The 271,566-nt window shown below is 34.4% G+C and overlaps 6 protein-coding genes across 10 annotated transcripts; 3 read left to right on the top strand and 3 right to left on the bottom strand.

Annotated features, from left to right (window-relative positions):
* Positions 1-6,638: 6,638 nt before the first annotated feature.
* On the bottom strand, positions 6,639-37,361 carry LOC129944349 (uncharacterized). 3 transcript variants are annotated; one of them, XM_056053711.1, is made up of 10 exons: positions 37,025-37,361; positions 32,577-32,682; positions 32,264-32,398; positions 31,987-32,174; positions 31,338-31,667; positions 22,527-22,774; positions 22,241-22,454; positions 21,542-21,757; positions 7,598-7,732; positions 6,639-7,511 (listed from the first exon to the last, which is right to left on the bottom strand). In XM_056053711.1, exons 1-10 carry the CDS (start codon positions 37,099-37,101, stop codon positions 7,295-7,297), a joined length of 1,866 nt encoding a protein of 621 aa, XP_055909686.1. In that variant the 5' UTR covers positions 37,102-37,361; the 3' UTR covers positions 6,639-7,294. The 3 variants fall into 3 exon arrangements, with proteins under 3 accessions (XP_055909686.1, XP_055909687.1, XP_055909688.1); XM_056053712.1 differs by lacking the exon at positions 21,542-21,757; XM_056053713.1 differs by lacking the exon at positions 31,338-31,667 and having other exon boundaries at positions 37,025-37,359.
* Positions 37,362-40,653: 3,292 nt separating this feature from the next.
* Positions 40,654-43,199, top strand: LOC129947277 (integrin-linked protein kinase). Its single transcript, XM_056057788.1, has 6 exons — positions 40,654-40,935; positions 41,280-41,445; positions 41,508-41,909; positions 41,982-42,119; positions 42,181-42,348; positions 42,468-43,199. The coding sequence occupies exons 1-6, from the start codon at positions 40,847-40,849 to the stop codon at positions 42,843-42,845; spliced, it is 1,341 nt and encodes a 446-aa protein (XP_055913763.1). The 5' UTR covers positions 40,654-40,846; the 3' UTR covers positions 42,846-43,199.
* A 2,449-nt stretch (positions 43,200-45,648) lies between these two features.
* LOC129947556 (uncharacterized) lies at positions 45,649-46,527 on the bottom strand. Its single transcript, XM_056058158.1, has 2 exons — positions 46,197-46,527; positions 45,649-46,130 (listed from the first exon to the last, which is right to left on the bottom strand). The coding sequence occupies exons 1-2, from the start codon at positions 46,325-46,327 to the stop codon at positions 45,893-45,895; spliced, it is 369 nt and encodes a 122-aa protein (XP_055914133.1). The 5' UTR covers positions 46,328-46,527; the 3' UTR covers positions 45,649-45,892.
* Positions 46,528-60,865: 14,338 nt separating this feature from the next.
* LOC129944270 (ecdysone-induced protein 78C) lies at positions 60,866-204,116 on the top strand. Of its 3 annotated transcripts, XM_056053597.1 has the most exons (8): positions 60,866-61,687; positions 61,750-61,965; positions 82,137-82,303; positions 122,628-122,752; positions 122,821-122,962; positions 188,918-189,267; positions 189,336-189,611; positions 194,235-204,116. In XM_056053597.1, the coding sequence occupies exons 2-8, from the start codon at positions 61,919-61,921 to the stop codon at positions 194,628-194,630; spliced, it is 1,503 nt and encodes a 500-aa protein (XP_055909572.1). In that variant the 5' UTR covers positions 60,866-61,687; positions 61,750-61,918; the 3' UTR covers positions 194,631-204,116. The 3 variants fall into 3 exon arrangements, with proteins under 3 accessions (XP_055909572.1, XP_055909574.1, XP_055909571.1); XM_056053599.1 differs by having other exon boundaries at positions 61,617-61,965; positions 189,339-189,611; XM_056053596.1 differs by having other exon boundaries at positions 61,621-61,965.
* Positions 204,117-211,687: 7,571 nt separating this feature from the next.
* LOC129945589 (inositol monophosphatase 1) lies at positions 211,688-213,101 on the bottom strand. Its single transcript, XM_056055418.1, has 4 exons — positions 212,803-213,101; positions 212,586-212,719; positions 212,157-212,522; positions 211,688-212,086 (listed from the first exon to the last, which is right to left on the bottom strand). Exons 1-4 carry the CDS (start codon positions 212,887-212,889, stop codon positions 211,822-211,824), a joined length of 852 nt encoding a protein of 283 aa, XP_055911393.1. The 5' UTR covers positions 212,890-213,101; the 3' UTR covers positions 211,688-211,821.
* Positions 213,102-223,036: 9,935 nt separating this feature from the next.
* LOC129944236 (acetyl-coenzyme A synthetase) lies at positions 223,037-257,755 on the top strand. Its single transcript, XM_056053546.1, has 6 exons — positions 223,037-223,607; positions 251,668-252,406; positions 252,474-252,628; positions 252,694-252,862; positions 252,928-253,117; positions 257,295-257,755. Exons 1-6 carry the CDS (start codon positions 223,297-223,299, stop codon positions 257,741-257,743), a joined length of 2,013 nt encoding a protein of 670 aa, XP_055909521.1. The 5' UTR covers positions 223,037-223,296; the 3' UTR covers positions 257,744-257,755.
* The last annotated feature ends 13,811 nt before the right edge of the window (positions 257,756-271,566 follow it).

The raw sequence follows: 271,566 nt of genomic DNA, 5'->3' as shown, positions 1-271,566 counted from the left end.
CACATTTGATTTTGTTTGTAAATTAAAAAGCTGAAAAGTAAATCATATCAAATAAACTGAACGTTAACTTGAAAAATAAAGATTGATACCGCAATTGAAGACCAGTTTTCCTGCCGTTCGCGTTTATATCTTGATTGTTGTTCATCTTAAATATTACATAACGTTGTAAGTTGTTTTTTTTTTTTTATTTTTATTAAATTTTGTTTGTTTTATTTTACTTACTTTTTTCGACATCTAATATGAGGAATGACAGCGCAAAATAAAATAGCACATTCACAAAGCTAGTGGCTACGTAGTCAAAATTCAACTAGCTTTGTGTGATTCTTGTTTCAACATAAGTTTCTCTGATTTCATAAATAATTTTAATGATCTTGTTTTAAGTGTAAGAGATCTGAAAAATGATTTCTCTGCATTTTTAAATTCACATCAACCAAACTCACCACACCACCTCGAAAAACAGCCAAAAATCAAGCATCATCTTGTCTAAGAGAGCCAAAAATTGTGAATAATATTGTTCCCTGTAACATTAACAAACCGCTTTTGAATGACCTAGTCTTTAATCTGCCACAAAAATTGCCTGAACCTATAAACAATAAATCTAGCTAACAATTTTAATGAAAACAAAATCATAACATAAATCCAGGGCAAATTGATAATAACCAAAAAACTGCAAGAACTATGAAAGGGGTAGATATAATCGGGTTCGATGAGGAATGTCGGCAGGCAAATGCAGCCAAACAACAGGCACGCAAAGTGGCGCTGCTTAAAAGGACGAGAGCTGCTCATGAGCTCTATGAGCAGAAAAGGCGAGAGGAAAGCCGACTTCTCAGAAGGAAAAAGAGGGGCATCAGAAGCGTTCGGTCGAAGATGTTGAGAGGTTTAAAAGCATGAATGAAGTTCGAAAGTTTTATGAACAGGTGAAACTAAATTCACAGGTATGTACATAAACCTAGAACCGAAGGCTGCAAAGGCGAAAGTTGAAAGACCATAGTGGAACCGCAGTCAATGCTGAGGATATGGAAGGACCACTTCTGTAGACTGTATAACGGCGGCGACGAACTGAATTCCGCTGTCAGGCAGGATGATCCATTCAACATAGACGACGAAAGCCAACAATCCCGTCCTCCCGACTTAGACGAAGTAAGGACTGCCATATCTTAGCTGAAGTCTAATAAAGCCGCTGAAGCGGATGACTTGAATTCCGAGCTCTAAAGCAGCTGGAGATAAGTTGGTTAGGAGCATGCACCAACTTATCTGTAAGATATGGTCGGAAGAAAGCATGCCCGATGAATGGAACCTCAGTATTGTTTGCCCGATCCTGAAAAAAGGAATCCCTCTTAACTGCACCAACTATTGAGGCATCAGTCTACTTATCATCACCTATAAAATCTTCTCTGCCGTAATATGTGAACGTATAAAGCTCATCGTCAACAACCTGATAGGTCCTTATCAGTGTGGTTTTAGACCAGCAAAGTCCACAGTTGATCAAATATTCACATTACGGCAGATCCTGGAAAAAAACCCAAGAACACCAAATCGACACCCACCATCTTTTCATCGATTTCAAGGCTGCATAGGACGAGCTGTATAGAACCATGTCTAGTTTTGGCATCCCTGCCAAAGTAGTCCGTTTGTGGAGAATTCACGCTGCTCCATAAAGGTTGGAAACAACTTAGCAGAACCTTTCGATGTCAAAAAAGTTTTTAGACAAGGTGATGCGCTGTCATGTGATTTTTTTTTAACATCGTGCTTGAAAGAATAGTGCAGAGCTCACACGTCAACACTAGAGTTTTCAAAAGTCTGTCCAATTACTTGCAAATACTGATGACATTGACATAATCGGAAGAACTCAGCGTGATGTCTATGGGGCTTTTGTAAGTATTGAGGCAGAGGCGGCAAAAATGGGTTTAACGGTTAATGAGGGCAAAACAAAGTACATGCTGTCGTCAAGAAAGGACATACAACATCGACGTCTTGGTCAAAACATCACCATCGACAGACGTAACTTTGAGGTAGTCAAGGACTTCGTCTACCTAGGCTCCGCTATAAACGCAGAAAATAACACCAGCGCTGAGATCAAACCCAGAATAACTCTTGCTAACCGCTGTTTAACGGGCTGTACATCGACGACGTAGACTTAGCCAGAAGGATAAAAGTCCAACGACTAAGATGGCTGGGTCACGTAGAGCGCATGGAAACCAATGCTCCGGCCCGGAAAGTCTTTGAATCCACACCCACAGGACAGCGCAGTAGAGGAAGACCGCGGATCAGGTGGCGCACACAAGTGGAAAGTGACCTCACGCAACTTGGAGCGCGAAACTGGAGACATCTAGCTAGGGACCGAGCTAGATGGAGAAGTTTGTTGGGTGAGACCCTAGTTTACGCAGGGCTGTAGCGCCACCTTGTTCCACGTGTACCTTGGTGCTTCTTTGGTCACACAATGCTTCACAAATTGATTTCCGAAATTCGACGATTTGTATGTTATTTTTCGTCTTTTCGTTGTAAGTTACCAAGGCATTGACTACAGATGTTGACAACAAATATTCGAACACAATTTTGTGGTACCATCTTACTGTTTTTCTCAACGGAGAGAAATAGCATGCCATTTGGTCAGAGATGTCTATTCCTTGTTTGGCGTGGTTATATTCGACTATTACTTTTAGTTTTTTTATGACTTCATTATTTCGGTTCCTATTTCCGGTAGGTATCATCTCAAGATCATGCTTTGTGCTCAGCATCAGAACTTCCCGCTTATCTCTCCATTTAGCTACTACCACAGATGTATTTTACCGTCCGTTAATATCTCCTTTCTTTAGCTTCGCCATTGTTACGTCCATCGGATTTCCTTTTTGATTTTTACTCAGGGTTCCAGTCAAATGCGTCTTACTGGCAAGGAGAATTTTTGCTAAAGCGACAGAAGTATACAAATTGTCAGTTGCTATAGTTCTGCCTTTGTCCAGATATTTGGGTACTATGCGATGTTGATTGAAACCGTTATTTTTTCCAGCATATACGGAACTTGTAAGAGTGTAATAAGTAGGGTCACATAATTTGTAGATTTTGACCCCGTATTTGGGCGACTTACCAGGATTATATTGGCGGAACTGAAGCCTTCCGCGCCAGGGTATCATCGATTCATCCACGGGTAGTACCTCACCAGGTGTTCGAGAATTTACAAAATTTGTTTCCAATATATCCAGGAGGCCGCTGACTTTACCCAGACGATTGTTTCCAACTGTTGAATTGTTGGAAAAGTGAATAAATCTCAAAATGAGTTGAAAGCGGTTTCCGGACATAACTTGGGGGACAAATGAATTTTTGTAAAATGGATCCTTGTTCCAACAATCCTTTATACATGGATATTTGACTATACAAATGTAAATGACAAGTCCCAGGAACTTTTTTAATTCAGTGACGTCCGTAACGACCCATCTCTTCAGCCGTGAATTACGCGTTATTGTTCTGCTGGCCAAAGTATTTTGAGCATTTTGATTTGTGATTTGAACAATCAGCTCATAAACCTCTTGGGTCACCATAACAGAAAAAAAGTCATAGGGTTCTTTTCTATCAATCAAATCTACAACAGAAAAGGAAAAGGAAAATTTTTCTTTCCGATCTTTTAAAGTCCACATCGCTTTCTTCATTTGAGGCTGCATAAGCAGAAGAAGAACCGTAAAATCTTTTAGTGTCCATTTTTCAAATCCTAAAAGAAATAAAAAATTATCAAAAAAAAAAAAAAAAACAGTAAGACCACCGGTGGGTCATGTGGCACTGTACACATCAATATAATTGTCAAGTGCCACATGACCCACCATTGGTCATGGTACAAAAACACTGAATAACGGCACAATTTTACTTGAAAAACTATAAAACACATAAAACAAACACTAAAATACACTTTACCACAGAAAAACACAGTTGGCACTTTAATAATATTTTTTTACTTGCACGTGGGCATTCAACGTGCAATATCATGCAACGACAAAAGCCTTGCAATCGCTTCCTCAACGTCATACAAACATTTATGTTTAAAACCTCCTCCACCTGTGGCTTCGATTTTTTTTTTGTTGAATATCAGCTTTTGTTGAATTGAATTTGAATTTGACGTCAAACCAAACCTAAAAAAGCATTTTAATTCTTTAATCAAAAGTTAAACAATCACCCCTATTACCGATGTCGAATACGACATCGAAAAAAACGACACGACACCATCTGTATTCCATAAGTCGTTTTTGATCTTGTACACTCGTTTTGATGTCGTGTGTAAACGTCAAACGTTTCCGCACGCATTCCGTTCGACGAAAGGATACGACGGCGACAAAAAAAACCTTGATTTGTCTCGTTCAAAAATTCGATCCCGCCATAGAAATGGAAGACCGCAAAACAGTAAGTAACCTTGTTAAATGAATTTATTTTGAAAAATTTTATAATTAATAAAACATTTGTTGGACTTGTAGTTGAAATTGACAAACCAAAATCAATTCGAGACGCTCGTCGAGTTGATGGGGAGGAACGTGGAGTTAGCGAGAGGTTTTTTGAAGGGAATTCAAAAAACCGATGTTAAAAAGGAATGGGCTGCTTAATAGCAAGGGTCCTCCAGTAAGAGACGGAGACGGTTGGCAAAAGGTTTGAATTACTTTTTTTTTTAATATATGTATATGTATGGAAACGAACTCGAGCTTCTGCGTTTAAACAAGACAGAGCAGAGCTTTTACAAAAGCAAACTGTAGTTCAGGATATTACCTTGAATGGAATCAACGAAAGCCTTGGTAAAATAAAAAAATGTACCAAAGAGATAGAGAGATACTTCAAAAAGTGTTACAGATTAGAGGAGGACAAGGCCAAAACAGATGCAAAACGTCTCAAGAAAAACTTCTTATATATAAAAAAGAAACGGAAAGAAAAGAAGCGCAAAGAAAAGAAACAAACAAAATAAAAATGATGGACCTGGAAATACGGAAAAAACAAATAGAGATCGCCGAAAAGAAGCTATCTCTTAAATAAATCATCAAGTCCAATCTTATCCAAAGTTTATTTTTGTTATGAAGGGTTCGAGTGTTTTATATTCAAGATTTATTATCAAAGAATTTCAATTACCTAAAAGCCAACTATTTGTTTCACCACTATTGAAGTTATCTTGCAGCATTCCCCTTACTTCACTTAAGCTCCAAACCATTGCGTCGTGACTAGCTCCTGGTTGTCTTGCATCAACATACCGAATACGCATTTTATGATCGCAAACCTGAATTTTAGAATTAAAAAATTGCTTTTAGAAAAAAGAAAAAGAAAAAAATACTTACCAACATCGTATTGAGGCTATAGAAACCTTTTCTGTTGTAGTAAGAGTGTTGGAATTCTTTTTTGGGTGTGAATATTCGCACATGTGTGCCATCAATACATCCGATGACACCAGGAAATCCCGTCTTATTAAAAAAGGATAGCTTCGCTTCTGATTTTTTAGCCGGTGTTATTTGGAAGCGAATCCATTTGGGGCAAATATGTCTTTCTATGACATTGATAATTTCTTTTAAAAACTTGCTAACTGTTGGTTGAGCTAATCCCAAATTAAAGTCATTCCCGGCGCCGTGTTGGTAACTTCCTTCAGCTAAAATTCTTAAGGTGACTGCGAGCCTCAATATAATTGGAATTGATGATGAACAATGTCGAATGCTTATTTTATCACTTATTTCATCCAACAAATACTTAAATGCTTCTTTTGTCAGTCTGAAGAACTGCTTGAATCTGTTAAAACGTAAACAATTTTTATTTAAAAGCACTTTTGGGATAAAAATGTGAACTCACTTTGAATCAGGCAAGTCGAATGGATTTGAGTTGTGCCGTATCTCTTTTCTTCTTATAATAAATTTTTCTTTCAAAATTCTTTCCTCTTCATCTTCACTTTCACTACTTGTGCTGTAATACATTTCGATACTTATCATTTTAATATCCTCTTTATTTAGGTCCCAATAAATCAATAAAACCGCATTCGAGCTCTAAACAATGATTTTTTATTGAAACTTTATTTCAATTTCTTTTGATTTTGACAGATGTTTGTTACTTTTTCATCGTTTTAAAATCTGTTACAAAATCGTCGCGTCGAAGAAGTTATGGAATGCCATTTAAAAAACGAGACGACAGTGAAAACGAGAGATATCGAAAAAACGAGACGACATCGGTAATTGGGGTGATCTTACTTTTTGCCATTCCTTTCACCTACATTTTGAGATCAATTTAAGCTCCGTGTCGTTTGCAATTTTGTGAACTTCGAAATTTGGCTTTTTAAGAGGCGTTGTTGTTTTCAAAACGACTTACATAATACGAAAATAACTGCATTAAGACAAATGTCACTAAATGAATGCATTCCACATAAACAAAAACGCCAATTGACATTAACGCCGTACGTACATAATTTCAAATTCTTTTGTCGTGTTTTGATAGGTCGTTCAACTTCTACCGCAATAAGGGTGATTATGATATTTTAATTTTGTTAGCCTCCTTTAAAAAACATTAAAGAACATTTTTTAGCAGTGAGTAAAAACTCTGTGACCCCTTCCCCCTTAAAAGTCTGGATCCGCCTTTGTAAGAGGTGATACCTTTAGTGTTTAGTCTTAAAATGTGAAGATTTAAAAATTCAAAACTACAGACAAGTAGTAATTTATTTATTTAAAAAAGAAAACAATAAGAATACAAGAATATACTATACATACATTATGGTCTCGTTTATAATTATTTTACTTAACAAAGACAAACAAATAAGATAGAATCGGTAAAATTGTAAAAAACAAAACAATACATTAAATGTTTTAGTAAATTAGCTAACATTGGAATGATACGATTAAAACTATTTAGTTTTTTTTTTTTTAGAAAAAAATGATAATATTATTCATTATAATAATAATACTGAGTACAAAATATTGCATTAAACCCCAATTAGTTTAGTTTTTTTTTTGTATTCACATAATACACATCTACAGGACGACAATACGAGTAAGAAGTTTTTTTTTTTAAATTGTAAGGAAAAAAGATTCGTGGATGGAATACATTAATATGTAAATAGGTAGGTTAGTATAAAATTTGTTTTGTTTTGTTTTTAAAACGGACCGATTTGTTATAAGAATATTATTGGCACATTTATTGCTTTGTTTCAAAAAAAAATAACTAAGCAAGAAAAACAATTAGCCAATAATAAGATTAAATTCGATTATTTCAATTATGTAAATGCTATTGCGATGAATATAAGTTTTGTTTGTTGTTGTTGAATGAAGTGAAGATTGTTTTGAAACAGTTTGTGTTTTTAATTGCATTTTATATTGGTATTAGTTGATGATTTTAATTGAGAGTAAATGCTCCCTTTGGCCAATCCGGCTTGGGGTCCCTTACATAAGTCGGGATTTCGCCCGTTGGCTAAATATGAATGATCTTGAATAATGGCTTGATCTGGCCCCACAGCAATATTTTTCCTTCCCAATGAGATATCGGGATTTGCACCATTCCAGGTAACATAGTCGGCCCTAAAAAAGGTTATGGTTTTAAAAATTAAAATAGTTACTATTGATAAATTTTGAATTTAAAAAAACAATTTTAAATTTGTATTTACAGAAGTAGATTATCATCAGGTCCCTTAGTGTATTCAGTATTGTGTCCCATTGTGGCAATACGTCCCAGAATCGATTGAAATTCTTGCTTATGCAAAATATCTTGTTCAGCTTCGCTTGATTCTTTCGGAGAGCTTCTAAACGATCAAACAGTTATTGTCAATTTAAAATAAGGACACATAATTTTAAAAATATTAGTTACAAAAACTACAAATAAAATACTCATAAACCTTTGCAGCTGGTTAATATTTGGAAACATCCTTTTTTCAGAAATTATTGTTTACTTTTGACTGCAACTGGACTGCAGCTGAAGGCACAGCTGATTTCTCATTCTCATCAGTTCTTAAGCTTAAATTTCTTCATCTGTCTCGTGTCGGTACGAACGTCACCGAGAAGAACATTACTTCTTTTGTAGCACATAGGCTTGAACTTCCGGAAAGCGTGCTTCTTTGCAAGAGATTAGTTAAAAGTAATGTCGATGTTTCAACTCTTTTCACTAACTTCAAACTTGGAATTCCAGAGATTGCATTTGAGAAAGCATTTAATCCTTCTATTTGGCCATTGGGTGTGCAGATTAAGAACTTTATCCAACGTCCAAAATCAAAAAACGGGAGTGGTGCAAACCAAATTTCAACAACATAACACGTCTTCCCTTAATCCGTCACATCTTAGAATTTACTATCAAAATGTTGGTGGCTTGCGAACAAAAACAAATGAGTTTTTCATCACTTCCAGTGCACACGACTATGACGTAATAATATTAACAGAGACCTGGCTGCATCATGGAATCTATTCTTCCGAGCTGTTTGATTCTTCATATGTTGTCTATAGAGTGAATCGTTCTCTAGACATTGGTATGGATAGAGGCGGGGTAGTTTTAATTGCAGTTCGTACTTCACTTAATAGTAAACAATTAAATTTTCAAACAATGTAAACAGAGCTGAATATTGTTTTATTGTAAATTATATTAGACCAAAGAGTAAATTAGAATTATATGTTCAACTTGTTTCAAATGTTAGTTGTTTATTGAATGGCTTATCTTCTAATCAATATCCATGTATCTTCGGTGACTTTAATCTTGATGACATTGATTGGCGTTATCTAGAAGATGAGCAAATCCTTGTCCCTTTTAATGTTTTTAGGGATGTGGAAGTTGAATTAGTTGATAACTTTTCCTCGTTAGGATTGATCCAAATTAATCATGTAAAAAATATTTTAAATAGGTTTCTCGATCTTGTATTTATTATTAAGGATCTTAAATTTATGGTCTTTGAATCAGACTTTCCTTTAGTAAGAAATCAAATTCATCATAAAGCCATTATGGTTGTATTTGAACTTTATAATTTTTATAAGAAGGCTGACTTCATTTCGCTAAATAATTATTTTAATACCATTAATTGGGAGCAACTATTTGGAGATAAATCTTTAAATCAGATGTATACCATCTTTAACACACTTTTGTTTGAGGGTGTTCAGAAGTTCGTTCCGGTAGTTCGAAAGAGATCATCTTTTAAATCTCCCTGGTTCAATAAAAGACTTAACAATTTAGAAAATGTAAAAAACAAGGCTTTAAAGAGATGTAAGGTAACAGGCAAATCTGAAGATAGAATTCGTTTTATGCAATTGCGACGGGAATTTGATTTTTTGAGTAGATTTCTTTATTCACAATATATAAGTTCAGATGAAAGGGATATCAAATGCAACTCTAAATCTTTTTGGGTTTTTTAATTCTAAACGGAAAAGTTCTGCTTTTCCTAGCTCTATGGAGCTTGATGGAGAGACCTCCCATAGTACTGAAGCTACATACAATCTTTTTGCTAAGTTTTTTCAAGCGAATTATAATATAGATATTATACCTAATAGTGAAAACCTGTATAATGATATAAGTTCTCAAGTTGATTTTAATGTGTTTTCTCTATCTGATCAAGAGGTATTTGAAGGCTTAGTTTCTCTTGATGTTAATATAAAAGCTGGAGTAGATTTGATTCCTCCTCTTTTGATATCGGCATGTGTTGTTTCGCTTTGTAAAGGACTAAAAATTATTTTTAACAAATTGCTCCATTCTGGGGTTTTCTAGAAGAGTGGAAAATATTATCATCTATCAGCCCTATTTATAAAAGTGGTCTGAAGCACTTAATTAAGAACTATAGAGTATAGACCAGTCTCAAAACTTTTAGCAATTCCAAAACTTTTTGAAAAGTTGGTGTTCAATAGACTTATTTTCACGGTGAAAGACATAATATCTTCGAGACAGCATGGATTTTGTAGTGGTCGCTCCACTACTACGAATTTGTGTCTGTTTACAACTTTTTGTTTATCTGCTTTGGAAAAAAGAATGCAGGTCGATGTTTTGTACACGGATTTTGTGAAAGCGTTCGATAGAGTCCATCATAGACTTCTATTAAGAAAGATGGAGGATGGGATTCAGATTCGGTTTTCTTAAATGGTTAGAATCTTATTTGTCAAATCGAAAACAGATTGTTAAAATCGAAGGCAATCAATCCTTTTTTATTAACTGTCTGCAATTCTCTAATTGTTTGATGTTCGCAGATGACTTGAAACTATATTCCTAAATTTCTTCAGTTGAAAACTGTGTCAACTATCAAAAAGAAATAGATGCGTTTTTTAATTGGTGTAAATATAATCATCTCAAGCTTAATATCTCTAAATGTAAAATATTTAGAGCTTCTCGTACAACACCTAAAGTGCTGTTCAGTTACAGTCTTGGCAATGAAAGTCTTTCAACCGTGAGTGAAATAAAGGACCTTGGTGTTATTTTTGACACTAAGTTTTCTTTTTCTGAACACATATATTTTATTATTTCAAAAGCGAATTCTTTGCTATTTTTTTTTAAAACGCAACACGGGGGTATTTGAAGATAGTTATACTCTGAAAACGATTTACATATCTTTAATATTACCCATACTGGAATACTGTTGTGTTATTTGGTCTCCTTTTTATCAAAATTCTTGCCCGGCAAAATCCTCATTCAAACCCTCCAAGTGGGTGCCAGGCGGGCAATGATCACCACAGTAGTCCTGTGCGTTTTTGGCAGGATGGTGATTAGCTAAGGTTGAGTTGGATCGCTGAATTGTTGTAACTCCTCAATAGTGCAACGTTCGGAAACCCAATTTAATCATAGTTTAGAGGTTCCTAATTTCAGTGGTGGTGTGAGCGTACTAGTACGAAAACCGTGCCGAAGAATGAAAGGCTGGGGGATAAACCAGCCGTTAACGAGCTCTTTCGGATGCTGTGGCAAGGTCCGTCATATTTCTGCCTTACCCCGGCAAGCGCGGCTCTGCCGGGGCTGACCGTCTTTCCGCTTTACTCGTGGGAATACAATGAAAAAATTTAAAAATAAACAAACAAACAAAACAATTATAAAACTAAAAAATCGCACCAAGGCTGCCAATGCGGTCACATCACCTGAAAAGGCTGTCGAGCCAAATCAGGTGTGTGAACGTGTTGTCAACCCTGTGGTTGCAACTAGTGGCGAGAGTCCTTCTCCCTCTACTAGCCGCAACATATACTTAAAGGAATTACCAGTCAGTGGAACAGCTGTGACGCTCGGCAGTCCCAATGGCGGAAATTCCACACCCCACCTCTTTCCCGCTCCTGCTAGGACGTCGCAAGCGACCCCAAAAAGGGACACCCCATCCGGAGAGACAAAATCTGCGACATGTGGAATTGACTCAAAGGGTGAGGGCACACCCGGATTGGCATCGGTAGCGATTAAATCTGGAGGTGGACCCACATCTGTGACACACGGACATAGTTCTGGGCCGGCCAAAAAGAAGTCCAAGAAGTCACAGGCCAATCGAGACCAACGCAATGCCGAAAGGATTCTAGCCGCAGTCGGTGTCATACCGGCGGCGGAAAGAACCCCAGAGCAAACGCGTAAACTCGAGTGGGCTAGTGGCTTTCTTAGCAAAAAAGCTAAACCGACCTGCGGCGACTCAACGTCAAAGCGAGATAGGTCTTTCGAGGGTGACAAGCCCGAACCAAAAAGGCAGAAGGTGCTTTCCAACAGCACATCAGCCGTCAACAAAGATCTCTCCTTCAGCGACGCGCTCAAAGGTAAGATCATTGCCGCGGTCATTGACAGGAGTCATGCGGATGGTAACATCTCTCATGATCATTGGGCAGAGGTCAAGGCTCACCTCGGTTTCAGATTTTTATCTGTTATCGAGGAAAATCCGGGGCCTCTCCCAGACACAGCCGATGCAGGATGGTACCAAAATCGCATCAAACTCATCGCCTGTGGTGATCAGAGATCTTTCGATCTATACAGGGCTGCTGTCAATGGCTTGCCAGAAGTCTGGCCGGGTGCCAAGCTCGAGGTTGTTGCAAGGGAGAATATTCCTTGCCGGCCAAGAGCACGTATAATGGTCCCGGCTCTTCACAACTGTCCAGACATGATCATGAAACTGATCAAAACAAGTAATCCGGACCTGAAGGAGACAGTGGGTCACTATAGATCGGCTCTCGTGCTGATCAATAGGGAATTACTGGCTCCACTGGCCGCGACCAAAGGTGTGATTAGGTATGGTTTCGATGAAATCATGATGCGTATTTATAAAAAAGATGAAGATACGCTAAACACGCCCCCCACAGAAGCCTCTTCAGCGGAGGGAAGCGATTCATTGGCAACGAAAATGGAGGTCGATGCAACACCAAAAGTGGAACCATCGACATCCACTGCCCCAAATAAGCCATCCGACGTGGAGGCTAAAACTAAAGTCGACAGTAACTCCGACATGGAGACTGAAGACGCCACCTTAGGCATCACCCTGAGTGAGGAAGACCTGCTTAGGTCCTCCTCAGACGAGGAAAACGCCGACAAAACAGTGGTGGAGGTTGATCTGACTAATAGTAGCAATGCTGCGATTAGTACAGGGGTGCCAGCACGTAACTTGATACAATCGAGTTTAGTCGATACAATCGAGCATTGGCAGCACACATTTTGGTTCAATCGACTGTCCTCGATTGTTTCGAAAGATAGGCAGCACACAACCTTCAAATTGACGTTTGAAACAAAGTTTTTCACTCGACAGAAATAAGTTATCGTCGGCAGTGATATTTGTATGGAAAAATGGAAATTTAGAGCAATCAAATTCCATTGCGGACAAAACTTATTTTCCAGGAGACTCGACGTTCGGCGAAAGAACTTGAAAACTGTTGCCTGTGTCATACTTAGCAACACATTTGTTCCAACATTGGTTTGGTTACTCCCACTAGCTAGGAGATTTAATGTTGCACAAAGCTGTAGAACTGTTGGAACTGATGTTCTTCTTCTGTCTTCTGGAAGATCTAACTAGCTGAGTATCGTGTAAAAACATTCCTTGTTGACTCAAAACTGCTGCACAAAGTTATAAAAAAAATTGTTTTACAAATGTTATGCATGATCTTTCTTTTCTTTTTGAATATTTACTCATTTTCACTCAATTCGAATGGGTTGCTATTATCTCTCAAATATCTTCTTTTGATTTTATCATAGGGCACTTCTTCGCCTTCACTTTCACTCTTTAAATCAAAGAAAAACATTTCGAAAAAAACTTAAAATTATAATAATGCAATCATTCCAAAGAAAACTCATTTGACATTTCATTTTATAGTTCACAATGTTTTTTTTAAGTAAAAGTCACAATGAAACTCGTCTCAAATTACGTGCTATCAAAAATAATTTGTTTCGAGTTGATCGACGACCGACAATCCTCGATTGTATCAAGTTACGTGCTGGCACCCCAGATTAATCTCCATCACGCCATCATGGCCACAAACAACCTGATACTCCGACTGCATATGAACAAGGAAGACATCGTCTTAATACAGGAGCCGTGGGTCTCAAACTCCATCATCAGAGGTCTCAGGACTCCTGGCTATAAAATATTATATGCATCGGAGAAAGGTGAACCAAGGTCATGCATGTTAGTAAAAAATGACTTCAACATATTTTTACTCCCCAATTACAGCGACAAGGACACCACCACCGCTGTCCTAACAACAGATAAAGCCACCTACTGGCTCATATCCTCCTACCTTGGCCACGACAGCCCAATTCCAGGAAACACCTTGAGGAAGGCAATTGCGGACGCGCAATCGAAAAAAGTTGGTCTCCTAATTGGTTCAGACGCTAACGCCCATCACACGGTATGGGGTAGCTCTGATATAAATGAGAGAGGTGAGTACTTATTTGATTATTTACTAAGCACTAACCTACTCATAAGTAATATTGGTAATGAACCCACATTTGTAACCAAGAATAGGAAAGAGGTACTTGATATTACACTTACCTCTGACTCGATCCACAATATGATTTCAAACTGGCATGTCTCAAAAGAGAATTCCTTCTCTGACCACAAATACATTCAGTTTGAGCTCAAAGATGTAGCAAATACATCTACGGGATTTCGAAATCACCGGAATACCAACTGGGAGCGTTATAGGGAGGTACTAGCACAACTGCTTAATCATAACCTTCTTAAAAGCTCCTCCAGTAAAGATGAACTAGACCTTTCTGTAAATCATCTCACCGAAGCCTTAAATGAATCAATGAGATCTTCATGCCCTGTAACCATTTTAAAGGGTAAAAAGAAACCTCATTGGTGGCATAAAGAATTAGAACCATTCAGAAAGAGCTGTCGTAAACTCTTCAACAGATCTAAGTACACTAGATCTCCTTCTGACTCGGACTTATACAAACAAGCTCTAAAGCAATATAAAAAAGAATTAAGAAAGAGTAAGAGGTCTTCTTGGAGAAATTTTTGTGGTAAAATAGAAAATACTTCAGAAGCCTCAAGACTCAGGAAAATTCTCTCAAAAAGTCCAACAATACCTAGTGCTTTAAAGACAGAAACAGGCACATGGACTATCACAGATGAAGAATCTCTTAACCTGTTATTAGACACCCACTTTCCAGGTAGTTCTAACATACTCAACGACTTAACATCAGAGTCTCAAGCTTCTACAAGCGATTTAGTTGGTCTAATAACGCGGGAAAAACTGCAATGGGCCATAGACAGCTTTGATCCATATAAATCTCCAGGACCAGATGGAATCATTCCGGCCGAACTACAAAAATGCTCAGACATGATTATTCCACCATTGGAAATCATTCTGACAAGCTGTGTAAGGTTGAGATATATTCCCAAAGCCTGGAGAATGGCAAAAGTAGTCTTCATTCCCAAAGCAGGGAAACCCTCACACGTTAACCCTAAAGATCTACGACCAATCAGCCTATCATCCTTCCTTCTTAAAACCTTGGAAAGATTGATTGAAATTTATATCAGACATAATTTAAAACCATGTCTCATTTCCACAGCTCAACAAGCTTACTCTAAGGGAAAATCAGTAGAATCAGCACTTCACTCACTGGTACGTACTATTGAACATTCCCTCGAATACAAAGAATATAACCTGGTAGCGTTCCTAGATATTGAAGGAGCTTTCAACAACGTCAGTTACCAGGCGATCACAACAGCAATGGATAAGCTGAAATTAGAGAAGTCACTCATAGATCTTATAAGTCTCATGCTCAAAAGCAGGACAATAATTTCTAACATGAGAAGTTTTACTACCACCAGATCGGTGAATCGAGGCACTCCCCAAGGTGGAGTCCTTTCGCCTCTTTTATGGAACATGGTAGTAAACGACTTACTTACAACATTGGAAACAGAAGGTTTCAAGGTGATTGCCTACGCTGATGACGTTGCGATATCCGTATCTGGGAAGCACCCCCAAGTTCTCTCGGAACTCCTACAAAATGCCCTAAACATGCTAACTAAATGGGCTAATCAATGTGGATTGGACGTCAACCCACACAAAACAGAATTAATACTCTTCTCGAGAAGATATAAAATTCCTCAGATTAGCCCACCAAAGATTAAAGGAATACCATTAAGCTTTTCCGACCAAGCTAAATATTTGGGCCTCATTTTAGACAAAAAACTAAATTGGAAGGCAAATATTGATGAAAGAGTCAAAAAGGCTACTGTAGCGCTTTTTACTTGTAAAAAGGCCATAGGATCAAAATGGGGCTTCTCCCCAAAAATAACCCACTGGCTATACACTTCGGTAATCAGGCCGATACTCATTTATGGAGCCGTCGTATGGTGGACCGCACTGGATAAGATGGTAAATGTTGGTACCAGATATGAAACGACCATTGGCAACACGGGTTGTATAGTTTATATCCTTTTATCTCTGTCACGTATTATATTCACATCTTTGTCACACAAAGATCTTTCTTATTTTTGAACTATTATTTTTCTTTTGCTCATTCTGTTTTTTAATAAAGCTACTGGCTGGACGTGCCATTTTTATAACGTTCAACTTGTTATATTTTATTTACTGAAAGTTATAGACTTTAAATTAAAATCCAACAGTAAATCTAAATAAACTCATTAAAGTCCAGCGGTCAGCAGGTATGTGCATCACAGGAGCACTTCGCACAACACCAACCGCAGCACTGGAAGTGCTTTTAAACCTAACACCACTTGACATCTTCTCTAAAAAGGTGGCTGCCAACTCATGTGCAAGGCTTAGAGCCACCTCTCAATGGACCAGTAACAATACTGGACATACAACCATTCTAGACAATTTCAGATCTATCCCAGATCGCTTAGACTATACCACCCCAAAAATGGTATTTGGTAAAAGATTCCATGTGTCCATCCCTTCAAGATCCTCCTGGGAAGAAGAGGGACCCCTGGAAGACGATGCGGTACACTTCTACACTGACGGTTCAAAGACCGATCACGGAGTTGGAAGTGGTATCTTTTCAGAACAACTGAATCTCAGTCTATCCTATAGACTTCCCAATCAATGTAGTGTATTCCAGGCAGAAGTAATGGCGATTAAAGAAGCACTATCCTGGCTCAAAGAAAACGTTATATCTTGTAAGGATATACGAATCTTCTCGGACAGCCAAGCCGCTCTTAAATCTCTCGCGTCTGTCTCCACAAACTCTCGAACAGTCCACGATTGTCAATCATCTCTGAAGGAGATGACGGAACAGTTTAACATTCACCTCATTTGGGTGCCGGGCCACAGAGACATTCCGGGAAATTGCAAAGCCGATGAGCTCGCCAAAAACGGAACACTTCTGCCTTATGTTAGACAAAAACATAACATAGGAACACCACTTGCTACATGCAAATATCTTCTCAAGCAATATGCTTTAGAAACAACAAATACTAGATGGTCACAAAGTACCACCTGCCTGGCAACCAAGCAAATATGGCCAAGTATTGACTTAAAACGGTCAAAAGGCTTGATATCACTAAGCAGACAAAGTATAAGCTCTACAATTGGAGTAATAACGGGACACTGCCTCATAGGTAGACATGCTCTGAGGCTAGGGGTCTACACAAATGACTTCTGTAGAAGCTGCATGGACGAGGAGGAAGAGGAAACAGTCCAACACCTTCTATGTACATGTCCAGCACTCTCCATTAGAAGGAATTACTTTCTCGGTAATCCCTTCTTCGATAATACCAGTGAACTGGCAAATATTGACACAAAACGTCTCTCTAACTTTATTAAAAGCACAAAATGGTTTGTTTAAATTCATTACTCTCCCATGAGTAACCTCATTAGTGGTATCACAATGGACCCTTGAGGTCTACGTGTGTCAATGATATCAAAATTCTTCAGACAGGATCGAAAATATTCAAAGAAGATTCACGCGCTTTGCTTTAAGGAATTTCAGGTGGTCAGATGGTTTTCCCAATTTTGGCTCTAGGTGCGGACTGATAGCTTTAAAATCTTTAAAAAGCCGTAGAGAAACCCTTTGGGTTCTTTTTATCAAGGACATACTCAATGGTAAAATAAAATCTCTGGACTTACTATATATATCTTTTTATGTTCCTGAGAGACATCTAAGAAATAGGGACGTTCTCTTTTTGATTTCTAGTCACAGGACGAACTATGGACTTAATGAACCCATAACTCGTAATTTGTCTCTTTTTAATTTAATTCATAGTGAAGTCGACCTTTTGATGTTCAAATGGTAGACATGTGCATTCAAGAGGACACAAGCGTCCACAGGTTTTTCTCAAAACCCACCTCTGTCTATCAACTCCTACTCTCACTAAGGCACCTCTCCTTATCCAGGCGGCAGCGGACGAATTCTCGAGATAGAATCAACGGTGGCGTCTACAGTTCCAGTAAGGTCGAACTACTTAGTGAACACCTTATAGGGCTTCTTCGACATATTCGGAGCCCAGGCCTATACGGAGCGGTTCATCCGGCTCCCCTTCCTTGGAGTTATACTAAGGATCTGGCCCACCAGGTTGGGGGTTGTGCCGTCGGGGTGACTTCCTGGCCACGTAAAAACATCATAGTTTCGAAGCAACAACAAGCCTCGGATACGGACGGATTCACTGTTGACAACCCACGCAAACGAAATAAGGACAACGAACTTCGGATATGTACGTGGAATGTTAGGTCCCTTAACAGACCACGTGCAGCCGAACAATTAGCGGAAGCCCTAAACTGCTGCAAGGCAGATATTACAGCCATCCAAGAAGTGCGATGGGATGGACCGGGCAAACGCAAACTAAAAGACTGCGATATATACTACGGCGACTGCTACCGAGAACAAAGACAGCGTCTATTTGGGTGTGGATTTGTTGTTGGAACTAGGCTCAGGCAAAAAGTCTTGAGTTTCAACAGTGTGAGCGAGCGCATCACGACAATCCGCATCAAGCTTAAATTCGCCAACATAAGCCTAATATGCGCGCATGCCACAACAGAGGAGAAAGGTGAAGACACCAAAGACATATTCTTCGAGCTCTTGGACAAGACATATGAGCAGTGCCCTGGCTATGACATTAAAATTGTCTTAGGAGATTTTAATGCCAAGCTAGGAAGAGAAGACATCTTTGGTGGCATAATCGGGAGATACAGCCTGCACGACACTACCTCCGACAACGGATTCAGGCTGGTCGATTGCGCTGCGGGGCGAGACGTTCTGGTAGCTAGTACGCAGTTCACGCATCTTAATATCCACAAGGGGACATGGATCAATCAACCGTCAACCAGATCGACCACATTGCGATCGACGCACGACACTTCTCCAGTATCCAGGATATCCGAACATTCCGAGAGGCCAACATTGACTCGGACCACTACCTCGTTGTAGCCAAGGTACGGCTACGGATATCCCGATCCAAGCCAAAACAAGGAAGTACTGTGAGAAGATTCGACGTTAGACGGCTACTATCGCAAGAGACTGCCATGTCCTTTTCCGATCGAGTCTCTAATAACCTCCTAAGGAGTCCTATGCTTCCTGCATTAAGCGTTGAAAATCAGTGGCAACATTGCCTTGCAGCCATCAGAGATGCCGCCTCTGAAGTGCTAGGTTTCACACGGCCGCCACAGCGAAATCCCTAGTTTGACGACGAATGCCGGCAAGCTCACGCAGCGAAACAAGAGGCATACAAAACGGCGCTGCACAAAAGGACTAGAGCTGCTCGCGAGCTCTACGAGCAGAAGAGGAGAGAGGAACACCGGCTTCTTAGGCGGAAAAAAAGAGAGCATGAGAAGCGGCGACGCAGATCAACAATTCCGCCTACCCGACCATGACGAAGTGAAGATAGCTATATCTAAACTTAAGTCAAACAAAGCTGCTGGAGCTGACGGCATCACCGCCGAACTATTCAAAGCAGCAGGCGATGACTTGGTAGGGAGCATGCACCAACTCATCTGCAAAATATGGTCGGAAGAAAGCATGCCCGATGAGTGGAATCTCAGCATAGTGTGCCCGATACATAAGAAAGGAGACCCTCTAAACTGCGCCAACTACAGAGGCATCAGTCTCCTTAACATTGCGTATAAGATCCTCTCTGCCGTATTATGTGAACGTCTGAAGCCATTCGTCAACAACCTGATTGGTCCTTATCAGTGTGGCTTTAGACCAGGAAAGTCCACTATCGACCAAATATTCACACTACGGCAGATCTTGGAAAAAACCCAGGAGCTTCAAATCGATACCCACCATCTCTTTATCGATTTTAAAGCCGCGTATGACAGCATCTATAGGGAAGAGCTCTACCGAGCAATGTCTAGTTTTGGCATCCCTGTCAAACTTATCCGTTTGTGCAGAATGACGATGGAGAATGCACGCTGCTCTATCAAGGTCGGAAAAGATCTTACCGATGCATTTGATGTCAAAAAAGGTTTTAGACAAGGCGATGCACTGTCATGTGACTTCTTCAACATCGTACTGGAAAGAATTGTGCAAAACTCAACCGTCAACACTAGAGGCACAATCTTTCAAAAATCCATCCAATTACTCGGATACGCAGATGATATTGACATAATTGGAAGATCAAAGCGTGATGTCAGTGGAGCGTTTTTGAGCATTGCAACGGAAGCGAAGAAGATGGGTTTAGTGGTCAATAAGGGCAAGACCAAGTATATGCTGTCATCAAAAAAGGACACTGAACGACGACGTCTTGGACAAAACGTCACCATGGACAGCTATAACTTTGAGGTAGTTAAGGACTTTGTCTACCTAGGCACCGCTATTAATGCAGACAACGACACCAGCGCTGAAATCAAACGAAGAATAACTCTTGCAAATCGCTGCTTCTTTGGACTTAGAAGGCAATTGAGAAGTAAAGTCCTCTCTCGAGCATGTAAAATCACCATCTATAAGACACTCATCATCCCGGTTCTCATTTATGGCGCTGAGGCCTGGACCCTGTCAAAGAAAGATGAGAGCGTCTTAGGATGCTTCGAGAGAAAAATTCTTCGGGTGATTTTTGGTCCCGTACGCATAGATGGAGAATGGAGGAGAAGTTATAACGACGAACTGTACGGGCTGTACAGCGACACTGACCTAGTTAGCAGAATTAAAGTCCAACGGCTTAGATGGCTAGGTCATGTAGAGCGGATGGACATCAACGCTCCATCCCGGAAGGTATTCGAATCCAATCCCGAGGGACGGCGCAGTAGAGGACCACGACTCAGGTGGCGCACGCAGGTGGGAGAGGACCTCAACCAACTTGGCGTACGAAACTGGAGACAGCTAGCTAGGGACCGAGCTGGCTGGAGACGCTTGTTGGTTGAGGCCCAGGTCCGCCCCGGACTGTAGCGCCACCTTAAGTAAGTAAGAAGTCGACCTTCAAATGAATAGGGATATGTTTCAGAGTATTGCTTTAAACTTTTTTAATGATGTATAATGATAAATTATAATTTAATTGTAGTCAACAGTTAGTTTTTTTAGTTTTGGGACAATTTTCATCTACCTTCTTTTATGATTTAGGAACAAATGCTCACCATAAATTATTTGAAAAAAACTATAGTTCGTTTTTGAAGCTAGCAGAATTTTTATAAATCTCTCTAATTTTTCTTACCAACTGCAAATCGAATAAGTATTTTATATTTAACAAAAAAAAAAACTATAAAAACAACTACACATGCATTATATATATGTATGTATATAACCCAACAATTTCCAATTTAGTCAAAAGAATGGATTAATGGATATTATGAAAAGTATGAAAAGGTTACATAGAAGTTAGAAAGAAAAAAAATAAGACAATTATTCCATAAAATTAAACAAATCACACGCATAAACGGCACACAAATAATAACAACCAAAATATTATTAAAAATTCGAGTAGGTATTCAAAAGAAAAAAAAATAAATACAATAAAAAAAGAGACACAGCTAAACCGTTATGTATTTCATACTTCAAAGATTCAACGTTTTTACAACGAGACATTTGATCAGATTTTGTTTGCCATTTCAATGCAGTGCCATCTGTTGGTGTTTTATTATTATTATATTCTTCGGATGTTGATGATTTTGATAGTAATTTTTTTAAAAATGATGATGGTTTTGATGTTAGTTTAGGAAATAATGATGATGGTGATGTTTTAGATGATATGTGACATGATGATAAAAATTGAGAAGGAATAATAGTTTCGTTGTAGTACTTCTTGATGTGGACTTTTGAGTTTTTACGATGATTATCCTTGGCGTTGGAATTTTCGACATCGTTGGTTGTTGTTGTTGTTGAAGTTTTTGTTGGCGATGGTGTTGGAAGGGTTATGATGGGAACAGGGATGATTTGTTCACTACTTAAATTCAAATTATCAATTTGAGCTGATTTATTGGAGATGGATGTTGAAATTGCTGTTGGTACTTGTAAGCTATTTTTTTAGAAATGAAATAAAACATAATAATAAATAGAATTGATTTAAACAAAATTCTTCCAATTCTTAAAACAAACAAATACAAAAAATAATCAAAAAGAGAATTTTGAGCTTCAGATATTATAAAAGTTGACAACTTAAAATAAATATAATGTTTTTGGAGAGATGATAAAATATTTCCATTTGTTTTTCTTTTGAAGCTTTAACCTCCTTCCCTAAGCACATTAAACAAAAAAAAAGAAACGAACATATAGGGGTATAAGGGGGGTATAAGACACTCTTATTTGCATATAAAAATGCGCATAAAAAGAAGAAGAAATATTTTTTTTCTGTATGAAATGTGATGAAGTTGTAAAAATTTTGTGGTACAACAGCTCAAAACGTACAAAAACAAAATTTTTAATATATTTATATTTTTTTTTGTTGCATCAACGTCAAAGGAACAAGATAAAATGATAAACTATGGCTTCAATAACTAACTTGCTACTTCCAGGTTGTGTTTCGTCAACACATAAATCATCCTCCAATGCACATTGCAATGCATCGGCTTCTTTTTTGGCACGACATTCATCCTCATCGTGTACGATTTGTAAAATTTGTGTAGCTCTGTCCTCGGAATAATTCACACTCTCCAAAGCCATGGAAATTATTCGCTCGGCAATGTCATTGAATTTTTCTTGAAGTCGAATTTTCACTGAAAATTTTAAGAAATAAAAAGACGGTTTAGTTAATTTTTGGTAAATTCAGAAATCATAGCTACACATACTTTGTTTCTTTTCCTCTTCTGTGTAGACTTTTGGGCGAAGGGGTATTATTTTATTACACTCTTCACCTTCCATATTGACGGGTTTTCCTTCACCACGATTTGTGAGTTTTGGTGGCGGAGCAACATCCCGTTTAACATAGCCCATCGCAATAAGTGTTTCAGAGGCTTTTTGGACATTATTGTCAGAGTTGGCAAGAATGTCCAGAAGTAAAGTCTCATCGGCCTTAGGGAAGATATTCTTCATGTATCTAAAAGAATTTGTGGTTAAAAACTAAGTAATTTATGATTTTTGTTTTAGTTTATGGGTAATTGCATGCGTTTTGATTTTGAAAATAAAAACAAATTAACACAGAAAATAAAGCATACTCAAACAATTTCAATTGAATAAAATAATAATTATGGTGAAATATCGATATTCTACTTTTATACAATACAAAAAGAAAGATAATACAACATAAACATAACCAAAGAGTTGGCCTTAAGATTAGCACTAGCTTATTGAGAAAGTTGATGGATAAGATTAAAACCAAGCTTCCAGCTGTTTTGGTAGTTTGTTCAACTACCTCGATAAGATGTATAATCTTAAGGTTGCTTCTTTGAATAACAGAAGAATATTATTAATTAAAAAGGCGGTAAAACATGTGAACATAAAATTTTTATTTTTTCAATGGAATGCTTTAGTTTGGTGATGATTTATAAAAATATGGTTCTTATTTATTTATTGACTTAAAAGAATTAGGCTCATTTGCTGAAAAGAAATTTAAATAAACAAGTCCAACAGCAAATGGGCCTAAGAACTGTTTGCTGGAAGGAAATTAAAATATCCTAAAATGTTTGTTTCCTGCATAAACTTTCACTTATGTTCAATTTAAATATTAGAGATTCCTAAACTTTCTTTCTAAACTTGCATCGTCTACAAATGCAAATGAAAATCTGGGTTCCCCATTTACGTTAAATGTTAAGAACATTTTACATCGTAACCATACTAAGTATTCGTCCTTTTAAATACTTGCACCTGACTCAATGTTCCATGTTTTAAATTCACCATCGTTTTAGCCTAAAGAAGTAATAGTTCATGAATTTATGAATAAGTCGAACAACCCTTCTCGTCAGTATCAGACAACGCTAAGCCACCGTCAAAGCAGCTTAAAATGTATTAATCTACTACCAAAAAGTAAATGGAATGGAAAGTATTTATATCATTTTGGAGCCTGAAGACGAAGTGCTGGTTGTTGGTAATTTAAATTTACCCAATCTCAATTGGATTCAAATTGAGGACAATAACTTCTACGTTCCAATAAACGCGTCATCATTAAACGAGTTTTTATTAACAGATGGTATGTCTTCATGCGGCTTAAGTCAACTCAACGGTGTGAAGAACCGTTTTGGAAAAACACTCCATCTGGTATTTTTCTCCAAAACCATATGTTCTGAAGCAGCTGTGATTTCTTCTGCTGCCAAAATTGTGGACGAAGATCGCCATCATCCTTCTTGCATTGGACATAGCACTTAATTTAAACATTGGCTTCACCTCATATTATGTCTACTAACAACAAACTAGAATTCAACTTTAGCAGGTGTAATTTTGAAAACCTTTTTAACATATTATGTAGGATCAATTGGAATCACTTATTTTATAACTTAAATATTGAAGATGTGTGTAACATTTTTTATTTAACTCTGTTTGACCGTTTCTACAAAATGATTCCATTTAAAAAAACTCGAAATAACTTGAGTGTTCCACCATGATTTGATTCTCACGTTGAAAACTTAAAAAACAAAAGGAACAAAGCTTGGATAAAGTACAATCAAACAAGAACTGATGATGATTATAGGACGTTCATCATAATAAAACAACTTTTCACTGATTACTCTAAAATCCTATATGATGACTACATTCGGAAAATTGAATTAAACCTTAAAAATAATCCTGAAAGTTTTTGGAAATTCGTTAATCGTAAGAAGAAAACATGTGGGTACCCGAACTTAATGACTGATTTGACATCAAATAGTAGATTGCCGAGAATAATTGCGAACATATTAGCAAACTATTTCAAAGATGCTTTTGTAGATTATAATACTTTTAGTTTTCCTAACACATCTACCACTGTTATAAATGTCCCTCCCTTAAATTCTATCAATTCCGTTATAAGGGAAGATACTGTCCTTAATATTATCCTACAAATTGACGATTGTTTTAGTCCTGATCCCGACGGTGTACCATCATCCATTTTTAAGAAATGTGATGCGTATTTAGCACACCCGTTATGTGTTCCTTTCAACACGTCTTTAAGCAACTCGCTGTTTTCTTTTATCTGGAAGATATATTTTGTCCGGCCTATCCCGATTTACCGGAACTGACCTCAGCTGTGGCCACGATTGGATACCTAGAGACCAAGCCTCCTTCAAAACTGATGACCTCCAAGTCGTCTTTGGTCTTCCAACGCGTCTATTACCCTGGGGATTCCATTGGACGGATAGTTTTGCTATATCGTCGTCCGGTTTCCTCAGTGTATGGCTTATCCAATTTTCTCTGTCCGGTCCTATTCCACAGCTCAACGTTAGAAATGGTTTGCGGCCACCGGATCTTCAGAATAGAGCGCAAACAACGGTTAACGAAAGCTTGTAGTCTTCTAGAGATATTGGCAGAGTATTTCCATGTTTCAAAAGCATATAACAGCACTGATTTGACGTTGGATTCGAAGAGTTTCAACTTGGGGCGTAGCGATATTTTGCTAGAGTTTCACACAGGAGAAAGGATTGCAAATGCACTATGGGCTTTGTTTATTCTACTGTTAACATCCAGGTCCGTTCCTCCATCAAGAGCTATAAAACTTCAAAGATAATTAAACTGCTCCACTTCCTCTATGTTCCCCTGCCTTAGAATAACTTGTGTGCTTTGGCCCGTGGTCATTACTTTGGTCTTATTTGTGTTAATCCTTAAGCCAGTCGCCTCTCCATTCAATTGCAGCGAATGACACATCTTATTTAAGCCTGCCGTGTTGTTTGCCATGAGACACATATCGTCAGCATAATCTATGTGGCTAAGATTGTCAAACAGACTCAATTGGATACCGTGTCTTTCATTTGTGACCACCGTGTCTGTCATCACATCGTCAATCGCCTGGAAAAACAGAATTGGTGACAAGACATCTCCTTGTCTCACTCCTTGACGCACATTAAAGGAGTCGGAAAGCTGTCCATTGTGCAACGCAAAACACCATGCGTTGTTGTACGATTCTTTAATACAGCGACAATTTTCTCAGTGATTCCTCGCGCAATAAGCGATCTCCAGATGTATTCACGATTGACCCAATCAAACGCCTCCTCAAAATCCACAAACATTAGAAACAGCGATGATTGGTACTCAGATGATTGTTCAAGTATGATTCGCAAGGTGTTGATGTGGTCGACGCACGGTCAGCCACTGCGAAACCCCACTTGGTGCCTATTGAGGGTAGACTCGATTCTGGACTTAATCCTCTCGAGAATAATAGTTGCCATTAACTTCGGAAAAACGGACAGAACTGTGATATTGCGCCAGTTATTACAGTTTTGAGGTTTCCTTTCTTTGGTAACTTTACAATAACTCCATCCTTAAAGTCCCTTGGTTAAGTTTCACTTTCCCAGACAGCCTGCACGAGTTTAAGCAAATTACGAGAAGCTACCTAAGGGTCTGCTTTCGAACAGAGTTCAATTATCTGTGAGAACCAGCATGGTTATTTTAAAAAGCGTTCAAGTGTTACTAATCTGTTTAACTATACGTCCTTTTGTTTAGATGTTTTTGAAAAACCTGAACAAGTAGATTGTATCTTTACTGATTTCAGCAAGGCCTTTGACAAATTTTGTCATAAAACATTACTTTTAAAATTATCACAGCAAGGTTTTAACGACTGTTTCATAAACTGGATCTCCTCATATTTGCAAAATAGACGTTATAGTGTTAAATTTAGTCATGAGTGTTCAAGTTCATTTGTCGTGAATTCTGGTGTCCCCGAGGGAAGTCACCTTGGTCCTATTCTATTTGTTTTATTTATAAATGACTTTGTTTCGATCATACAAAATTCGTCTGTCCTAATATATGCTGATGACATTAAAGCACTATTCACATGAGCACGACCAACGACCAACGAATGAACGAATATTCGTCGATTTTGACGTTTCTTTCGCATGAGAGTTTTTAATTCGTCGCGAATGAAGCCACTGCCGAACACCATTCACCACCGAAACCAAAACAAGAATGATTTTTTAGGTTAGGTACGCGCGATTATTTTATTCGTTGCGGGTGTGGATAATGTGGAACGCGAATAAAGTTTGACAGTTCGTATCAACTATAATTTTCGCGACGAATAAATTTGTTTTCTTAAATTTATTAATATATTATATTGAAAAGTAAAATTATATGTATCGTAAATCAAATAGAAATAAAACGTATTTAAACTCACATTTTGTAATTCATTCGTCGTTCGTTAGTCGCGCTCATGTGAATACTACTTAAAAGACATTAGCAGATCAAACTATGGTGTACATAGCCCCTTAAATCAATTAAATGACATCTATAATAAATTTTACTCTTGTATCAATTCACGAAATGATATAATATAAAAGGTATAAATTGCAAATTAATATTTTTCAACAGTCTAGTTTAAGTTTTTAGATTTTAAATAACGTTAGTATTTAACTGATTATAAATAAATTCCTTTCAACAAACAGATCTGAGTAAATTAATATTATTTTGTTAATTTCACTTAATTAATAATTAAATTTAACATTTTGTTTAGAAAAATGGAAACGAAAGTATACAAACAACAATGCCCAATAATAATTTACCATTCTATTTAACACGTGTTTTTTGTTTGTTTTGTTCATGTTTTTGTAATATTTTTGAATTTTATATAAATGTACTTTTATATCAACTAATTCTATAATTATATTTTCTTTTTAATTTTAATGTTAAACATACATACATTGGGCAGGTTCAGGCGACATAAAGGACTTAAAAGTAAAGCAAGTTTCTAGTATCTAATTGGCCAGCTTCCAAAAAAATGCCTTCCAATTAGGGAAAGTTGACTGGAAAGTTAGTAAAGGAAAATCTCCCTAACTATCAAGTCAAGTCTACTTCTGTCAAAATGATAGTTGATAATGGGCAGGTTCAAAAAACATAAGGGAATTTATTTGCAGTCAACTTCATTCTTTGAACGTAAATTTTGACCAAGGCAACTAGTTAGTTTTTCAAGTGCCATGAATTTCAAATTCAATAACTAATATTCATTTACAATACAAAATACAAATCGTGGTGGACTTGTAGCTTGCCTGAGGAGTAGTTTTAAGAGAGCAATTCTGTTGGTACTTTTTGTACTATGAACTTAAAGTAGAGATTTGAGAAGTAAAGTTCTGAATTTGAAATTCATGACGCTTGAAAAACTAACTGGTCAAAATTTACGTTCAAAGAATTAAGTTGACTGCAAATGAAGTCCCTTATGTTGTCTGAACCTGCCTATTTTTGGGAAGCTTTTCAATGAAATTGACCCTTTGAAAGTCGTTGGCAGCTTGGGAGTTAAAAGAATTGTTTCGAAGTTTCTAGCCGGATTGAGTGAATTGTGTTTTTGGTTGACAATTTAAGTTGGTCATACACTTACGAGCCATTTGGCTATAGGCCACTCAGAATCAGTTTGGCTCTATGGTTTTTTTGATTTGTCTGAATCAATCAAAATTTCATGAAAATGGAAATCTCGAAAACCAAATTGGCTTAATCGTGTTTGAAAAGATTTAGGTTCCCTACGTTCAATGCTGCAAGTTCTTTATCACAAATCAAGCTTAAGATTTTGATAAATATGATTTAAAATCAAATCGAAATAAAAGGGCTCATCAGAATACTTTCTCGAATAAATCGAGATTCCATATGCGTCAAGACAAGGTGTAATGGTCATCTTCTGATGAGCCCAACCATTACATCGGGGAGAAACGCACCTTACTTACTTTACTTTACTTTTGATTCTATTCGAAACTCATTTCTGATTCAACTTTCAAATCGTACTACTTATGAAGTAAAATCGGATGCTGGTTATACCAACTTTTTTTGAAAAACTTTTCTACTTTCGAACGTGTATCGAGTTGTTTGACAGTTTTAAAAACAAAACAAACAATAAAAAACAAGAATTATCACCCTTATTGCGATAGCTGTTTTACCAAAACGCCAATTGTCGTTTTTGTAGTCGTTTTTAAATCGGTATTGCATAGCTTAAACCATATACACACCATATATGGTATGTCTATTGTCTATGGCTTAAACGCCAGACTCCTCGTCGCTATTAAGTACCAAATGCAATCAACTTAAACAGCTGACAGTTTGACACAAACATTTTAATTTATTTAATTTTGTTTTTGTTATTTTGTGAAATTTTTGTTTACAAATACAAATTCTTAAAAGAATGTATAGTGTGACCAGCTATTTTTCATGGAACAACAGTGAGGACGACGAGGAGCAAGAGGAAAAACGAAGAAAGAAAGATTTAGTTTTGCAGAGGCGATGGATTCGATCCACAGCTAACCCGATGGATTTGCCTGATTCAAAGTACTCGTAGTTGTGCTCACAAAATTTTTACTGGAACAGGTTTAAAATGTATTTCCGACTCAATAAAGAAGCTTCTATACATTTTAAACTTGATGGAAAGTAATTTTCCTGAGAAGTTCTGTCTCAATACCGAATATTAGCGGCCACCTTAAGGTTTCTTGCATTTTAATTCTTTAGTCAAAAGTTTAACAATTTCTTACTTTCTGCCATTTCTTTCTATTTCGTGTGGGTGGTCCAATGCAATTTAGCTCCTTTTCCAAGGACTCCCACGCCCACCCCAACTTTGTTTCTTGATTTGCGATTGCACCTCTTTTAAATTTTGCGAGGTTTTCATTTGCCTCCATCAGCTCAACAAGGCGTTTCATTTTGACTCGTAACTTTTACCCTAAAAAAACTTTGTATAAAAATTATAAAAACAAAAGAATTAAACCTACATTTTAAGATTAATTTAAGCTCCGTGTCGTTTGCAATTTTGTGAACTTCGAAATTTGGCTTTTTAAGAGGCGTTGTTGTTTTCAAAACGACTTACATAATACGAAAAATAACTGCATTAAGACAAATGTAACTAAATGAATGCATTCCACATAAACAAAAACACCAATTGACATTAAACGCCATACATAATTTCAAATCCTTTTGTCGTGTTTTGATATGTCGTCCAACGACTAATGCAATAAGTGTGATTTATTAAAAAAAATGGACACCGTTGGAATTTGGTTTAATTTGCAAGGAAATGAAGACGGAACGATCAAATAGAACGTAGAAGAATAATAGATAGGAGCTGAGTGAGAAAAGGTTTGTACATATAAAGCGTAAAACTGGTTTAAATAGCTGACGCACGTTTCTTCAGTTTGGTCTATAATTTAACCATGAATCATTTTACAAACGAAGAACGCTTGTAAATTATTGAATTTTATTATCAAAATGCGTGCTCTGTATAGAAAGTTCATAGCGCGCTTCTTCCATATTTTATGGTTAGTTTAATTGATCCTTAGAAGCTGCTATTCGGGTTAAATTTCGCATTGTGTTCAGCGACGAAGGTCATTGTTGTCTCAATGGGTACGTAAATAAGCAAAATTGTCGATTTTGGAGTGAATATTAGCCAGAAGCATTGCAAGAGCTACCAATGCATCTAGAAAAAGTCACAGTTTGGTGCGGTTTACGGGCTGGCGGAATCATTGGACCGTACCTTTTCAAAGATGATGCGTATCGAAACGTAACTGTGAATGGTGAGCGCTACCGTAAGGTTATCCAACTTTTTTTTGCCCAAATCGCAAGAGCTTGACACATGACACACAGCATGCTCAACAATGGATTTATTTCACGTTCGGGACCGGTCAATTAGCTGCATAGATCGTGCCATTTAAAGCCTTTAAACTATTTTGTGTGGGGCTATGTTAAAGCTCATGTCTATACAGACAAGCCCGCTTGAATTGACGCATTGGAAGACAACATTGAAGCATTTATTCGTGAGATACCGGCCAAAATGTTGGAAAGAATATGCCAAAATTGGACTAAGCGGATGGACCATTTGAGGCTCAACCAAGGTCGACATTTGCATGAAATAATCTTCAAACATTAAATTATATGGACCGTGCTATCGATTCAAATAAAGCTTTCATGCAATTTTCTGAATTGTATGTGTTTCTTTTGGAAAAATGTTCACTACTTGTACTATTCAATTCTCGTTGGTTCAAAAGTAGTCAAATAGATTCATAGTACCAATTTTTCGAATTCAAGCAATTTCATTGTAGAATCGAGTTACATAGTAGGGCCCCAGGCTTGTTCGAAAGTTGTAAACACATTTAAATAAATAATGCTGTGTGCTAAACTGAAAAGATTAAACTTATTGAATTAAGGTTTCACTGAATTTTATTCTAAATTTGAAAATTCCCAACATTGAGATGTCGTATTTCAATTCTACAGCTTTGGAGGAAACCAGTATGTACAATTATTTATTTTTTTAGTTAACTTGTTTCTGATTTCTAACGCGAGTCTTACCGTTTTAAAACTCTCCCTGAGATCAATTTTTGTTCCAACATAAAAAGCATTGAAATCACAGAAAGCCAAAAACAAATATATTGCACAACAAAAATGTTTTGCTAGAAAAAAAAAGAAAAACTTAAAAAAACAACTTAACAATGTGAAAGTAAATTATCGGAAAAAAAAAATTAAAATAAAACGAAGACGTTAGAAGAAAAAATAAAACTGAATTTAAAGCTTTGAAAAATTCGGACCTCAACTTCATCTTGGGCGATGAATGTGGCTTTGGTGAATTACGAATTTCTCCAATTTTTGGTGATCCATGGCCGGCGAATCCAAGACTGCTATGCATACTCAGGACACTACCGAATCGTCCGCCCGGTATTGGGCTTGCTGTTCTTGACATACGGGATTGACTGCCCGCCCCAATATCAGGACGACGAGCCGGTGGTGTCATCTGAAACGCAGAGTTACTGTGGAACAGATGACGTTGTGATGGTGGTGTTACAAATGGTCCTGGCATTGTAACTGGATGCTTTTCCACCTGCAGAGCACTTATTACAACCGCTTCACGATTATAGTATCTTTTTTTTTTGTTTTTTTTTTTTTGTTTGTTATCGAAGGCAAGTGTTTTTAATTTTGTTACATTTGAGTGCATTTGTGTCATTGAGTGTTTTATTATTGTTGTTGTTAATTTTAGTTTTTGTAATTTTTTTTTAAGAGGACAAACACACAGAACAATTATTGATTAATTGTAGTTGGTTAGTCAAAAAGCGTGAGGAAGCGATAAAAGGCAAAGAAGTTCATTAAGTTAAATGTTTCATTAAATTGTAGCTCAAAGCACGTGAGTACGTTAAATATTTTTGTTTCTTCTTAAATCAAAACTAAAACATAGAAACTTACTTTTTAAGCAGCAAACGGATATGATTTTCTCCAGCGGTGGGAAACATATTTTGAATTTTTGCCACCACAGCATCGGTGTCAATTTGACTTGAGAATGATGTCTCCTGAATGGTTGAACGACGTGACATATTTCCTGTACGTGGGGTTTGTGGTGCAGATGATTTCAAATGTGATACTGGAGACATTTCCTGTATAACAAGAAAAAAATAAGAATTATCAAACATTTAAATTGAAAATCAATAAATTGATGCAACATTATAACAAAGGGAACACCTACCATTTGCAGTTGACTCTTTGTCGACAAAAGAGGACTGGCAGATATGTTATACAAACTCGGATTGGGTCCTTGGAAAGCTCGCATAGCAGGAAAATTATTTGTCGGATACACATGGTAGGGAGAACCATGCAGTGGCTATGTTATATATGTACACACATCAAAGATATAAGTGAGTTGATAGAAGATTTTTGTATGTACAAAGAAGAGTTATTAGAATAATGAGGGCACAAACAAGGTATCACATTTATAAAGAAAAAAAAAATAATAATAATAACATTTAATGTGATTAAGGTTATGGATCCAAGTCAATTACCTGCATCGGAATTGATTCAGTTGAGCACTTTTCATTTTGTAGTTGTTTGTAACGGATGCGGGGATCTTCAAGCTGCATAGCTTTGGTGAAGTAGTTTATATAGTAACTGTGGAAAAGAAGAAAGAAATTTATTAAATTTTAAATTAAAGAAATTGACAAGTTTTCATTTATGATAAATTAGTTTGAATCGAGTCAATATTGACCTCTTAAATTGCTTGAATTGAAATCACAAGTTAGGTTAGATTAGGTTGAGGGGCTGACAGTTGATGTCTTTACCGTCACACTTAGATCAATACAGATCCATTGTGATACCCGTGAGTATTGCTACTGAAGCTAATAAGAAAAACCTACGTGTTCAGTTAGTCAAGCCATTTAGAGGCTTTGACGAAGTTCAGAATGTTAGTACCTGGCGTACTAGAGAGTTCTTCTAAATCTCCGAAGAAATAGCTGCCAAGCAGTTTCTTCCTTTGATGGGAGAGTGCGGGACAGTAACACAGAAAGTGCAGAGCGTCTTCATGCACCTCCTCGTCACCGCATCCTCTGCATAGATTATTCGAACTGATTCTCATCTTTTTCATATGATAAACTAACAGATTATTTCCGGTGATTATGCTTTCAAGAGATCGAAGTGATCCCTTGTGTAGCTGCATAATTCTTTCAGTTCTTTGTTTGTTAAAACAGGGCCAGATCTTTTTTGTAGTGCCGCAGGTGTCAAGAATGTTCCACCTTTCATCGGCCTTGATAGTTATTCTTTTTGAGATTTCCTGTTTTAAATAACAGGTAGGGTAAATAACTAGTTGAGCTTGGCTTACGTCAAGCATTGACCCTAATCTCGCTAATTCATCGGCTTTCTCGTTATCTAGTATATCCTTGTGGCCTGGGACCCAGCAAAGTCTAATGTTGTGCTGTGCGCCAAGAACCTTAAGCTCTTCGGGGCAGCATGAAACAAGCTTTGATTTTATCGCTTTTATTGCCACGTGGCTATCAATGTAAAAGGTGATATCAGCTCGTGGTATCGCCAACATTGATACCTTTTTAGCAGCTTTTGTCACTGCCAGGACCTCCGCTTGGAAGACGCTACTGTAGTTTGGAAGCCTTAGCGGGGCGGTTAACTTGAGAGACTCAGAATAGAAGCCTGCCCCTACACCAGTGTCCATTTTAGAGCCATCAGTATAGATAGCTATTGACGACTCACTGGAGTATGGTATATTATCTATCCATTCCTCTCTGTTTGGGATGGCTGCCTGGAATAGTTTACGAAAATCAAGTTCGGGTATTTTATAGTCTATTGTAGTACTATGACCCATAACTTTATGAAGGATCTGGGCATGTCCTATGGAACTGTTTATCCACACTTTAGTTTGACTAAGTCTCAGGGCACTTTTGGCCGCAGATTCTTGAACAAGGTGGTTTAGGGGAATTAGATTGAGCATAACTTCTAATCCCGCAGTTGGAGTGGATCTCATTGTTCCCGTAATACCAGTGCACGCAAGTCTTTGAATTTTTGTCAAAGTTTTCAGTTTCGTGCTCTTTTCTAAAGCTTTCCACAAAACCAAATTACCATAGGTTAGTAGTGGTCTAATTATTGCCGAATACATCCATCTGATAACTTTAGGGTTTGGTCCACAGGTTTTCCCGAAAATTCTATTGCAGGAGTAAAAGGCAATCAATGCCTTTCTGAATCTATCTTTGGTGTTCAGGCCACACTTCAGTTTTTTATCTAAAATCAAACCGAGATACTTTGAGTGATTAGAGATTTTAAGAGGGCAGCCTTCAATTGATATTGATATTTAAAAATCAGGTATTTTGCGCCTGTTAGTAAATAGCATTAGTTCTGTTTTAGATGGATTGACTGTCAGCCCACAGTTCTTAGTCCATTTGGTTGCCAACGAGAGGGCGTATTCGGTTTGTTCACTGATAGTGGGTAGGGACTTGCCAGTCGCTAGTAATGTAAGATCATCAGCGTAGGCTATTATCCCTACTACACTTGATTTCAATTTAGAGAGTATGCCGTTCATGACAAGAACCTAAAGTAGCGGTGAGAGAACTTCACCATGAGGGGTGCCCCTGGATGTGGTTACTCTCACCCTTTCTTCCGCTAGCTCAGAGATAAATTGTCATTTTCTGAGCATACACATAATCCACTGTGTTATTGCCTTTTCGACTTTGTGGTCGTCGAAGGCTTGCTTCACTAATTCGTTCTTCACGTTATTGAAGGCTCCCTCAATATCCAAGAACGTTGCAAGGGTGTATTCCTTGTCATTCAGTGATTTTTCTATGATGCTGACAACACTGTGCAATGCTGTTTCCTATATACAGTCCGGTTTCAGGGTGCTTCGGATGTGTATAGCAATTAGCCTTTCAAAAGTTTTCAAAATAAACGATGTTAGACTAATGGGTCTATAGTCTTTGGCCTCCATATGGCTAGGTTTACTAGCCTTAGGGATGAATAATACCTTTACCTCACGCCACGATAAGGGAACATACCCCCATTTAATACTATTATTGAAAATGCTAGCTAGGTGTGGGATGATAAGGTTTATGCTCTTCTGAAGCATCATAGGGAAGATTCCTTCTAGGGATTTGTACGGGGAAAAGGAGTGAATGGCCCATTTTATCCTTTCTTCGGTTATAATATCCGATGGTACTTGGGTTTTTGTAAGAGTCTCTGTTTCTGGACTGCGGATATCAGCTAAGCAGCCAGGGAAATGAGTAATCACAAAAAGCTCAAGCGTTTCGCCACCGGATTCAGTCCAGCTGCCTGTAGGTTTTTTGAGAGATCCTAGAGTGACAGAATCCTTGGTCAGAATTTTCCTGTTATTGCGAGCTTTTTTGTTGACACACAATCGATACCGGATATTCCCTAGATTCTATTTTCTTATGTAAGAACATTTAACGATTCCATCCTGCTTATGAGGAGGAAACCATTATTATTTTTATCTCTGTCTGAAATTTAAAACAATCGTGGCACTATGCCAATCAAGTCCTTCGAAAATTTAAGTATAAAACATTATTTTAGGGGAATAAATCAATGTTGGATTAAAAATACCCCAAGCAGACCCCATTACTACATAGTGTTTAAGTTTTATCCCCCCAGAAATCGGTTCCTTTGAAAATCACTGGAATTATAAATGTAAATAGGCATCTAAATAATAAATCATTAAAGCTTATAAAAAAAACCAAATGTTGCTTCGAAACCATTACACAGGTGTTTCTCATATATGTATCAATGTTTCAATTAAAAACATCTCCTCAGGCTTGACTTTTGAGAATTTTAAAGAGTCAATATGAATCAAAACATTCCTATTCAGTTCCTTTGACATGAATCCCCTCAAGAGCTCTTGTTTAAAATGTTCACATAGATAGACATGTAAAAAATGCATTCAACATTTACTTTAGTCGATACGAAGATGGAGACAGCGCCAACGACATGCTGTATAGAAGGACATTATTCCAAACAAAAACACGAAGAAGAGCCCCCGTTCAAGGACAGTTGATTGACGTAAAGACTTGGAAAACCACACATACAAAAAAAAACCAACAGTCAACAAAACAAAACACACATGGGTCTTTCTTCCCGGTATTATGGTCGTTGTCGTCATCGTATTCATCACGAATGTGATAAGTACACTCAGCATAAATTGTGGCGGTTGCCCACTCTCTTCCGTTTTATTTTGTTAATAAGCCACAATAAATGGTGTTCTGTGTGGATTCGAGAGAATGAAAACATTTACCATACTACCCTCCATCCCCTAAAACTCCCATGGAAACACCGTCTTTTAAAAAACGACTCGTTTAGGTGCTGCGCAATAGACAGAGAGGAGAGAAGATAGGAACATGAAAAAGGATTTTTCCTTCCTACAAAGATTGCGTATGCATTTTCCTTATCTCATAAAATTCATGTCCTTATTAAAAAGAAGAAAAAAAAGACTTGAAATGAGGTCCTTAAGGGATGCATCATCATACATATGAGAAAAATCCCTCCAGATCACCATCTAAGAACAGAAATCTTGTAATTATCCTTTTTTTCATGGTACTCGTCTGGTTGGGATTGGTATGAAGTTGTTATAGAAGTGTTTCTCTCAAGAGGATGCAATATCCTGCTGTCGACCTAAATTTTAGGCGCCGCAGGGAACGTTTTTCATTTTTGTATCCTTTATCCTAAAGCACTTAAATTCCAGGAGTATACTTTCAGTATGAATTAGTTTAATTTAAATTTTTATTTGAACACTTCCGCATCCGCATTCATTTACAAAATTTAAACAAGACATTTTTTCATTGCATAGTTTTAGGCAGTCTTTTAAATTTTGCCGAAAATCACAACTTCGCCATTTTGAATTCTCAAGTATGATGTGCGTATCATAAAAAAAAACGAAACACCTCATTAGCCAGCGTCGGAATTTTTCTTGTTGGATTTTGTAATAAAAATCTAATGAACTATAGCTTACCAATTTCCTGTAGTTTGATCAAATTTACAATCCCATCCTGGCGGTAGTTTGGTATATTGACCACTTGGCTCAGCCATTTTAATAAAATATGCAGCTAAATATACAAATTGTAATTCCTTGTCTACTTTTCTTTTTTTTCTTTGGTTTTGTGGTTGTTGAAGGACACAAACTAATAAGTGAACTTAACAAACAAGGATGTGGGAGCAAACTGAAAAGGATTTTAAATGAATTTTGTTGTTAGGATATTTGGAAAGTCCCTTGCAATGCGCAGCATTGAGTTATTTTCCATATAAACAAGAAAGATAAACACACTTTATTTCCGTGGGTGGAGTGCGAATTTGACAGATATCTTGCATTACGTCAACAATTGTTATATTTCGAAACAGGTATTTTCGAAATTAAGTTGGGACATAAACCTACAGTGTGTTGAAAAAGTCTTGCAACTCATAAAAATAGTTTGACTAATTCTTATTGAAGTATCTGCATTATCAGTTTTAAAGATGAGTAGAGCAGGATTGATGCGTGATTGGCCTTAGAATCAAAAATGAAGGAACATGAAAAGTCAAAATTCAAATAGAGAATGTGAAAATATCTTTGATTGGGACAAACTGTCACTTTTGACATCTTATGACATTTGACAAAGATAAACTACACTTTAAGTACAAATTGAGGGAAAACGCATTATAAATTTGAGATTTATCAAGGACAAAACGGCGAATGTATCATGGGAAATTTCATATAAAGGTTATGTTGCTACATATGGCAGCATCCACTTGTAGGTTTGACGGAAACAATAATAATTCATTTTCAAACGCCATTTTTGTTCTTTTTTGACATCAAAAAGCTATTGTTGCCAAAGAAATTAAGGACATCTATTATTATAAAGTTTGACGTAATAAACAAAATTCAAAAATCAAGTACAAAAGTTTCTCCATGTTTCCACTTAACCTACAAAAGGGTTATAAGCTTTTCACAATAAGCCCAAAACCCGGTTTTTGCGAAATTAAAGTTTTGGCCGAAAACCTACATCAAAAACTCAAGTTTTATATAAAACCTCTAGAAAACCAGTAGCAATTCAAAGTTGAACTAAACAAACAAACCTTTCGAAACATTCAGCGATCAAATTAATGTAAACAAAACAGCTGATGGCTGCAGTCAAAACAAATACATATCTCATTTTGAAATAAGTTTTGGTCGTTGTAAGTAATATTATTTAAACAATTTCATTACAAAATAAGAATTATTGCGTGAAAATTTTCCAACGTCGAGAATAAAAGCCCCGGTGACTATATGCGGCACTGGCGGTTCTTTTTTATGATCCTCTAGAGTTTCAAACGCTTTTTGTTAAACGAGAAATCGGAAGTCACTATGGCTACTGACTTGCTCATAGTTCGTAATGACACTACCAAGGAATGCGTCTTCGAACTTGTGGCCACAAATATGCGCGACGCTTTCACTTACTACCTGGAGAAAGACTTTCCGGTAACTCCATTCAATCACAAGGGTTCGGGAGCTATAATAAAGGCGATAAGTTTATTTGTGGAGAAGAATAAGTATGAAAGAAAATCTCTCGTGGAGGATAAGTTGCAACGTCCTAGCAAAATTTACTCCAAAACATTCCACAATGTCGGAATCGTTGTTCCAGTGAATAAAATTCCAATAGTGGGCTATTGCCCTTTGATGGACAACGATGCCAACATCAAGAAAATCGTCAGTGCTTTGGACAAGCCAGGCGAGTCCTCAAAGGAAAATGCCAAAGAAATAGTTATGGGAAATTGCAGCCCATCATAACAGCTTCAGTGATCGCACTGGATGAGTGTGATTTTGGTACGAATCTGGAACTAGGAATTGACCTCTTCTGCTGCGGCAGTAAAGACCTACACGAAATCATTCAGAATCTTCTCAGCCCCGCTCGGACGGCCACAATACAAGTACAATTGGCCAACAAAAGCAATAGTCATAAGCTCAGTATTTTGGATTGAAGTTGTTGTGAAAGAAAAAGAAAATGTTTTAAATAAATTGAATTTTTATTTGTTGATTCTATGACATATTTTCTAGACAATTAGCTTCTCCTTAGTGAATTGTTCGGACCAGTTGGAGTGAACAAAGAGGATAGCTGCAGCCAAACGAGCTTGTAGTTCTTGTTGGTCTATGTCGTGAGCCCATTTCACCCGTCCTCTGAACTTAAGTTGAAATTCTTCTTTGACAGCACAGGAAAAAATTATCGCCTTAAGGGTGTCAACGACAAAGACAAATTTTTAGGACTTAGAAAAATATTTGCACTTCAAGAATTTTCAAAAAATTTAATCTTGAGAGAATACATACCATATAGAACAACTTCACTGGAAGTACTTGAATATTTTTATTTTAGGAGCATCCAAGACGGTGGGTGGTGTTTTTTTATATGCTCGTATGGAAACGTTTGTTAAAACACTCAATGACGGGATCCCATTCGTTCTTTTATAGCTCGTATAGATTGTCTTCCTGAAAATCAACTTGATAAGTACCTACATTCGGCTTAAGTTTGTATATTGCATTTCCAGATCCTTTAGTTCATTGCAGAGTATATCGAAAAGTTCTGTGGCTCATTCTCAAATGTATTTTTCATCAATACAAAATTTGACAGCCGGTGTTAATCAAATTTAAGTGTCAAATGAAAACGCGTAAATGTTCGGTGTGAACGATTTTCTGATTTTCTTTTTGCCGAAAACCCGGTTTTTCGTTAGGTGTGAAAAGGCTATTAGTAGCGTTAAGGAATAGATGACAGCAACGCAAAAATAGCTACTAGCAGTCCATGTCTAGTAGGTCAATGAATCCTGTCATACCTTCCTTTTTACAAGGAAATTCATTGATTTCTCTTAAAAAAGGTTTTGGGGCGACTTTCCATTACAAAAGCACGAATTTCTTTCTGATTTTTTTGTTTACAGTTAAGTAGGGGTCTCAATAGAACAAGTTTTAAATATTTAGGCGAGATAACAACTTGAAGTCTTAGAAAAAAATATTTTCTTTTTTGGACTTAACCGTACTTTTAAACAGCTAGGTATGTATGTATGCAACCCCCTGCTTGGGACCATTATTCGATTTGGGGTGGGTGCGAGTTTGGGTATGTGCAAAGTATTCTGCGCATTTCAGCACTTAAATCCCCAACAAAAAAAGCAAGTATTGCTATACAATGAACAAAAAACAGGAAAGAAATGTCAAAATCAACCATTTTTGGGTGTTATGTATGTACAAAATTGAACTTTGAAAATTTATTTAAAATAGAAATAAATGTCTCCTGCTCTAAAATTGCTGTAGTTATTATTTATTTCCACATATCTATCAAATAAAACAAACCGCGAGTCGAAATTCGTGCTGCGGTAGTGAAAAGTTGAGCCGAAAGGTTTTTTAACTTCCCATAGGAAGATATTTAATATTAAAATGAATCCCTTGTTGTAAAACCCAATACTGGAACATTCCAATTTTTAAATCGAGTACATTTATAATAGTGTATATTCACCCTTAGCAAAATATGTTCGAACAATTCCAGACCCAAACCAAAATGTTCATGTCAGCCAACTTAAAGACAAAAAATACGCAAAATTCATCTCTCTGACATTTCTATACATTTTGACATTTGCGATTTTATTTTTTTGTAAGTAGAACAAATTTTTTCCATTCAAGTTCACAGCAACTGTGTTAAATTTCTTTAATTTTAACCACAATCAAATGCACCTTCAATAAAAGTCCAACAATAGACAAAAAAGTGATTTTGAATTTTAATTAATTTGATATTTTTTTAAGCGATAAACTTCCGAAACAAACGAATTAATTAAAACAACAATGGAAGACATATTCCACTGGTGTCGTGAAGGAAATTCAATTCAAGTGCGATTATGGCTCGATGATACGGAACATGATATGAATCAAGGGTAATATTTAAATAGAGATTTTCAATATCTTTCTAAAATTCTTTTGAAAATCTAAAGAAAATACCCTTTTTGTGAGGAAAAAGTTAAATTTGTGGATAGCCAAAGAGGAAACTCCACCCCAAGTTTTTTTGAGTTGGGTTCCGTCATCGTTTATTTTGAAGAAGAATGGGGGCATTATTATGATTTTTTCTTTTTTGGAAGAATGTGTAGGTGCTAGAAAGAGATCAGTAGATCAATAAGGCCATGTGGGACTTATTTTTGTTTACATTGAATATTGTTCACATCAAAGGGAATTTTGAAAATACAAATAAAAAGTTATTTACAAATAAAATATCTTGTTTCAGCGATGATCACGGATTTAGCCCTTTGCACTGGTGCGCCAAGGAGGGACATGTCAAGCTGGTCGAGATGCTCCTACAGCGTGGTGCCCGTGTCAATGCCACTAATATGGGTGACGACATCCCACTGCACTTGGCTGCCGCTCATGGCCATCGAGATATTGTTCAATTGGTAAGATGGAATTTGCATTGATATTAGAGTTTCGAAGAAATTGTAGCTATTCTGTTTTGTAGCTCCTTCGTGAACGATCCGATGTCAACGCGACCAACGAACATGGGAACTCTCCCCTGCACTATACCTGCTTCTGGGGATACGACATGATTTGCGAAGATCTTATCCATCACGGTGCACTTGTGTCGATAGCCAATAAAGACGGTGACACTCCATTGGACAAGGCCAAATTGAATCTCTCCAAGCGTCTGCAGGAGCTTGCCGAAAAGAATGGTCAAGAACTAAAGAAGATCAGTTTCAAAGACCAATCGTGGTTGGGTCTGAAGACTCGTTCCCGGGATGCCACTTTGTCGCGATTCAAGGGCATTAATATTGGGGATTTGGATTTGCATAGCAAATTAGCGATAACACCATCGGGTGAGACATGGAGGGGTAGATGGCAAAGGAATGACGTCATAGCTAAAGTGAGTAACCTTTTCATCCGGATTGAATTTAAATTTTAACTTTTTTTTGTGGTTGTGATTCATTTCTTTTAGATTCTGACTGTACGACAATTGACGTCACGTATATCTCGAGATTTTAACGAAGAATTTCCCAAGTTGCGAATTTTCTCTCATCCAAATATCTTGCCAATTATTGGAGCAACCAATTCGAATTTAATTGTCATTAGTCAAGTAAGGATTTTTACTTTAACATTGAGTTAAAAGGTATTGAAATGATTTTTCAACATTTTAGTATATGCCTCGTGGTTCTTTGTATCAATTGCTCCATGGAGCAGCAGGAGTTGTTGTTGATACTTCGCAAGCTGTTCGTTTCGCTTTGGATATTGCTAGAGGAATGGCATTTTTGCATTCGTTGGAACGCATCATACCAACCTATCATCTTAACAGTCATCATGTTATGGTAAGTACTTAATGCCCTAATGCTAAGAGCTCTAAGTAAACTTCCTTAGTTCCTTACAAGGAACCTGAACGTGAATCCTGAGTCGTGGTAAAATGTTTTAATTTTTTGTGTATTTTTAGATTGATGAAGATTTAACAGCTCGCATCAACATGGGTGATGCTAAATTCTCTTTCCAAGAGAAAGGACGTGTCTATCAGCCGGCCTGGATGTCTCCTGAGGCCTTGCAACGCAAGCCAAGTGACCGCAATTGGGAAGCTTGTGATATGTGGAGTTTTGCCGTTTGTGTTTGGGAATTGGCTACACGTGAGATTCCATTTGCTGATCTATCGCCAATGGAATGCGGCATGAAGATCGCCCTAGAAGGACTTCGTGTTAAAATTCCTCCGGGAACATCATCACATCTATCCAAGTTGATAACAATTTGTATGAATGAAGATCCTGGTCGTAGACCGAAATTCGATATGATTGTTCCAATTTTGGATAAAATGAAACGTTAAAAATTTTGCTTGAAGGATGTTTTCTTAATAATTTTCTATTCGTGTTCTTTTTGTGTTCTTAACTCATTAACAAAGAATTTGTTTGTCATGTTATACTCACTCATACACCAAACACGCACACACACACAAACATACAGACCTAACAATTATTGTTTTTGTAAAGAAGTGCCTAATATTATAATAATTGACTTGATATATATTTAACAACTAATGCAGGTGCCTGCCCAATTTTCTCTCTCTCTTTTAAAAAATCGTGTCTCCGAAGAATGGCGAATTTATAATCTCTGCCAATAATGTCATTCGTGCCTTATGTGCCTAAATCTAGTTTTTAAGAATTTGTTTGTTTGTTTTTTTTTTTAGAAAAAAATGTAGAATAACATTATTTAGTATATTTGCGTTCAATTTAAGTTTAAACAGAAAATTGATTTCGACTATTTTTGTACAACAATATTTACTACCATTTAAATATTCGCACAAAAAAAAACAAAAACAGCCAATTTATTTAATCTATTATTTTATGTATTTTGTATTACATTTTGTTATAACATTGTTGTTAAAATTTTTACAATTAATATTTCCGGAATAAATATTTGAAGAGTGGTTGATTTTTTAATTGACCGTTTGAGGTGCTTATTAAGTTTTATGCGTATAGTAAATATATTTATATACATATTATATAAATTCTTTGAAATTTTTTAAATAATCTACAACTTGTATTACTTTAGTATGTGTATTTGTATACTGTAATATTTTAACCAAAAAAAACAAGAATTAATGAATGAAAAAAATATTAATAATAAATAACTCTTATTTATAAAAATATATACATACAATATATTTTTAAACTAAGCCCCCAAATACTTTTGGTTTTATTTCTAAAAGATTAGATTATAGGATCTTATTTGAAATCAGCAAATTATCCATAGGATGTTGTTGTCTCATGTAAATAAGTTACGTTTTTAATTGTTTTATGGAAGAACAATTTTAATTCTTTATTGGAAGTAATACATATTTTTTTTGGATCTTCTACCAATCGACCTTTTTATTAAATACATAGTTTCCTGCAGCGCTATTAGGCTGAAGGAATCAAATAGCTGGTTGTCAAAACCTTATGGTCACAGCAACATTACGAAATTGATTCCCTCAGATATTATCTCGGTAGACACTGACTACTGCACTCCTACTTTGAACCTTAGTAAGGGTTTTAAGGTAATTTTCCCATCGAGAGAAGATTGGGAGGATGACATCGAGTCGATAGGTTTCGACACAACCATCTTTACTGACGGCTCAAAGATGGAGTGCGTAGTTGGTTCTGGGATCTTTTCTGAGTGCCTAAATGTAGCCAAATCCTTTAGGCTTCCTGACTTTACTAGCTTAAGATACTTAAATAACCCCAAACCAAAACCGAAATGCGGCTATCTTAAAGACAGTCAGGCAGCTGTCAAAGCCATTAACTCGGCCATATCCTCATCTAAATTGGTCCAGCAATGTCGCGATGAGCTTGCGAACCTGAATTTTAACCTCGGTGTCACCCTGATCTGGGTTCCGGGCCATAGTGGTATTGTGTGAAATGAACGGGCTGACGAGCTTGCGGAAATGGTTAACATTCCTCTTGGTGCTATGAAGGGTAAAATCTTTTCTATCTACAAAACTGAATCAAACCGAAGGTGGAGCAATTTACCCAACTGCATTATATCTAGGAAGATATGGGCCACCTATAACAAAACCCGTACAAACGATCTTCTATGCAAGCCAAGGCAAGACATAGCCAGGATTGTTGCGGTTTGTACCGGACATTGGCCTATAGGAGTTCATGCAGAGATGTTGGGTATCTCTTACAACACCTTTTGCCGTAGCTGTAGTGACCAAAGAGGAAGTGAAACCATAATCCATTTCCTCTGCAAATGTCCTGCTTTGGCAAACACCAATGAAATGCTTTGGAAAAGCATTCTTTCAAGAACTTGATGAGCTATCTGAGACAAAGATTAGAGACCTAATCTTTTTTCTCAATGCGACAAAATGGGTCTTACATAATCGCTATATGAATCTATCCCTTTCAATCAAAGGTCAAACGAGTTTTTGGTATCAAAACGGCGCACTACAGCGCTAATTGGATCTCAGGCTAGGTTGCCTTGAAATCACCATTTCTACCTACCTAATACATATTTTTTCAAAAATCAATAAGATTTTGAAAAATAAATGAATGGCTTTAATGTTTTTAGGGAATTATTTTTGGAAAAATACAAACAAATATGACCTCCGATTCGGCGGGAAGAAAATAGTTAAAGCTTGCTTTGAAAATAAAGCTAATAAATGTTTTCAAAAAATTAAAACCTTTTCAAAATTCACTCAAAAAAAGCTTGAAAAAGTACTCCTGCGGGTCCTGCCAACGGGCAATGTGACACTTATTAAGGAGGATCATTCTCTATACTTTAATACGAGCATTAAGGGAATAAAATTATAAAGTCAAAATGTCGGTCAAAAAGTCCTCTCTCATTAAAGGAAAACAACATTAACGGACGATTAGTAAGGTGAAAATCAAAAATAATCTATCCCAAATACTCACTTTTTCAAAATAAAAGTCCTTGTTTCTGGGGCCTGATTATGAGGTTCGCGGCGAATCGTTTTGGTAGCGAGTTTGCCATGTTTCAATTATTGTTTTCGCTTTCGCCTTCTTCGTTTTGAATTCGACCAATTAACGAATTCGATGGAGAGTTTGAAATGTCATAATGTTGTAATGTCATAATGTTTGTTGGCGAGTTGAATCCGATAGCTTTTTTTTGGCGGATTCACAGGCGAAAGAGTGTTTTTTATTATTCAGTGTTCGATTTCGTGGATTATTTCTTTGTTTTAATTTAAAAATGTGAGTTAGCTTTATTTTAATTTTCTTATAATTTATCCACAATAAAATATAAAATTTTAAAATTCATTCAAGGAACGATAAAAACAAGCAAACAAATTGACGTCAATTTTTGGCTCTCGTCGACATTATGAAAAAAAAATAAGGGCATTGCAACGGAGAGCACTCGTCGGTCCTGAATATCGGGCTAAAACAAATGAACTGTGGGACAATTGTTCAAAAGTTTTAAATATGGTTGTGCCATTCCAAGCAATACGTCTTGTCCAACTCCTTTTTGGTACGATCCCTCAGCAAGAAATCTCATAGTAGCGGCAAGCTTTAAAATTGAAGGAATGCCGTTGCTGTTCTGATCCTTGAATTCCTCACTGATCTCTTGCAAAATGAAGACAAAAGCTTCTTTCAAAAGTCGAAATAGTTTGATAAATCTATTAAGACGAAGTGTGTTAATTAATTGATTAATTTGATTTCAACTAAAAGGAAACAATACTTACTCAGTTGAAGGGAGATCCAGAGGAGAAGATTTGCTCCTTAGTAGTCTCCTGGACACCCGTAATCTTGAGGATTCCTGGGATTCCTCAAATTCCTCACTTTCAGAATAAATATACACCATAATTGATTCCATTTTTTAATTTTAATATTGTTTATTAGATAAATCACCGCAAATTTCACAAATTCAATCAAAACAAAACAAAATTTGTGCAAAGCTGTCAAACCAAAAGTGTCAAATCACTGGAATATAGAGAGAAAAAGTCAAACCAAAGTTTCAAATCACTGGAATATAGGCAGAACTACTTTCGCTTCGCCGCGAGTTCGTTAATAAGGAAATACGAAGCGATTCGAATTTGAAAGGTCGAATTGAAAACGATCCGCTGACCTCATAATCAGGCCCCTAATTCTCAAACGAACTGTTGCGCCACCCAATTTATTTATTTTATTTATAAAGCATTCCACATTCGTGAGGTGCTGCTAAAGAAAGAATCTCTGTATTTGGCAATACGTCCGAAATTGGACTCTAGGGTAAACTGATGGGCATTCCTAGCAGTACGGGTATTACGGTTGAATTGGTCAAGGGAAGGAATGCAACTGGCTATTTCAATAGAGCATTGTTTATAAAAGTAACGATAAAACAAAGACAGGCATAAAACTTTGCTTCGGTGTTCAAGAGAAGCGAATGTCTCGCTAAGAGAACAATCTCCAATCATTTTTAGAGCTCTTTTTTCAATTCTATCCAGAAGACTCAAGTACGTTATTGAATCACCAGTCCAAATATGAGAGTTGTACTCAAGTTTTGGATGAATAAAAGCTTTGTAAATAATAGCTAGAAGGGGTAAACAACTTCCTGCATCGTCAGAGAAAACCTAAACACTTAGCAGCTTTTTTGGCGATGTCAGATATGTGATCACTCCACAACAAGTGGTTTGTGATGCACATACCTAGGACTGTTAGTTGTTCAATCTTCTCGAAGCAAGAACCACCCATGGATAGTGGGATAGGAGGAGGGTACGCTTTTGTGACAGTATACAGCATTGAGTTTTCGAAGCATTAAATTCTACACGGTTTTTGAATCCCCATTGAACAATGAGCTTATCATACGCTGCCGTTGATAGTCCACATCCGAAGAACAATGATGAGAATCCAAAAACGAATATGAAAAGCAGAGCGTATTGTCATCAGCGAAATAATGTAGTGGGTAAGAAGTTTCAGCAAAAGATCATTTATGAATATAAGGAAGAGAGTTGGAGACAAAACGTAGCCCTGGGGCACACCAGCGTTTTTATTGTGGATATCAGATTTGAACCCGTCCAATACTACATGAATTGAAGGGTCCGAAAGGGTAATTTCTAACCAAGCAAAGAAGAGATTCGTCGATACCAGAAATACGCATTTTCGATAAGAGAGCTTGATGCCAAACTCTATCAAAGGCCTTTGAAATATCAAGTGCAATAGTCTTACTTTCTCAAAAACGATGTAAAGATTTGTTCCAATGTTCGGTGAGGTAAACCATGAGATCACCAGTGGACCTCTTTGCAACGAAAGCCATTAAAAAGCTTCCGTTCTTCAAGATATTTCTTAAGCTGAAAATTGATCAGGACGTAGTGCAATTGGACGAAAGTTAGAGGGGTAGAAGAAAACAAATTGCTCAGCACTTTCCAAGCTGGTTTCGTACTGGTCTTTCAACTGTGGATCAAATCTTCGCACTCTCCAATATAGAAAAACGTTTCATCGATAACAAACAAAAACTGTATGCCTTTTTCATCGATTTTAGGGCAGCATTTGATACTATCAACCGGAACTCACTAATTTATAAATTATCAAATTTTTGTATACCGACGAAATTTTTAAGACTCTGTAAACTTCTCCTCACAAACATTTGCGCTACTGTGTCAAATGGGAGTTTCATATCCAGCTTCTTTAACACTGATTGCGGTGTGCCCCAAGGTTGCCCCTAAAGCCCGATTATGTTCGCCCTTTTCATTGACGATGTCTCCCGTGATTTTCCTGGGGGTGTTAGGTTTGGAAATATACTTATTAAAGTACTACTTTATGCGGACGACTTTGTCGGACAACCCCACCACATTACAATTACAAATTAATAGACTTAAAAACTTTTTTAATAAATGGGCCCTGAATATAAACACCTCAAAATCAAAAATTATGATTTTTCAAAGCATCCGTCGAAGGAGAAACCCGCTAGAAGCATGGTCATTGGATCGTGAACCTATAGAGGTGGTTAGCCAATTTAAGTATTTAGGTGTTCTATTTTGTAGCAATCTAGATTTCAGGCCCCATGTTAAGGAAAAATGCTTATCGGCAAAAACTTATATGGAACAAAATCTTCTGCAATAAGTACATAGACATCTCAGCTAAATTTAGAGTTTTTGAAGCTACTGTAAACTCATGCTTATGCTATGCAAGTCAAGTTTTTGGCTACCTAGATCTTGAAGAATTTGAGATAGTGCAACGCTTCTTTTTTAAACGAGTATTTAAACTTTCAAACTATACACCAACTTACGCTGTACATGTGGAATCAGAGATCCCTCCGATTTTTCTAAAAAATCTTAAATTTAATGCCGCTTACATAATAAAAGTAATGCAAAGGTCAAATGAAAATCTTCATAAGCAAATGATGGATTTCACATTCCGAAGGAATTTATCGCCGTTTAAAGAATGGTATGAAATAGCAAATGCACACGGATTTAATCTAAACATTGGTACAACTTCTCTTTGGTTGATGATTCATTGTATCTCAAGTTCTTGAAGAGGACTCGAACCTCTCCAAGCAGATTGGTATATAAGCAACTCAATCACACTTTGTTTGTAAACAATTATTTTAATAGTAATCTTTCTGCAAATCAAATAGGTACTTTGTTTGAAGCAAGAACTGAGATGCTAAATCTGAATTACAAACCTCACAGAAATGATAATCCCAGGTGTAACCTCTGCAATCGAAATGGAATCGAAGATGTCAACCACTTTTTAGACGTTTGTCCAATTCTACAAGAACTCCGAAGACTTTTTTTTTCAAAAAGCTTTCTCAATCACCAGGAAGCGAAACATTTATAGAGAAATTATGAGGTGAGATTCCAATTCAGAACAAAGAAAACCCTTGGCAGAACAGAAAAAAAAAACTTTGTTGAGCATTGTAATTCAAAGTTCTATTTTCATATTAATAAAATAGGGTATGACATAATTCGCAAGACCAAAAATGTGTTAAAAAATTATTGCACCGCATAGTTCTTTGGTGTGTGTTGCGATAGCTAGCTACTTTAAGGCTTTTATTTTTGGTTTTAATATATGTTTGTACGTTATGTCCTATTGCTGATGTTTACGAAAGTCTGAAAAATATTGAAATCAAGCACTATACATCGCATGAACCCATTTATGTGTACTACTTTACCAATGGTTTCACTTTGTCCATTATTCCACTTTTGGTGTGCGGCGTCGTCGTCGGCAACAGCAGCGTTGGATGTGGCTGTGGTTATGTCTTGACTATGGCTATGAGTGTCATTGTTCCAGATTCCTTTATTTTTTTTTTTTTGTAAAAATTTCCTCCCTCAATTCTATTCACGATTCATTCTGGAAGAGGAAAACTTTAGCCTAAAGGGTAAAATTCTCCAAATCGTTGAACATTGTTTTCCAAAAAAATAAAAACAACAAGAAAAAGAAAGCCCCATCAGAGAAAACAAAAACAAGACCATAGCTAAGAGTTAACAACAAAAAATTAGTTCGCGAAAGACTTGCACCCAAATTAGAGCAACAAAACTAGAAAAAAACAACAACAACAAAATAGAAAGAAGGCTAAAATATAAAAAGAGGCACCGACCGGGGTGGAAGTGCAGTCGGTTTTTTGTTTGTGCAAATCTACCCTTTATGCATAGAAAATAAAATAAAAGTTATGCACAGCAGAGGCTCCAGCTCTAGCTCTAGCTCCAGCACCACCAGCAGCAACACCACCACCATCATCAGGAGAAGCATAGAGAGACGAGGCAGATGCGAGGGGCATATGCTGATGATGGTGAATGATGTGAACGCGCGCCTGCAGCAGTCATTAAAAAATTAAGGACATGCAAAGCCGAGCGGCTGCCGACTGGAGGATAATGCAACGAGAATGAGTTCCTCAAAAGTAGAACATGAAGCAATTGGATGGAAATTAGGACACAGAGCATCATGATTTATATAAAAGAAAAAAAATTTATATGTGCTTAAATTAGATGATACTGTCTAGAATATTTTTTTTTAATTTCATTTTTCCTCTGAATCTCTGCATAGACTGGGAAGCTACTTTTATGTAAATTTAAGGTTTTTAACGCAAGAACGAACACCGTTTATACAAAGAAATAAAAATATCAATGGACAAACAAGAGGAATTAATTGAAATTACATAAAGATACACTGTGGCGTATGAGTGATTTTTTTTCAAAGTTAAAATATTTTCAATACGATAGGAAAGTATAAACAGCGTATAACGAATATCAAATGAAACATTAGACTTAAAGCGAAGTTTAAAGATATCGTAATACTCTACAAGTCATAAGGACAGAAGCATTGTCGACAAGTAAAACACATATTACATACATATCTCCGTTATACAAGAATACGAAGAAAGAGTATAAAGTGCAAGAATACTTGGAAATTTTAAAGACCAAATTAAAGGAATTAAGAAGATCGATTTAAAAATAAATAAAAAAAAAGAGGCTGAGGTGTGACCTGCACATACAGTTCTGTTCACTTGATTAGACGCACATATTTTTTTTTACATACATTTGATTTTTTTATAAATGTGTGCAAGAATTATTAAGCAATTGCATTTTTTAGAAAGCTTATTAAAAACGGTAGGTGAGTGGAAGATAACGGATATTTGTTCTCTTTTTTTTTATATGCTGTAAGAAAAAGTGAAGTTTTTTTTGTTCACTTGATTAGACGCCCACTTTAAATTATTTATTTGGTCGTGAACTAGTACGTGGATTTGAGTTCGCTTCAAAGTTTAAACATTTAAGAGCATTTAATATTGTTTTTAATCAAAAATGGGAAAAAAAGTTTTAACAGCGGAAGCAAAAGGAAAAATTGACGCGTTCCATTCCGAAGGGTTTGCCATGAGAAGTATTGCCAAAAAAATAGGCCGAAGTGACCATGTTATAAGGAATTACATAAAAAACAGTGCTTCATATGGAACGAATTACAAGGGACGGACAAAAACTGCTTTAACTCCTCAGGACAAAAGAATACTTATAAGAATTGCGTCAAATTCAGCTGCCTCCACCAGCAAAAAAAAGGAAAAAGCCGGAATAACTGCAAGATATCCACTGTTCGGCGGGCTATTTTGATCGCAGACCATCTGAAATTAAAAAAAAACTTAAAAAAACCTCCACTAAACGCCGTACGAAAAGAACAGTGGTTGGAATTCACACGCCTTCACATGACGTGGGATACCGAGCTTGGAAGGGTGCTGAATTGGCGAAATGTCGTTTTTTCAGATGAAAACAAATTTAATTTGGATGGCCCTGATAGGCATAACTACTATTTCCATGATGTAAGAAAAGAGGAAAAGTTTCTGACACGTCAATATTCGAGGCAAGGAGGAATAATGGTTTGGGGAGCCATTTCGTACTATGGGGCGTTCGATTTGGTGTTCGTTTCCAACAAAATGACGGGACTTTCCCACAAAGCTCTTTTGGAATCAGCCTTCCCCGCTATGAAAGAACTGTTTGGACCTATACCTTGGATTTTTCAACAAGATAATGCGAAAATCCACAACGCTCGTGTTGTCAAAACCTTTCTGGCCGCCGAAAATGTGGAATTGCTGTCATGGCCACCTTATTCACCTGACCTCAATATAATTTAAAATGTTTGGGGATGGCTCACGCGTCAAATTTACGAAGGAGGTAGGCAGTATGAGACCTGTGAAGAACTAATTGTTGCCATTAAAGAAGCCTGGAAGAAGATTTCCTTAAAGAAAAATAGAATTTTTGATGTGATTTTAACACATGGTGGTTCTACAAAGTACGAAAAATATAAAAGAAACATACAAACAAAATAAATGAGAAAAAAATAAATCAAAAAGTCTGTGTTTTATTTTTACTACCATTGTTTAGGGGCGTGTAATCATGTGAACAAAAAAAAACTTCACTTTTTCTTACAGCATATAAAAAAAAGAGAAAAAATATCCGTTATCTTCCACTCACCCACCATTTTTAATAAGCTTTCTAAAAAATGCAATTGCAATTGATAATTCTTGCACACACTTATAAAAAAATCAAATTTATGTAAAAAGAAATGTGTGCGTCTAATCAAGTGAATAGAACTGTATAACTCTCTATTCGTGAACGTCTGTCGAAATTTCTAAAACTTTAAAAAAATATTTTGTGAGACATAAAAACACAAATTGAAGTTAAAATCTTTCTTTGTTCTCATAAAAATATTTATTACCAATTTTTTATTGTTTTTGTAGGTTTTGTGTTTTGTTACAAAGTTGCGAATAGAATTTTTATAAAAAAAATTTACTAAAAGTTGGCAACAATATTTTGAGTATACTTACTTACTTATGGTGGCGCTACAGTCCTGTGTGAACTAGGGCCTCACCCAACAAACCTCTCCATCTAGCTCGGTCCCTAGCTAGATATCTCCAGTTTCGCGGTCCAAGTTGGGTGAGGTCACCTTCCACTTGTGCGCGCCACCTGATTCGGGTGTGGATTCGAAGACTTTCCGGGCCGGAGCATTGGTTTCCATGCGCTCTAGATGACCCAGCCATCTTAGTCGTTGGACTTTTACCCTTCTGGCTAAGTCTACGTCGCTGTACAGCCCGTACAGGTCGATGCATACGGGACCGTAGATCACACGAAGAACTTTTCTCTCGAAGCGACCCAAGGTGCTTTCATCCTCTTTTATCATAGTCCATGCTTCTGCACCGTATAGCAGGGCGGGGATGATAAGGGTCTTATATAGCAACACTTTGGTCCCTCGAGAGGAGATTTTACCACTCAATTGCTTTCTTAGTCCAAAGAAACAGCAGTTAGCAAGAGGTATTCTGCGTTTGATCTCAGCGCTGGTGTTGTTTTCTGCGTTTACAGCGGAGCCTAGGTAGATGAAGTCCTTGACTACCTCAAAGTTACGTGTGTCGATTGTGACGTTTTGACCAAAACGTCGGTGTTGTATGTCCTTTCTAGACGACAGCATGTACTTTGCTTTGCCCTCATTAACCGTTAAACCCATTTTTGCCGCTTCTGCCTCAATACTCACAAAAGCCCCATTGACATCACGCTGAGTTCTTCCGATTATGTCAATGTCATCAGCATATGCTGCTAATTGGAAAGACTTTTGAAAGATAGTGCCTCTAGTGTTGACGTGTGAGCTCTGCACAATTATTTCAAGCACTATGTTAAAAAAATCGCATGACAGCGCATCAAACTGTCTGAAACCTTTTTTGACATCGAAAGGTTCTGTTAAGTTGATTCCAACCTTTATGGAGCAGCGTGAATTCTCCATGGTCATCCTGCACAAACGGACGAGTTTGGCAGGGATGCCAAAACTAGACATGGCTCTATACAGCTCGTCCCACTAGATGCTGTCATATGCGGCCTTGAAATCGATTAAAAGATAGTGGGTGTCAATTTGGTGTTATTTGGTTTTTACCAGGATCTGCTGTAATGTGAATATTTTTTCCGACTGTGGACTTTCCTGATCTAAAACGACACTGATAAGGACCTATCAGGTTGTTGACGATGGGCTTTAGACGTTCACATATTACGGCAGAGAAGATTTTATAGGCGATGTTAAGTAGACTGATGCATTTATAGTTGGTGCAGAGGGACTCCTTTTTCAAGATCGGACAAACAATACTGAGGTTCTGTTCATTGGGCATGCTTTCTTCCGACAATATCTTAAAGATAAGTTGGTGCATGCTCCTAACTAACTTATCTCCAGCTGCTTTAAAGAGCTCGGCATTCAAGCCATCCTCTCCAGCGGCTTTATAAGACTTCAGCTTAGATATGGCAATCCTTACTTCGTCTAAGTCGGGAGCACGCGATTGTTGGCTTTCGTCGTCTATGTTGAATGGATCATCCTGCCTGACAGCGGAATTCAGTTCGTCGTCGGATATCGAAGTAGCCCTTCCATATCCTCAGCATTGATTGCGGTTCCACTTTGATGTTTCCACTTTCGTCTTTGCAGCCTTCGGTTCTAGGTTTATGTACCTGTGAATTTCGTTTCACCTGTTCATAAAACTTTCGAACCTCATTCTTGCTTTATACCTCTCAACATCTTCGACCGCACGGTTCTCATGCCCTCTCTTTTTTTTCTGAGAAGTCGGCGTTCCTCCCGCCTCTTCTGCTCATAGAGCTCACGACCAGCTCTCGTCCTTTTATGCAGTGCCGCTTTGCGCGCCTCTTGTTTGGCTGCATTTGCCTGCCGACATTAATCATCAAACCAGGGGTTCCTTGTTGGTGGCTGTTTGAAACCCAGCACATCATAGGCGGCTTCTCTGATTGCATCTTGGCAATGTTGCCACTGGTTTTCGATACATTGTGTTGGCGGCAGATCCTCTGGTCTGTTAAGGGACCTAACATTCCACGTGCATATCCGAAATTCGTTGTCCTTAATTCGTTTGCGTTGGTTGTCAACAGTAAATCCGTCCGTATCCGAGGCTTGTTGGTGCTTCGCAACTATGAAAGCTTTTACGTAGCCAGGAAGTCACCCCGACGCACAACCCCCAACCTGTAGGGCCAGATCCTAAGTATAACTCCAAGGATTGGGAGCTGGATAAAACCGCTCCTTACAGGCCTGGGCTCCGAATAAGTCAAAAAAGCCCTATAAGGTGTTCACTAAGTAGTTCAACCTTACTGGAACTGTAGCCGCCACCATTGATTCTATTTCGGGAATTCCTCCGATGCCGCCTGGATAAGGAGAGGTGCCTTAGTGGAAACACCTCTCCCCACCTCTCTCGTTTGCTGCCCCCAACAACTTTCCACTGGGGTTGGAACCCAATCTCCAGTTGAGGTACTAGGCATCCGATATTCACCACTGGGAGGTGAGAGTAGGAGTTGATAGACAGAGGTTGGTTTTGAGAAGATTCTGGGGACGCTTGTGTCCTCTTGAATGCACATGTCTATCATTTGAACATCCCCACAAACTTTTAAGCAAGACAAATCGACACACATAATGGGTCACATCCCAGCCTCTTTTACCCTATTTGGGATACAAATTATCTGCGCTGAAATCCAGTGACCAGTTTAAGTTCCTGAAGAATTCGTTGAGAAAGAACTCCTATGAGAACCCTTTGGAAATATGGTTCCTGAAGAATTCGTTGAGAAGGAACTCCTATGAGAACCCTTTGGAAATATGAGAAAGACAATTTTTTTGACATGAAACATTTACAGATACTGATGTGACTAGAGGCGGTAATGCACTGATTGCATATTTTTAAGTGTTATTATCGAAAGGGTATCCTTATATATGCATGGAAAACCCCAATAGTTAACAATTTTATAAGAAAACTCCATCTTTTCGAACAGGGTGTCTTTTTCAGGTGCAAATTAAAAAAATTTTGGTTTTATTAAGATGCCATTTTTATTAAGACAAACGTTTGAATTTATTCTTTTCCACTTCTTCGTTTGACACAAATTTTGTAAATGAATTATGAATTCTAACACAAAGAACAATACATTTCTTTTGACATTCCAAACTTGTTGACAGCCGAAGGTCATGAGGTGTAAAACATAAAAATGTCCCATCCCAAAACTCATCGCTATGCCTTATTTTAAGATTGTTATTATAAAATCGTGATGAAAAGTTAAAATTAAAAACAGAAAAAAAAACACCAACAACAAAACACTCAAGGACATTATTTTTTCATTTTCACCAAAGCGTCGCTCGTCGTCGTCGACTCAAGGTTTATCTCAAGAATATTATCAAGATGTTTTGACTTTGTACGCAAGCATGTTCTGTGTGTATAAAGGCTGGGCTGGGCATGTATGTATTTATGTTCCTACATAGTGCGCTAAACAAAAATATAAAAATTTAGGATCTTGTTAAATAAAAGCCTCGCGCTGCCCCCAGGAGTTGGCATAAACCTTTTTTAAATTTATTTTTTTTGTGTATTTTCGCTCTCAAGGATAAACCGCTTTCGCTATAGCGTTAGTTTATTTAAATATATTTATTATGCATCCTGTACATGTTCATATGTTTGTGCATACGTCTCTAATGAACATTTCTTTAAAAATTCACATCCTCATACATATATAACGAGATGGCGGTGCGATGATGGTGTGTAGGCGAATGGTCATAATCAATTTTTCATGCATCACCTTAACATTTTTCCTGTCAAATGTCCTTCCTGAGTTCTAAACGAGGAGCAGGAATAAGAGAAAGAATATAAATGAATATTTCATGCACCGCGTTTTCAAAATAAAAATTATTGCAGACAGTTAAAAGAGGAAACAAATTTCACGTGGTGACCACGTTCGGAAAACTATTAAAGTTGAAACATCTTCTTCCTCCAGATGTGTCTGCGCTTTTCCAACCGTTTGCCATATATTCTATTTTATATGTTTATTGCAAGGATATCTTTATGCACTATCAACTTTCCTTATGGGAATTTGATAGAAAAAAAAGAATTAAATAAAAAGGAAACATAAAAGTATGCAGAGAATAAAGTTTATCAACTTTATAAATTCCTACTCATTCCATCTCCTTCCAACTGAAAGCTTTTACTATATTTTCTCTCAATTTATGTGTTCTGGCTTTAAAAGTCTATTTTTTGTGTGTTCGTTTCTTTTTTTTGTCGATAAACAGCGCACATTTTCCCAGATTCAAGGGGTAACACAAGCCAAGCCGAGTGCATCGGCCATGACCTAGATTAAAAGGGATTGCCTTGTGACAGCATGTTGGAGTTGGAGACAACAGTGTGCGACGACACGACAAGTACGACGACGACGACAACGATAAAAAGAGCTTTATAGCGCGATGCAATGCACTCAATTTTTCAGGCTGTGTAAATGAGAGAATATTTTGAGCTTTGCAAGGACTTTTGTTATCGTTTGCTTCTGCTTCCCTATATCGGCTTTAGGTTTTCTCCATCTCTTTCAAACAAAAGTGTTGAAAAATACACGCACAGGTAAATTTATGTAGAAGAGAGTTGCCTTTGAAGTTTTATTTTTTATAAATCCAAAAACTCAGGAAAAATGACACACACTGAAGGATATCCACAATTAAGTTGAACAACCAACATGTCACTTTTGACGTTTCCATTGACGGCAACGTGAAGTTTATTTTCATCATTAAAAACAAAGAGTTCCAATGACATTTCCGGTTTCCGGCCCCAAAAAACGCCATATACTAAAATCAAAAACCCTCAAACAAAATCCATTTGTTTACATTGTTGTATTTGTAATGTGGACGAATTCAATGAGAAAAATTGACGTGTTCACGCTTACGTACGCTGCTGATGCAAAACGAAAATTTTCATACAAAAATGACATAATGAAATCATAAACGAAAAATTTCGCTGTGCTTTTCGTTTTTCAATACGCTGCTGAACGAAAAAATGTGTCATTTTAGTGGATAGCTGTACTAGATTTCTAAGAACAATTCTCCACTCTTTTCGCTCTCAATTTAATTGCGCGGCATATTAAGTACTTGCGAAATTTTGACGTTTAATTTTTGTATTGATAAAAAAAATTGTTTACTCGTGACTTTCGGTGTTTTGACTTTGATTTATATTTGATTTAAAATTTAAAATAAAATGGATTTGTCTGAATCGGAAACTCAGGATGTTGAAGATGTTTTTGGTGATGTGCAAGAAGTGATGAAGACGAGCAGTGAACTTCAACTTTCAAAAAATAAACCGAAGAAAAAAAATTGATCTCTTCGGAGTGAAGCTATTTGGAAGTTCGATCATAGGCTTCACAAAAATACTTTGGCCGTTGCTAGCCTCTGGAGTAATATAGCTGCAGTAATGAAAAAACCATGTACTATCTGCTCAACAAAATGTTAATAAATAGAATTATTTTTTACTTTTGTTTACCAGCAGCTGACTGTCAGAACTTGTCAATTGTTTTTGACAGCTGACAGAACTCTCCACAAATTTTTTTCCGTTTCTCGTTTCACTTCAGCTGCGTACTAGGCTTTACATAGAATCAACTACTAAGTTTTTAGGGGAAATTTCATAAATTTAGAGGTGAAATCACAAGCATACTAAAAAGAGTTTATAAGTCCGGTTTCCGGTTTGGCTTGCAGGCAAACCAATATGGCTACCGAGGATTATTATCTTACTAGAGTGTTTTTGTTCAAAATCATCGATTTTGCATTTTAGTAGTAAAATGTTCGTAAAATTTATAACATTTTTCTTTTAAAGAGTTTTTTAACTTTGACAGTTCGGATACTGATTTAGGGTACGTTCACAATGAAAGTTAAGAACAGCCAATTGCCAATTGTAAGACACATTGTCAGTACTGACTTCTTTAAATTTATCAGGAATGCCTTAGACGTAAATACAATATGGGATTCGGTTAAGCTATTGTCAAGCTTAGTGGATATATGCGGCATCCAATAAATAAGATGACAATTAAACGGTTATTTTTTAAGAGCTTGAGAACTTTAAAAAAAAAAACGCATAAAATTTGCAAAATCTCATCGATTCTTTATTTGAAACGTTAGATTGGTCCATGACATTTACTTTTTGAAGATAATTTCATTTAAATGTTGACCGCGGCTGCGTCTTAGGTGGTCCATTCGGAAAGTCCAATTTTGGGTAACTTTTTCGAGCGTTTCGGCCGGAATAGCCCGAATTTCTTCGGAAATGTTTCTAGGGCCTATTCACTGAAAATTCGACGTTGTGGCAGATCGTTCGGCTTCAGTTCTTGCACGAGCTGTATTTTATACGGTTTTACACCAAGATCTTTGCGTAAAATCTTTCATGTGGTCGAATAACACAAACCCAATTGCTGCGAACGGCGACCAATCGACATTTCACGGTCTTCAGCAACACTCTCAGAAACAGACGCAATATTCTCTTCTGTACGCACTGTACGCATTCGTGTGGTTGGTTTAATGTCCAATAAAGTAAACTGAGTGCGAAACTTGGTCACAATCGCATTAATTATTTGCTCACTTGGTCGATTATGTAGACCATAAATCGGACGTAAAGCGCTAAACACATTTCGAACCCAACACTGATTTTGGTAATAAAATTCAATGATTTGCAAGCGTTGCTCGTTAGTAAGTCTATGCATGATGAAATGTCAAAGCATACTGAGCATCTTTCTCTTTGACACCATGTCTGAAATCCCGCGTGATCTGTCAAATACTAATGCATGAAAATCCTAACCTCAAAAAAATCACCCTTTATAACAAAATAACGGTAATCAAACAAATAGTCAATAGAATGAGGAGCTGCATTCATTTGGCTGTACAAAAGTAAACAAATTCAAAGAAAACTTTATGTCTTGCTCATAATTTCAGATTTGTATGCTTTTCGTCAAGTTTCGTTCAATTTTGTTTGTTAAGTGAAATAACACGTTTTTTTAATGGCTGAATCACAAACATGCTTCAGCTTCGGCTTCGTATGACATTTCTATTATTTCATCACTCCAAAGAGCAAATATTTTGTTTGTTGACATTTTTTTACATCTGTTGAGCTGTCAGACAAAGCAAAAGTTCAGATAATTAATGGCTGAATCACAAACACGCTTCAGCTGACATTTACGAGTTCAGCCATAGAAATTCAATGCATGTTATCACAATGGAGCTTCGTTTGACAATCGTAAGGAAAAGAACGTAATGTAACGTAACGTAACTCTAAACGGAAGCTCTAGTTCAATTATCTAAACATTTGCTTTGTCTGACAGCTCAATAGCTGTAAAAAAAATGCCAATAAACAAAATATTTGCTCTTTGGAGGGATGAAATAATAGAAATGTCATTGAAAGCAACCTCGAAGAAGACCCATCGTAACGCAGACGAAGCCGAATCTGAAGCGTGTTTGTGATTCAGCCATAAACTAGAACTTCCGTTTGGAGTCACATTACGTTACATTACGTTATTTTCCTTACGATTGTCAAACGAAACGTGAGGTCGAAGCTCCATTGTGATATCATGCATTGAATTCCAATGGCTGAACTCGTAAACGTCAGGTGAAGCCGAAACTGAAGCGTGTTTGTTATTCAGCCATAAGTGACACTGACATTTGAACTAGGAAAACAAGAACGAACTGATTTAAAATTTGTTTTGCTCCTTCCGATGCTTTCAAAGCAGAACATAGTCACACAGCAACACTGATTTAGTAACCATTTTGAGACATCTTAATAGACGTAAAGCCTCCGCAAATAATGTACATCAACTATTCTCTTTTTTTCCTTTCCTGTCATCGTTCATCGACCATCTTCTCAAAATAAAAATAAAGCTTTTTCCGTATAGAGAGAGAGAAAGAGAGTGTGTGAGAGAGGAAGTTGAAGAGAGATAGAAAGCATTATCCATTTTGGTTTCGTCCTTTTACACTATCCCATAACTATATCATCTATTCTCTAATGTTCTCCCTTCTCGAGTGTTGTTAGCGGTATATTTATATATCGTTCTTTAGTCCTGCCTCAAACAGAATCGTCCTTCCTGATTCCTGAATCCTGATGGTGGTGTGGTGGTGATGATGTTTCAAGTTTCAATTCGAGGGGTTACGAAGAGCGCGCGCGACACGGAGGCACACGTGAAGTGCTTTCGCTCTAACAACATACACGGCAAATTCCAGTTTATGCCTTGACACTTCCGCATTTGGAACGCAAAATTCTCATTCGTCCGTTCATATACGCGTATGCAAGGATATGTTGTACCTCTTCATTCCTTCTTATCCTTGCAAAAATAATAATAATCAAACAAAAAAATAGATAATAAACCAAGGCATAGTAATAAAAATAATAATTATAATTAAATTGTGATAAAAACCATAACTCGTTGTGATTCATTTAAACAAAAAAAAAAGAAATTAAAACCAACATCCTTGATCAATGTTGAAAGAAGATTTTTTTTTTAATCGTTTCGTGTGCAGTAGGTATAGTGTCATCCTGCAGCAGCCTTTTCGAGAAAAAGCTCCCTGCATGTAAAGTAAATTGCCCAAAAAAATAAAATGTCCTTACAAAGGATGATGAATATTTTTTTTTCGGTTCTATAAAGTGACGAGTAACGAACGACGACGACGACGCACGCCGAAAACAAAACGTGTGAGAGAATGTGAAGACCGGGCGGGCGGTATTCATCAGAAATCCGGAAGTAAGGTTTCAAAAGTTTGGTTCATATATTAAGTAATCCTATTTCCTGTACAAGAAGGAATAAATTAAGGTTGTCTGCATGCGCGTTACGTTTTAGCGTGCAAAATTATTACAAAAGTAATAAAATAAAAATATTTTTAGTCCACAAAACGCAGAGTGGTAGGGGTTTCTTGTGTAAACTGTGCCAAAGGATAACAAATATTCAATCGCTTTATCCCCGGTTCCGGTGTTGCGGTCAGTGGACCATTTTAATTTTTTTTTATTCCTGCGGTTTATTTTGTTTTTCCTATTTGCAGTTGTGCCTCGAGTGTGAGTCTATGGGTGTGTTTTAAAATTTGTATATGCTCGGCTGTGAAAAGTGTCCTTTTACGAAATTAGAGAGCATAACTTACACACAGTTTAAATGTGTTTTTGGGTTGCAACTAATCTGCCGGGGCCTGCCGCCCCATTGAGGGCCGGCGACTCATGGAGTATCCAACATCGTCAAGTCTAAGCGTCAGTGATAGAAACAGGTGGGTAAGCTCATCACACAAAAGAAAACGATAAAAAGTCCTTAAATTTACATCATTCATCAAATAAATGTTAAGGAAGGTGTATTACGATTATTCCATTGTCCTGTCAATTATTACAGTTCTTATTTTTTTGTTGCGCTTCTTCAAATAAAAAGTAGGACGGCATATTAAATCAATGGTAACCCATATTTAGGGTTCCTTTTTTATTTGGTCCTTCGAGTGTATTCAGAAGCACATTAATCTAGAGCAATAGACATTTCAGCATAGAAAACATTTTTTATTTTTTGAGTGTTGTGCCTGCTTTTTTATGTTTCTTTAAAATGGAAAAATAAGCACAGCACAGCACACAAGTTGTGAATATTGCTAGTTTGTAGCTTCAGCTCCAGGGGTAGAGAGGCAAACAAATGAAAAAGGAAAATGTGAGGCTGGAAATATATCTACGAATTGAATGAGAAAAACTGGGGCATAGATTTTTTGTATAAAGAAGGCTTCATACATACTACCTACCTGCTGCCTACTCGTCCTACCTAGATTAAATGGATCAAAAAGTAGGTATGATTATAAACGTACCTTACCTTACCTTACCTTACCTTAAATACATACATACCTATAGTATATATGGGATAGGATATGATGTGAAGATATGGAAATGGTGGTGTTTACGATTTCATATATAAGTATAGGTAAATATAAGCTACCTTTCTGGTATAGCTTTGCGTATGTTTATATTTATAGACGTGAATAAATTTATAAGGATGATTCTGTGTCTTCTCTGACTCTGGGACTGATGGGTAAAATGGATAAAGGTACATTTTATTACAAAGCCATGTTGGGTTGGGAATAATGAAGGATTATAAACGTGTGGTTTTATAGCTGTGGGAAAATATAGGAGTCGGTATTTTCTCTTTTTTACATACATATTTCATACAATCATACATACATTATGTAGATACCTTTGTTAGCTTTGAATGGTTTTGCTACTTTATTTTGTGTTTTGAATTTGTATTAAATTCTTTTTAAAACAAATATTTTTTCTGAAAGTTCATAAGGATCAATTTTTTGTTTTTCATAGAAACTTAGAGACTTTAGAGAATTTATAAGAATATTTTGAATAGATATTCAAAATACTAGGAAGATTTTTTAACTTTCCATAGGAAGTTTTTATAATGGGCCCGATTTTTCAAATTGAAAATTTTGACATTTCTCGACGTTTGAAAATGATTGTGCGTGAGAGTGTACGTACGTTCGCTACGTTTTTTCGTTGTCCATAGCTCAAGAACCAGAAGAGATATCGACTTCAAATAAGTTTTGTTATACAGATAAAAAGGCAGAAAGATGCAGAAAGGGCTCTCAAGAAAATTGCATGGGCGGTTTTTTGTACCATAGGAGTTTAAGAAAATGGTGACCATTTTGGCTAAGCTAATGTACCTTTATCCATTATGTCTTACAAACCAAAAACGTTAGAGAATTGAGTTAAATTTTATATAACATATTGTTTAACGATTTTTTTTATAAATCAAGAAAACTGAAAAAAAAATTGTCACCTGGAAAGTTTTACGAATACAAAATGATTTTATCTCCAAAACAATTTTGTACCACGAAAAATAAAGTTTTTAACATCTTGTAAAATTTTGACGAAAATCAAATTGACAGTTTTCTTATAAAAAATAAAAACCTAAAAAAAACCTCACTCAAAGTTGGTAAAAATTGAATTTCGACTCAAATATCTTTTCAAAAATTTGAGATTATGGCTTTCAACTAATTGTAAAGGGTGATTGTTTTGAGGTTAGGTTTTTCATGCATTAGTATTTGACAGATCACGCGGGATTTCAGACATGGTGTCAAAGAGAAAGATGCTCAGTATGCTTTGACATTTCATCATGAATAGACTTACTAACGAGCAACGCTTGCAAATCATTGAATTTTATTACCAAAATCAGTGTTCGGTTCGAAATGTGTTTCGCGCTTTACGTCCGATTTATGGTCTACATAATCGACCAAGTGAGCAAACAATTAATGCAAATGAGACCAAGTTTCGCACTCAGTTTACTTTATTGGACATTAAACCAACCACACGAATGCGTACAGTGCGTACAGAAGAGAATATTGCGTCTGTTTCTGAGAGTGTTGCTGAAGACCGTGAAATGTCGATTCGTCGCCGTTCGCAGCAATTGGGTTTGTGTTATTCGACCACATGGAAGATTTTACGCAAAGATCTTGGTGTAAAACCGTATAAAATACAGCTCGTGCAAGAACTGAAGCCGAACGATCTGCCACAACGTCGAATTTTCAGTGAATGGGCCCTAGAAAAGTTGGCAGAAAATCCGCTTTTTTATCGACAAATTTTGTTCAGCGATGAGGCTCATTTCTGGTTGAATGGCTACGTAAATAAGCAAAATTGCCGCATTTGGAGTGAAGAGCAACCAGAAGCCGTTTAAGAACTGCCCATGCATCCCGAAAAATGCACTGTTTGGTGGGGTTTGTATGCTGGTGGAATCATTGGACTGTATTTTTTCAAAGATGCTGTTGGACGCAACGTTACGGTGAATGGCGATCGCTATCGTTCAATGCTAGCAAACTTTTTGTTGCCAAAAATGGAAGAACTGAACTTGGTTGACATGTGGTTTCAACAAGATGGCGCTACATGCCACACAGCTCGCGATTCTATGGCCATTTTGAGGGAAAACTTCGGAGAACAATTCATCTCAAGGAATGGACCGGTAAGTTGGCCACCAAGATCATGCGATTTGACGCCTTTAGACTATTTTTTGTGAGGCTACGTCAAGTCTAAAGTCTACACAAATAAGCCATCAACTATTCCAGCTTTGGAAGACAACATTTGCGAAGAAATTCGGGCTATTCCGGCCGAAATGCTCGAAAAAGTTACCCAAAATTGGACTCTCCGAATGGACCACCTAAGACGCAGCCGCGGTCAACATTTAAATGAAATTATCTTCAAAAAGTAAATGTCATGTACCAATCTAACGTTTCAAATAAAGAATCGATGAGATTTTATGCGTTTTTTTTTTTCTAAAAAAAGTTCTCAAGCTCTTAAAAAATCACCGTTTATCTTTTAAGAAATATTGTTTTTAACATTCTGAAAATTTTTGAGAAAAATCGAATTGACAGTTTTTTTACAAAAAAAACCTAAGCAAAAAAATTAATAAAAGTTGGTAAAAATTGATTTTCGACTCGAATATCTTTTCAAAAGTTTGAGATATTGGCTTTAAACTACTTTTATCTTTTTTTTATAATAAGAGAGGGTTTAAAAGGAGATGTCGGTGCACTTTTGTTTTGAATTCCTGAATATTGCAATGACTAGGAAAGACAGAGTGTGGTAAGGCATTCCACATTCGCGTAGTACGGCTAAAGAACGAATCTCTGTATTTGACAGTAGGACCGAAGTTGCGCTCGAGGATATACTGATGAGCATTCCTAGAAGCGCGAGTATTACGGTTGTATTGTTTAAGGGGAGGGATGCAACTGGCTATTTCACTAGAGCATAAGCCGTTAAAATAACGGTAAAAAAGGGTCAGACAAGAGACCTTACGACGATGTTCAAGCGAAGTAAATGAACTTATGATGATATTATCATCTATCAATTTAAATGCTCTACGTTCAATACTATTCAAGAGGCTTAAGTAAGTTGCAGGAGCACCAGCCCAGAGATGGGAGTTATACTCAAGCTTTGGAAGAATGTAAGTCTTGTAGAAAACAGCCAGATCAGAAGGGGTGAAATATTTCTTGCATCGCCTAAGGAAACCCAAACACCTTGCGGTTTTTTGGCGACATCGAATATGTGATCATTCCACAAGAGGTGGTTGGTGACACACATACCAAGAATATCGAGGTGTTCAGTCTCATTGATGCAAGTGCCAGCCATGGATAATGGCAATGCAAGACAGCATTGGGTTTTCGAAGCATTAAATTCCACGCGGTTTTTTAATCCCCATTGAACAATGCTGTTTGGATCGGAATTTAATGAGCTTATCATATTTTGTCGTTGCAGTTCCACATCCGAAGAAGAGGGATGTGAGTCTGAAAACGAATATGAAAAGCTAAGAGTACTATCGTCAGCGAAACAATGTATTGGATTAAATGTTGCAGAAGATCATTAATAAAAATGAGAAAGAGTGTTGGAGATAAAACAGAGCCCTGGGGCACACCAGCATTTATTTTATGGTTTTCAGACTTGAATCCATCCAATACTACTTGTATTGAACGATCCAAAAGGTAATAACTAATACAATGAAGCAGGGATTCATGAAAACCGAAAGCACGAATTTTCGATAAGAGAGCCTGATGTCAAAGCCTATCAAATGATTTTGAAATATCAAGTGCAATAATCTTACTTTCTCCAAAACGATGTAAAGATTTGCTCCACTACGAAAGCCGTATTGCTGGTCATTAAAAAGCTTTCGATCTTCAAGATATTTCTTGAGCTGATAATTAATCAGCGTTTCCATGACCTTGGAAAGAAGGGGCGTAAGTGCAATCGGTCGGTAGTTAGAGGGTGAGGAAGATTCGCCTTTTTTGGGAATAGGCTGGACAAATGCGGTTTTCCATCTACTCGGAACGAGACCTGAGGAGTAGGACAGATGAAAATGCTTACGCAGTGGTTTTGCCAGCGTTGAAGAACACCTCTTCAGAACAATAGCGGGGATACCATCCGGACCAGCAGATTTATGTATGTTAAGATCTTTTAGGACTCAAAATAGAACCTCGTTGGAATAGTAATGCACGTAAGAAGATTCGGCTGTTGGATATAAACCGGTACAGCGTTGTAAACACTGCCGCTCGAACATCCGAAACTTTTGTGAAGGGGCAACGTTGAACCACACACGGCAACCATAAACGATCATTGGCCGTATGAGGGCCATGTAGCAAATTACCTTCACTCTGGGGTCAAGCCGACTGCTAAAAAACAGCCGTTTCGTCAGAGCGAAGGCTCCTCTGGCCCTGGTCATCAACCTATGTTTAAGCTGTTTCTAAATCTATTAAACGTCAACAATAAACAAACTGATTGAGAAAATTAAGTTACAAGACATTTTATTTGAACATTTAAAAACAAAAATTAAAATGTCAAAAGACAAGCATATGTCAATATTTTTCTGGATGTTGGAATGCTACCAAGTAACAGAAAACGAATGCTGTACTTATACAGATAAAGACGATTTGTATCGATTCGAGAAAAAAAAGTGAAGTTTATGATTGACCTTCTAAATATTATAGATCGAAATGTTATCTAATATCCGCGTGCTTCAAAGTCTTACAACCACCAGCCTGACTGCATAATATTTCTCAACTAACAGCAAACTAAATAGTTCAAAGGGTTTCAAAGATTTTGGTTCTCCAGCTAACGCAATTTATTTTGTTTTCCTCTGCAAGCCATTTTGTATAGGTTTAAGTGCAATTTTTCAGAATTGTGGTAAAACCTGTTTCTACCTAAACAGAGCTCGGGTTTGAAATATGACTATGAATATGCGCCATATTGTTTTGTGTCTTACATTAAGGTATGTTTAAATGCAGAAACACATTCAAATGTTTAAAGATATTGAATTTAGGAGACATCTCGTAACTTTCTTTATGAATTTGATTCTTTTTCTTGAAAAATAGGAAAAACCGCGATAAAGGCAAGCAAGGTTGCTATTTTTGTTTCAAAATATTCTTGTGTTAAAATTTAAGAAGTGAAAAAATTTAAGTTGACATTTGTTTTTATTTATAGTTAAAGCTAATCTAAATGAACCGAACAAGCCCCAAAACCCCTACCTGCATGCGCCCCTGTTGGATACAAAATAAATCAATTTATTGTGTTCAATGAAAACTTAGAAAGAGATAATCAGACCATTAAATAAATTGATTTATTTTACCCAAAGAAAACTCACTAAGGACTAAGTTTCTTCCAACTTAACTAAAACTTTAGAATTCACCACGAATTCATTTTGATTCATTTTCATGACACTTGATTTCAAATGACTTTTTCCTTGATAAAATCATTTCACTTAGGCCTGATGTTAATTAACCAGGTTTAAAAATAAATTTTATTACACCCTTCGAGAAAACCATACCCTTTAAAATATACCTCATCGAGTACATCGTTCGAGTACATCGTTCAGACATATGTACATGTGTTATATATAAAGAGGTACTAAAGAGTCCCTATCTATTTTAGAAGACAAGAACAAAAATAATAAACAAACAAGTTCCGCCCAATGCAAATGAGATGGGAGAGCGAAAGCTATTAACGATAAAGAAATGTTATAATAACAATCAATTCAATTTATGGGAACGTTAAACTTGACGTCCGTCGCGTCGTTACCGTCGTGCGTCGTTGTCGTCGCTCGTCGCAGCTCGACATAGCTTATTGTCCATGCCTTAGGTAGGTAGGTAGATAGGTAGGTATAGTGGCGTATGTTCATCAGTTATTCATAATGAGTGGCCATGACGCTGTTGCTTTAGCAGCTCATGGTCAAATGGTGCAATTTTTCTTCCTAGGTGCATGTTTAAGTATTTGATGGAGCAGGCAAAACAAGGGGTAACATAAATAATATATGAATGCATATGTAAGTGCATACATATGGGTGCAGCGGGCAAATCTTTCGATTACAATATAATGACACTTGTTTAGGGCGATCATTTTTAGAATAATTTATATGGTGTGACCTTATTGCATCGGGTATTAGAAAAGTTAGAATAAAATCAAAAAAGTCACAAATTGATGGTAATGTCTTTTTCTAAGTAAAATTGGCGGTAACTTAAATGTGACTTATGAGTGCAGTAAGGTGTTTTATAAATACAAATAAAACAAACGTAGAAGTCAGAATTATTTTAGATAAAGTTTTTTATTATTTAAGCGAAATGTTGGTAATGCCATTTAAAAACAAGGCTGCATTATGGCGTTTTTCTTTTTTAGTTCAGAGCTGAGCACTGAGCAGAGTCTGAGCGAACAGAGTAAAGTAGAGTAGATTTCTAAGCAGAGTGTGTTCAGAGCCCTCTGATTTAATTATGAAACAACTTGAGCAATAATGGCTGAAACACAAACACGCTTCAGTTCAGCCATAGGAATTCAATGCATGCTATCACAATGGAGCTTCGACCTCACGTTTCGTTTGACAATCGTAAGGAAAAGAACGTAATGTAACGTAATGCGACTCCAAACGGAAGCTTTAGTTCAATTATCTGAACATTTGCTTTGTTTGACAGACAAAAAATGTCAACAAACTAAATATTTTCTCTTTGGAGGGATGAAATAATAGAAACGTCATTCAAAGCAACCTCGAAGCAGCCCTAACGTAACGCAGACGAAGCCAAAGCTGAAGCGTGTATGTGTTTCAGCCAAAACTGTCATGATTTGACTTGTCATAACGTTGGTCCATTTGATGCCTGAAATAAATTTGAATCATAAAAATGCTATATGCAATTATAGTTTTTTCTAAATTATCTTACATTCTGCACTAGAGCGACCAGCATCTCCCGCCATTTTTATTGTTTTGACGATGATTTTTAATTTCCCGGCTTTCAAATATCGAATTGTTTGTGTTCAGCATTTTACTCCGTTTACTCTGTTATTTTATTCGAAGCTAACAGAGCGCGCCCTGAGTATGTTCAAAACTAAAAAAAACACAAATTTTAAGCTCTGAATGATCAGAGCTAAAAAAGAAACACAATTATTTTTTTTGACAGTTCGAGCTCTGATCTGACCTAAAAAAGAAAAACGCCAATTTGCAATGTTTTTGTTGAGTAATTTCGAATTTTGTTGAATTTCGAAAAAAATATTTGTTTTTATTCTAAATATCCAAATTGATTTCCGCTGTTCTGTGGCGAAAACATAAAGTAATATTTTTTTCAAAACAACAAGATCATTGGAAAATGGAATGAGACACAAACAAGGTTCGTGTATTTACAAGGGAGTTTTAAATCGGTCCAATTTGTCGAATTGGAAATATTGATATTTCTTGACTCCCTTGAATCTAAATAAGAGGCTTTGAGAGAGATGTGTTTGCACGTTTTGTCTGTAAGCCCGTACGTTTGGGAACATTTTTTAGTAGGCCATTTCAGTAGAATCTTCTGAAATATCAACTGCAAACAAATTTATTAACTTTAATATAAATTATTGATTTTCGAGGCAAATATCTTTGTAAAAATTATAGATATTGCACACAAACTAATTTTATCTTATAAAAACGCCTGGTTTTTTGGCATTCTATAAGTATAGTAGAAAATTCACAAGAAAATGCATTGGCAGTAGTCAGATTTTTGTATTTAAAAATTGGAACAACTGACAGAAGATCTGTCAGAATAGTAATTAAAAAAAATACAAATACAAGAAAGTTTTATGAAAGTTAAAAATAACTTCAGCGAAAAAACTAACTAAAACTAATAAAATGGACAATTTCTAAGAAAAAATGGTAAGAAAACATCTTGAAATTTAGATTTCAAAGTTCTTACCAAACAATTTGACATAAAATTAAAACTTCAAGGAGCGGGTTTGTTCGTAGACTACTACATTAACATATGGTGTTGAAGCGAGCTTGATGCTCGTCTCAATTCTATATATATACCTGAATCGATTTGAATTGAGCTTAATTCGACTCTATTCCCTTGGGAATGCAACTGGCTAATTCGACAGAACATTGTTTGTAAAAATATCAATAAAACAACGAACGACATGAAACATTGCGGCGGTTTTCTAGCGATGTAAATGTTTCGATTATAGTTCTGTCGCCTATCATTTTAAAAGCCCTTTTTTGAATTCTATCCAAGAGATTTTATCTTGTTTTAGGGGCACCTGCCCAGATATGTGAATTATATTCAAGCTTTGGACGGATGAAAGCTTTGTAGATTATAGCCAGATGAGACGGGCTGAAAAATTTCTTGAATCGTTGGAGAAATCCTAAGCACCTGCGATATCGAATATGTGATCATTCTATAAGAGGTGATCTGTAATACACAAACCGAGTACCGAAAGTTGATTGGTTTCCTGGATGCAAGTGCCACTTATAGAAAGTGGCATCGGGGGTGCGTTACGCTCTAAAGACAGAAGACAGCATTGAGTTTTCGAAGCATTCAATTCTACACGGTTTTTGATTCCCCGTTGGACAATGCTGTCAAGATCAGAATTTAATGAGCTTATCATACGCCGCCGTTTAAGTTCCACATCCGAAGGACAAGGATGTGAATCTCGAAACAAATATGAAAAGCTGAGGGTACTGTCGTCGGCGACACAGTTTAATGGATTAGGAGTGACAGACAAGAGATCATTTATGAATAAAAGGAAGAGTCGCGGAGACAAAACGGAGCCCTGGGGGACACCAGCATTTATTTTATGAATTTCAGACTTGAACCATCTAATACAACTTGTATTGAACGGTTAGCAAGGTAATTTCTAATCCAACGAAGAAGAGCTTCGCCAATACCAAAATCACACATTTTCGATAAGAGAGCTTGGTGCCAAACACTATCAAATGCTTTGGAAATACCAAGTGCTATAATCTTATTTTCTCCAAAACGATGTAAAGGTTTGTTCCACTGTTCGGTGAAATGAACCATGAGATCACCAGTGGACCTATTGCTACGAAAGCCATACTGTCGATCATTAAGAAGCTTCCGTTCTTCAAGATAGTTCTTGAGCTGATAATTAATCAGCGTTTCCATGACCTTGGAAAGAAGGGACGTAAGTGCAAATGGACGAAGGGACAAGCTGGACAAATGCAGTTTTCCATTCACTCGGGAAGAGACCTGTAGAATAGGACAGATGGAAAAGCTTAAGCATTGGTTTTACCAGCGTTGAACAACACTTTCACTTCATAAAAAACATCAAAACACCATTTGAATTTTAGAAAGTGCTGTCAAAATTAATCATTTATAATTCTTCTTGTGTGGTGGAAATAGCAAAAAGATTTGTTTAATCTAAATTGAAATAAACCTTTGGTGGAAACATAGCAAAACTAAATTATCTTTTCATTTGTTTTCTCTTGCAAAATAAGACGGGTTAGTCCATTTTCATTAACAAAACTAAATAATATCAACAGTAACAGATGGATCTTTTTCCCCAATGGAAACACATGATTCTAAATGAACAACTACTCAACGAACACTGCCATCAAATACAAATGCAATATCAATCGTACCAACATTTGAGAACGAAATAACATAAGATCCATTCGCGACTCGCATACATGTCAAAAACTCATCCGTAGTAAGATTCTACTCTAACTTTTATCGGTTTTAAACTTGTTCTAGCGCATTTGTGTAAGCGGTCTTATTCAAAGGAATAAAACAATAGCTATTTATTTAATTTTATAGTTTTTTTATTTAATGAAAAACCAAAATGGAGAAGAACATATTAGTTTTTAGACACCTTCACATTATAATATATTTTAACAATCATTTGGGCCCTACCACATTTGTACGGTTTTAATATGGGAAATAGGTAGAGCAACCGTTGCAGATCGAGAGGTTCCCAATTCGAATCTTGAGGTCTCATTGTTTGCCTTTTTTTTAACTCACCTTTATTCAATTCAAAGTTATTATCTTCTCATCTTTTAAAAAACATTTTTCTTTAAATTTTTGTTATGAAATGACAAACGTCAAATGAAGAAAGTACACTTTAAAAAAGATAAAGAAGTATGTTGCTGATCTTAAAGTCTAACGAGTGCTTTAGCTTTAAAGTATGCTTTACATCGTTTAAAATTATCAAAGAGTCAACCCTAATTTTAAAACTCATTTTTGGAGGTGACTTCCAGTTCAAAAATGATTTAAAGTAAGATTTAAATGTTTGAAAATTTACTGACTTAAAATCTTCTTATCTCACACAAAATTTTGCTACTGAATTTTTTTAAACTGTTAGAAAAATCAAGAACGACCAGGGATGAGAAGTTCTCAGAGTGGCTTCTTTTTTATTTCCTTTTTTCACACAAAAATGCCAAATAATTTAGATCGGTTCAAATCACATTACAGTTTAATATTGTTCGATATTCGAATTATCTAAATACCTTGTACGTTGCTAATATTTTTGTAAATTAAAAATGATGGAACACACAAAATGGGTGGTATGCGAAATGCTTTAGCTCAGTCTCAAAACTCATTATTTTGAGCTTTTGCTATCATTCCTATGCAAATTCGTTTTGAGACAAAACTTACTAAAATGTGATCGATCTCGAAATTTCCGTATGCAGGAAGAAAGCATTATCTCATTTAAATGAGGTAAAGCTTGTAAAATGTTGAGGCTGTAAATTTGTTGTCTCAGAAACCGCAATGGCTGAATATTTAAATTTGTTTGCTCCTGTTGAGTCAACAGGAAATTTTAGGAATCTTTATAGGTTAACCCCAACACAAGTTGAAATTCTAACGAATTATTTTTTTGAAAATCGCGAAGCTTTTCGAGGAGGTCGATTAACAAATAAGACCAGAATAATGGTGTTTTTACGATTTGTTGGTAATCCTGGCTTTCAAAGCGGTATTGGCGAAGATTTTAGAATAGATCAAAGCACAGTTTCCAACATTGTTGTAGAAGTAACTGAGAAAATTGTAATTAGGAAAGAGGAGTGGATCAAGTTTCCTAATACGGTAGAAGATAAAGATGCTGCAAAAATAATTTGGCTTAGAAAATATAAATTTCCATCCTGTATTGGAGCAATTGATTGCACTCATGCCTGAATTCGAGAATCTTTAAGAATTCGGATATTTACCAGACTCGGCTTGAAAGTTCAACAAGTGTAATAATTGGCGAGGAAGGCTATGGACTAACTCCATTTTTAATGGTCAGTGCCGCCGAACTTAATTTTAACTATATTTTAACAAAAGAGAGAGTCATCATTGAAAGGATGTTTGGGCAGCTCAAACAGCTTGCAACGGAATCAGAGGATTCGTCTCTATTAACGCCAGCCTTTTCCGCTCCTGTATATAATATTAAAAATGTATTAAAATAAATTCAATAAATGCTCGTTCTTACCTTCATTCCTGTTTAGAACGGGATTCGAATTTTCTAGGCCTCCGTTAAATAAATCCCATACCGCTTTTTCCCATTGCTTGAGTTTAATTTTTTTTCCCAGTTTTGTTTTTGTCGCATTTGTCTTTAAGTCTAGTTTTAATGTTTGTTATATTTTTAGATATTTGCTTTATTTCAATGTTTTTTCCAAATGTTTTTGCGAATTCCGCCTTAAACGCTATTGGTGAGTTTTTTTTCTTTTTTTTAAATCCGGAACTTGGCTTTTTGTCAAAAGAATAGCATTTTTCTTAATAAAATTAATATGAAAACTATTAACATCTTCGTTCACATGAAGAAGCCATTTTACAAATGGAGATTATTTTGAGACAGAGATAGTGAGATGAGTCAAACCTCTTGCATACCAAAATGAGCTTTGTCTCATTGCAAATTCTCAATCTCATAAGCTTAAGCTCAGACTCGTAGTTCATTTCGCATACCAATGTTTCTGCAAGTTTTTGAAAAATTATTAAAATACTCTTCCATACATCTATTTCGTTTCTGTTTACTTCACAAAATGTCAAAAGTAAAATTGACAATTGCCGCCATTTGCAATTTTATGTCATCTTCTGATTTTGAATTGAACTTTGAAAAACTTACTATCTAATGTCACCCTGGAAGAATTGTTTTCTTACTAAAGACATTATCTGCTATCCCTCATATTATCTGCTGATCATATCGCGTGTCCTTTCCGTAAAAATTATTAACCTCACTTATTACACACCACCAAGGCGTACCTTCTTGATTGACGTATAGTATAATCGATTGAAGAATTTCTAAGAAATAGGGAAGGAACTTACTTATACCCACCACGGTTTGTCAACTTTTATTTTTATTTACTATAAACTATCGAACAATAAAAATCGAATTGACTTTAATATCCCGTTCTAAAAATGTATGATCAAAAGTTACGAGTACATGACATGTTCTTAAAATATGGACATTAATTGTATCATGATATGAAAACATCCTTGAAAATATCCTTCTTTAGGTGGTATAATGTTTCTTTGGCATTCACTGCATAAAACAAAAACGCATAAATATCGATTTTCTTTTTTTATTTCTCGTTATTAAATATGAATTTTCTTTTATTGGTACAAAATACAGAAAAACAATGTATAAAGAATACAACAAGGATCAAAAGGAGAATACAAAATTAAATAAACACTGTCATGGCAGTATTTTCTTCCACATATACACATATTTTAGTTTGTGTTTCTTATTCTCAAGGATGCAATAGGAGCAGGCAGAGGCTGATATACAGAGACAAAAATTCAAGGTGGAATGTGTTCATAGAGGTTGAATACACCAGGACTATAATAATTGATTCAAAGGATTACCTTGAAGCCTGCATCGTATCCGGGTATTAGACGACAGAAGACCGACGACATAGAAGATGTCGACGACGACAAAGCCGGACGGAGACGGAAAGAAGCACAACTCTTGACTTGACGTTGAATACACTTTTTTTTTCTTCTTCTTCTTCTAATTTGTTGGCTTTATTCATATAAATGGGAGGTTTAGAGGTAAAATAATATAAATATTTTTCCTCAGGGTGATCTTCAAAGTTATGGGCGTATAGAGGAAATGGGTTGTAAGTATGTTGGTTGTCCTTCTTTGGGGGGTTTAATTGTTTATTTGAGACTTAACGTGGAGACTTTAAGTGTGGACATAAAGATACCAACATCAACATTTTGTGTCATTTTTCTTGTCCTTGTCAACTTATTGTCAAATGGATATATATTGATATATAAAATAAAGTTAAATATCGTATAAGATATAATAGATAGTAAATTGGTGGCATCAATTTATCAATTTACAAATATTTTCTTTTTAGTAAGCCAAATTATTATTTAAAACTATTAAGAACATAATTAAAGTTTAAACTGTTTTCTGTCAAAATATTCTCAACGTTTTGACAGTTCTTTTAGTTTGTTAAAAAAGAAAGCTGTCAGTTGAGTTTTTTTTCTAAAACAAATGTCAAAAACGTCATTCATTTTTTGTTCGTATTTGTATTCATTTTATTTTTTATAACGTCATTAGGTCTGTTCGCGTACCCTCCAGTCCAATTTTACGAAAAAATCTGAATTTTAACCAAATCCTGTTCGTGTAGTCAAAAATTTCGTAGCTTTTCGTAAAAGAGAGAGCCCACGAGAAACTAAAATATTTCCCCAACCTACGAATCTTAGCCCAAGAAATTTCTGTGGTGAAAAGTGTCAATAGAATTTCAAATAAATTGAATAAATTGCTCGCTTATGCTGTCAGTTCAAATCAAATGGGGTGGCGCAACAGTCCGTTCTGAACCAGGGCCTAGTGACTTACAACTCTCAACCATTCCTGTGTGCGAGTAATGTTGTCAGGAACGGAGGGGACCTACAATTTTATGCCGAATCCGAACGGCTAGTTTGAGAAAGCACTTTTTCATGACAAGAATTACTCTTGAAGGATTTGTCAATTCCTCGCAAGAGGCAGTACCCGCGAAAATTATTTTTTTAAATTAAGGTGGCACAGGCAGGGATTGAACCCAAGACCCCTTGCATGACAGTCCAACGCACAAACCATAATGCCACGGGTACTACTATGCTGTCAGTTATAGCATTTAAAAACAAATTTTCAAAGAACAGCAACAAGACAGTAATATTGTGTGAAATATTTTTTGTTTTCCCGTCCGCTTGCTTTTTTGTAGTTTTTTTTGGTGAGAGAATTTTATAACCACTCTTTAAAATATCTCTTTTTACGAATTTTAGTGCAGAATGAACGCGAACGGACCTATTATGTGTAAAACAAAATAGGTCCGTTCGCGTACTTTTAGCACTAAAATTCGTAAAGACGTATTTTAAAGGGTGGGGCAAAAATTCTCTCACAGAAAAACAAAACTACAAAAAAGTAAGCGAACGGGAAATCAACAAATTTTCCCACAACTTTATAAATATAAATTTTGAAGCAACATCGTTTTCTTTCGTGTTTACAATTTATTTATATTTTGTGTGTAAATGGATAAATGAAGACAACCAACTTCAAGCAACATCATCGTCCATTGTTTTTTTTTTTATGAAAAAATTTGAATAAATTAAAACTTGAAAATTGCAGGCATTTTTAATTTTATGAGTGACAGCAAAAGTGAGCAAGTTTAATATGTAATTTATTTGAAGTTTAATCAAATTTGACACTTTTCACAAATCAGCGCAAAGAAATTTCTTGGGATAAAATTCGTAGGTTGGGGAAATATTTTAGTCTCGCGCAAACAGGATTTACTTAAATTATGAATTTTTTTGTAAAATTAGACTGTACGCAAACAGACCTAATGTTATTGTTTCGTTCGTCTGATATTAATCATCTTGCACATGAGCTAAAGGAGTATTCACATGAGCGCGACCAACAAACGACGAATGAATTACAAGATGTGAGTTTATATACGTTTGAAGACATATTTCCACACAAATTCTTAACAAATGATAGCAATATAGTTTCTATTTGATTTATGATGCATACTTTTACATTTCAATACCATATATTAATTAATTTAAGAAAACACATTTATTCGTCTCGAAAAAAAATGTAGTTGATACGAACTGTCAAACTTTATTCGCGTTCTACATTATCCACACTCGCGACGAAAAAAATAATCGGGCATATTTAACCTAAAAAATCATTCTTGTATTGGTCAATTGTCAAAGTCAAATTTTATTCGCTACGAATTAAAAACTCTCAAGTAAAAAAAATGTTAAAGTAGACGAATATTTGTTCATTCGTTGGTCGTGCTCATGTGAATAGTGTTTAAGAACTGCGAACTGTGGATGTTTGCATATTTTGACTTTTCTTTTACCTGAGCTTCATTTATATTCGCAGACAGCGACGAATTGTCAATTTATATTTACCCTTATCTCCATATTTTCCGCAGCCATGACCTTTCACACAAAAACAAAACAAGATTGGTATAATTGTGAGGTTAAGTTGAGCGCGAACAATTTGTTCGTTGCAATGTGGATGGTATGTGGAACGCGAATGGAGTTTGACAGTTTGTAGCAACCAGACTACATTTCGTTACTATCAAATTGTTTTTACAAAATTGTTTCGTTTTAGAGAGCAAAATGCAAATTATATTATCCTTAAATTAGTGTCAATTAGTTTCTTATAATTTAAATGTGTTTTTGTTTGAAAATGACTTTTGGAAATGTGCAAAATCACGTTTGTTCGTCCATTCGTTCATTCGTTGTTCACTCTCATGTGCAGGGCCCTTAAAGAAGTAAGTAGGTACACACGGAGACACATTGTTCTGAGAATTTAAAGTGAGCTCTTACTCAGCTGATTGTTAATTTTACATTTTGGAACATAATCGTCCCAATGAAAGCGTTCTCTTCTGTTCCCGATGGTCACTTTTATTTTCAATGATCAATCCTTATCTCCAATGCTTTATTCCCATCCGGAAATGCTTGATTTTAATCAAGAAATGACAGACATTTTTAATAGGAGCTATAAGCCACAAAAAGCCCAATGATTGGTTTGAATAATGGAACCCTTAAAAGCCGAGAAATATCAAAAAGTTTAACCAATCAGACGAATTACAATAACTTCTTGTGTAAAGTCTGGGGTTTCCCAATAAGAGGAAATAAATTTGTACTCGTATTTCGTAATTTTCCTGAAATTTTCAAGAGCAAAGTCTAAAGGTTTTTAAACACAAGTAGGCATAATCATAGATATTTGCTAAACTCTTGCTTAGTTGTTACTAAGTCTAAAATTTAGGCTATTTATAAATAAATTTAAACCTTAGTTTAGGGCTTAATCTGTGGTTTACCTATACACATAGGAAATTCTGTGTTTAAGTAGTTATTATCACAGCCAAATGTCATATTATTATGTAGTACCCGTAGCATGATGGTTAGTGCGTTGGACTGTCATGCAAGAGGTCTTGGGTTCAATCCCTGCCTGTGCCACCATAATTTAAAAAAATAATTTTCGCGGGTACTGCCTCTTGCGAGGAATTGACAATTCCTTCAAGAGTAATTCTTGTCATGAAAAAGTGCTTTCTCAAACTAGCCGTTCGGATTCGGCCTTAAATTGTAGGTCCCTTCCATTCCTGACAACAGTACTCGCACACAGGAATGGTTGAGAGTTGTAAGTCACTAGGCCCTGGTTCACAACGGACTGTTGCGCCACCCCATTTGATTTTGAAATGTCATATTTGATTTTTGTTTGTGAGTTGAAAAAATAAATCATATAAAATAAATTGTACGTTAACTTGAAGAATGTCGATTGATACCGCAATTCTGGTCTTCAATTACGGTATAAATCGACATTTTACTTGCCGTTCGCAATTATATCTTCATTGTTGTTCATATTAAATATTAAAGAACGTTATTTGTTGCTTTTTTTTGATTATAAATAGTTTTGTTTTAATAACTTTTTTTGACATCCAAGAGGAACGACAAAATATAACAGTATTTTTTTCGCTTTGACCTGTCATTTGAAGTGTAATTGTAGTAGAATACAACCTTAACCTGGGGTTCTACTAAACACTCCTGGAAAATTGACTATGAATAAGAGCTGTGTTTATTTAACCAACAAGTTTTAAACTATAGATCAAGAAATCACGACTTTAATAACTCCCTATGAATACGGCCAAGATGTTTGTAGCTAACTGTGATAACTTCTTTATAGTCCCATATTTTACTTGTGAAATGTCAAAAGATGAATCATTCAAAGGCGATAGTTATCCAAAAAGCTTACCAATAAAAAATGAAGCTTATTATTGAGCAATTCTTGAAAAAGGCATAAGGCTTATTAACTTCCCATAGGAAGTATTATAATGGGTTAGATTTGTCAAATTGAAAATAGAGTCGAAATAAAAGATTTTTAGGAAGATGTATGTGTGTGCGTGTGTACGTACGTTCGCGACTTTTTTTTCGTTGTCCATAGATCAAGAACCAGAAGAGATATCGACTTCAAATAAATTTTGTTATACAGATAATAAGGCAGAAAGATGCAGAAAGAGCTTTCAAGAAAATTGCAAGGGCGGTTTTCTTACCATAGCAGTTTAAAAAAAGGTGAACATTTTAGTTAACCCTAAATATCAAATGGTCCAAAACAATTTTGTGTAACGAGGAATAATGTTTTTGACACCTGATAAAATTTTGAAAAAAATCGAATTCTCAGTTACATTATACAAAGAATTAAAAACCTAAAAAAAGAATTAACAAAAGTTGGTAAAAATCCATTTTCAAATCAAATATATTTTCAAAACTTTGAGATATTGGCTTTGAATTTATTTCATCTTTTAGAAAATATTGTGGTCAACATTCAGTAAAGTTTTGAAAAAATTCGAACTGACAGTTTCTTACAGAAAATAAAAACGTAAACAACAAAATTAATAAAAGTTGGTAAAAATTGATTTTCGACTCAAATATCTTTTCAAAACTTTGAGATATTAGCTTTGAACTATCTTTTAAAAAATATTGTTGTCAACATTCTGAAAAATTTTGAGAAAAATCAAATTGACAGTTTTTTTTTACAAAAAATAAAAACTTAGAAGAAAATTTAACAAAAGTTGGTAAAAATGTACTTTATACTCAAATATCTTTTCAAAAATTAAAAATACTGTCTTCAAACTTTTTTAATTTCACAGAAAATATTGTTTTCGATATTCAGTAGTTTTTTTTTTATAAAAATCCAACTGTCAATTTTTTCATAAATAATAAAATGTACAAATAAATAGTACTTAAATTTGGTAAAAATTGATGTTCGGTTCTTGATATCTCTCAAATGTCGTTCATCTAATTTGTAAAAATTTAAGAAATGCTCCTAAAATTGGTAAAGAAAAATTTTCGACTAAAAATCTATTTAACAAAACTTGATTTTCAAACTAAACCATTTCTTTCTAAGAAAAATATTGTTGGTAGTTTAAAATGTTTTAAGAATAATTCAAACAACTTTTTTAACCCAACACGAAAACCTACAAACTTTTAACCAAGACAAATCGATAGACAGGATATATTATCAGTGTGGGTCGCATCCCAGTCTCCTGTTTTGTTTTAGTTTTCCTTTTATTTAAAGCTTTGACAGTAATAACTTTAGTAAACTTACTTTTAAACTTAACTTTTTTTCCAATTTTAGAACCACTGTTTGTTAGTCTCCATATCGATTGCACTTAAACCATGGGCGGATTTAGAAGTTTATTTAAAAATTTAGGTAGCGTCCTTGAATACATTCGGATAATCAAGTTGCATAAGAATATAAAAAAAATTAGGTGGTGCAACAGACCGTAAAGAACTAAGGCCTAATGACCTTTCCTGTGTGCGATTAATGTCAGAAATAAAGGGGACCTACAATTTGTATGCCGCACCCGAACGCATATTTTGAGGAAAGGATTTGTAAATTCCTCGCAAGATGCAGTACCCGTACAAAAATCTATAGATAGGGAAGAATTGAACCCAAGACTGCTAAGATAGCAGTCGTGGGTAATACAGTTGCTTAAAAAAGTTAAGTAAAATAACCGAGCTTAGAAAGTTATTACTTGCATAATTATATTGAAATCTAAAACGACGACTAAGAACCACAAACTGTACTATTTTATACCTTATTCTAACATCTGAAGACATTTTTATTCACAATTTCAAAAACTGTACCGGTAAGGAGGCAATAATATTTAAAAATAACCAACAATTTAGTTATTTCCTTGCACTTTTAACCGACGTTAATGTTTTAAGTCCGGGCCTGTTGACCTATGTATATCGATGATCAAAAAAAAGTCTCTCTGATCTCTAACTCTCTTCCGAAATGTCTAAGTAACCGTTTTTGTTCTGGAATTTTTTTGTTTGAAATCCCGCACTGCTTAAAATTTTGTTTTTCACATTTAAGTATTGTTTTTATGAAACATAGTTAAAGTGGAAACAGTGCAGTGTTCATGATTAATTTTCAACGTAAGTCTAGAGGAAAAAAGTCAAACAATTTGATTGATAATTATTTAAACTAAAATGTATAAATAACAAGAAAATTATTTAACTTAAAATTTAATTTCTTTTAAAATAGATTTTAATTTCTATACGAATTAACGGGTGCTTAAAAAAAAAGAACATGTCTTTGAACTGTAACTGTATTTTATTGATAAAGCCGTTTGAAATTCCATATAAAATAACTTTTTTATTTAAATATACTTATTTAATTTTCCGTTTGTGTTATTTACTTGCAGTGTTGGCACAAATACAATACAAATAAAATTTCATTTAAAACATAACGACGCTTTAAGAATATCACCACCGGCTTTAACGCCACCAACACCAATCAGTCCACGTGAACCACAGAGTCCCGATGGTCATACATCAGTGAGTTCAACTGGATCAAGTGATACCATTCCTGGTAAGTAAGTTTTTTTCAATTCAATATTATTTCAATTCAAAAAGAAGCCATTTTTAGTTGAAAAACAAAGATAGATTTTAAGTTAAGAGTCAAGACTTTACTTTTTTTTTATAAAAGTAGATTTTAATTTCATTTATTTTTCTCTATTTTGAATGTCAAATAGTTTAAGGTTATTTTGGACTTACTGTACCTTGAAAGGTTAAATTAAAGTAAGGTACAGTGTTTTCATTTATATTCAGTTCTATAGATCCATCAAAAGATGGCGGATCTAGTCTAATATTCATATGACACATTTTGTTTTGTTCAGCTGTCAACTTGGCGTCACTTGAGAAGCCATTTTTAATTTCTGTTGGACTTTTATTCTTTTGATGAAAATGGGTTTTGACTTTTTGACCTTCGACTTTTTTTTCTTACAAGGAGAACAAAAGTATGGTGGAGACTTTATATAGACGTTCTATTAAAAAACCTTCAGTAAGATGTCAATTTGAAGTTTCTGGGTCATCTTAAATGTGAAAAAGTTGACGTAGGATTTTTATATTCTGGCTTATCTAGACTAGATGTTGATTTAACTTTAACTGATTTGTATGTATTACATTTGGGTCATAGGTAAATATGATAATGATCTTTTTCACAGTTTCTTAGGTTACTATTACACTACATTGTAGGAAAACATAATTTTCAAAGTATGTTAACAAAGTAATTAACATGCAAATGTTCATATAAGTCTTGAGATTTAAACGTTTAACTAAGAGCTAGACTATATTTCTGTTAAATATCTGTACTACAGCGTAAAGACATTGTTTCTTCTGAGTGAACATACTGCTCCTAAAGTCAAGTCTTATGGGAGTCAAATTTCCCAAATGCCAAAACACAGTTCAAATAACACCTCACTTAGGTATACTCTAAAGTTTTATACTCAACGTAGGTATATAGATATCTTATTTCTCAATCCAAAGTGTAATAGCATAAATTATATATATTCTTCCCTTTACAAGATTCATCGCCTTCGCTTGGCAAGTAGGCAGGCCGAATAGTATAGAGTCGTGCACTCCAATTTCTTCAACTTCTGAAAATATTTTTGTTGTTGTTGTGGCATAAAATCATGAAAAAAGAACTTTAATGCACGCGCTTGGTCTTTTACAGCCGCATTCCAACTTCTTCCTCTTAAGACTCTTGAGAGGAAACCAAAATAGATGTGCAGAATCTGGTTAGATTCCACAGCGCATAAGGCCCGTGTCGAGTCGGCAAAGCACACCTTGTCATTTCGAAAGAAAAAAAATGCGCGCGCTTTATTTATAGGTTCTACACTCCCAGCTAGCTAAACTGTGAGTGCACCATCAGCAAGGGAAAACTGTGGATCGCATGATTGAGATCATGACCCAGGAAAAGTCGTGAAATTATAACGAGGTCAGTGACATTTGAATTTGGCACGAGCTCAAGTTGACACTCCTTTTGTTTTTTTTTGTTATTGTTGTTGTCGTTGCTGTTTTAAAAGGAAGATGTTGTCGTGCCTTTATCCACTGACAGTGACAACGACGACGAACGCCGACGGGCCAACTGACAGTTCTCATAGTCGTTGGTTGAATGCATTGCCTGAGATCAATCATTCTGCGATTGAAATTGAATTCTGTTTATTTAAGTGCATTGGGTAAATGCTTGAATGTGAGATTTGAGCTTATTTTCGTTACTTCGCTTGCATAAGAAGTGCAATTAAGTATTTTTTTGTGGAAATGAAAATGACTGGTATATTGGCCAATATTCGCTCCCCATTATCGCATTGTTGCCGTGCTGTGAATTGGACGGTGACGGTAACTAACCAAGCAACCAAAACCAAAACCAAAACCAACCAACCAGCCACCCACCCGTAACAATCCAATTCTATATTGCACAATTCAATATAAGTTATGTGACTTATGTGGTCATTTGCATCTGTGGAAGTAGGCCAACTGTCATTATTGGGCCTGCTTGTGGTTTGGTTACTGACTTCGCATAATATAGCCTGTGGTGTATAGTTAGCCCGTCACCATCAGAATCTGGGATCTAACGAAATATTACTTTGTTGTTGTTGTCTTTTTCTGTTTTTCTATTGTCATTTTTCTTTTGTAATGATTTTCAACTGACGTAAAGTTTTGTGGGTGAATTTGGAACGTTTTTTATTTGTTTGTTTTGCTGTTGTTGGTGTTCTGATTGTGAGTTGTATAGGAATTGTGTAGTTGTCAGATGTGACAAAAGAACTAAGGATTTAAAACTGTCAAATTTAATATAGTCAATAATTACATGGTGTATTCATGTGTCACTTCGTGTAGTTTTTGAAATTCTGTGTGATTTTTCAAAATAAACTTGAATAAACCTTACAACAAACAATATACGAAGTGACATGAATATACCACTAAGAAATGTAGATAACATACATTGTACGTAGTAGGTACATGGTTTTAATTTGGATGTTAAATAGGTCAAGTCTTATTTATTTTATTATTAAGAAGAAAAAGATTTTCCATTCTTTTTCTAAGAAAATACTGCATTTTTGGGTTTGTAGAGACAGGACATAAATTCCGATTACATCATAATTTTTAAAATTAAACCTTTCCAAATGTCAACTTCTTATGAAACTTTCTGAAACATGAAAATGACGTCTAGCTGTCACAAAACTGAAATGTCAATTGTTAAATTCAACCAAATTTCAATAATATAAACGAGAAAAAACTTTAGAAGTGATTAGATCTGTTTGAATCGTTTTATAAGTAATTTGTTTCCGAATGGGCAGTGAAAATCACCATTACATCTGTCACTCAACTAACAAAAAAAGACAGTCTCATCTTTGAACGAACTATACCTAGTCGATGACATATAGACACAGCAATTTCAACATGAAATTTGACAACACTTTCGAACATTTTGGAGCCACTTGTTTTAAATGGCTTTGACATTAACAGAGGAACATACACATCGAAATAATGTCGCTGTGTACTGCTAACAGCTTTTAAAGTGAAATTTTAAATTTTTTTGTTCAAATCAAAATATGACATCCATCTTTTTGTTTCGTCTATTTATTTTGATTTTGATCTTGGTTTTAAATTTAATGTGAAATAGGTAAAGTCTTAATAATTTCATTATTAGTAAAAAAAGATCTTCCATGCTATTTCTCAAAAAAAAAAAAAAAAAAAAAATGCTGCATTTGTTGGTTAGTAGAAACAGTACATAAATGTCGGTTATATAGAGTTTCGAAATAAATTAACTTATTCCTAAAGTTATTATTTCTACTAATTGTTAAAATTCATCCTAACCAAATGTCAACATAATTTTTTGAAGCAAGAAAACCAAGTTAACTTATTCCTAAACTTAGTATTTCTAATAATTTTTAAAATTAATCCTTTCCAAATGTCAACTTCTTATGACATTTTCTGAAGCCCGAAAATGACGTTTAACTGTCACAAAACTGAAATGTCAAATGTTAAATTCAACCAAATTTTAGTAATGCAAACGCGAACAAAATTTAGAAGCCATTAGATCTGTTTGAACCGTCCAATTAGTAATTTGTTTTCCGAATGGGCAGTGAAAATCACCATTACATCTGTCACTCAACTAACAAAAAAAGACAGTCACATCTTTGAAAGGGCTATACCTAGACGATGACATATTTTCACAGCAATTTCACATCAAATTTGACAACACGTGCAACTTTTTAGAGCCACTTGTTTTAAATGGTTTTGAATAAAACAATAACACAGCATCATCCACTTCGACACCAACTTCATCGTGCAATGCTACTAACTTTTAAAATCAAAATATGACATCCATCGTTTCATTATTAAGAAGAAAAAGATTTTAAAACGAGTTACCTTATTCCTAAACTAAGAAGTTCCACGAATTTTTAAAATTCATCCTTTCCAAATGTCAACATTTTTAAAATTCATTCTTATCAAATGACATTTTCTGAAGCCCGAAAATGGCGTTTAACTGTCACAAAACTGAAATGTCAATTGTTGAATTCAACCAAATTACAGTAATGCAAACGTGAACAAAATTTAGAAGCCATTAGATCTGTTTGAATCGTTCAATTAGTAATTTTTTTTCCGAATGGGCAGTGAAAATCACCATTACATCTGTCACTCAACTAACAAAAAAAGACAGTCACATCTTTAAACGAACTATACCTAGACAATGACATATTGACACAGCAATTTCAACATCAACTTTGACAACACTTTCGAACTTTTTGGAGCCACTTGTTTTTGATGTTTTGAGATTCTGAACAGTAATAATATTTATTTTCAATACATCAAAAATATAAAAATTAGTACAATTTGATAACGATGTGCTTTGAACGTGCGTGATAAACGTTTGCAATATAAGTTCTTGATTCCAATTAATTAGTTCTCGCAATAAAGATTGAAGCCAAAGTGGTTCTTGAGATGTTGAGGCTAAGGCCATATACTCAGCCTCTGTGGTGGAGAGAGCGACAGTAGGTTGTTTCTTTGCGTTCCACGAAGTAGGTCCTCCTTGGTATTTAAAGAGAAAACCTATAGTTGATTTTCTGCCATTTGAGTCATTAGCCCTGTCAGCATCCGAAAATCCTTCTAAACATCCTTAAATGTCTAAAGAGTATTCTAGCTTGTAATTTATCGTTCCTTTTATATAACGGAAAAGTCGTTTAACCGCTATCCAATGAGATTTTGAAGGATTATTATTAAATCTTGACAAAGCCCCAACTGCAGAGGATAAATCTGGGCGACTTACTTGTGCTGCATATAAAATGCTTCCAATAGCTTCTTGATATGGAACGGTTTTCATGTAATCAGTTTCGTGTTTGCTTTGTTGATGTGTTTCTTTTATAAGCTTTTCAATTTTGTAGAACAAAACTTTTGGATGAGCCCAACTCTCCTCAAAAGACCAGAATCTTGAAAAATTTTCTGAAGAGAATCCCAAATCTCCTTACCGCTTTTGCAATGTCTTATATGAGGATAAATGGATCTTTCAACAAGCAATATAAGCTCCGATTTTGCGAGCTTCGTTGCATCCTTCTCCGTCTCACTAACATCAGAAACAGCCTTCCAAAGTCGTGATAAGGCCCATAACCTAATGTTTTAAGATTCTGAAATTGCTTTGTATACATTAACTCAGCAACATACATCGCTGTGCAATGCTACCAACTTTAAATATGACATCCATTTGATTTTTGACAGTAAAACAACATCTAATTTAACTATTTTTTTCATTCGTATTTATGCTGTCAAATGTATTGTTGACGTTGTGATCTATATTACATGACTTTTAAAGTCGACATTTTTGTCGCTAAGTTGTTGTGTCAATCTGTTTCTTTATTTTTGTATACAAACAGATGCTGAACTGTCACTGTCAAACTCAAAATTTTGTTCAGAGCTTAAGGCTGTATTACTTTTTAATTCAGAGGAACAAATTTCAAGCGTATGAAAATTAAAACATTCTTACAAAAAATTGCAAACAATTAAAATTACAGTAAAAACAGGTTTCTTTGGTAATTAATGTAAATTTGTTAAATAAAACAAGTTCAATTCAATTCAATTTTAATATTTAAAACAAAAGTCACAAATGCAAACTCCTGAATTTATATGCTCAAATGCCTTTTAAAATAAAATCTGTGTTTTCATCTCAGAGAACGTTCAGACCCGATTTTTACCTGAGCATGTTTATTAAACTCTTAACATTTTGAATTCAGAACTAAAAAAGAACTCTTCTTTAGAAAACTTAAACCCCATTTCTTTTTATACAAAAATTAAAAACAGCCTTAAATGTTTAAACGTCAAAATGAGTTGCTTGAAATGAATTCAATGTCAAGAGAATTCTTTAGTGAAATAACAAAAAAAAACCTTTCAATTTTCAAAAAGAAAACTAACATCTAAATCAAGGTCTATAAGAAACAACCAATGAACGCATCATTAATAATAATCAACTAAGAAATAACCCTTCAATTGATTCTCCATCACATGCTGTTTCCTATAACATCTTCTTTCTCATCTTGTCAACCTCTGACACATGTCAAGTATCACTCCATCTTTCAAACTCCTTTTCATTTCAAGTATCAATGATGGTTTTATGTGTATGTTACATCTCTCAATAAAATGCAAAATTTCTCTCTGTGAAGTACTAATCCACGCGTTAAGCAACAATTGACGGAGATAACAATGAATCACAAAAAAGGAAAGACTTCTTGCACAAAGCAAAGTAATAACACTCCACAATCAAAACGTAACGCAAAAGCTATATGCAAACAGGGCCTTAAACAAATGAGCAATAAATCTCAACGCAAACACAAGAAAATCGCTTAACGCAACAAATAAATTAAATAAAAACGGAAAACCTTATTCAACTGAGCTGTAACATTGCACATAATGCCAGAAAAATAATAAAATAATAATAATACCTATGAAAGAAAAAAATCTATACGCGCAAAATGCATCTTTTAGTTTGCAGTCAGTATCATAGTTGATTCCTACTACATGGACAAACGGCGACGTAACGTAGGAATAGGAACCTACCTCTCTTTTGGAATCAGTTTTGGCGAGCGAGGATAGAATGACTACGACTATGAACGACGACGACGACACACAACAACATTACCACCATGATGATAATGATGATATAGAATGATGATGATGACGATGAAGGGGAGTCGTTGAACTCGATCGCGATTTTCTGTCGCTCGATCGGTGTATAGGAATGGGAAGGGGTTGGAGCGGCAATCTTGTGCAAAAACAGAGTTTTCTCTTCCTCATTCGTTATATCACTCGCTATGCAGTTGTGGCATTTCTTCTTCATCTTCTTTTTCTAATTTTTAAGTGTTGCTTTCGTTTCTTTATTTTTCCTAGACTATTTTTACAGTTGTTAGCGGGGATAAGATAGACGTGTTTGAAAGAAACGGCTAGATGCTAGGTGAATTTCATTAAAAAATTGTGAGATTAATGGCTGAAACACAAACACTCTTCACCTTCGGCTACGTCTACGTTACGATAGGCTTGCTTCGAGGTTGCTTTGAATGACATTTCTAATATGTCATTTTTAAAATGGCACTTCTGTCATTACCATCTGATATTTTTTCGACAAAAATTTAATTTAACGATAGCTTACAAAGCCCTTAATAACCAAAAGGAATCCTTCCAAAAACCAATGTTTTTTCTTTGTTGACTTCTTTACAGCTGTTGAGCTGTCAGACAAAAAATTTTTTTAGCGAATTTGAACAAGAGCTTATGTTTATAGTCACATTACGTAATATTACGTTCTTTTCTTTACGATTTTCAAACGAAATGTGAGGTAAAAACTTTATTGTGATAGCATGCATTTGGCGTTTTTCTTTTTTAGTTCAGAGACGAGCTTGAACTGTCAAAAAAATAATTTTGTTTCTTTTTGAGCTCTGATCGTTCAGAACTTCAAATGCGTTTTTTTTTTAGTTCTGAACATGTTAAGGGCGCACTCTGTGAGCTCAGAATAAAATAACATAGTAAAGCAGCATTCACATGAGCGCTACCAACGAACGGCGAGTGACTTATAAAATGTGAGTTTACATACGTTTGAAGAAATATTTCCACACAAATTCTTGAAAAAACGAAAGCAATATAGTTTCTATTTGATTTATGATGCATACTTTTACTTTTCAATATCATATTTTAATAAATTTAAGAAAACAAATATATTCGTCGCGAAAAAATTGAAGTTGATACGAACTGTCAAACTTTATTCGCGTTCCACAACATCCACACTCCCAACGAATAAAATAATCACGAGTACTTAACCTTAAAAAATCATTCTTGTTTAGGTTTCGGTGGTCAAAGTCAAACTTTATTCGTTCCGAATTAAAAACTCTCATGTGAAAGAAATGTCAAAATCGACGAACATTCGTTCATTCGTTGGTCGTTGGTCGTGTTCATGTGAATAGTGCTTAAACAGAGTAAAATGCTGAACACAAACAATTTGATATTTGAAAGCCAGGGAATTAAAAAAATCATCGTCAAAACAATAAAAACGCCAATTGAATTCCTATGGCTAAACTCGTAAACGTCAGGCGAAGCCGAAGCTGAAGCGTGTTTGTATTTCAGCCATAAATGTCAAAGTAGAATTGGTATTGACCGCCATTTTCAATATTTATAGCAGCTTATCGTAGTTTTAGACATGTCAAAATAGAATTGGCATTGGCAGTTATTTTGAAAAAGTATACCAGATTATTATTGGCCAATGACTGAAGACTTTTACAGAGATGTCAAAAATTTTTACAGTGGTAGCTATTTTCAAAAATTATCTTACAGGGCGAATTTCAATAAGCTCTGATTTGTCACAAAAGTAGTTCAAAACATGTTTCCCTACCCTTAGTATTATAAAACTTTTCATAAGATTCTTTTGATTTACTGAAAGATAAAAAGAGATAGAGAAGAGAGATAGGAGATTAATTTTTTGTATATTTATGAATTGAAAGACAAAAAATAAAGTGTGAAAAAAGTGGCCAGTTTATATTTCTATGATCTCAGAGATCTCTTTAATCTCAGAAATATAAACAAAATATCTCACTTTTGTTGTTAGAAATCTGAGTCCATAATTTGAGTTATTGGATTTTTCAAAAATTGTATATTACACAATTCAATTTGCCTGACAAAATAATGCCTTCTAAAGTTTTTTTCACGGTTACTGCCTCTTGCGAGGAATTGACAAATTCTACAAGAGTAACTCTTGTTATGAAAAGTGCTTTCTCAAATTAGCCATTCAGATTCGGATTCAGCTTTTAACTGTAAGTTCCCTCCATCCCTGACAACAGTACTCTCACACAGGAATGGTTGAGAGTTGTAAGTCACTAGGCCCTAGTTCTCAACGGACCGTTGCGCCACCCAATTTATTATTTATTAAATATATCCAATGTTAACACAGTCTAAACTGTCAATTTCTGTCGCTTATAGCCTTTTCCCACCAAACCCAAAACCGGGTTTTCGGCAAAATGTTTTCGAAAACCTAAAAATCGTTCACACCAAACATTAATACGTTTTCATTTGACATTTAAATTTGTTTAACACCGGCTGTCAAATTTTGTATTGATGAAAAAATTTGTGAGTAAAAAATTTTGTTCTTCTCAAATTATTTGTGAAAATAAATGGAATTATAACCAATTCAAATTGATTTTAACGTAACACTAGTTCGTCTAGAAAAAGAGTTTGAACTGAAGTTCTGGTGACGGGTGGAATGGGCTCTCGACATGAACCAACAAGACCTACAAGTTCGCTTGGCTGCAGCTATCTTCTTCTTTCACAACAAATTCAATCCAAAATACTGAGCTTATGACTATTGCTTCGGTTGGCCAAATGTGCCTTCAGAATCACCATATATTGTGCCCGTGCGAGCAACTCATAGGCGGGGGTTGAGAGCATTTTAAACGGTTTTGTGTAGGTCCTTATGGCTGGAGAAAGGCAGAAAAGGTCAATTCCTTGTTCCAGATTCGTACCAAAATGACACTCATCCAAAAGCGATCAGTAAAACTGTTATGATGGGCTGAAATTTCTCCATGATTATCTCTTTGGTTTCTTCTATTGAAGATTCGCCTGGTTTGTCCAATGCACTGAGAATCTTCTTGATGTTGGAAGGCAGTTCATCAAGTTGCGATAGCCCACTGTTGTGGTTTTATTCACTGGAACAACGATTCCCACATTGTGGAATGTTTTGGCTCAAATTTTCCTAGCCCGCTGCTACTTAGCCTCCACCAGAGATTTTCTTTCTTACTTATTTTCCTCCACAAATGAACTTAACGCCTTTCTCATATCTCCAAATCCATGTGATTGAACGAAGTTACCGGAAAATCTTTCTCCAGGTAGTAAGCAAAACCGTTGAACATATTTGTGGCTACGAGTGAAGACGCATCCCTTGGAAACTATGAGCAAGTCTTCCTTGTCCTTTTGGATCGTCACGCCAGTAGTCATATTGAATTCCGGTTCCTCGCTTAACAAAGATCATTTGAAACTCTGGAGGATCATAAAAGAACCGCCAGTGCCGCAAATAGTCACCGAGGCTTTTATTCTCGACGTTGGCAAATTTTCCCACAGTTTTTTTTTGTTGCCGCGCAGCTCCCCCAAAGTTTCCTTTTTTCTTTTCCATGTTCGGTAAATATAAAACAAAAAGCAATCATTCTTATCTTGTAAGGAAATTGTATAAATAATATTACTTACCATTACCACGACCAAATTTATTTCAAAATAAAATATTTGTTTTGACAGCAGCCATCAGCTGTTTTATTTACATTAATTTGAGCGCTGAATGTTTCGAAAGGTTTGTTTGTTTAGTTCAACTTTGAATTGCTACTAGTTTTCGAGAGGTTATATATAAAACTTGTGGTTTAACGAAAAGTTGTGGTTTACCAAAAATGTATAGGAAAACTCGAGTTTTCGATGTAGGCTTTCGGCGAAAAGCGGGTTTCAGACTTGGTGTGAAAAGCCTATTAGTTATGGATATAATATTTAGGGGTGGAGGAGGTTTGTTTGATTAAAAAATTAAAAGCCATTTAGATCAAAGTAATCATTGGAAGTGTCAAAATGAGTCTCTTTAAAATAGTCTGAAGTTTTAACAGTTTTTTTGTTTTGAAAATTTGACATTTATGTCTTAACCGAACAAACAAAATGCTACAAATGTACAAGTATTCTATGAAGAAATTTCCCTAGAAATGTTTCTATCGTGAAAAAAACAAACTTTCCAACTGAATTTAAGGTGAAATTCACCTTTTCGCCGAATGGGCATTTTCTTCACTTTCCGCGTTTGTTCTTTGGCCAAGTTCCTGATGATGATCCCCCTCTTTCCACACGATCGATTAAAAAAAAAAAAAGATCTCCAAGACATCGAGCAACGCGCTTAACGCTACGCTATGCTATACCAAGATGAAGTATACAGAAATCATCTCTCTTTCTCTTCCTATATATTGAACTTAACTTTAATATTATGGCAATGGCATTGGTTAAATAGGTAGATTAGAAGATGAAGCAGGAAATAGCACCGCGGTACAAGCGGTCGCTTCGCAATGCCAAAAGAAAAGACGAAGCAAAAAACAAGAAAAAAGTTCTGTTTGTGTGTAAACTAGCAGAAATTTTACCACAAGATGGCGCAGCGTGATATTTTATTATGTCAAACAAAATAAAATAACAAAAAAAAGTTTGACACTTTTATCATCGCCACATGCAATTAAGTTGGTGGAAGTGATAAACTTCATATACATATGCGGGGTGGTAATATCGTGTGAAAAGGTGTTAGCAGAGTGCAATCAAGAAGATGATCGCATAATGAATGAGATTCGATTAAGAAATTTCAGTTTTCACAGGAATTCTTCTGGACGTATTACGATCATGACGATGATTATGATCGGGTGATTGGGTTGTTTCAATGTTCCTAAACAAATTAAGTAATTTTTACCTTAACATGGCGAGGCCAACCTACGACGACGACGACGAACCTGGCGGCGATGAAGATGACGACGACGCACGTAACGTAGGAAGCAATATAATCGTAATTACATATAGTTACGTAAAGTTAATTAGATATTGATAGGCCCTTACGCAGGAGGAGTCAGTGTACTTAGGAGCAGGCCGTTAACACTGATCACTGATTAAGAGGTATACGAGTATGAACAAGAGGAACCTCTGAAAAAGAAGAAGAAGCTGTATAGCTGTTTCTGATGTAGCCATTTTAATATGGTTCCAAGCTATGTACATAAATACTTGTACTCGGACAATAATAGTTTGTTGCAATTTTACAATCAGCGCTAGGTCGGTCGCTGCGCTGCGCTGCGTTGCTGGTTTGGTTGGGGTCTATGCACTTAGCGTTGCGATCACTTTCTCTTCTTTCGCATCGTTCGTCGTCGTCGTAGTCGTGTATTTATTTGTTTTGTTGTTGTTGTTTTTGTTGTTCTTAGTATTTTCTTGATTTTCTTTCTTAAGGGTTTTGTATTTTATATGTACTTCTTTTCGCAAACATTGCCTATCTATCTTTATTCCTCCAGAATGAACAACCAGGAAAAGTATCCAACTATCTATCTATGTTCGTCGTTTTGAGCGCTCTTTAGAATGTTGTTTTAAGAATTTATGCTCTTTATCCACACACTCGATAGATTTCTATTTGTTGGTTATCCCTCGTTTGGCGTTGGAGTCCCCTTTTGCCTGTTTCTATGCCTGTCCCTGTCCCTGTTCCGTCGTCGTCGGTTGTCGTTAGAGAAAATTCTGTTTGGATTCTTCCCTATATCATCCCGGGGGAGAGTGCTGCAATTCTGTTCTGCAGTGCTGCTTGTTTCTTCTTCGTATAGTCTTTTGCAGCAGTTGCAAATAAAAACGAACGAAATATCTATAGCTTCTCTGTGCTGCCTATATTCCTTCACTCACATAGATCGTTTTGCTTACTTGGCCTTCGCGAGAGAGTTGCAACTTAGAACCTCGGCACACTTCTTAGTTCTTTGAGGAGTTCACACGGATGAGCCCTCCACGCGTTTAAATGAGGTGCTCCTTAGAGGGTTCGTCGTCGTCGGTTTCTTGATCTGTTGTTTTTTTTTTATTTCTGTTTATATTTTTGTTGTTATCTTTTAAAACTCGCATATTGCGTTCGGCTTGTTATTGTTTTGGTTCTTTTGCTAAAGCGAGTTATTATTGATTTGACACGCGGTTAAGGATATGATGACATTTACTCTGTGTGTGATAAGTGGACATATGACAAGTGTTTTGTCAAGAATGAGAGAATTTGTATATGATCGGTTTTTGACAGACTTAGAATATTCGGTTTTGTTTTAAGGCTGCATAACAATTATCTTTTTGCCCTGATGGGGGCTGGTCCTTAATTTAACTTAACTTCGTAGTCTTATCATTTTTGAAATAAGTGAATTTAAAATATTTCAGTGAAAGTGCTTGTTTTTTTAAAGATAAACAAACAATAATTAATTATAAAAGTGAAATAGATAGAACGGGCATAAATAGTAACTTAAGATAAAAGCACCATCCAACACTTTTATGGAAGTATCATAATAGTCTTAAGGAATTAGGGTTTGTTTATTGAGCAAAAACTGTTCCTTTATCTTAATATGTCCAATTAATATATTTTTTGTAGAACAATTTTAGTTAATAATTAAAGTTTGTTGTAAGAAAAGAGTTTCAAACATTCAATTATGAACATTTTTCGATTTTAGAAGAATAAGCAAACCATTAATATGACACTTAAATTTGGTTATAACCAAAAGTGTCAAAAATTTTGTCCAAAATGAGGATATAGGAAAAACAGCTGTCATATTTTTATGAATTATGAATGCTTAGAAGTAAAAAAATTGTACAATCTTTTAGTGGCCTTAAATAATTTGAGCTGGTTCATTTTCAAAATTAAAGGAGTGCAAAATTATAGGTCTGTTCGCGTACTTGTTGTACTAAAATTCGTAAAAAGAGAGTTCTCTCACAAAAAGACAGAACTACAAAGAAGTAAGCGAACGGAAAACAACAAATTTTTCCCACAATTTGACTGTCAAAAAAGTATAAATTTTGAAGTATCATCGTTTAATTTCGTGTTTAGAATTTATTTATATTTTTTTGTAAATGGATAAGTCAAGACAACATGAACTTCAAGCAACATCTTGCTGGTCCATTGTTTTTTTCTCAGGAAAAGACTTGATTAAATTGAAACTTGAAAATTGCAACCTTATTGCTGTTCTTTTAAAAATAATTTTTTATTGTAAAAGTGACAGCTAAAGCAAGCAATTCATTTAATTTTTTGACGTTTTGTCAAATTTGACACAAATCAGACGAAACAAATTTCTTGGGCTAAAATTCGTAGGTTGGGGAAATATTTAAGTCTCTCGTGAGGGCTCTCTTTAACGAAAAGCTACAAAATTTTGAGTACGCGAACAGGATTTAGTTAAATTTCGTAAAATTAGACTGTTTTAGCAAGATACGCGAACGGACCTTATGTGTATGCACTCATCAGATCTGGAAAATATGTTTTTTAAAAATATTTATCAAATACAAAATCTTCTCTTTAAAAAAATTGGTTTGCAAAATAGCTTTAGCTTAGTTATTAAATTATTAATGTCAACAAACTAAAATATTCAAAACAAGCAAAACCACAATATTTACAAGAATTCTTGATTCCCTTTTTTAGATCAATCAAAGTATAATTAAAAAATGTTTCAAATTCGTTTTCATTATTTTGTGTATTGATGATTTTGATTTTGATTCTGTTAAACAACGGAGTGCATCAATACACATTTTTAATGTTATAAGAAATTTAAGAAAATAAAAAAAGTGCGTACAATGCCTAAGTGATACAACAATGAAATTCAATCAATTGAAATGCTCACAATATTCGTATTTAAAAAGATATATTAAAATGAAAATAAAATACCTGAACTGTAGAGAGAAGCTTAAAATTAAATTTATCATAGAAGAGCTGAGAAGAGACTTCGAAAAAACATTATAGTAAAGCTCTTGATTAAGTATTCGATAAGGAGTAAAAAGTCAAGAATGTTTTTAGTTTTCGTGAACAGATTATATTTTTGTTTGCTTGTTTGTTTGTTTGTTTGAGCACGATAATCTCAGGAACTACTAGTGCGATTTGAGAAATTCTTTCAGATTTAGATAGCCTATTTATTTAAAATATATGTAGGCTATTTTACATCACACTAAGGCTAAGGATAGCCTATTTATTTGAAAAATTGTATTCCCTTTTGAGATCTTTCACTGCGTTTGCTGCAAAAATGTTTAAAGTTTTTGACAGAATTGTTACGTATTCGATAAGGATTAAGAAAAAGTGAAGAATGTTTTAAGTTTTCTTGAACAGATTATATCTTTAATTATATTATAATAAGATTTTGCTTGCTTGTTTGTTTGTTTGAACAGGATAATCTCAAGAACTGCTGGTGCGATTTGAGAAATTCTTTCAGTTTTGGACAGTCTATTTATTTGAAATAAGTGAAGAATGTTAAAAGTTGTCTTGAACAGATTATATATTTATTAATATTATAATAGAAAATTGTTTGCTTGTTTGTTTGTTTGAGCACGGTAATCTCAGGCACTACTTGTGCGATTTGAGAAATTCTTTCAGTTTTAGATAGTCTAATAATTTGAAATATATGTAGGCTATTTTATATCACGCTAAGATTAAAGAACATTTCGAGAATAAATCGAGAATTTTGTTCCCTTTTGTGATTTGTCACTGCGTTTGCTGCAGAAATGTTTACGGTTTTTGACAGAATTGTTTCGTCTTAATAGCTCTTAAAAAAACTAGTAATGACAGCATATCTATCATTTAAAGTTGGTTAACTATAACTTTTGTATGTTAACCAAATTTGTTTTAAATAAAGCATAAGTATAAAATATTCATATAAAGAAATTTGGCAAGATGATGCATGGTAAACTTAGTCTTTCTTTGTACTTATCGACTTAACAAATTAACAATCATAAGAAATGTGATTTTTACACTTTTTAATAAATAAAATAAAGCCAAGTAGAATACAACTTTAATTGTCTTTAGGCTCTATTTGAAGTTAAAGATCAAAAACAGCTTATTTGTTTAAGCTGAATAAAGGCTTTGGGGTGGTAAATATACAAAAAGTTAAAGTAAGGCAACTTTGAAAAATAGACATACTCGTATGCTGTTGACTGTTTTTTAGAACTTTTAAAGCGGAATAATTCTGCCAAAAACTTAAGCCATTTCTGGAGTGGATCCAGTGGAAGTATTAAAAAATGAGCAAAATTCTCCATTTTGAAACATTATTTAGTCTTAACGTGATGTACTCGTAATATAGCCTATTTATCAAATAAATGGGATATCTAACAATGACTGAATTTTTTTCAAATCGGACCGATAGTTCCTGAGATTAAAGTGTTCAAACAAACAAACAAGCAAACAAACTCTTCAGCATTATAATATTAGCAAAGATATTATCTGTTCAAGAAGACTAAACGAATTCTTCACTTTCTATACTTGTTATTGAACACCTTCGAAAGGGCTTTATTAATAAGCTATATCACAGTCTGTTTTCAGCTGTTCTAAGATGAACTTAAGTTTTAAAATAAAACTTAAACAACGGCTTAATACCAATCCAATGATTTTGTTAAAACCCTTAGTCAATTATGTTTTGAAGAGTTCAATTTTAAACTGCAACATGAACATAACAATTAAAAAATTACCATAGAGAGTAGGAAGTTACAAATGTCTGCTAATAAAACTTAACTGCTTTGTAAATTGAATTATTAAACGAATAAATAAAAAAACAATAAAGAAAATTACGTTTACGCCCGAGTGACCCTCCGGAAATCACGCTAATCGTAACTAGATCTATGTACTTAAACATTTCACTAAGTTGGTTTGACAGAGATAAATAAAAAAATATCTTATATTAAAATAATTTAAGCAAAAACATTAAACAAGTTATTAAAAAAAGTGAGTGCTTTTTCAACAAAAAAAAAAAAAAAAACAAAACTAAAACTAAAACTTAACCCTTTTACTATGGGTCTTACAAAAAAATGGATGTATTTAAATTAGATCCAGACCATCAATCACAAATCCATTCGAATTTGGTTGATAATAGTACAACGCGCGGGGGTAATACTATTACGGGTGACGATGATGATGATGAAATTATCCCCGCTGTCAGTTTCGATGCAAATGCTGATTTTAATTTAAATTTTTTCGACACACCTGAGGACTCATCAACACAGGGTGGTTTTTCTGATCCTGGTTCTGTGGAATCACTATCAATTGAATCACCACCACCGCCATTAACTACTCCATCGAATATATTACAACAAAATCAATTTTTTGGAACGCATATTGTGGGCGTTCATAATAGCAATAATAATAACAATTCGGGAAATAATTTATGCATTAGTCCGAGTTCAAGTAGTACAACAAGTAGTTTTACACTTGGATCTGTAGCAGCTGCAGCAGTCGCCGCCGCCACCGCAGCAGCAACGCCAGTGACTATAACAGCAAACAATGTTGGTCATAAGTTTGGGAATGGTTCAAGTAGCAGTAGCTGTGATGGATCAAATTTAAAAGTCTCATCAGGTATGTAAGTTATGCGTTTGAATTAAATGACAGACAAACTCACCTAATCATGGTGAGTAAAAAACAAACATTTAGTTTAGGTGAGTTTAGAAAAGTCAAGTGACAGAAAATCCCAGAAAAACTTAGTACACCAAAATGAAATTAGATAATATCTTAATGGGGTTCATTTAGACATGTCAAATGACAGAAAATCTTAGAAAAACTTACCAAACCAAAGTGAATTTAAAAAAAATCTGGATTGATTTTCCACAGTAGCCAGAATTTTGTATTTAAAATTTGTACAACTGAAAGAAGATCTGTCAGAATAATAATAAAAAATACACAAATAGAACAAAGTTATGTGAAAATCAAAAATTAAAAACTAACTTAAACTAATAAAATAGACAATTTTCAAGAAGAAATGGTAAGAACACATCTTTAAATTGAGATTCTATAAAAAAAATGTTAGTTTAACCATTGCTTCAAGGAAGGGGCTTGTTCGTAGACTGCCACAATAACATGTGGTGTTCAAGCAAGCTTAAAATTCGCTTAAATTCTTTATATACCTGAATCGAGTTGAAATGAGCTTGGTTCGCATCGATTCCGGTCGTTGATCGGAGTCCAGGCAAAATTTGCGAAGAAAAACCTGTATGGGGGAGTTGGTTTTACAGATAAATCATAATGGTTTCTTTATTTGCATGTTTGTGTAAAAAAAAGTTTTGTTTTAATCAAATTACAAACAAAAATGGAGTAGGTATTGTTATATGGTTTTGAACTGATCAGTTATTCATTGTTCAACACGAATTAAACCAGGTATTTCACTTGCCCTTCACACATCGAAAAAATCGAAACACCATTTGCATTTAAGGAACTGTCAAACTTAACCATTTTTAAATCTTATTTATTTAATCTGAACTGATTTTTTCCCCAATGGAAAACACACATGCAGTACTACTCAACAAACACAGCCATCGAGATACAAATGCAATATCAATCGTACCAACAATTGAGAACGAAATCACATAAGATCCATTCGAGACTCGTATAAATGTCAAAAAACCATCCATAGTAAGGTTCTACTTTAACTTCTATCGGTAGTATTCATACTATGGACATTGTTTTTGTTATTAGTGTAAAATCCTACTGTACTATGGATAGATTTTTCAAAAAAAAACACGGGTAATAGTATCTGAATGGCGTTTATTTAGAATTGTCAAAGGGCAGAAAATAATAACAACTCACCACATCTAGGTGAATTTAAAAAAATCTGGATTGGGCTCGTTTAGAAATGTTTGTACACTTGCATCCAACGTAAAAGTGATCATATGCGATCAGACGTCAATTATTCTATTTTGACTTTTTATTAGGATCAAAATATGTACAAAATACCAGTGAACAAGATTATGATCGCTATTATATAAGTATTAAAAAGTGATATCAGCTTTCATTAAAACTCATTACACTAAGGTGAATTAAAAAGAATCTGGATTGGCTTCGTTCAGAAATGTTTGTACACTTGCATCGGGCGTAAAAGTCTTCATACATATGTCATTAAACGTCAATTACTTTTGCTAAGGTTACAAATATGTACAAAATACCAGTGAACAAGATTAAGATCGCTATTATCTAAGTATCAAAAATTGGTATCAACTTTCATTAAAACTCACCACGTCAAAGTGAATTAAAAAAATCTGGATTGGGTTCGTTCGGAAATGTTTGTACACTTGCATCCGGCGTAAAAGTCATCATATGTCATCAAACGTCAGTTATTCTATTTTAGCATTTGCAACGGGTACAAATATGTATAAAATTCCAGTTAACCAGAATAAGATCACTATTATCTAAGTCTCAAAAAGTGATATCAACTTTCATTAAAACTCACCATATCAAGGTGAATTTACAAAAATCTGGATTGGGTTCGTTCAGATATGGTTGTACACTTACATCCGACGTAAGCCATCATACATATTTGGTAAGGGTTCAAATTTGTACAAAATACCAAAAATCTCAAAATTTAATATCAACTTTGAGCTAAAGTTATAATATTACTGTCAACTGTCAAAAATCAACTTTATCTCAGATAATTACTTGACAAGTAGCATCAGAGTAGACATTTATTTTATAACCTCAATTTTCTATTTATTTTATATTAATTTATGATTTTAAATTTTGTTAAAAATGTTTTTAACATCTCTGAGTTAATTACACCAGTGATGATATAGAACTTTTTATATTTTAAAAATAAAGTTTTTTGAGACTCCAATGTCAACAAGTTGGTAAAAGTTTTTTGTCTTAAAATTGATTTCATCAAAACGGGCACAGACATATTTCAAAATTATGGGCTTCTCGTTAGTCTTTGTTAAGAAGTCATCATTTTTATTTAAAATATTCATGAATTCAGGTGTGCAACTTTCTCTAATGGAGCCATTCTCTTTCTTTATTCTCCAAAATGCATTTAAAGTTCATTTCATCTCAAAAATCAAGTCCAAATCTACGCCTTGATCTGTCATTTCTATTTTGTATCCTATGTTCGAATAGGTAGGTAGTAAGGTAGGTATACCAACCATGATGGAGGTACATATGTAGGTATATATTTTGATGGTTTACCTTATAGAAAGAAAATATGATGTCTTCGACTTCTTGCTGACCATTCACCATACTCTAATCTTCTCCGCAGGGTACTTACACCTACATTAAACATTTCCATGCGATGCGAGTATATCTCCAGCGCAGCGCTCTGGTCTGAGTCTCCTAGATAGTTTCTTGTTTCTCCTTTCAAATTCAAATGAGTTTCCCTGAACACTTCCTCATGGTGATATCTCTTTGCGATTCTTCATCTTTGTCCTCGTCTTCCTCTTTTCCTGTATGACGTGGTGTGGTGTTGTGTTTTGTTTTTCTTTCTTCTAACACGTTAACAATGCAGATTTCCCTAGCTCCCACTTCCTCATTGTTTTGTGTCGTTTGGTCGTTGTCTTTTTCGTTTCTCAGTCGGGAAGCGCAACGGGTTGTACTCTACTCTAGGTACCAACTCAAAGCTTGTAGGGAAAATCTCCGGCTGTGAGGTAGGCTTGGGGTTGGGGTTCCTCACCTCAAAAATGTAAAAATGTCTTCTCTTCAAGATTCAACATTGAAGAGGGCGGCGAATAGTACTTCGACAGAGTTTTAATCCCACTGGCTTGAGGTGTGGCAGTTCGTTTGCCTTAAAGAGCAAATAGAAATTGCAGAATAATACGGAAAAAAAACCGAAACAAATCTCTAACTCTCTGGTCCCTGCTGATGGAATGGGCAGAAACAAAGATTCATCTAGAGCCATAGCTTAAAACGGAAATTTCTATCTGTTTTTTCCCTTGTGTTTCTGCTGCTTCTGCTCCTGCTGCTGTTGATGTTGCTTCCAGGCAATAACCATAGATGTGTATAAGAGCAGCAGCCATACGGGCCACGGAGGGTATTGTCAGGAAAATGGAATATTCATCGGAATTTGAATTTATGAGGAATCGTGTCTTTTTCTCTTTTTCTTTTTGGAGAGTAGACGATTGGATTCGCGTGGGCCTCTGTTACGTCGCTTGACGTCGTCGTCTTTATTGTACGTATGAAGGTACCTTTGCCTCGACTAAGCCAAGAAAATAATCTCATGGTAACTTTCCTTATAAATCCATTCATCTCCTTGGTAAGAGTTTAGCTTTTGTAAAATTCAAATTAAATTCTTTTTTAATTTTCATGATTGCAAAGTGTTAATTTTTCTGAGATAAGTTTCCGTTTTGATTGCGTTTTTTTTTTAAAAAGAGGGAAGAATAAAGTTGTTTTTAGAGAAGAAAATATTAATTTGTTTTAAAGGGCACTTAAGTTATACCTACCCTTTACTTTAAACGAAACAGAAAACATCATCTCTAACGCGCATTTCAATCAATTTAGTCAATTTTGAACGCGCCCTCAAATCATTGTGAACCTTTTATCTGAGCATCTGTCAAAAATAAAAATGATAATAATTCACAATGGTCACATTAACAAAGCTAGTGGCTACATAGTCAAGGGATTCTGATTGGTTAAATTAAACTACAAAAGTAGTTGGCTAAAAAGTTAGTGGAGATTGATTTTGACGTTTCACAATCAGCTGCTCGACACACGAATTAAAAATAAAATAAATCGTTCAATATTTAAATATAAATATGAATCATTCAAATTGTGTCTTAAATTTTATTTTATTGAATGTAAAAACACAAAAGATAAGTTAAAGTTATCAAATCAAAAATGTTTCTTATTTTATATAATTGCATTTGTCAATAATATGACAGTTCCAGATTGACTAACTTTGTAGTGTAGTTTTGCGTTCACAAAGCTAGTTGAATTTTGACTATACGTAGTCACTAGCTTTATGAATGCGCCCAATGGCTTTTCAAGTGACCCTGATTTCAATACTTCCCAGCTTTTTTCATAGAATTGAAATTGAATAACTGAAATGTATCAGAATTCCTATGACAATTCTCATATAATGCGTCGTGGTTTTAGCTAGGTTGCAACATTGATGTCAAATTTGTTATGATGTGACAGCCAAATTTGTATTTGACAGCAATAAAAAAACACCTGGTTGATTGATTGTGACTTAAATCAATTACCTATTCCAATACAGGCTTATAACAGTTCCAGTGTTTTGTTGGAAAATCTATCAATAGTATAGAAGGATTTCACACGAACAACAACGAAAACAATAACCGAAGTATGAATACTACCGATAAAAGTTAAAGAAGAAACTTACTACGGAAACTTACTCGAATGGATCTTATGTGATTTCGTTCTCAAATGTTGGTACGATTGATATTGCATTTGTATCTCGATGGCTGTGTTCGTTAAGTAGTTGTGCATTAGGAATCTTGTGGTTTCCATTGGCGTTAAAAAAATTAATCTGTTACTGTTGTTTAGTTTTGTTAATGAAAATGGAGTAACTGGGCTTATATTGCAATGATAGAAAAGATAATTAAGTTTTGCTATGTTTCCATCAAAGGTTTATCTCAGTTTAGATTAAATAAATCTTTTTGGTGTTTCCACCGCATGAGAAGATTTAAATTGATTAAGTTTGACAGCACTTTATAAAATGCAAATGTTGTTTTGATGTTTCTTATGAAGTGCAAGTCCGTACGTTCGCTACGTTATTTTCGTTGTCGATAGCTCAAGAACCAAAAGAGATATCGACTTCAAATAAATTTTGTTATACAGATTATAAGGCAGAAAGATACAGAAAGGGCTCTCAAGGAAATGGCATGTACGCTTTTTTTTAACATTGCTGTTTAAAAAAAGGTGAACATTTTGGTTAGCAATTAATATCTCACGAACCAAAAACGCTAAAGACTTTAATTAAATTGTATTTAATATATTGTAACGAGATACCAAAAAAGTATATGTTTTGAAAAATATCCAACTAACTTTTTTTTTTATAAATCAAAAAAACTGAAAAAAAATTGTCACCTCGAAAATTTTACGAATAAAAATGATTTTGCCTCCAAAATAAAGTTTTTAACATCTGGTAAAATTTTGAAAAAAAATCGAATTGACGGTAAAAAATGAAAATCTAAAAAAAATATTACTCAAAGTTGGTAGAAATTGATTTTCGACTCAAATATCTCTCAAATTTCGATTTAAATATATTTCAGAAAAAGCGAATTGACATTTTTTAGATAAAAAATAAAAACCTTAACAAAAAATTAATAAAAGTTGGTAAAAATTGATTTTCGACTGAAATATCTTTTCAAAACTTTGAGATATTGGCTTTAAACTACTTTTTTCTCTTATAAAATATTGTTGTCAATATTCAGTAAAATTTTGAGAAAAATCGAATTGACAGTTTTTTTACAAACAAATTAAAACTTCAAAGAAAATGTAACTAAAATTGGTAAAAATTGATTTTCGAATCAAATACCTTTTCAAAAATTTGAGATTATATTGTTTTTAACATTCAATAAAATTTTGAGAAATATCGAATTGACAGTATTTTTTTAAAAAATATAAAAACTTAACCAAAAAAAATTAATAAAAGTTGGTAAAAATTGATTTTCGACTAAAAGTCTATTCAACAAAACTGAATTTTCAAACTAAACCATTTCTTAATATGAAAAATATTGTTGGTAATTTAAAAATTTCTAAGAATAATTCAACTAACATTTTTTTAACCCAACACGAGAACCTACAAACTTTTAAGCAAGACAGATAGGCAGACGGGATGGGAAGTTATCAGTTTGAGTCTCATCCCAGCCTATTATTATTTTTTTTATTTGATTAAAACAAAACTATTTTTTGTCTACAAACATGCAAATAAACAGACCATAATGCATTATCTGTAATGTAGTAGTCTACGAACAAACCCCATCTTTGAAGTTTCTATTTTATGTCAAAGCTGCAATTGTTAAATGAACTATTTTATAGAATCTTAATTTCCAGATGTTTTGTTACCATTTCTTCTTAAAAATCATCTATTTTATTTGTTTTAGTTAGTTTTTTCTTTGCTGAAGTTAATTTTAATTTTTTCTTGGCAATTTTCTACCATACTATTTATAGAATGCCAAAAAAAACACGAGTATTAAAACATTTTCCAATTATACCGAATTTGATTTGTGTTTTACACAAAATGTCAAAAAAATGACATTTGCTATCATGTGCAAAATTAAAGCATCTTCCGCAAAATAAGGCATTGTATTTAAATTTTTAGAAAAGTACCAAATCGGAACTATCGTGAATAACATTTTTCACGGAGTTTTTCTCATATTAACAATTTTCAACGTGATAACTGTCAAAAAATGGCATAAAACTTATTGTTGTCAGCAATTAAGTTTGTGGAAAGCTTACAAGAAAAAACGCATAAGTTTAAGCTTCCCTAAATTTCTTCGATGGAAAACATTTCAAGGGAATTTTTTTTTCACGAAAGCCTCATGGTCAAATTTAAAACTAAAACTTCACAAGTTATTGTGAATAACAAATAAATATGATAAGACAACCATAATTGCTGAAACTCTTATAATTTAGCGGTGTTTTGTCACATATCCATCTTCTGGCCTTCCTATATCAATTAATCTTATAAAAATATGTCAACTTTCATGGTTCATGAAGAGCCTTGCTCGTTCCCCTTTCATTGAAGATAAAGCGATTGCTTAGACCCGTTTCACAATAGGAACATTCTAATTGTATGCGGTTTGTAGCACTCCTATTAAATACCGTCAGTCGGATCGTTTGGTGAATTGCTTTATACAACGACTGTAATCTTTGAGCCTTGTTCTCGTACATACAGTTGTTTTGTTTGAAGGAATTCCTCATTCCTCAGGGTGCTGTGTGGTGGTATACATCATCATGTTAACCTAACCTAGTCGTGATCTTGCCAAATTCCAAAGAGGGCAAGTTAGTGTTCGAACTTTCATGGTACAAGTACAAGAGAGTGGGTTCGTCATCATTATACTCGGTATCTTCCGCTTTGCCTTAAGTCTTAAACTATGAGGAACAAAGAAGGCTTCAAGCATCATCCTCATGGGGTTCTAATGCCACTTGCACGCCAAGCGTTTCTTAGCCGCTGAACTCAATGAAAAAGTTTTCTCCCCATCATCATCGTCATCGTCACACACGACGACGGCGACCGACAAAACCGACTTAACCGACGACGTCGATAAGCGAAGTAACATGATTATTGCTCCTCAAATGGAACTCGCCCCTCTCAGGAAAATTGATATCGAGAGTCAATAAATCTTTAGGAGCATCATAAATCAATGGTTAGCGCTTATAAATCTTTTGTTTTCCTCTAAATAAAAAGGGTTTTCCTATTCTTTTATATTGAACTTGCATGAGAGCTATTGTTCTTGTGATGAGACGAACGATGAGAAATTTTCATATAAGGAGCTTCAATTTAGAAAGAAAAATACATTACATACCTTTTGTTTTATAAACTTCATCTTACTAATGAACTAGTTGATTTGCCAATAGAGGGAGTTGTTGCCGTTTGTTGAAGATGACAGTTGAACTCGGCGCCATTGTTATTTTGTAAATTGCAATTATTTTCGTTTTATTGTCGTTGTGTGTTGTCTCTCTCTCAATATCTCTCTTTCCCTAGGTATGGAAATTGGTGAAAACTCTGTTAGGCGAGTTCATCTGCGATACGAGAGTGAACTCCATAAGAGGCAGGAAAATTAATAGACTTTAAGCCACTTAGGCTATCACATTGATGGTGAAGCAATTCCATTTACAGAATTATATAGTAAGCACAAGGTAGTGAATATATAAACATGGGAAATGCCTTTGATGCTGCCCGACACCGACACCGCCACAAACCAAACGTCACGGATATAAGATTCTCTGAGTTTTATTTTTTCTTAGCTTATTTTGTTGGTGGTGCGGGTGATCGGTTATGCTAATGTGGTTCGGACTTTCTCTTCCGTCTTACCATCGCTAGGTCGGTCGGTAGTCCTCTGTAGATTTCTATTGATAAAAATTGACTGCCATTAACTGACAGCTGACATGTAAGTAGATATTTTCTCTGTCCATGTCGGTAGATGCAGTTAATGTCGGGTGGCAAAGTATAATTATTTAACTCGAATAATTACCGTTAACCTTTCGTAGAATAGACGAGGAATTCAGTAGTTGCATGATTTTACATCTGAAGGATTTTGATTTTTATAAGCATTTACATGGTCATTCTAATTTATTGGAATTATACGGAAATGGAGAAAGCCGATTTTAATTAAAGTCATAATATGTGGACTTGATTGCAGGCAATAAAGGTAAGGAACGACGATCAGCTGGTTATTTGGTAAAATGATCATTAAAATTAATAATTTGGTGCCCAAGCTAGAAGTTTTTTCTTTGATATTTTGTATCCCATTCTGCACAAGTGACACATTAAAAACTTTATTATCATCCCCTAATTGCTTCTCCTTTTAACTTGAGAGATAAGAAGGAAGAGTAATAAGTGGGAGTGTGATAAGAACATAAAATGTCAAAATAAGCCGCTTGAAAGGAGTCTTATATAAACACCGTCATTGATTTTTTTTACTTACTTACTTAAGGTGGCGCTACAGTCCTGTGTGAACAAGGGCATCACCCAACAAACTTCTCCATCTAGCTCGGTCCCTAGCTAGATGTCTCCAGTTTCGCGCTCCAAGTTGGGTGAGGTCACCTTCCACTTGTGCGCGCCACCTGATCCGCGGTCTTCCTCTACTGCGCTGTCCTGTGGGTGCGGATTCGAAGACTTTCCGGGCCGGAGCATTGGTTTCCATGCGCTCTACATGACCCAGCCATCTTAGTCGTTGGACTTTTGCCCTTCTGGCTAAGTCTACGTCGCTGTACAGCCCGTACAGTTCGTCGTTCCATCTTCTCCTCCATTGCCGTTCGATGCATACGGGACAGTAGATCACTCGAAGAACTTTTCTCTCGAAGCGACCCAAGGTGCTTTCATCCGCTTTTGTCATGGTCCATGCTTCTGCACCCTATAGCAGGACGGGGATGATAAGATTCTTATATAGCAACACTTTGGTCCCTCGAGAGAGAACTTTACCACTCAATTGCTTTCTTAGTCCAAAGAAATAGCGGTTAGCAAGAGTTATTCTGCGTTTGATCACAGCGCTGGTGTTGTTTTCTACGTTTGCAGCGGAGCCTAGGTAGACGATGCTGTCATATGCGGCCTTGAAATCGATAAAAAGATGGTGGGTGTCGATTTGGTGTTCTTGAGTTTTTTCCAGGATCTGCCGTAATGTGAATATTTGATCAACTGTGGACTTTCCTGGTCTAAAAAAACACTGATAAGGACCTATCAGCTTGTTGACGATGGGCTTTAGACGTTCACATATTACGGCAGAGAATATTTTATAGGCGATGTTAAGTAGACTGATTCCTCTATAGTTGGTGCAGTTTAGAGGGTCCAATTTTTTCAGGATCGGGCAAACAATACTGAGGTTCAATTCATCGGGCATGCTTTCTTCCGACCATATCTTACAGATAAGTTGGTGCATGATCCTAACCAACTTATCTCCAGCTGCTTTAAAGAGCTCGACATTCAAGCCATCCGCTCCAGCGCCAGCGGCTTCATTAGACTTCAACTTAGATATGGCAATCCTTACTTCGTCTAACTGAGGGAAGACGGGATTGTTGGCTTCCAGCGTCTATGTTGAATGGATTATCCTGCCTGACAGCGGAATTCAGTTCTTCGTCGCCGTTATACAGTCTGCAGAAGTGGTCTTTCCATATCGTCAGCATTGACTGCGGTTCCACTATGATGTTTCCACTTTCGTATTTGCAGCCTTTGGTTCTTTCGTTTCACCTGTTCATAAAACTTTCGAACTTCAGTCCTGCTTTTATACCTCTCAACATCTTCTACCGCACGCTTCTCAGGCCCTCTCTTTTTCCTTCTGAAAAGTCGGCGTTCCTCTTGCCTCTTCTGCTCATAGAGCTCACGAGCAGCTCTCGTCCTTTTATGCAGCGCCGCTTTGGGTGCCTGTTGTTTCGCTGCATTTGCCTGCCGATATTCCTCATCAAACCAGGGGTTCCTTGTTGGTGGCTGTTTGAAACCTAGCACATCAGAGGCGGCTTCTCTGATTACATCTTTGCACTGTTGCCACGGGTTTTCGGTACATTGTGTTGGCGGCAGAGAACTTTGAGATAGGTTACTTGTAACGGTCGGAAAAGGATTTGGCGATCTCTGGCAATTGTAGCCGTTCGACGTTGTACCTTCTCACAGCACGTCCCTGTTTTGCTTTGGGTCTTTAAATCCGAAGTGCTACCTTGGCTACAACGAGGTAGTGGTCCGAGTCGATGTTAGCTCCTCGGTAAGTTCATACATCCATGATGCTATAAGCGTGTCTGGCTTCGATCGCAATATGGTCAATCTGGTTGACGGTAGATTGATCTGGAGAAGTCCAAGTTCCTTAGTGGATGTTGAAGTGTGGAAAACGCGCACTGGCTGCCATGACGTTTCGCCCCGTAGCAAAATCTATGGACCTGAATCCGTTGTCGGAATTGTTGTCGTGCAGCCTGTTTTTCCCGATTATTCCACCAAACATGTCTTCCCTTCCAAGCTTGGCATTAAAATCGTCCAGGCCAGTTTTAATATCGTAGCTAGGACACTCCTCATATGTTTTGTCTAAGAGCTCGAAGAACTATATCATGCTAATGTTGCCGAATTTAGCCTTGATGCGTATGGTCATGAGGCGCTCATTGATGCGCCTTTAGCTCAAGACTTCTTGCCTAAGTCTGGCTCCAATGACGAAGCCGCATCCAAATAAGAGCTGTTGGTTTTCGTGGTAGCAGTCACCATAGTAAATATCGCAGTTTTCATCCTCTTTTTGCCCGGCCCATCCCATCGTATTTGTGGTTTGTTAAGGGACCTAACATTCCACGTGCATATCCGAAGTTCGTTGTCCTTTATTCGTTTGCGTTGGTTGTCAACAGTAAATCCGTCCGTATCCAAAATCCATTGATTTTTTTAGTCTCAATTATTGTTCTGTCAAACTGACATTAGTTCATATAAAATGTATGAAACGGGTTTGGTTATTTTAAGATCGATCAATAATTATGAGTTGAATGTCAATACGAGCTATAAAAACTTATTGAAACATGAACATTATTCGATAAGAAAAAGAAACTCAACGAAGAAATTACATAGATATTAGATAGGTTTGGTCTTGGTATGTATTCAAATTGCATCGCAAATTAATTTCCTTCTTCAGAAACTTCAAACGAAATAATCGTATTTCTTCTCTTTTCCATTTTGACATTTCACACATACTGAGCAATATATTCATTTGCACTTTTCATTTATTGCTATAAATACAATAGAGGAATAAAATGTTGCCTAAGGAAAATTTATGATGAGTGATTTGCACACACATTATGCCAGCAATTTTCTTGTCATGTTAACTCTAGTGTGACTAAGCAAATACAAGACAAAACTTAAAAAGTAAAAACAAGAATCATTCAACGAAAAATTGAAAAATTAAGTTGAATGCACAATGCGCGCAACATCATTTTGTCCGACATTTTGTTTGATTTGCTTAGAATTATTTATGTGTGTTTGGTTTTCTGTTGCGTTTTATTATTTTTTTTTGATTTTCCAATTGAGTTGCACTCATAATTATTATGCAAGCTGTGTGCCTTGAAGTTCTTCTTGAATGCATTTTCTGGTCAATTATAATGGGAACATCGTCTTTGAATAATATTGCGTTCATTATTTGTTTATTGCGTTTTAGTTTTTTTTTCTCCTATTTTGCAATCATATATAAAAATGCAACTACAAACAAATAACTCTTTATTTTTGTTATATTGGATTCTAGTGAAGCAATTTTTTAATCATTATTTTTGAAAAGTTACCAAAACGTCAAACATTCATCAGCAGCGAATTGTTTTCAACTCCACAATTGGATTTGCGTTTAGATTTTAACAATGTAGTAGTTTTGCTTCAAGACGCTGTTCACACTCGATTCTTTTCAGGAGGCCTATTTTGACGTTTGATAATCTCGCCATCTTTTTTTATCCATCAATCGCAAGAGAGTTTAAAAGATGAGACTATAAAGTGTGTTGATCCAAAGAATTCCATGTGAATACCGGAACTCTCCCATAAATTATCCATGTGTCAAAGTGTGAAATGTCACTCTCATTCGCGTTCTATAAATAATCCCAAAGACCTGTTTGATGCTTCCTTAAGGTTTCTTGCCTGTTGTTTATCATCTCATTTGAAATGCTTCCATTATGAAAATTCACTGCAACAAAGTAATCGATTCAATGACATAAATAACCAGCTATGAAACCTATCAGCCGCGATCATAGTCTAAAGAAGAAAATAAGTGCGTCAAGACAAAAAGATGCACTTTGAATAATTTTACTACTATATGGACTGCCATATAATATCATTGAGTGCAAAATACTTGAATGCAAATATGCATATAGCATACCTCAAGTCTGCATCATCATTGAAATAAAAATGAACGAAAACAAACAAACCTACGACGAGCGACAAACGAACGAATGAACGAACGATCCGATCACCACCGATATTGATAGCATGCAAGTCCCTCTTCTCAGATCGATTTTCCCAGATTATGCAATCGGTTTTCTTGTCTTGCTCCTCAACTCGCAATGATAGTGGTGGTGGCGACGAACACTTCTTCTTCTACGTTGCCTGGAATAGTATGTTGTTCACACGGTTCAATAAACTTGTCTTCTTTCTTCATCGGCTTCTAACTGACACATGGCATAAAGTTGTATACACCATGCACACCACACGGGACACGGCTCTAGCTTTAAAAAACCCTATAAAGCAACAACATACTCAGCATAAATATTTATGCGCATTTCAATAAGAGAGGCAAGCCTCTACTCCACAGGCCTCTTATATCAATAGAGATAGACCTAAGACTTAGCTTTTCAAAATTCATACATTTTTTTGCGTCAAAATAAGTGTGCGACAGAATCGTGCAGTAGATATGACATTTTGTGCAGATTTTTAACCTCCTGCTATTTGAGCTGCTAAAATATCTTATACCTAGCCAAGGCTTGCCTGGCAAGTAAGGTATAACATAGAAGGAGATTTATTTTCAAAAGAGGTGCGGATATTTTCATAATCCTCTTCCTAGCAGGCAGCGTCTTACGTGAATCGTGAATGGCTATCTGGAAGTTATTATCTAAGCACAGGTTTTTTAAACTACAACTTTCTTTCTCTCTCACTTTACTTCTTTTTTTCTTAAAGTTGGCTGCGCCGGAAGTGAAATGAAAGGCAAGCGAATGTGAGAAATTGTGTTTCCGCGTTAATTGATCGCAGACCGAGGAGGCCAAAGACTTGCAATTGAACTGGTTAAGAGCATGACATTCTTCGTCTTCGTCTTATTTTCTCTTATCTTCATCGTCACTGGTTACGCCGCGTCAGTATCACTTAACTTCAATTCACAGACAGACAGATGAATTCAAACTGATGGGGCTATTGGTTACGAATTATTTCCTGGACAGGGAAACCGATTTTAATTGATGTCTACACCGTACACGATGGTCATTAGAGAAACCTTAATTGGTGATGGGTCTACACGAAAAGGTTGTAGATAAGATGAAAACGGCGGTCTTGAAAGGTCGGTTGTAATAAATTTCTGAATGAATGAAGGTTTTTTGTCTGGCTTCAAATGAAAAAAGAGACATGTGTTCCTTTAAAGTGGTGGTTTGAAGTCAATTTTAGCAAAAGTTCAAAACCTCGTTTACATGCATTGTGCTTAAATGTACAGCAATACATTAAGTCCATTATCCCAGAATACAGTTCTTTTACTTTGTATGCACTCAGCCCATAAATAGCATTTTTATCACCTTCATTGAGCCCTATTCTTTCGAGTTGTATTCCCAATCGTTTGTGCCGGTTGGTGTTCGGCACCGGTAAAGTAGGTGGCGTGTTGGTCGGTGCACCCGTGTGGACAAAGTCTGTAAAGTTGATAAATAAAATGAATTTACCTTAATCTACATAACAGTGTTGAGCTCTTGAGCATTAGATTTCTTTTTTCCTAAATGTTTACAATTGAGAAACCCAAATGACTTGCTATTAAATTGAAGCACAGCTTTTGCTGCAATCATAAACTCCGCACTCTGACTCTGTTTTTATTGTGAATGGTGCTTTATTGCGACTGCGCAACCCGCAATTCTAAACCACTCATTCGTGTCGTGTCTAATTATTGTTTTTCACCAAAATAATATAAAATAGAAAAACTCAAGGAAAATAAACCACTGCACTGCAAAAATGGGGAAAACTTAGCCGGCTTGGGCTCGCACAGAGAGCGCGTTAATAGTGAAACTTAATTCGACTCATTGTCCATAAAGTTGGGCAACCAAAAGAAGAAATATGGTGCAATAATGCGCCAGCGTTATTGTCTGCTCAGTGCTTTTGGTCTGGCCTGGCATGATGTTTTTTTTGTATGCTTCTTACTTCCCTTCTTTTCTTTTATTTAAATCTATAGATACTATGAGCAGGAAAAGGTTAATAAATGTAGCGAATTGTATTTATGCATATGCGGCAAAAAAGATACGGTCCCATAGTGAGAAAAAGAAGGAAAATGAAATCAAATTACAACGCAATTGGTGTTTTTCTTTTTTATTTGTAAGATGGATTTGACATGGTTGCCAAACGTCAAAATTATGTTAAAGATGTTTTAGTAGTTCTTGAACACACTTGCTGTACCGCTAGCGAACAAAATGACTGTTAAAAAGCTGTCATTTAAATTGCTCATCTGAAGAATCCAATGGCGTGTTTATACATAATTTAAGTGTTGAACAGACTCACAGAAATGTAAACAAGCATCAAGCTTTACACTATTTTCGAATAAATAAACTTTTATAGAGCTATGGTTGCAGGTGACCATCCAATCGCGGATCTGAAAGATATGTAATTTTGCTTTGAATTCAAAACTATCGTATTGCGTTAATGGACGTGACTCCCATTATGTTTTTTATTTTTTATATATGAAAAAAAAATTATATTTCTCTTCCTTAAACTTTGTTTGCCAAAAGTATTACTTTTAGCTAAGGACCGGACCAAGAACATAGCATGAATCGGAAATTCTTCAACTTTGTTAGTAATTCAATGGCATTTTCCAAAAAGTGGTTTGCTGTCAAAAACAACAAAACAATTTTGTTTCACGTAATTTAGAATTTGGAAAAACTACTAGTGCTTTAAATTACTTTCATATTTTATTAGATTTATAAAAAGAAACCTTGAATGAGATTATCGTTCAATTAATATTAAGTTGCCTATAAATTCTTGAACCTCGTCTTACGTCTAAGAAATTGTTATTCGTAAAAAATTTCGAACTCGAGCTTTTAATCAAACATGACATAATGATTCATAGTTGCGAAGCACCAACAAGGATCGGATATGGACGGATTTACTATTGACAACCTACGCAAACGAATTAAGGACAACGAACTTCGGATATACACGTGGAATGTTAGGTCCCTTAACAGACCACGTGTGGCCGAAGAATTAGCGGAGGCCCTAGACCGCTATAAAGCATACATCACCGCCATCTAGGAAATACGATGGGATGGGCCGGGCAAAAAGAGGATGAAAAACTGCGATATTTATGCGCGCACGCCCCCACAGAAAATAAAGATGACAGCACCAAAGGTATGTTCTTCCAGCTCTTAGACAAAATATATGAGCAGTGTCCTAGCTACTATATTAAATTTGTCCTGGGTGATTTTAATGCCAAGCTTGGAAGGGAAGATATCTTAAGTGGAATATTCGGGAAGAACAGCATGCACGACAACACTTCCGACAATGGATTCAGGCTCATAGATTTTGCTGCGGGGCGAAACTGTCATGGTAGCCAGTACGCGTTTTCTATACCTGAACATCCACAAAGGAACTTGAAGTTCTCCAGATCAATCTACCGTCAACTAGATTGACCATATTGCGATCGACGCCAGAACTTTCTGAGGAGCTAACATCAACTAGAACCACTACTTCTTTGTAGCCAAGGTAGCACTTCGGATTTCCCCAATGCAAAACAGGGAGGTGCTGGGAGAAGGTACAACGTTGAATGGCTACAATCGCCAGAGATCGGCAGATCCTTTTCCGACCGAGTTACAAGTAACCTCTCTCAAAATTCTCTGCCGCCAACACAATGTATCGAAAACTTGTGGTAACATTGCCAAGATGCAATCAGAGAAGCCGCCTCTGATATGCTGGGTTTCAAGCAGCCACCAAAAAGGAACCCCTGGTTTGATGAGGAATGTGGGCAGTCAAATGCAGACAAACAACAGACTCCCAAAGCAGCGCTGCAAAAAAGGGACAACAAGGACGACTTCTCAGAAGATTTCAAGGCCGCATATGACAGCATCTACATGGATGAGCTGTATAGAGCCATGTCTAGTTTTAAAAGCCCTGCCAAACTCGTCAGTTAGTGCATGATAACCATGGAGAATTCAAAAATGGGTTTAACGGTTAATGAGGGCAAAACAAAGTACTTGCTGTCCTCAAGAAAGGACCTTCAACATCGACGTCTTGGTCAAAACGTCACCATCGACACACGTAACTTTCAGGTAGTCAGGACTTCGTCTACCTAGGCTCAGCTGTAAACGCAGAAAACATTACCAGCGCTGAGATCAAACGCAGAATAACTCTTGCTAACCGCTGTTTCTTTGGGCTAAGAAAGCAATTGAGTGGCGAAGTCCTCTCTCGAGGGACCAAAGTGTCGCTATATAAGACCCTCATTATCACCGTCTTGCTATACGGTGCAGAAGCATGGACAATGACAACAGCGGATGAAAGCACTTTGGGTCGGTTCGAGAGAAAAGTTCTTCGGGTGATCTACGGTCCCGTATGATTCGAAGGGGAGTGGAGGAGAAGATGGAACGACGAGCTGTACGGGCTGTACAGTGACGTAGACTTAAACAGAAGAGTAAAAGTTCAACGACTAAGATGGATGGTTCACGTAGAGAGCATGGAAACCAATGCTCTGGCACGGAAAGTCTTCTAGCTAGATTGAGAAGTTTATTGGGTGATGCCCTAGTTCACACAGAACTCTAGCGCCACCTTAAGTAAGTAAGTAAGTGAATATGGCATATTTAGAAAACTGGTGCAATGTTGGAATGCTTTCATGTTTAGAGAGTCGTCCAAATTGAAAAGTAAGACCATACCTTGCAACAGTGCTCTAAAATAATTTTATAACTAAAGTTGTCACTTTAGCAGTTAAAATGTGTAAATGTGAGGTTAAGATGTTATTTAAATTTTGTCAGCCTCCTTTACAGAACATTTTTATGTGGTGAGTAAAAAAATCTGGTCACATACTTTACATTAGCTTAAGTATGTGACCTTCCACTGATTAAAAGTCTGGATCCACCCTTGCGACCATCCTTATAAAGCAACAGAAATGTCAAAATTTGAAAGTCATTGCTGTTAAAGCTATAGCTTTAGTTTGTCGGGCCTTAAACTTTTTTCGAATAATCCAACTTTAATGGACCCACAGAAAAAATCAAATCTAAATAATAAAACAAACCAAATCAATCAATTGACAGTTTTGATTGCGACCTGTTTCTATTGTTTTTGTTAGTTTTTCTTTTCAACTTAAATCATTCACAATAGGAAAAGGCCATCTGCCCATCAAACGTTTATTTTGGTGATACTTAAATAAATAGCAATTGTTACATTTAACAATGCATATTGATTTTTTTTTAAATTAAAAATGAGAGCTTCAAAAATTTAACTGAATTTAAAAAGTCAGAAAAAGAAATTAGTTTTTTTTAATGTTCTGTCTATTTAATATATTTACAGATCTATTTTAATTTATTGTAATAAATAAACAAATAAAAAAGCATTAGAAATTAATTATTTTTGTATTAACAACTTTAAAATTTACTTCCCACAATTCCCACAACTTCATACTATTTTTATTTTTGCGAAGTTGGCAATCATGTCTGTTGTTCATGTCTATAATACAAAGCTTAGCTAGTGGCGCTTGACTTCGACCCAATTTGCTTCTAGGCTTTTGCATGTCGTGTTCATATCTTCAATTTCGCGCCAAAGCAGCGCCAGCGCCATCCATAGACCCGACAATGGCTATGACGAGAACAAACGCCAGGGACAGACTCAAATTGATGCATAAGATGCAAATCTTCTCTGTTACGAATTTTATGAATTGAAATTGCAGACTCACGGCAAAAGGAAGGTTAAAAGGGTTTTAATAAAGTCACAACCTTTACGTTTATATAATATATGTATGTTTGAATATCACTTTTATAGCGTACTATGTTATACATGAATATATCTATCTTTATGTATAGACTTGAATACAATCGTGAATTGGTTGGATTGAAAATTTGAATTTAAATTTGATTAGATTTTGTTTATAAAATTTACGAGTATAAATCCTTTAAGAATTAGAATGGAATAAAAAACAGAGTGTAATTTTGGAAAATCGATAAACTAAGATTTATAGCCTAAGAAGTGATCATGAGTTAAGATAATAAATCTCTTGGCTCTTATTAAAAGCCAATAAAATAAGTCCAATTTTCAAAAATGCTGTTGTGGTGTGAATTCTATTTTACTATTACTATTTCACTACTCCTTTATTAATAAGCACGTGTTAGCTGTGATTTATCTTTTAAGCACCTTGTACATAATTTGCAACATAAGAATTTCAAAACAGTATGTTACGAATGTAAGCAAATAAATAAAAGAAAAACTCGCTTATAGGAACTACAATCATAAAAACCATGCTTTTCATCTCTAAGAAACAGGATTGTAAGAGAAAATACTGTTATAAGTATTTTCTTGTTACTTATCAATAATAATTTTCAGAATTTAAAAAAAAACTTGAACAAAAATGGCAAGATTTCAGTATCTGATTGACCAACTGCCAAAAATTGCTTCCAAATAAGGCAACTTTATTGGAAAGGTGACTGGAAAGTTAATTAAGAAAAACACCCTAATAGGCTTTTCACACCAAAACCAAAACCGTGTTTTCTAAAAAAAAGTTTTCGAAAACCCGAAAATCGTACACACCAAACATTTACATGTTTTCATTTGACATTTAAATTTTTTTAACACCGGCTGTCAAATTTTGTATTGATGAAAAAATTTGTGAGTAAAAAGTATTGTTCTTCTCAAATTATTTGTGAAAATAAAGAGAAATCTAATCGTGTAGGTCCTTATGGCCGGAGAATAAAAGCTCAATTACTAGTTCCAGATTCGTACCAAAATCACACTCATCCAGAGCGATCACTGAAGCTGTTTTGATGGACTGCAATTTCTCCATGACTATCTCTTTGGCTTCTTCCTTAGAGGACTCGCCCGACTTGTCCAAGGTACTGCGGATCTTCTTGATGTTGGCATCGCTTTCCATCAAGGGGCGATAACCCACTGAACTATGAGCAAGTCTTCCTCGTCTTTGGGGTCGTCATGCCAGTAGACATAGTGAATTCCTGTTCCTCGCTTAACAAAGAGCTTTTGAAACTTTGGAGAATTATCAAAGAACCGCCATAGTGCCGCAAATAGTCACCAGGGCTTTTATTCTCGACGTTGCCAAATTTTTCCACAATTTTTTCGGATTGGGTTCGATATCCCGGTTTTTATATTCCCGTTTCTTAAATCCGGATTCTAAAATCCAGTGTTTTATTATCCTGCTTATTAAACCCCGATTTACAGTAAAAACAAAACAAATTACGGTTGTCGGTTATACCAAAGATTTGAGTCAAATAATTTATTATAAAAACCTTTGATTCCTACTGTTATTTAGTTAAATGCACGTATTTTGCAACAAAACAAAACGGGACTGTCGGGATTTGACGGGATTTTATAAATCGGGATTGCAATTGATCGGGATTTTGAATAAGCTGGATTTTAAAAGACGGGATTTCAAAAAATCGGTATTTTAGAAGGCTTTTTTTCGGTATTTTTTAAAATTGGGATTTTAAAAAGCGGGATTCCGATATGCTCCCAATTTTTTCTGTTGCCACGCAGCTCCCCCAAAGTTTCCTTTTTTCTCTTCGATATTCTGTAAATAAAAAACAAAAAGCAATAATTCTTATTTTGTAAAGAAATTGTATAAATAATATTATTTACCACGACCAAATTTATTTCAAAATGAAATATTTGTTTTGACAGCAGCCATCAGCTGTTTTCTTTACATTAATTTGAGCGCTGAATGTTTCGAAAGGTTTGTTTGCTTAGTTCAACTTTGAATTGCTCCTAGTTTTCGAGGGGTTTTATATAAAACTTGTGGTTAACGAAAACTTGTTGTTTACCAAAAATGTGTGGGAAAACTTGAGGTTTTCGGCCAAAACCGTTAATTTCAGGAAACCTGGGTTTTGGACTTGGTGGGAAAAGCCTATAACTATAACTATCAAGTAAAGTCTTACTTTATTGGAAATTTGACTGGAAAGTTAGTTAAGAAAAAACTCCCTAACTATCAAGTCAAGTCTACCTATGTCAAAATGACAGTTGATCATGTTTTGTATTCAACTGACAGCTGAACTTTATTACTTATATTACTTTTATAAAGGGTTCCTTTTCAAGTTGGAAAAGGAATAAGTAACATTTCTTTCAAATGAAAAATACAAGTCGTAATGGACTTTTAGTTTACATTAGGACTGTTTTATAGACCATAATGTTTTTGGTAGTTTTTGCAAGAGCAACTGAAGGATGATGTTAGTTAAGTTAATTTCTAAATTTACAAATTTTGACAGTTGAAAAACTAGCTAGTTGCCTTGGTCAAAATGTACTATCATAGAATGCAGTTGACTCCAAATGAAGGCCCTTGTGTTATCAGAACCTGCTTATTTTCGAGCTTTCAACTTTTCTGTGGAATGACAACAGAAATTTAAGAAAAAACCGCGGATAATCTTAAAATTGTTTTACATTTTCTATTAATAATACACTTTATTTAATATACACTCCTCGCCACATGAATAGGACACACCTTAGGTTTTTTTCTATCGTCCATAGAACTATTTTTTTTAATCTTAAGTTCAGTTGATTGTTTTTATTTCACCTGAAAAAATATTTGATGCTAAGGATTGAAGTATTAATAAAAAATTATTGATTCAAAACAGGCAAACTGTGAGGTCCAAATTTCGCTTCACTTGAAAAGGACACTGTTTGGAAGGGATGCATACAAAGTGTCCAAATAATTTAGCAAAATCGAGCTCCAAGCCGATTCAATGGCTTGGGTTAGTAAGGATATACATAGTTGAATATTGTTTTCTTGATCCGTATACTTGACGTGTCAGCCCCAGACATTTTCTATGATATTCAAGTCCGGTGAGTAGGACGGCCAGCTTAATAGCTCCACATTTTGGCTCTGTATATACGATTTAACTACCCGGGCTGTGTGTATTGGCGCATTATCATGTTGATAAATCCAAGCCAGAGGTCCAAAAGGGTTTGAAAGTATGGAAAGGCCTCTTTCAATATGCCATTGTAAGACAACGCATTCAATGTAGTTTGCAGGTGCCATAATAGGAAATAGCTCCTCAAACCATTACATCTCCAACTATGCTATGCATCCGGTCCAGATAATTAGTTTCTTTGCAGAGGTCATGGAAATAGTAGTTATATCTATCGGGGGCTTGCAAATTCAATTTTTTTCATCAGAGAAGACCACTCGATGCCACTTAGAAGTCCAGTTAACATGTGCGCGGTAAAAACTGTTGTGTTGCTCTTTTCGAACTGGGTTAAGGGGTGGCTTCTTCTTCATTTTAAGTCTTTTTATGTGTTTAGCTTTCGAAATAACACGACGCATGGTTGTTAGACTTGCTTTAACACCACATTTTTCCCTGATTTTTGCTAAAGAGTCGTGAGAATTTGACGCTTTTCTTAATATAAGTCGCCTTTCAGCATTAGTAAGCACACTGTGTGTGCGGCCTTTCATGTTTTCCACATATTTAAGCCCATTACCTAAAAATTTGGATATCACGTGTCAGCTTCTCTCGACTTTTTTAACTATTTTTCCGCCTCGATCAACACTTTTCCTCGAACCCTTTTACGTTTTTTTTTAAATTAAATAATCGAAATTTACAAAATAATGTGATCAACGAAAAATAAAATCCCGCTTAAATAACGATTAAACTAAATGCATGGCCTATTCAAGTGGCCCAAAAATATTGGTTTAATTTAGACTACAGTTAACATAAAGTAGAAAAAAAATAACGGCCTTTTTCCAGGCCTTGCAATTTGAGAAAGAAGAAAAGAGTTGCAAAAAGATAACGGGAAAAGTACCATTCGTATTCAATCATCGTATTCAAGTGGCGATGAGTGTTATTTGAGTCTAGCATGAGAATTTTATTCACATATCCAAAATCCAAATCTCTTATATTTGAAAAACATGATGTTTTAAGAAAAAACATTGGATTTTATATTCGTGTTGAATTTTAAATAAATAAATGAAATATACAAAACTTTTCCTCGAAACCATACAAAATTATTTAAAATTTCATCCAAAATTAAATGAATTACTTAAACTATTTTAAAAAAAGGTATAATTGCAACTACTTACCGGCAAACACTCACATGAATATGAGATGTCAAACTCACCATTAGTGTGCAGGGGGCTTAAGAAAAATAGCACCAATCGTTACAAGACAGCTTCAAGCTCGTTTCAACTCTTTGTACATTTATATCGAGTTGAAATGAGTTTGATTAGATTTTATTTCAATACAAAATATCTTTTTCACCGTTTATTTGCGTGTTTTAGTTGAAACCATTTATTTCATTGTGATTTCAACATAATTTTAACTCAATTGCTAAGAAACTATCTTTTCCAACTTTAAACATTGCTAAAAAATAAATTGAATTAAAAATAAATGTATGTTATTTTTATTTCAGAACAACAGTTTGCTGTAGCAGATTCGAATACCAATACAGTTTCGAAATCGTTTGTACCGTGTAAGGTTTGTGGCGATAAGGCATCTGGATATCATTACGGTGTAACATCGTGTGAAGGTTGCAAGGTATGTATAAACTCTAATCCGTTTTGGTCCTTTTTTTTATTTTGTTTAATGGAAATAAATTGTTTAAGGGATTTTTTCGTCGGAGCATTCAAAAACAAATCGAATACAGATGTTTACGAGATGGTAAATGTCTTGTAATTCGATTGAACCGCAATAGATGTCAGTATTGTCGTTTCAAGAAATGCCTTTCAGCTGGAATGAGTCGAGATTGTAAGTATTAACTCTTTTCGATATAATTTTAATCAAATTTAAATATATTCCTAAACTACGTGCAATGTGTATAAACCTTTATTGTATTCTATAAGTAAAAAGAAAGGAAAGTCGTGACTTAATATTTTTGATGTCAATTATTATCAAAATGTTAGATCGAGTTAAGGGGCCTGTCACCGAGATGAATTTCAATTGTTTTCATCGTCGTCGTTTGAGTTGTCGTCACGTTGGCTGTCGCTCATACTAGATTGTTCGTAATATTTCCTCCTCTTTTTTTTCGAGCATCATATGCGTGGCGTGTCAGAATGACGCTCATAATTTGTGTATAAAATATTTTTCTGATCCTTATCATGACTATACGAAAACGACGACTATATGCCACGAAAACAACGACGACAACAACCAACAACGTCAAAGTTAAAGCCAAAATGTGTGTGGGCCGCTTTGCAAGACATGTGACGCATGCAGCTATAGCAATTTTGTTGCATCCTAACCTCTCTTGGTGGTTAACTTTCAATGGGTTTTGTAATAGATGGTAATTATATGCTGTTCAGCAAGCATCTTAAGTGACAGAGCACGATAAATAAAATTAGCTTTTATTACTTCGAAAAATAAAAAAAACTATAACTGTGGGACTTGGTATTGTTATTGTTTACTGGAGTTGCCGAGGAAAGCCACATAATTTAAGTACTTATCGATTTTTGGATACGGTTCAAACAAGGTGTGGATAAAAAGTATACATTTTTCACTGTGAACACAGCCTTAAACAAACTTTCAAACTGTCAATGGGTGCGTTCAATCTCAGATAGATAGGTTACGTTTATGTTGCTGTTCTACGTGTAAGAGAACAGCTGATTCAAAACAAACAAGACATCCAAAGGTATACAAGAATTTCTGGTGTATGTGGCTATCTGAGAGAACAGCTGATTTAAAACATAGTTTTGATCTCGAATTTCTAAGTTTTTTGGTAAAAATTTGGTCAACTATTAATATTATGCATTGAAAATTTTATTCTACAATAATTTGGTGCTTGGTGTTAATATCCAACACAAGATTGAGTGAAGCCAATTCGTTGGAAAACGAACATGAATTAGAGATTGTCAAATATGTTTGATAAACAATGTGATCGAATGTGAAAACTTCTTTAAATGTCAAAATCAATATAAAGAATTTCCAATAGGGTTGGGTTGATTTTGACAGCTCTTTGTGACTATATGAGATTTTCTACTAATTTCTGTCAAAATATCTTCTTTTCATCTGTCACTAAAGAAAAATCATCATGACAAGTTACAGTGTCGAGCAACATCTGCAAATGATAAAACTTTATTAACAAAACGGGTGTTCGCTAGCAGCAACGATGAGCGCGTTGCACCCTATTTATGGGGTTTATGTTCGTCTTTTCAAGTCAACGTTTGGTGGGTAAATTTTAGACCACTAGCTTAGTGAACAAATAGCCTACACCAGTACCTCAACGACGAGAGATCTAGCAGAATCCAAGGCAGTCAATTCCGCGCGTCGTCGCTCACAAGAACTTTGCCTGTCGCAGATCACAACATGGCGAATTTTGCGTTGTAATTGGAGTCTGTACTTATGTCAAATCCAACTGATCCTGGAGGTGAAACTAATGGAATATACGTAGCGTCATCGTGTGTTCGATGATTAGATTTTGGAACAGTTGATCCAATTTCAGGTTGAAAAATCAGTGGAATTTTTGAGACAAATTTATTTTTTCTTGGAAAAATAAATCAAGGACATTTCTTCATCTTTTAAAATTTTTCGATTTTCCGAGTAGGTCCGCATTACTTCAAATTTAAATGTGAAGTGATGTTTGACAGCACGTTTCAATCTGTCAAAAATTATTCATCAAAACCTGCTTGTCAAACATAGTTGTAACTGTCGACCCCCCCTAAAGGTGAAATAATTGCAATGTTACTACCAACTTTAACCATTAATCTCAAATCAAACAAACCTACAAATGTAAATTTTCTAGTAATATTATTAAAACTTTCTTGGAAAATAAATCAAAGACATTTCTTCATCTTTGAAAATTTTTCGATTTTAACAGTAGGTCCGCATTGCTTCAAATTTAAATGTGAAGTGATGTTTGACAGCACGTTTCAATTTGTCAAAAATTATTTATCGAAACCTGCTGGTCAAATATCGTTGTAACTGTCAACACCCCAAAAGGCGAAGTAGTTGCAACGTTACCACCAATTTTAACTGTCAAACTAAAATCAAACTAACCTACAAATGTAGATAACATTCCGAAGTGCACAAAACTTCAAATAACTCTTTCTAGTAATATTATTATAACTGTCTTGGAAAATAAATCAAAGACATTTCTTCAACTTTTAAAATTTTTCGATTCTAACAGTAAGTCCACATTGCTTCAAATTAAAATGTGAAGTCATGTTTGACAGCACGTTTCAATCTGTCAAAAATTATTCATCAAAACCTGCTTGTCAAATATAGTTGTAACTGTCAACACTCCAAAAGGCGTAGTAGTTGTAACGTTACCACCAATTTTAACTGTCAAACTAAAATCAAACTAACCTACAAATGTAAATAACATTTCGAAGAACACAAAACTTCAAATAACTCTTTCTAATAATATTATTAAAACTTTTTTTCATCGAAAGAAATTCACGATAACGGTAAACAAAATCAAGTTCCACTTAATCAATATTTGAAGTCCTCAAAGAGAAAGAGAGCATACTCAAATTGATTCTTTACAAACTATTTATACAATCATCGTTATATTATGTCCCTAACCTAACGTATCATGATGATGCACATTTCAAAGAGTGTATACACTTTGTATCATCATCAATTGCACAATAACTCAAGAAATCACACAAAAAGTATTCACCACTATACATTCCAGAAAGTCGTTGACACTTTATATCTATGTCAAATAGAAAGGCAAAATGTCACCTATCTGACACTTTGCTATTTAACAAAAAGAAACACAACAAAAAGAGAAAAACAAAATCTTACACAATAAATAGAAGTCTTTTTCTACCCTGCCACCCATAACATAAGCTTTCCATACATGGCACACTATCATCGTCTTCGTGTCACCGTCGTCGTCGTCGTCTTGAAGATTGTTTGCTAAAATCTCTTTCAATAGCCCTCTCGATTGCAGAGTGGGTAATGAGCCTTACCAATTGCGCCTTTATAGAGGATGCCTTATATGTGAGATATCACACATCACAAAGACTCCCGAAAACTATAGTGAGAAGATGATGATGAGTATATTGAGTACTTAGTACTCACGGGCAATTGTCAAAGACAACTAAACTGAAGTGAACATCTCAAGAAGTGTGTATATAGATTTGATTAGGTAAATTGGATAATTATGTGACTTGTGCTTTGTCTAGAGTACTTCATTTTTATGTACTCATATGAATGTCTGACTTCTTGAAAAGCGTTCTTAACTTGAGAATGTTAAGAACTTAAGACCTCGATAAACGATGAATGTTAAAGCTTTCGTCACTTTTCACTTAGACGGGTTGATAGCAAATTATAGATGATGACCTAAATTTAGACAAATAGTACTCTTTATGTGCGCTACTTTGAGATTTACATTGTCTGAGCTGTATAATTTATGGTTGCTGACAGAAGAATTAATGCGGGTCCGAAAAAGAGTTAGTTATGTTAGTTTGCACCGCTAAGAGCACAAATCACTCAGCAGACCGAAGCGACGACAACGACGTGACGGTGACGGGACACAACACTCTGGCTGACGACTAACTGACATTAAAATCGTTTGAGGTAACCAGATGTAAAATATACAAAGACGAAAGATTAAATTTGGAAGAAACTCGTTTAAACTATGAATATGCAGCTGGTATTGAAAAATATAAGTGTAAATTGATTTATTTGTATTTCGGCGATTTTGACGTTTGTTCCAAATTTGATGAATTTGTGTGTTTGTTCATTTTAACGGTTTTAAATTGCATTTTGCTTGAGGATTTTGTTTTGTTGTTTAAATAAATTTCTGTATATGCATAAAGAATTTTACAATGTTTTTTAAAGAAACAATTTTGGTATTCAATCATTTATTACTTACATATGTACGTCTATAAGGCATCTTGCACACGAGCAACGAACTGCGAACTATGGATGTTTGAATATTTTGAACTTTCTTTCACATGAGCATTATTTCTATTCGCAGACAGCGGTTTTTCGAAATTGTCAATTTATAATTACCCTTTTCAACAAACAAAACAAAAGTGGTATAATTTTGTGGTTAAGTTGAGCGCGAACAAGCTATTCGTTGCAGTGTGGATGGTATGTGGAACGCGAATAGAGTTTGACAGTTCGTAGCAACCACACTGCAATTCGTTACTTTTAAATTGTTGTTACAAAATTGTCACGTTTTAGAGAACAAAATGCAAATTTTATGATCCTAACATAAGTATCAATTATTATTTAAATGTGTTTTCGTTGGAAATTGACTTTTTGACATGTGCGAATCACGTTTGTTCGTCCATTCGATCATTTGTTGTTCGCTCTCATGTGCAAGGCCCTTAATGTTTCGTTAACAAATGTTAACCCGTTTTTGAGATATCGAATATTGGAAATAAAATAAAAATATTTTTAAAAAATAAAAAAAATCCAAACTTGATCATCAAATATTATCTAGACACTAAAAGAACTAGTTTAAAAATAAGGGTAGTTTAAATCTGTAAAGAAGCCAAGTTAAGAGAACATTTAATTAAAATATTCTTTGCCATTTTTGAGAAAAGTCGATCAAATACTCAATCTTTTCAACAAAGACATGTAGACAGAAATATAGAACCGCCACTGGATCCATTTTTTTCGGCTTCTCTAACAAGGTAATGATTTAAATCTGTAGATCGAAATTTTGTCGCAAGTACCCATATTTTCTTCAATATATTTTAAGCGCAGCAGGAATGGCTGAATCACAAACCCTCTTCAGCTTCGTCTTCACCTGACGTTTACGAGTTCAGCCAAAGGAATTCAATGCATGCTATCACAATGGAGCTTCGACCTCACTCATATTTTTTTTATTTTCTCGTAAAACAAAAAAAATATGAGTTTTGACATCGAAACAAATTAAATTTATCGCGGAAGTAGCTTACACAGCCTATAATAACCAATGGGAATCCCTCCAAATGCAAATGTATTTTGTTTTTTGACCTTTTTTTCATCTGTTGAGCTGTCAGACAAAGCAAATGTTCAGCAAATTTGAACTAGAGCTTCTGTTTGGAGTCACATTACGTTACATTACGTTCTTTTCCTTACGATTGTCAAACGAAATGTGAGGTCGAAGCTCCATTGTGATAGCATGCATTGAATTCCTTTTGCTGAACTTGTAAACGTCAGGTGAAGCCGAAGCTGAAGCATATTTCTTACATTTATTTATTTCCACAATTTTATTCTGCCTCTGGAACAGGATAAAGTTCTTCAACTTCAGAATGCTGGACACTAGACTGGAGGCAAGACCTAGCAAATTGGTCATCTACAAAATGAGAACAAAAAAAGTCAATTTTGAAGTTTAAGAAAATAGATCATAATTACCTTTTAAAATTCAGAGGCTAATAGCTTCTTCATCGTCTATTATGTACAGAACATCCTCAAATACAACTTCCACTAACTTTTTGCATCTTTTTGTTTACCAACAAATACAAAAAGCTGAAATAAATTTTCAAGCTTCTTGAAATTTCATACCCCAGAAATTCTTGGATACCTTTGGATTCCTTTTTTGACATCTCAGCTGTTTTTGATCAGCTGTTATTTTACACGTAAAACACTAACAAAAAAGTATCTGGATACCCTATCTATCTGAGATTGAACGCAGCCATTTTGATAGCATGCATATTGAATTCCTGTGGCTGAACTCGTTAACGTCAGGCGAAGCAGAAGCGTGTTTGTGTTTCAGCCATAAGTCACTTTCGTTGATATACTGAAAAAGATCTTTAAGGTTTGATTAAATTTATTTTTTAAAATTACATAAGCTTTTGATTTTGATATTTCTTCTTCTTCTTTATCGATTTACATGGATGTCGAATAATTTGATTTCGAACGTGAGACACATGTTTTGGCGTTGTGGCTAACGTTGATGGTTCAGTAATATGTCTATTGACCACTGTGACTTCTTTCCAGAATTGTTGTACCTACACCAGATTGACAGTTCCGTTTTCGATTGACACTGTTTATAAACTAACCTATTTTAAAAGCTTTTCAAAAAAAAAAACACATGCAATTCAGAAAAATGCATGAAATATTTATTGTTGAAACCACATGTCATGCAAGTCAAGCTCTTGCATTTTGGGCGCAAAAAATAAGTTGGATGTCATCACAGTTACGTTAGGATTCGCATAATCTTTGAAGAAGTACGGTCTAATAGTTCCACCAGCCCATAAACCGCACGAAACTGTGACTTTTTGTGGATGCATTGGTAGCTCTTGCAATGCTTCTGGATGCTATTCACTCCAAAATCGAAAATTCTGCTTATTTGCGTACCCATTGAGACAAAAATGACCTTCGTCCCTGAACACAATTTGAACGCGATGAACTTTCTTAACAGAGCACGCATTTTGATAATAAAATTCAATAATTTGCAAGCGTTGTTCTTTTATAAGGCGATTCATGGTTAAATTAGCTTTCCTTGACATCGAAGGTGCCTTTAACAACGTGGACACATTTGCACTAACATCTCTAAACATAGAGAGTTCGCTTCAGGAGTTCATTCATTTAATGCCGACTAACAGAATAATCAACTCAAAACTGGGCAACTTTTCTGGCAGACGATTCGTTAATAAAGGGACACCACAAGGTGGTGTTATATCACCTCTCCTCTGAAAAACAGTGTTGAATGAAATCCTAACTAGGAGGACTTCAGAGTGACAGCCTATGTGGATGACGTTGCTATAGCAGTGTCAGGAAAGCATCTTAACACCTTAAAAGAACTCTTACAAAATGCAATGCATTAACAGACTAATACTTTATGCTGATCAGTGTGGACTGGGTAGTCTTATTTCCGAGGAGATACGAAATTCTATTTATCAACCCTCCCTATATTGAAAGAATCCAAGAAAAATTCTCAGACGAGGCTTAATACCTGAGGCTTAATACCTAGCTGCAAGCTCTGCTATTCGCCTCAAAGCTTCGTAGCAGTGGACTAACAACAACATTGGCCACTCCGTAATTCTTAGGTAGCACAAAGACTACACCATCCCCCAACTGCAATTCGACAGAAATTTCAAGATTTCTATACCTCCCAGATCATTCTGAGAGGATAGGACATTCCTGGAAGATGGGTCAATGTATTTTTATACAGATGGTTCAAAAACAAAAGAAGGGGTTGGTGGAGGTGTGTACTCTGAACTACTGAAATTATGTCTCTCATTCCTCCTTCCCAATCATTGTAGCGTGTTCCAGGCAGAACTTTTGGCGATAAAAGAAGTCTTGTCCTGGCTTAAGGAAACGTGATATCAACATCTGATATCCGTATTTTCTCTGATAGCCAAGCCGCTATCAAATCTCTGGACTCTGTCTCTTCAAACTCTATAACAGTCCATAACTGTCGGTCATCCCTAATGGAGATGGCACAACAGTTTAATATTCACTTTTGCTGGGTGCCGGGCCATAGAGACATTCCAGGTAACTGTAAGGCAGATGAACTCGCCAGGAACGGTACAGTACAGCCCATGCTACCACGTTTGGCAAGTACTGGCATACCAATCGTTACTTGTTAACTGCTGCTGATGCAAGACGCTGTGAGGAGCGGGGGGCACCAGGTGGAACAACAACAAGAAACATCTGGCCAACACTGGATTTAAAACGTTCAAGGTGCTTGCTCTCTCTAAGCAGATCGCATATAAGCTCGATAGTAGGTGTCATAACCGGACACTGTCTAATAGAAAAGCACGCCGCGAGACTAGGCGTATTCTCAAATGACTTTTGCAGAAGCTGTATGGACAAGGAAGAGGAGGAAAGAGCACTTCACCTTCTCTGTACATGCCCTGCTCTACCTGGGAGAATTCTTCTTTAACGATCTAAATCATATCAGCATAATCAGCCTCTCACTTTTTGTAAGGGACGCAAACTGTTTCCATTGAGCTTGGAGGAAGCCCCAAGATTTATGTGGTATCACAATGGGCCATTAAACTGGTCTAACTGTGTCCGTTTTCATCTAGGACAGCCACTTACAGACCAAACTGAAGATGTTTGACAGTGAAACAAAACACGAAACGTGCGTCAGCTGCTTAAACCAGTGTTGCAAAAAAGATAATAGAATATAAGAATGAAACAACAACAACTTGTGTGTGCTACCACCAAGTTCATAGGCTGGAGTTATAGCTATTTCACGGGGGCCAACCCGATCATCAGACTCCTTTAGTGGTGCTTAATCGCTTTTTGTTCAATTTAATTTTTGAAGAACTTTTGCCCGAGCTGGGCTTGAACAAGCGATCTAGCGTGTGAGGAGCTAGTGCACTACGCACTACGCCACCGCACCCACATGAAAGTTGTAAGCCAATTACAGGTTTTTTCGCAGCTGCCTTAAACTGTGAGTATAAAATTTCATACAAAAACCTCCTTAAAAAAGATAATAGCTAAATAATCACTCTTTATTTCTATTGGTACACTTGGGCGTATACGCATTTTTCTTATATATGGAAATTGTTGCTCAATAACTTTTTGTCAATGGGAAAGTTAAGTATGTTGGTAGCTTCTTGATCATGAACTCATTCATTTTCAGGTTCCTGAACCTCTGCTTATCCTAGTAGTGGGTGGATCCGTTAAAGATCTTGAATGTTATTATGCCCTGACCCTATGTAAACAGATTAAATTTTCAAAACAATTCAATCGGGATCTTCGGTCATGTCTTGAAATTAGTTGCTTGATAACGTTTTACTGGATTTTTATTTTCAAATGTTTCTTTTTAGGAAAAAATGAATATTCGAAACTAAAATTAAACATCCTTCACTTTTTTAAATATCTTGATGGATAAATTATGAAATCAAATTACCACGCCACCTATCGGAAATGTCAGAAGGCAAATCGCCATTGCGTATACATGTTTAATTTCTTCGAATTTTGTCTTGTCCTAAGAAATAAAAACAATCCTCCACCAACATGACCAACATGTATATCAAAGGCTATCTTACAATGAACATGAGTGACTTCTACTTCCTTGATATTAACTTCTCCTGTTGCAAATAAGTTCCTTGTTCAACAACTTCGAATCATTTTTTTTCTTTCTGTTTATTGTTTTTAAATTCAAGAAGAAACCACTAACACAAAATGCACGATTATTTGAATTTCCTTATACTGAACCCACTAACGTCTTAGTTGTCCTTTTTGTTTTCTTGTTGTTGTAGTTGTTGTGTCTTCATGTTGCCAGGAAAATCAAAGCCACACTATGCTGTATGTCTTGCAATTCTGCTAGCTGCACAACACTATCTTTGGAGGCAACACATACTATACTACGCGATGTAGTATGCTGCAGTGTTCAAAAAATATAGTGGAAGATTTATAGCCTTGCGATCGTAAATTGTTTTTACTTTCTGACCATTTGTAGCATGATAATATACCTTCCGCATGTAGCCGTACTCTACTCGGGCGATAGGCTATAGACATTTATTGGTATATCTCCTGCAGGACGGAAGCGAATATTTTTACTCAAGATACATGAATAATTTTTATTTTTTTTTGTACGAGTGTATCGTAAATGACAATTTATATATTGTCCATACAAAAACCATCCTTTTTTACTTGATAATGTATACCATGCCATGTCTTGAATACTCGTGCCATCATCATCATTAACCAGGGAAATGATTACAGAGCAAGTGTAATTTATAGCTCCTGTCTTTTGATATTTGCATACATACATAAATGTGACGATTATATCGTATGTATTGAAGGTGTTACAAGGTATAAGAGAAATTATGCATCAGGAAAAATGAATAAATAAGGTTTGGAAGTCCTCATAAGAAAAAGCTACTTGATGGAGTATTGAAATTTTAATTTTCGAACGAATCCAAATTTAGACATTTTCTTCTTTGCAAAAATTGATCAGAAATTAGTAAGCTTATAGTAACCGTCACACTACGATCAGAGGGTGCATGTTTTAGTTGTTAGTAAGAAAATATTTTTTTTTATATTGTACGCGCATTCAAGGGGATATGAATACCCTTATAATGATTGTACACAGTGCGAGTAATTAGGAAGGGAGGATAGGATTTGATGCACATCGGTTTTGAATGCCTGCACATTGTAATGAGTAGGAAATATTGAGTCTGGTAAAGCATTCCACATTCGTGTAGTGCGACTAAAAAAAGAATCTCTGTACTTTACAGAACGACCGAAATTGGACGCAAGGGTAAACTGATGGGCATTTCTTAAAGAACGAGTATTACGGTTGAATTGTTTGAGGGGGGAATGCAAATGGCTATTTTATTAGAGCAATGCTTATGAAAATAGCGATATAATAATGAGAGATATGAAACCTTGCGACGGCGCTCGAGAGATGCAAAAGTTTCAGTTATATAAGGGTCACCTATCATTTTTAAAGATCTCTTTTGAATTCTGTCCAAGAGATCTAAGTAGGTTATAGGAGCAAATGCCCAAATATGGGAATTGTAGTCAAGTTTTGAACGAATATAGGCTTTATAAATTATAGCCAAATCAGAGGGGGTAAAAAACTTCTGCATCATCAGAGTAAACCTAAATACTTAGCAGATTTTTTGGCGATGTCAAATATGTGATCACTCCCCAACTGGTGGTTTGTAATGACATACCTAGGACTGATAGCTGTTTAGTCTCCTCAATGCAAGTACCACTCATGGATAGTGTCGCTCTTGCGACAGTAGACAGCATTGAGTTATCGAAGCATTAAATTCTACACGGTTTTTAAATCCCCATTGAATTTAATGAGCTTATCATACGCTGCCGTTGGTAGTCCACATCCGAAGAACAAGGATGAGAATCTAGAAACGAATATGAAAAGCTGAGGCTACTGTCACCCGCGAAACAATTCAGTGGGTTAGAAGTTTCAGACAAAAGATCATATATAAAGATAGAGAACAGTGTCGTTGACAAAACGGAGCCCTGGGGCACACCAGCGTTTATTTTGTAAATATCAGATTTGAACACGTCCAATACTACTTGAATTGAACGGTCCGAAAGGTAATTTCTAACCCAACGAAGAAGGGATTCATCGATACCAAATGCACGCATTTTCGATAAGAGAGCTTGATATGCCAATCTCTTTTTCAATCCAATCTGCTTTTGAAATACCAAGTGCAATAATTTTACTTTCTCCAAAACGATGTAAAGATATATTCCACTGTTCGGTGAGATAAACCATGATATCCAGTGGACCTATTGCAACGAAAGCCATACTGCCGGTCATTAAGAAGCTTTCGTTCTTCAAGATATTTCTTAAGCCGAAAATTGATCAGCGTTTCCATGACCTTGGAAAGAAGGGACGTGAGGGCTATTGGACGATAGTAAGATGGTGAGGAGAATTCGCCTTTTTTAGGGACAGGCTGTACAAATGCAGTTTTCCATCCACTCGGAAAGAGACCTTTAGAAGTGTAGAATAGGACAGATGGAAAAGCTTACGCAGTGGTTTTGCCAGCGATGAAGAACACCTCTTCAAAACAATAGCGGGGATACTATCCGGGCCAGTGGATATGGGAAAAGATTTGTCCCATAAAATCGTTTACGCTTCCAAGTACAGGCGGAGTCATGTCATTTACTGGCAGCATTAAATTAACAGCAAACTGTGCTGCAAGCAAATTGGCTTTATCAATCGAGCTTAGAAAGGGAGTGTCATCGGAAACAAGTGTCGGAATCGACGAAGACGTAGTGTTACGCACATTTTTTACAAATGACCAGACATCTTTGCTACCATTGCGACATTTCAGTATTTTTGCCGTAATTTATGGTCATGCAAAAATTGTATGCGTCGTATATGTCCGTTACAGGTCTTTCTAGCTTGTTTGAACTTATTCCGGTTTTCCTCAGTTGGGTTGGCTTTGTAATTCCGGAAACTTACATTTTTGATCCTAAATACCTCTTTACAGCTCGAATCAAACCATGAGTTTTCTTTGAGTTTGATAGATTTTACCCTATTCGGCATAAAATTTTTCATAATGCAAAGAATTTAGTTTATAACCATATCTGCACTGGAATCCACGTCACTATCGAGGAAGCAATGTGACCAGTTAAAGTTCCTGAAGAATTCATTCAGACCGCCCCAGTTGTCTTTCTTATATTGCCGAACGGTTTTCGTAGGGGTTTTAACAATGGTCTGATGTGTGTTTCGTTAGTACAAAAATTTATAAAATGAATTTTAAATAATAAATATTGAATTTAACTTAAAAGTAAAATACATTTATATCAGTTAAAAAAAATTGCACTATTGTGAACTGAATTGTAAACTGTATTGGTATAAATTTCAAACTTCCCGCCCATCCGGCCATATTTTATTTAAAACTAATGATTAAGAAGAAAAAGGAAAAGAAAATGAAATGAAATAAAACCATTCCACGCGATAGTTCCGCACATTCAACACGCGTTTTCTTTAATCCGCATTTTTTCGCTTGATTTTTAAATTCTTTTAATTTGCGAAGTTATTTAACAGCTCAAGTAAGAGCTAATTAACAAAAAAGCTTGTTAATTTTTTTGGTGATAATACACTGACAGTATATATATTAGGATTAGAAGTAAGAAACAAGTCTAGAGTGTTGGCGGATTCATTCTTCCCATACTTAGATCTATGGAAACCAATCTGTAAAAAATCAAATGTAGGCAGGTGACGACTTCGCCTCGGTAATTCAAATTTTAGTAAAAGTTATCGTCTGGAATTTTAACGGGATGAATAGGGCCAAGATGGTTTCTCTGGGGAACACCAGATTGAGCAACAAAAGGTTCAGAATGACAATTTATAAATTTTACCTCATAGGATCTGTTTTCAAGGTATTATTTGATCTAAGCTGAGGAAAATGGTGGGAAACCAAGAGCCTTAAGTTAAAAAAAATCCCTTCTAAAGTTGGTCAAAAGCTTTAGAAAAGTCATTTTATACACATTCAACTTTATAACCCTGTTCTAAAGCGTTGAGAATGTGAGGAGATTAGTAACGGTTGATCTTTTTTTCACAAAACTATGTTGCTGTTCGCACATGAGATTTTTACTAAAAATGATACACTTTCACAAACAACTTGTTTAAAGAATTCAGGAATGCAAGAAAGCTTTGCAATGGGCCTGTAGTTTGTTATTTCCACCTTGTTACCTTTATTGTAGCTAGGGACCGAGCTAGATGGAGAAGTTTGTTGGGGGAGGCCATAGTTCACACAGGACTGTAGTGCCACCTTAAGTAAGTATTAAATACAAAATGTGGTTGGAAATTTTAAAATTTTTGAGAATATTTCAAGTTACAACTTTTTTAACACAACACGAAAACCTACAAATTTTTTAACAAGACATATCGACAGACGGGATGGAAAGTTATCAGTGTGGATCGCATCCCAGCCTCTTCTTTTTTTATTATAATATCAGAAGATTACGAATTTAGATTTTGAATTTATTATATCTTATGTTAAAGAATTGTATCTGTTTTGTTCTTTTAAACAAAAAAAATCACCAGCAACAAAATTTTGTATTACTAATACATATGAAATCAAAAATATGCATATGGAGGGTTTTCCAATAGGAAATGATTGATTTTGACAGCTTGTGGCGGCCATATTGTTTCTTTTACTTTCTGTCAAAATGTCTTCTTTTAATCAGTCACTAAAGACACATTATCAGAGTAAGTTTAAGCATCGAGCGAGTGCCATTTTACAGTATTTATGGTCCTACTTTTAGGTCGACTATTCATCAATTTGTACCCAACTTGGAGTCCACGGGCACAGTAAACAATCAACCAACACCTGTATTCCAATGAAATGAAAGATCTGCCGAAAATAACGCCGCTGTTTGTCGAAGTGTACAAATCCAAATAATTAGTTTATGTACATTTTAAATACCACTGTCAAATCAACTGTCAGATAAAACATTGTTGCCAGCAACATTTTTTTTTGTGCGTGTTGTTGAGCTTCATTTAACTTTTAAAATTGCATACGTCTACCAGTTCTGAATGTTTTGTGCTGAACCTTGGTGTATCGAATAATTTGTTTTAAAATAGAAATTCTATAATGGCTAAAAATCATTAGCAAAAGTTAAACTTGCGTTCAAAAGTTGAAAATTGTAAAAATACTTGTCACTGAAATAAATGCTTCCAAACTTCATTTTTCCACTTTCAAAAATCACTCTGTAAAAGTCATGAAATCGTTTTACCTTCATACACAAATTAATTGAAGGCTTTTTCCTGTTGTACTCAATTTAAGGATATTTCCCTGTTGACTGCTGATTAAAGACATTTTGCAGCCAAAGGTACTTTTATAGTTTCATACAACTTCCGGGATTGCTTACTTATTCGTTCTACTTAGATTTTCGATATCATTTTTTATGAATTAGTCTATGACTTTATAACCATTCTTTTAAGCCCCTATTGCACATCGCATCTCCCCAATATGGCGATGCCAGGTTTAACGTCTTCGTCGTCACGGACATGGACGTCGCTAGTGTTATGAATAAATTTACTCTGATAAAGTGCTCGAGCCCTATTCTGTACCATAATGCAACTTTCAACTCGAATTCTGCAAAGAGAAAGGTCGGTCGGGAAATATAATAATGGCAACGCAGAACGTCAACTGCGGCAACGTGTGTATATTTACCATCATTTTGCGAGTGTGGGATCAAATCGAAATATACCCTCGAGGCAAATTTAAGACTTGTTTAGTTGGTAATTTATGAGGGCATGGCGATGCATAGGGTAAAGCATAAAACTCCTCCACTTCAAAATAGTTATATGAACATAGGATATCCAAACGCGGCAGCAAACAGTGGATCATTAGCGTAGACAAAGACTGCCTTCATTCATTCCCTCCATATTCACATCATCCACATCAAAGCCAGAGCCAGAGCCATAGCTAGAGCAGAGCATTTGATCTGATCCAAATGGTGGTCCAAGAGAGTAACACAGACAATTAGCGGAGTCATGATCCAAGAAAATGGAAATGTCTCAACCGAGCGATTTATTAGCTAATCCAAGTGGTATTGCATCGAAGCACACACTTCCTCAATTACACTAGGTACTGCGGTAGATAAATGTGGATGTGGAGCTTGAGAGTTTAAGTCGTGCTGTTGCTGTTTTCCTGCATGGAGTGGGACTTGAAGTGCACAAAGACGCCCACTCTTCGATCGAAGAGGATGGAACACTCATACACCTGGTCTAAGCCCCCCGACTCTAAACGACCGACAGCTCGACAGGCCCAACACGGCTTATTCTATATGGATGGTAACTCCGCGCTATGGCAGCATCTCGGCGGCTGGCGTAGTAATCGATGTCTCTCATAAAAGATACATATTGCAGTTATTTGGCTAACGACTTGTTGTTCATGGCGAGGAGATCGAGTTTAGTTTAATCGGTTATGGAGGACAGACCTGGACTATGCCATCGAAACGACGAAATATATTTTTATGCACGTATAGATGTAAATAAGGATCGAATCATATGCAATCGCCTTTCAGAAGCTAAAAAGAGTCTTAACAGTCATGTGAGATGACTTGACTCGACTTCACTACCTCCTCTACGACTCTATGCAGACCTATTATACTTCCTGGTTTATTGAACGCGTTGTTGCGCTTCGATTCGAGTATAATTTAGATTACAAATTGTGTGGCAATTTTTTTTAAATTTTCTTATTTCAAGTTGCTTGTAGTAGTTGATGTAGACGTAGGATTAAAATGGTCGTGTATCGATTTGGTAATGGGGGAAACCATTTAGCTAGAAGGTGGTTTTAGGATAATATCATACTGAAGCACTTATGCACATTTCAAAAACATAATTGATTGATGTTTTAAATTTTAAGTGTGAGAGGTGGAATTTACTTTTACTTTTGACATAAGTTTAACAAGTTCTTAATTTTTGTTTTTAGTTTATTCATGTTTTTAGGACGAATGCACGTAGTGAAGATCGGATCAGGGTTTCAGTATTAAAAGTTTAAAATTCATGTTATAAAATATCGTAGTTAAAAATTTTGGTTAAACTAAATACTGGAAAGAATAACTTAAAAGTTGTTGTCCTTTCAAGAATATAGAAGTTTTTACAAAAACTATACAAACTGTCATTTATAAGGGTGAGCAGCGACCAGATCATACAAAAAAATGTTTTAAAATAGTTAACAAAACTACGATCATTGATATTTTCGCTTAAATTCGAAGACTTAAAGTTGATTAACATTCTTTAATTTCAATAGTTTAACGCTGCCTTGTAGCCTTTTTACACCAAACCCAAAACCGATTTTTTAGCAAAAAGTTTTCGAAAACCTGAAAATCGTTGACACCGAACATTTACACGTTTTCATTTGACATTTAAATTTGTTAAACATCGGCTGTCAAATTTTGTATCGATGAAAAAATTTGTTTGAAAAGATTCTAAATGATTTCGTGTAGGTCCTCATAGCTGGAGTAGAAAAGGTCAATTCCTAGTTCCAGATTCGTATTAAAATCTCACTCATCCAAAGCGATCACTGAAGCTGTTATGACAGGCTGCAATTTGTCCATGACTATCCCTTTGGTTTCTTCTTTTGAAGGCTCGCCTGGCTTGTCCAAAGCACTGAGGACCTTCTTGATGTTGGCATCGCTGTCCATCAAGGAGCGATAGCCCACTCCAACAACAATTCCCACATTATGGAATGTTTTGGTGCAAATTTTCCTAGCCCGCTACGACTTAGCCTCCAGCAGAAAGGCATCCCTTGGAAACGTCATTACGAGCTATGAGCAAGTCTTCCTCGTCTGTGAAAGTCCAAATTTTTGGAATTTAGTCGGAGCGACGAATCCAAGTTCCAAGAAAGAATTGAAAAAAACTGTAAAACATGGAGTGTTTTCTGTGATGGTTTGGGGATGTTTTACATAATCAGGAGTTGATCAATTGGTGCAAATTCATGGAAATATGACAGGAGAAATGCATACAAGGACATTTTGGACAGTCATTTAAATAGGGATTATGCTGACAATTTACCGTTAGCCTGAATATTTCAACAGGACAACGACCCGAAGCATTGTTTGGTTTGTCGTGCAGTAAAAAATATAAATTTTGAAATTATAGCGGAGGTAGCTTACATAGGCTATCGTTGGTGTTTAGCTCATGGAGCAAGAAAAAGCACAGACTAAGAGACGTTGGTGGTGCCGGTAGCCCAATCTACGGAGTTCTTCAATCGATGAAGAGTTTTTGGATACTCACTTTCTGTTTACAAAAACAGAGCGTTTTCAAGAAAAAGTTGTATAGTTATTTTATGTATATTTTAATAACTTAAATTTTAACTTTTTCTAATAAACAATGGTTATTTCTCTAAATGCAAATGTATTTTGTTTGTTGACTTTTTTACAGCTATTGAGCTGTCAGACAAAGCAAATGTTCAGCAAATTTGAACTAGAACTTCCGTTTGGAGTCACATTACGTAACATTACGTTCTTTTCCTTACGATTGTCAAACGAACCGTGAGGTCGAAGCTTCATTGTGATAGCATGCATTGAATTCCTATGGCTGAACTCGTAAACGTCAGGCGAAGCCGAAGCTGAAGCTTGTTTTTGTTTCAGCCATTAGGTCTTTTCATCCAAAGAAATAACGCCCAAATTCTTAAATGTCATGTCAAACATTTTGACAGAATGAGCAAATGTTGAAACACATGACATCTTTTGGGCGACATGTCAATTAGTTATTTCTACATTATTATATTTTAAAATTAATTTGGGCAATATGACATTGATTTTGGCATTTTCTTCTGAAAAAGTTTTTGAGCGATATGACATTTTTAATGGCGTCCCGTTATTTTATTAGGTAATACGGCCGAACTCTTCTTTTTAGTAGGAATTTGACAAAACCCCAAAAAAGTTTTAACATCCAAATTTTCGATATTGCCCAAATCGTAAAACGATACAATTTAAATAAAACAGTTTTGGATACTATGACGATTTTAATTTGATCGATATGGTTTTGGGTAAAAAGACCTAACGCCGAACAAAGATTAGAAGAATTGGGTAAATTTATTCCCAAAAAATACAACCGCTTTATTTTTACCAAATGGAAATCAGTCAGCATTAGGGCCTCTGTAGACTGCACCGAGGGCCGACTGTTTAATCAGTATTGGCGCATACACGCCTGTGCATACATTACGGTTATTTAGTCGGCAGATAGTTCAGTCCGCTCTGTGATTTGGCGTCGTGTACGTGTATTTTGAATATGGCGTCTCCCAAATCACAATTGTTGATTGTAGAAAGTTCCGTTGAAAAGTTGATTGAAGAAGTCGAGAAAAGACCTGTGTTTTATACAAAATTTTAAAAGAGTACTCCGACTCGGAATCTCTTCATCATTTTCCTCCTCCGGAGCAATAATTTTTCTGGACAATATTTTCATTGTGCGACCGCTTTAACAGTCAGTTACAAACTAGTTTGAGAATAGTCGGCCCGCTGTTGGATAGTCTCTGCCCTGTTCACCAACCAAACAGTTTAGATGGCTGGATGTGCGCACTTTCAGTCCAACCCGACAAAACTATCGTCCGATAAAAAGTCTGCAGTCTGCGGGGGCCTTACACTGAGTGTAAACAATTAGGTATGTATGGAGGTTTATGCTGTTCAAACCAAACCGTGAATAAGACCTAATTTCACGGATCCAAATATTTCTCTAGATAAAGTTGACAAAAAAACTAGTCAAAACTTTTATAATGTTAGGGGTTGGGGTGAGCCTCGCTTAATATAAGCTGATAGATGTTTAAGGGTGTGTTCATACCAAATGCTTGGTACAAACAGAAAGTTTCCTTTTTGAAATAGGAAACTGATAAACATTACATAAATAATTCAAAGAAATGAACAATAAACAAAACAAAGAAATATTTTTTATAAGTTTCTGAAATGTTTCATAAATATGACTTTGGTTTGGACACAGCTAAAAGGATGATAAGTGTGTTCTATTTAACCTTTTTTCTTATTTTCAATTTATCTATAAGAGTTCACTTATTTTCAACAAAATTACATCTTAAAATTGAAAAATAAATTATTACATCTTCGAACATCACTTTAGAACTAAAGAAACAAGCACACTGCATCCGTGTGTAGATGCCTTTAGGATTTTACAAAAGTATCTCTCATTTTAATGGTCGGTTTTCCCACACCAAACAAACAAACCTAAAAAAAAGTAAAAATTCTCTAACAGGTGTAACCCAACGGAGACACTATACGAGTATACTAGCCATTAGCTATAGCAGGAGGAAAACAGCCAAATAGCATGCTATATACATAACCCTAATTATAGCCACCCTATCCGTCCATCCATCTCGCGTTTTTAGGTCACAGGTTGCGCGACTTCACATAGTCGGGCGTAAAGAGTAGCGGCGTTGACGTTGAGTGTATTTATGTATAGCGGTATAGCCGCACCGAATGTGGGACACAGTTTCGTAATATGCGACTACCATGCAACATTAATGCGCGCACTCACATGTAGGAGATATGGGTATCGCAAACTCAATCAGATGAAAAACTACATAAACCTACATAGCATAGTATAGCCGCGTTTCGCAAAAGCAGGTGCATCAACATAAAGCAAACAAAAACCAAGCCGACTACACTTAGTGTTGTTGGGGGCTGGAGACTGCACTACTTGCAGATGCAGGACAATGAACCAACTATATACAAACCTATAGCTGCTGAAGATGATGATGAATATTTCAGATTCGGATCGAGGTTGGTTTTACCATCATCATCACACTACAACTTCTCAAGCTATAGCGACCGTAGCGATGATGAGCTGGAAGTTGATGATGGAGCGATTGAGCGCCATCACAATAGAATAAACCGATGCGAATTGTTTTCAACTTGAAGGTCGGTCATTTGCGGATTTGCTTTGAGTCTACTGCTCCTGATATGGGCTCTGAGCTTCTGATTCTGACGTTGATGATGATGGTGAAAGAGCCGATGATGATGATATGTGATTCCAAATGTAGGTTAAACGAAAGAAAGACTGTAACTAGACATATGACGGTCGATAACGATGATGACAAACAACATGTGCCACTTGAATTCCACTTTGTTTGGAGGAAGAAACGCAAATATGATTAAAAATGTAATATTTTTTGAAATTAAATCAAAACCGTAAGCTTTTACTAAAGGGGGATTTTTTATGGCCAAACAAGGAGAATGTAGGACACACTTTGAAAATTTATTGATTATTTTTCTTTGAGTTTGTTTTACTTCGTCTTCATATTTAAATTTTTTGTATCCCATTTAAAATATAAACGAAATTGGAATTTGAAACTTGTATTGAGAATATGACATAATTCATCCATGTAGACAGGAACTGTCAAAAGTTTCTTATTCTGATCGAGCCTTCGAACTACTTTTTTGGCACTTTTGAATTCCTCTACCAACACAGCCTTTTTTGGAAATTTTCCTAGAGCCATCTATTCTGCTGTCCATTTCAACTTTATAACTCTGAATCTATATTTTCGACATTCCTTAAAAAAAAACATTACTATAAAGCATCTTGCACATGAGCTACTAACTGTGAACCGTGGATGTTCGCATATTTTGACTTTTCTTTCACATGAGCTTTATTTCTATTCGCAGACAGCGACGAAATGTCAATCTATAATTACCCTTTTCTATATTTTTTCCACAGCCACGATCTCTCACACAAAGAGAAAACAGGATTGGAATTAATAATCGTTGTAGTGTGGATGGTATGTGGAACGCGAATAGTTTGACAGTTCGTAGCAACCAAACTGCAATTCGTAACTACCAAATTGTTTTTATGAAATTTTCTTTTTTTAGAGAACAAAATGCAAATTGTATTATTCTAAAATTAGTGTCAATTGGTTTCTTATAATTTTAATGTGTTTTTGTTTGAAATTGACTTTTTGAAATGTGTAAAATCACGTTCGTTCGTCCATTCGTTTATTCTTGGTTCGCTCTGATGTGCAAGGCCTTTATGGCTGAATCACAAACACGCTTCAGCTTCGGCTTCGTCTGCGTTACGGTGGGCCTGCATCGAGGTTGCTTTGAATGACATTTCTATTATTTCATCTCTCCAAAGAGCAAATATTTTGTTTGTTGACATTTTTTACAGCTGTTAAGCTGTCAGTCAGTTTGGAGTCACATTACGATCTTTTCCTTATGATTGTCAAACGAAACGTGAGGTCGAAGCTCCATTGTGATAGCATGCATTGAATTCCTATGGCTGAGTTCGTAACCGTCAGTTCAAGCCAAAGCTGAAGCGTGTTTGTGATTCAGCCATTAAGACTGGGATTCCGATACAGTGCTTATCTAATTCCTACATTCGTAGGAAAACGTCAGGCGCTGCATGATCAAAATCGGCAAAGAAACTGAATCTTTTGACTGATAAATTTCATTGGAAATTTTGACAGCTGCTAACACATTCTAATTGGAAAACTGTATAAATCGAAATTTTATAAAAATATGTGTCAAGTGAATGTACATCGTTTTCTCGGGCGGAAAATTGTATCATCTATTAGGTCACAAAAGTATCATACAATATTTAAAAATATTTCTAATCCCTTTCAAAAGCAGACATTTTGTGATATAAATAATAAACGTTATCAAATTACCTTACTAAGTTTTTATTCGTCCCTTGTAGGAAATAGTTTACTTAATTAAAAGGCTTCCAAATCCATATATACCCACTATACCAGTATGTATATAACTAAAAAGTCATAATTGCTGTAAGTATTTTCTCAGCCAATTACGCAATCCCACAATAATTTCGATTACAACAAAATTGCAACCGCGAAACCACACACAGCTATTTTAATCGTCCTAATCTGATTCCATAATAAAAGAATTAAATGTAATCCAAGCTGATGGTCTGGCTGCACTCGTTATATGTATGGATGTTTACTACGTTCAAACATTGTGGTCGATCGTCGTTTTTGTTGTCATCGCCATCGTCGTCGTCACTTTGTCTTCCACTCATATTCATGTATGCATAATCGTCATTACCCCGTGTCAGTATATCCCTTCATTATAAAAAGTCACATCACAACAATATTCACATGCCAATCCGAATGCGAATCAAGTTTCTAAGACTGCACTTAACAACACGAGCAACGAGCGACGAGCAGAAAACAAACAGCGCACGTTGTTACATCAAAACGTCATCGCGCAAAGTCAGTATTTATTGTAAGTGCATGCAGGGAGATCAGAAAAATTTGCTGGCTAACTTACTGAACGCACGTATGCACTGCGCATTGCAATCGCCAAATACATTCCACAAATTATTTGCAGTGCAATCACAACCCACACACATAATTTAGGTGCGCGGGGTGGTGTTCGGTGACGGCTGCCAAACAACGACGGCGACGAAGAACGACAGAGACGATAAGTTGAGTACGAGAGAGCGCAAACAATCAAAAATCAAACAGTGCGAGTGCATTTATGAGCTGCAGAAAAATGGCTAGCAGCTATACGAGCAACAGTTGCAGTCCCATTCACAGTCACTCCAGTGCTTCACCGTTCAGCCAGCCAATGACTTCATTAATGGCTATGGCGTTGGCGACGACAACAGCGGAAGAGCACCCGTTGTGGGTCAATGCACCCTTCTGACGTCTGTCAGATCATTCCCTGAGACTGAGAAGTATAGTTACACCGATGATGGGATGGTTGCAGAGCGATGCGATGATGGGCCCAACATCGCACCACAGTGTGACGCTCAAGATGATGCGCTGTGCCACCATCATCCATGTGGTGAAAGTTTCTCAATCTTCAGTGCGCACAATTCATGTGCTAACTTCTTCCTTCTTCACAAACTTACACATAGGGCATGCACCCCACTTGTGCAAATGTCATACAAAAGAAAAAAAAACAAGTCTATCAAACTGACAGGCAGACAGCAATCACTCGGCTTACATAAGATATGCGGATTAATTGACAGACAAGAAAGAAGCCAACACCATCATCATCATCCACATTCACAATAAAAACAACAACAAAACACTGACTAGTCAAGAAATAACGGGCGAAGCGAACAAAAGTCTTTCCCAAGAATTCATTGACCCCATGTATCATACTCTCTTGGCCCCTTCTCCACCCCTTCCTGGTCTTCATCGGCCGATTAACTGCAATAAAAATGGGGAAGCAACAACAATAATGGGGAGAATGAACAGCAGCAGCAGCAACACCAGTCAGCAGCGATGTGGAATGAAGTGACGGAAAATGAAAAGTGAATGAGCGCAAGAAGTCAAAGGCCTCGAAATGTGTAAAATGTAAGCAAAAAGAGAACGCAAAATTAAAAATAAAAACAAAACGAAAAACCGAACACAGGAAAAAAAAGCAAAACAAAAACTAACTGTGTTTGGGGCTAAATGTGGGGAGATGCAGAAGACAACAAACGAACATCAGGAAAGAAAAAAAAAATAGTAAAACACAACAAGTAGGTGAATGATAGCGTTATGTCGTGCGAAGTGACAGATGACGATGAGTGTATCTCTGTATTGAGTGCTGATTTGATAAGTGAGCCTTGTTATCATGTGGAAGGGGTTTAAAGTATTATACGCCTGGCCTGTTCCTCAACATTGGGGTGATAATTATTATTATTATTTGGTTATTTTTATATTGAAGATGATTTAATTTTCTTCTAGTTACAAAATATTTAATTGACTTCTCGATTAGGCCATTGACATATCAGAATGAGAAATGTGCACAGAGCTCAGGTATTTGTTTATCTGTCAATGTCCAGAGTGACAGTTGATTTTATATTCTTCTTCACATTCGATCTCTTTTTTTAACATCGGAGATGATGAAAGTGGATATCGTGTTATTTTATCAATGGAAGCTATTGACATCACCGTTTTGTTTATGTTTCAATTGATTCGACAGGCGACGATGGGAAATTGAATACATTTGCATGATATTTTAATTTCTTTCCTATTTTTAAACAAAGAAACTTTTAAATTTATTTTCTTATTTTTTAATAAATCGCTATATTCAATGAGATGCTAATAACGTGCAAAATAATAAATTCAATCGGAGAAAATCATCAAAAGTAGGACAATTTCTATAAAATGTTTAAATTTTGCAAATGCAGGTAGAGGAGAAGGAAATTATAAATGGGTTTTTAATGAATGTGTTCAGATAAATTATTTTGTCTAACTTACTAATGTCTTTTTTAAATTTAATAGCTTCCACAAAAATAAAAACGATAGAAGGTTTCGATATCTCAGTTCTTCTGGTAACATTTCATCAGTTTAGTCTTAAATTTCTAAACAAATTGCATAAACAACAAAATGCATCATTTTTCTGTAACATTCACTTAAAATTAATTTGCTTCCAATACATGACAAATTCTCAAAATTTTAGCTTTACCAAGAGGGTGACCGGACTGAAGTTGTCAAAGTTATCAATGACAGTAGATGTCAAAATTATAATCATGCTTTATTTAACGTGCTTACGTTGTAATTACGAAAAGTTAATTTTGACGTCGGTGCGCGTTTTAGCTTTTGTTGCACAGTGTAAATTGTTGGTCGTAAGTTTAATCTGTTGTAAACCTAATCAGAATATTTGTGTTGTGGCACAGTAGCATTACAATTCTCAAAAAGTGAACCTTGATTATTTCTCAATTGGATTTGGGACTTCATCCGTAAAAAAATCATTTAAATCTGTCAAAACGGAGGTATTCTCCTTTAAGTGTTCGATTCGGATGAAAAGTTTATTTATTCTTGATTTTATATTCAAATTGAAATAAATTGGTCTCACTTGGAAACCAACAAAATCTGAGATCAAATAATGCAAAGTAGACAAGTCTTGTGTGCATATTGAAAAGAAGTGAAAGTGTTTGAAATAAAAAACAGCTGATAACAGCTGAAAGCAGAACTAAACCTTATTATAGAAATGACATTTTGTAAGGATACAGACGTATTCAATAATTTGTTAGATTTTTACAGATGTACCAAAGCGAATAAAAAAACAAGAGTATTTGTACCATGAAATCAGTGTAGAAATATTGTTTTTGTTTGGTAATCTAGAATCTTTCTCCGGTCCGCTGTCCAAACTTAACAAATTCTTTGAATTTTCGTTGCACTGTGTAAATGATTGGTCGTTCATTCTGTTTTGAACATTAGCAAATATGTGTGTGGTAGTAGCATGCGGTTTGTCATTGGAGCCAGACTTAGGCAAGAAGTCTTGAGCTACAGGTGCATCAACGAGCCTCATGACCATCCGCATCAAGGCTAAATTAGGCATCATTAGCCTGATATGGTTCTTCGAGCTCTTAGACAAAACATATAAGCAGTGTCCTAGCTACGATCTTAAAATTGTCCTGGGCGATTTTAATGCCAAGCTTGGAAGGGAAGACATATTTGGTGGAATAATCGGGAAGAACAGCCTGAACGACAACACTTTTGACAACAGATTCAGGCTTATAGATTTTGCTCCAGGGTAAAACGTCATGGTAGCCAGTACGCGTTTTCTACATCTCAACATCCACAAAGGAACTTGGACTTCTCCAGATCAATCTACCGCCAACCAAATTGACCATATTACGATCGACGCCAGCATCATGGATGTCCGAACTTTCCGCGGAGCTAACATCAACTCGGACCACTACCTCGTTGTAGCCAAGGTAGCACTTCGGCTTTCCAGACTCACGGCAAAACAGGGAGATGCTGGGAGAAGGTACAACGTCGAACGGCTACAATCGCGAGAGATCGCCAAATCCTTTTCCGACCCAGTTACAAGTAACCTCTCTCGAAGTTCTCTGCCGCCAACACAATGTATCGAAAACCAGTGGCATAATTGCCAAGATGCAATCAGAGAAGCCGCTTTTGATATGCTGGGTTTCAAGAAGCCACCAACAAGGAACCCCTGGTTTTATTTGGAATGTCGGCAAGCAAATGCAGCCAAACAACAGGCACGCAATGTGACGCTGCATAAAATGACGAGAGCTGCTCATGAGCTCTATGAGCAGAAGAGGCAAAAGGAACGCCGACATCTCAGAAGGAAAAAGAGAGGGTATAAGAAGCGTGCGGTCGAAGATGTTGAGAGGTTTAAAAGCAGGAATGAAGTTCGAAAGTTTTATGAACAGGTGAAACGAAACTCACAGGTACATAAACCTCGAAACGAAGGCTGCAAAGACGAAAGTGGAAACATCATAGTGGAACCGCAGTCAATGCTGGGGATATGGAAGGACCACTTCTGCAGAGTGTTAAACGGCGACGATTAACTGAATTCCTCTGTCAGGCAGGGTGATCCATTCAACAAAGACGACGACAGCCAACAATCCCGTCCTCCCGACTTAGACGAAGGAAAGATTGTCATATCTAAGTTGAAGTCTAATAAAGCTTGAATGCCAAGCTCTTTAAAACAGCTGGAGATAAGTTGGTTAGGAGCATGCACCAACTAATCTGTAAGATATGGTCGGAAGAAAGCATGCCCGATGAATGGAACCGCAGTATTGTTTGCCCGATCCTGAAAAAAGGTGACCCTCTAAACTGCATCAACTATAGAGGAATCAGTCTACTTAACACCGCCTATAAAATCTTCTCTGCCGTAATATATGAAAGTCTAAAGCCCATCGTCAACAAACTGATAAGTCTTTATCAGTGTGGTCTTAGACTAGGAAAGTCCACAGTTGATCAAATATTCACATTACGGCAGATCCTGAAACAAACCCTAGAACACCAGATCGACACCCACCATCTTTTCATCGATTTCAAAGCCGCATATGACAGCATCTACAGGGACAAGCTGTATAGAACCATGTCTAGTTTTGGCATCCCTGCCAAACTCGTCCGTTCGTGCAGGATGACCATGGAGAATTCACGCTGCTCAACCTTAACTTAACGGAACCTTTCGATGTCTTTAGACAAGCTGATGTGCTGTCATGTGATTTTTTTATCATCGTGCTTGAAAGAATAGTGCAGAGCTCACACGTCAACACTAGAGGCACTATCTTTGAAAAGTCTATCCAATTACTGGCATTTGCTGATGACATTGACATAATCGGAAGAACTCAGCGTGATGGCAATGGGGCTTTTGTGAGTATTGAGGCAGAGGCTGCAAAAATTCGTTTAACGGTTAATTAGGGCAAAACAAAGTACATGCTGTCATCAAGAAAGGACATACAACACCGAGATCCTGGTCAAAACGTCACCATCGACACACGTAACTTTGAGGTAGTCAAGGACTTCGTCTACCTAGGCTCCACTGTAAACGCAGAAAACAACACCAGCGCAAAGATCAAACGCAGAATAACTCTTGCTAACTTTTGGCTTAGAAAGCAATTGAGTGGTAAAGTCCCCTCTCAAGGGACCAAAGTGTCGCTATATAAGACCCCCATTAGCGCCGTCTTGCTATACGGTACAGAAGCATGGACACTGATAACAGTGGATGAAAGCACTTTGGATCGGTTTGAGAGAAAAATTCTTCGTGTGATCTACGGTCCCGTATGCATCGAAGGGGAGTGGAGGAGAAGAAGAGAACGACGAGCTGTTCGGGCTGTACAGCGACGTAGACTTAGCCAGAAGGGTAAAAGTCCAACGACTTAGATGACTGGGTCACGTAGAGCGGATGGAAACCAATGCTCCGGCCCGGAAATTCTTCAAATCCACACCACAGGACAGCGCAGTAGAGGAAGACTGCGGATCAGGTGGCTCGCACAAGTGGAAGGTGACCGCACCCAACTTGGAGCGCAAAACTGGAGACATCTTTGTTAGCTTATCTAAAATTCAAACACTTTCCTCGACTTATGTGTTTGTGTACTTTTTCGTGTTAAGACACACCCCCCCCCCCCCTAAATTATATTTTCAAAAGCAAGACAGAATCAAAATATTTTAGTTAAGCGTATTTTAAGCAAAAACTCAAAATATCCTGTCTTAATTCAATAAAAATGCAAACTTATCATCGTTTGATAAAAATAAAGATTCATGAACCCGACAAAAAATCTCAAGAAAACAACTTTTTTGTAATAATATACTTGCTCGCCAACAGCAAGTACGAAAATACTTCAATTATTTACATGTTTACGAACATATGTGTGATCATGTACACCACCATTAGGTTTAACTTTTAAGATTTCATGCGAGTCAATAACATTCTCTTGAATTCGTCACATTTACTCCATCAACAAAAAAGTTACCTAATCCAAAATCTACTATGATTATGTTAATCTTCCACAGAGATTCGCTGCTCACTCCATCCCCTATAATTGCCTTTCGTGTAATATAATTCATAAGAAATTATGTAAGCAATTCACAATTCATTCGAATCGTATCTTGAAAGTATTTATCTCTTACTTAATCAAAAAAAAAAAAAATTATACATACAGAATTATTTACAAACAAGAAAGAAAAAAAAACACTCATACGCCACAGTATCCCTCTCTCAATCAGCCACCTTTTGCGCGCGCTGACAGTTCAACAGCACTCTGTGTGTAAATTGATTTAATTAAACCCCTATATATGGTGCACAGCACATTGCTGTTTTGTATATTGTAGCGTTGTGCAAGTTGTCACTTTCTGAGTCACTTAAAGTCTTCCGTAAACAAATTATTAAGAAAAATATAAAAACAAAAACAATACAAAATAAATTGCAATTGCAAGAAGAAATAACTGAATCAAAGCAACAACAATCTGATTGCACATTTTATTATTATTATTTTTATGTACATATTTTACACCATGTACACACTTTGTATTATTTTCTGCAGTCACCATGAGGACTGCGTGCTGCTGCAAATAGGTATAAACATAACATAACCAGGGTCTATGATCTTTGTGCACATAAGCGCCAGGGCAACGATATTACATTGTGTTGTGTTGATGTTGATTCACGCAATCAAATTTGACCGAACTGGAACTGCTGTTCTGCGCTTTGTGTGTTTGCGCTTTTTGTCGATTGCGTTTTTTGTTTTTTTTTTCCCTTTTAAATTGTTGTTGTTGGTTGATGATGATGGTTGAACTCATTCTTTGACGGTTTCCTTGCCTCCAATCTTCTGGTGTGGTATAGTCTCTGGTCAGTCATTCACATTTGTCGTGAGTAAGTTTTGTTGTTGCTGTCACTTTTTGTCTTGATATCATCATAGACAAAAAAATGAAATCATTTGACGGAGAAATGAGGAAACCAATGACAATAAATGTTATTTTCTGTGTATTTGTAGAGTGATATTCAATACTTCGTTGGTGGTCATAGGAACGGTAACTTACTACCGCATTCATTCATCATCATCGTCATTGGTTGCTTTCAATTAAACACGCAATCGTCGCTTCGCAGCTGGTGCTTGAAATTCCACAAAGTATAGCGTAGCAAGTTAACCATCATGTACAAGAAAGTTGATTAAATATGGTACTTGTTTCTTCATATATCATATCATATCTAATGTGGTTTTCTATTGAAATAAATAAATCAATTTATTTTGTATTTAAATCTGTCAAAATGGCGGGATGGTATTCCCCTTTGTGCGTTCCATTTAATTTATATTTAAATCTGTCAAAACGGTGGTATTCCCCTTTGTGCGTTCCATTTGGGTGAAAAATTGATTTATTTTTGATTTTAAATTGAATTTGAAATCAATTGGTTTGACTTAGAAATGAATACAAACTTAAGATCAAATTTTACAAAGTGCAAATTGACAAAAGTGAAACCATTGTTGACAGTTAAAAGGCGAATTAAACATTTGTATATGACATTTGCAAGAATACTGTTTTACTGTTTGATTTTGGCAGGAGTACCAAATGGAACAAAAAATGACGACAAAAACGTTACCTTAAGGGGGTCATCCCATGTGATGGGTTCAAAAAATCGATTTTTTTGTTTCGTAAATAGCTAGTTTAGTATGTCTAGAGTAGTACCCGTGGCATGATGGTTAGTGCGTTGGACTGTCATGCCATTGGTCCTGGGTTCAATCCCTGCCTGTGCCACCTTCATTAAAAAAAAAGTTAATGTTCGCCGGTACTGCCTCTTGCGAGGAATTAACAAATCCTTCAAGAGTAATTCTTGTCATGAAAAATTGCTTTCTCAAATAAGCCGTTCGGATTCGGCCTAAAATTGTAGGTCCCTTCCATTCCTGACAGCAGTACTCGCACACAGGAATGGTTGAGAGTTGTAAGTCACTAGGCCCTGGTTCACACCGGACTGTTGGTCCACCCAATTTATTTATTCTATTTATTTCATATGTCTATAATACTGAAGTAAAGGGATTTTTCAAAATTCGAAGTCGTTTTAAAGATACAGCAGGTCCATGGAAAAATATGGGGTAAAGTATTTTACATACATCGGCAGTTGAAATTGCTAGCTACTTATAAATTATCATCTTTAATGAAGGTTTTCAAGGTAATTTGAAAGTACTGTCGGTTATGGGATGCCCTATAGGCCGCGAAAAAACATACTTATGTATGTTCAGAAATGTGATGGAAAGCGAATCTCACGTTCTGAGTATCACGTTAGTGATGCCGTTAAACAAGCCAGAATTAATTCAAGAGCTGAACAATCTGCTTTGAAAAAGTTTCAAGAAGAAGAGGAAGGAATACTCTATGGACCTGGTATCGCCGATTGAAAGGTAAGTTGCTATTTTCATAGTTAAGAGGACTTGGAACTTAAAACGAGTTTTTCTTAAAACTGTGTTTTTCAAAATTTCCTCCATCGTATCTCAAACTTTCCTCAATCGTATCTCAAAAACGGCATGACCGACTGACTTAAAATTTGATGAGTTGAATTGAGCACAATATGTAAACGCATTGAACTATCGACAATCAAAAATTCCAAAAATTTCGATTTTTTTATAGCTAAAAACAAAAAAACGCAAAATTCGCAACTTTTTTTTTAAATGTCTTCCAAAAGTCCAATTTTTTGTATATTCATTTGATACTTACTGGTAGTAAAAAATCCTAAATATTCCTTAAAATACAGGCCGTCACATGGGATGACCCCCGTAGTACCTATGGGTGTTAAGAATTCAGTGTACAAATATTTTTTTGGCAATTCAGAATTTTTCTCCTGTGTGCGTTCCCAACTTAACAATTTTTTGGATTCTGATTATTCTGAAATTCATAATTTTAATAAATTGAAAAGGATTTACCACATCTTTTGCAAACTTACATTGTATTTTTAAGAAAGTGCTGTTCAATATGCACAGACCGTTGGGCGCCATTTTCGAACACGGATTTTAAACATTATAGTTGTTGTGCAGAAAAAACTCAATACTGTTGTAATAGGAATAAAATGTTAACAAGGGCTTGAAAAACTAGCTGAATACACGCATTTTCATGATATTGGCTACAAATTGTACGAAGTCTTACCACAACTTTATAAATACTGCTATAAATCTGAAAATATCTCATTCGTTCCACAAAAATACAATCCACAATCCATTCTCAACGAAAGTGCAAAACCATCAGCATCATGGTTTTCGTCATTAAATGCATGCAACCAACCCCACTCCACTACCAAATCAATTTATCGTCGTCGTCGCATCGTAAAGAGTCTTCGATGCAACTTACAAAATGCATAGTCTCCGTCATTTTGTCGTCGTTTTATTCGCCGTTACTGCCGCTGCCACCACTGTCACCTCTCCCGACGTTGTTAAGGAAACCAAAACAAAAATTTAAAAACTACATTACAACAAATATATGCCCTCTCCTCCCACTTGCCAAGCCAAACTATAATACCTTCCTTCTGTAAGCAAACTAAAGCTATAACTGACCGACACACAGAAACGAGTTCTCTTCGCGTTCGTTCCGTGATGGTGCTCCAACAACCAACAGCGACAACGACAGCGACAGCCAACACCAGACCAGAACTTATAGTTCTGTTTATGTTGCTTAACGAAATTGTTGGAAGAGAGGGGATAATGTGCGCGGTGTAAGAAGAAAAATGCCCGAGCCCGAGCCTCAAATGGGGAGATTCATTTGGAATTGTTACGCGGTGGCGGCTACGAATACTACAGCGAACAACGACAACGACTAAGGCCCTCTCCTCTGTGTATTTTGCCTGACATTCGCCAATTTTTTCGCAGTTATCTCTCGCATTTCAAAGCGAAAACAGCAGCGGCACGTTCGCGTCAGTCAGTCAATACGGTATCAACACACAAGACACGACAACGTCCGTCTGTTCCGCGATCAGATTTTTTTAAATTTGAATAACAATTTTTCCTTTTTCAACAACGCAATCAAATCTTATTGCATTAAAGTGAATTGAAAAAAAAAAACAATAACAAAAGAAAATAAACAATAATAACATCAACTATACTGCGCTGCAATCAACAACATCAAGAACGAAAATCTTCTTTTTGCGTCCGGAATCCATGATTCGTTACATTTTGCATATCTAAACACTTGCAACCGAAAAGAAACGAAACGGATCACAAACGCCACAGAATCCCAATGAAATTTGAATAACCCTCGCGACATTTTTGAAATTCAAATTTCGAAGGTAACGAGTTCAAGGACTTTTATGTTCTTCGATCGGTTTGTTTATTTTTTTTTTTGTTTCGTGTTCAAATCTCAAATCTCGATGGGAAAAAGTGCAATACTTTTATTTTATTAATAAAATAAGAAAACTGTAAATTTTGACAGTTTTGAAATGTCAATATGACATTACGACCGCATTCTCCTTGTTCCTGTGCTATCAGATACATTTATACGTGGATACTCGTTCTTCAAAGGAAATATTGACCCACATTGTTTTTGTTTGTTGTTTTTTATTAATTATATCTTTCTCGACTATTGCGGTCTACTTTTGTGTTTATTTTTATTCTTCTTTGAATGTTTTATTCCTTATTTGGAAGTATCTTAAATTTCAAATCCTATAAATCAGCAACAACAACAATTATTTCTGAATCAGTTAGACACTGCAACAAAATATTGGTGTATTGTGCATGATGCACAGTGCAGTGTAGTCGTGGTGCAATGTGCAGTGCCTGTCAAACATTGAAACAGTCAAACAGAATTACATTCCACTGAGTGTATGCGTTTTAAGAAAAGAACAGAACTAAACAGAACAAGTGCGTTGACACTTCTATAATTCGTTTCTTGCTCTTTGGGGATTCTCTTTCATCTCCATCATTATCGTAGTTTGCTTTCGTCACAACTTCAGCTGATGTACTCGCATATATAAGTATTTTGTGAGTTTGTGACGAAGAAGATGCGATGATCGTGCCAGAGCCAGAACCAGAGTCTCAGAGTTCCAGAGTCAAATGAACTCTTTCATGTTTGTTTAGTTGTTTTTTTTTTTGTTGTTGTTCTTGTTCTGTTTGATTTTCAACAACTAACAAGCTACAGAACCAGAAACAGTGCGAAGTATCAGATAGGAAGTGGATCGTAAAACGAAGAAGCGGTTTATTTTCAGGCTCCACTTAGGCCCTGTATGTATATCCCCCTCCCCCCGCCCTCCATAAACAAAGCCACAGACTATAGAGACTATGACTATGATATGCGTGCGCGGTATGCGCGTCGTGCCGCGCCGCTCGCGAGCGATGACATTTGAATAGTTTCCGCACAACAAAAACAACATTAGTACGAGTAGCAGAAAATAAAGAGCAAAAGCATGAATAAAATTCCTTAATAGTTCAACGGCATTTTGTTTGAAGGAAATGTATAGACGTATTCATTACTTTTTTTTCGCAATCTGTTTTCTCTATTTTTCTTTGATTTTGTTTTAGTTTTTTTGTTTTCTTTTTGTTTTTGTCGTGCCTTTTGCTATGGATGATTATTTGGATTACTTAACTCTTTGAAGCAGTTAACGGTACGACCAACAAACGATCAGTTTCTAACATATTTTAAATGAAGGCGCCTCCGCCGCCCGCCGCCACCTTTCACTCCTCGCGTCGTGCGTCGTAGCCGTCATGTTCATCGTAGTGTAAAAATGAATTTGGATGATGATAATGATGATAAATTTGGGGGGCCAACGAATGGATAGTTAAAATAAGATTTGTATAGGTATATCGCTAAATTAATCTTTCGGTTTTAGTTTCTTTAACGGTGTCGCCAAAACGATTCGACGGAGATGCGGATAGAATAATATTAAGAATTTGTGGCGAATTTTAGTTTTTTAAAAGTTTTGTTTATATATTTTTTCTATTTTATTTAGCAAGCAGTGAATGTTGAATGAATTCTTTTTGAAAAAAATTAAGAAAAATTTAAGTGGAATCAAGAAAAGTGATAATTAAAAAAAAGATATAAATAAATAAGTGATATTTATAACGAAGAAAAAGTTATAAATACAAAAACAAAATATTACAAACTGATACATCCCAGATCTAACACCATTTTCGAGTTGGAGGCCAATTATTATGTGGATTATAAGATTTCAACAAACATGCAGTGTGATCTTCCCAATACTTTGCTATGCGATAACATATCTCTGAGTGATAAATGTAAGCATTTTTTTGAAGAATTATTTACACTTTTTTCGTACATATGTAATTGAGGTTTAATCTGAAAAAAGGTTTGTTCCACTAGAAAAATGCCCAGTGAAGATTAGGGTAGTGTAGTGCACGGTTTATGAGAGAACTGTCAGAGGAAGTTCCAGCAAAAACGTCATACGTCAGATTTTGAAAAGAAGAAAACAAATAATATTCAGTGGAAATAAAAAAATAATTGTAGAAGAGTTACATATAATTATTAATTTTTCCATTTTATTTCTCTAATTACTTTCCTGAAAATTGTATTAGGTATTTGGAGAGCACTAAGTGAACAATGAAGCAAATAATGACATCAGCTGATTTTGACAGTTTTTACCAACCTGCACTTGTTAAAAAGGAAGTGCAGAATATTCAGAGATAAAGTACACTAGTTTAGTTCAATAAACATGAATCAAATGTAAGTCCGTCTAGAAATTATCTTAATGAAAGCTACGCTTTTCTGCTCTGAGTAGGCCCGTTTATTGAGTTGAAAACAACTCAAAGTGATAAAAATGGACACAAAATGTATTGAAATTGATATTGAGTGCGAATTGCATGTTTATCCTGCTAAAGCTATTAGAAAAATCCTTAGAGGACATTAAACTAAGGCGTGATGGTTAATGTGTAGGACTTTAATGCTAGAGTTCTTGGGTTCAAAGGCTGCTTGTGTCACCTAAAGTTTTGTCAGGGGTGATACATTCTACAAGGAATTGGAAAATCCACCAAGAGTCCTGTCATAAAAAGTGCTTCCTTAAATTAGCCGTTTGGATTCAGGATAAAAACTGTAGGTCCCCTTCATAAGTAAGTCGCTAGGCTCTAGTTCTTTACGGATTGTAGCGCCACCTAGTTTAAGAAAAATAATTATTTAAATAATAACAAAAAATTCAAAAAAAACGTGCAACTTTCTTAAAACAAAATTTGATTGAGTAACAAATTTTTAATTTGACAGATAAAATCATGGAATCATGGTTCTTAAATATAAAGAAGAAAAACTGGTAGACTGAGAAATCCAGTTGAAAACGGCATATAAATGTCATTACCCGTGTTTTGTTGGAAAATCTATCCATAGTATAGTAGGATTTTATACGAATAACTAAAACAATATCCATAGTATGAATAACACCGATTAAAGTAGGCCTATTCAGCTATTCATCGGGGGAAGTTTTACTTGAATTTTCACTAATCATTATTCTGCTATTCATCCGAAGTGAATGTGTGTATGCCGGTAACGTCGGTAATACTGCGCGGTATTCTTCTATTCACGTGAAAGCATTCATTCTATACAATTCAAATTCAGGATTTTTCATTTGATGTCTGGTTTTGTTAATTTTTGTAAGCGAAATGTGAGTGAAAACTTATTTATTGCTAAATTTAGAATATTCGTTTTATAAATAGAAGAATACATTTTTAGGGGAAGGAAGACACTTTTTACCATTTCTCCCAAGCTCTCTGTTTGAGGATTCTCTTATCCCTCTGCTTACAATTGGAATAAAAAGTCCAATACTGCCCATTTTCAAAAATTACACAAGTAATTCTGTTTAGGTGGATTGATTAAACTTAATTTTTGTATAAATCAAAACAATTTATCCAACATTCCCAAGATTTTTACATGAACACTGTTTATTTGAATGTCAAATTGGTTTGGGATAATGTAGTTCACCCGATGGATAGCAGAATGCAAAGGCAGTGTGAAAGGGAATCAAATGGGTGAATCGAATATACGATCCACGTGAATAGCAGAATGGGCTGTAAGAGTAGAATCATACTACGGATGTGTACGAATGATATTGCATTCGCATCTCGATCCCAGTGTTCGTTGAGTAGTTGTGCATTTGGAATCATTTGGTTTCCATTGGAGAACAAAAATCAATCTGTTACTGTTGGTATTATTTAGTTTTGTTAATGAAAATGGACTAACTGGGCTTATTTTGCAAGAGAAAACAATAGAAAAGATAATTAAGTTTTGCCATGTTTATATCAAAGGTCTCAGTTTAGATTAAATAAATCTTTGTGGCGTTTTCAGCGCACAAAAAGATTTAAAAATAATTAAATTTGACAGCACTTTCTAAAATGAAAATGGCGTTTCGATATTTTTTATGAAGCGCAAGTGAGATAGTTTGATTCGTTTTAAGCAGAACTGATTAGTTCAGCAACATATAAGCATATGCTACTTACTCCATGTGCAATTTTCTTTTTTTCAAATTTGATTAAAACAAAACTATATTTTTTGTACACAAACATGCAAATAAACAGGCCATAATGAATTATCTGTAAAACCAACCTCCACACGGGTTTTTTTTCTCAAAATTTGACTCGACTCCGATTCCCGACCGGAATCGAGTCAAATTAAGCTCATTTCAACTAGATTCAGTTATATAAAGAATTGAGACGAACTTCGAGCTCTCTTCAATTCCACATGTTAATGTAGTAGTCTACGAACAAACCCCCTGAAGTTTTTTTATGTCAAAGCTTCAATTGTTAAGTGAACTATTTTTATAGAATCTCAATTTCAAGATAGTTTCTTACCACTTCTTCCTGAAAATTGTTCATTTTATTAGTTTTTGCTAAGTTAATTTTTAAATTTGATTTTCACAAAACTTTCTTCAATTTGTGTGTTTTTTTAATTTTTATTCTAAAAGATATTCCTTCAGTTTTACAAATTTTTAAATACAAAAATCTGGCTACTGCCGATGGGTTTTCTTGGGAGTTTTCTACTTTGTATAGAATTCCAAAAAACTCGCGTAATAGTGAATGTAACTTGATGGAAATCTAATTTTTTAGAGATTATTTGTTCTTCTGATTAATTTACAAATGTTTGTTAAACTAAAAGCAAAATACCAGAAACGTGATGGTTAGTGCGCAGGACTATCATGCTTAAGGTTTCCGGTTTTTTCACGGTGTTGGCTTCTGCGAGACATTGACTTATCCCAAGAAAAGAGTAATTCTTGTCATAAAAAGTGATTTATCAAGTTATCCGTTCAGGCAAAATACAGTCAATCATTAAAACATATGTAAATGTTTCTAAATTGTAAATTAGTTTATATGTATATTAATATAACAAATAGTTTAAAAAAAGTGCAACACATTCTTTAAACAAAATTTGATTGAAAATTAACAATCTGTCAATTTGACAGTTGAAATCATGGAATGTATTTTTCTTTATGTAAAGAAGAAAAACTGTAATTTTGTTGGACTAAGGAGTATAATTGCTCGGGCATATTTTGTATAACTTTTTGAAGGTATTCAATGCCTTAAGTGCACTTATTGGCTAGGCGGGGTTTTCGCGGTCCAATTCATTCAACAAATTTTCGATTGGGTTAAGGTTTGGAGATTGTGGAGGTGTTTTGATAACTTTTGGACAGTTATACAGAAGCTATTCCCTTACAACATACGTCTTGTGCTTCGGGTCTATGTCCTTTTAAAATTTGAAATTCCTTAAAATGCCCATTTTCTGACCACTTTGCCTTAAATTTTCATTTAGGAACATACCGTCGATGAATACTAAATTTCCCATGCCTCTTGCCGAAATGCACCCCGAAACCAAGATGTGCCAGCCTCCATTCTTCACTGTTGGTTTGCGCCACACCATAACTCTTCCATCTGATCCAAAGAGGTTTTACTTATTCTCTTCAGCAAATATTACATCATCCCACCAAGTTGCATCCTTATTTTTGTGCTACCTCGCAATTTTGATCCGAATTTTCCTCTTGCGCATATTGATAAATCGCTTTTTTCGGGCAACATATTGCATTCCATAACACTTCTTGCACAATTTTTGGTGCACTTAAACGAGGAATTTGCTTCAATTTTTTTACTATAAGCCTTTCTTCTTTCGTTGTTAACTTTTTTGGTTGACCCATCTGCTTCTTTGGTTCGATCCTTCCTTCTCTTTTATATCTCCGAACAATATCACCGACAGTGTTTAGCTTCATTTTTAAAATATCAGCAATTTGTTTGAATGTTTCACTTTTATTACGGTGAAAAATAACAAGGTTTCTTTTTTCAAGGCTACCATTTTTTCCTTTTCGCCCTATGATTAACTTTTTAAATAAAACCAAATTATTTTACACTAAATCGTTTTAAAAATGTAAGGAAACGTCTAGTAAACACTTTATTTTACTCTTCAATAGACACGCTGTTAATCGGTGTAAATGTCAAACTCAGCAAAGAAAACAAAAAAACGAATATTAATGAAGCGCTTACATGTGTCATTTTTTGCGTTGTTGGTATATCTTAAAGCAGTTCAGTGATTGCACTATTTTTTTTTTTGAAATATTTAGGGAATAATATACTAATTTATAAAATAACCAAATAATAAGCCTAAATTCAACTTTTACTAAGAAAAAGACACTAAAACTATGTTTAAACATAAAAACCGAATATTAATGACACTCACTCTAGCTAATTGCCATTGTCAAAAGCAGGGAGAAAAAAAACTAAAGTTTCGCTTATTTAATGTTTATTTTAAATTTAAGAAAATATTGAATTATTGATCCAGTTAAAACATCCAATTATGGGCTATAACATGATTGGAAAATGAAAACTAACTTATATCAATGAAAAACATTTGAGCAATGTATTTCGTGCGATAAAGTGTATGTAATTCAAACCGTGTCTATATATTCACTTCCTTGAAATACGGTTCTGCAATAAAAACACCAAAAGTACACAAGGAAGCGCTATGAATAGACGATCATTTTTGCAAATGGCGGCAAATGTCAATTCTGCTTTGACATTTGTGAAGAAAACAGCTGTATAATGACATTAATCGTTATTCTCTTAAATATTTGTTTGCAAAATGCTTCGTTAACGGTAACAACTTTCGCTTCATGTGATAATTTTTGCAACGCCTCGCAGGTATATTTTTCACCAAAAAACCTACACAAAAACAAACATTTTATGGTTCCATAATTATGAATATATGACAAGAGTTAATTAGTTTTTATAACAGACATTCATTTATTATACTTAACAGGCAAAATTTTGCTTAAAAGAAGGGACAGTTTTGTTAATTCACTATGCCTTCCTATCTACAAAATATATAAATATAAAATGAAAAACGAGCAACCACTTTCACTCTTTTTAGTATATAAACCATCTACTTAAGCTTATTCTATTTTATGCATAATTTAATCATCTAACATCTTATTTACTGACTGAACCTCTTTTATGGGTCAACATTTTGAACCCAATTATCTTGTGAATTATGTGATAGGGTATGAGCACTAGCGCAGCTTATAGTGAGAACCCTTAAGTCAATTAGTTTTGAGACGAAAAATAATAATCATCCCTTTTTTTCTGTACATTTTCCCACCGAAACACCGCCGCCGACCGACGACGACTTATTATGCCTGTTATAATATTGTTGGTTATTAACTGAGACAAAAATATCTACTGCTTACAAAAATGTCCATGTTCAACTATTAGCCTACTTCTGTGAACGATACAAGTTATGACTGTTGATAGTATTTATTTTACATGTTTTCCCATAGCGATATTACAACATTTTGGTGTGTTTTTTTTTTTGTAATGAAAATTATTTCACAGCTGAGGCACTCAGCACACTGACACCATTTACAATGTATCGTGGCGCTATGAAATTCCGCTATAAGTTAAGTATATCTGTAATAATCATGAAAGTAATCACACCGCTGCTAGCGCTAGCGCTGCTCGACGGGAGAGATGTGGGTGCTCAAATGTGACAAATAACTGCAAAGTGAGGGCGCTGATGACAGTTTGCCATATTTTGTTTTATATTTACACAATTAAAATGTCACAGAGCATTTTTATTTATCCTTTGACAATAACATAGTTTTTGAACTTGTTTTTTATTTTTATTTCGCGTGTTGAAAGTTGAACTGCTTCGACGAAAATTAAGATATTTTTAAAATATTCTTTTTAAAAATTGTATTACTCTTGTTTATGATATAAATGCTTTACTATTTGGCCGCAACAACAGCAATGTGTGTCAAAATATGGAATACATACAAATTCATTAATTTTTTCATATAAAATAGTATAACCATAACTTAATGAATGTTGTCCTTAAATTAACACAAGATTTACTTGTTCTGTCATTGGTTTTGTTAAGTGTTGACAGCCTATAAGCAAATTGTTTGACAGCTGACACTTTGTGGTTAATAAAAATGTTAATATTGTATAAATTTAGAAGTACTGTTCAACGTTGTAAATGTATGTTTTTCTCTAGTGTTATGCTTCACCTTTTCTGTAATTTTGACTGTGAATTCTCAAATGTTTTATGTTTATTTGAAGCACCAAGTTGGGTGAGTTCATTTTCCATTTGTGAGCGCCACTTGATCCGCGGTCTTCCACTACTACGCTGTCCTGTGGATGTGGATTCGAAGACTTTCCGGGCCGGAGCATTGGTTTCCATGCGCTCTACGTGACCCAGCCATTTTAGTCTGGCTAAGTTCGCTTTTTTGATAGTCCATGCTTCTGCACCCTATAGCAGGACGGGGATGATAAGATTCTTATATAGCAACACTTTGGTCCCTCGAGAGAGGACTTTACCACTCAATTGCTTTCTTAGTCCAAAAGAAACAGAGGTAAGCAAGAGTTATTCTGCGTTTGATCTCAGCGCTGGTGTTGTTTTCTGCGTTTACAGCGGAGCCTAGGTAGACGAAGTCCTTGACTACCTCAAAGTTACGTGTGTCGATGGTGACGTTTTGACCAGGATCTCGGTGTTGTATGTCCTTTCTTGATGACAGCATGTACTTTGTTTTGCCCTCATCAACCGTTAAACCCATTTTTGCCGCCTCTGCCTCAATACTTACAGAAGCCCCATTGACATCACGCTGAGTTCTTTCGATTATGTCAATGTCATCAGCATATGCCAGTAATTGGACAGACTTTTGAAAGATGGTGCCTCTAGTGTTGACGTGTGAGCTCTGCACTATTCTTTCAAGCACGATGTTAAAAAAATCACATGACAGCCCATCACCTTGTCTAAAACCTTTTTTAACATCGAAAGGTTCTGTTAAGTTGTTTCCAAACATTATGGAGCAGCGTAAATTCTCCATGGTCATCCTGCACAAACGGACTAGTTTGGCAGGGATGCCAAAACTAGACATAGCTCTATACAGCTCGTCCCTGTAGATGCTGTCATATGCGGCCTTGAAATCGATGAAAAGATGGTGGGTGTAGTTTTGGTGTTCTTGGGTTTTTTCCAGGATCTGCCGTAATATGAACATTTGATAAACTGTGGACTTTCCAGGTCTAAAAACTGATAAGGATCTATCAGGTTGTTGACGATGGGCTTTAGACGTTCACATATTACGGCAGAGAAGATTTTATAGGCGATGTTAAGTAGACTGATTCCTCTATAGTTGGTGCAATTTAGAGGGTCTCCTTTTTTCAGGATCGGGCAAACAATACTGAGATTCCATTCATCAGCATGCTTTCTTCCGACCATATTTTACAGATAAATTGGTGCATGCTCCTAACCAACTTATCTCCAGCTGCTTTAAACAGCTCGGCATTCAAGCCATCCGCTCCAGCGGCTTTATTAGACTTCAACTTAGATATGGCAATCTTTACTTCGTCTAAGTCGGGAGGACGGTATTGTTGGCTTTCGTCGTCTATGTTGAATGGATCATCCTACCTGACAGCAGAATTCAGTTCGTCGTCGAACTTTCGAACTCCATTCCTGCTTTTAAACCTCTCAACATCTTCAGCCACACGCTTCTCATGCCCTCCCTTTTTCCTTCTGAGAAGTCGGCGTTCCTCTCGCCTCTTCTGCTCATATAGAGCTCATGAGCAGCTCTCGTTTTTTTATGAAGCGCCGCTTTGCGTGCCTATTGTTTGGCTGCATTTGCCTGCCGACATTCCTCATCAAACCAGGGGTTCCTTGTTGTTGGCTGAAACAAAGCACATCAGAGGCGGCTTCTCTGATTGCATCTTGGCAATGTTGCCATTGGTTTTCGATAGATTGTGTTGGCGGCAGAGAACTTCGAGAGAGGTTACTTGTAACTCGGTCGGAAAAGGATTTGGCGATCTCTAGCGATTGTAGCCGTTCGACGTTGTATCTTCTCCCAGCGCGTCCCTGTTTTGCCTTGGGTCTGGAAATCCGAAGTGCTACCTTGGCTACAACGATGTTGTGGTCCGAATCGATGTTAGCTCCTCGGAAAGTTCTTACATCCATGATGCTGGAAGCGTGTCTGGCATCGATCGCAATATGGTCAATCTGGTTGACGGTAGATTGATCTGGAGAAGTTCAAGTTCCTTTGTGAAAGTTGATCTGCTTCGACGAAATATTAAGATATTTTTAGAATTTTATTTTTAAATTTTGTATTGCTTTTGTTTATGATAAATGCTTTACTGTTTGGAGTCAATAATCGCAATGTGTGTTAAAATATTTAATGCATACAAACTCATTAATTTGTTTCCATTAAATAATGTAACCAGAACTTAATGAATGTTGTCCTAAAATTAACACAAGATTTACATGTTCTGTCATTGATTTTGCTAAGTGTTGACAGCCCTTAAGCAAATTGTTTGACAGCTGACACTTTGTGGTTAATAAAAATGTCAAAATTGTATTAATTTAGAAGTACTGTTCAACATTGTGAATTTATGTTTTCTCTAGTGTTATGCTTCATTTTTCCTGTAATTTTCACTGTGAGCTGTCAAATGTTTTATGTAAAGGGTATAATCAATATCTTGGATAAGTATTACAATATGAATGTATTGTCAGTAGATATTGGTGTTTTGGTTGAAACCTATTTCTGTTCTTGTGCATTGCAACCAATGAAAGAACAGCACAGTTTTTGACAGCTAGTGCGTTATTGTAATCGAAGCATTGAAATGAAAAAAAAGTTTAAGGGATGTGTTTCTAAACTTAAGTAGTCTAAAAATTGTAAAATGAAAGTCAGAATTTCCAATGGAAACGACATGGAAGATATTGACATTTCTTCTACTCTTGAACGTCAATTATCAAAACCCACCAGACATATAACTTTTTTTTACTGTTTATTTAGCCCATAATTCAATTGGTCTACAAATTCAAGGATGTTATGCAGCTTTATTTGGACATAAATATTTCTATTTATCTTACAAAAGTATAGAAATGAAAGAAAAACAACACAACGCACAATCAATGTAGTTGAAGTTTTTCATCTGTCGCTTCTTCTACTTTAAAGCCAAATAAACAAACTCCAATGAACGGCCATCAACTAACTTAAAATACCATCGCTATAAGACATCTTCTATCTACGCGATAAACATTGACCCACTGCACTCATTTTTGTTTTCCATTTAGAAACATATACCAACTATACGAACATATAGAAAATGCAACGCATTCAACGTCAGTCATCTTCATTCAACATTTCTCAATTAAGGTCATTCAGACTCCAAAAATCCTCACCTGTTGAAATAATTCTTCATCAGAGTGCATCTACACATATCTATCTCTTTCTGTCATTTGGATTTACCTTTAAGCTTGAAAAAAGAGCAAAATAAGAAAGAAAGAAAAAAAAACTTTCAACAACTACTCCCAATCGAATCGACTTAATTAATTATGACATAATCACAGTAGATGGCGGCAGCGGCGGCAACGAGGACGTTGTGTGTGTGCTTATGACCATGTGGCGTGTTTGACACATGTCGGTAATATGTAGTATCGAGGAAATTTATACTAAATGTGTGCCACTCGGGACCTGGCCACAAGAAACGAAACAGAGTACACCGGTACCACCAGTATTACCTAATTAATAACTGCACATACCATTTGATGCACATTCCGCACTCTTTACTGACAAAATGTCATAAATCTAAGCTACACCACATCATTGATGGTGGTTTGGTGTGGACGGGGACTCAAATGACAACAAAATAAAGCAAATGACCCAACGATGTAACGCCTTGAAGCCCCGTGTTACACCATGATCAACAATTTTATATAGTTAAGGTAACAACAACATGCAACACATTTCATGACAAAATAAACAAAATAACAAAATATTATTAAAAAAAAATAAACTAAAATACAGTTTCAAAAACATCGTGTAAACTTTCTCTGTTTTGCTGCACACTTTTGCACGCTACGCGAACGACCTCAAATGGGGCCAAGTAGTGATGGCTCGGCCGGCCGTCACTGATGTCCGCACCGTACCGACCATCACTATAGAACAACACAACATAACAAATGGTGCACAATGCAATGCGGCGGTCGGTCGGTGGATGGGCGATGCGATACGATGCGATAAAATGATGGTGGAATCCATTTGAATTGCCTTGTCCGATGCAAATATAGATAGAGATAGAAATAGAGACACAAACTGTCTTAGACATATCTGTCGATAATAATACGATGTGATTTTACAATGACAAATAATTTCGATGTGCACTATTCGCTGTAGAGGTCACTTGCAGCGCTTGTATTAGTTGGATGTGGATGTGGATTTGACAGCTAGGGTGGTTTGGCCTTTCAATAAATTTTACAAAACATGGTTAAGTAATTAGATTTTGTTTATTGGTGTGGAAGTAAAGGTTGGCATAATGATTTATAAGTAGGTCACATTGATATAGGAGAGAGATCTCTCAGGGCAGTAAAACATACATTGTATGGTAATTTAGTAAATGGTGGGAATTTAAAAAGGATTTTTAAGGTAAATGACATTAAATCCTTTCGAATGGAAAGTACCTCGGCGTATTTGACGCATAACTGACGCATCATTTCATTCTATTAGAAACATGTTGCTTTTACTGAATGTTTTGACATTGGCAGTTTGGGAAGGTTTGCTTAAAGGTGTGTTCACAATGACAGTTTAGGTTGTCAAATTTAAATTGAAATTTGTGTGTTTAATTATTGTTTTGTTTTTTAAATATGCAACAACGCAAATTTGAATCCAAATAAAGAAGGAAATTAAATGAGAATTAATTTATTATTGCACATACATCAACTACTTGCGTAAAATGCATGCAGCATAAACGATAAACCATAAGACTGTCAAAGTATAGCAGCACAGCGGGATGTAGAGCAAATGCTTCTGTTATATTGGTAAACATTATACATAACTTACTATAAGAAACTGGGTCAATAACCTTTTATTTATTAATGTTTGCTTTATTTTTGCTTTTGTTTTTTTGAGAAAAAGAAATAAGAACAAAATTATATGGAGCTTGGTTTAGCTTGAAGGCATTTTGTAAATAGGTATACGTAACTTTTGCCGATACGTACCATACGACTTTATGCTTTTCAAACTGCAATGTATCGATTGGAATGGAATTTTTGTTTGTTTTTTTAGACCAATGCTACTTTGTAAACACAATTTAGTTGGTTTATTTATAAAAATGAAGTAAACAAGGATATTGTGACATTTTCTACCAAAATAATCATGAAAATTGTTGACAGATCAAAACAAATCCATGTTTGGTATGTTGATTGGACTGTTTATAAAATGGACATATTATTTAATGTTATACAGCAAAGCTATCAAATATTATGAATCAAAAGTGAATAATTTACTTTTTGCGTAATTTATAGTTACATGTTCGTTCACACAACTCGATAGATCTTGTATGGCATTCAAAATAAGTCTGTTTATAAACAACATTTATAAAGCTTATGTCAACAAAATAAGTCAGTAAGTTGACTCTCAGGATGATGTCAAAATGATATCTTATTCGGTTTCAAAATTGCCGACACTTTTTAGTGTAAACACAGCCCAAATTGCTATGGTTGGGTCAGTTTATGTTTCCTAGGTTTTTGAGAATTTAGAATTTTCTCAGACGAAATGACAGAGCAAGAGAATTACTTATAAACACAAACCAAAGGTTTTGCATTTTTTTCATCCCATTTTAAAGATACGGTAGAGAACTCTTGACAAATCAAATGATAAAAATTCAGTTTTTAGATTTCTGGGAGCAAAAGTGGGAAATTCGTATTAGAAATGTTGATAACATAAATTTCTGAGATCTTAGAATTAAAAACTGGCCAAATAAGAAGAAAACAAACAGTTCTATAAATTCATATCTTGAATTACCTGTGATTTATGTTCTCAATTCACATTGAAACGGACAAAATTTGAACGTTTTTGAATACTCAGATCATGTTTTCAAATGTTTTTGAGAACTCACTTTTTATTTATACTTTTTATGCCATCTTATTCTGTTTCAAAACTGACGACACCTTTTAGTGCAGACACAGCCCAAATTGCTTTTGTCGGATCAGTTTATGTTTCTAACATTTAAGAGAATTTCCTGTGACGGATTGACAGAGCAAGAGAATGTTTCAACACAACTCATAGGGTTCTTTTAACATATTTATTGTTTTCCTGTTAATGGTATGTTGGGGTAAAGAATTATTGACAAATCGAATCGTTCAAATTCTGTTCTCAGATTTTAGACCACTTAAGTGAGGAATTTGCATCAGTAAGGTTGTTAACATTTCTGAGAATAGAGAATTCTCTGAAATCTTAGAAATATAAACAGACCAATTAAGAAGAAAACAAACAGTTCTATAAAAACATATCTTGAATTACATTGTGATTGTTGTTTTCAATTCACATTGAAATGGACATATTTTGAACGTTTTTGAATACTCAGATCATGTTTTTAAATGTATTTGCACACTCACTTTTTATTTAAACTTTTTAAGAAAAAGGCTGCTTAGGATTCATTTTCCATTATCGTTTATTTTCCTCCCCTGAACGCAATGATAAGTATTAAAACTTCAAAACTCTGAGCACCTTGAGCAGAAAAAGAAACATCATTTTCAGTTTTACTGCTGAGGCTTTGTACATAGACAAACATAAAAACCTTTATGGCTGAATCACAAACACGCTTCAGCTTCAGCTTCGTCAGCGTTACGGTGGGCCTGCTTTGAGTTTACTTTGAATGACATTTCTATTATTTCATCCCTCCAAAGAGCAAATATTTTGTTTGATAACATTTTTTTACAACTGTTGAGCTGTCAGACAAAGCACATGTTCAGATAATTGAACTAGAGCTTCCGTTTGTAGTCACACTACGTTACATTACGTTCTTTTCCTTATACGATTGTCAACCGAAACGTGAGGTCGAAGCTCCATTGTTGTAGCATGCATTGCATTTCTAGGGTCGAACTCGTAAACGTCAGGTGAAGCCAAAGCTGAAGCGTGTTTGTGATTCAGCCATTATGCCCATTTCAAAATGTTATGACATCGACATGTTAGCAAACATTTTAGGCGAATTTGACAACTTATAACACTCAATATGTCATCATATTCTCATCTGTCAGATACGTACTCTTATATATTTTTACAAATACATCTCAAAAATATTGCTCTCCCCAACTCCAGTTGTATTTAGACATGGGGTTAAGTTATGTGGTGTCCCAACAAAGTTTAAGGTGACATTTAACCCAAAGTACATGTAGATTACTCGTCAACGCATTTTGTTGCAACATTGATTGATGTCACTTTAGTGAACATGGCGTCACTTCTGTGTGTAAAAATTCTTGATGACAGCGAAATGTCAAAACGTTAATTGTTATTCACAATTAGAGGTCGGTACATGATTTAGGAGGTGGAAATAACTTAGTCATGTCAATTAATTTCTCCATTTTGAAAGTCCCACATTATTAAGACTACATTTTGTTACATTTCGTTACTATACAACAAAAATTATAGAAATTTATTTTCTGTTCTTAAAATGAAATAAAATAAAACACAAAAAGAAAAATCATCACCTCCTAACCAAGTTAGCATAGCAGTGATAGTGCCTGACCTCATTTTTTTCCTTAAGCCTGCACCCTCTTGCCTCATTTATGTTTTTTGTTTTGTTCATATGATTATATTTATAGGTACTTACACATGTCGGCATTATGTTCTATCATTATGTTTGTAAAATTTGTGTTATTTTATTTTGTTGTTGCTGTTTTTCTGCTATATAAGGCGCTGAGAGTTGCATGCTTCCTCTATACGTCTCCAAAAGGTGGAACTGCGAAACGAAGGTCTTTTAAGTCGTTGATCCCCACGAATGATGATGATGTGTGTTATAGTATTAAAGAGAGGGAATGAACAGCAGCTTTGAAAAATATACGTACATAGTTCTGAACAAACATAATGTATGTACGTTTCTAGTGTTAGGTATACATTAAGGTGGGTCAGATTATTTTTTGTCGAATTTTGGTTATGAATTCGATTTTGTGCAACTTTCTGGAAATATTTTAGTTACATTGGTATAATATTAATGCATATTATTTATTTTTCGTTTCGTTTCAACAGTTCTTTAGTCAACCAAAACATGTTGTAATCGTACGCACAGAACTTAAAGCTGGCAACACTTTTTTAAATGGCGGAAGTTTTGTCAGCTGTCAAAGTCATGGTTCTGTTTCAAATGCATATCACTCGAATTTTCGTCATCGATGAAGCTCACTTTTGATTGAAAGAAATCGTCAATAAACAAAACTGACGTATGGAGAGTGAAGTAATCCCCAAGTGTATGTTGAGGCGGCGTTACACCCACAAAAACTGAATGTTTGTTGTGCTTTATGGGTTAGTTAAATAATTGGTCCATACTATTATTGAAAAAAGAGGCTGGGATGAGACCCACACTGATAACTTCCCATCCCGCCTGTCGATTTGTCTTGCTTAAAAGTTTGTCTATATGTACTAGTATCAATTTTTACCAAATTTGCGTACTATTTTTTATAGACTTTATTTTTTATGAAAAAACTGTTGGATTTTTATTTAAAAATTACTAAATATCGAAAACAATATTTTCTGTGAAATAAAAAAAGCTTGAAGACAATATTTTTAATTTTTGAAAAGCTTTTTGAGTCGAAAATCAATTTTTACCAACTTTTATACATTTTTTTTAAGGTTTTTATTTTTTGTACAAAAACTATAAATTCGATTTTTCTCAAAATTTGTCCTAATTTTGAAAACAATATTTCTTACAAGTAAAAATTAGATAGAATTTATTATCATAAAGTTTTGAAAAAATATTTGAGTTGAAAATCATTTTTTACCAACTTTTGTTAATTTTTTTCGGTTTTAATTTTTTGTAAACAAAAACTGTCAATTCGATTTTTTCAAAATTGTTCTGAATGTTGGCAACAATATTTTTTGAAAGATAAAAGTAAATTAAAGCCGATATCTCAAAGGTTTGAAAAGATATTTGAGTCGGAAATCAATTTTTACCGACTTTTATTATTTTTTTTTAGGTTTTACTTTTTATAAAAAAAAAACTGTCAATTCGATTTTTCTAAAAATTTTATCAGATGTCAAAAACATTATTCTTCGTTAAAGAAAATTGTTTTGGAGAAGAAATCATATTTAAGTCGACAAATTTTAGAGGTGACACATTTTTTTTCAGTTTTTTCGATTTATAAAAAAAAAACCGTTAAATGCTTTTTTTTCAAAAAATATATTTCTTTGATATCCCGTTATCATATATTATATAAAATTTAATTCAAATCTTTAGCGTTTTTGGTTCGTAAGATATTTAGGGTTAACCAAAATTTTCACCTTTTTTCAAACTGCTATGTTAAAAAAACCACCACGCAATTTTCTTGAGAGCCCTTTTTGCATTTTTCTGCCTTATTATCTGTGTAACAAAATTTATTTGAAGTCGATATCTCCTCTGGCTCTTGAGCTATGGAAGATGAAAAAAACGTTGCGAACGTACGGAAGTACGGACGTACGAACGTACGTACACACGCATGCACAGACATCTTTCTAAAAATCTTTTATTTCGACTCTAGGGACCTTGAAACGTCGATAAATATCAAAATTTTCAATTTGACAAATCGGACCCATTACAATAACTTCCTATGGGAAGTTAATAAAGGTTCGGTAACCTCCAGAATTATGCTATTTGACTATTTTCTGTAGAAATATCTGAAGACCCAAGTCTAAGCCAATAAGCCCGATTGACGACTGACCACTTGCTTGGAGGATAAAATTGGCCGAATTATTTCCGCTTTACGTCTAAAAGTGTTAGAAAATTGGACCTCGAGATAAGAATACGTTCAAACCAGCTGTGCCGGCCATATGCCAAAAATCATATTTAGATTAAAATGCCAAACTATTATTTTTTGAATAAAGTAAATTTCATGTCAAATTAATAAAAAGTCTTTCTTTTATTCCATTTTAAAATTGAATACTTTTGAAAAAAACACCCTTTTATATGAAATGCTTTAAGAACAAGTTAGCAAGTCTGAAATCTGGAATCAATTCAGCTGAAACGTAAAATATTGAAAAGAAACCTTACGTTAAACTTAACCATACCTTTTAGCACCTTATTTTAATCACTGAGTGCTTTTAAAGTCTTACAAAATTGACATTTGACCCACCCTACTATGCATATGTATCAGTATTTAGCAGAATGAATTGCTATTGTTTTTTTAATGCTTTTTTTTAGCTTTACTTTGTGTGTTTCTGTTTCTGTTCTGATGTTGAACAATCCGAAAAGGAGAACGTCTGCATTAATTAAGATTAAATTAACAAATATAAACATTTCTATACGTAGGTATATATTAAAAAATAATAAAACTAGGTCAGCATTTAGACGAAACAACAAAAAAAATGAAATAAATATAAATATAATAATTTAGAATGTGTATAGGTAAATACATAAATATTGAAAACGTTGCGATTGTCTGATGGCGCGTTTTTGTTGTTTGTCCCATTTCCCGTGATATTAAAGACAAAATTTATACAAAAAGAAAGAAATTCCCTTAATACTTTTTTTAAAAAAATAAGAACAATAAAAAAACATTAACAAAAAGTTTCCATTCGTAGTTTCCATTTTTGCAAAATCAATGAAAATTTCTATTGTTAATTTTCAAGATTTTATTTTGTTGTAAATAAATTTAATTGAATTCATTTCATAGGTGAGTGGGCACCAGGTCATATCGTCTTTTTTTTGTTTTTGTTGTGGTTTTACAAATAGAGTTTTATAAAAAAAGTTAATGAAATTCCCAAGGCAAGTTTTAATTATGTAAGCTTTGTTCTAGAGAAACGTTTGTGGTTGAAACCGCATAAGCTCGAAAATAGGTCTCCGCAAAAAATTCTAATATATCAAAAATGTCACAAGGCTCACTTTTAAAGCAACGGCGCAAAATTTTAGACGATTTAGGACTATGTTAAATCATTTTTAGTATGATACTAGGTTAAAAAAGGATTTTGATAATTTTAAACGAGTTTAGTTACGCACTATCTTCCTAACATTTTACTAAAGTTAAAATCACCAAATGGCTACTTTATCTTTTTAGTATCGTACTAAATCTTTATGACATATGTCATTTTTCAACAACAACAGGCTCCTTTTATGGACAATGCTTGTCTTAATTGTCGCAACTTTAGATACCCTCCTGAGTACTAATAACCACTGCCACCAACCTTCACACCGAAGCCAACAGTTGTAGCATTGTAGCTGCTTCTGGGTATTGAAAATGCTTCACGGGGAATAGATCTATCGCAGATATTCAATAATTTAATGCACATTTCATTTAAACTTTTTCACTAAACACTAATTCTTTTACCTGGTAGAATAAATTTTTAATATTATTCAGTGTTAATATCCAAAAAAATTGCAACGAACTTAAACTTTAACGCAAATAAACCACGGAGAGTTAAAAAAAAAACAAAATTAATGAAAAAAGAAAATACAAATTCAATTTTCTCACTTTGACATTTGCAAAACTATTAAGGTATGTTTGTTTTGTTTGCTCCACAATCTGTCATTATTTAGATGTGTTCACGTTTTTTTTTGATAAAATAGTTTTAGCATGATACTTGTTAGCAAAACAATAAAAAGTGTTTAAAATTAGTGAAAAGTTAGTAGATTACTATGTATATATTAAATTATTAACAAGTATCGTGCTAAGACCTTAAAAATAGGTTGTTAAAAATTTTGCGCCACTGATTTTAACTTTCTATTGCATCATTACTACAACATTGCCAATGTGTTGGTATCTTTTTTTTATTTAGAGCAAATAGTGTCAAATTTTCATTAAATTTACTTACTTCTTTGTCCACGACGATTTGAACAGTATCCATATTTTTTGAAAAAACGTTTATTTGATATTATTTTTGACTAGTTCCTATATATATGTGAAAAAATAACAGAAAATGACAACCCACTGATAGATGAGAATTGTAGTTGTGTTTGTGCGATGACATTGCAAATTTAATTTTTTTCCCACAAATTAATCAATTTGCTTTTTCCAATGGAACAGAAGAGGAGAGATCAAAGTTTTGAGAGATTTAAAGAGGAAAACGTCAGTAACTGTGTTTTTGCTTAGATTTTTGATAAAACAAGAAAAATCAGAATAAAGACGGTTTTATTGAAAGGATATACAACGTAAAGGGTTATTAATTTTGCGGTTTCAAAGGTTTATAAAGTTTGAACGTTGACATTATGTGTAAAACACTAAATCACTTGAATGAGCAAAACACAAATTATTGCAAGGACACATTTGGGTGATATCCCAGCCATAATTTGACGAATGTTGGTTTTTAAGTGCTCATAACACGCTTCACCTTTGTCTTCACCTGACGTTTACGAGTTCAGAAATAGGAATTCAATGCATGCTATCACAATGAAGCTTCGACCTTACGTTTAATTTGACAATCGTAAGGAAAAGAACGTAATGTTACCTAATGTGACTCCAAACGGAAGCTCTAGTTCCAATTTGCTGAACATTTGCTTTGTCTGTCAGCTTAACAGATGTACAAAAGTCAACAGACAAAATACATTTCCCTTTGGAGGGATTCCTATTAGTTATTATAGGATGTGTAAGCTACTGCCGCGATAAATTTAATTGTTTCGATTTCAAAACTCATACCTATTTTTTTTTATTTTGACAAAAAAGTGCTATTTGCGCGTGTATGTGTTTCAGCCATAACGCTCCAAGTTGACGGTGACAGTCGTTCTATCGTCATTTTCGAAGAACACGCTTCAGCTTCGTCTGCGTTACGTTGGGACTGCTTCGAAATTGCTTTGAATGACACTTCGAATATGACATTTCTAAAATTTCACTTCTGTCATTAGCAGCTGTTATTTTTTCTTAAAATAAAAAAATATGAGTTTTAAATGATTCACATTACGTAAGATTACGTTATTTCCTTACGATTGTCAAATGAAACGTGAGGTCGAAGCTTCATTGTGATAGCATGCATTGAATTCGTATAGCTGAACTCGTAAACGTCATGCGAAGCCTGGTTGTGGCAGAATCCACATTTTTGTAGTACGTTTTAACAATTGGTTGCGTTTTGCAATTGTTAAGCAATCCATTACCTTAAATGTCAGACTTTCGATTGACACAAAAAATTGGTTTTACAACTTAGTTTGACAGATGTCAAATTCCAGCCCTAAACTTTTGAAACCGCAAAATGGATGACCCGTTACTTTAAGAATCTCTAAAAACACCTTTTTTAGATTTTTTATTTGAATTTAACACCGATAACATTTCTTTTCTTTAGCACAGTGGTTTTTTGTTTTGTTGAGATTCCCTACAATGCTTATATTGACAGATAAAATTTAACATAAAATGAAAACCACTTACTTTACATCGTTTGTCATTAAGTTTGATATAAAATTTTCAATACTCTATAAATTAAGTAAAGCTCTGATTATACTTTGGTCGAACCCCTCATTCGTTTGAATTGCTATAAGTCTCCTTAGATCTCTGTTCATTTCCAGAAATTCAAATTTCCTTATAACAACAGTGTAGTACCAGTGGCATGATGGTTAGTGCGTTGGACTGTCATGCCAGAGGTCTTGGGTTTGGTTTGTCTATGACATCTAAAGCCTTTCCACGGGTACTGCCTCTTGCGAGGAATTGACAAATTCTCCAAGAGTAATTCTTGTCATGAAAAAGTGCTTTCTCAAATTAGCCGTTCAGATTCAGCATATAAAATGTAGGTCCCCTCCATTCCTGGCAACATTACTCGCATACAGGAATGGTTGAGAGTTTTAAGTCACTAGGCCCTAGACCTCAACGGACTGTTGCGCCACCCAATTTATTTATTTTTTTTATAACAACAGTTGATGATTCTATAAATGTCAAAAGTGACAGTTAACAAATTGTTGAACTCAAAGAAATTATGCGATTTTTTAATATAATTTGTATTTTAGAATTTTGTAATTTTACGATTTCAGTTCGAAAATCTCGAACGTGAGGTTGAACTTGAGTTACCAAATTTCCCGCTTTGACTATATATTTATAAGTTGTAGTTTGCCAAGTTTTGGGAGGGATGTTCAATCATTTTGTCTCGTTTCTATTTTTAGTTTTAATTTAATAATGCCGATTACAGAATTGGAAAAAAGTAGCCACCGATATACTCGGAATAATTTTAAGACTTTTAACCGTAGAAGAAAACAGTGAGAATAATTTCGATAAAATGATGAGTTGTCAAAATGTGCTACCTCAAAAAATTGCAATATGTAAACCGCCATTATATACGTTACAAATGTCAGAGCGGAATTGACATTTGCCACCATTTGCAAAATTTATAGCATCTAATCGACAGGGTTATAAGTGGTGACATTTGCACTTGTTGACAATTGTTTGCATCAATTTATAATTTGTACCTTATTTGACAGATTAATAAATAGATAAACGGCACTGAAGTTTATGACGCACCCGAAACTAATTAAATTTCAAGTTAAATTGGCTCCTATCGATGCTATTTCTTTTAATGACTTAAACAATTTCGTTTGAATCTGTTAAGCGAATTTCAATGAACTTTCTCATGATCTTTAATATTTTCTCAAGTAAGTACTTTTCTTATGAAGCTGAATATATTACAGTTTAAAATCCAATTTTTTTTATAAATTAAAGAAATTCAATATTTTGCAAACAAAATATAATGAATATTATATTATATTGAATATTAAAATACTCCAAGATACGATGACAATTTCCTGATATACAAAATATTAATTGTAGTCATCACTTAACAAATAAAGTATAAGCGTTATACATAAACCAGCACGTGGTGAGCAATTATTTATCTACTCTCAACATTCGGTTCGCTTCTTATGACAAGATACAAGTGTATCTGGTGGGCGTTAGTCGGAAGCTGATCACATTCGGATTCGAGGCCATTTAAGCAATCACCAGGTCATCAAACTCTCTTTCTCTATCTCTTCCCTTTCGCATCTCAAAAAGACAGCTATTAATAATAATAATAAAAAAAATATGACAAACAAAAATTTATAAAGTAAGCAAAAGATCATAAAAATAATATCTCCCTGGAAGTAGTAATAAAACAAAATATGATAAAAAGAAACTAAATACACTCGAAGAGGTTTTACGCATAAGTAGAAAGATGTATTGAAATGAAAAGTGTCTTGAGATGATGATTATGCTTTGGTTTTTTTTTTGCACAAGTCTTTTGAATGTAGCCTGGGGGCGGGCTTTTCAAGACCAGAAGGGTAATCACCCACGCACGTTATTAGGATCAACTGGTTATCAATTACGTGCCACGCAAATAAATTTAGTTTCGCTTTTCAATGCCATTTCCTTGAGTGTGGCAAATGCGACACATGATCAGTTTTTTTGTCGTTGTTGTTTTAATTTAATTGTTTAGTTCTTATTTTTAACTTAAGCAATAAATGTTATGATTAAAAATTCGAGTAAAAGATTCAAATTTCGACTAAATTTGCCATATTTTCTTTCTATTCAATAAATATTTGCACTTGTTCAGCTGTTCTGAAGTTTGAAAAAATGTTGTTCTATGCATTGAGGTCATTTATTTTTATCGAAAATATAAGTTTTTTTTTCAATATTTTTGTCAAAAAATAAGAATGTTCTACTTTATCCATATTAAAGTTCATTGACGTCTCTTTAGATATGAGACATTTAATTAGATTGTTTCTTTAACAAATCACGAAGTTCTTCAGGCTTTTATTTATACATTTTTCCAATGATTACTTGTATTCAATTACGGAAAATGCAATTAAAGAAAAATAATTACTTAACGAAAATCATTTAATGTTTTTGAAATCAACTAAAGACTTACATATTTATACATATTAAACACTTGATTACGGTATTTTGAATATCAGTTGAACATTAAATGAAAAAAAATATACTATCTTCATTAAAGTCATAATTGTTGACAATTTGCAATCATTTTTATTTTATAATAAGTACTTTGATGACAAATCAAAACAATACAAACAAAATTATCAATTTAATATTCATTCATTTTAAAATCATTAATAAATTTTAATTTGAAATCGCTTAATAAATTTTATGAGCTCTAAAACGATAATAATTAAATTATTATTCAATTAGGTTTCTTCTCAGTTTTAATTTAATAGCTTAGAAAATGAAATAAAAAAATTAATAGTGATATCTCTTTTTTAAACCTCCCATAGGAAGTTATTGTAATCGGTCCGATTTGTCGATTTTTATTGAATTTGAAAATACGATTTTTACGTTTTTCGTTGTTCAAAAACCAGTTGATATATCGACTTCAAATACATTTTGTGTTACAGATAATTGAATCGAAAAAAAGTGAAAATGGTGATTTGGTGTTTAAATGATATTAGAGGTGTTTGACAGGTTTTCAGGTCTGTAATTTCCAATTGAAAAAAAGAGGCTGGGATGCGACCCACACTGATAACTTCCCATCCCGTCTGTCGATTTGTCTTGCTTAAAAGTTTGTCTATATGTACTCGTATCAATTTTTACCAAATTTGCGTACTATTTTTTGTAGATTTTATTTTTTTATAAAAAAACGGACTGTTGGATTTTTACACAAAAATTACTGAATATCGAAAACAATATTTTCTATAAAATAAAATAAGTTTGAAGCCAATATTTTTAATTTTTGAAAAGCTATTTGAGTCGAAAGTAAATTTTTACCAAGTTTTAGTAGGTATTGTTTTTTTAGAGTTTTATTTTTTGTAAAAAAACTGTCAATTCGAATTTTTTAAAAATTTTACCAAATGTTGAAAACAATATTTCTTATGAGATAAAATTACTTTGAAGCCAATATTTAAAATTTTTATAGAGATATTTGAGTCGAAAATCAATTTTTACCAACTTTTATAAATTTTTTTTAGGTTTTTATTTTTTGTAAAAAAACTGTCAATTCGATTTTTTTCAAACTTTAATTGTATGTTGACAACAAGATTTTTTGAAAGATAAAAGTAAATTAAAGCCAATATCTCTAAGTTTTGAAAAGATATTCGAGTCGAAAATCAATTTTTACCAACTTTTATAAATTTTTTTTTTTAGGTTTTTATTTTTTGTAAAAAAACTGTCAATTCGATTTTTCTCAAAATTTTATCAGATGTCAAAAACATTATTCTTCGTTGCACAAAATTGTTTTAGAGATGAAATTATATTTCAGTCGTAAAATTTTGGAGGTGACAAACTTTTTTTCAGTTTTTTTGTTTTAAAAAAAACCGTTATATTGATTTTTTTCAAAAAATATACCTGTTTGGTATCACGTTACAATATATTATATAAAATTTAAATTAAGTCTCTAGCGTTTTTGGTTCGTAAGATATTTAGGGTTAACCAAAATTTTCACCATTTTTTCAAACTGCTATGGTAAAAAAACCACCCACGCAATTTTCTTGAGAGCCCTTTCTGCATCTTTCTGCCTTATTATCTGTATAACAAAATTTATTTGAAGTCGATATCTCTTTTATTTCGACTGTAGGGACCTTGAAACGTCGAGAAATGTCAAAATTTTCAATTTGACAAATCGGACCCATTACAATAACTTCCTATGGGAAGTTAATAAAGGAAAATATTTCATTCTTTCCCGATTTTTCGTTGGTTTTTCCAATTCTTTCAAGGGATTTTCTGTGATTTTTTATCTCGATTAATTCCATTAATTTGGCTATTGGTTTTATAATGTATGGCACACAAATTAGCATACAAAAATGTTAATGAATGAACTAAAATTTTAATATTTTCCATAATCACAGCTTATAGTCGCCGCGGTATTGATTCAACAATTTTGTAGTAAAAGACAGGGGTATATTTTCCCAAAATTCCGTGATCTTCGCTTTCAACTGACTTTTGTTTGTTGGTTTGCAATTCTGCAACCTTCGCTTTATTTTTTCCCACAAATGATCGATGGGATTGAGGTCCGATGACTGAGGAGGTGTCTTGTTTTGGATCGTTATTTTGTTGGAAGTAAAAGGTTGCTGATTTATTTAATTTTTCTGCAGATTGACGCATTTTTCTTTTAAGAACGTCCAAAAATGTCCCCTTATCCATTATTGTGTCAATAAATTCAAAGTTTCCAGTCCCATTTTCCACCATTGACCCCCATAACATAACATTTCCTCTCCCATGCTTAACAGTGGCAAACAAATTCTCTGTCTTGAACTGAGTATTGGGCTTTCTCCAAACAATGTGCTTTCCATTAGACCCAAATAAGTTAATTTTGGTCTCGTCTGAAAACAAAACATCGTTCCAGAAAATTTGGGATTTGTTGAGGTGCTTTTTAGTAAACGAAAGACGTTTTCGCTTATTAATTTTGGAAATGAAGAACGCCACGAACAGTTTCGGTTAAAACTGAACATTGAATTAGTAGTGCCATTTCGGCCGCCAAGTTTGGTACACTCGTTTCAAGTTTACCTCGAATTTTCTTAAAATTATTCGTTCGTCTTGCTGAGAAAAGATTTTTTCGTCCTTTTCCAGGTTTGTTCAAGGTCGTCCCTTCACATCGATATTTGTTAAGTAATTTTGGACCGTTGAATGTGTTCGGCCGACGATTTCGCCAATTTCACGTACAAATTTATTATTTAAATGAAGTTTTAAAATTAATTGTCTTGTAGCAATGTCGTTTTTTTTTCTTTTCTCTGCCATTTCAACAAAAAATGAGGAAGTGAATATTGAAACGAAAATTATTTGCGACGAACATTGGTTTCAAATTCAATTTAAATAACAAGTAAATATTGCAGCGCATTTTTTGAAAACTTGATTTAAGAAACCATAAATAAAAAGTTTACGCTTAATTTTATGCGATGAAATGTTATGATAGTGAAGTTTTTTTTAATATTACTTTTTGTTTATTGTTTAAGTATTATTTATGTATTCCTAAGAAAAAAATAATAAGAGAAATTAAAAAGAATTTACCAAAAACATTGCATTTTAAATATGAAATGTAACAAATAACTAACTCCAATTGAGTGTACGCTCAATTTTGGGAGCAACTGTAAATATATGAACATATTTATTAACCTGCACAGACAAAATAGGAACTCATGTAGATGCTCATAACACAGAACGCATTTGATGAAAGATCGCAGAAAAGACTTAAAAAATTGTTTTCTACCTAAATATCTCCCCAACCACTTTTTTGACAAACAATAAAATACTACCGAAAGTTGGTAAATACTGAACTTTGACTCAAATATCTTTTTAAAAATTAAGGATATTCCTAAAAACCTAATTTTATCCCTAGTAAAAAAGTTTTTAACATTAAGTTTTTTAAATCTCAACGTTTGAAGATATCTTAGATCTAAATCCAAAGTTTCCAAGAAAATCATTTTTAGTATGATACTAGGTTAAAAAAGGATTTTGATAATTTTAAACGAGTTTAGTATCGTATCTTCTATCTTCTTAACATTTTACTGAAGTTAAAATCACCAAATGGCTTCATTATCTTTTTAGTATCGTACTAAATCTGTATGACATATGTCATTTTTCTCAAATGTGAAATAAAATTTATTTATAGATATCATAAAAAGTAAATTAATTTTAAATGTTTTCGGAGGAAGAAGATTTTGAAATGTTTGAGGATTCAGTGTTGTGTGGGAAAGTTAAAAGTTTTAAAACTCGAGCAAATCCTCTTGAAGAGCTGGACGATGGTGGAATTTACTCCCGGTATAGATTTGATAAAACAACTGTTCGCTTCCCACAACCACTGCCACCAACCTTTACATCGAAGCCAATAATTGTAGCATTGTAGCTGCTTCTGGGTATTGAAGATGCTTCACGGGGAATAGATCGATCGCAGATATTCAATAATGTAATGCACATTTCATTTAAACTTTTTCACTAAACAATAATTCTTTCACCTGCTAGAATAAATTTTTAATATAATTCGGTGTTAATATCCAAAATAGTTGCAACGAACTTAAACTTTAACGCAAATAAACCACGGCGAGTTATGAAAACAAAATTAATGAAAAAAGAAAATACAAATTCAATGTTGTCACTTTGACATTTGCAAAAATATTAAGGTATGTTTGTTTTGTTTGCTCCACAATCATTCATTATTTAGATGTGTTCATGTTTTTTTTTGTTTTAATAAAATGGTTTTAGCATGATACAAGTTAGCAAAACAATAAAAAGTGTTTAAAATTAGTGAAAAGTTAGTATATTACTTTATTTATAATTTATAATTATAAAAAAAAATTAGATTTGGATTTTTTTTCCAAAAACATACTTGTTTAGTATCACGTTGCAATACATAATATAAAATTTAATTAAAGTCTCTAGCCTTATTGGTTCATGTGATATTTGGCGTTAAACAAAATTTTCACCTTCTTTTTAAACTGCTATGGTAAAAAAATCACCCACGCAATTTTCTTGAGAGCCCTTTATGCATCTTTCTGCCTTATTATCTGTATAACAAAATTTATTTTAAGTCAATATCTCTTGTGGATCTTAAGCTATGTACGACTAAAAAAACGTTGCGAACGTACGGACGTACGTACACACGCACGCACAGACTTCTTTCTAAAAATCTTTTATTTCGACTCTAGGGGCCTTGAAATGTCGAGAAATGTCAAAATTTTCAATTTGACAAATCGGACCCATATCAATAACTTCCTATGTAAAGTTAATAAAAAAAACTACGATCTGCAGCACCATATCATTTTTAAGTCATTTTTGCTTGTCTAATTCGGACATTTGAGAATGTCATTGGTGTTAGATCAGATTAAGATTTTTGTGGCTAATTGTGATCGCACCTTCGAGATCAATTTATGACAAATAGCGCCGTGTTGTTCAATTACATCAAAAATACATTGTGTTGTTATAAAATGTACTTTGCCATTTAAAATAATATAATTATACTTTAATATTATTGTACAAATTTCAAAAGATGACAGCTTCAAATTGACAGCCTTCTAAATAGTGTTCTATTCAAAGTGGCATCTCTTATTAAAAAACTTTTACCGTTCATATTTAAAATAATGTAATTTATACTTGTCAAATTTCAAAAGTGACAGCAGCCTAGATAGGCAATTCAAAGTGACATCTGCTGAAATAAAGATATAGTCACAAGAGTCAACTCAAAAAATACAAGAATACTAAGCGGTTTTCTAAGTCTAAGTTGAAATAAATCCTCCAAAAGCATGAAATAACTCTCCAAATTCTTTTGATTTATTTTGTAGCATCAAGCACTTTACAACTTCCTCTAGAATGAAGGCATCATACAGAAAAAAATCGCAAAGTCATGATGCAATAAAAACTTCTACAATAACCGTTAATTAACAAAAGAAGTAAAAAATTTCGGGCCAAAAAATAGATGAATACAATGAACTAGGAAATTGTTTCTCTATGAATTACATAACCTCCAAATTGAATTGTGAAATAAGTCCCCAAAAAACCATTTTAAAAAACCTATTGATCTCCATCATCACCTTTGTCCTCAAATTAAAAAAAAAAGAATCAAACATTAATCTATTGAATCAATTATATACAAACTGTTGAACCCAAAATTCCCATTTACGGACTTTTAAGTAGACTTGGCCATTTATAAAACTACACATAACAGTTCTTATTGTATTATTCATTTTATTTTTTCTATTCTAATTCTTTCCATTCCGATTTTTCGCACAATTTCAATTCTCGATTTATATAAAAAGTATAAAGAAAGACTTCTCTATGAAAAATACACTCCTCTGATTTAAATAATAGAGAATGACTCAACAAAGTTCGAATAAATTTAAACCGAATTGGCTTTTAAAACGGTTAACTATATTTTACCTATCTATCTAAAAACTATCAATTTTATTTTTTGAACTTTTGTGGCTATATTATTGTTGTTGGTCTTTTATGTTGTGTTCAAAGTGCTATTGTTATCGTTGTTCCTTTTAAGTCAATGAACACGCCTAAAAAATCAAAAAAAAAAAAAAAAAACAATAAGCCTGGCGCTGCTGACCAAAATAATACCAACATCCAACAACAAAAACTATGAGAAAGAAAAACATGACCGCGACTGGCCTTACAAACGTCCGTCGCGCCAATCGTCGGTCGTTGTCGTCAGCGGCGTCATCGCCATTCGACTTCGGCTTCGATGTTGCCGTCATTGGATTCATAAGGTCAATGAGTTCTTTCATCGATATTATAATAATTTTTGTACTTTTTTTTTGCTTTGCATGCTTAAGATAAAAATGTACATTATTGTGTTTTGTTTGGTAGTTAATATTTTTATTTTTATTTTTATTTTAATTTTATTAATGGCAGGAAAAATTCCAATGTGAAAGATAGCAACGCTAAAGAGCAAAAATAATCGACAATGGTCCAAAGCTGAAACCACATTGCCCAGCGGGTGGAATGACCCCGTTTTGTACAGATTGACTGAACTAGGTTAATTTATATCACACTGTACAGTGTACATGTACTCTATAGTTGAATGTAGTTTATAGTGAATGTGTACGTGTATATGTGCAGGAGTATATGTACTTACTTACCTACCTATAGTGGTGCTTAGCTGTTTACTGAAAGAGTAATGAGATAACAGAACAGTGAACTGTTTGTTTATGCATTTAGATATTCAAATGAGGAATAGAATGAGGAAGTAGGTCGGTGCCCCTAAGAAACAAAGTTTATTTTTTCATTTTAATGTAAACATTTAAGTTGGTTTAGACATTCTTTGGTAGCTAAATTTAAGTAAATGAATATAAAAATAAATTCTAACTCCGAGGCTACACGAGCTACGAGTTATTCACTGATCATCAAAGCAAGTGGGTTACATTATATTACTTGTCAAATTATTCGTTGTTCAAGTCATTGCTAAGTTTATAAATGACAATTACTCGTAGTTCATAACTCACTAGTGTAGACTCGGGGTTAGATTAGCAATAAAAGTCTGATGAATCTGTCAAATTATGTACAGGGTGGGCCATAAATTAGTTAACATTTGAAAAAATCGTATAAAAAAAAACCATTTAACATATTTTAGAAATCGTTTATTTAAGAGAAGGCTAATTAGTTGTAGTTTATTTTTTTCAAAATTATATCGTCTAAATGACCACCGTTTCGGTTTTTGCACTCATCTAAGCGAGTCCTGAAGTTTTCGAAAACTCTTCTGCAAAGAGACCGCGAGATCACCGAGATCTCTTCGATGATTTTTTCTTTAATTTGACGGAGTGTATTCGGTTTATCAATGTAGACACGACTCTTGGGGATAGATCTGGATATCTGGATGGCCATGGGATGTCACCTCGTCTGGAAATCAGCTTTTCCGGAAACATTTCTTTGACCACCGGCAAGGACTCGTTCGATGTGTGACATGTGGCTCCATCTTGTTGAATCGGTGCTAAGAACTCCCGTAACATTTTCACATACTCGGTAGAATTAACAGTAACTGAACGGCCTCGAGAATCTTCAAAAAAGTAAGGTCCGATGATTCCTTTTGCTGGAATTGCATCCCATACAGTTACCTTAGGAGAGTGAAGTGGCCTCTTATGTTTAGCTTTAGGATTTACGTTGCTCCTATACCTGCAATTCTGTTTGTTTACATGTCCATTTAGGTGGAAATGTGCTTCGTTAGAGAATAAGATGTTGTCAAAATTACTGAATCGAGTTAACATTGTTTTGGCTTATGACTTACGCAAATATAAATCATTAGGGTTTAGTTCTTGCACTACCTGGATCCTATATGGATGTTATTTCAAATCTAATTTAAAAATATGGCGTAATGATGTGCGGGATAATCCTAATTCAGCCGAACGTTTACGCGTTGATAAATCTGGATCACGTCGAACAGAAGCAGAAACTTGCTGCACGTTCTCTTCGCTCTGAGAAGTCCGCGGGCCACCCGGTTTGTTTTACATTTAGTGTAGATTCCGTCTCTTCGAACTTCTTCACCCATTTCTTTATTAAAGGAGGACTTGGACATTGACTTAAGTCGTGTAAACCATATTCAACGCGAAATAAGCGTCTCACAGTAATGAGTGAAAAGTTGTATAAATAAAACTGTTTCACGCAGAAAGTGCGTTGCGGGACCGCGAAGCGATCTATTGCAACTAAATTTCCAAGAAGCGAGCTAGTGCCCCCGTCCACGCCCGCACCCCGCGCGGCAATAGTTTGCGTGGTAAGTTACATTTAAATGTCGACGAATTCTTGGCCCACCCTGTAGTTTGAAGAAATGAGAAGAGAAGAGATTAAGAGTCAAACCAGCCAACAAATGTAATGACATTTCTGAAAAGTCACTTTAGCGGGCATTTTTAAAAAACGTCATTTGCGTCATAAATTAAATTACATGATGTCTTTGAAAGAAAATAGTAAAAGTCTAATTTCGCAAAAGCCAAAACATATATTTTATATAAAAAAACAAAGCAGTTTATAAAATTCGTAATTATTCCATAAAAATTGAATTCACGACAAATTCCTAAACGTCCTATTGATTGATATTGATCAACCAAATTTGACAGTGTTTACATTGAACTCGTTTTTTAGGCTACCCATTTTGACGTTTTATGATTTTATTTCGCTTCTGGTAATTGTTCAAAAAAAAATAAAGTGAGACACATCAAGAAGGTTCAATGAATATAAGGAACTTACTCGTAAAGGTAAGGAAAGTTTTTTAGAATCTGATCGTCCGGCTTCCAAACTATGGACAGTTTCAGGCGACATGAGGGACTTGAAAGTAAGGCACGTTTCTAGCATCTGATTAGCCAGATGCCAAAAAATTGCCTTCCAATTAAGGCTACTTTGTTGGAAAGTTGATTGGAAAGTTAGTCAAGAAAAATCTACCTCACTATCAAGTCAAGTCTACTCATGTCAAAATGACAGGTGATCATATTTCTTCATACAACTGAAAGCTGAACTTTATTACTCTACGGTTTATTTATTTTATGCACAACTTCATTTAAAGTGGTTCCTTGTCAATTTTAAAAAGTAATAACTAATATTTCCTTACAATACAATATATGTATAAATCGTGATGGAGTTGAAACTTTCCTGAGGTGTGTTTTTTAGACAATTATTTTGTTGGTACTTTTTGTACTAGGAACTAAAAGTAGAAGTTTGCGAAGTAAAGTTCTGAATTTGGAATTCATGACACTTGAATGAAGTCCCTTGTGATGTCTGAACCTTCCCAGTGTTTACATTGGACTCTTTTGAGACAACTCATTTTGACGTTTTATAACAGTGATTGTTAAAATCAAAGGAAACTATTTGCGTCAAAAACTACGTTTAACTTGACGCTTTTTAGAGAACTTCTATTTTGATTTCAGAAATTTTCAAGTACAAATGTAAAGGCGTTTGAATCTTTTATTTATTTGTTTTTGTTTTCTTTTATTTCCAGCTGTTCGATATGGTCGAGTACCGAAGCGTTCACGTGAACTGAATGGTACGCCCGACGATCAAAATAACCGTGTCAGTACACCAGGCACACCAAATACCCCACAAACTCCACAAATGTGTTCTGTGGCATCACCGCAAGACTTGGCATGCGCGGCAGCCCAATTGTCGGCATCATCTACAGCAGATATACCCGATATACCACCGCCGGCAACCGAATTAACTGTATATGACATCATAATGTGCATATCACAGGCTCATCGAATGTACTGTACCTATACGGAGGAACAGACTAGAGAATTGGTGAGACGTCCTGTTGTTGTGCCACATAATGGAGTCAGTGATGATAATGAGGTTAGAAGAAGTTTTTATTTGTTTTATTGTTTTTTTTTTAAATATATGTTTTTTTTTGTTTTTTTAAGAAGAATGCTTCAATACCAGAAAGGAGAGAACTTCAAAAGATATGGCTGTGGCAGCAATTTGCTGCACGCATAACACCAGGCGTACAACGTGTTGTTGAATTTGCCAAACGTGTACCTGGCTTCTGTGATTTTATTCAGGATGATCAATTGATTCTGATCAAGTTGGGATTCTTTGAAGTATGGCTAACGCATGCTGCGCGTATGATCAATGATACGGCTTTAACGTTTGACGATGGAGTTTATTTGACACGTCAACAAATGGATATTCTTTATGATGTAAGTATGCATTTTTTTATAGTATAAGTTTTGTCTGTGTCTGCAACAAAAAAGATGGTTTATTCGAGCTCTAATTCCACATTTTATGGGTCTATTAAACCAATGTGCGGTGTTGACATTTGCTGTCAAAACGCTTTTATTTATATCAAATATTACATTTTGAGTTCTTTGAGCTTTTATTTTTGTAAGAAAAGTACGTACCTAACCTATACAACGTAGGGAACCTCAAAGGATGATATGATTCAGTTAATATAACAAATATGGACGTTTTTAAAAAATTCTACTTTGAGTGCCATCTTCCGGAATAATGGAAAAACACAAAGTAAATCTTAATCTGTTAAAATCATATAACGAGTGTTATCAATCTGGCAATACTTGTTTCAGAGTGGGTCTTTTATACAGCTGTCACTTGATTTATATTCAGTTTTGTATGTCATTTCATAATAAATAGATTTAAGGGCCTTGCATATGAGAGCGAACAAGGAGTGGACGAACAAACATGATTTTACACAATTCAAAAAGTCAATTTCAAATAAAAACATATTTAAATTATAAGAAACCAATTGACACTAATTTAGGATAAGAAAATTTGATTTTTGTTCTGTAAAACAAGAAAATTTTGTAAAAACAATTTGATAGTAACAAATTGCTATTTGGTTGCTACGAACTGTCAAACTCTTTTCGCGTTCCACATACCATCAACACTACAACGAATAAATTATTCGCGCTCAACTCAACTCAACTCAACTCTGCTATTATGACAATGTCATCAGCATATAGTAGCAGCTTTATTGCAAGAACAAGGTAGGGAATCTATGAGATCATTAAGAAAAATTGAGAATAGTATTGGGCTCAGAAGGCATCCCTGCTTGACTGCTGTTTTCGTCTGAAACCAACTAGACAAAGTGTTTCCATCCCATACCGCCATAAGATTATCCTCATATAGATTCTGCAATACCTTGTGCCTTTTCGTTGACATCCCTAGGTTACTCAATTTAAAAAATGGAGCTTTCCTATCTATCGAGTCGAATGCAGCCTTAAGCCTAGTACATACTTGTGAACCATCTCGTGAACCCATACAAATTTCAGTTTTTGGTTCACCCGTGAACTTCCTCGTGAAGCTGAGTGGAGAACAAAGTGGAGAGTTTTCGTTCACGGGCAATTCACGTGCAAAATGTACGGGAACTGTTGGTGAAGCTATGACATTTGGTTTCCGCATGTTCACAACGTGTACTCACAAGTGTGTACCAGTGAGCAATGTTAAAAGTTCACTTTCTCCACTGGCGAACGTTCACTTCACGAGGAAGTATGTACTAGGCTTTAAAGTCAACGAAGAATGCGTAAAGTTTCTTTCCTTTATCCAGGAACGACTGCGCAATGCCATTAAGGGAGAAAATATTGTCCACGGTGGAGTGGACAATATCAGTGAGTTCCAAGCGGAAACCCGCTTGGAACTCACTGAGTAAATCGTTGTCTCGGATCCAGTTCGTCAGTCTCTCCAACATAATCCCAGTAAATATTTTTGTCACTGTATTGAGGAACGAGATTCCTCTGTAATTATGCTTGGATCTTTTGGGTCACCCTTCTTTAGTAAAGGAAATATTATATTTTTCTTGAAGCTTTCCGGTACCTTTCCAAAATTAAAATAGAGTTGTAAGCCTTTGTAAGCTCTTCTAGAAAAGTTTCGGTTGAATTTATGAAGAATTCATATGGAATACGGTCTTCACCAGGAGCTTTGTTATTGTTGCAGCGGAAAATGACTCTGCTTACATCTTGTGCAGTTATTGGGCGATCTAGCACTTCTACTTCCAAAAATGGCAGCGCAAAGTAAAGTTCGTTTTCATTGAGATTGTTGTTCAGGAGTTTTTCGAAATGGGTTGCTAATATAGAAGCATCAAGTTTTATATTCTGCCCAAAAGTTGTGCCGTTTATTGTCGTCACGATCTTCTAGAAGGATCCGCTATCGTTATCATCCTTAAGTTTGCTAGTGTGAGAGTGTATGCTTTTTGGTTTTGTTCGCACGGCGTTTTGTACTTTTTGTTTGATTTGTTTATAGTTTGTGGCTCCAGTTTTTTTCAGTATCCTTAACAATGCAAACGAGTTTTTCTGGCTGCTTCGCATTCCCAATCATACCAAGGCTGTTTTCCCTTTTTCCTTTGTCTCGATTGGAGTGGTCTTGCGGCTGTGACTGTAACAGGTTGCTAGCTCGTCTGTTTCGTTGATGGTTGCGATCAGTCTCTGATTTACTAGCATAAGTTCTTCATATAGGTTTGATCTGTATCTCTCTTTTATTTGTTCTCTATCATATTTGAAGATATTGGTTGGTGATCTGAATGAGTTAAATCATTTACCTTAAAATCATCGACACACTCAAGCCATTTCCCTTTAATGAAGCACTAATCTATCGTTGAGCACGCAGCACCCCTAATAAAAGTTAAACTTCCTTCTTTATCACTTTTTAAGCGACCATTTAGTAGTGTTAGTCCGATGGTTTCACACATTTCTATTATTTTTTTACCATTTCCGTCGAATTTTTTATCAGTTGTTACCCTTAAAGCCTAGTACATACTTGTGAACCATCTCGTGAACCCATACAAATTTCAGTTTTTGGTTCACTCGTGAACTTGCTTGTGAAGCTGAGTGGAGAACAAAGTGGAGAGTTTTCGTTCACGGGCTATTCACGTGCAAAATGTACGGGAACTGTTGGTGAAGCTTTGACATTTGGTTTCCGCATTTTAAAGTTTGTGGCTTCTTGCACGTTGTTCTAAAAAAAAAGTTAAAATGGTGTCATATGAAATAGAATACCTATTTGAAGATTCAACTGATGAAGTTGACGATGTTCACAGCGTGTACTCACAAGTGTGTACCAGTGAGCAATGTCAAAAGTTCACTTTCTCCACTGGCGAACGTTCACTTCACGAGGAGGTATGTACTAGGCTTAATTCTGCAAATAATTCTGGTTGTCTCCACTCGTTAATAATTATTTGGTTGTCTCCAATCCTACCATTGAAGTCTCCCATAAGCATAATATTTTCTTTCTCAAATTCCAAAAAGAAGTTATCTAAGCATATAATCATCCACAGTTCGCAGTTCATATCTCATGTGCAAGATGCTTTAAGCCCTATTCACATGAGCACGACCAACGAATAAACAAATATTCGTCGATTTTGACATTTTTTTCACATAAGAGGTTTTACTTCGTAGCGAATTAAGTTTGACTTTGACAATTGACCAAAACAACAATGATTTTTTTGTTGGTTAAGTACGCGCGATTATTTTATTCGTTGCGGGTGTGGATAATGTGGAACGCGAATAAAGTTTGACAATTTTTTCGCGACGAATAAATTTGTTTTCTTTAATTTATTATTATATTATATTGAAAAGTGAAAGTATGCATCACAAATCAAATACAAAATAAGGATATTCATGTAAAGATATAATTTTCTACTTTGTTGGAAAATATAAATTTCCCCACAAGGTTGTTGCAAATTTTTCCACCGTAATACCGACCCGACGACGGACTGAATATAATTCCGATTATTTTTAAACAATATTGGATTTTCGAATCCAATATTGTCGAAGATCGGACGCGAATTAATTTCCTTTTTTTTATTATTTAAAATTAAACAAAATCGAAATTGCACACCCCCGATGTTCTGCGAGAGTTATTATGACACTTTACGAGAAACGTCAGTCGATATGACAACCAGGTGAAAGAATTCACCACAGGTAGCAATAAAAGTATTGCCAGCACGGTGGCTTAGCTTAAGGGTGGTTAAAGAAAGGTTTTATTTTCCCGAAAAGAAATTTGAATTATGTTTTATTGCCTGGAAAACCTTAGCCGAAGCCGGGATTAAGAAAACAATGGTACCTACCTATATGAACGTGAAATGTACATAATTTCTGAAATTGCAAAATGGTAAAAATGGAACTATCCTTTGGCTTTGCTTACTGGCGATAGCTCCGGCTGCTCGTCCTCCTGGAAACTCTCTGCATTTCCAGTGGTGTAATTGTGGTTTTCCTTTTCATAATAATCTGGGTCCTCCTCTGGGATTTCCTCGATGAGATCATGAGCGGAGTAGTTTGATTGATGGACAAGGTTTGGTATAATATTTTTCCTAGCCCCAAAAATTTGCTCCAACTCGTCAAAAAGAACAGATTTTTTGTTCATAACACTGTAACACTTTTTTCTTCTCCAGTTTCTAGGAGACCGGTACCTGTTTTTCCCTTCCAGTCTAACGCTGACATATACTCGTAGGTTCCGTTTAGGTACCTCATTTTGCTCTTCATGCATATCCAGTCGATGCTGGCCAGCCGTACAGAAATTTCCGTGAGGTATATATATGAGAAAGTGTTAGGTATGTCAAAATAAACGTCACAAAATGTATCTGTTTTTTTTTTCTTCGATTTCTGCCTCAAATTTGAGAGATAAAAGTCTATATTTTGCAGAATATTTTTCCCAAACAAATTTTGACATTTGATTTCTACCGTTTCGCTCAAGTCGTTGGAATTTAATTCTGGTTAGCGTTCTTCTTAAAAACCATAGCCTTTAACATCAATTTTTATACATAAAATTAAAACAAGGAATATTTAATTTAGATTCTTTCTTCTTTTTGTTTTCAGAATGAGTTTACCGTATCAATGGTTAATTTTGCCAACACTCTAAACGGCTACAATTTAAGCGACACTGAAATCGGTCTCTTCTCCGTCATGGTTTTATTGGCTCCAGATCGAACTGGCATAACCGAACACAAAATGATTGCTCAAACCCGAGAATGCATTACCGAAGCACTACGTGTTCAAATAGTTCGTTCCCGAGCCAGTTCACCACAAGCTATGCAACTAATGCCAGCTTTAGAAGCTAAAATACCCGAATTGCGTTCACTTGGCGCAAGGCATTTCTCACATCTAGACTGGCTTCGAATTAATTGGACAAAACTTCGGCTACCACCATTATTTGCTGAAATATTTGACATTCCCAAGACCGACGAGGAATCACCAGCCAGCACTTCATCATAAATTACAAAAACAAATAAAAACTATGGCTAATATGAAAAATGCAAAAAAACAACAAAAAAAACACGCCTTGCGGAATGCGGTTTAATTCTTAAATGTTACGACTTTAAAAATGCATATAAATTTAATATTTTTAGTGTACTATCGAATTCTAAGTGCATAAATGTTAAACTAAATTAAAAATACAACAAAACAAAAAAAAACTACTATAATGGCTGCGAATACTCCTTTAATTTTTTTTTCCTTCTGTTAAATAAGTAAAAAATAAAAATATAGAATTTAATAAATTTAATTAGCGAATAGAACACATCACAACATAAATAAGCACTCGTAAAAATGCAATATTTTCAAATTTTATTGGACTGTTGTCTCTATCTCGTTTAAAAAAATTTACTAAAATAAAATTTAAAAACAAAAAACTTTGTAATTCTCAAATAAATATAAAAATAAAAATAAATAAAACAAGTAGCAGAATCTATATAGAGTAAAAAAAAAATAAACAAATAATTAAAAATTAGTTATATAATGAAATAAACATATTTTTAATGAAGAAAAAAAATAACAACATGTTTTTTTGTATATAAGGAAAAGAAAAACGTCTGACTTTTTAAATTTAAAGAACAACACAAAAAATTTAAAAAATTTAAACAAAAAAAAGAAACAAACAAAAGAATTACTTTTAAAATTGTTTTAGATGAAAGAAATTTAAGAATTGTTATACATTGCTAACTAATAAAATAAAAAATCTATTATTTCGAAATAAAACAACACAAAAACAAATAAAAAAATATATTTATTTTTAACATATTTATATATATTTACCTACCTATTAGAATTTAAATAAAATTTTTTAATTAAACACAAAAAATAAAATAAATAAATTTATAGTGAGAATCATTCAGAAAGTTTATAAGAAATCAGAGTAGTGATCCTCGAAATAAGCGTTATCACACTTTTAATATTATAATGTAAAAAACATATCAGTTCAATTATTTATTTCATACACATTTTTTTTTCTTCTTAAAATTTAAAATTAATTAAGGCCAACAGTTAAAAAAAAAACAAGAGAATATTTCAACAAAAAAAAGTATCAGTGTGAAAAGGGAATTATTTTTTACGAAGCTTAAAAGATTACGATACAAAAAAAGACCTTTTAAATTTTTATTTTTTCCTAAGGTTTTTTTATTTTTATTAAATTTTGAAAAATAAAAATTTAATGAAGCAAGCAAAAATATTAAGATATAAGAATCAATCAAATTTTATGACTGCGTCTGTCGACAAAAGTTGCTCGTAATATTTTAAGACTTAGCCGTAAGGTCGACGTTACATATTTTTTTTTATTTTTTAAATAAGTGGCATGTAAATATATTATCTAATTATTAAAACTAAATAATTATGTTATAAATATTATTACTTTGAGCGATTTTCGATAAGCTCCTCTCATTTTCTTTTCCCTTTTTCTTCTCTTATCCTTAAGATTTTTAATTTTTTAATTTGTAATTTTTAATATATTATATATATAAAAAAAAACGATTTTTTTGGTTTGAAAAGTTTGTTGTTGTTGTTTTTATTTTGTCTTCTATTTTGTGCATGTTTTACTACAAAAACCTTTGTATGTGTATTTTTAGTATAAAAAGACAATCCTAGTGTGTGTTTTATAGAGTGTAGAATCGTTTTTTAAAAAAAGAAAATAATTTAAGAAGCAATCAATTGATGGACTGTTTGGAATCCAAAAAAAAAAATATTTATCTAATGTATTTAGCTTTCTGGGAAACTATATATTTTATTTTGTTTTAATTTAAAAATATGCAATAGCATAGAAAAGCACTAAAAATATTTTCAGTATAGTTTTTAAAAACTCCCATTTCGAATAATTTGATTTTTTGTGTGCACTGAAATTTTTTTGGTAGTTTCGTTTACTACATATTTTCAAAATCCATATCGTTCCCAAGTATTGTTTTAAAATATCCTGTGAAGCGTTAAAAATTATTTTTTTTTCTTTTTATTGATGAAAACATCTCTTCCGAAATTGTTTCTTTTAATAAAAAATATTAGCTTATATCTCAGTATCTATTGAAAGTGTTGCAAATGTGGCCCACCCTTAAGTTTTTTTTTTAATAAAACGACATTCAATTATATACTTTTTTTTAATATTACAAATAATTTTTAGTTCAGTCTTTACAAGTTTAAAACATAAATAGTAAGTTAAAAAAAAGATATTGAGAAAAAATTAAATCAACTTCATTTCGCAATTAAAAAAAAAAGACTAATATGGCCCACTTTGTTTCAAATACGGACCAGGGTATATAATGGCTGAATCACAAACACGCTCCAGCTTCCACTTCACTTGACGTTTACGAGTTCAGAGAAAGGAATTCAATGCATGCTATTACAATGGAGCTTCGACCTCACGTTTCTTTTTACAATCGTAAGGAAAAGAACGTAATGTACCGTAATGTGACTCCAAACGGAAAAGCTTGAGCGTTGTCTGACTGCTCAACAGCTGTAAAAATATGTCAACAACCAAAATATTTTGTTCTTTGGAGGGATGAAATAAAAGAAATGTCATTCAAAGTAACCTCGAAACAGGCCCACCGTAACGCAGACGAAGCCGAAGCTGAAGCGTGTTTGTGATTCAGCCATTATAGCCTAATTGCTGCAAAATTCACATATGAAATATTTATTTTGCCCACATTGTGCATACGACGCATTGAACCCATTAATCTCCTCCCTTATCATCCGAAAACAAACTACAACAGTAAATGCATTTGGCATCTTCCTGGTTGCTTCTATCAGTACTCGCATCTGATGATTCGTCTGGAACGAAATCTTGATCACTCTTTGATGAAGACGATACTCCTTTACGATTAGTCTTCTTTTCTCTTAGCTTTAAATTCCTAAGAACTTTCTGAAATGTAAACCATACAAAGAAAAATAAGTTGAAGTCTATCATATGATTAAGATATTTCTACCTTCGTATCTAAACAAAGCTTACGTTTTATATCTCTTTCTGCCTTTGGCCTCATTAATTTTGGTTCACCTTTTTTTTCATCGATTCTTCCAGATGAAAGGAAGATGAAATAATTTCGGATTTCCCTCGTTTTCTTCCACGAATTGATAGTCCGAATGGGAATTGGAGAAATTTCAGGGGGTGTTATGAAAGAAGAAGGTTCCGAAAAGTGAAGGTCTGTTTCTACTGGTTTAGCATTAGATTCCAAAACTTCAGCAATTGACCTTATTCCGGTAGAAGTGGAAGGTTCATCTGGATCTGGTTCCATCTGCATAATCTCGTGAGGACTAGTAGGCGCATTCAACTGACCAGGATTTTCTAAGTTGGTTCCATCAACCTCTTCTGCGGGCATAAATTCGTGGTCCTTGAAGATATGCTTATCAAATGAACATATGCCAGTCGAAGCAAGTCCATTCAACGCGATGTCTCCTTTTTGAGTTTTTAAGTAGGCCCGCCCGAATAATTCAATTATATCGAAATGCGTCAAAGCCCTTGCGTTATTAATTACCCAGCGTCTAATTTCTTCTGTTAAGTATTTTTTGAGACGACCCATAAATGTTTGGTCTAACGGTTGAATTTTGTAACTTGAGTGCGGGGGGATGGAAAGAGTGTGGACGTGATTATTCCTAGCCAAGTTATCAAGTTCAATATTGCTTGTGTGACTTGCATGGCCGTCCATTATTAGAGGCACAGGTGAAGATGCCAATGGCTTCACCTTATCCAAGAAATGCTTGAACCATTTCGTGAATAAATTCGTTTGAACCCATCCGGATGGATGATTATCGTAAATGGAACCTGGCGGTACACCTTTCATTAGAATTGAGTTGTCTCTTTTCCTAGGGTAAATAAACAGTGGTGGTACAAACGATCCCCCAGCACTCATGCACAAAATTGCGGTTATCAACGAGCCTCTTTCACTTGATGTTAGTGCTCCTATTTGTCTTCGACCTTTGAGTGCCAACACTTTCGGCATTTTGGATGGAACAACTGAGATTCTTGTTTCATCCACGTTAAATATTTTGTCAGGAGAGAAACGGTACGTCACCATTAGTTTTTCAAGGTGGTTGAAAAAAAATGTCAATGTTTTCTTTTGAAAATCCACTAGCTCGAGCAAAAGACGATCCAGTCGGCTGCCGGAATGACAACAACGGATGACGCTTACGGAATAACCGCAACGAGGACCTACCTTGCACTTCGTTTATCAATGAAAACGGGTTTTGGTATATTTTTATTTAGTGCCAGTTGAAATGCTAATGATTTTATGTCATTGCGAGTAAGTCCAAAGAGTTTTCCTTCCATTTGTGGAGTATAATCAACCGAAGACTCTTCGAGTTCTAGCGGAAAGATGGGTTTTCTTCCTAGTTTTGCACTCACCACTTTATGTAAAGGTTTATTATCCTCTGCTACCAAACGACGTAGAGTTGTTTTAGGCACGTTGAATTCCTTTGACGGTTTTAAGAAACCCATTTTTTTGTCTTTATATATGCAGAGATTGCTTTAATCATATCTTCAAGTTTGTCCTGGTTTTGTGGGTTTCTTAGAACTTGAAGCCATGATTCTTTAAAACAAAAAATATTGCGGTGGGTCATATTACGAACGTGGGCCATATTAGCAACACTTACCCTATGTAGGTTGCTATTTATAATTATTTCGGGATCACAAAATCATCAGCCTTATTGTGAGTTTTGCCAGGAAAGTCATTCACCCGAAATATTTTTGTTCGCCCGGCATTTAAAGGGCTATTGTGAATTTCGCTCGAATAGAATTTCACTTCGAATCAGAACTGACAGTTGGAATAATTGTCGTGTTCAGCAAACTGAGTTCGCAATAAATTTCCTCATCTCTGATTAAAGGAGAAAATGAAATCTAAACCTATATTTCTTGTTGAACATAAAAACGCAATGAAATTTATGTACAGCCGCAATTAAACACCAATCAATTGTTCACCAAAGAAACTCTTGCGCAAGTGGATATTCACAATGTCCCTGTTCGTTTTTTGGTATTTGAGTATTCGTGTCTAGAAAACGGAAAACCCTAGTGAACTGTATTTTTGTTTTGACACCGTCAAGAACTAATAAAAATAAGTAATTTATAATTTACAATAAAAAGAAAATATAAAAATTTTTTTATACAATTTTGTATATTGTTGTTATAATCCTTCATGATAGATATTGCTTCACCCACTTTGTCACAAGGTTCCTTATGTGTTTGAAGTTCATCCATAACAACTTCTTGGGTACTCACTTTGCAAATATTTTTTTTTTCTTGGTGGTTTCACTGGTTAAAGCAAGAATAGTTGCAGGTACGACTGTAATAGGATCAGAAAGTGAATATGTTGTGCATCATTTTCAAATTCATCCAAAAATTCTTCAATTTGAATTTCATTATCCATATTTTCGAAACTCCTCTTTTTGGGTAGATTTTGAAGAAACAAACAAACTGGGAAATAGCTTTTTCAGCAGGCAAGAATTTTAGTGTCCTATTTGGTCCACCTTCTGTTCCTTTTTCCGTTATTTTGTTTTTCTAGCAGCCTTTATCCTCACGTAGCGTTTTTGGTCGGTCTAAGCCTAATTAAAATGTTTTTTTTTTTTGTTCAGTTTTGTGCAATGTAAATTAAATTGAACCCTTACCTTCTTCCATTCGAACTCAGTCTTGATTGGAGACCCAGTGCTATTAAGCTTCGATGTAATCTGCTTCCAAAATGCATTTTTTTTTATTTACTTTCTTTGACACAACCTCTTGCGATTTCAGGATTTTCCTGCATCTTGTTTAGCAGCATATCGCTTTGATTTGCATTTATTGTTTTGGTCCTTACATAAACATATGTAGATAAAAACAACACAGTTATTTTGTTTGTTAATATAAATAACTTACATTGTAATTTTTTTTTCTTCTGTTCACCTCTAAAAAATAAGTGGAAATTTTATCGCCAAATGGCATTTCATTCCGCCCGAATCGAGTGCTCCCAATAAGGGAAATCTTTCGAACATGATTTTTTTTCGCCCGAAACTCACAATAGGCGAATTGAAAAAAGGGATTTTTTCAGATGGAATCTTGTGCACGTGAAACTCACAATAGGGCTGAATATTTTATTTTAAATGGTTTTATTGGTGTTCAACATATTCTCCAAGATGAATAATACATTTTTCAAAACTTTTCCGCCAATCTTGATAACATATTTTTACTCGGAGTGAGAAACCTCTAGAAAATGACTTTAGCTGATGATGTTTGGGAACAAAAAAACGTCTTAAGATATTAAATAATAATTAAGGCTGTTCAGTGGATGACCCATTAATTCAGTGTTTTGAGTCTTCATATTCTTAGTTGTTTCATTTAGTTTCCTTTTTATGATAATTGTTCGAATGTTTTCCTAGAATTTAAAATTGACCACGTATAAAGAAACTATAATTCTTTGACCATATTCAGCTCAAACCTTAACAAATTTTTAAATTCCCTTGCCTTATTATCCTTATCTCAAAAGTAGGCACCTGCTGAAATATTGTTCTAAACTGTTCTTAAAAGATTGATGGTACGCAAAGTGTAATAATTAATAGCAGTTTGTTGTTCTTTTATAACTTTAAAACACAAATAGAAGCTTATTGTGATCTTAAATGTTTGTACATTTTTAAATTCGGCTTTAATCAAAGCAGATGTTCAAATAACAACAGTGTCGTTTACTTTGAAGCCCCTGGACAAATTTAAGTAGTGAATCGCTGAACTTATTATTGGATACTCATTTTCCTGGTAGTTCTCTTACCAAACTTGCAACAGTTACATACGTCTAAGTCCTAATACAACATATTCAATAGGACTGATCTCAAGGGCCAAGCTACAATGGGCTCTCAACAGCTTCAAACCTTTTAAATCTGCAGGACCAAATGGATTAATACCAGCAGATCGCATATAAGCTCGATAATAGGTGTCATAACCGGACACTGTCTAATAGGAAAGCACGCCACGCGAATAGGCGTATTCCCAAATGACTTTTGCACAAGCAAAGGCCGAGGAAGAGAAGGAAACAGTTTTTTATCTTCTCTGTACATACCCTGCTCTAGCTCGAAAACGCAAGAATTACCTAGAAGAATTCTTCTTCAATGATCTAAACGATCTAAATCATACCAGTGTAATCAGCCTCTGACGTTTCGTAAGGGATTCAAACTGGTTCCATTGAGCTTAGGAGGAAGCCTCAAGATTCATGTGGTATCACAATGAGCCATTAAACTGGCCTAATTGTGTTCGTTTCCATCTTTGACAGCCACTTCAATCTAACCTAACCTGACCCCCCTTAAAAAATTCAGCCGTAAAACTCGAACTTCCAGTATTGCTCACCAGTTTGCCCTTGAGTTTATTTTTGGCAATACTATCAAGTATTGAGATTCATTTTTAACTACACATCGAGAATGTGGAATTTCAAGAAAGTTTAAAATTTGTCTCTTCAAACTTTAATTAATTTCTGTTAGAAAACGAATTTTTTAATCCTAATTACATATTAAACTTCACTTAAATTTATTAATAGCTTAATATATTTAATAACAACTTCTTAAGATTTCTTGTAATAATATTTGTTTTATTAGATATAACAGGCAAGGTCTCATCGCTGACCGTTTTAGTAAACTACATATTACTATAGGGTTTCCTAATCAGAGGTTTAATTTAAAATAGTCCACTATTTGTTCAGCGTTTGCTTTTGAAACTCATCTTTGGACGTTTTCCAAGGTCAAACTACTTCTTTATTAAAAATAGAGTGATATATTCTTCAACTGCGCATTAGAATACTAGGGCCCTACTCTGTAATGAGTTTCGAAAGCCAATCTGAATCGAATCTGATATTCGATTCGTTTACGAATTCCTATTCTGTAAAATATTCGAATCGAATAAAACAATCATCTAGTACTTTTTCGAGTTATCGAATAGATTTGCCGAGTCTCGAAGTATTTCTTATGAGATTTTGAGATTTGTTAAAGCAAAAATACAAACAAAAAATAGAAACAAATCACAAATAAAGACGACCAAAAATGTATTCATTATTATCACTTAAGAATTATTGTTATGATAATGACTTTTTTTTACCTTCAGTGCTCTGCAATTGCAAGATCTCTCTTTTTAATTCAAGCTTAGAAAGTTTAAGCTTTTTTTTCATAGTCCTTTCGTTTTTTGTGCTTCCTTCAAGTCATACGAATTCCGGCATAATTTCAAATTATTGCTTTTGTTTCGTATGCACATTTTTCGCTGATGATTCCCTGGAATTTATTTGCTTAAATTTTGAATAAATTATTATTTCCTTACTTATGTTTTATCTATTTCACACAACTTAACACAGTTTTCCTTTTGTGTCCTTTAAAAACCACCTTCGAATTGCAATTCGTTACTTCTCTTGGTGTAGAAACAAAATGTTCGTTTCGAACGCTAATGACATTCGTAAACGCATTGCCAGGTACTAAAAATCCGAATACGGATTTGTCATTCCGTAAGTACTAGATTTCTTATCCGCATTTGAAATACAGAGTACAATTTTGTATTCGGTTTCGAAAATATTTGCGTTCGAAACACATTTCAGAGTAAGGCTCCTGAAAACTTAGCTCGCAAACTGAAGACCTAAACTCTCCATGTTATTTCTCGAAGAGATGATCACAATTAGTGACCGGGACTCTGTTAAATAACACCTTTAGACTTTTTTCTCTGGGGTTTTGTGAAAGATTGGGTCAATGTCAATTTACCAAATTGATTTAAGACTTTAAAGATGTAATTCGTAAAGTTATAAATATGCGAACTGTTAACACATAATTTGTTGGAAGGGATTTGGTGAAGCAACCGTAAACGTGGTGGTCATTTGTCTAACAAAGTTTTCCCTTGTTAATAGCAGACCTTCTTCCTTAGGCTAAATAAAAACCTAGTGGTTTCTCTTTAAACCTTTAAAATATCAAAATTAAATTTCTTGTTGGAAAATCAAATACATATGAGTGTCCATACAGTCATGAATTGGAAATGATCAGGTAAGTCTAAAAATCTTGAAAACTTGAGTATGTACCTTCAAAGATATTAGGCAGGTTCAGACACCATAAGGTACTTGAAAGTAAGGCAAGTTTCTAGACTCTGAATGGTCAGCTGCCAAAAAATTACTTTCCAATTAAGGCAACTTTAATGAAAAGTTGACTGGAAAGTTAGTCAAGAAAAATCTCCCCAACTATTAAGTCAAGTCTACTTCCATCAAAATGACAGTTGATCATGCTTTTTCATTCAGCTGAAAGCTGAACTTTATTACTCTATGATTTATAAATTTTGCACAACTCCATTAAATTTTGTGTGTAAATGGCGTTCTTGTCAATTCGGAAAAGAAATAAGTAATATTTCTTTACAATGGGCAGGTTCAGGCGACATAAGGGACTTGAAAGTAAGTCAAGTTTCTGGCATCTGATTGGCCAGCTGCCAAAAAATTGACTTCCAATCAAGGCAACTTTATTGGAAACTTGACTGGAAAGTTAGTCAACTTATGTGAGAATGACAATCGATCATGTATTTTTCAATTAACTGAAAGTTGAACTTTATTCTATGATTTTTTTTTTATCCGTACAATTTTATTTAATATTTTGTGTAAAAGGGTTTTTCGTCAAATTGGAAAAGAAATAAGTAATATTTCTTTACATTACGAAATGCAAATTGGGATGGACTTGTAGTTTGCCCGAGGAATGTTTTGTAGACAAAAATGTTGTTGGTAGTTTTTGTACTGTAAACTGAAGGTAGAAGTTAGGGAAGTAAAGTTCTGAGTTTGAAGTTTATGACACTTGAAAAACTAACTAGTTTCGTTCAAAGAATGAAGATGACCTGCCCATTACAGCATTTCCAACTTAATTGTAGTTTTATACACTTTTTCAAAAAAAAAATGTGAGTTCACTGTTACACTGTTGCTTGATCAATTTAAACACAAAAACAGTATCTAACAGAATGTGAAATATTATGTCTTGAACCCCAACAGAACTTCAAAAACGATTTGGAATCAATAAATGACTAATTTTAAGATCCATTCTAATACTTCATACAATTTTTTAACGATCGAGTGTTTGAAGTTATAATGAAATATCGATATTTTGATGCAAGCCTAAAATAATGAATTTTAAAAGGAATTCTTATTTTTAGGTTATGTTGTCTAATTAATCGATAACAAGGTTATCGTAAATTAAATTACCTTCGGAATTGTTTCCATCTTCGAAATTCTTGATTTCGAAAGTATGTCGTTGACTTCTTATGTCAATAGGCAAAGTTGTAGCTTTCAAAAACAGTGCAAAAGTCTTAGCGTTTCCAATTTCGTCGATTCGAAATATTTCAATATATTTTCGACGTTAGACAAAAACGCCTTAAGTTGAAAGCTGATCAAACGGAATCGATGAACTTAAAACGTTAATATCAAAACAATTATGAATTATTCCATCTTACTATCTTAAAACAAAATCAAAACGATAATTAGCAGTTGTTCTAGACTCAAGTTGTTAGTATTAAACGAAAGCGACAACAAAGACCGTTATATCGAACTTCGAACTTTTTAACCCTACGCCACAAATATAATAATTAAATTAATTTTTAAATAATTTATTCAGTGATGAGATGGGAAATCCAAGAGTGTTTTTTTTTTGTTATGCTTATTTTTTTACAGGCCTAAAATTTGTCAAAAAAGGCTCGAAGCTTTTAAACCTGGTTGTGAATTATTATAAATATATGATACAAAATAGGTTTTGCTGTTTAACTTTCTTCGCATTTTTAAAAATAAAACTATCAATTTTTATTTTTCAATTTTACTTCACCAACTAACTCTACGGGATTTAAATTTAAACAAAAAAACATTAAAATTTACTAAGTATTTAAGTAATCAACAATGTAGCGGTGCTATTTTAACCCTGTTTATAAGCAAACAAAAAGTTTAAAAAAAAGAAAACATTCAAATCAATTTACACATATTTAATTCCTGGTGTACCTTAAATTTTAATATTAAAAAAAATTAGATAATTTAAATGAAATAAAATTAGTTTTCTTTTTTTATTTAATTATTATATTTATATTTAAAATCTGTGTGTCTATGTAAATTTGTGTAGTTTATTAAAAAAATACCGAAGCAAACAAAATATAAATAATATTATTGATTTAAGAACAAGACTATAATATCACTTTAAATAGATAAATAAAATTTTACAGTTACTTAAAGTAACTTTAAACAAATAGCTTCATACAAAAATAAAATATGTGTCAAATTTTAATAAGAAAAAAATAAAATATTCAAAATAAAATTTTGCATGCAACAAATTTAATTTTTTTTTAAATATACAAACTATATTGCAATACAAAAAAAAATAAAATTAAATATTATATTGTTATAAACAATATAATAATAATTTTCAATCAACTATACTTCGCAGTGATATAAATCTTGTACTAATTCTTGTGCAAATAAAATACAACATAAATTATACTAGATAAATAAAAAATAGTTATTAGAAAATCGAAAAATTTTATGAATTATTCAAAATTTAAATTTATTAATTAAAAAATAACAACAAAAATGAAAGACAACAAAAAGCCGAAAATGTATAAGTTTAAACTAGGAAACAAAAAATAATAAAACAAAAATATAAAAATGGATGATAATGATGATGCGTAGAATATAAATGTATGTAGTTAAATAAATTAATAAATAAAAAAAAAAGATAGCCGTTCAGAATATACAACATGCATAACTGTAAGGATTTTTAGAAAATGATATGAAATAAATCATGGAAGACTTATATTTGCTCAAATGGGTTATTTAGTGTTTTATTGATTGACAAAAAAAAGTAAAAAAGTTAACAAGGGGTTATCCCATTAAAGCCCGTATTTTTGTATGTTAAAATGTTTGCATAATATTTGGTCAGAGTGTTGTAAATAGGTTCTAGAACCTAAAAAAAAATTTTAAAAATGTATGCTGCTACATTTGTTTGGAAATTCTAGATGCCATATGGCATCGGTGGCATTCCACTTGCCCGCTATCTATAGATTAGAAAATAAATGGGCAGGTTCAGGCCACATAAGGGACTTGAAAGTAAGGCAAGTTTCTAATATCTGATTGGCCAGCTGCCAAAAAAATGCCTTCCAATTCAGGCAACTTTATTGGAAAGTTGTCTGGAAAGTTAGTCAAGAAAAATCCCCCTAACTATCAAATGAAGTCAAGCTATTATGTCAAAATGACAACTGATAATTTTTTTTTCATTCAAGTGAAAGCTGAGCTTTACTACTCTATAATTTATTTATTTTCTGCACAATTGCATTTAATGTTTTCTGTAAAAGGGTTCCTTGCCAATTTAAAAAAGAAATAAGTAATATTTCTTTACAATACACAAGACAAATCGTAATGGACTTTTGCAGCTTGTCCGAAGAGTGTTTAATAGGCAATGTGTTTGGTAGTTCTTGTACTATGATCTTAAAGTAGAGGTTTGTGAAGTAAAGTTCTGAATTTGAAATTCATGACACTTGGAAAACTAAGTAGTTGCCTTGGTCAAAATTTACCTTCCAGAAGGTCCGGGATTTTTTCGTAACACAGTATACCTTGTCAAATACGTTTCCACGTCTGAAAGTCAGTTGCGTTTTTTTTTTTAGAATCCAAGAATTTAAATGACTGCATTGATCATATAAGAAAAATTCCCGTACCACAATTTCTTGTTTGCGATATACATTTATATTTTAAACGATTATATTTCTCCCATTCCTTTGTTGGAGAGGTGCATCATTGAAGGCATTTGAACCGTAACGTTTTTTTTTCAATTCCGGAGAGTAACGTTTTACATGTTGCTTTCACTCCAAATTTTGTAGACCCGGCCGTAACAACACCATTGTCTCTCCAACGAACATACAAAATCTCATCGTTTTGTTCCATTACACTGGCGACTTGGCTACTTGGCTACTTTTCAAACTCAGCTCTACTAGGAAGGGTAAGTTGTGAAGTTTTCTTTTTTTATAATTTACAGGCGCCCAAGGGTTTCTGAACATCAATATTGGAAGGAAAAACAGAGTTGGCTAATTTATTTAAGAAAGAATCTCTATACTTGACCGTACTCCCGAAATTGAGCTCAAGGGTAAACTGATGAGCATTCCTTGAAGTGCGAGTATTACTGCCGAATCGTTTTAGGGGTGGAATGCAATTGGCTTATTCGACAGAACATTGTTTATAAAAATATCGATAAAACATTGCGGCGGTGTTCTAGCGATGTAAATGTTTCGATTATAGTTCTATCGCCTATCATTTTAAAGCCCTTTTTTGTATTCTAATCAAGAGATTTAAACTTGTTTTAGAGGCACCTGCCCAGATATGCGAATTATATTCAAGCTTTGGACGGATGAAGGCTTTGTAAATTACAGCCAGATCAGAAGGGTGAAAAATTTCTTGCACCGTCGGAGAAATCCTAAGCACCTGGCAGCATTTTTGGCAATATCAAATATATGATCAATTTATAAAAGGTGATCTGTGATACTCATACCCAGAACTGACAGTGATTAGTTTCCTGGATGCAAGTACCACTTATAGATAGTGGCATCGGGGGTGTGTTTCTCTTTAACGACAGGAGACAGCATTGATTTTTTGAAGCATTAAATTCTACACGGTTTCTGGCTCCCCAAGATCCACATCCGAAGGACAAGGCTGTGAATCTAGAAACAAGTATAAGAAGATGATGGTATTGGCGTCGGTGAAACAGTTTAATGGATTAGAAGTGGCAGACATAAGATCATTTATGAATATAAGAAAGAGAGTCGGAGACAAAACGGAGCCCTGGGGAACACCAGCATTTATTTTATGAATTTCAGACTAAGAACCATCCAATACAACTTGTATTGAACGGTTAGAAAGGTAATTTCTAATCGAACGAAGAAGAGATTCATCAATACCAAAAGCAATTTTCGATAAGAGAGCTTGGTGCCAAACTCTATCAAATTCTTTTGAAATATCAAGTGCAATAATCTTACTTTCTCCAAAACGATGTAAAAATTTCTTCCACTATTCGGTGAAATAAACCATGAGATCACCAGTGGACCTATTGCTACGAAAGCCATACTGTCGGTCATTAAGAAGCTTGCGTTCTTCGAGATATTTCTTGAGCTGATAATTAATCAGCCTGTCGTTTACGCCTCAAGAACAGGAGGATTCATGACACTTTCCGATTTCATCGAATTAACAGCAAACTGTGCTTCAAGCAAATTGGCTTTATCAATCGAGCTTACATAGCGAGTGTCATTGTGGACGAGCGTTGGAACCCAGGATGACGTGGTATTTCGTACGCTTTTTACGAATGACCAGAAATTTTGACTACCTTTGGGACATTTTAATATTTTTTGCCTTAATTTCTGATCATGCAAAAATTTAGTTCGTCGAATATGACCATTGCAAGTCTTTCTAGCATGTTTGAACTTATTCCGGTTTTCCAGTCGGGTTGGTTTTATAACAACGGAAACTTACATCTCTGAACCTAATAACCTCTTTACAGCTCGAATCAAACCATGAATTCTCTTTGGGGTTTGATAGATTTCACCCTATTCAGGATAAAGTTTCTCATTACACAAAGAATTAAATTTGAAGCCATATCTTCGCTGGAATTTACGTCTTATGAAAACAAGCTGCTGTTTTCGTTTTTGTTCCGATGAAAGCTTTGGTTTTTTCTTATTTTTAGTGAGCTCAGAATTTACATTTTTTCTGCAAAACTTTTTCCGGATGATGATTTATATATTCTATTTTCTCGAAAAGTTCCAGTAGCAGAGTAATTGTGTGCTCTCAAATAACAAAAAAGGCTTGGCCCTTAATAGATTTCAAAATTTACCTGGTACTTGTGGGGAGAATTTACACACCAGGCTTTGAATCCGAATCTGATTGGCTTACCTCTGATGAATTGCTTCATTGGATTCCTGCTAAAATACTTTCGTCATAATCAATATCTTGATTCGGCACGAAATAAGTGTACGCAGCTTCCACACCTTGTCGGAAGAATCAAAATCCGCATCATTCAGCACAGTTTATATACATACATATTTTAAAATGGACAAAAATCCATTTTGGCGCATAGCGTTGCTGACCATTTCATCATACATGTCAGACTTCTGATCCCAATAATCACGACAGGAAGGCAAAATAGAATTAAAATTCCGAAAAAAAAACATTTAACTTCTTCGACTGTTATGGGAGTAACATCAGTTACATATTTTTGACACATGTATTTTTGTGTTTCTTCTCGTAAATGCTCCCATACTTTTTCATCGAAAAACTCCTCGAAAACTTCAGTTGGTGTTTTGTTCTTATAGGCTTCCGAATTTCTGCGAGCGGAAATTCGGTGCTTTCCGAGTTTTAAAAATCACCCTCTACCCACGAAGAAGTCAGTCCCGTTTCCTTTTTCTCCATCCGAGATTTCAACCATTTTGAACTCTGATCGGAGAGATTTGCACCGGTGTTGACGTTGATGGATCCGTGCGTCCGTGCCACCGACTATTTGGTTAGCAAAATGGATTTCCGCTGGGGCTAGCAGTTGTTTTCTAGATAAATAAGTGTCGAATGTCCTGGACCTCATCTTCCTCGTTGCCGGATTCTTCATCGGTGAGAACACAAGGCTCAGGAGGTTCTATATATAAATATCAACAGGAGCATTGCTGTCAGTTGCATCCGAAAATAATGCATCCTGCAGCGAAAATCCAGGTCTGCAAAGATTAATTGGAATAATACCTATAAATTCTCATAAGATATCATGCAAAATAATAGCACATCATCATAAATGTGGTCTTCCCCAAGACACAAAAACCAATATACTCGATGTTTTTATCTTGTGTCAGGTGAAATAATATATTTAGATAATCAAATAATGGAAAAAATACCGTAGATGCAAGTTTTGGTTACTTACACAAGCGATTTTCGCAGAGACTCTATTTCCACATATTCGTCCATTTTTAAAACTAGCTTACACTTCAGTGAATCACTTTCGACCTATTAATGTTGAAAATAACACTTCTTACATAGGAAAGGTTCAGACGACATAAGGGACTTAAAATTAAGGTAAGTTTCTACCATCTGATTGGCCAGCTGTCAAAAAATTGCTTTCCAATTAAGTTAACTTTATTATAATTTCGACTGGAAAGTTAGTCAAGAAAAATCCCCCTAACTATCAAGTCAAGTCCACTCATGTCAAAATGACAACTGATCATGTTTTTTCATTCAATTGAAAGCTGAGCTTTACTACTCTATAATTTATTTATTTTCTGCACAATTCCATTTAATGTTTTTTGTAAAAGGGTTCCTTGTCAATTTAAAAAAGAAATAAGTAATATTTCTTTACAGTACAAAAAACAAATAGTAATGGACTTGTGGATTGTCCGAGGAATTTTTTGCATACAATAACGTGTTTGGTCGTTCTTGTACTATGAACTTAAAGTAGAGGTTTGTGAAGTAAATTTCTGAATTTGAAATTCATGACACTTGAAAAACTAATTAGTTGCCTTGGTCAAAATATGCGTTCAAAGAATGAAGTTGCTTGCAAATGAAGTCCCTTATGTTGCCTGAACCTGCCCATGCTAATTAGATAAGAAAATAACGGAATTAGATCAGCCGGTCCAAAAGAATTGGAAAAACGGATATATTTCCGTTTCTTTTGTGATGCCGAAATGAAGAGCATTCCCTCAGATATTCAGAATATAAGCAAAACTTCAAAGCGAAGATTCTATTTGTAATTGTTTTGGTTATGGAGGCTACTCGAACAATAATTGATTTTATATGAAAAAATAATTCCCACCTTTCCTTGCATTAACTTTTCCTTTATTACAATAGTTGAATTCGAATACATAATGACCTGTACCAAGAATCTCCTGAGCAATTTCTTTTTCCTCGGAACATTTCTTGAACATTATTTACGTTTCAAAACTTCCCGAAGTACCTACAATTTATTCGCAATTCAAGTCATATTCAAGTCAACCTCTGAATAGACACACAATTGAAAAGCCAATTGGACAAATTTCGTATTCATCTGATGACTCAATGCCTCCATGATTAAGAAACAAAACATGAAGTTATTAGTTATATATTTATTAACAAATTTTTGTTAAATTCAATTATTTAAAACATAAACAAATTTAGCATTCCATCAACATGCATTCATATTTCTTGGGTATATTTATTATATACCTATTCCTTTTAATTTAATCATCTCTGGGTTGAGGATAGAACTGTGTAAGATTTTTAGCAATTTCTTGAGCTAACTCCATACTAGAAGCCGCTATTACTCGTCGCGACATCATATCGAATTCTCCGCCAGCTGGATCGATTGTTACTCCTCCAGCTTCACGAACAATCAAATCTCCAGCAGCAACATCCCAAGCATGAATACCAAACTCATAGTTGACATCAGCTGCACCCATTGCAACCATGACCATATTTAAAGCAGCCGAACCAAGAGAACGAATGCTGTAAAAGAAAAATAGTTTCTACCTTATCATAAGAGGCTTCGAAAGATTTTCTTTAAGTATTAGCTTACCCATGAACTAAAGCTGCCATTTTATTGAAATTTTCTATAACAACCTTTAACTTCTCTGGATCACGTGTTGTTCCAAATTCGCTAGTTACCAGAGCTTTTTTTGGATCCTTTTCACCACTAACGTTAATTAGTTTATCATTATAGAATGCACCCTCTCCACGGATTGCTGTGAATTTCTGATTCAACATTGGATTGTAAACAATTCCAATTTCAGTAACTTGATTTATGACCAGAGCAATAGAGATACAAGAATGTGGGAAGCCATGAACAAAGTTCATTGTACCATCAACAGGATCGATTATCCAAGTGGGAGCATCTGTAAGTCTTGCAGTAACACCACCGGCGCTCTCCTCTTCTCCAATAAATCTATTTATATAAAAATTACGCAATTCTTAAAACGTAGATTAATTTTTCTTAAAAAAAAATTACTTGTGAGATTTAAATTGAGCCTTCAAACCATTCATCAACAATTTCTCGACTTGTTTATCTGTTTCGGTTACAAGGTCAATGTCACCTTCTTTGCAAACGAAACTCTTCCGGCTGTTTTTACGCTCCAAAATAATCTTCATTATAAAAGAGAAAACAAAATTTCATAAGATAAGATAAAACATATCCCAAAAAACAAATTGAAAAAAAGATAACACACATTTCCAGCTTTGTAAACTAGTTCCAGAGCAACTTCAAAACATTTCTGGACATCTTTATCGTCTTCAGCCATTGTTGTTGAACTCATTTATGAAGAAACTACTTGGAATGGATGTTTGATTTAAGTGAACAAAGTTATGGGAGTGGAAGTATGGCAGTGATAAATGCACGCAAAGATTTGCTTTAATTCAATTAATGGAAAAATACCGAGGGGTAGATAATTTAATTGAAAAACAATACACACCACGAAAGCCGAACGTTCTGCGAATACTTAAAAGTAAGTGCCGAAATAGGTTAAGAAAAATCCTGTACTTTTTCATTTGACAATTGTAAATTGTAAACAAAATTGTGTCGATTCACAATTGGTTGTTTTGAAGACCATACAAATGTTTGTTAATTCACAATAAGAATTCAAGATGTATTCAAAGCAAATTTATAGGGTAAGTGCACAGACTATGGAGGTTTCAACTAAACTGGAACGTATGTGAATTTACAAAATTTTAAATTTAATTGTTATTAGTTCCATGACATATGATTTTACTTGTAATTTTCCTTTTTTCTGTCAAATACTCACTTTAGGCTTTGCTTGAATTAAACCTTAGCGTTTTATTTCATACTTAAAGAAGAAGTGAGGCAAGATTTTTTTTAATTTGTTTGTAATCCATTTAAAATAATATATAAGAACAATTTTTGTCAACAGGAACATAGTTATGCAGTGTTAAGCATTTATGGAGGCTCTAGTTAATGTTTCGTGAATTCATATTTAAAGAAAACATTGTACGTTTTATTCATTACAATATTGTGTAGAGTACTTTTATAAAGATTGTCACCAAGCCCTAAACGCCTTACATTAAAACGCATGTACTAGAATTCAAGGTTACATATTTTGTAGCATTTAAACAAAGTTTTTGAGAACAATTTAATCACAATATAAAAAATACTACTTTAAAAAAAAAAGACCAAAACAAAAACATTTTAAAACTTTAAACGCAGATTTTGAAGACTTTTAAATAGAATTCTTGAACATTTTTTGCTTTATCTGAGCGAGCCTTACAATTGACTAATAATATTTCCATCTATTGGGAAATGATTTCTTGAAATCTTAAAAATACAAATTGTTCGTAAAAATGGCACAATCAAATGGAAACTCAAAACCACTATTTGAAAAAGTTAAATGTGTATTTATTGATTTATTTACGAAATGTTAAGCTTTTGAAAAAAACTATTTTGTTTTAAAAATCTGAAGAGAATTTACTACAACAAATCAAAACTTTTAAGACATAAGTATATATTAAGTAAGGAAAAGTCGTTTCGATACAATAAAGGTTCTCGCTTAAAAGGCTGCCACGTTTTTTTATCTTAATTGCTCGAAATCTTGCCTTATCTTTCAAACTTACACGTCAAACATAATAATTGACGAAACAAGTTCTAGTCTCGATTGAAATTTGAGTTTTTTTTTAAATAAATTTTATTTAGATATCAATAAACTCAATTTATTAAAGATTTTATGTAACCATCTTAATTCGAGTTCTGAACTATTATAAACTCGGAATCGACACGCCTTTGAAACTAGTTTTACAATTTATATATGTAGTTTTAAAGCCTTTTTATGTGACACCGATTTGTTCCATTAATTTTCTAAAAAGGCTTTAAATTAAATTGAATTGGGTGGCGCAACAGTCCGTTTGAGAACTAGGGCCTAGTGACTGACAACTCTTAACCATCCCTGTGTGCGAGTAATGTTGTCAGAGATGGAAGGGACCTACAGTTTATATGCCGAATCCGAACGGCAAATTTGAAAAAGCACTTTTCATGACAAGAATTACTCTTGGAGAATTCGTCAATTTCTCGCAAGAGGCAGTACCCGTGAAAAAACTTTAGGTGGTATAGGCAGGGATTGAACCCAAGACCTCTCACATGACAGTCCAATGCACTAACCATCATGCCACGGGTACTACTTTCTTTTCACAACTCCTGTTGATTATTGTTTTCTTTGTCGAGACTCCATTCTTCAAATCTTTCTTAAGATTTTCGATAGGATTTAGATCCGGAGATTAAGAAGGCCATTGCAAACCTGCACATTATTTTGCTGAAACCACCTGGTGACCACCTTAGCAGTGTGCTTGGGGTCGTTATCTAGCTGGTAGGTCCACACTAAAGGCATATTTTCTTCGGCATATAAAAGAAATATAGTGTCTAAAGTGTCCAAATAGGTTTGCTTGGTTATAATACTTTTTAATCAGTAGATAGGACCTACTCCAGCATACGAAAAACAACTCCAGATTTTGATATTTACGCCACCATGCTTAACTGTTTTTATGATGTTCTTAGGTTTCAGCTCTTCATTGGTCCTCCTTCTCACATAAAGTCTGCCATCACAAACAAATAAATTTCTCTTGGTTTCTTCACTAAAGAGAACATTTTGCCAATTTCTTCAAGTCGATTGTGAAAGCTTTACTTTTGCAAACCGTATACGCTGCTTTGAAACTGGCTTCGTTGGTCGAAGCCAGTGAAGCTATTTGGAAGTTGGAGCATAGGTTAGGTTAGGTTCACGTGGCTGCGGATTAAAAATCCACACACTTAGGCCAAGAAAGGCCCGTTGTATTACCACATGAATCTGGAGAATTACTTCTAACTAGTCGAACCATTTTTGAGCTTTTTATAAAGCGAAGAAGATTTTTGATATCCTTTTTAGCTAGTTCACTGGGATTATCAAAAGAGTAGTCCCCCAGATGAAGTGAAAGAGCAGGGCAAGTGCATAGGAGGAGATGAGAGATTGTTTCCTCTTCTTCTTCGTCCATACAGCTCCTACAGAAGTCATTTGAGGCTACGCGAAGTCGAATTGCGTGTCTGCCTATGAGACAGTGTCCCGTAAGGACACCTATTAGGGAGCTAATATGAAGTCTGCTTTGAGATAACAAGTCTTTAGAGCGCTTTATGTCCAGTGAAGACCATATGAGTTTTGTGGCTGCGAATGTTGGTAAATTGTACCACCTAAAGTTTGCTATCGCAAAAGCTGTTTCTTTTAGCATAAGTTTACATGTATAGCTATCGGTTTACCTATCTTCTCCCTTTCAGGTGAAATAGGTATGACGGTTCCATTTTTAGCGAGTTCATCGGCTCTACAATTACCTGTGATGTCTCTGTGGCCCGGCTCCCAACAGATGTGAATGTTAAATTGCTGCGCCATAAGAGACGATCGACAATCGAGGGCCGTTAAAGATTTGGTCGAGACACCGTCAAGGGATTTGATAGCAGCTTGACTGTCAGAGAAGATGCGGATATTAGAACTTGATATCACTTTTTCTTTTAGCCAGGAGAGAACCTCTTTGATCGCTAAAATTTCCGCTTGAAAGACGCTACAATGATTAGGGAGGCGGAATGAGATGCTTAGATTAAGCTTTTCTGAGTACAAACTACTACCAACTCCCTCATTTGTCTTGGATCCATCTGTATAAAAATGAATACTTTTGTTATCCAGGAGTTTTTTGTCTTCCCATTCATCTATGGATGGAATGGATACCTGGAAGTTTTTTCCAAATAGGGGTTTAGGTATAGTGTAGTCTATGTACTTTGGTATAGAACCAAAGAGGTTCAAAATGATGGAGTGCCCCACATTGTTGTTGGTCCAGTGAGATGAGGCGTCGAGTCTTATCGCTGTACTCGCTGCCACTTGTTTACTGAAGATGTCAAGGGGTGTCAGATGGATGAGAGTGTCTAACGCTGCTGAGGGTGTGGTTCTCAATGCCCCGCCTATGCAGAGACATGCAGTGCGCTGGACTCTGCTGAGTTTGTCGCAGTATGTGACTTTCTCCAGTGCAGTCCACCATACTGCAACCCCGTACATAACTATTGGTCGGATGACCGATGTGTATAGCCAGTTGCGAGGTTGAAAACCCCATTTGCTTCCTATGGCTTTCTTGTAAAGAAAAAGAGCTGCTGTAGCTTTTTTAACTCTTTTCTGAATATTAGATTTTCAACTTAATTTTTTGTCCAATATCAGACCAAGGTATTTGGTTTCATTGGTAAAAATTAGTGGTATATCTTTTATTGAAGGAGGTCCAATTACTGGGATCTTGTATTTCCGTGTGAAAAGGACGAGGTCTGTTTTTTAAGGATTAATACTCCGCAGTGATCAGCCCATCTAGTGAGCATATTGAGTGCATTTTGGAGGAGGTCTCTCAGTGTATTAGGATGTTCCCCTGTGACGGTGATAGCAACATCATCGGTCGTCATAGCAGAAGTGATAGCGGATGTGTCAACGTTGTTGAAAGCGCCCTCAATATCCAAGAAGGCCACCATAGTGTATTCCTTTTTCTCTAGGGAGTATTCGATAGTTCTTACCTGAGTGTGCAAGGCTGTTTCTACCCGTTTCCCTTTGCAGTACGCATGCTGAGACATTGATAGTCTCTTCTCAATGTTGTTACGTATATGGATATCGATCAATCGTTCCAGAGTTTTGAGAATGAAAGATGATAGGCTAATAGGTCTTAGGTTCTTAGGGTTGACATGCGAGCATTAGCCCGCCTTGGGAATGAAAACTACCTTTACATCCCTCCATCGCTGAGGTATATAGACCAGATTTATACAACTTTTGAAGATCATCTCAATGATGGGCGAAGTTATCTCAATGGTATATTGTAGCTCAGCTGGTACTATTTGATCTGGACCTGGAGATTTGTAAGGTTTGAAACTATTCAGAGCCCATGTCAATTTTTCTTTTGTAACCAGACCTTGAGGAAAAAATAAGTTAATACCCGACCCAGGACTGTTTGTTGTATTAACGGATTGGGAGCTATCCGGGAAGTGGGTGTCTAATAGTAGGTTTAGCGTTTCTTCGCAAGAGTTAGTCCATGTACCATCTTAGTTTTTAAGACAACTAGGCATGGTTGGATTTGTCGAGAAAATCTTTCTTATCCTTGATGCCTCCGAGGATTCTTCTATGGAGTTACAGAAGGATCTCCATGAGGATCCTTTGACTTTTTGAGGGATTCCTTATAGGAGTCCCAATCTTGGGGATGTCTAGTCTTTTTTGCTCGATTGAAAAGCCTTCTACAGCCTTTCCTGAGTATATCTAGTTCAGCAGCCCACCAATATGGTTTCTTCTTTCCCCGCACTGTAGTGAGAGGGCAGGCAGTTTCCATGGCTTTATTGAGGGCTGCTGTAAGCTCATCGACCTTTTGATCGAGTTCAAGAGCGCACAAGGGCGGATCCGAAAGTTCTGGTTTAATCAGATTTTTCAGAGTCGCCCTATATTTTGGCCAATCTGTTTTCCTATAATTCCGGAATTGGATCGGTTTTGGGGTCCCTTCAATAAGTGTGAATTGGATGTACATATCTATGATCGGAGAACAAGTTCTGCTTTGATACTCTCCAATTCAATATTTTATTTGAGAGATTTAACGAGACAAGAGTCAAATCTAAAACTTCTTGTCGATTTTTTGTGACGATAGTTGGTTCACTACCTAAAGTTGGAGCATAGGCTTTAGAAAAATAATTCAGGTGCAATAATCAAATGAACAAAATGTTAATAAAAAGAATTCTTTTTCACTTTTGTTTACCAGCAGCCGACTGTCAGAACTTGTCAATTTTTTTTGAAAGCTGACAGAACTGTACAGCTCTGCACTTGGAGATCTCCGAAAAAACACGTTTCACTTCAGCTATGTACTAGGCTTTAGTTGGAGAATCGTTCTTCCTTGGAGCACTTATTTAAAATCAAGTGTACTTTAAACACTTAAACACTAGTCTAAAGGTAATTAAATAAATACATTGCGATCGAAAGTGAAAAAGACCAGAAACCATGCAATTCTACACAGCACTCTTATTTTTGTTTACCATTGCAAATCTGACATATGTAAATAAAATGTATCGTACATTGCAAGTGATTGTCATTAATAGTTGGTAGCACTGGAAATATTTTACAATCAAGTCAAAGAAAATTCGTAAGCATAATTTGCTCCAATTAAAAAGGTTGATGACATAGATTCTATTATGAGAAGAAAACAAATTATCCACTCTTATTATTTGTGGCCACCAATTTGTGTATCATTATTTACTGTGCAATGTAACATTTGCTTAAGAAATATCAGGTATGAACAAAAAATATGAAAAACCAAAGTATTTGAATTTCTAGAAATCTTTACCAAACTTTTTTTTAAGTTTTATGTTTATTTGTTTGTTTCTCATGTTTCTCAAATAAAAATGATCTTATTCATCACGATTTTAGGACGTGTATTCCATAACTCTATTAAAGTTTTTTGTTTTGAAAAAAAATGTCTCCAACGTGGGTTATAGCAGGTCTTATAGGATTTTCTTTTATCACTAGATGACATTTCATTTCTTTTTCAGGTACTTTAAAAATGTTAAATCATACTCAAAACGTTGTTAAATCTTTAAAAAAGTCCAAGAGGTGTAGCTCGATGCGAACACTTTAAGATAACTTAAAATCAAAAGTGGCTGTGACCAATCAATATTTCCATAAACAAACATGATCCACAGAAACACTATCTTTCACACCTAAAATGACAAGTTTTAAAACCCAAATAAAACATTATTGTTGATTTAATTAAGATTAACTAATTTTTATTTTATTTAATTAAAAAAATAAACTTAATAGGCAGACATATATATTTACAAGGATAAACATAAATCCAACTCATTTATACAAATAAAAGAACTATCAATTTGCTAAATCGTCGTTAGATGAATTTATGATTATTATTTAATTAATTTTAACATCTAAGATTTATGACTTGCAAACTTTCGATAAAAAATCGTATTTATCAAATATAAAATCTAAATAATTTTTTTTATTTTCAATTTCACAACATTGTGTAGATAGGTATTGTTATTGTTTTGTTTCTTATTTCATTATGGCAAGATAAAATAATAGCACGCTTTCCGTAGTCATTTCGGCAACTAATCGGCATTTGGTCAGACTAAATTGATTAGAATAACCACTTTCACAGTTATCTACATTTTGATCTCAATTTCAATAAAAAGATACTCAAATATACACAAGTCATCAAACATACTTATGTTATGTAGATAAATATGATATAAAATTGTTGACTTTAAAGTATTTTGAAGATAATAAACATCCTCTTAACTGATTGACGTCAAGCTTCAAGTTGGAAAAAAAGGCTTGTTATTTTTCTCAAATATACATCCACTTAATAATTAAAATACAATAAATCCGCATCCGTTTAGTTAACATCGCTCGTGGCGATAAAGATTTCCGCTTGTAAACAAAGCGAGGAAAAATATAATTAAAACTTTTATATTCTCAATCCATGATTATTGAATTTTGCAAATCATCAAATATTTTGGTTTAAAAAAATTTAAGAAAAGAAATTTCATGATTTGAATTCTTAATCATGAATATATACATTTAAAAAATATACAAAAAGGGTAAACGTGAAAAAATGAATCTAAGAATATTTGAACATATTTTGAAAAAAAAAAAAAATAATTTATTATTTTTCTTCGCTTCTAAGTCGCTTCGCTTTTAAGTCATCTATTCTTTAATGCAACTAGCCCTTCTGTAGGTTCATCAGAAATGTGGAGAAAAATCTTTTAATCAAAGCTGATTCTTTTCTGATATGTTCCAAAAGGTTTCATGACAACTACCAAATCCATTTGTTCAAAATGTAATTGGAACCTTCGGGAACCAGATTTTTGTATTTTGTCGAACTTTGTTATAATAGATGTTTTTATTTTCCTGTTGAAGTAACGAATCAACAGATAGCGTTTGAAAATTAATTATATTTTTCTCCCCCAAATCTCCAAGAGGGCCAGCATAGCTAAAAAAGTGAAATTACTTTAAAGAAAGGCTTTGTATGAAAATTAATATTAATTAGCAGTTTACATCTAGTATGTTAATTTGATGCCTAAGGCCTAAAAATCCCTTTAAGAGCAGTCTTAATAGGGTTTTAACATTAAGTCCAAGGTTTTCGCCGAAAACCTACATTGAAAACTCAAGTTTTCCCATACATTTTTGGTAGACCACAAGTTTTCGTAAACCAAAAGTTTTATATAAAACCTCTCGAAAACTAGTAGCAATTCAAAGTTGAACTAAACAAACAAACCTTTCGAAACATTCAGCGCTCAAATTAATGTAAACAAAACAGCTTATGGCTACTGTCAAAACAAATATTTGAGTTTGAAATAAATTTCGTCGTGGTAAGTAATATTATTTATACAATTTCTTTACAAAATAAGAATTATTGCTTTTTGTTTTTTATTTACAGAATATTGAAGAGAAAAAAAGAAACTTCGGGGGAGTTGCGTGGCAACAGACAAAATTTTGGAAAATTTACCAACTTCGAGAGTCCCCGGTAACTATTTGCGGCACTGGCGGTTCTTTTATGATCCTCCGAGTTTCAAACGCTCTTTGTTAAGGGAGGAACCGAAATTCATTATGGCTATTATGACAACCCCAATAACGAGGAAGACTTGCTCATAGTTCGTAATGACATGACGTTTCCAAGGGATGCGTCTTCGAACTCGTTTGGGAGAGATTTGGGAGATATGAGAAAGGTGATAAGTTCATTGGTGGAGGAGAATAAGTATGAAAGAAAATTTCTGGTGGAGGCTAAGTTGCTGTGGGCTAGGAAAATTTGCGCCAAAACATTCCACACTGTGGGACTCGTTGTTTCAGTGAATAAAACCACAACAGTGGGCTACCGCAACTTGATGAACAGCCTACCAACATCAAGAAGATCTTAAGTACCAGGCGAGTTCTCAAAGGAAGAAACCAAAGAGATAGTCATGGAGAAATTGCAGCCCATCATAACAGCTTCAGTGACCTCTTTGGATGAGTGTGATTTTGGTGCGAATCGGGAACTAGGAATTGACCTTTTCTGTTCCGGCCATAATGACCTACACAAAATTATGCAGACTCTTCTCAAACCCGCCTATAAGTTTCTCGAAAGGCCACAATATATGGCGATTCTGAAGGCACATTTGGCCAACAGAAGCTATAGTCAGCATCATAAGCTCAGTATTTTGGATTGAATTTATTGTGAAAGAAGAAGAAAATGTTTTAAATAAATTTAATTTGTATTGTAACAGTTTTGTTTGTTTTTGATTCTATGATATATTTTCTACACAATTAGCTTCTACTTAGTGAATTGTTTGAACCGGTTACAGTGAACTAGGTCTTGGTGGTTCATGTCGTGAGCCAATTCCACCCGTCCCCAGAACTTCAGTTGAAACTCTTTTTCTAGACGAGCTAGTTAAAATCAATTTGAATTGGTTAGAATTCCTTTTTATTTTCAAAAATAATTCGAGAAGAACAAAACTTTTTACTCATAAATGTTTTCATCAATACAAAATTTGACAGCCGGTGTTAAACAAATTTAAATGTCAAATCAAAACGTGTAAATATTAGGTGTGAACGATTTTCGGGTTTTCGTAAAAATTTTGGCGAAAACCCGGTTTTGGGTTTAGTTTGAAAAGGCTATAATATTTTTTAGCGATTCCGTGTTTTTTCTAGTTTTCTTTTTCCCAAACAAACATCATACATTAAAAATTACAAAACGTTATCCCTATTTGTTTACTTTTTTTAATTTAAGATTGATTTATTGATTTTAACAAGAATTTATAATCATCATCATTCAATGTAATTCTTTTTAAGGTATCAATAAACAGATTTTAAAAAATTGGGTAAGAAATTTTCTGAGATCGCAATTGTTTGAACACGTCTAATGAGAGTACAAACAAAACATCACCTCACATAAATTTAAAAGCGTTCAGTGCAAAAGTACTTACAAAAGCTGTTTTTTACTTAAAAAGCTCAAGTGTAGTTTGATTTTCTGACAAACTGAATCTGTCTCACAGGCTTATTTTAATGTTTGGTGATTCATTGAAGAATTTATTATAAACAAATCATCATTACACAATTTCGCGAACATAAAATCATCTTGGTTAAGTCACTTTTATTTTAAAGAACAAACAATAAAAACAGAACACGCCACCTTGTTGTTTCCCATGTGTTGGTCATTGAATACTTCCATTCTAACATTTTATCAGATTCAAAAACATGACTTAACTTTTTTATTTATTTTTTTTATCTTTCTCTCTGAGAACTTTGGAGAGACATTAAAAAAAAGCTATTTTTTAAAAAAGTAGAAGTATTTACGCAAAAAATAAAGCTCTCTCTTCTTCCCCTTTTATTTTGCAGAGATGAATGAACGACACACTACCGCACTACAGCCAGTCACAGAAACACCTTATATTGAAAATAATAGAAGCGAAACTTTTCAGTTTAGTTCGCGAATTACTCCCTCTTTGGATGGACGGTTTTTTAATTCAAACAAGACGTTAAATAAATTATAGTTATATATAATATTTAAAAAAGAAAAACATTAAATCTAATGCTAAAGTGAAACGGAACTAGCTAAATATTTTATTTTCTATTTAAATTCAAATTTAATGAAAAAAGAAGTGTAACTGACTTAATAAGACAACAACAACAAATAAAAAAATATTCAAAATGCCATCAGAAAAATCAATTTACAATCCGAACTCCTTGATCAGCCGCAATGCATACATTAAGTCCATGGATGAATATCGGAAATTCTATGAAGAATCTTTGGACAATCCAGAAGAATTCTGGTCCCGTGTGGCCAAACAATTCCATTGGGAAACTCAATATGATGCGAAAAAATTCCTGCAGTTTAATTTCAATATATCCAAAGGACCTATTTTCATAAAATGGATGGAAGGTGCTTCAACGAATATTTGCTACAATTTATTGGATAGAAATGTACGCAACGGATTAGGGGAAACTATTGCATATTATTGGTAAGTTTGAAAAAAAGTGTGGTGTTATGGTTCGGGGCTGGTGTGGACGCTGTGTCATGGGGGATGGAAGTAAAAATGAGAGTTGAATTATTGAAATAAATAAAGAAAATCCTTGAATGTCAAGTAGGTAGGCACATAGTCAATACAAAAGGACTTGCATATATGTATCTACTGGTTATCGATTTTTTGCTCATACTGCTGTCGCAATTTATTTTGAATTGTGAACGTGAAATTGTTTGGTGAGTTTAAATCCGAATTCACAACAGACTCACTTTCTTCTGAAGAAAAAAGGAAAACATGAGAAAAAATCAATTATTCATAACAATTGCTTTTGAACCTCTTAAATGTGGATCTTCTCAAATAAGAAGAATTCCTTGTTGGTTTGTTTTAAAATCAATAAAGGAAACAAAAATAGAATACCTTCCTAGATACGAGTATTGATATCATTTTTATAGGTATGAATTTGAAGAAGAAAAAAATCAGAAGTTAATTAAGTTTAGTTATGCAAATATAAAAATATGACAGACACAGACGACTTCTTTTTGAATTTTCATACTTTGAAGTGTTTACAATATTTCCTTATCATTGTTTACTATTTAAACATTTTTATCAATATTTTATGAGTGATGCTTATTATATTATACAGTACCTAACTAGAGATTCATTTTTGATACAATATAAAAATAATAATTATTATATTGCTGAAGAATATAATCAATGAACTGGACGTTTTGTGTTTGACCCATTATATTGAATTCTCATCCATGTTTACTTTATTTTTTGTCTTCGATCTAGTTTGTTGCACTCATTTAAATAAATTTAATTAATGGCTTGTGCGCATTTAATTTATTTTAATATTTTTGTGATTTTATAAAATTCCCTGCGTTTTATGTAAAGTATACAAACTCTAAGTAAAAGAACCTTTTTAAAAGTCAGATCTACTGCGCGACCTAGCTTACGATAGATAAGGTCTAGTCCAGCCCTTTATAAATGTAGAGAGTTGTGGGAAGTTATATTTAGCAAATCTGTATAATATTCCTGTAAACAAATAAATGATAACTATGGAAGTAAATTTTTGTATGCATGCACAATCAATAGAGTTTTTTAAAGTTTTTAGGTTATACATTTTCGAATTTGATTGCATTATTAACATTTGACGGTTCTTCAAGGCTTTGATATCACTGGTCTACAAATTTTTACTTTATAAAAGTACTCCTTATGTAAAAAAGATTTGTTATGTATTTATATGTACTCAACACAAAAACCATTACTATTAATTAAAATTAGATTTACTTTAAAAAAATTTTCAATCCCTGACAGAACTTCGACGTGGTTTTTTCGCGGCCCTCTTGTATTTTGTGTCCTTAATGTCTCTCTAAATAGTCTAACAAAAGTCCGCTAACATTGAAGAGTTCAAATGGCCTTGATACCGATTTTCCATATTGGCGATGTCCTGATGAAAGCGCTCACTGGAAAAAAACTCCAAGTGGGATTGTAAAAAGTGCATTTTTAATGACATATTACAACCCATTTGTTGGTATGACGTTCAACATAGTTATCGCTCCCCTTATTTCCCAGAAAATTTTGTGCTACAAGGCAAAAAACATCCCAGAATTTTTTTTTCCTTACCGTCTAGAACAAAGTCAAAGTTGACATCTTTAAATAAATATCTTATCTGCGGACCGACGAATATGCCTTCTTTTAATTTAGTCTCACCTAATCGTGGACATTTTTGGCGAAGGTATTGAAAAGCAGCTCTATCTCTGTTCATTGCCTTTGCGAAGTTTTTCATCAATCCTAGCAAGGGAGGAAGTATTAGAGAGTCATTTTTGACATTTTTCTGCCCAGGTTGAAGCGCCTGACAATGAGGCCACATTTAATGTAATGCTGTTTTTGTCACGACTATCCCATCCACAGAAGAAGCAACAAAATTTCGTGTAGCCTAATTGCAGTCCAATTGGTGTTCCTCATACATAGCTACGACTTTCAAATCCCCGCAGATTTGACATTGGTGTTCTTTATATTTAATCCGCAACAGGACATTTTTTATATTATAAGACTCCTTCATATGAACTGCGTAACCAATAGGAATCGAAGGTAAAATATTTCGGTTATGTAGCTATCTATGAAAAGTTTTCATTCACTGCGTTTATACGTTACGTTAAGGGCTACCATCAAAGCACTGACATCATTTTCCAAAAAACTAAACTTTCATCCATTTCAAAATATCGCTGGAACTCTTTTTGTCGAGTACGGAAAGATGTTATAACCACATACCTTCCTAAAAGAATCCATTGTTGCAACCTTGATCCGATGTTGGGATTATTTACATATTTTCGTGACTTTTTTCAATACAATACTTTGTTTTTCAATTTTAACACTTAAAAACACAGAACAAAACACTAAATCACAATATGTTTATCATTACAAAATTGCAAAGAACGGAATAAATCAAAATACGCAAGTTTTTAAAGGATGGCACATGTAAACTCCGGAACGGAAATATTCGAACTAAACTCATCCAACTCATCCATTTTATTCGGGTTTTTAGTAGTTAAGCCTAAAACATACTTCCTCGTGAAGTGAACGTTCGCCAGTGGAGAAAGTGAGCTTCACCAACAGTTCCCGTACATTTTGCACGTGAATTGCCCGTGAACGAAAACTCTCCACTTTGTTTCCACTCAGCTTCACGAGCAAGTTCACGGGTGAACCAAAAACTGAAATTTGTATGGGTTCACGAGATGGTTCACAAGTATGTACTAGGCTTTAATTGGTAGATATTGGGGAATTCCAACGCTCGTTTCAAATTAACCCACTTTTATTGAAATGATGGAAATATGTACCCTCTCAATGGTTGTACACTTTTCCGGGTATAAATTTTCAGCAGGTATAAAAACCGAAAGTCGATTGCAAAATTTGTGGCCTTATTCTAGTGCTTGGCAGTGTAGGTAGTTCCAAAACAAATTAAGGACGTTAAAATTCAATTTGTATTGAAATTTAAATTATATAATCTTTATTATTTAAAAACAATTGTAAATTGTGGTACTAGAAAAAAAAAATCAATATTATAGGGTGTTGTTTTGAGTGTTTGGTCAGAAAATAACCAAAAGTAAATATAACGCGAGCTGCAAAAATCATTTAATCCGAAAATTGCAAGTACGGCAAAAAATTAATCTAAAAAATAACTTTTACTCATAAATTGGAAGACAAGTCAAAATTAGTTAAATTATTCCGAATACTTTTTTGGAGACCAGTGTTTTGATTTAAAACAATTATCTATTAATACTTCGTGAATCACCCCTATTGCTAAGATTTGGTACCTCTTAGATTTTATTTGTCATCTTGATAAATAGGGTTTTCCATCGTTAAAATAAATCAATTTATTTAAGATCTAGATCTGTCAAAAAAAAAAAACAAACATTTCCTTTTTTTTGCATTCTTTGAACTAATAAAAATGCCATTATAAAAAAGAGGCTGGGATGCGACCCACACTGATAACTTCCCATCCCGTCTGTCGATTTGTCTTGCTTAAAAGTTTGTTTATATGTACTCGTATCAATTTTTACCAAATTTGCGTTCTATTCCTTGTAGATTTTATTTTTTATGAAAAAAAGGACAACATTTTTAATTTTTGAAAAGCTCAGTCGAAAGTAAATTTTCACCAAGTTTTAGTATTATTCTATTTTAGAGTTTTATTTCTTGTAAAAAACTTGATTTTTTTCAAAATTTTATAGAAAGTTGAAAACAATATTTCCTATAAGATAAAATTAGTTTGAAACCAATTTTTTTGGGAATGAAATCATATTTTAGTCTTTAAATTTTGGATGTGACAAATTTTTTTTTCAGTTTTTTTGATTTATAAAAAAAAAACCGTTAAATGGATTTTTTTTCAAAAAATATACTTCTTTGGAATCACGTTACAATATTATATAAAATTTAATTCAAGTCTCTAGCGTTTTTGGTTCGTTAGATATCTTTCATACCTTATTATTTGTATAACAAAATTTATTTGAAATCGATATCTCCTCTGGTTCTTGAGCTATGGACGACGAAAAAAACGTCGCGAATGTACGTACACACGCCCGCAGAGACATCTTTCTAAAAATCTTTTATTTCGACTCTAGGGACCTTGAAGCGTCGAGAAATGTTAAAATTTTCAATTTGACAAATCGGACCCATTACAATAACTTCCTATGGGAAGTTAAAAATGTTTCGCTGCAAATTTGACAGCTCTACCACACTCGTTAACACGTATATAAAGTAACACTAATATAACGACATAAAAAAATCTAATCGTGTTCCATGCACCACAACAAAGTCTTTTTTTTTATGGAAATCTGAATGTACCTAGTTTAACTAGTAATTTTCTGTAGTTTTTTCTTTACGGTTTAGTACTAAATTTTGTCAAATTAGTTTGTTTATATCAACTTGGCAAGATTTTGGACACATTAGTAAAGAAAAACACAACAGTCGTAAGTAGAAGAACAGAATTCATGTCTTATTTGGGATGTTTAATGAAAAATTTGTTTCCAAAAAAAACCCCAATAATGTGAAGAATAGTTATTTAATAATATGAAATCACATAATGAACGCTTGATTTGAATTTTCCTTTATTATGTGGTAAAGCTTTGAAAATTGACAGTTGACATAATGTACTTTCATAATTAAACAATATTTCAAAAGTTATACATTGGACAGTTTATATTTCTCAGAGATCTCGGTATTCTCAGAAACATAAACAGATTTTTTTAAATTCTGATTTCTGGGTGAGGATTTCTCTTGATTTCTATTTTTCGGACAACTTGAAAAACATAACATAATAGGCCCGTTAGCGTACCATCCTAAAACAGTGTAATTTTACGAAAAATTACGAAATTTAACTAAATCCTGTTCGCGTACTTAAAAATTTCGTAGTTTTTCGTAAAAGAGAGCGCTCACGAAAGTTTAAAATATTTAACCAACCAACAATTTTAGAGCAAGAAATTAGCTTGGGCTGATTTGTAAAAAGTGTCAAATTTGATGGACCTTAAAATAAATCGCTCGCTTTTGCTGTCACTTATAAAATTAAAAAAAAATTTCCAAAGAAGATTGCAATTTTCAAGTTACAATTTAATCAAGTTTTTTCACAAAAGCAGCATGATGTTGCTTCAAGTTCATGTTGTCTTAATTTATCCATTTAAAAAAAATAACTTCTAAACACGAAATGAAACAGAAATTTGACAGTCAAATTGTGGGAAAAATTAGTTGTTTTCCCGTTTGCTTACTTTTTTGTAGTTTTCTCTTTTTCTGAGAGAATTTTACCCCAACACTTTAAAATATCTCTTTTTACGAATTTTAGTGCAGAAAGTACTCAAACGGAGCTAATATTTGTCTGCTACGAAGATATACAACAAATCTAAATTGACCATTTTCAAAAACTTTTGAAGTTTGGTGATTTAAAGAGCAGACAATCATTTCTTTCATATATATATGGCTGACCTGACCTGTCATTTTTGCAAAAGCTTTAACACAAGAATGGTCGCATTCACAAAGCTAGTGACTACGTAGTCAAGTGATTATAATTGGCTAAATCTAACTACAAAAGTAGTTAAAATTTCCCCTCCGACACTGATTTTGACATTTCACAATCAGCTGCTCGGTAAGAACACAAGAATTTAAAATGTAATTAATTTTTCGGTATTTAAATACAAATATAAATCAATCATAGTAAAGGTCCGTTCGCGCGTACTTTCTGAACTAAAATTCGTAGAAAGATATAGTTTTAAGAGTGGGGGTAAAATTCTCTAACCAAGAAACTACAAAAAAGTAAACGAACGGGAAAACAACAAATTTTTCACACAATATTACTGTCCTATTGCTGTTCTTTGAAAATTTGTTTTTAAATTTTATAACTGACAGCAAAAGCGAGCAATTTATTTGAATTTCTGTCAAATTTGACACTTTTCACAAATCAGCAAAAAGAAATTTCTTGGGCTAAAATTCGTAGGTTGGGGAAATATTTTACTCTCTCATGAGCGCTTCCTTTTACGAAAAACTGCAAAATAGTACGCAAACAGAATCTGGTTAAATTTTATTTTTTCGTAAAATTGGAGGGCACGCAAGCGGACCTTATAGTATCTTTTATTTGATTTTATTGAATTTAAAAAGAAAAAAAACTTTTTGAAGTTCTGAAATGTTTCTTATTTTATATACAGTGTCTAGCAAAAGTCTTGGTACCCGTGTGGGTATTTTTGAAAAATGAGTTGTGTAAATGATATAAAGACACAATTTTTAATTTATGTTTTGATTTATTCAAGTTTAAGTTTCTTTGACAAATTAACACAAGAAAAACAGAAAAATATCCTTCAAGGATCTCAAAAAAGTTAAAATAAAAGTATTAGTCCCTAACAACAATAGTGCAAAAGTCTTGGTACCCTAGAAGGACAAAAGAATTTAATTCGGTTTCGAATGTTTTATGTTAAGAATATAATTACCTAATATTTTTTTTGCGAAAACCTTTGGCCTAATAACCTCTTTTAAACGATTTGGGATAGAGTTCACAAGTTTTCGCGTGACATCTGACCCTATTAATTGCCATTCTGATACCGGGAGCTCTTTAAGGTGGGTTTCGCAAATGTTCGATTGGGTTAAGATTTGGGAGGGGGGGTGTAACTAGCATGTGGGCGTGTTGTAGGAGAACCACAACTTTACATTTGTAGCCGCATGCTTGGGATCGTTATCCTGTTGGAAGTAATATGTGTCTACGATCCCAAGTTTCTCTGCAATTTGTTGAAGGTTTTGTTTTAAGATGTTCAAATAAACTTCCTTATTCATAATTCCATCAATTATTGTCAAATTCCCGATACCACTGGATGACATACACTCTATACCATTACACCACCGTCACCGTGTTTCACATGTTTCAAAAATGTCGAATTTCGACTCATCGGAGAATATTACGTTGTCCCAAAATTCATTCCATTTATTTTTATAATCCTTTGCAAAGTCCAGTCTTTTCTTTTTATTTATTTCACTTACGAACGGCTTTTTACGAGGTGTGCACGACTTAAACCCAGATCTCTGGAGCGATCTTGCAACTGTCCACGGAGAAACTGTTTTATTTAAACTAATCTGTATATCGGTAGCAATCTTTGGAGCACTTTTGAATGGATCTTTTTTTATTATACTCGCAATTTTTCGTTCATCTCTTTCTGTAAGCTTGCGCGGACCACCAGACCTGACTTTAGTTTCGATTCGGTTTTCTTTATTGTAACGGTTAATCACATTTTGTGTGGTAGATTTGGGTCGTCCAACTATTTATTAATATCCGCATAACTTCTACCTTGCTCATGGCAATTAATAATAATTTGACGCTCATTTACCGTTAATTCTTTTCTAACCATCGCTTTTTTGGTTTTAAAAAACAAAATTTCTTTAACCTTAACCTGCACGACCGATCGCTTTGTACTGATTGACACACACATGTCATATTACAAGCTTCATGTAAAAAAAAAAAACAAAGCCAACAGGACCGTTACAAATTTAAACATTTAAAACTAGTAAAGTGCAGAAGTACCTAGACTTTTGCACTACTTTTTTCATAGATTTCAAGGTTTTATTATTTTTTGCTAGAAAATAGAATTTGTTTTTGAATATTTTCCATTGGAATACAAAGAATAAGGTTTTATCATAATAAATAACTTGATGCATGAAAATTAAGTCCTTAAGTTTTCTTTTCTTTCAAAGCTTTTAATGACATGGCACTTTGAGTACCATGACTTATGCTCGACACTGTATTTGTATTTGTCATTAATATGACAGCTGCGGATTGACTAGTTGAATTTTGACTGCGTAGTCACTAGCTTTGTGAATGCGCCCATTTTTTAATTGTTTATTAAAGAAGTTGGAAACTTGGAATTTCTTAATATTTCCTATTTTTGTAAGTGTGGTAAATTGGAGAGTTAATTTTTTTATATCAATACTGTCAAATGAAAGTAGACGCCACACTTCGTATCCGATAAGATAAGATAGTAAATATTATTTCAATCCTCTTTTTTTCCTCCTTAAGAGGAGGGTTGCACAATTTTAATTTTGTTGCACTTTTAAAAATTATAAAATTTAAAAAATCAGTTGCCACCTGTTTTAACCGGTTTTCAATTACTTTCAGAATAAATAAGTTTCTATACAAGCGTTACTTGTGATTCCCCACTTTACATTTAATTTATAGTTTTACGAGTGTACTTAATAATAAAAGGATTTAGAATATTCGAGTGGTCACTTCAGTTTTAAATTGAAAATGGAAATCAGTGTTTGATTGTAAAACACTATTTATTTTGCCATTTACAGTCAGTTTTTAACAAGGGACAGTTGTCAACTGATGTATTATTGCGTAAACAAATAATGTTGTCTCTTTTTATCTGTTTACTTTACAAATGTCAAAGTACAGCATTGACTTTCGATGACATTTGCAAACATTTTATAGAATAATGCTGAAATGTATCTCTGTAATGGAGATTCTAAAACTTACATTAGATTTGGAATATCTATTTACCAAAAAACAGATGAATTAAAAGAAATTTCAATTATTAAAGGGTGCTTTTTCTATGCAAACATATTTTTTTGTGCAATTGTGACCTTGACCGTTTCTCTCCTTCAAAGTCATTCACAAGAGAAATCAACACAAATCCCCTTATCGTGATTTGCACACACAATTTGAATAAACACATATTGCCAAAATGTATATAATCTTTGAAGTTTGGACCTAAACTTATCATCATCAATACGTAATCTTTTGTTATAACATCAAATTAAGTTCAAACTAGTATTTTGATTTTAATTTACATATTCGCATGCATATTTTATGTTAAATATTTGTTTAAATTATCAACACCTTTGTGAAGATATTTGGGTTAGTTTTCAAGTAAAAAAAAACAAATCTCCTCTCACTTCTTATATCTTTAGCATAAAATGTTGCTCATTACAAATACTTCGTGGTCTATTTTCATTAAAAATTCAAAAATACTTTTTGAAGATATTTCTTTCTCAAAAAAAAGAAACATTATGAATGAATTTAAAAAAAGTACAATATTGTTAATATTGTTTAAACAAAAACATTGTTGCAACACTAATATAATCATGATGATAAATGAGTTGAAATGTGTATTTTTATGATAATTAAAAAACATCTGTATTCAAAGCAGTTGTTCATATTAAATTATATTTTCAATTCTTTAAACGGATACAGAATTATTTTACAGAATGACTTGACAAATTTGCTTTTCTTCCACTTCAAATTACTTTAAATGTCATTTTTTCATAAGGCTTTGTTTTTTGATACCTTCCAATTCAAGTTGAATGTCAAACGTCAAAAAAGCTTGAGAATTCTTTAAACTTTGGACTTGTGAACACACTGTGATTATTGTGACCTTACTGTATTTTCAAACTAATACAGTATACAATCCTTCAGCGTGACCTGCGCTCTATAAAATCAGTGTTAACCTGAGAATATAATAAAAAGCTAGAAGACAGCTACGTAAAACGTAACCTACTCAACTCACCAACAAAAATAATAAACGAACCAACAATCAACAACAAAAACAGAATATCATCCTTCTCTGGTAGAGAATGAATACAGTTTGCTTTAAATGAGTACAGGTCTAGGCTAGGTATTTCAGTATAAACTCTTGACAAATGACGTTTTCACCTTTCCAGGATGCACAGCACACCCACTGTAACTGTAGAGACCAATTGCATAATCCTCTTGAAGAAACTTGAGAATGGTGATGCACAAACAACTGCCAGCAGCCATAGGATATTTTTAAATCTCTCTAATTGAAGCTTAGGTTAGCGAGCGGGGCTTATAGGGATCGATGCACCAAATGTCACATCATTATTTATCCTTGAACTAGTTTAATATAGGTCTTTTGGTGTCCTTTTTTAACATGTACATTTTATAGTTGTAGTTTTTGTGTGCGTCCTTTATTTCAAGGACACAAAAAGAGTGAAGTTTTATATAATTTAAAAGAATTGTTTCATATATCTTTTTCATTGAGTTCTTCTCCTCTGATGTAGAGGATGTCATCGTTTGACCTTCAATGAATAAGTCAATAGAGTAAGCATGTGGGCTATATGTGATTTAAGTATTTAATTAGAAGGATGAAGACGAAGACTTATTTTGAAACAATTCGATGCTATTTAGTTATTTTTGTTTACGTAAAGGATTTTCCAATAAAGGGTTTCATTTTTAATTTAAAAACGAAAAACAATTTTTATTTGAAATTTGTTTGATTTCATTGTCAAGAGTAAAGTAAACTTTACTTGCAAAACTGTGAACTTCAAATTTTCACTACTGTTGTAGTAATGGCGTGGTTCTTACTTGTCAAATTTCAATAATTGACAGCTTTCAAAGTGACAGTTTTTAACGTCTTATTAAAAAACCTTCACTACTTTTGTAGTAATGGCGTGGTTCTTACTTGTCAAATTTCAATAATTGACAGCTTTCAAAGTGACAGTTCTTAACGTCTTATTAAATAACCCTATATAAATATAATATATTAGATGTCGACCCTAATAACATTTTTTCAAGTTTTTCGATTGTGAAGCGATGGTAGAAACTCTGCCTTTTAAGAAAAAATAAAGTGCGTATACGCCTAAGTGTAGCTATTATAGTTTTAAGGTAGATTATTTCCCATTTTGAACTTAAAAATTAAAGACTTTTTCGGGGCACTCTAAATGCTAGGTTTTTATTGGGCTTTGAAAATTCCAGATTCAATTGACGTGTTAGTTTTTGTGAACCTTTTTTCCAAATAAATAAAATTTTATCTCAATTTAAAAACAGGGGTTTACGTTGGTTACGTTTTTTGTTTTCTTTTAGTCCCAAGCTGTTTCCAAAATAACAAAACAAAAATAATAACAGTTTTTAAAAATAAGCTAACAAGAAAGCCACAACGGTTCGAGTTTGTTTTCATTAACATAGTTCCGAAAAGTGTTCAATGATATTAAAATAAAATTAAATCGAAAATTAGTTTGAGTGTTCAGAAAACTAAAAGAGATCAGTCCTTTTTGACAAATAAGCTGCTAATCATACCTCCATTCAATCAACCTCCTGTTTTCATGAAAATAAAGAGCCTAAAACGTACTCCTGTATGCAAAGGCTCTTTTTACAAATAAATCACCCATAAAATAAATTTGTTTTTAAAAATGTAAATGTCTTTTAAATAATAAAAAAAAACCTTGATAACTTTCTTTAGGAAGTAATTGTAATGGGTTCGATTTTGACATTTCTCGACGTTTCAATGACCCTAGAGTCGAAATAAAAGATTTTTAGAAAGATGTCTGTGCGTGCGTGTGTACGTACGTTCGTACGTCCGTACGTTCGTAACGTTTTTTCGTTGTTCATAGCTCAAGAACCAGAAGAGCTTTCGACTTCAAATAAGTTTTGTTTTACAGATAAAAAGACTAGAAAGAATCAGAAAGATCTCTCAAGAAAATTGCGTGGGTGGTTTTTTTTACCATAGTAGTTTAAAAAAAGGTGAACATTTTGGTTAACCTTAAATATCTTACGAACCAAAAACGCTAGAGACCTGAATTAAATTTTATATAATATAATGTAACGTGATACCAAACAATTATATTTTTTGAAAAAAAACAACTAACGGTTTTTTATGAATCAAAAAAAAAACTGACAAAAAAAATTTGTCACTTCCAAAATTTTACGGATACAAAATGATTTTATCTCCAAAACAATTTTGTGCAACTAACAAAAACGTTTTTGACATCTGGTAAAATTTTGAGAAATATTGCTTGCAACATTCTGAAAATGTTTGAGAAATTGACAGTTTTTTACAAAAAAGTAAAAACCTAAACAAAAAAATTAATAAAAGTTGGTAAAAATTGATTTTCGACTCAAATATCTTTTCAAAAATTTATATTAATAAAATCTTACTAATTTTAACTTATAAAGAACATTGTTTGGAACATTCGGAAAAAATTTAAGAAAAATTGAATTGAAAGTTTTCTTATAACAAATAAAAATCTTAAAAAAAAATTAATAAAAGTTGGTAAAAACTGATTTTGGACTCAAATATCTTTTCAAAACTTTGAGATATTGGCTTTAAACTACTTTTATCTTTTAAAAAATATTGTTGTCAACACTCAGTAAAATTTTGAGGTAAATCTATTTTTTTTACAAAAAATAAAAACCTAACAAAAAAAAACAATACTCAAACTTGGTAAAAATTTAATCAAACTCTTTTAAATTCACAGAAAATATTGTTTTCGATATTCAGTAGTTTTTCCAATAAAAATCCAAGAGTCGTTTTTTTAAAACAAAAAATAAAATTTACAAAAAATAGTACGCAAATTTGGTAAGAATTGATGTTCGGTTCTTCATTTATCTAACTTGTGAAATTTAAGAAATGCTACTAAAATTGGTTAAACATTTTTTTGACTAAAAATCTATTTTCAAACTAAACTATTTCTTTATATTAAAAATATTGTTGGTAATTTTAAAATTTGTAAGAATAATTCAACTAACTTTTTTGACCCAACACGAAAACCTACAAACTTTTAAACAAGACAAATAGACAGACGGAATGGGAAGTTATCAGTGTGGGTCGCAACCCAGCCTCTTTTTTGTTTTGTATCGGGACTACTGTTATTTTTAGTCTTAAAAATAAAAAAAATGGCTGCCACAAATCTGCTTAAAACCTTTATTTCCAAGTTTTAACTTAAACGACCCAACCAACGGTTTGAGTTATAGGACCGAGGATAGAATGGCCACTATTTTCGACTTATATACCATCTTAATGTCATGTTAAGATAATAAATGTTGGGTTCGAAATTTTGTACAAGTAAAATAAGCAAACATCGTCCTATGAGTCTAGATCTTCAAAAAACTAAAGGACATCAGTATTTTTTCATAATTATAAGCTCCTGATAGGACCTTCATTCAATATCTGTCTTCAAGGAAACAAGAAGGTTAGTCAGTAATTCCACACTTCAAAAACGTTTCGAATACCAGAAAGAGTGCAGGGCTTCGTTGAGCGACGACCTCAATACCTGTTTCAGCTCCGTTTTTGGCTCAACAGAATTGTGGATCTACAGACCTTCAAATTAAAAATGTACAATAATAGTAAAAAAGCACTACTATTGGAATTTTTTTTTAAGCTTTCTGAAAAATTGCTCAAACAAACATTTGACAGAGCAGGAGAATTAAATATAAAAACTATTCACTATTTATCCTCACCTAGCAATCAAATTATCAATAGCATTTCTTTTTATCCTTTTTGAATTACGCAATATAAAATTCTTGACAAATCGAATAAATAAATTATTATAGGACTTCTAACAGCAAACATAAGACATTTTATTTCTATTCATGAGAATACTGAAATCTCTAAGATCATAGAATTATAAGCTGGAAAATTGAGGACCAGCTTTAAACAAAAAGTAATCGTTTTTAATGACAGCATATTCTACAGTTATTATTTTAGCTGCAGCTGTTTTACTTTCTGTTCAAGGAGTTTAATAAATTATGTGTCACAACAGTCCTTAAAAAACTATAAAGCTTAGTGACTTACACCTCTCAACCATTCCTGTGTGCGAGTAATGTCAGGGATGTCTAGGAGCTATGTACCTATTAATCGGACTAATCTTAATTGGCGTTTTCTTTTTTAGTTCAGATCTGTCAAAAAAATAATTGTGATTCTTTTTAAGCTCTGATCGTTCAGAGCTTCAAATTCGTGTTTGATTTTTTAGTTCTGAACATGTTCAGGGCGCGCTCTGTGAGCTCAGAATAAAATACCAGAGTAATAGCCTTTTCACACCAAACCCAAAACTGAGTTTTCGGTAAAAAGTTTCACAACCGAAAATTTACACTTTTTAATTTGACATTTAAATTTGTTTAACACCGGCAGCCAAATTTTGTACTGATGAAAAAATTGTTGAACAAAATTTGAAGATTTTGTTAAACTTTTTTTCATTATCTCAATCCTCTATCATAAAAAAACGTCATTTTCCAAGTACTTCCTTTCACAGGGAAGGTGTTCTATAGTATGTATTCTTAAGATGATTCAATTTTTTGAAAATTCTTGAAGTGCAAACATTCTTAACCCTAGAAAGATAACCATATTTCATAGACCATAAGTGATACACATAATTTATACGTCTATTCGACGTAGGTTATCTTTCTAGGTTTAAGCCTTAAGTCGATAATTATTTCCTGTGCCGTGATAGAGCAGCATATCAGCGCAGACAAGGCCGTAACACTAGCTTGTCTCAAAGAAGAGTTTCAGCTGAAGTTCTGGAGACGGTTGGAATGGGCGCACGACATGAACCAACAAGAACCAGAAGCTCGCTTGGCTGCAGCTATCCTCTTTGTTCACTTCAACTGGTCCGAACAATTCACTAAGGAGAAGTTAATTGTGTAGAAAATATGTCATAGAATCAACGACAAACAAAACTGTTACAATAAAAATTAATTTTATTTAAAACATTTTCTTCTTCTTTCACAACAAATTCAATCCAAAATACTGATCTTATGACTATTGCTTCTGTTGGCCAAATGTGCCTTCAGAATCGCCATATATTGTGGCCGTTCAAGCAACTTGAGGTCAAGGACTCGCCTGCTACTTAGGATCTTCTTAATGTTGGCAGTCTGTTCATCAAGTTGCGGTAGCCCACTGTTGTGGTTTTATTCACTGGCACAACGATTCCCCCCTTTGTGGAATGTTTTGGCGCAGATTTTTCTAGCCCGCTGCGACTAAGCCTCCACCAGAAATTTTCTTTCATACTTATTTTCCTACACAGTTACCCGAAAGTCTTTCTCCAGGTAGTAAGCGAAAGCGTCAAACATATTTGTTGCGACGAGTTCGAAGACGCATCCCTTGGAAACGTCAGTACGAACTATGAGCAAGTCTTCCTTGTCTTTGGGTCGTCACGCCACTAGCGATAGTGAATCCCCGTTCCTCGCTTAACAAAGAGCGTTTAAAACTCTGGAGGATCATAAAAGAACCGCCAGTGCCGCAAATAGTCACCGGAGTTTTTATTCTCGAAGTTGGTAAATTTTCCCGCAATTTTTTCTGTTGCCACGCAGCTCCCCTAAAGTTTCAATTTTGTTTTTTTTTCTCTTCCATATTCTGTAAGTAAAAAACAAAAAGAAATAATTCTTATTCCACGACCAAATTTATTTAAAAATGAAATATTTGTTTTGACAGCAGCCATCAGCTGTTTTGTTTACATTAATTTGAGCGCTGAATGTTTCGAAAGGTTTGTTTGTTTAGTTCAACTTTGTGTTGCTACTAGTTTTCTACAGGTTTTATATAAAACTTGTGGTTTACGCAAAATTGTTGTTTAACAAAAATGTATGGGAAAATTAAAGTTTTCGATGTAGATTTTCGGCGAAAACCGATAATTTCGTGAAAACCGGGTCTTGGACTTGGTGTGAAAAGCCTATAAACGGATTAAAACGCTGAACAATTTGATATTTGAAAGCCGGTAAATTAAAAAAAATCATCGTCAAAACAATAAAAATGGCGCAAGAGGCTGGTCGCCCTAGTTGAGAAGGTAAGATAATTTAGAAATTAGCATTTTTTTGAATCAAATTTATTTCAGGCGTCAAATGCTTCCTTTAAAATAAAAGCTTTATCCATTTTTGTTGAACAATAAACTAGTCTTACTTTTCTTGATTAACAAATATTTACGTTTGACAGTCTGAGATTTGACATTTCAAATCATGACAGTTAAGTGGACAAGTTGTTTCATAATTAAATCAGAGGAGTCTGAACATACTCTGCTCAGAACTCTACTCTACTCTGTCTGAACTAAAAAAGAAAAATGCCAAATGTATTATTTTCACATATAATTTCAAAACGAAGGCATTTACATTTATACTACGTGGCATACCTAAGTTGATTACTTCAAGTAGAATTGACATTTGGCGCCATTCAGAAATGTTCGATAGGTTATTGACTTTAGCGTTGCCAAAATTTAAACAACAATTCACAATAACAAACGTCAAATCTACGAACAAATTTCCTACTGTTTATAATTAATGTAATAATATACAGATTTCTCTACTTATTCATATTGAGTTCAATTGATTTAATAATTCACAATCGAAAAAACTTTACATTTTGACAGTAAAAGAAAATATACATTTTCTTATTAATGATAATCGAAAAACCAAATTAGCCTAGTGCGTACTTTCTATAACTTTGTACATGCATAAGTATCTATTAAGGTTTGTTTGCTGAAAAAACTTATACATTTTATTTGAATATTGAACTTGTACCTTGTCGTTCAAATGTCCAATAATAAGTTTGTCTAACGCAATTCCACTAGGAATTTATGAACCACACAGAAATACTTAAAGCTAATTTGTTTATTTCAAATCATCATATTATTTCTGCGGAAGCATTTTTTACACATTTTAATTTAGATAAGTGGAGGCAAATTTTTTAAAATTAGGTAATTTTCAAATAACCCTTTAATTCGCACCGACTCGGATATAAAGTTACCTACTTAAAAAAAGTGGTGGTGTTTGTACATACGAGTAGGTTAGGTGCATGTAAAATGTTTTTGAAGTGTAAATAATTAAATTCGCTCTTTTAAACTTTGTAGTGGGACATTTTTTTTTACGTCACGAGTCACGACACAATATCCGAGTGTGTTCCGATGAATAAATTAATTGTTTATTGCATAAATATAAAATAAAACCTATAGCATACTTATGTATAGACAAACAATAAGTCAAGCAGTGGCTGGGGCGCGCGTGAAGGTGTAAGTCATTTAACTATAAAAACGAATGTTTCTACGTTTTGTTGCCAAGGTAAAGATATATCTATCGCTACCACCACCTAACAGCAGCAACAGCGGCAGCAGCAGCAATTCGCAACCAAATTGCAAAATAACAACAACAAAATAGCAACAAAAGTAAAACGAAAGTCTTACTTCCGATTAAGTGATGTGTGGTTCACCTTATTGGACTTTAGAGCAGTTTAAAAATAAAATCTTTTAACTTAAATTTTTTTAAAGAGAGTCATTTTTTTCATTTTGGGATTTCGAGGAACAAACGATGTAATTTTTCGCTGTTGGGGTACATTTTTTTTTGTAAAAATAAGACAATTTTAATTAATCAAATGTGTCATTGACTTTTGTAAGAAGATAAAAATACTTTTGATTCAGAAGAAGAGACAATAATTTCCTTGTTAAATCTTTTGCCGAGTCGTTGACTTTAATTGGTAGCCCAATTGGCAAAAGAAATGTGTGCCATAATAGAAATTGATATAATTGGGTTGTCTTAAGCAGACAAATGGACTTGCAAAAGCTAATTTTTAGGCAGTTTTCGAAAACAAAACGTCATTCGCGAAAAAAAATACCATACCTATAATGTTTTTAAATGCAACGAGCAAGAGTCACCCATTTGAAATTCCAAAACGATAACAACATTTTGAATAATTTAAAGAAAATTGTCTGACGTTGATCACATTTGTGTTAGAGGATATCGTTTGCATATTTACCAATAGCAATATTTGTGTCAAAAATATAAACAACATTTGACTGTCAAATTGATGTTTGTTTGACGTTTTAGAAAAGGGCCTTCACTTTTGAATATAACTTTGAACTAATTTTTGAGGTTGAAAAATCATTACTACTATTTTAAATGTTCTGAATTATGCAAACCATTTTCAACTCGACATTTACACGATGCATTTAACAAACATCAGATGCCGCTATGGTCAGTTCATATCCCGTGGTGAAAAAGGTTTAAGGCCATTTACACTATCAAAAACTGACATTTGACAGTTCACATAGTTTAACAATTGACTTCCTAAAACTTAACTTAATTTATGATAAACAGCATTGTACAAAAACTATTTACTTTCGGTTCTTGAAGAAATAACTCTAAATTACTGTGCTTTGAGTTATTCATTTCTTATCACATATTTTGTTGTGTTAATATCTTCTTTAAGCTAACACTTCAAGTCACCAGAAAGTCTAGACGAAAATATCAATGCTTGCAGCTTTTGTTTATTTGATCCCTGACATAACCTCTTTAGTCGTGAGTTGTCCAGTTTTGTGTCGTTGGTCTTGGTCGGTTATACAACAATTATTTTTGTATCTATAATCGACTAAATATTACACAAAAAACACGCATGGAATTTCCAGTTAAATTTAATATTCAAAGATTTTATATTTTATGTGTGTACCTGTGTTCCCTTCCAATAAAAAAAAAACCTTCATAAAAGAGAGCAAGAGAGGAAATAAGAAAAAAATAAAAAACATCTAAACAGAAACACGCGATCCACTATAATCGCGAATCGCCCGATTGTTCCGGGCCAATCCAAAAGTGACTAAGTTCAACTCGCCACTTTTACCGGCCATGGCGTGGCACGCTGGCTGGCTGCTGTCAGTCGTCACTTCTTCCACCGATAGTGCTGCTGGCTGTGAATTCTCAGATACTTTTCTAAAAATTTGTCTGTTAGTATTTGTTGTCTGTTTTCATTTGTTTTAATTTTATTTGCATTAATTTGCTGTTCTCTTTGCAGAATTTAATGCCATTCGACAAAGCTCGCTCTCACAGAAAAACAAAACAAAAATGAAAAAAACATGAAAGCTTTTGTTATTTGAATAAATGCTTCTTCATTAAAATAAAACTGATTGTGTGTGTTATATCCTATAATGAAGTTTAATCTTAGGATACATTTAAATGACATATGTCAATCAACCTGCAGTTGCTGTGACAATTTAAATATAAATATTTATACATTGAAAAACTCTTTCAGCCCAACTTTATAAACCTATTTATGAACGAAAATTAGTTTTTGCAATTACTATTTTTCTTGAAAGATTTACCTCCTTGTAACTTATGCGGTAATCCTTGGAGAAATAATCCAATTTCTTTATTAAAATCTGCCCATTCGCTGATTTTCCTCTCTTTCATGATTCATTGGGCAAAATAAATTGAATAAAACTAAATTTTCAACTGTCATTTGACATTTTTTTTTAAAATAAATCTTTCTCAAAACCAATGACAATAGCTGTGTTCACTGTTCACTGTTTCTAGACAGAAAAGTACAGCTTTTTGCTGTTCATTGAGGTTTGTTCTGTGCTGAACTGGTTTACTTTCCTGTTCATTGACAAACCTAGAACAGTTTAGAACAGGATTTTCTGTTCTTGCTTTTGAGTCAGATCAGGTTAGAACAGACTCGTGAGAAATGTCAAAATCGAAGTTTTCATTTCTTTTGTTTACGTTTTGATTTGGCTGTGTTTTTTTTCTCGTGATTTAAAAAAATTAAAATAAAGTTATTTTGCCAATTTGTTTAATTGAATAATTATAAAATAAATTGAAAAAAAAACTACTAACTAACCACTGACATTTTCATTTAGTATTATCTTAGCAGTCATTTGATTTTCAATTTCAATAATATTTTAAGTAAAAACACAAAAAATAAGCGAAAAACGAAACATTCACACAATTTGCCATTTTTTTTTGACAACTGACGTTTAACTGACTATTCTAACTTGATCTGACGTTTCTCGCGAAACTGTGCTGTCCTGTGCTGTTCTACACAACTAATATTATTTTTGGTCGTGTTCCACTAGCCTCGAAAAAAAATCAAAAAATACTCCGATGTAAACAACACTCAAGACTAAATAGTTAACAGTTTGAAAGGTTGTATGCACCGATTTACAGAGACGAAGTTAATTTTCAATAAAAAGAAGAAAACAAATAATTTGAATTTGTTGTAATTCTTTTAGAAATGAAAGTAATAAGTTTTGCACAATACTATCTCTTGTTAACCTTTGACAATTGAGCTGTTAACTTCAAACTGTCAGTTTCTGATGTGTAAATGAAATCAAATATTTTCCACCACTCAATTGACATTTGTTAAAAAAATATCAAGATAGAAATAGTTCTGTTTTTTAACCTCTCAAATAGTTTAAGCCATAAAGCTTTATATGGCACTAACGATACGTCAATACACCTGATCCTGAATGTCAAACAGAAAACGCTGAATGTATATAAGCAGAATTTATACATACGTCATTTTAAGAAAATCAATTTTGACGGAATAATACCCGTGTTTTGTTGGAAAATCTATCAATAGTATAGTAAGATTTTACACGAATAACAATAATAATATCCGCAGTATGAAAGCTACCGATAAAATTTAAAGTAGAATCTTACTACGGATGCGTTTTTGACATTTATACGAGTCTCGAATGAATCTTATGTGATTTCTTTCTCAAATGTTGGTACGATTGATATTGCATTCGTCTCTCGATGGCTGTGTTTGGAATCATGTATTTCCCATTGGAAAAAAAATAATCTATCTGTTACTGTTGATATTATTTAGTTTTGTTAATGAATATGGATTAATTGGGCTTATTTTGCAAGAATAGAAAAGATAATTAAGTTTTGACTCCGATCCCCGAATGGAATCGAGTCGAATCAAGCTCATTTAAACTCGATTCAGTTATATAAAGAATTGAGACGAGCTTCAAGCTTGCTTTAACACCACATGTTAATGTAGTAGTCTACGAACAAACCCCCTTTTTGAAGTTTTTATTTTATGTCAAAGCTGCAATTGTTAAATGAACTTTTTTATATAATATCGATTTCCAGATGTTTTCTTACAATTTCTTCTTGAAAATTGTCCATTTTATTAGTTTTAGTTATTTTTTTGCTGAAGTTAATTTTAACTATTGATTTTCACAAAACTTTCTTCTATGTGAGTTATTTTCTTATTATTAATCTGACAGGTCTTCTTTCAGTTGTACCAATTTTTAAATACAAAAATCTGGCTCTTGTCGATGGTTTTCTACCATACTTTAAAAACAGAAAATAAAGCTGGCATAAAAAAACATGAAAAATTAGGTTTAAGCGATATTTAATAATGAGACGTCAAAAGGAATCAGTCAAGAAATCATTGAAGATATCTACATAAATTTTATAAGCAATATTTTCTCAGAACAGTATTATTTTTTCCACTAGCCACAAGAAAATCAAGTTTACCAGTGTAAACAACACTTTAGAAATTGACAATTAATTCAAACATTATTTTTAACTATAAACAAAATAAATAATTGAAATTTATCCCTTTCATTTGAAGCCTACTTAAATAAATTACAATATAAATGGTTTGCTATGTAGAACGCCAACATCAAGACAAATAGAAAACACTAATCGCATCTGACGAATGTATACGTCACTTTAAAATACTGCTTTGACTTTATAATTATTTTATGATTAAATTAAAAAATAATACGTCAAAAGGTGACATTTGTCAAAACTGTCAAGTTCAGTACAATTTTCTTTTTTGTACAAAAAATTGAACTAAAATTGGAACACCTAATGCATTAGTATTATTCGTTCTAGATTGTGAAGTTCCATTTTCCATACGAATCATCTACCCAAAAAGTTTAAGCCATAAAACTTTATATGGTACTAACGATATGTCAAAAGCTGATCCTGCATGACAAACAGAAAACCTTGAATTAACATATATAACAGAATATAAAAACTATTTTGACGGAAAATTGGGCTGGCATAAAAAAACATGAAAAATTAGATGTCAGCTATATTAAATAATGAAACGTCAAAAGGAGACAGTTGCAAATATGTATGTATTACAATTTGCTCTAGTTAGATGTTTGTTCATTTTTTCCTCGAAACTGTCAGTTTTAAAACAATTTTCTTTTGTTTACAAAAATTTGAACTAGAATTGGAAATATTTTTCAAATTTTTAACATTTGAGATTTTGTTGTTTCACTATCCGTAAAAAACATCAATTCATGTGGCTCACTAATTTGTTTGATTCTGAAAATCATGTATTTTATAGATAAATCTTTCTCAGAACAATTTTATTTTTCGTCTTTTTCCACTAGTCGCAAGAAAATCAAGTTTACCAGTGTAAACAACACTTAAGAAATTGAATTATTTTGAATTTGATTTTCAATTCAAGCCTAGAACGCTGCTGATGAGAAACGAAAATTCCCATACAAAAATGATATGACGAAATCATAAACGAAAAAGTTCGTTGAGCTTTTCGTTTTTCGCTACTGAGTGTCATTTTAGTGGTTAGCTGTACTAGATTTCTTAGTACAATTCTCCACTCAATTTAATTGCCGGCATATTAATTAAGCCTAGTACATACTTCCTCGTGAAGTGAACGTTCGCAAGTGGAGAAAGTGAACTTTTGACATTGCTCACTGGTACACACTTGTGAGTACACGTTGTGAACATGAACAAACCAAATGTCAAAGCTTCACCAACAGTTCCCGTACATTTTGCACGTGAATTGCCCGTGAACGAAAACTCTCCACTTTGTTCTCCACTCAGCTTCACGAGCAAGTTCACGGGTGAACCAAAAACCGAAATTTGTATGGGTTCACGAGATGGTTCATAAGTATGTACTAGGCTTTACTTGCGAAATTTTGACGTTTAATTTTTGTATTTAAACAAAATTGTTTACACGTGACTTACGGTGTTTTGACTTTGATTTATATTTGATTTAAAATTTAAAATAAAATGGATTTGTCTAATGTGTTCCAACAATACATTTCGGAATCGGAAACTGAGGATGTTGAAGATGTTATTGGTGATGTGCCAGAAGTAATGAAGACGAGCAGTGAACTTTAACTTCCAAGAAATAAACTGAAGAAAAAAAATGGATTTCTCTTCGGAGGTAAAAATTCTGGTCGAAGCCAGTGAAGCTATTTGGAAGTTGGAGCATAGGCTTCACAAAAATTATTCAGCCGTTGAAAGCCTCTGGAGTAATATGGCTGCAGAAATGAAAAAAAAAACATGTACTAACTGTTCAACAAAATGTTAATAAATGGATTTCTTTTTCACTTTTGTTTACCAGTAGCTGACTGTCAGAACTTGTCAATTGTTTTTGACAGCTGACAGAACTCTCCACAAATATTTTTCCGCTGTGCTTTCCTTGGAGGTCGCCGAAAAAATTCGTTTCACTTCAGCTGCGTACTAGGCTTAAGAACAAAATAAATAATTTAAATTTATCCGTACCATTTGAAGACTAATTAAATGATTTACAATATAAATGGCTCCGTATGCAGAACGCCAACATCATGACAAATAGAAAACACTAAATTCATCTGAAAACTGTACACGTCACTTTAAAACAAAAATTATATTGACATCTCGTTACTTATTTAATGATAGAGTTAACAAAATAGGGTGGAAGCTACATTAAATGATAATACGTGAAAAGGTGACATCTGTCAAAACTGTCAATTTTAGTATAATTTTCTTTTTCTACACAAAATTGAACTAAAATTGGAACACTTAGTAACACTTAATGCATTTGTATTATTCGTTCTAGATTGTGTAGTTCCACTTTCCATACAAAACATCTACCCAAATGGTTAAGAATATATTTTATTAGGTAATAAAAGCTGCAAGTGTTTAAACCGGGGTCAATATCAAGGTGACAATCAACAATCTCCCATTTGCTTATTTGAATTTAATTTATTAAAAAATAAAACAAAGAATTGGATTGAAAGCAATTGTTGCAATTTTAATTCATGATCGAAACAAGTCACGAAAATAATATGGCATTCTAAGATTAACATAAAGTTATAAGTCTTTAAATAATCTATATCCGTTTATCAACCTAATGAAGGTTCTATATAAACAACAGGTTAGCGCAGAAACAATGTAAAGGCTTTTGTAATGTTTTCAATCTTTGCAGTGTTAATTTAAAAGTTCTTAGATTTGACGGATAAACTATAACAAAATCAAGATTACCGGAATTGAACACTTATCAAACCGACTCGATACTTATCTGAAGCACACAATAAAACCACAATTTTGCCAGTCATCTGCTCCAAAAATAATAATTACCAAAAAGCCGATAACACTTTTATAATTTCCTACACATAAATACTATAGATGAAGTGGGCGTTAAAAATGATGGATGACTGTCATCCGATATAAATATACAAAAATTACTAAATACACATTTGATACATTTATAGTGTAACGCCAGTCAGATGGGCTCTAGTTTGCCGACACTTAATTATTATCAACAGCTGATGAGTTCTAAGCCGGTTATCCGGTTATCCATACTTTCAATAATAATTATTGTATATTTTTGTATCCATCGAGCAATGTAGTTCTGTATAGATACTTCGTCTGTGTATAATGAATTTTCATCACTTCTGATACTGATACGTTTAAATTACCTACGATATAAAAATACACTTGATGTCGCCGTTATCATACATATTTGCATAATTTAATAAATCGCCAATTAGACAATGTTATCTTTGTTTCCTTGAAGGTAATTGAAAACGAAAAAGAGAATAAAATTATTATCATTTAATTATGCGAGTAGGTTAGCAGTGTAATTGTCAAAGCTTGTAATATCTAGACGTCAACTTGTATTTGTTTGACAATCATAATTATTTGTTGTTTCCCGGAATTAAAGGAGATTATAGAAGTGGGTTTTTACTGCATTTACTCATAAGATCCGTTCGTTTTTCCGAAAATTGAATATTTTTTAAAAGGCAACTCAAATGTCATTATATCAAAAGATCAAACAATTTATGCAAGTGGCTGCAAATGTCGTTTCTGATTTGACATTTGTTAATAGAAATATAATGGGCATGTTCAGACGACATAATGAACTTGAAAGTTTCCAACATCTGAATTGCTTTCCAATTAAGGCAACTTTATTGGAAAGTTGACTGGAAAGTTAGTCAAGAAAAATCTCCCTAACAATCAAGTCAAGTAAACTTTTGTCAAATTGACAATTGATCCTGTTTTTTTCATTCAACTAAAAGCTGAACTTTATTATTCAATGATTTATTTATTTTCTGCACAACTTCATTTAATGCTTTCTGTAAAAAAAGTTCATTGTAAATTTGAAAAAGAAATAAGTAATATTTCTTTACAATACAAAATACAAAACGTGATAGACTTGCAGCTTGTCTGGGGAGTGTTTTGTAGACAGTAATAATTTTTGTTCTATGAATTTGAAGTAGTGGTTTATGAGGCTAAGTTCTGAATTTGAAATTCATGACACTTGAAAAATTAACAAGTTGTCAAAATGTACGTTCAACGAATGAAGTTGCCTTCAAATGAAGTCCCTTATGTTTTCTGAACCCGCCTAATGAAAGGTAATTAGACAGCATGTTCTATGACAACTATTGTTCAAAAAATATAAAATCAACTTGAAAGGAGTTTTTAATTTAATTTAAATATAATATCCGCCATCTAACGTTTTTTTTCTTAAAATATTGCTAATTTCGTGAATGGTAACACTTAGCTCTTGTCTGATTTGACAGATAATTATTTGTATCCTTTCGCTGAGCGAATATGGTTGTGTATACGCTTAAACAATCTACTTAGGGAAGATGCCAATTTTGCCAAAAAATAATCTTTTCATATGAAGATCATTTTGATCTTGGCAGGTATGTAAACAGGCAAAATTGTCGTGTTTGGGGCACAGAAAACCCGCGAGTGTACATTCAAATTGATTTATTTTTGATTTACGATTAAATCTGCAGATCTGGATTTTTTGGCAGATATACCCCTCTTTACACCAATATTAATACAATTAAATTGACATTGACAGCACACATTTTGGTTCAATCGAGTGTCGTCGATTGTTTCGCCAGATTTGGCAGCACACAAATTTCAAATTGACGTTTGAAACAAAAGTTTTCACTCGACAAAAATTAGTTAACGTTGGCAGTGATTTTTGTATGAGAAAAATGGAAAAACAAAATGATATGTCAATAAATAAAAAACAGACTGAGATTTTGAACAATTTTATGAGTTCTCACGTTGATTTAGCAAGGGGAATTCTTGAAACTGCCCAAGGGAGGAAAAATAGCAATATGCTGTGGGGAAAACTAATTGAATCCCTAAACCTTCATAAAAAGGTCTTAAAGATTGGAAAAAAGAGCTATCAAATTAAATCCATTCCGGACAAAACTTATTTTCCAGGAGACTCAACGTTCTGCAAAAGATCTTGGAAATTGTTGTCTGTGTCATACTTAGCAACACATTTGTTTGGTAACTCCCACTGGTTAGGAGATTTAATGTTGCAAAAAACTGTAGAATTGGTGGAATTGATGTTCTTCATCTGTCTTCTGGAAGATCTAACGAGCTGAGTATCGTGTGAAAAAATTCCTTGTTGACTCTAAACTGCTGCACAAAGCTAAACAAATATTGTTTTACAAATGTTATACATTTTTTTCTTTTTGAATATTTACTCAATTTCACTCAATTCGAATGGGTTGCTGTTATCTCTCAAATATCTTCTTTTGATTTTACCACTTCTTCGCCTTCATTTTCAAATTTCAAAGAAACTCATTTGGCATTTCATTTTATACATAGTTCACAATGACTTTTTTAAGTAAAAGTAAAAGTCACAATGGAACTCGTCTCAAATTACGTGCTGTCAAAAATAATTTGTTTCGAGTTGATCTACGATCGACAATCCTCGATTGTATCAAGTTACGTACTGGCAATTATATTTTTTCGAAATTATCTTACCTTCCGCACCAAAGCGACTATCCTCTTTCGCCATTTTTATTGTTTTGAATGATTTTTTTTTATTTCCCGGCTTTCAAATATCAAATTGGCTGTGTTCAGCAGTTTAATCCGTTTACTCCGTTATTTTATTCCGACCTCATAGAGCACGCTCTGAACATGTTCACAACCAAAAAAGAAACACGAATTTGAAGCTCTGAACGATCAGAGCTCAAAAAGAATCACAATTATTTTTTTGACAGTTCGAGCTCTGCTCTGAACTAAAAAAGAAAAATGCCAAATATATTCATACGTGTTTTTATTTTCGTTTGTTGCTAATTGCGAACAGATTACAAAAGTTAAAAGAATGTAAACATACATTTAGTTCTGTTTGTTTTAAAATGTTTAAATGGTCACTTTGGAGGATTGACATTTTTCTTAAAACATATTTTAAGAAGCAATTACTAGATACGTATATAAATGATTATTTTTTCTGAATATGTTTATAGACAGTCAAAGTACATAAAAGTAGATTTTAATGAAATTTTAAAGAAGAATAAAACTACAAGTGAATTATTTACAACAACAACTATAATTACTATAATCACCGATTATTTTAATCGAGGATAAGACTGCATTACCGGCATATTATACATGCATTGAAATGCAAGCTCTTTAGCATTTTAAATATACATATGTATTAATTATTTAAAATGACAGTTGTTATGACCTACAATCAGAGGGAGACATGTAGTCTTCATCCACCCTCTTTTGTGGCCGCCGCTTTAATCGTCTTTGAATTTTTAAACAGACCCAATGAGAAGAAAAAAACGGTCACAAAAACAAACCCAACACATTCATTCACAAGCAAAAAAAATCGTGCCTAAATAAAGGTCAAACCACCGAAATTTTTAACTTGGCACACGACCAAATTAAAATCGTGCTCTGTTTTACAAATCTAAATGAAAGTGGAATATAACCAAAAGGGTGAGTTTACACTTGATGGGTTGCTTGACCTAATACCAATAAAAATGTATAAGCTCTGCAAAAAGTGAACTCGTTCTGAATTTTAAATTCAAAAGTTTTTAGAGAAATGGGATCACTACTTTTGATGTCATATAATTATGCATGTAAACTAAGATTTCTTAGGCTGCCTCTGCATCATCAATCGATTTGAACTTGAACTTCAAGGCGCTGCTGGTTTGGGCGGTGCGGCTTAGTATGATTTATTATGTATTTTAATTTTGTAGCCATTTTATCACAAATTTACGTATGCATAGACTTTTCAAATTAAAAGAGGGATAAAATCGATCACAATTGAGAGTACGAGTTAAAAAAAAGAAACAAATATTGTAATAGGGTGCAAAAGCCCCCAAATTTAGTTTGATAACAATATCTCGTTTAAGCTTAGTTAATTTTATTTGGGAGTTATCTTATGACGAACTTTTCTTCGAGTAAAAGTTTAAGAGAATTCGTTTGACGCAAAGAGAGTTGGATTTTAAGGAATTTAGTATTTAAGAGAATTTTTGTTTTCATGATTTACCTTTTTTGAAAATCAAACATTTATTTTTACAGGGAAGGCAACCATCCCGATGACTACTCACGCGGTCTCACCTACCGCAAGCTACTCGAAGAGGTATGCCGTTTTGCGAATGTCTTAAAAGATCATGGCGTCAAAAAGGGCGATCGTGTATCGATTTACATGCCAATGATCTTGGAACTTCCAATTGCGATGTTGGCATGTGCCCGTATCGGAGCTGTACATTCCATAGTATTTGCTGGATTTTCATCGGATTCCTTAGCCGAAAGAATGTTCGATTGTAAGGCTAAAATTTTATTAACAGCCGATGGAGCCTGGCGTGGTGAAAAGCCACTCTACCTGAAAGCTATCTGTGATATTGCATTGGAGAAGGTCGAAGAGATGGGCCATAGTGTTGAAAAATGTATTGTGGTGTCGCATTTGAAACGGGTTACTCCGTGTAAGGAGAATTACAAAGAGGAGGACATTCCATGGACGGATGATCGAGATTATTGGTGGCATGAGGAGATGGAAGACAAAGAGCCAGCTTGCTATCCTGAATGGATGGGTGCTGAAGATCCATTGTTTATGTTGTACACAAGTGGATCGACAGGAAAGCCAAAGGGTGTTTTACATACAACAGCTGGGTATTTGCTTTATGCTGCGACTACCTTTAAAATTGTATTTGATTATAAGCCTGGTGATGTCTTTTGGTGTACAGCTGATATTGGCTGGATTACTGGTCACACTTATGTTGTTTATGGACCTTTGGCAAATGGTGCTTCTTCAGTTTTGGTAAATAATTTTTGTCTATGAAATGCTTTGAGATCTTATTAATGTTTGTTTTTTTTGCAAAATCCAGTTTGAAGGAACCCCTTTCTATCCTGAAAATGACCGTTTCTGGGAGGTTATTGACAAATATAAGGTCTCACAGTTCTATACAGCACCAACGGCTATTCGTGCTTTGATGAAATTCGGGGATGCACCTGTCAAAAAACATAAGCTTAGTGCATTGAAGTAAGTTCCATCAAAACTGTTTGTAAGGTTTTGAATTTTTTTTAACGAAGAATTTGAAATTACAGAGTCCTAGGAAGTGTTGGTGAACCTATCAATCCTGAAGCTTGGTTATGGTACTATAGAATGATTGGCAAAGAGAGGTGTTCAATTGTTGACACATTTTGGCAGACTGAAACTGGTGGACATGTGATAACTCCACTTCCTGGATGTACTCCAATGAAACCTGGATCAGCGGTACGAAAGGTCATTTAACAGAAACCAAAGACAAACAATTATTTTTCTTCTTCTTGTGTTTTTAGTCCTTGCCATTCTTTGGAGTTAAACCAATTTTATTAGATGAAAGTGGTATTGAAATAACAGGTGAAGGAGAGGGATACCTTGTATTTGCAAAACCATGGCCTGGTATGATGAGAAGTCTGTACAATAACCATGAACGATTTGAGGACACGTACTTCTCAAAATTCCCAGGATATTATTGTACTGGAGATGGTAAGCATTTTCTTCCTCTTAAATGGTGTTCCGTGAATATTTATTTTAATTAAGTGTAAACCCTCAAGTAATTTTTATTGACTAGCTTAAAAGATATTTCTGACAGATAAATGTCAAAAATCTGACAAATTTATGAGAGTCTAATAATTTCATATCATAAGTGAAGAAGAGTGGGATAAAATGATGACGTATCGAAATGTGTTCTTTCAAAAGTATTCAACGTCAATGCCGTCAAGTGGCGGATTGATAATATTCAATGAGATCAGTTTTCAAAATCAATGAACCCAAATTTAATTCCAACATAAAAATCAGTTTGAAAGCTTTGCTCTGTTGTCTTTCCTTAACGCTAAGATTGTTACGTTTTGTGACCCGTCATCACACTGTTTCGGTTCTCGTTGTTGAAGTGTCAAAAAACTACGATCTGTATTTAGGTTTTGAACTTTCAAAGTGGGAAAAACAATGAATTTCTAACTGATCCGTCATCTAACTCGAAGCACAAATTTTCATTATACAATAAAGTTATGTTTAAGGTTAATTTATTTCATTGTTAAAAAACACTCATCGCCACTTGAATAGGACACCCTGTACACTCTTTTTACTTTGCTTATAACTCAAAAGCGGAATGATAAAATAACGGTACTTTTCCCGTTATCTTTTTGCAACTCTTTTCTTCTTTCTCTATGACAAATTGCAAGTTCTGGAAAAAAGCCGTTATACATTTTCCACTTTATGTTAACTTTTGTCTAATTTAAAGCAATATTTTTGCGCAACTTGAATAGGCTATGCATTTAGTTTAATCGTTATCTTTGTCAAGCGGAATTGTATTTTTCGTTGGTCACACTATTTTGTAAATTTCGATTATTTAATTTAAAAAACACGTAAAATGGGTCGAGGAAAAGTGTTGACCGAGGCGGAAAAAGGACAAATCAAAGTATATAAGGAAAAGTCAAGAGAAGCTGACACGTGATATACAAATTTGTAGGTTATGAGCCTAAATATGGGAAAAACATGTAAGGAAGCATACACAGTGTGCGGACTTGAATATCATAGAAAATGTTTGGGGATGGCTGACACGTCAAGTATACGGATCAGAAAAACAATATTCAACTATGTCTAAACTAACCCAAGCCATTGAATTGGCTTGGAGCTCAATTTCGCTAAATTATTTGGACAGTTTGTATGCATCCCTTCCAAACAGTATGTGTGAAGTTTTGGAGCAGAAAGGTGGATCAACACGATATTAAAACATTTTTGTTTGTTAAATAAAATACTCCAGTTACTTCAAATCACAGTAACGTTCGTAATAAAAAGAATAGTATTACTCTAAAATATTTTTTTTTTATTAAAGTGTCGTATTCAAGTGGTGCAAAATTTGGACCTCGTAGTTTGCCTGTTTTTGATCAATAATTTTTTGTTAATACTTAAATCCTTAGCATTAAATTTTTTTTTCAGGTGAAATAAAAACAATTAACTCTTAAGATAAAAAAAATAGGTCTCTAGCAAGTTTGGTTTGGGAACTATTGACTATAGAAAAAAAACTAAGGAGTGTCCTATTTATGTGGTGTGGAGTGTATACCAATTTATATTAAACTTCTAAAGCTATTAAACAGAAGTTTTCTTTCGTTATTCATTATTCAATTCAAAGCTATTTTATAGTATGATTTGACAGATCAAAAATTTTTAACAATAGCTGTTTAAAAATGAATGAAACAGTTCGTCGCAATGAAACTTGACCGATTTTTCCTTTTTTTGACAAGACAATAATAGTTAACAATTTTGCAAAAAGGACAGCCCAATGATGTTTATAAACGTCAAACCAGTAACATTGGAAAATTGCTGTCATTTTAAGTGCTTGTTTGATGATTGCCTGTACAGCTTACAAAACTTTTTTCCGCAAATTGTAAAAATAGAAAGGGGCAAAAATACATACTATCCATTTTCCAAGGGTAAAATAAATCAATTTATTTTTGATCTAGATCCGAAAAATCAAAAATTTCGCTGTCTTTACAGTTAGTGGGAAAAGATAAATTGATTTATTTTTAATTTAAGATCAAATCAGCAGATATGGATTTTTCCGCAGATTCACCCCAATTTGCACTAATACTTATGTAATTTTTAGTTGTCAGTTTAACAGATACAAGTTTTTCTTTTAATTTGTAATTTATTTCGTTCAGAAAGAGTTTGCTATTAAACAAATAAATTTAACGAAATATGGAAGGAATTATAAACGAATTTGTAGATTAATTAACTTTATCTTCTTTTTCGATCAGGAAAGTACACCTCTGTGATTAGTGAAATCACGGAGTCAGCTTTGAAAAAAAATAGCTGGGCCACGAGTTGTGGACTAGGAGTTAACCAAAGTAAAACTGAACTGATGCTCTTTACCACCAAAACTAAAGTACCGCCCTTCACGCTAACCCGACTCAACGGTCAAATTCTATCATTGTCTTCCAGTGCAAAATATTTGGGAGTTATACTCGACCCTAAATTAAACTTGAAACTTAATATTGAAGTAAGGGTTAAGAAGGCCTGTGTTGCCTTCTACGCCTGCAGCAAAACTTTCGGCAAAAAGTGGGGACCTCAGTCGAAGATGATTTTATGGACGTACACAGCCGTAGTACGTCCAATCTTAACATATGGTTCGATTGTGTGGTGGCCTGCTCTTAGCAAAGCCTATAATATTGATAAGCTAAAGAGGGTTCAGAGAACAGCTTGCGTGGGCACCACAGAGGCCATGTGTACTTGCCCAACCGTAGCATTAAACTTTATTTTGGATCTTCTACCAATCGACCTTTTTATTAAATACATAGTCTCCTGCAGCGCTATTAGACTGAAGGAATCAAACAGCTGGTTGTCAAAACCTTATGGTCACAGTAACACAATGAAATTGATTTCCTCAGATATTATCTCGGTAGACACTGACTACTGCACTCCTTTGCACTTTGAGACTTAGTAAGGGTTTTAAGGTTATTTTCCCATCCAGAGAAGATTGGGAGGATGACATCGTGTCGATAGTGTTCGACACAACCATCGTTACGGACGGCTCAAAGATGGAGTGCGGAGTTGGTTCTGGGATCTTTTCTGAGTCCCTAAATGTAGCTAAATCCTTTAGGCTTCCTGACTTTGCTAGCGTTTTTCAAGCTGAACTGCTGGCAATAAGGGAGGCATGTAAGATACTTAAACAAAACCCAAACCAAAACCGAAATGCGGCTACCTTTACAGACAGTCAGGCAGCTGTCAAAGCCATTAACTCGGCCATATCCTCATCTAAACTGGTCCAGCAACGTCGCGATGAACTTGCGAGCCTGAATATTAACCTCGGTGTTACCCTGATTTGGCTTCCGGGCCATAGTGGTATCGTGGGAATTGAACGGGCTGACGAGCTCGCCAGGCAAGGATCGGCCCTTCATAGCTCACTTGCGGAAATGGTTAACATTCCTCTTGGTGCTATGAAGAGTAAAATCTTTTCTTTCTACCAAACTGAATCAAACCGAAGGTGGAGCAATTTACCCAACTGCATTATATCTAATAAGATATGGCCCACCTATAATAAAACCCCTACAAACGATCTTCTTCAAGACATAGCCAGGATTGTTGCGATTTGTACCGGACATTGGCCTATAGGAGTTCATGCAGAGAAGTTGGGTATCTCTTACAACACCTTTTGCAGTTGTTGTAGTGACCAAAGAGAAAGTGAAACCAAAATCCATTTCCTCTGCAAATGTCCTGCTTTGGCAAACACTAGAATGAAATCCTTTCGAAAAGCCTTATTTCACGAACTTGATGAAATATCTGAGACAAAGATAAGAGACCTAATCTTTTTTCTCAATGCGACGAAATGGCTCTAGCATAATCGCTATGAAGCTTCTCTATAAATCTATCCCTTTCAATCAAAGGTCAAACGAGTTTTCAAAACGGCGCACTACAGCGCTAATTGGATCTCAGGCTAGGTTGCCTTGAGATCGCCATTTCGACCTATCTTCTTTTTCGAAATTTTCTTATTCGTTCATTTTAGAATGTTTATAATTGTTTCCTATTCTAACGATATTGTTAAAATATTTAGCTATAAATTCGACAGCTCAATTCCAATCGCGTTCCATTCGCCAAAAAAAAAATATTTGTTTAAATGTCAAAATTGCTTTTGTTTTAAGACTTAATTAATTGTTTATCTTTCAAGGTGCTCGCCGAGATGCTGACGGTTACCTCTGGATCACCGGTCGTGTTGACGATATGTTGAATGTTTCCGGCCATCTTATGTCAACCGCTGAAGTCGAATCAGTTCTCACCGGACATCCACGAGTTTCCGAAGCAGCTGTAGTATCACGACCACATCCGGTCAAAGGTGAATGTCTTTATTGCTTTATCACACCCAATGCAAATGAAAACTTCGACAAGAAGCTAGTAGATGAGCTTAAAAAAATAGTACGTGAAAGTATTGGTGCATTTGCCGCACCCGATATTGTCCAACATGCTCCTGGCCTACCAAAAACACGCTCCGGAAAAATTGTCCGAAGAGTTCTAAGAAAAATTGCCATCAACGATCGTGATATTGGAGACACCTCAACACTGGCTGATGAAGGAATTGTAGAACAACTTTTCTTGAATCGGCCCCAAGAGGCAAAGTAAAAAAACAAAAACTAGTCCACCACAAAAAATCGAACAGAAAAATATTGATGTATAAAATAATTATTTTTCTCTCCTTACCTCTGTCACTCTGTACTGTACATTCTGTGCTTTTTTCGCCAAAATGAAAATTAGCAAAACAAAAATTATATAAGCTGTTATACAAATTCCAACAAACATTTAAAATTATACAAAAAAAAACAAAAAACTTAACACTATTCTAATTATTATTAGAAAATTATTTTCTTTTGTAATTATTATTAAATACTTGTTTGTTTTTATTGATTTAATGTTTAAATAGAAAAATTAAATTAATTCAATTCTTAATTTAGTTAATTTTTGATTTAAGTAAAATTCTGTATGTAATAATTAGTTGTAATTTTAATTATTTTTTATTATTTATAGCACTTTTTTGAATATCTTTTATGCATATCTTATAATAAAAATATAATATGTAATTTCTTTAAAATCTTGTTGTTGTTTTTATATTGTTTTTAATTAATATTTTTTGTTTTGTATTTTGTTATGTGGGTTTTTGCAAGACAAATACTAAATTTATGGACGCTTGTTTAAGGCCCTTAAACATAACTCTTATGTATTATTATTATTTGATGAAGCAGAGATATTAAATAAATTTAATTTAAGGTATAGTTTGTAGTGTAAATTATATGTTTATTCAGTTGTTATAGTTGAAAGAAATATGAATGTTAAATGTACAATGTTTGTTGAAAATATTACATTAAATATTAAATTAAACGTAGTTTTTCTTTTTATTTTAACATAATGTTAATAATGATTTGTGATTTGTAGTTTTGTAGCTTTGTTAAAATAGTTTATTCGTTTGTAGAATAATATGTTGAGTTATTAGTTGGCCTTTAAACATTAATATTCAAAATGAACCAAGTTCAGAAATCCTTAGAAACAGTGCAACATTTGTATTTTATTGTTGCGATGTAAAGGTTGAATTTTTAAACTCTAAACAGGTACATAGCTCGTGCATTTTCAGTTTGGGCTTTAGTTTTTTCTAATTTATGTTTGATTTTTTTAGTAAAGCCTGCCTGTTCGTATCTCAACTTATACAAGTCTTCACAGTTAAAGCAATTTTCTTAAGAGAAATATGATTTCGAAGTTTTTCGAAGTGGAGAAAATAGTTCCTAACTAACTAACTAAAATTCGTAAAAAGAGGCGCAAAATTTTAGACGATTTAGTACGATGTTAAATCATGTTTAGTATGACACTAGGTTAAAAAAAGGATTTTGATAATTTTAAACGAGTTTAGTATCGTACTATCTTATTAACATTTTACTTACTTACTTAAGGTGGCGTTACAGTCCGGGGCGGACCTGGGCCTCAACAAACATGCGTCTCCAGCCAGTTCGGTCCCTAACTAGCTGTCTCCAGTTTCTCACGCCAAGTTGGATGAGGTCCTCTACCACCTGGGTGCGCCACCTTAGTCGCGGTCTTCCTGTACTGCACAATCCCTCGGGATTGGATTCGAAGACCTTCTTAACATTTTACTAAAGTTAAAATCACCAAATGGCTACTTTATCTTTTTAGTATCGTACTAAATCTGTATGACATACATATGTCATTTTTCAACAACAACAAGAACAAACACGCTCCTTTTCTGGATAATGCTTGTCTTTATTGTCGCAACTTTAGATACCCTCCTGAGTACTAATAACCACTGCCATCAACCTTCACACCGAAGCCAACAGTTGTAGCATTGTAGCTGCTTCTGGGTATTAAAGATGCTTCACGGGAAATAGATCTCTCGCAAATATTCAATAATTTAATGCACATTTCATTTAAACTTTTTCACTGAACAATAATTATTTTACCTGGTAGAATAAATTTTAATATTACATATGTATTCGGTGTTAATATCCAAAATAGTTGCAACGAACTTAAACTTTAACACAAATAAAACACGGCGAGTTATGAAAACAAAATTAATGAAAAAAGAAAATTCAAATTCGATGTTGTCACTTTGACATTTGCAAAAATATTAAGGAATGTTTGTTTTGTTTGCTCCACAATCTGTCATTATTAATATGTGTTCATGTTTTTTTTTTATAAAGTGGCTTTAGCACGATAGTAGTTAGCAAAACAATAAAAAGTGTTTAAAATAAGTGAAAAGTTAGTAGATTACTATGTACATTGCCCGACAACCAATTATCGCCCCCTATGCTTCTTATCTTTGAAGCTTTATATCAGCCAATCAAATAAAACATTTGAAACGAACTTTTTGCCTTTGAAAGTTTGTAACATTATCCTCGAAAATAAATGAAAGTTTACGTACGATCTCAATAAAATAACATTTTAACAGAATTTTAAAGAATTAAATAAGAAAAATCATCTTTTTTCCGGACATTTGATTAGAACCCCCACTTGAAAATGCCAAATAACATAAGAAAATGGGCAGAGAATACTTTTTTTTTATTTGAATTCTTTATATTTACAACTTATTCCTAAAAAATTAATAATAATAAGTTAACCACGGTTAACTATGACCTCGTACAGCCTGTTGGGTAAAGAATCATATAATTTCTTTATATAGTTATTATAGAAATAGTCTGCCAGGCACTTTTTATTCCTTCAATGAGTTCCGCTTCAGTTGGATATTGCCTTCCAAACTCGTAAACCTAGCTTGCTAGCCACCCACAAACATTTTTTATTATGTTAAGGTCGGGGGAGTATGGCGGCCATATCAAGGGTACTTTTTGGAGCTCAATCCAATACTTTACGACCTTAGAGGTGTGGATAGGGGCGTTATCGTGTTGGAACTTCCATTCTAAGGGTCCAAAAATATCCTTGAACGCCGTTCTTAGTACACCATTGTAAACTGTGGCATCCATACGACGAGTAAGGAATTGTAATTCAATGGTGCCATAGTTCGTTATAGCTCCCCATACCATGACACCACCAGCACAGCTGTGCAGTCGATCTAAAGTATGCTCTTCCTTTCGAAGATCATGAAAGTAGTAAGCATAACCATCGGGACCCTCCAAATTAAATTCTGTCTTGTCTGAAAAGACGACAAGCTGCCACTCCTTCGTCCAGGACATATGCGCTCTGCAGAAATCGAGGCTTTGCACAGTCCGCACGCATGCTTTTACACCGGTTTTTTCTCTAATCTTGGCTGCAGAGTCGTGTGAATTCGATGCGTGCCTCAAAATAATTCGCTTGTCAGCTGCTGTAATGACAAGAGATGGCCGGCCCTTCAAATTTTTTCCATAGCTATGCTCATTTCTTAAGAATGAGGAAATAACTTTTGCGGCTGCGGTTAATTTTTTTGGAAATTTGATGGATTGATTGACCACACTATAAGCCTTTATTTTGGCCCTTTCGGCTTCATTTAACTGTTTTGCTTTCAGCATTTTTACTAAATTTAATGAAAATTATTCAAAATAAACTAATAATAACTTAAAAAAGAGGTGCTAATCGAATGTCGCACAAAAAATACATTAATTTTTGTCACATTTGACGGAATAAAGCAAAGCAAAATAACGGTTCATTTCCAGAACTCAAGTTTTTTTTAGAGATAGAGTAAAAAAGGAGAATGAAAAAAATAGATTGAGCATTATTCATATTAATCGTTCCGAGTTATTTGCATTTACACTGAAAGATTAGAGGGGGCGCTAATCGGTTGTCGGGCAGTGTATGTACTAAACTGTTAACTAGTATCGTGCTAAGGCCTTAATTAGGTTGTTTAAAATTTTGGGCCAGATATTTTAAAGAGTGGTGGTAAAATTATCTCACCAAAGAAAAAGTAAGCGAACGGAAAAACAACAAATTTTTTTCACACAATATTACCGTCTTGTTGCTGTTCTTTGAAATTTTTGTTTGTATTTTATAACTGACAGCAAAAGCGAGCAATTTATTTAATTTATTTGAATTTCTGTCAAATTTGACACTTTTCACAAATCAGCCTAAAGAAATTTCTTGGGCTAAAATTCGTAGGTTGGTGAAATATTTTACTCTGTCGTTTATTTTACTCTCTTTTTGAGTACGCGAACGGGATTTGGTTAAATTTCGTATTTTTTCGAAAAATTGGACTGTTCTAGGAGGGTACTCGAACAGGCCTAATATTTGACAGTTTCCTACCACATACATATAACGATCACGAAGTAGGTTAAAAGTTTTTAAAACTATTCTATCAATTATGTTACGATAATGACTTTTTTGTATCTCAGTTTGCGAACAAAAATTAGCTTATGTGGCGGTATCTTCCATGAACCGTTTTTTTCCTGAAATTTCCCATTAATAGATCTTTTTCAATAAAAATGCAAGAGTTTCCTTAAATTAAAATATTTAATAACATCGAAATTTTCAACAAAATAAAAATATTTTAAAATTGTATTTAAAAATACAATTTTTAAGGTTTTATCCGAAATCTAAAATGGATTTAGTTCTTCTAAAATGGAAAAAACATGATTTTTACAATTGATATAAGCCTAATGTATTTTTAATCAATTCACTGGTCAACACGAATTTTGAGCCTGAGTTCTGTACCTCTGATTTTCATTACTTATGCGTACTTAACTTACTTACTTAAGGTGGCGCTACAGTCCTGTGTGAACTAGGGCCTCTCCCAACAAACTTCTCCATCTAGCTTGGTCCCTAGCTAGATGTCTCTAATTTCGCGCTCCAAGTTGGGTGAGGTCACCTTCCACTTGTGCACCCCACCTGATTCGCGGTCTTCCTCTACTGCGCTGTCCTGTGGGTGTGGATTCGAAGAATTTCCGTAACTAATTAAAGAAAAAATATTCGTATCTAATAGAGTTTGCTTTTGAAGTTACTAAAACGAAATTTGAATTTTTATGAAAAAGCTCTATTTTTTAATTTCAATTTGACTTTAATTGTACAAGACGGCATAAATAAACCCCCAAATACAAAAAAGAATACAAAAAAGGCTCTAAAAATAAACAGATTTGGTATTTCTTCTGTAATTTGGAACTTTCTCGTATGAGCCGCCAAATGTAGTCACCCATCATGTTTTCATCATATGTATTTTCCTTGATAACGCTTTTCAAAGTTCATTACATCTTGGTGGAAACGTTTCCCTTGCTCTTCTGAATATGCACCTAAGTTGTCTTTAAATTTATGCAAATGACTTTCAAAGACATTCTGCAACCCATAACTTTGAAGTTGTGAAGCATATCAGTAATAAGCTCCGTGTAATTCTCTGCCTTTCTGTTGCCAAGAAAGCCATGAATCACTGCTTTAAGGCTGAGCCACTCTTGTTTTTCGTGGGTACTTAGGAGCTGTAGGAATTGTTCACTGGCCATTATTTTCTTTATTTGTGGACCGATGAAAATACCAGCTTTAATTTTAGCCTCTGACAATTTCGGGAAAAATTATTTTAAATATTGAAAGGCTCAGAGTCTTGACGCAGAGCCTTTACGAACCGCTTTATCAGACCTAATTTAATGAATAATGAGCTATGGAGGCATTGAAAACAGATCGGGCTTCACAATTGGTTCAATTTTGAGGTTATGTTGTCCTATTTGAAACTCGCTCCGTTGTATCCATGAGTGCTGCTGGTAGTGAAGTGCATCAGCTCTATTGTCCCATAAGCAAATGTAACACGGACACTTAGTGTACCCGCCCTGCATTCCCATCAGAAATCCAACCATTTTAAAATACCCTATCACTGGCCAGACGTACTCTTCATATTTTAAAACTTGAAGCACCATTTTTACGCTCTCGTAATTTACTTTTATTTCCATTGTGAAGAAGAACTGCCTTTAAGCTTCTCGTAGAGCCGTTGACAGTTTCTCACTCCCGCTTCACACCCACAGCCCCCCTACTCCACTCCTGCATCTTATATGCAACGGCTCCTAAAAAAAACTGCTAAAGAGCTGATACAGCCCTATTACGGTTGTCAATTATCAATACGCTAGTTGACATTTTTCAATGAAATTGATGAATTGGTATTACCGTTGTCAGCAATCAAAATTTTTGATAAACTGTGAACGCTCTTCAGAAATTATATCTATTGTGAATAATTCAAATTGACAGTCTTGGTATTATGGTTGTCAAAATATTTGTTAATTATCAAATTTTCAGTCAATCACAAGCAAAATGTTTCAATTGTCAATTAATTGATCTTTGACAACCGTAATAAGGCTGTTCTTCGTTTTACATTGTGTAAAGGTACAAAAGCAATCTTTATTTATTTTAAATGGAGTTTTTGCTTTTTTATACAATCAGAAAATATTCACTAAATAACAGACTCAAAGAAAAATATTTTTTTTGTTGACTTGAGTTGTGTTTCTATGTTAGTAATTCAAAAGCTTAAAAATTCTCTAAAGAAAGCCGTGAAAAAATTTAAGAACTTAGACAGGGCAAAACCATAATTTGAAAGCTAAAGATGCTAAATGTACTAGAGAGAAGCTGACTGTCTAATTAATGCGATGAAAAATTAAAAACTGGCAAATAGAAAAGCATGAAGATGTAAGTATTGTTGTTGTATTTAATTGCTACATTTTTTGAAATTTAGTATTTTTAATTCATCAAATCAATGCAAACAATTTTTCAATTTTTTTTCTTTTAAGAAATATTTATAGCTTGTATGTCCATCGTCTATGGAAGCTTGTAAAAACATAATGCACTCCAACTGTTGTTTTTAGTTTGTTGGTTTTTATTATTTTGGAAAAACTCAACATTTACATTTATGTAAATCTCTGCTTCAATACATATATTTTTATATTTTTAACTATAACTAAGAAATGTCACCATTTTTATTGACTTAGTTTTTAAAAATTAAGCAGTATATATCTATAAAATATTTTGAGAAATAAATTTTAAAAACAATGTTGTAGCTCTGCACATTATTTTGTAAACAAATTTAAATGTTCGCAAAACTAAAAATATACAAACTTAAATAAAGATGCAAAATATATTTATTAAACCAAACCAAAAACAACCAATAAAAAGTGCTTGAAATAAAAGAAAAATAAATAAAAACAAATACATATCATAGAATAATGTTATAATTATAAAAGTTAGTGTTTACAATTAATATTTATTGTAAACTTGTTTTTTAAAAACAAAAAACAAAAGCATCAAAAAAGGAAAAGGTCTTTTGAAACGCAACTGCCCTGCAACGAAATACATATCATCCCATAGAATGGGAAAATATAGATAATTTAGACACAAAACGAAGAAATTTTATTTATTATAAAAATACAATTTTATAAAAGAAAAAAAAAGAAGAAATTATTAAGAATCCTAAAATTAAATTGACAGGAATGATATCTATTCTATAAAAGGTTTCTTCTCTTATAAGAATGGATTAACTTTGATCACATAGAATTTACTTTTTATTCAATGTTTTAGTGTTCCTATAATTAGGTGTGTTGAATATTTATGTTAAAAAGTTTTATAAAATACACAACAATAAAGCTTATAGTGAGTATGAAAACAAAAATAATATATAGATGAAAAAAAATAACTATGCAGAAATATTCTATTTTAGTGTGTTTATGTAATTTATAAATGTGTACATAAAACTGATATTGAATTATACAAAAAATTAAAACCAAAAACATTGGCATTTTCTTTTTTTTTGTTTTCTTCTTATTTTTATACTTTTTGTTTCCTATTAAATTTATCAAAATTTTGCATCCAACACCTTAAATAAATTCGATTCTTAATCATAGTCTCTTTGTATCTTAAGCAACGTCCGATTCCTTTTTATCTTTTAAGATTCTTATTAAAAAACTGTAATTACGTATACTTAAAAGCAATTAAAGTTAATGCTGAAATTCAACAAATAGAGTAAAAATTAAATAAACTATAAAAGATACGTATACGCTTTAGTGTACCAGGAAAATATTAATCATGATCGGATGCAGACCCATGTTCTGCAACTTGCGAAGCGATAAAACTTGTCGAGAAACGGTGAGAATTGAAACAAAACTCATTTATCGCATAATCGGGTTTCTGTAAGTGCCTGTCTATACGCGTTGTGCCCACAACGTTGTGACGAGAGTTTGTGGGCAAGAGAGGAGCTGAGTAAAGGGACGGGATGCTCATCGCAGAAATTGAATTTTCTGCTTGGGCAGTACAGTTCCTATCTCATTTCGTTCCGAATTTCTCATTACTTTCTGTTCGTCGATGCGAGAGGTACATTTGTTTTGCTCTTCGGCTTTGAACATAGTGTATACACTGTTGCCACATTGGTCATATGTGACCAAATTTGGTCATTATTTTTTCACTTGGCAAATGGTAATTTTGTATTCCATTTGGTCATACTTTTCGGAAATGGCAAAAGATGTTCAACAATTTGAGTAACGAAAAAATTCTTTTAACATACTCACTTGGCTAAATAAAATAACTGTTAAAATCATTTAAGAAAATTTGATCTGAATTGGACTTAGGGAACGGAGAGAATTATCTACGCATTACACAAGCCTTAAAAATTCTCGAAATCTAAATTATTGTAAAAACTTATATACTGTGATCTCATGTTAAAACGTTTTGATGAATAATTCGCAGTTTTCTGTAAAAGATAAAAATATTCCAGAAGAAAAAAACACAACCAGTCGTCTTGAAATTCGTTATAAAAAGGCACAGTTTTAATTTCAAAATTCAATAATACCAAATAGCTTTAATAATGTTTTTACAAAAATGATACCAAAACAACACGCTTTGTTTTTATATTTCGTCATCTGTATTTGGGTTAATATAATTTAATAAAGTATGTTAGGGATTTTGTAAGTTTATTTGTACGTAATTAAAAAATAAATGTCATCTGCATAATATGGAAAATATGTTGAACAAAATATGATGAATCATTAATCTGTGTATACAAATTTTCCGGACTTTAATTATGTTGGTCATTTTTGTTTTCAAATTTGAACAAAAACTTTTTTCAAGTGGCAACCGTATTACTATATGTATACATGTCGGTCGGAAGTAACACCGGCTCAAAATTTCAAACACAAATGTTTCAAGTTTGTCGTTCCACAACACAAAATGGAAAAGGGGTCATGAGTAGTCACAACACATGTAGACACATAGTGTTGTGGGCACAACGTTGTGGGCACAACACGTATAGACAGGCACTAACTTTGACAGGCGATAACTTTATCGACTGGAACAAACGGAATAGAAATACTGGAAAAATGCGATAAAATGGGTTTCTGTATATCTAAAAGTCGATAACTTTTTCACATTAAACGTCAAAATATATCACTTTATTAAAAGCGGCGATAAATAAGGAGTTATAGAAAACAACATAAAACTTAAAAATGAGCGAAGTCGCAAAGGTAAGTACAAAGTATTAAGGTACATAAATAAATGTACATAAATTGCTTATCCGCATTTATTTGTAATGCAGAAACGGACACTTTAAAAGATTTTTAATTCAATTTTAGATTTTTGTTTTGAAAATCAAAAAATGACAGATTGAATTATCGCCTTCAAATGGAAATTCCAGTAAAAGAAATCCCAAAACTAAAGTTATCGCGTTCAGTTATAGACACACAATTTTGTCCAGTGGCGATAAGTGGGGAACGAATCGTTTAATTTTTTAACGATGCGAAAAGTTATCGTCAGAGTTACAGAACATGGGTCCTGCTGGAAAGGGATACATTTCCTATTTATCAGCAAATATTGGCAACGAATTCATTGATATAATGGGAAAACAAGTCCTAGTGAAAATTTTAGGTGAAATTAGATCGGCAAAATATTTTTCTCTAATATGCTTTTCACAACAAACCCAAAACCAAGTTTTCGGCAAAAAGTTTTTGAAAACTCGAAAATCGTTCACACCGAACATTTACACGTTTTCATTTAACATTTATATTTGTTTAACACCGGCTATCAAATTTTGTATTGATGAAAAAAACATTTCACAATGAGCCGAAGAACTTTCGATATAATCTGCAATGAACTAAAGGATCAGAAAATGCAAGATACAAACTTTAGCCTTAAGGCCCAACTATAATAGGAATAAGCAAACATACTCGTAAGCTTATGTCAAAAACCCAAAGAAAATTCACTTAAGTTTGCTAAATTACTGCATAGCCATAATGTAATTTTGCTCACGTATCTTCATGTCAGATTTTACTTATGCGGCGAGCGACTGGGATCGCTCTTGCTTAAGTTAACGAAACTGAGAAAAATTGAACGAAACGGAGCTAGACTCCATTATGTTCACTCGTATTGAGATTTTTTGTATTCGCACGTTTACTTATGCGCGCATATGCTAGCTTATGCCTATTATAGTTGGGCCTTTATGCAGGTACTTATCAAGTCGATTTTCAGGAAGGTTAAGATCTATACGTTTTAACAAACGGGATAAAATGAAAATATCCAAGTACTTCCTTTCACACAGTGATGATGTTCTATATGGGATGTATCCGCTCAAGATTCAATTTTTTGAAAATTCTTAAAGTGCAAACATTCTCCTAAGGATTTTGTCTTTGCCGTCAACACCCTTGAGTCTATAATTTTTTCCTGTGCTGTGATAGAGCAGCATATCAGCGCAGACGAGGCTGTAAGAAGAGTTTCAACTGAAGTTCTGGCGACGGGTGGAATGGGCTCACGGAATGAACCAACAAGAACTAGAAGCTCGCTTGGCTGCAGCTATCCTTTTTGTTCACTTCAACTGGTCAGAACAATTCACCATTCAATCCAAAATACTGCTATGACTATTGCTTCTGTTGGCCAAATGTGCCTTCAGGATCGCCATATATTGTGGCCGTGAGAGCAGGGCTTGAGAAGATTCTGAACGATTTCGTAAAGGTCCTTATAGCCGGAGCAGAAAAGGTCAATTCTTAGTTCCAGATTCGTACCAAAATTATACTCATATAGAGCGATCACTGAATCTGTTATGATGGGCTCCAATTTCTTGATGACTATTTCTTTGAGAACTCGCCTGGGTTGTCCAAAAGACTGAGGATCTTCTTGATGTTGGCATTGCTGTCCATCAAGCTGCGAAATCCCACTGTTTTGGTTTTATTCACTGGAACAAGTCGCTCGCTGCGACTTAACAAAAAGCAATAATTCTTATTTTGTAAGGAAATTGTATAAATAATATTACTTACCACGACCAAATTTATTTCAAAATGAAATATTTGTTTTAACAACAGCCATCAGCTGTTTTGTTTACATTAATTTAAGCGCTGAATGTTTCGAAAGGTTTGTTTGTTTAGTTCAACTTTGAGTTGCTACTAGTTTTTAAAAGGTTTTATATAAAACTTGTGGTTTAAGAAAACTTGTCGTTCACCAAAAATGTATGGGAAGTGTTGACAGTACACCCGACCATTCTTATATCGACCAGTTGACTTTTGTAATTCTAAATGTTAAAAAGAGGCTGGGATACGACCCACACTGATAACTTTTCATCCCGTCTGTCGATTTGTCTTGCTTAAAAGTTTGTCTATATGTACTCGTATCAATTTTTACCCAATTTGCGTAAAATTTTTTGTAGATTTTATTTTTTATGAATAAAACTACAGTTGGATTTTTATATAAAAATTACTGGCTATCGAAAACAATATTTTCTGTGAAGTAAAATAAGTTTCAAACCAATATTTGTGAGTTTTGAAAAGCTATTTGCGTCGAAAGTAACTTTTTACTAATTCTAATTGTTGTTTTTTTTTTAAGAATTTCATATTTCGATTTTTTTCAAAATTTTTTCGAATGTTAAAAACAATATTTCTTATAAGATAAAATTAGTTTGAAGCCAATATTTAAAATTTTTGAAAAGATATTTGAATCGATATTCAATTTTTACCAACTTTGAGTAATTTTTTTTTAGATTTTTATTTTTTATATAAAACTGTCAATTCGATTTTTCTCAAAAATTTTATCAGATGTCAAAAACATTATTCTTCGTTGCACAAAATTGTTTTGGAGATAAAATCATATTTAAGTCGTAAAATTTTGGAGGTCACAAATTTATTTTTCAGTTTTTTTGATTTATAAAAAAAACCGTTAAATAGATTTTTTTCAAAAAATATATTTAGGTTTAACCAAAATGTTCACCTTTATTTTAAACTGCTATGGTAAAAAAACCACCCACGCAATTTTCTTGAGAGCCCTTTCTGCATCTTTCTGCCTTATTATCTGTATAACAAAATTTATTTGAAATCGATATCTCTTCTGGTTCTTGAGCTTTTGAAGACGAAAAAAACGTTGCGAACGTACGGACATACGAACGTACGTACACACGCACGCACAGACATCTTTCTAAAAATCTTTTATCTCGACTCTAGGGACCTTGAAACGTCGAGAAATGTCAAAATTTTCAATTTGACAAATCGGACCCATTACAATAACTTCCTATGGGAAGTTAAAAAGTTTTGTTTTACTTTCCGTTCCGTTGAAATTCTCCTCCACAACATCTTAAGCCTCTGGCAGCATGAATCTTTAATCATACACCTGCACACGCGGTCTACATTATTTTAACATTATATTTTTTCGTTCTACTCTACAGTTCTACACACATGTTGACTTTTCAACTCACGCCATAAACGAACACAAAGTTGTCCCATGATGATTCATTCATAACAGATCATACAATTTGAGAACTTCGGAAAGGGATACACTTACTATTTATCAGAAAATATTTGCAACGAATTCATCGATATAATGCGAAAACAAATCCTAATAAAAATTTTAAGTGAAATTAGATCGGCAAAATATTTCTCCCTAAGTGTTGACAGTACGACCTTTTCCATATCGACCAGTTATACACTAATATACCTACTTAGAAGTTCGTTACTTTGTTTTGATTTGATCCGAACCTCTTCCTCATTTTTATAAATGATCTCCTGTCTGCTACTTCTAATCGTTTCCACACCCACAACCCTCCTCTTTGGATATAGAACTCCAACGGCGGCAAAATATGATTAACTCATTAAATTCCGACCTAGAGACCCTACATTGTACAATGGGGAATAAAAAATCGTGTGGAATTTAATGCTTCGAAAACGCGATGCTGTCTTGCATCGTTAAAGCGAGATAAACCCTCTTTGCCACTATCTATGAGTGGCACTAGCATCAATTTTTCTCTTCGTCTGATCTGGCTGAATCTACAAAACCTATATACGTCCGAAACTTGAATATAACTCTCATCTCTGGGCTGGTGCTCCAGTAACTTATTTAAGCCTCTTGGAAAGTATTCAAAAAGGAGCTTTTAAAATGATTGGTGACATTAACATCATCAACTCGTTTACATTACTGGAACATTGACGCAAGGTTTCTTGCCTCACCCTTTTTTACCGTTATTTTAACGGACTATGCTCTATTTAAATAGCCAGTTGCACTCCTCCCCTTAAACAATTTAACCGTAATACCCGCGCTTCTAGGAATGCCCATCAGTTTATCCTTGAGCCCAACTTCGGCCGTACTAGGAAGTACAGAATTGCTTTGCCACGCTCTATCTTTTCCTGTCATTGCAATGTTCAGAAATTTAAAACCAATGTACACAGACAGCTCCTATCCAATCCTTCCCTCTTTTAATAATGCTCACACTATGTCTTTGGCATATTAAAGATATAAAAAGCGCTTTTAGTGTTTGCTAATTATAAAAAAAAATTGAATTTTGTAATTCGGTATGGTCGGTTCTTAAAATGTATTCCTACTCAAGAGCATAAAGCATCAATCTTGACATTTCTGCAAAATCATGATATTTCAATGGAGGATTGTAGAGGTCGGGAAAATATTATGGTTTGCAAGCAAGATTAAAGGAGAAGTGCGGCAAATTTGGTACCTTTGTACCTTGTGCAGCACATTCTCTTTACTTAGTAGGCCTTCATGCGACTGGTTATGTGCAGGAGGCAACAAGTTTCTTTCAAGTGGTTCAA

The sequence above is a fragment of the Eupeodes corollae genome, chromosome 2, assembly GCF_945859685.1.
Source record: "Eupeodes corollae chromosome 2, idEupCoro1.1, whole genome shotgun sequence".
Lineage (NCBI taxonomy): Eukaryota > Metazoa > Arthropoda > Insecta > Diptera > Syrphidae > Eupeodes > Eupeodes corollae.
Note: the sequence above shows the minus strand (reverse complement) of the source record. Positions and strands in the feature narration are given on the sequence as shown.

What these genes read in the sequence shown, in the direction of transcription:
- LOC129944349 (XM_056053711.1), bottom strand. Translation starts at nt 37,101, where the DNA reads ATGGCTGAGCCAAGTGGTCAATATACCAAACTACCGCCAGGATGGGAT. An exon ending in AGAAGAGGAAAAGAAACAAA is followed by an intron (nt 22,455 to 22,526) that starts GTATGTGTAGCT and finishes TAAAATTTTCAG; the next exon opens with TGAAAATTCGACTTCAAGAA. An exon ending in ACACAACCTGGAAGTAGCAA is followed by an intron (nt 21,758 to 22,240) that starts GTTAGTTATTGA and finishes CTAAAAAAATAG; the next exon opens with CTTACAAGTACCAACAGCAA.
- LOC129947277 (XM_056057788.1), top strand. Translation starts at nt 40,847, where the DNA reads ATGGAAGACATATTCCACTGGTGTCGTGAAGGAAATTCAATTCAAGTG. An exon ending in GAACATGATATGAATCAAGG is followed by an intron (nt 40,936 to 41,279) that starts GTAATATTTAAA and finishes ATCTTGTTTCAG; the next exon opens with CGATGATCACGGATTTAGCC. An exon ending in ATCGAGATATTGTTCAATTG is followed by an intron (nt 41,446 to 41,507) that starts GTAAGATGGAAT and finishes TCTGTTTTGTAG; the next exon opens with CTCCTTCGTGAACGATCCGA.
- LOC129947556 (XM_056058158.1), bottom strand. Translation starts at nt 46,327, where the DNA reads ATGGAATCAATTATGGTGTATATTTATTCTGAAAGTGAGGAATTTGAG. An exon ending in CTGGATCTCCCTTCAACTGA is followed by an intron (nt 46,131 to 46,196) that starts GTAAGTATTGTT and finishes TCGTCTTAATAG; the next exon opens with ATTTATCAAACTATTTCGAC.
- LOC129944270 (XM_056053597.1), top strand. Translation starts at nt 61,919, where the DNA reads ATGGAGTATCCAACATCGTCAAGTCTAAGCGTCAGTGATAGAAACAG. An exon ending in ATCAAGTGATACCATTCCTG is followed by an intron (nt 82,304 to 122,627) that starts GTAAGTAAGTTT and finishes TTTTTATTTCAG; the next exon opens with AACAACAGTTTGCTGTAGCA. An exon ending in AAATGGATATTCTTTATGAT is followed by an intron (nt 189,612 to 194,234) that starts GTAAGTATGCAT and finishes TTTTGTTTTCAG; the next exon opens with AATGAGTTTACCGTATCAAT.
- LOC129945589 (XM_056055418.1), bottom strand. Translation starts at nt 212,889, where the DNA reads ATGAGTTCAACAACAATGGCTGAAGACGATAAAGATGTCCAGAAATGT. An exon ending in TAGTTTACAAAGCTGGAAAT is followed by an intron (nt 212,720 to 212,802) that starts GTGTGTTATCTT and finishes TTTATAATGAAG; the next exon opens with ATTATTTTGGAGCGTAAAAA. An exon ending in GCTCAATTTAAATCTCACAA is followed by an intron (nt 212,523 to 212,585) that starts GTAATTTTTTTT and finishes TTATATAAATAG; the next exon opens with ATTTATTGGAGAAGAGGAGA.
- LOC129944236 (XM_056053546.1), top strand. Translation starts at nt 223,297, where the DNA reads ATGCCATCAGAAAAATCAATTTACAATCCGAACTCCTTGATCAGCCGC. An exon ending in CATAAGCTTAGTGCATTGAA is followed by an intron (nt 252,629 to 252,693) that starts GTAAGTTCCATC and finishes TTGAAATTACAG; the next exon opens with AGTCCTAGGAAGTGTTGGTG. An exon ending in ATATTATTGTACTGGAGATG is followed by an intron (nt 253,118 to 257,294) that starts GTAAGCATTTTC and finishes TTATCTTTCAAG; the next exon opens with GTGCTCGCCGAGATGCTGAC.